This window comes from Lampetra planeri, chromosome 12 (assembly GCF_965212315.1).
Source record: "Lampetra planeri chromosome 12, kcLamPlan1.2.h2, whole genome shotgun sequence".
Taxonomy (NCBI): domain Eukaryota; kingdom Metazoa; phylum Chordata; class Hyperoartia; order Petromyzontiformes; family Petromyzontidae; genus Lampetra; species Lampetra planeri.
Genome location: NC_136118.1, coordinates 10723969 through 10990601, shown reverse-complemented (window position 1 = coordinate 10990601; position 266633 = coordinate 10723969). Strand labels below are relative to the sequence as shown.

The 266633-nt window shown below is 43.4% G+C and overlaps 9 protein-coding genes across 18 annotated transcripts; 6 read left to right on the top strand and 3 right to left on the bottom strand.

The window, feature by feature from the left end:
• Positions 1-18260: 18260 nt before the first annotated feature.
• Positions 18261-38177, top strand: LOC144721687 (ectonucleoside triphosphate diphosphohydrolase 2-like). 2 transcript variants are annotated; one of them, XM_078599530.1, is made up of 10 exons: positions 18261-18394; positions 19767-19909; positions 22600-22717; positions 23733-23883; positions 26647-26806; positions 28803-29033; positions 30460-30726; positions 31736-31849; positions 33100-33237; positions 35398-38177. In XM_078599530.1, the coding sequence occupies exons 2-10, from the start codon at positions 19784-19786 to the stop codon at positions 35617-35619; spliced, it is 1527 nt and encodes a 508-aa protein (XP_078455656.1). In that variant the 5' UTR covers positions 18261-18394; positions 19767-19783; the 3' UTR covers positions 35620-38177. The 2 variants fall into 2 exon arrangements, with proteins under 2 accessions (XP_078455656.1, XP_078455655.1); XM_078599529.1 differs by having other exon boundaries at positions 18284-18394; positions 19764-19909.
• A 7253-nt stretch (positions 38178-45430) lies between these two features.
• LOC144721686 (ectonucleoside triphosphate diphosphohydrolase 2-like) lies at positions 45431-61864 on the top strand. 2 transcript variants are annotated; one of them, XM_078599527.1, is made up of 10 exons: positions 45431-45566; positions 46794-46933; positions 48003-48120; positions 48387-48537; positions 51880-52039; positions 53138-53368; positions 54418-54684; positions 57084-57197; positions 59493-59630; positions 61040-61864. In XM_078599527.1, the coding sequence occupies exons 2-10, from the start codon at positions 46811-46813 to the stop codon at positions 61220-61222; spliced, it is 1485 nt and encodes a 494-aa protein (XP_078455653.1). In that variant the 5' UTR covers positions 45431-45566; positions 46794-46810; the 3' UTR covers positions 61223-61864. The 2 variants fall into 2 exon arrangements, with proteins under 2 accessions (XP_078455653.1, XP_078455654.1); XM_078599528.1 differs by lacking the exon at positions 54418-54684.
• A 180-nt stretch (positions 61865-62044) lies between these two features.
• ACOX3 (acyl-CoA oxidase 3, pristanoyl) lies at positions 62045-79762 on the bottom strand. Its single transcript, XM_078599525.1, has 19 exons — positions 79607-79762; positions 78916-79009; positions 77957-78117; positions 76999-77232; positions 74852-74926; positions 74507-74596; positions 73424-73567; positions 72843-72931; positions 72575-72671; positions 71692-71874; positions 70975-71097; positions 70595-70715; positions 69804-69926; positions 68913-69017; positions 68353-68468; positions 67030-67204; positions 66265-66332; positions 65582-65668; positions 62045-65173 (listed from the first exon to the last, which is right to left on the bottom strand). Exons 3-19 carry the CDS (start codon positions 78092-78094, stop codon positions 65054-65056), a joined length of 2088 nt encoding a protein of 695 aa, XP_078455651.1. The 5' UTR covers positions 78095-78117; positions 78916-79009; positions 79607-79762; the 3' UTR covers positions 62045-65053.
• Positions 79763-79778: 16 nt separating this feature from the next.
• Positions 79779-91271, top strand: TRMT44 (tRNA methyltransferase 44 homolog). 7 transcript variants are annotated; one of them, XM_078599518.1, is made up of 13 exons: positions 79779-79909; positions 80253-80368; positions 80961-81345; positions 81912-82029; positions 82855-83074; positions 83450-83518; positions 84450-84557; positions 85073-85144; positions 85773-85879; positions 86144-86327; positions 87147-87981; positions 88461-88577; positions 89371-91271. In XM_078599518.1, exons 2-13 carry the CDS (start codon positions 80348-80350, stop codon positions 89607-89609), a joined length of 2475 nt encoding a protein of 824 aa, XP_078455644.1. In that variant the 5' UTR covers positions 79779-79909; positions 80253-80347; the 3' UTR covers positions 89610-91271. The 7 variants fall into 7 exon arrangements, with proteins under 7 accessions (XP_078455644.1, XP_078455648.1, XP_078455645.1 ...); XM_078599522.1 differs by lacking the exon at positions 80253-80368 and having other exon boundaries at positions 80965-81345; XM_078599519.1 differs by lacking the exon at positions 80253-80368.
• Positions 91272-92515: 1244 nt separating this feature from the next.
• Positions 92516-111268, top strand: LOC144721681 (tumor protein 63-like). Its single transcript, XM_078599516.1, has 14 exons — positions 92516-92724; positions 95291-95376; positions 95714-95840; positions 96383-96772; positions 97240-97426; positions 97537-97652; positions 97862-97971; positions 98915-99252; positions 99419-99510; positions 99603-99715; positions 101867-101985; positions 106911-107046; positions 107774-107867; positions 108838-111268. Exons 2-14 carry the CDS (start codon positions 95309-95311, stop codon positions 109249-109251), a joined length of 2304 nt encoding a protein of 767 aa, XP_078455642.1. The 5' UTR covers positions 92516-92724; positions 95291-95308; the 3' UTR covers positions 109252-111268.
• Positions 111269-112082: 814 nt separating this feature from the next.
• TTC36 (tetratricopeptide repeat domain 36) lies at positions 112083-116992 on the top strand. The gene is made up of 3 exons (XM_078599517.1): positions 112083-112315; positions 113860-114048; positions 115323-116992. The coding sequence occupies exons 1-3, from the start codon at positions 112207-112209 to the stop codon at positions 115601-115603; spliced, it is 579 nt and encodes a 192-aa protein (XP_078455643.1). The 5' UTR covers positions 112083-112206; the 3' UTR covers positions 115604-116992.
• Positions 116993-119284: 2292 nt separating this feature from the next.
• On the top strand, positions 119285-153431 carry LOC144721680 (disintegrin and metalloproteinase domain-containing protein 9-like). The gene is made up of 30 exons (XM_078599515.1): positions 119285-119596; positions 122235-122359; positions 124334-124410; positions 125055-125124; positions 126791-126867; positions 127833-128010; positions 128371-128439; positions 129089-129163; positions 130912-131090; positions 132017-132098; positions 133056-133186; positions 133799-133979; positions 135388-135477; positions 136350-136545; positions 137363-137468; positions 138589-138760; positions 139855-139938; positions 141279-141384; positions 141746-141866; positions 142709-142772; positions 144112-144158; positions 145533-145593; positions 145980-146026; positions 146167-146233; positions 147210-147244; positions 147748-147805; positions 149159-149208; positions 149559-149625; positions 151772-151806; positions 152967-153431. The coding sequence occupies exons 1-30, from the start codon at positions 119428-119430 to the stop codon at positions 153010-153012; spliced, it is 2865 nt and encodes a 954-aa protein (XP_078455641.1). The 5' UTR covers positions 119285-119427; the 3' UTR covers positions 153013-153431.
• A 4919-nt stretch (positions 153432-158350) lies between these two features.
• LOC144721679 (lysyl oxidase homolog 3A-like) lies at positions 158351-198786 on the bottom strand. Of its 2 annotated transcripts, XM_078599512.1 has the most exons (15): positions 198456-198786; positions 196784-197192; positions 194399-194562; positions 182891-183105; positions 179533-179595; positions 177891-178110; positions 176946-177129; positions 174964-175118; positions 174246-174419; positions 171205-171370; positions 170236-170479; positions 169266-169381; positions 167625-167761; positions 161841-161952; positions 158351-160184 (listed from the first exon to the last, which is right to left on the bottom strand). In XM_078599512.1, the coding sequence occupies exons 2-15, from the start codon at positions 197175-197177 to the stop codon at positions 160105-160107; spliced, it is 2424 nt and encodes an 807-aa protein (XP_078455638.1). In that variant the 5' UTR covers positions 197178-197192; positions 198456-198786; the 3' UTR covers positions 158351-160104. The 2 variants fall into 2 exon arrangements, with proteins under 2 accessions (XP_078455638.1, XP_078455640.1); XM_078599514.1 differs by lacking the exon at positions 179533-179595.
• A 2109-nt stretch (positions 198787-200895) lies between these two features.
• LOC144721678 (uncharacterized) lies at positions 200896-226053 on the bottom strand. Its single transcript, XM_078599511.1, has 20 exons — positions 225774-226053; positions 222938-223029; positions 222015-222083; positions 221812-221887; positions 220808-221010; positions 220441-220524; positions 219431-219502; positions 217945-218373; positions 214279-214413; positions 213927-213996; positions 213201-213291; positions 212606-212747; positions 210323-210424; positions 209869-209959; positions 208566-208634; positions 206623-206692; positions 206273-206350; positions 205552-205654; positions 203726-203867; positions 200896-203358 (listed from the first exon to the last, which is right to left on the bottom strand). The coding sequence occupies exons 1-20, from the start codon at positions 225820-225822 to the stop codon at positions 203321-203323; spliced, it is 2205 nt and encodes a 734-aa protein (XP_078455637.1). The 5' UTR covers positions 225823-226053; the 3' UTR covers positions 200896-203320.
• Between the last annotated feature and the right edge of the window lie 40580 nt (positions 226054-266633).

The window sequence follows — 266633 nt, the reverse complement described above, 5'->3', positions numbered from 1 at the left end:
AGCTTGAGAGCCAAAGGGGTGCGAGGCTGCAGTGAAGGTTAAGAACCACTGGTTAAGTTATTTATATATGTAGCGCCGTTCATGCAAATTGCATCTCAGAACACCGAGGAATCACAGGCAAGTTGGCAGACAGGCGGTGGGTCACCCAGTGCCAACAATCACCAAAGCTCAATTTGTTCCCAATTAAATTTCGATTTAAAGCTTTCGTGACTGCAGGGATTCATCGTCTTGGTTCTTTCGGTAAAGTCACGTAGAAGGGAAGTAATAAAATAATAAAAATAAAACATAATAAAATTATTCTCACGACGTTTCGGCCATAACCTGAAGACGGCTGCTTGCGTTGTGGCCGAAACGTCGTGAGAATTGTATTTTATTATGGTTTATTTTTATTATTTTATTATTTCCCTTCTACTTAACTTTAACGAAAGAACCAAGAAGTTGTTTCCAATTGTTCCCCCATTCTCATGGGAGAAACAATTTGTTCCCATGCTTACGTTATCCCGTCGCGAGACAGATCATTATTCGTTCTAAAAATCTCACGGAGCAGCGAGCACGCCCGATGAATGTGTCGGAAAATAGCTCCGAGCGAAAGAGATAATCCTTTACATTTCTCCAAAATAAAATCCTTCAAGTGCCACTTTAGCCTTTCCGCAATAGGGGGCGCACTTTGCACGTGACCTGCAAAGAGGTTAAATCAAAGTCAAATCAATACTTTAAAAACATTTCAAGCTGAATTTAACCAACTTAAGTGTAAAACTAAATTTAACACGACAGTGTTCTTAGGTTTTTTCGGTAAAGTCACGTAGGTAAAAAATTAAAATTAATAAAAGTAAAATAAAATAAAAATCACGACGTTTCGGAGGCAACACAAGCTTCCGTCTTCAGGTGGAACCGTCACAGCCACGACAGCTGTATCAAGTAAACGACAGTGGTTTTGTTTTCCTTCTCGTCGTTGGCGATAGGGTCGCAACTATCAACTCCCGACACTTGAGACCCCTCTCTATTCGCGAACGGCTGCCCAGATTCGAACCCAGGTTTATCAGCGGTGACGGCTCACAGCAAACAAAGCCCCCCCGTCGTATATAATGACGTTGAATATACAGTATGGCATGTGGGGGAGTGGAGTGGCTAGTCCAGTCTGCTATAATTCTGGCGATCTGACTTCTATTCTTGCGTATGGTAGCAATATGTTCAGGAGATGAATGCCCAATGTCGAGGTCTGTTAGCCACGAGAGGGCTTCGGGAGAGAGTTCATGCAGTTTTGATCATTATTCATCCCGCTCCGTTGACGGAGCGCTGACTGCGGGCGTTTACGTTACGGGCCACAGTTTTGGTTCCTCGCCACGACTTGTTACATTAATGGGAGCAACACGTCAACCGGTCCTGCCACCTTCCCCAACATGATGGTGAAGTATGGTGGGGTAAATCTACCCTCGTGAACAGGGGTCGGCAACCAAAATAACAAGAAGAGAAAATTTTTCATATTTTCGAATTCGGGTACAAAACTCAATATTTCAAGAGCCGCAATGCACGTGGTTAATACGTGCACACGAGTGCAGTGGGATAGCGCCGGCTGGTGGACAGCGGCGCTATCCCACTCGCTTCCCGCTCGCTTCCCACTTGCTTCCCACTGGCTTCCCATTTGCTTCCCCTCGCTTCCCGCGTGCTTCCCACTCGCTTCTCTCGCTAAACATTGCGCTGCGGAGGAGAGTGGTTGGCTGTCTCAGTCAGCGCCGTCAGTGTTAGGCGGCTCGTGTTGTGTACAGGCCCGAGGCTGAGCTCCTGTGGAGAGTGTGTGGACAAGACCGTGGATGTTGTTAATAAAGAAGGTGCCTCCTAGAAACTCTGTCTCTGAATCGTTGACACTACACATACACACATACAAAGATCCCCCGTATAGCCTTAACAGACTGTAGGGGCAAGTGCTGTTAGCGAGCACCTATGAAGGCCAGAAAGGTACACGAGGGGGTGGGTGGCCAGCGCCACGCCCGACCGCCTTTGTCTCCCTAGCGGCGATGTTTACACACCGCACCAGGTACTCATTTGAGGCTGAGTCGACCTAGGGGAGGCCTAGGACCGGTTCAGATAATCGTCACTGGTGTTTGCCGTGAGCGGGAATCGAACCCTGGTCGCCAGGTTCGTAGTGCAGCGCGCTAACCACTACCGCTACACACATACACACACACACATACAAAACAAACACACCGTCACGAAGTGGGGGGAAGCCTTCATCCAGCAGTGGATTAAGGGGCTCTAAAGATGTGTTGTTATGATAAAGAATCAATGGAAATTAATGATAACTCGAGCTAAAGCCTCGAGGCAATGAAAGCTCATGGAAGCGAGAACTTCCATTCAAGATAAAACAAATGCTGCATTATTAGAATTAACGCATTGCAGTTGTAATACACAAACTACACAACACGTTTATAATTATGGCATTATGTAAATGTCTACGTTTCTACCAACTGGTATGCTGTAGTAAACAGTGACCAGGTTTCTTCTGCAGTTTGAGATTGCTGAACAAGTAAATTCACAGAATTTTCCAAAATAGTAGAAGCTCGCATCTTTAATGCACTACATTTTATGCGTCACGCTTGTTTAAAGACGCCCAAGAAAAGCATCCAGTTGCCATCCTAAATAATTGTACCACTATGCGTATTAATCCCAGGCCAAAGTTGGATTTTCAAGAGTTTATTTTACACGAAAACATCAGAAAATATCGAACAATTACAATACACATTCGTGTCTGTGATTCTATATATAGACAAATGTTGTTCATAATATTAATCTCTGACAGTTACAGTACTGTGAAGATAATGTTTTGTGTTAAACGTGATATTTTAAACTTTTTGAAAAAGGTATCCACATCTGCCCTTGTATGTAAACATTGTCAGCCAGAGCTCAGACCTGGCATGCTTATTGAACGCTATGTAACTGCAATCATGCTTCCTTTAGTCTAGAATTTCACTTGTTATAAGCTATGTTATGTTATATTTTTTTCATGCAACCATAGCAATGGCAATGTACAAGAGTGCGTGAGTCAACGTTGCCAGGATCCCGAGTGTGTACAGGATGCTGACTCTGAGCTGTCTGCGTGGGATAAATCCTTCGTACAGAAAGAGAGAGAGACGGTTTCATGCTTGCTAAGTCCCACAGAGAATTTGGACTAAAGTTTTCCTCGCCATAACATCTGTTTAGCGCTCACATTGATACATCAGCACTATCTGCCACTCTCAGGAAATTCAGCTGGGGTCACTTGAAATAAGAGCCATTAATCCGTGGATATATTTTAAAATACAAATAAAATATCATGTTATGGTTCTTTCAATTCTCCTTCACTTGAAGAGAATGTTTCTTTCATCTTGCACGATGCAAGTCAGAAAACTCAACACAGCAATGTAAATGTAGCTGACATTTAAGCAAAATGCAACACCATTATAATTCAACCGGGACGCATGGCATATTTTAGGTTTTTTCGGTAAAGTCACGTAGGAAAATAAATAAATAAAACACATTAATAAAAGTAAAATAAAAATAAAATAAAAATCACGACGTTTCGGAGGCAACACAAGCTTCCGTTTTCCGTCTTCCACGTGGCATGATGGTTAAGCACCACTGGACTTGTAATCCAGAGTTCAATCTTCCGGTGCGGCAGTTCAAACAACGGTGAACGTTTCTGAAATTCCTCATCTCTCTCGGCCCACAGTTAACGATCGGCAGGTGGCGTGTGGTGGGGTAATATGAGGGTACTGCTATTCCAAGATGTTTGGCAAGTGCGGAAGAGTCGGTCGAAACACCCTTAATAGGGGCTCTTCATACCTCCCTCTAGCTGAGGTCTCCCTGCCAACTTCATGGGTTACGTGATATTTGGTTCTTGACCAGCATGCACTGACTGTTGGTGTTTATGGCAGCCCATACTTAGTTCCACGTTTCCCAGAACCGCGCTTTTAATTCGCAATACGTAATGGAATTCTTGAAAAGCGTTTTCTAATACAATGTGAAGCCAATCTTTTGCCACAAAATTCATCAGAATGTTCGCTGTGTCACGTTCGGAACGAGGCTTTTGAAGTTGAGCTGATGTTAAAAACATGTTTTTAGCGACACCAAAACAACAAAGCCATTTCAAATAACATTGGCAAATTAAAACCTTCCTAGTGATTTAGAGTATTTGTTCGGACAAAATGAAGAAAAAACCCCGCGTGCTTTCTTATTTTCCACGTTGAATAAAAATGTCCTGTGCCTGCCATGACACTTTGGCTTCACCATGTCACTGTGCCACGTGAGAGATTCGAAGTTTGTTTCAGAATATAATCACAACCCACGGCTGCCCAGACTAAAGCATCCCCACCACCTCTACAATCACAGCTGCCAACCAGATATCTTTTTTGGTACACTCTTTTTTGCTGCAAACAAAATATGAGATTTGAATCCACATCTTAACATCTAAACCACAGGCACACATGGCCAAAACCATATGTCTGCAGCAGACTTCTAAGCAGCAGTCACCGGGGATGGTACAATTGGATGGGTACCACCACTGCTGATGCTACGAATGGGGGGTTACAATAAACGTTGCGCTCTTCACAAAGTGTTCAAAGAATACGTACAGTCCATTGCTAATAATCCACAATTTTAATGTCAGATAAACACCAGTGGGCATATACCGCTGAAGGCAGCGATCCTTGATTTTGGTTGTTCTCACGCAGTCAATAGCCCCCCCCCCCCCCCGTGGTCTCTTTGTACCATAACACAGCCATGGAGGAGAGATTAACATCAATTTCAGTTAATAGAATATTAAGACGTTTTGTAAATTTAAGAACTCGCAAACTGCATTGCATTTCCAATACTACAATGAATTCGAGACAAAAGTTTAGCGAGCAAGCATTTGGATGCACAGCATGCAGTCACGTCGCCGGCTAGCTGCGAGCAGCCAGTTGCTAAACTTATTTTTGTTTAAAATTTCTGCGTATTGTACCGAGGAAAAACTGTCAACCACAGCTCCAGAGTTGAGATATCTACATGGAGCGTGAATGAAACGAGTAAGCATGGGATAGAGGCAGCGTGACAATATGCGATGGGTTGAGGTTGATGTGAAGAGGAGGCGGGGGTAGGTGGAAAACCCGCATGGCTGTTGAGGAGGATGGAGACTCACTGGAGTCTTCAGAAGACAAAAGGTCAAGGTATTGATTTCTCACGGAGATAGGCCCTCTAGAAGGCGCTTGACGCTGGCCAGACATCTGAGGTGACCTGCTGATTGCCCACCTGTGGTGTTCTCACTTACACGGCTGGGTGGACAGAGGCGAGGAGCTTTAAGAAACTTTCCCATCGTTTGAACTTCCATAACGTGAGCACGAACCGCGGACCACGTGGGTTACAAGACAACCACACCGAGCGATCACACCACATGCAGTATGCTTATATAGAGACATCCCACTGGGACTAAGTGTATATATTTTTTTTTATGAGATACCTGGATCACAAAGGCGTGGTACACATTGAATTAAAGAAAAGTAAAAAAAATTATATAATGCACGGTCAAATTATAAAACACTAGCTTTACTACCCGGCTTCGCCCAGGACTTGGATTCACCACGCCCGGCCGCATTTGTCTCCCCAGTGGCGATGTTCACACACCATACCAGTTACTCGTTTGAGGCTGAGTCGACCTAGGGGAGATACACGTGGACCATGCCTCTCCAGACCGCTGAGGCTAAGGCCCTGCCTTGAGTGAGATGTACGTACCACATGTGTTTTATAGGGGTACGTGCCTGAACAAGTGCACACCAATTAATTGTTTCACGAGTTTTACTTTTGAAAGGGAAGTTGGGGATGCTTGGATGAAACCATAACAACATCGGAATGTCAAAATAACCATCAGTTCGTGGACACTGCGTGAGCTTTGACGAAAGAGCCTTCTACGTGACAGGCAAGAGTGGAGACATAGCGTAGCGGAATGTTCAACTTAACGGTAGTGGTGTCCTGTGCACTTCCGTTTTTTTTCCAAATAGTGTTTCTTCCCCCTTTATGAATAGAAGAATGACCGAGGTATTGTTCAATACTTGAAAATGTTAATTGATATGTAAGCATTTAAATAATGTGAAGAAAAAAAACAAATGAGTAGCATATCTGACTCGATGTGGACTGAGATCATCTTGGATTTGTTAAAAGGTCGAATATGAGAATAGCTATTTAAAAATAAAATTACAGTTACACTATAAATTGCTTTAAACATGGGGAAATTCTTTACTCTACTTTATAAGCAAACTTTTGTAAGATTAAGAGTGCATCACATTAAAAGGTTGGATTTGTGAAGATCTATACAACCTTACAATATTTATTTATACAGGAAGAATCCGATGAGCTCTTTTCACAGATGTCCAGTCGGGGCGAGTCAGAACGTTACAACAAATAATACAAAACACGGTCCGAGTGCAAATCAAAGGCAAGGTAAACACCAGAGGTGTGGACTCGAGTCATGTGACTTGGACTCGAGTCAGACTCGAGTCATGAATTTGATGACTTGCGACTCGACTTGGACTTGCATAACAATGACTTTGTCCCACCTCTGGTAAACACTGAGACATTAGCTTCTTTTTCACCAGCGACCTGGCCACAAATGATAGTTCAACGAAGTGGCTCATCATGTGGAAATCCACAGCAGCAAATTAATACAGGCCACAAAACAAATAAGATGTAACTTCACACAATGGTGTGCATTACATGTGAAGTATTGGAAAATGACGGCAGGAAACTCCTTGACGGGAACACACTTCTTTTATTAAATCTTGACTTGTAACAATACAACGCGTGGCCTCTCTTCTTCACAATGCGCTTCTCTTGACTCTGGATTCTGTGCTGCCGGCTCTCTGTGCCTCGTGTAGACTCCGCGCCTCGGCTACACTCCTCTCTCGCCTCGTGTAGACTCTGCGCCTCTGCTACACTCTCCACTCGCCTCGTGTAGACTCCGCGCCTCGGCTACACTCCTCTCTCGCCTCGTGTAGACTCTGCGCCTCTGCTACACTCTCCACTCGCCTCGTGTAGACTTTGCATCTCTCTCTCTGGCTACACCGTGTGCATACTCGGCTCGTGTAGACCTTCCTCTCTCGCTGGCTACACCGTATGCATACTCGGCTCGTGTAGACCGTTCTCTCTCGCTGGCTACACACTATACATTACTCAGCTCGTGTAGACCGTTCTCTCTCGCTGGCTACACACTATACATTACTCAGCTCGTGTAGACCGTTCTCTCTCGCTGGCTACACACTTATACCTTACTCAGCTCGTGTAGACCGTTCTCTCTCGCTGGCTACACACTTATACCTTACTCTCCTCTACTCTCCATTACTCTCCTCTCCGGGCTCTATCTCTGCACCTTCGTCTTCATTCTTAGATGGTTCCACTTCTGCCCCTGCTCCTCTGTGCATCACCTTATATACCCCTTCTTCCCGGGAGACGGAGCGGATGCGGACCTCAACGTCGGCACCGCTCCTCAGTTACCCAATCCCCACGCGCTATCCCTACGATCCGGTTCCGCTCAGCGCGTGTTTCCACTCCCCGACCAATCACACCGCGCTGCTACCCGATCACTCCCTCTGGGCGCGTCACCGGCACACAGCCAATCAGCAGCACTACCCCCACCCGCGCACTGACGCCTGCTCCTCCCCGTCAGCGCGCGTCACCACACACACACCCGTACATACGCGCTGGCACACGACATATACACCCAGCGCGTATCACCACTACATCACCCCCTCCCACATAGCTCGCAGCCGGCCCGGCTGCTAACAACAACCAACCGCGACGATAAAACGACAACCAACAAAAAAAAACCCCGTAACCCCCCGAGTGTGCCCCGTAACATAACACAACAACAACAACAACAAGAATAACTATGTACAGATTGACAATGAACCCGAAAAGTCAACAATAACACGATACGAGCAAATTCGAAACGAACGCGCCCCACGTCCCTGCGACTACACGCAGTGACGAGGCGCTCCAACTGCCCCGACTCCTCACGAGGCAGGTCATGCAAAGTAGCACGACCTGGCGCGAGTCCGTCTGGCTGGTCCATCGTATGGGGCGGGACACTGACGACCGTCCGGCGGTTCCGGCTGCCCCAGACGGCGCGGAACGGGCCTGAAAGGGCCGGCCCCGCCGCGGAGATCCGGCCGCCGGTGATCGGCAGCTGTCAGTTCCGAGACACCTGGGAGCAGATCAGGCGAAAATACGTGTGGATCAGGCAGAGACATTTCCCCCTCTGGGTCGCCGGTCACGTCACACGCCCGGCCATCACGACACAAGGGGAGGCCATATGGAGGCGAGAACGGTTTCAGTCGGGAGGGGTGAACGTACCACCGGCGCTTTCCCCACTTTATCTGAACGCACTGGGGCCGTGCAACGCGCACGACCTCCACGGGTCCCCTCCACGGTCTCAACAATTTAGGCGACGTAGCCAAGGGTGCCTGAGGGCAATGCAGCCAGGCCCTGTCACCTGGTTTCCATTCGTGCATGGACACCTTCCGTGCCCGCAACCGTTCATTAGCAATTTGGCGAGCCCGCGAATTAAGCCGCGCGGCCTCCCTCGCCTCTGTCAGCTTGTGAATATTAAACTTAATATGTTCTGCCAAATTAGAATTAGTTCGTGGAGCGGACAGGCCAAGTTGCGTTTCTATTGGCGGGTCAGCTTCCCGACCGTACATCAAATAGAATGGGGAAAACCCCGTAGCTGCATGGGGGGCCATTCTATACGCAGCAAGGACTCCCGGGACCTGCAGGTCCCAATCTACATGTGCCTCGCACACCTGCTGGCACAGCATGGAAGTCAAGGTTTTGTGGAGTCTCTCCACCATCCCGTCAGTCTGCGGGTGGTACGGGGAGGTACGCACCTTCTTGGTACCCAACAGATCGCACACCTCTTGCAACAATTTACTCGAAAAATTTTTACCTTGGTCGGTCAGCAGGCGTTCGGGAGCCCCCTTGTCCAGGACATAGCCCTGGACGAAGGCATCCGTCACAGCCGCTGCCGACTGGTTAGCGAGAGGCCACGCCATAGGCCATCGGGTAAAGTATTCGACCCCCACTAACAAATATTTATTCCCTCTCGGCGTGACTGGGAAGGGCCCCAAAATATCGAGTGCAACGAGCTCGTTGGTACGCGAGACCTGAATAGATTGCAGCGGTGGATTAGCTGCCACGGCCGGTGGTTTACGCCTGGCGCACTCAACGCACCCCTTCAGAATATGCACCACATCACTTCCCATTCCCGGCCAGTAATAGTCACGCTGAAGCAGGGCAAGCGTCTTGTTAACTCCCAAGTGCAAGAGGCGTTCGTGTGCCGCCAAGACAACCCTCCCCCTCACAGCGGAAGGCACCACGAGTGCGTTCCGCCGGGACAAACTGTCCCATTTCAATAACACGCCCCGCTCAAGTACATAGGAGCCGGTACGCTCCTGGTCCCCCTCGGGACCCCCAACCTTGCGGCGCAATGCTAGCAGCGAGCTGTCCGCCATCTGGAGGCGGCCCCATTCGCTGAGCGACAGCGAGAGCAGCGAGTCCCGACCCTGAGAGGCAGTGGAATCATCCCCGATCGGTGCGCCCGCTGTCGCAGCCAGTGCCCCCATCTCCCCCGCAAGCGTCGGTTTACAGCGCGCCGATCCCGACAAACACGCGCATTCATCACAAGGCAACAACCGCGACAAGCAATCGGCATTCGTGTGTCGCAACCCCTTACGGTACGTAGTCGTAAACTGATAGTCCTGGAGGACTTCCAACCAACGCGACAACTGGCCCGAGGGCTGGGCGACCCTCAATGAATACTGTAGCGCCGCGTGGTCCGTTCGGACTGTAAAGTGACGACCATAAAGATATGGCCTAAACTGCTGCACAAAAAAAACAATGGCAAGCAGCTCGCGACGGGTGACACAGTAGCGCTGCTCCGCCGGAGACAACACCCTACTACCGTAGGCGACAACTCTTTCGACACCCCCAACGACTTGGGATAGCACCCCCCCAATGCCCGTGTTGCTAGCATCCGTGTCCAGCAAAAAGGGACTGGCAAAATCGGGATAACACAAGGGTGGGGCACCCACCAAGGCGTCCCGGAGGGAGCGAAACGCGGCCTCCTCCTCCGGTCTCCATTTGAACTTCACTCCCTTCGCCGTTAGAGCGTGCAAGGGTTTTGCAATAGTGGCGAAGTGCTCAACGAACCGCCGATAATAAGAAGCAAACCCGATGAAACTACGCACGTCGGAAACGGACGTAGGTGTCGGCCACGAACCGACACAATCCGTCTTCGCGGGATCGGTGGAGATCCCCGAAGAATCGACAATGTGACCCAAGTATCTAACGGACCTACGAAGGAGGTGACATTTGGCCGGTTTAAATTTCAACTTAGCCGATCGCATTCGCAAGAACACCGCTCTCAATCGCCGGAGGTGTTCCTCAAACGTCTTACTGAAAACAATGACATCGTCCATATAAATCAAGCATGTATCCCACTGCAAGCCCGACAAAACCAGCTCCATAAGTCGCTGAAACGTCGCTGGAGAGGAGTGAAGTCCCATGGGTAACCGGTTAAACTGGAACAGCCCCCCTGGAGTCCGAAATGCTGTCTTAGGTTTCGACTCTTCGTCGAGCGGCAACTGCCAAAACCCCGATAACAAATCAAGAGTCGAAAAATATCGCGCACCAGACAATGCATCGAGGGACTCATCCATCCTGGGGAGCGGATACGCGTCAGCCACAGAGATCTTATTCAGGCGACGGAAATCAACGCAGAATCGCAGGGACCCGTCCTGCTTCTTAACCAGCACAATAGGCGCTCCCCACGGGCTAGAGGAGGGCGAAATAATATCGGCTTCTAGCATATCGTTAACAGCCGACTGAACATGTTCCTTCTCCACGGGACTCAGTCGGAAGGGATTTAGCCTGACCGGCGCCGCATCGCCCGTTTCAATGTGATGGTGCAACAAATCCGTGCACCCAATGTCATACTTATGTTTACTGAATACATCAGAGAATTCAATGAGCAACTCGCGCAGCGCACCCAACTGCGCCGCCGACAAATCGTCCGAGGCGGCACATAACGAATGGACCCACTCAAGGTCTTCCCTTGGCTCAACGTTCCGCGCGGGGCTCGAGCCCACCTGCGCAACCAACCCATCATCCCCAGGGACCTGCGCCGCGTGAGCCAGCACGGTGCCCTGCGGAATGACAGCTGGTCGCGACCCCGCGTTCAAAACCATCACAAACGGATCCCTGTCAGCCCGCACCAAAGTGTGAGCCACCGATAACTCAAGCCTCCCTCACCCATGGTTTCCGCAACCGGAGGGGAATCAACATCTGTGAACCCGGGGGCACTTGCACTGTCTGCGTCGCCACCGCTTGTATCGTAGCGCACGCCGTCCGAATGTCAGTAGGGCCCGTCAAAAATGAAATCCGGCGACCCGATGGCAGTTCAATGCATCGTTGATCGATAAGAATTTTAATGGGCATTTTAGCCAAAAAGTCAGTGCCCAAAAGACACGGAACTGCCAAAGAAGACGAAACGAAAACGGGTCCCGACAATTTGATATCTCCAATGCAAATGGACGCCCTAACCTGACCGATAATGCCCAACGATCCCCCATTAGCGGCGTAAAATGGCACATCCACTGGAAGCAGCGGACGACATTGGACCGGAAGAATATTATAAATGAGGTCCGATATAATAGTTGCCGATGCCCCCGTGTCCACTAACACCCTAATCTCAACCCCATCAATAGATCCCGTAACAACGGACGAACCCGCCGAAGCAGCCACAATTCTATGCCCCAATTCCGCCCATTCAATGTCTCCCTGGTCCCGGCCGAACCCCCCTCGCCGAACCGAATCCCCGAACCTTAACCGGCCCTCCTCCGCCGCAACGCGGCGTCCCATGTGTGCCGAATAAACAGGCCGAGCGTGTGAGGTGCCGCGACTTGCCGGGGATTGTAGAGATGACTTGGGCTCTCGGTCGTCGTCCAGCCGAGCTCCCATGGCGCGCTGCCGCGGAGCGCGGCACCCGGACGCCACGTGGCCCCGGAGGCCGCAGTTATAGCACGTGACGAGGGTCGGAGTAGATCTTGGTTGCTCCGACTTTCGGCCCGATCGCAGAGGCGACCGGGCCCCCGGCCTCCAGTCCCCTGGTCGTCCCGTGGCGAACGCCTCCTCTCGTGGGCTGACGACTTGGGGTTCGGCGACCACCAAACCCGGGGCTGCGACGACAGCAGCGTTGCAACCAACGCCTTGCTTCCGTTGTAGGGCCTCGTGCGCTTGAATACTCGTGGCGACTCTCAAAGAAGAAATATCAATCTCGTCAGCTGTGTTGATAGGGACCCCCAGGTCCTGCGCCAACTTGAGCAGCTGCTCCAAAACCATCGCGTCTTGGCCCTCCTCGTCCATCCGAGGGAACGCAGCATCAGCAAGAGCCAGCAACGCCGTGCGATAGGCCAGCGCGGTCTCCGTGGCCGTTTTCCGTCTTGCGTAGAACTGATGGCGGCACGTAGAGGGAGGCCCGTAGACCCTGGCCAACAACCCCAGCGCATCCTTCAGCGTGGAGCGGTCCGACTTCCGTGCAGCCCTGAAGGCCGCGAGCGCATCGTCGTCCAGCATGGCGGGCAATGCCCGCAGCGCCGTAGCATCGGACCACGCTGACATCTCTTGATGCGCCAAAAACCTTCGCTGAAATTGGCCCCAGTCTCCGCCTTCCGCCTTGAAGGCTGACAACGTGGGCAGGCGCTGCTGAAAAATGAAGTCATCCGCCTCGTGGTTCCTCTCCGCCTGTCCGTCGGTGTCTAAGATGGCGGCTCCAGCAGCAGACGTAAGATGGCGGACCCCCTCGCGCGCTGATGACGTCGATGCGCGCGCTTGGGAACCCACCACCACGTGGCGCTCGCCGTTCCCGCCAAAAGTAGGCCCAGGCGCAATGGCGGGAATCCCCCATTCGTTTTGGCGGGAATCTGCGGGGCGACCTTGTAAAATGTCCCCCACCGTCCCCGCTCCTCCCGACGAGCTGATCTCCGCCAAGATGGACGCGGCGGCGAGCAGTAGCTCCAGCTCCGCCAGTCGGGAGTGCGCCTCACGAAGCCCGGCGTCTGTCCCCGGTCGCTCGGCCGGCGCCGTCGACGGACCCTGCAGCGTGGGCAAGTCCTCTTCCTCACCCCCCGCCACCAGCGGCCCCGAATCGTCCAGGTCTTCCTCGCGGTCAATCCCGTGGGTCCTACGGGTCTTCCTCGTCTCCATACTTGGAAGCCCGTTTCACTTCTGACGCCAGATGAAGTATTGGAAAATGACGGCAGGAAACTCCTTGACGGGAACACACTTCTTTTATTAAATCTTGACTTGTAACAATACAACGCGTGGCCTCTCTTCTTCACAATGCGCTTCTCTTGACTCTGGATTCTGTGCTGCCGGCTCTCTGTGCCTCGTGTAGACTCCGCGCCTCGGCTACACTCCTCTCTCGCCTCGTGTAGACTCTGCGCCTCTGCTACACTCTCCACTCGCCTCGTGTAGACTCCGCGCCTCGGCTACACTCCTCTCTCGCCTCGTGTAGACTCTGCGCCTCTGCTACACTCTCCACTCGCCTCGTGTAGACTTTGCATCTCTCTCTCTGGCTACACCGTGTGCATACTCGGCTCGTGTAGACCTTCCTCTCTCGCTGGCTACACCGTATGCATACTCGGCTCGTGTAGACCGTTCTCTCTCGCTGGCTACACACTATACATTACTCAGCTCGTGTAGACCGTTCTCTCTCGCTGGCTACACACTATACATTACTCAGCTCGTGTAGACCGTTCTCTCTCGCTGGCTACACACTTATACCTTACTCAGCTCGTGTAGACCGTTCTCTCTCGCTGGCTACACACTTATACCTTACTCTCCTCTACTCTCCATTACTCTCCTCTCCGGGCTCTATCTCTGCACCTTCGTCTTCATTCTTAGATGGTTCCACTTCTGCCCCTGCTCCTCTGTGCATCACCTTATATACCCCTTCTTCCCGGGAGACAGAGCGGATGCGGACCTCAACGTCGGCACCGCTCCTCAGTTACCCAATCCCCACGCGCTATCCCTACGATCCGGTTCCGCTCAGCGCGTGTTTCCACTCCCCGACCAATCACACCGCGCTGCTACCCGATCACTCCCTCTGGGCGCGTCACCGGCACACAGCCAATCAGCAGCACTACCCCCACCCGCGCACTGACGCCTGCTCCTCCCCGTCAGCGCGCGTCACCACACACACACCCGTACATACGCGCTGGCACACGACATATACACCCAGCGCGTATCACCACTACACATGTACCAAATGTAGCCTGACTACCAGCTAAAATCTGAACGTGTGACCAGGTTTTTCATTTAGACAAGGAATGGCCTAATTTTCAAATGTTTTAGTTTGCCGAACGATATACTAGCCACATATTCAGTTATTTAGATCTTGCGGTCTGGATAATGATTACGTCTATTGAACATGCAATGCACACCAACGTGTGTTGTTAAATCTATTTATTTCCAGCCTATATGATTGTTTGTGCCCTGATTAGTTTTCTTGTCATTCTTCTTCTTCTTTCGTACGGCATTGTGAAAATAAATAGTTTTTATTTTTTCTTAATGATCGTCATAAATGAATGCAAAGGTTCCTCTTCCAGTCCACTGATGTGGATGACGCAGCGTGGATTTCAGCGATTCCGCCAGGATGTGCATGGATGGAGCATTCATCGGCGATGTGCTTGATGGTTTGGACTTCTCCACAGTCGCAGTTGGGCGATTCTTTGATCTTCCATTTATGGAACGTGTACACGCATCTGCCGTGTCGTGTTCGAGCGCGGTTCAGCGTGGTCCACAGTCGCCGTGGAATAGAGAATCCCGGTACTTCCCCCGTCGTATCGTCAATGATGTTTTTGTTGGCCACATCCGTCAACCCCCCATGAGTCAGACCACCCAGTGGCGGTGTTTTCAAGTTCGGCTGCTAGAGCAGAGGCGCGTATCCAGAACGGTTTCTTGGATGTTAGCCTTGGGCATGGGGGTTCATTTAGATCTTGATGGAGCGGCAGAGTGAAGTTATTCATGATCTTGTTGTTGTACTCCCGTGTCGTCACATCATCGCGTCGGATGTTGGCCGGAGAGATATTCGCCAGCCCGGGAAGCCACGGGAGTGGAGTCGACTTTAGGGAACCGCTGATGATACGAAGTGCGTTGTTAATTTCGGCGTCGGCAAGGTTCGTGTGAGGGCTTGCAGTGGAGTGATTAAGGGCCTGCGTCAATATCTTCAACGGGCTGGCATCGATTCCCCCAGGGTTGTTCCTGCAAGTTTCTGAATAATGTTCACTCGTGCTTTCGTATTACCTTCAGCTTGTTTCTCGTCAGTTATAGATTTGAATAGTTGTTGCCCTTAGGCAAATGCTCATGGGGATCCTCCAAAGTATAAAGCTACGGCCGCTCCATATATGGGGCTCAAAGAGGCAAGGATATTGCTGCGGTGAACATTGACGACTGTGCTGTAGTGATGAGTCCGAGTGGATTTGAAATGGGACTATGGGTGTCTCTGTGTTTTATTGCTGCCTATTGGAATGGCCACCATTTTCTCAACTTTTTGAGTCGATTTTTTTTTTAACGAAAATACGGCCACACACTTACTTCCGTCGGAATGCGTTCTGGATAAGGATTAGAGGTACAAGCAATGCACACCTTTCTGTGTTCCGCATCTAGTATGCCATTCTCCAGTTCCTGAAAATGTTTCCCAGGATAAGGACAATGCAGTGTACGTTTAGAGTACACATGTGGGCTTATAGAGTGTTCTACTTGAATTACTTTGCAAACTAAAGTGGCCTTTTGAGACGTGTGGGAGTAGTTTTGTAAGCAATGAATACCTCTGTGTGATGCATCTCGTTCTCAAGTTCTGTAAAAAAAAGAATGTTTACCGAGATAACGCCGATGCTTACTCTGCTCTGCTTGAATAACTTTCGCTAACTTAAATGCCCGTTTGAAAAGTTTAACAGGATGTGTCATTCGTTAAACACATTTCCATGGCACGACATACAAAACACGGGGTTTACGAACAATATGAAATCTCACGTAATGAAAGTGGTAAAAACAAACATACACCATGTCAGGTGAAAGTAAGATGGAGTGCTTTTTGGTTCTTTCGGTAAAGTCACGTAGAAAGAAAATAAATTTGATAATAGAATACTTAGACATACAATGCAATCCCACACAGAGAGTCGGCTAACACAACAGTCAACACCTTACCTGGTTGATTACGTTCTTCCAAAGATTGCTAAATTTGTCTGTGTTTTGTCTCTCTCTCAAATTTAGCAATCTTTGGAAGAATGTAATCAACCGGGTGAGGTGCTGACTATTGTGTTGGCCGACTCTCTGTGTTGTATTGCATTGCATTTCTAAGTTCACTAAGTTTGTTTTCTACCTGATGACGATTGCTTGTGTTGCAATCGAAACGTCGTATTCTATTATTTCATTTATTTTATTTCTACGCAACTTTTCTGAAAGAACCAAAGAGTAATTCCTGCAGTCACGAAAGCTTCAAATCAAGTTTTAAGATGCAGTGCTTTGAAACCATAGCAAAATTGTTATAATCAGAATCAGAGTATTGATTTATCCTAGAGGAATCCCTCCAATTGAGCAATCACAAGAGTATGAAGATTAGGGTTGCCGTGATATATAGATTTATCATGTGATATAAGATCCATGATAATTGTATCTTACATTTTGTAAAATACCATATCGTTATCACATTTTTTTCTGACAAATATTCACATTCCTGACAAAAGGTTTATGAAATCATAGGCAATAAATCAGTTTCTAAATAAACATTTGGCAACAAGAAACGTGGATGACTGCACTGATGAGTCCTAAAGATGATGAAACCAGTCTGCCTGTTTGAATTACCACATTTGCTCAACTCTTTTAGTCGGTGGTCTAAATGGCAAAAATGACCACACAGTTAGTTCCTTTGGGACGTGGGACAGCATTTGTACATTGAATGTGTGTCATTAACGCTAGTGTTGAGTTCTGAAATATGTTTAATCTAAACAATGCCAATGTGGTGTACTTTTAGAGGCTATAATCGGGAATATAAAATGTTCTTATTTAATATTTTTTGCTATATAAAATGATCGTTTAATGAGTGTATTGGTATGTGTACTTTGTTAAACGCCATTTTTATGGAACTGCATAGACACATGGAGTTTTGTAAAATATATGACATCACCATAATAAAATCAGAAAAAAACCAAGCATACACCATGTCAGATAAATATGATGTTGCAGCAGCGTTTCATAAAAGTATGCCCACGCACGATTTGCCTTCAGTACGCCAACCTAATATTTAAGCTCAAGGTCACATGATTCCTGCAAATAAAATGAAATTTTTAGGTAAACGAAAAAAAAATAACTGACAGCCCTTTGTTTGATCGACTGTTGGATGTAGGCCTTCCAACACTATGTCAGAGGGGTTTGCTGACCATACTTTACATTGGTGAGTTGTAGGATTAGTTTAGATATCAATTGCAACGGATATTAGCCGTTGCCATGAATTGAACTGAGGTGTCTGGGTTTATAGCCCATTCGGCAAACAGCAGCGTCACCGACCCATCCCACACCGAATATACAGCATCAGTGTCACGACCAACTTTGCTGTTGGCTATATAATCTCAGGTTTAGCCTTGAGTGTGGGGATAGAATGCACACCAAAATATATTCCACAGTTTATTGTTTGTTTTTTTACTCAGAAAGCATGACAATTATACAATATAACATCTATGGGACCTTTTTGCCAGTATCAAATTTTGCAAAATATCTATGGGACATTTTTCTTATTTATCATGTGTAATGTAACTATTTTGTGGAATTTCCAGAGGTGCTCCCCACAATAGGGTGGGGGTTACTTCTGTAATGCCAAGCTGGAGGGCCTGTGCTAAATTATTTTGCAACCCCAATCTTTTCTACAATTGGCAACGACCCAACATCGCTGACTGCTAACACTGCCACAGTTACAGATGGCCAAGGCTTAGATCAATGAAGTTCACTCCGTGAGATATTTGGTCTTTTCTTTTTTATTAAACCACTATTTATATGGACTATGGCGGATGGCAATGTGGGCAGAGCTTCCATGTAACATTTGACTGAATGTGGCAAAGGGAAGCATGCTCACAATGTTGTCCACAACATAAAAAGGGGAAATGAAAGAACTTGGAAAAATACATAATCCAAGGAGGCGTGTCCTCAGTATATATGCTTGTACTCAGGTAGGTAATATCCACACACATCTCTCACCGTGCGCGGAGTGTATGAGAAGCACAAGATTGGATCAAACCGTCGTCGTTTTCACCAGGGAACAAATACACACCTGAACAAGCAGGTGAATATTTTCAAGTTCATTTGTATTTAATTGCACGGAATAATTTTGTATCTGACCTGTTAAGAATACTGTACAATATGTTAAAGGGAAAAATGTGTGTGTGCTCTACAAACCCATATAATCTGCAAGATGTTATCTCCCTTGCCTCGTATGCAGGAAGTTGAGGCTTCGATCCCTACCCTGATGCCTGTATATTTGGAGTTTGAATGTTCTCCCAGTGGTCGTGTGGATTGCCCTCCACATCTAGAAACATGCGTTTAGATTATTTGGCTGCTATACATTTCAGCATGATAAACCACTTCTTTGGGCTATCATTTGTGGCCAGGTTGCTTCTGAAAAACAATTAAATAGCTCAGTGGACTTAAGCTGGTAAATAAAATAGTTTAGTATTAGTTTAGAATGTGTATGCAGTTTATCAATATGTACGTGTCCCTCGGTGATAATATTGGAAGTTATTTTGGCATTTGATATTGATTGTTACGATGTTATTTCAGTGTAAGCCTAACCAATGTTTGGAATATGGTTGTATTGATGTTTGTATTCAGTGTGCATCGATGCTGTGAAGTGTATTCATGCTTTAACAGTGACACTTACCTTCAGCTATGGATGTTGTTCAACTTTTGTTGACCCATGACAGCATAAATCTTGACTTAAAGCTTTTGTGACTGCAGGAATTAATACTCTTTAGGTCTTTCGGTAAAGTCACGTAGATATAAAATAAAAAAAAATGTGATTTATTTTATTTTATACCTACGTGACTTTACCGAAAGAACCAAAGAGTATGGATTCCTGCAGTCACGAAAGCTTCAAATGAAGATAAAAAATGTATTATTTAATATATGTTTTATTTGTATAATAATGTATTATTTTATTATTTTTCTATCTACGTGACTTTACCGAAAGAACCAAAGACCATTACAGTATATTGGCTGCTGCCTTCCTTAAAGAGTTAGAATTAACGATATTTTTTAAATACGTGTTTCCAATCAGAGGTGAGTAGCAATTGACAAACCAGGGGAACATCAATGTGAATAGATAAACCTGTAAATAACCGGTTTTATTTTTTTCGACATAACAATTTCAATCTCCACAAATCGACAACATTGATACAAATAACGTGATGCGTTTTTGCAATCCGTGTTGAACTTGAATACCTAGTAAGGTGACTCAATGAAACTATACTGGGTTCAGAAGCAGGAGGCAGGCAAACGCCTCGACATTGTCAACTTGGGCTGACATTCCGAGTAGCTTCTATTTTACCACAACAGAGGAAATTTGCGACGTCACTTTCGGATCAATCAGTAAAGGACAATAAACGTATACACTGTCAGGTGTAGCACAAAGGTCTGATGATTGTGTTTCTTCCCAGCAGACTAATCTTTCCACGCAATGTCTACCAAAATATTAACGTTAAAAGTTATCAGAGCAGCAATCTTCATTGCCCTGATGGTGGCGATAGTCGGATCGGCGATAACCGGATATCTACTGAATAAGGCGAGCAACAACCCAATGAAGGTACGCATGCCTGTATACACAATATCACAATCGTGTCATACGCTTGCGAAATGTGCACCCCCCTAATGGAACATCTTCGCCGGTTAGAAACATTTAGGCTGGCCGGCTAGCGATCCATCCTGGGTTTAACCATATATATGTGTGTGTGTGCGTCTAAGTGGATGTGTTTCTATGTGTGTGGGTCGATGTCTGTGTGTAAGTCCATGTGTGTGTCTGCCTTTTTCGTCCAAGCAATGCCGGGTACTTACCGCTAGTACTTACATAATTCTAAATCATAATTTACACATGAGGTGGATGTGCTCCAACGTCTGTACTCCTTGTCTTAACCAAGCCACACTTACCAACGTTGTGAATATAGCCAATGATATTATTATTTGAATATATATAATGCCCCTTATACACCAGGGTATCTCTGAGAGCTTTACAACACGTCTTATCTCAAACATCAGTTGCAACTGGCTCTGTGGGCACAAGGTGACTCCAGCATCCGGCCTGAAAACTGGCATGATTCTGCGAGTGTTGGGCGATGACTACACCCAAATGTGTAGAAAGTACACGTTGAGTAATTTTGCAGGTAATTTTCGAATTTTGAAAAAAAATTGAACAGCTGCACACAAACGGTGTTAACCAGAGGACGCCAAAAGGCGCCTTTTGGCGCCTTTTGGCGTTTGATATGAGGCTCAAAAGAAAGCTGTCTCTAGTGTGGACCAATCAGTTTCAAGGACAATGCATATATTATCAGAGTATGTTTTTTGTTTGCATTCTGACCACAAGCATTGCGGTTAATGCAGACATGATTCCTTGTAAAAGGTTTGGTGTTTTAACATCTTAACACATGTTTTGTTGTCAGAAAAAATGGGAAAACCCTATTATGATGTGTAGCTACTTTTGCTACTAGGATAATCCGGCACTGCGCTTAGGCCACGCCCTAAAGCCCCCCCCCCTCCCCAACACGACATGAGGTGGGGAGGCTGTCAACCAGTCAGTTATTGACAAAAAGGGGCTGTCTATGTGTTCGAGGTGGTTGGATGGCGTCGGGTTCATAACACTCCACCGATGCTGCTGAGAGCCTGAGATTGAACTGGGGTCTGCCACAAAATATTAAATCTGGTTCACAAGTGTGGTGAGTCGATGGTCAATAACTGTGCAAACAGAAACACAAGTCATACTACATTTGAAATTGCATTTATAAAAAAAATCAAGTTGAAAATTTAAAAGTATCAATTCGATCACCATGTGACTAGTGTTTATTGGCAATTGGGCATGACGAAAAAAGTAATTTGAAGAGGTGTCAGAAGCAGCTCTATAACATAGGCTTCTTTGGGTTGTTCTTTAACACGTGGAAATTGTAGTGCCTGGTCAGAGACACAATAAACATTTAATCTAATAAGATGATGATGATGATAGCGCAACTGGTTTACGATTTGGGGAACATTTGTTTTCACTTAAAAATAATAATGACCAGGGAAACCTATATTGCATGAGGTATTCTATATGTAATATATCATACATTACTCATCTGTGTGCATTTACACCGAACACATCGCTCTTAAATGCCATTCCTTTGCGGCAAAATGATGGCTATGGATAGCTGCACGAATTTCGCCTTTGAGATCGTATCATCATAATACAGTGAGTGAGCATCATAGGTGGGACAAAGTCATTGTTATGCAAGTCCAAGTCGAGTCGCAAGTCATCAAATTCATGACTCGAGTCTGACTCGAGTCCAAGTCACATGACTCGAGTCCACATCTCATAGGTGGGACAAAGTCATTGTTATGCAAGTCCAAGTCGAGTCGCAAGTCATCAAATTCATGACTCGAGTCTGACTCGAGTCCAAGTCACATGACTCGAGTCCACATCTCATAGGTGGGACAAAGTCATTGTTATGCAAGTCCAAGTCGAGTCGCAAGTCATCAAATTCATGACTCGAGTCTGACTCGAGTCCAAGTCACATGACTCGAGTCCACATCTCATAGGTGGGACAAAGTCATTGTTATGCAAGTCCAAGTCGAGTCGCAAGTCATCAAATTCATGACTCGAGTCTGACTCGAGTCCAAGTCACATGACTCGAGTCCACATCTCATAGGTGGGACAAAGTCATTGTTATGCAAGTCCAAGTCGAGTCGCAAGTCATCAAATTCATGACTCGAGTCTGACTCGAGTCCAAGTCACATGACTCGAGTCCACACCTCATAGGTGGGACAAAGTCATTGTTATGCAAGTCCAAGTCGAGTCGCAAGTCATCAAATTCATGACTCGAGTCTGACTCGAGTCCAAGTCACATGACTCGAGTCCACATCTCATAGGTGGGACAAAGTCATTGTTATGCAAGTCCAAGTCGAGTCGCAAGTCATCAAATTCATGACTCGAGTCTGACTCGAGTCCAAGTCACATGACTCGAGTCCACATCTCATAGGTGGGACAAAGTCATTGTTATGCAAGTCCAAGTCGAGTCGCAAGTCATCAAATTCATGACTCGAGTCTGACTCGAGTCCAAGTCACATGACTCGAGTCCACATCTCATAGGTGGGACAAAGTTATTGTTATGCAAGTCCAAGTCGAGTCGCAAGTCATCAAATTCATGACTCGAGTCTGACTCGAGTCCAAGTCACATGACTCGAGTCCACACCTCTGGTGAGCATATCACTAGCAGTTGTCCTTACTGGAATGTCTCTCTGCTGTGTCAGTACGGGATAGTCCTGGATGCCGGATCTTCCCACACGGATCTCTTCGTCTACGAGTGGCCGGCAGAGAAGCAGAACGACACTGGGGTGATTGCCCAGCGCCACCTTTGCCACGTTGAAGGTGAATCCGCCATCGCAGTAATCGCAGCGTCCTGTCGCAACCGGAGAAATGTCATGCGTGGGTTTCAGAACCGGCCCTAGACCTTTGGGGGCCCTAAGCAAAATTTGGTTGGAGGCCCCTTTGATGTATGATTTTTTTCACCCACTAGCTAGCAGTGACTCTAGGGGGCCTCTGCTGACCACGGGGCCCTTTGCAATTGCAAGGGTCGCTTAGTGGCTGGGCCGGCTCTGGTGGGTTTGGAAGGGATATCTGTCCGCACGAACTGTCCTCTGCTGCGCATTTTCTTTCATGCGGCAATATGTAAATGTTAATGAAACCTGACCCATGGTGTGAAAAGTTGGAATTGATTTTAATACATATCTAGCCAGGCTTAGAACAAGCACATGGATTGACAACAGGGATGTTGTACCTGTGCATTAATTACTTTTATTTCAGCTTGTAGACCTCTCAACACCTGGCAGATCTGTTGCCTGGAATCTGGGTGCCATGGTGGTGAGATGTTAACAACCCCACCCGGTATACAGGAGGTCGTGGGTTTGATCCCGATCCTGATGTCTGTATATTTGGAGTGTTCATGTTTTCTGCCGTGTGGATTTGTTTGTCCACCCAAAAAGCCACTCCGTTAAGCTGTAATTTTTGTGGCCAGGTCGCTTAAGCAAAAGAGTGTTCTAGTTCAGTCGGCCCTTACCTGGTACAACATTTTGTTTCTATTTAAAGCTTTCGTGACTGCAGGGATTCATCTTCTTGGTTCTTTCGGTAAAGTCACGTAGAAAGGAAATAATAAAATAATAAAAATAAAACATAATAAAATAATTCTCACGACGTTTCGGCCACAACGCAAGCTGCCGTCTCCCTGACAGACCTGGTCTTCACCTGAGGACGGCTGCTTGCGTTGTGGCCGAAACGTCGTGAGAATTATTGTATTATGTTTTATTTGTATTATTTTATTATTTCCCTTCTACGCGACTTTACCGAAGAACCAAGAAGATGAACATTTCGTTTGATGAACTCGCAGGAGGAGGGATCTCGAGTTACAAGAGCTCCCCGTCGGGTGCCGGGGAGTCACTCCGGGCGTGCATGGACAAGGCCAAGACCATCGTGCCCAAGGACCGCTGGGCTGACACGCCGCTGGCTCTGGGGGCCACTGCCGGCATGAGGCTCCTGGAGTGAGTGCGAGAGGCCCCCCCCCCCCCTTGACCTGCATTACCCACCACACATTGTCTATGGGATTCCAACAGAGAAGGTTGGAGCATGACTAGAGAGAGACTACGCAGATTCACTTGAATCTGAGGTGCGGCATCTCAGAGCGTGCAACATATCGCGAACGAAATTTCGATTTTAAGCTTTTCGTGACTGCAGGGATTCATCTTCTTGGTTCTTTCGGTAATGTCACGTAGAAGGGAAATAATAAAATAATATAAATAAACATAACAAAATACAATTCCCACGCAAATAAATAAAACATAACAAAATACAATTCTCACGCAGAATTGTATTTTGTTATGTTTTATTAATATTATTTTATTATTTCCCTTCTACGTGACTTTACCGAAAAGAACCAAGAAGATATCGTGAACGACTGCCCAATCGGATCAAATCCACACGGATGTCCTGAAGCAGTCGAGCGGATATCAAATCTCGACTTCAATTTGTAATCTGTTTCAATCCACAACAATTCCATACGAAAGAAGAATAAGACTTTCATCAAAAATAGAACTCAATATGCGAGGGTGAATTTTATGTATGGGCATGCGTGTGTATGTTGAGTTTCTTTCGCACCGTGTAAGAGAGAGTGTTGGAGCATGCCTGGAGATTGTACTCAATCAATATGTGCGGGTGAATTGAATGGCATACCATCACAAAGCAATTACGGGTTACAGTAGCAATACATCATTATCTGTACTCGCAATTAACAAAAAAGTGTGCACATAATTAGACCATCGCATAGAAACGAGACGGTGGAGGTGGCCCAGTGACTCTCGCAGTTATAATCTACGTGACTTTACCGAAAGAACCAAAGAGTTTGTCTAGCAGTAATGTTTCCGCTTCGCTACGTGGACCCCCAGGTGGCAGTAGCGGGCCATGCGGGCTGGATGCGGGCCTCCACCCCCACACTTTGCGGTGGCGGCATCTCCGTGTGGGGAGATTTTGAGGATTTTAAGACCTCCTCCCGGCTTGCTGGGGACCCAACAGACCACTTTCTGGTTCTTTCGGTAAAGTCACGTAGAAGGGAAATAATAAAATAATAAAAATAAAACATAATAAAATAATTCTCACAAAGAATTATAATAAAAGAATAAAAATAAAACATAATAAAATTATTCTTTGTGAGAATTATTCAAAAGAATTATTTTATTATGTTGTATTTTTATTATTTTATTATTTCCCTTCTACGTGACTTTACCGAAAGAACCAAGAAGATGAATCCCTGCAGTAACGAAAGCTTTAAATCGAAATTTAGACCACTTTCTTCTAAGCGGGGCTCTGCGGCTTCGTTGCCCTAATGTAGCCCACAACAGCAGACACTGCAGGCGTGTGGCTGACGAAGCATGTCGGCAGAGATGGCTCCATCAGATTAATTGGTCTCTAACTTGCAACGAGCGCTTTACGGGGACAAAATGCGGCAATGAGCAGCGAGACAGATGAATGGAAACGAACAATAATACAACCCTGTAACCCTGTGTGCACAGTTATGTCAATTAACCCATAACACCTGGACCTGCCCTGTGACCTGATAGCAAGCCTCGTCGACACTTCACGCGGCCTCAAAGTGTGCACCTTCCCTGGCACAAGCGCTGTGGTGATATCGCCATCAGAGGTCGCAAACGGGTTTTGATTCCTTACCCGTACCCGGCTGCACCAGGGTCGCAAATGGGTACCCGTACCCTACCCGTACCCTACCCGAAATGAGTGACAAACGGTGACTCACCAGTGACTCACGGCCTACCCGTACCCGGCCGCACCAGGGTCGCAAACGGGTACCCGTACCCGGCCGGGTACGGGTAGCCGGGTATCGGGTAGGGTACGGGTATCGGGTACCCCGTTGCGACCTCTGATCGCCATCGCTTCGTGGCGAATGGTGGTGACATATCTGAACTGGTCCTGAGCAGTGCCGGATTATCCTAGTAGCAAAAGTAGCTACATACAGTATGTAGCTACGGGCCCCGCACTTTCAAGGGCTTCGGGCTAAATGCTTTATAGCTATCAATTCCGGTTCAGTGATTCTGCACTTGCTCTATTACTATAGTACTATACCACCTTCAACTTTTACGAACGACTGGGTGTTTAAGGTTAGAGATTCGTCGTATTATCTGGCTGTATTGCAAATGAAAAATACAATTACTTTACTATGCAAGTAAAAAATTAGTGTTTTCATATTTATGTGTGTGTGTGTGTGTTTATATTTAGGGTCCCTTTATAACATATGCTACAGGCCCCGCACTAGCTTCATCCGGCACTGGTCCTGGGTCTCTCGTAGGTCGTCCCAGCCTTAAAAGGGCACCGCAGGCAGTGTGTGGCTATCAGTAAAGACAAAAGGCAGCCCAATGAGCCATCATCAGCCTATACTCGATAGGCGCTCTCTCGCAGTACTTACACAGCCTGGGGAAGCGTTGTATTTGTGTGTGTGTGAGCGGTAGTGTAGCTTTAAACGCGCTGCGCTATGAACCCGCCCACGGCCAACACCAGTGACGATTATCAGAACCGGTCCTGGGCCTCCCCTAGGTCGACTCAGCCTAAAATGAGTACCTGGTGCGGTGTGTAAACATCGCCACTGGGGAGACAAAGGCGGTCGGGCGTGACGCTGGCCACCTACCCCCTCGTGTGCCGTTCCAACCTTCATAGGTGCTCGCTAACAGCACTTGCCCCTGCAGTCTGTTAAGGCTATAGGGGGGGTCTTTGTCTTTGTGTCTTTGTGGCCGTGTGTGCAGGATGAGTGACTCGGTGGCAGCGAAGGCAGTGCTGTCCTCGGTGCGGGAAGTGCTCGACTCGTCTCCGTTCTCGTACCACGAGGCGCGCATCATCTCAGGCCAGGAAGAGGGGACCTACGGTTGGATCACGGCCAATTACTTCTTGTACAACTTCATTCAGGCATGGAAACGACTCGACGCCCATCATAAACAGCTTTTTTGCTGCTTTTGGCCAATGTGTTTCAATTCTAGATTTGAAGCTTTCGTGACTGCAAGGATTCATACTCTTAGTTTTTTCGGTAAAGTCACGTAGGTAAAAAAATGAAATTAAAATCACTTGATACAGCAAATCTGGCTGTGACGGTCCCACCTGATGACGGAGACTTGTGTTGCCTCCGAAACGTCGTGTTTTTTAAATTATTATTTAATTTTTATTAATTTAAATTTCATTTTTTTACCTACGTGACTTTACCGAAAAAACTAAGAATAAAATGTGTTTCAACTTAAATTTAGTAACTATATAATGTATTTTCACTATTATTGTCAACGTTCGATTGGCTCGAGAGTAATGATCATCGAATTTCCGATATTGCCAAGTACACGACATTATCCATTTCTATCCACGGGTTTTCTTTGGGAACTCCACTCTCCTCTTACCAGAAACACATTCACTGTGGAATCGGTCAAATATCCCAGAGAAGTACGCTCCCGAAAAAAAATATTGATGCTCATTTGAGGCTTCCTGGGTAATTGAAGGACATCACGACTATTATATAATGACCAACATCTTCTTTGGGTCTTTCGGTACAGTCACGTAGTTGGACTCACTACACATATATCTACGTGACTTTACCAAAAGACCCAAAGAATATGAATTCCTGCAGTCACGAAAGCTTTAAGTCAAGATATGACCCACATCCACAGTGGTTTTTACGAGCAAGGAATTTAAGCGTAGCGATTTGTGATCAGTATATATGTAGTGAGTCCAACTGAGTGGCAGACGTTGTCTTGGGAGCAACAATTTTATTCACATTAACACCAACACAACGTAATGTACAGCCTACACTCGGGTGTTGAACGCCCATCTATCCACGCTACGGCAGAACTAGACACGGATCGCTATCCCGGTCCGGACCACGAGCTGGGTCCCGGACCGCGTGGCTAGAGGCTTCTTCAACCCGACGTGGATCTTCACTCACCAACAGACAAGAACCCCGAGCCCCACACGGGGCCCCCGTTATATCGGCCTGGGCCGGGGCTGGCTCCACCTCTCGCTCCGCCCACCTTCTCGATCTCTCGAGCTCTTTCTCCAAGGCTCCCGAGAGCTCTTCTATACCACGTGACCACCCAGCGGCCCCCGTCCACCTGTGGCCCCCCTCCAATATCATCCGGTCACGTGTCGGCAGGTCAACCAGCGTATCATGCCCCAACGTAACCCTGGCTGGCTGACGCTCCCTCTCGCTCCCTCACCGGGAGCCCGCACCGCACACTGTACGTGGTGCCTCTGTGCCAGAGGTCGCAACCGGGTACCCGATACCCGTACCCTACCTGATACCCGGCTACCCGTACCCGGCCGGGTACGGGTACGGGTAGCCGTTTGTGACCCTGGTGCGGCCGGGTACGGGTAGGCCGTGATTCACTGGTGAGTAACCGTTTGTCACTCATTTCGGGTAGGGTATGGGTACCCATTTGCGACCCTGGTGCGGCCGGGTACGGGTACGGGTAAGGAATCAAAACCCGTTTGCGACCTCTGCTCTGCGCTAACCAGCGCTCACCCAAGCCCGCTAGGGCTGGTACTACGCCCAGTAACCAGGCTGCAAATAATGACAACACATTATCCGCCGTGGCCTCGCAAGCCCGGCACCACACAGTGACATTCCCAGTCACTACATATATATTAAATTCAGTGTTCGTGATTAAAACATTTCACTGGACCAGTGCTGAGAGAAGGTCACGGGGGCTACACTTGGTGCTATTACTGCAGCATAATACGATGCTGTCAATGGCATAGTCTGGGTGCCAAGGGTCCTGGTGCAAGGAATAACATTGTCCCCTTGTCCAATAACTTCCTCTGTGTCGCTTGGAATCTGCTTCCCTCTGGAAGCCTTCATAACTCACCTGCCAAAAGTGTAACCTCTGTTGTTGTCTGTTTTTGTATTATCCTCTCGACCCCTCAGTTCACATGGCTGGGCACATGGCAATGGACCACATCCACGAAACCCATCGGAGCCTTGGACCTGGGTGGAGCATCCACTCAGATCACATTTATGACGGAGGAGCCTCTGCAGGGCTCACCGGACAGCCTGACCATCCAGCTGTACGGAAGAAAGTACCACGTGTATTCCCACAGCTACCTGTGCTATGGACGTGACCAGGCAATCAAGCGCTTCCTCTCCACTTTATACAAGGTGGGCTCAACACGAGTGAGGCAAGTCAGGAGACTTGCTGACATATAGCCACGTTCATTTGTACATGCGCACGGAAACAATTATGAAAATAGTTTGTTGATTTACTGCCAGATGAAGGCCTCCTCAAGCAATGACAGTCATGGCACAGAAACAGTGCAAGTTAGTCGAGGGGCTGTCCAGGACCGATTCAGATATCGCTTCCGATATCACTCACTCGATCTACTAGAATGTGTGTTAATAGTGTGCAAATCCATAATCAGTGGTGAAGGGGAAGGATATCGATTTGAATTCATGTGGAAGGATGGGAGCAGTGCAAACCTGGGCTAAGTGTTGTGACCTGCTGTGTGGTGAGCAATATGTATTGGTTGTCGTCTATCATATCTGCCGGGTACTACTACTACTACATGACACAGCGCTCGCCCTCCCCCTACCCCACACCCCCATCTCTCCCCCCTTGCTCCTCCCCCTTTCTTACCTATATAACCTCTTACCACGGCAACTCTCTCTCCCACTTCAGCAAACAATTTTATTGCTGTGGGTTTCCCACCTAATGATGATTGCTTGTGTTACAATCGAAACGTCGTGATTTAATTCATTTTATTTTATCCCTACGTGACTTTACCGAAAGAACCAAAGAGTACAGAATAATACGAGTTCCAGTACTGGCTAACAACCTCAACCAGGTGTAGAAACAGGGCAGAGCCCCTCTAGAATACCTATATTATTAACCGGTGGTATTTCCCCAGGCAATGTGTTAAGATCAGAGGTCGCAAACGGGTTTTGATTCCTTACCCGTACCCGTACCCGGCCGCACCAGGGTCACAAACAGGTACCCGTACCCGTACCTGGCCGGGTACGGGTAGCCGGGTATCGAGTAGGGTACGGGTATCGGGTACCCGGTTGCGACCTCTGGTTAAGATACCAGTGTTTAGGACACAGCATCATAGTAGATAGTAGACAGCTTTGGGAATAACGCCATGGTCCACCAGTAAATGAAAGCCACCTCTCTATTTGGCTTGGCAATGTCTTACTCACCTACCCCAGCCGACCAATGACTCCGAGAAAATATTCCATGAGAAATTAAGGGATGGTGGGAAAAAAGCGGTTTACATTGACTCAATATTCTGCCACGTTTTAAAACTCTAACTCATTTGAGCCCACGATTGAGTTTCTTCCAGCATCTCTGCTCCCCTCCGTCCCTTCGTACACCTCCCTTCCCCTCCTCCTGTGTCCCTTTTTCTTTCCCCAACATTTCCCGAAACATCAGCAACAAGGAGAGACTGGTGCTTCAATTGGTGCTTTTGTAAACGATGTTGATGGAAACACGATGAGCTCTTATCTTCAACAATAAAGTGTATATTTTGTATTGTTTTATTGTTTTGTGTAAGCAAAATTTTAACCGATGACACAATTCACACCCCAAAAGGCTTCTCCTGGAGCCCAGGTGGACAACCCATGCTACCCAAGATTTGACTCCGTTGCGTACAACCTAAGCTTCATCTACGACAGTCCCTGTACGAGCGACGAGAGGCCGGCGAATTATGATCCCAACCGGTCCGTGACTTTCCGAGGCACGGCAGACCCTGCCGCATGCATCAACACGATCTCCAGCATCTTTAAATTCTCCGCCTGCAGCTCGCCCAACTGCACCTTCGACGGAGTCTGGCAGCCGCCCGTGCAAGGCCAGTTCTTGGTAACGTATCACTTCTTCTTCTTTCATATGGCCCATGTAGATGCAGAGCCACAACTACATTTTCGCATTCAGGTGGTCAAGCCAGATAACTGCTGCGTCAGGGGCAACGGAGTGTATCGCTGTGATGTCTCCTTCCTATCTGTGGATCGGGCATTGCGTCGTTACACGTTGTATCGTCTGTTCTGGATGACCACAGTCACACACTACTGGAGAGTTTAGACTCTTCCATTTGTACATCAGGTATCCGCATCTGCCATGGTTTGTGCGTTGGGTCTTTAGCAAGTCGTCCAATCACTACTCCACTGTACCACTGACCACATCACCGGGATCTGCTAGAACTTTCCTCTGGCAAAAGTAATAGGAAAAATCGAGTGATAAAACTGCGGAATGGAACCGGCGAGGAATCACCCCTAGTAAGGAGCTCGCATCTGGCTCCAATTCCAAATGGCTCACATGGCGGAGCCTAAACATACTGAGAGTGGGTTTCGGCAGATGCAACTTTCCCATGAAATCATGGGAGGGGGGTTCTGCGCAACCGAACAATGGTGCTTGTCAGGAGAAACAAACCACGTGGATCGTCTCCTGAGTTGCCCTGCAGCACCATAGTACTGCTACTCCTCGAACTTTGGCAATGCCAACACCGGAGGCAATGGCCTGTGCAGAATATTGGGAAGAGACTGCAGAGGTTGTACAGGAGACACGAAGAAGAAGTACTTCAAAGTAATAACTGCAATCTTTTAGTAGGTTAAAACTCATCGCCGTATGCACAGCCTTGAGGCTTTGCCTAATTTAACCTGTAAATTTGAGACTTGTGTGAAAAAATGTCACCAGTTTCGTGAGTACTGTGCAGAGCCATGTAAATAAGTGACTGGTCGATGGAAAATTCCTGCGAAACAGTGTTTGAGTAGAGGACTGAAGTTAAGTATCTTATTCGGAAATGAAATGAGTGGCAGCGTTTGCGTTTAATTTTGTGTGCAGTACTGTATTCTGTCTCTATTTGTTTCTCCAGGCTTTTTCATCTTTTTATCATACCATGGCTGCATTCAACTTTACCAACCCGAAACCCTCTCTGAATGAGGCCACAGTCGCTTTCAATTACTACTGCCGTAAAACCTGGAATGAGGTTTGTTGACCGAACAACGCTCACCGCATGCGTACCCTCACCGTGATCACAGCTTCAGCGCACGCTTCATCCAACCAAGAGATTGAGCGTCCGTATTGTAGGAAGACAACTGCTGCAAGAAACGCTCCTCAAATCAGACAACATACGAAACTGTTAGGTTTTTCGGTAAAGTCACGTAGGTAAAAAATAAATAATAAATAATATAATTGAAAAATTATAGAAATAAAATAATAAATCGCGACGTTTCGGAGGCAACACAAGTCTCCGTCATCAGGTGGGACCGTCACAACTAGATTTACTGTCTCAAGTGTCTCAAGTGTCACTTGAGACAGTAAAGAACACAGGATGAGATGTTACTATCCTTTGTGCAAACACTTCCAAGAGTTCATGAACAGTGAGCCTGGTGAAATTTGGGGAGCGCATCGTCAGTAGTGAACCTTTGGTTCCTAGGGTGTTTCGGCCTTTCACACTATACACCCTCTCCAAAGGCGGCCAGCGACAGGGTGATCAATCCTACGCTTGCGTCCCATTCCCAATTAGTCATAGGAGTTGCCTTGTTGTTGATAGCCAAAAAATGTTTTACCTACGTGACTTTACCGAAAAACCTAAGAGTATGAATCCTTGCAGTCACGAAAGCTTCAAATCTAAATGAACATACCAAACCTTTCGACTTCGCGTTGAGACAATGCACTGAATGCAAGACCACGTTGCTTGCTCTTTCATTCCGTGTATTTTCCCAACGATCACAATTGAAATACAGGTATTGCTCGGTTGGCAAGTTTCGGCGTACCAATACGCGCCATTCGCCACGGCGCCTGTACCAGGATACGTGCACTTTAAGGCCTTTGTCACCATTCCCAGTCACACACCTCATTATCATGAACGCCATCATTGGGTCATATAAATCGATGAACCTCCAGTCCCATGCTCACCGGTGATCAGTCACCTTCTTATCTCTCTTATAGTGCTGTTATAAAATGTATAACGTCTGTGCGTTGACATGTATGCTGAAAGGGTATCGAATGTGTCATACGTGTATTTGACACGACAGCCCTGAACTATGTTGACAGTTTGTATCTAGATCTCATCCTTTGGAGTCTAACCATTGTTATTGTCTTCATTCTACATGCAAATTGCTAATTTCGAAGGTTTCCATCTATAACTGGATGCTAGTGGAATCAGAACTGATAATATTTGACCACTTAAGCGAGTCACAGGCATTTCACGAGTGAACATTTTTCTCCATTTAGGTTAAAGCACAGCATCCAGAAGTTGCAGCCGAACGTTTGAGAGAACACTGCTTTCAGGCTTATTATGTTTACACGCTGTTGATTAAAGGCTACAAATTCGACGAAGAAAGCTGGAAAAACATCAACTTTCAGAAGGAGGCAAGTATTCCATCCACACATTTGTACAGAATATTTCACGTCGAAGAAAGCATATTCGTTACACAAATATACACTCATCACAAAGTTAAACAAAATGCAATGCACGCACAATTATTCGTCACTGGAGCATTGCGTGTGTATATAATTTAAATGCAGGTACACGGTAAATTGTCTCACATTCGCATTGATGAGGGGAATCTGCAGTGGATAAAGCTAATGTATGGATTATAGCAGGGCTCCCCAAAATCAAATAATCACAACCCACCAATTGCACATCCTTCGGTGTTGACCAATCTTCTGCATTTACATACAAATTGTCAGATTGGTAAACATGGAAAGATACAGCATTTTGGGTCATGGAGATCCTAGATTAGATATCCACCCAAAAAATGTTACCCAGTTCTTGTGCATTAGAATCTGCAGTGGATAAAGCTAATGTATGGATTAGAGCAGGGCTCCCCAAAATCAAATAATCACAACCCACCAATTGCACATCCTTCGGTGTTGACCAATCTTCTGCATTTACATACAAATTGTCAGATTGGTAAACATGGAAAGATACAGCATTTTGGGTCATGGAGATCCTAGATTAGATATCCACCCAAAAAATGTTACCCAGTTCTTGTGCATTAGAATCTGCAGTGGATAAAGCTAATGTATGGATTAGAGCAGGGCTCCCCAAAATCAAATAATCACAACCCACCAATTGCACATCCTTCGGTGTTGACCAATCTTCTGCATTTACATACAAATTGTCAGATTGGTAAACATGGAAAGATACAGCATTTTGGGTCATGGAGATCCTAGATTAGATATCCACCCAAAAAATGTTACCCAGTTCTTGTGCATTAGACTTTTTTTCATCTCTGACTTTTTAAATTATAAAAAAAAAAAATCCACAATTTTTTTACGTGTTAAATAGAATACTGTGGAATTGGATTTGATAGAAATACATATTTTATGGATTATTTTTTATAAAATTTTATATGGTACACATTCATACGAGAGCTGGGTGATGTTGGCCTGGCTTGGACCACCGTTTTCTCAGTCCACTCCTCACGGTCCCACGGTCCCAATGAGCTTTACGAGTTGTGGGACCATAGTCCAGAACCATCTGTACACAGCGCCATTCTCTAGAGCATGTGCTGTGTGTGACTGTGAGCCTCGTTAAGATACACTCACACACGGCAAGGCTCTGTTCCTGCTGCAGATATCACACCGTTGGGGTTAGGGGTTTTGTTAGGTGGGGCAGGGGAACATTAAGGGGTATTTTTCGATTTAATTTTGATTTAAAGCTTTCGTGACTGCAGGAATTCATCTTCTTGGTTTTTTGTTTTTTTCGGTAAAGTCACGTAGAAAAAAACCAAGCAGATTAAGGGGTTTTGTTAAAGTGTTCAAAGTGGTCTGAATTCGATTTGTTTCTCAATCTGAAATGTTTTCGGATGCCATCTTATTTTATTTTTGAGGGTTCTAAGGAATTATTTTTACATTTATTTAAGTTCTTAGGTTTTTAGGGTCTATGGTAACACTCGGAATTCATTTGGGGCATTTAGGATATTATTTGTGTCTCCGGTGAGGTTTTATTTTTCAGTTGAGCGATCCCCACGGCCCAGTGTTCCTGGGCGAGATTGACGGCTGGGACCGCGACGCCTTTGACGAGGACTTTAGCCCTCCACTGCCCCCCACGTACCCCCACCAGGCTTTTTTTGTAACCATTGCGGGAGACCTCATGGTCACAATCGGTGATGTAACGATTCGCACACTGGACTTGCAATGCAGAGGTCACTGGTTTAATTCGATCGCCCAGCACAGCAGTTGAAACAACGGGCATCTTAAATCATCTTCTCTATGTCGACCCAGCAGTATCAACTTGAATTATCAGTCAATCGATCGGCAGGTCATATGTGGTTTGGTAAAGTGTGGGGTGTGCCCACCTCTCCCAAGACGTCTGGCCAGAAAGTAGGCCAAGCATCCTCGAGAGAGACTGTTTAGAGCAACCTCGAGTTGAGATCCTTCCAGCAGCAGTAGCGCGCGAGCAAGCAATTTCAGGAATACACATTTACCGTTTACATTTATAGGTGTGTTTACCGTTCACGTACGATTGTAACGCACCGTAAAGCTCTCATTGATGCCTCCCATTCACGATTGTTTCTGTTGCAGGCGAGGGGTGGAGAGTTGGGTTGGGCCCTTGGGTTCATGCTCAACGTTACGAACATGGTGCCCGTCGAGAAGCTCCCAGACCTGTTCAGTACGGCCATCGTGGGCTTCTCCTTCGTCTTCCACCTTGCGATATTACTCGTTGTAGCATGTGTCCTTTATGTAGTGCACTACCGCAGCGCATCTGCAAAGGACAAAAGGGGGGACAATCACACGGTTATTTAGTGACACTGAGTTTTTAATTCACCAGAAGAGCAACGACAGAACATGGCCTTTCCAGTGTCACCGCTCAAGCAAAAAGCCCCAATCACAAATTATATTTGTCCCATTTCAACTTCCCTCCCTTTATCCTATTTCTCCACCGTTTGGCTACCTTAATTCCCGGCTAGCTAATGGACTTCACGTTTGGCGTGCTGGGCGGGTGGGGGGGCCTATTCACTATTAATGCATGGGAATGGGATGCCTGGTATGTGTTATGTAACTCAAATTGTGTGCATGGACTGAAAATTGTATTTCTGTTAATGAACCTCGTGGCTTTCCAGTATCAAAGTATAAGAACAGGTTTTACCCTTTCTGGCAATAAAACAGGTGTTAAGATGCTCGAACACCAAACAGAAACCTTTTGCAAAAACATGCAAACAAAACCATGCTCTTACCAGAGCATATTTTTGTTTGCATTTCACCACAAGTATGTGTTTGTTAATGTAGACGCGACTCCTTGCAAAAGGTTTCTGTTTGGTGTTTGAACATCTTTTAACACCTGTTGTCTTGCCACAAAGGGTAACACATATTCTTATAAACCTCGTCGCTACAGACCGTACCTCGACCACGAAGGCGATTATTCACAGTAGCTCTTTGCGACACACAATCGCGCGTGTGCTTATGTATATTACGTACGTGCGTGTATGTAGCATGTCGCGTGTGGGATTTGTAAGTGTGCTGGAGAGTATGCAAATTATGTTGTTAAGAGAGAGAGAGAATGTGTGCAGATGTGAATGTGTGTGCGAGATGTCCTGGCTCTACATAATAATTCCAGTCGTTCAACCTGTTTCTTTTCATTTATTTTCACACACGTGTATTTCGTTACAATTCACAACCGTATCTAGAAATCAATAAACAAAAATACATCTAAAAGTTCATAACATGTCGAGGATGCGCAACGATATGGTTCAGACTAACCCATGCTCGGGTATCTGCCGTCCCGTTTATTGTTCGTCGCGTTCGAAAGCGCCCCCTCTCACGGTGACCCCTGCCCTCACTCACGGTGACCCCTGACCTCTCTCTCGGTGACCCCTGCCCCCTCTCACGGTGACCCCTGCCCCCTCTCACGGTAACCCCTGCCCCCTCTCACGGTGACCCCTGCCCTCTCTCACGGTGACCCCTGCCCCCTCTCACGGTAACCCCTGCCCCCTCTCACGGTGACCCCTGACCTCTCTCACGGTGACCCCTGACCTCTCTCAAGGTGACCCCTGACCTTTCTCACGGTGACTCCTGCCCCCTCTCGTGGTGACCCCTGCCCCCTCTCGCGGTGACCCCTGCCCCCTCTTACGGTGACCCCTGCCCCCTCTCAAGGTGACCCCTGCACCCTCTCATGGTGACCCCTGCCCCCTCTCACGGTGACCCCTGACCTCTCAAGGTGACGCCTGCCCCCGCTCACGGTGACCCCTGCCCCCGCTCACGGTGACCCCTGCCCCCTCTCAAGGTGACCCCTGACCTTTCTAACGGTGACCCCTGCCCCCTCTCACGGTGACCCCTGCCCCTTCTCACGGTAACCTCTGCCCTCTCTCCCCAAGACCCTCTCTGCCACTCTCTAGGCGGAGCATTCATCTCGTTCCTAACTCCAACTCTACTCTCGCTCCAGCGCCAACTCATTGTTCACCTCTTTCCTTTGTATCCGCCTCTGCAGCACAAGCCCTGTTTTAATCTCCTTCCTTTGGTCTGGCTGTTCTTCACAGGGTTTATTTCGATATTTTATAGTGTGGGTTATTTTGCTTTTATGTATTATCAGCTTTTACTGTATTTCGATTGGCATGTATCTTTAAAGGTATCCCTCGATTTATTAAAAGGATGCGTTCTTAAAAAAAAATACGTGTAAAAAGAAATTGGAAATTGCTTTTCCCATTAATTTTACACAAAACAAATTCGCGATGTGTTTCAGTCATTCCATCTTTATTCCTAACCGAAAAATATACGCTCAAAAGGAATTTAAAAAATAACATTAAAACTATTGAATAATAATAAATTAAAAAATTTTCAAGGAACTCGCCAAAAAGATCCGCATGTTGTAATGAGAGTCAAGGTCACGTGGGAGGCGTTGCTGTTGTAACCGAGGGGTACCGTGACGCTGTCGTGGATGACCAAGCACGGCAGCGTCCCACGTGACTTCTCCGTTCGACGATCTCGGGACGCGGTGCCGCAGGGAAATTTCGTTCACGCACAAATGAGATTTCGCTCATCGAAAAGTGTCCAGAATTATGTCAATTGCATTAACGCGAGTATTCGTAAACCGAGAGTTTGTAAATCGAGGGATGACTACTTGAGTGTGATTTTGTTTGTTTGTTAAGTACGGCGCTTTGAGATATTTAGAAATGAAAGGTGTTTTTTTTTTAAAATAAAAGTAACATTGTTACGGTATAAAATAATCACTGCATATGGGCATAAGGTAACATATTTTAGCAGTGAATACATGTTTATATGAATGTAGAGGAATATGTTAACCTAAATATATGTATATTCAGTTGGAGTTGTTGATTTCATGCATAGAAATAAACAATACAATAACAGTTTGCATGAATCGCATTTAGTACCAAGCATATGCTACGCTAAAATGAATATTTCTTATTGAAAATTAGACGGTGATATGATCGTGTCTGACAAAGTTGTACATTTAGCAATGAGGATAATCATTTGCCCAGAGTATTGCAAAATGCACTTAAGCAACTGAAGAAGTCCTCTTTTTACAATCGTTATTGTCGTGCAATTGAATTTATAGAGACTGACAATCTTAATTGTCGTGTTGGGACCGGGGTTTATTTCAGCCGGGTTTATCCGTATCAGCGATACGGAAAAAACTTTCCATGCCTGGCACACACCACATCCACTAATGCCTCTTGCCAAGCCTGCGGCGACTCGCAGTGCACCCAGAGCCGGCCCAGCCACTAAGCGACCCTTGCAATTGCAAAGGGCCCCGTGGCCAGGAGAGGGCCCCCTAGAGTCACTGCTAGCTAGTGGGTGAAAAAAATCATACATCAAAGCGGCCTCCAACCAAATTTTGCTTAGGGCCCCCAAAGGTCTAGGGCCGGTTCTGAGTGCACCAACGTGATGTTGTCGTTCTGCAAAAAAATGTTTGCCAAAACAAAAACATTTACGCCCTGCCATGTTACGCACTTTCGCTATCACGTACTCAACGTATCGATAACCCCGATGCCGATTGTCGTTGCATTCGAGCGCCAGGTGGCACCCAAGCGGTAGCGCTCCTGACTACAGTCGGCTCTTTGACGTGTACACGTATTCATGGCGACTTTATACCGATGTTAACTATATTTTTTAGATGTAAAACAACTAATAAAATACGTATAGTATAATAGACAAGTGAATATATTAAAAATGTCTACTTTTCACACCGATGGTTGTGCAGTACAAATGCGCCATGGGTTACTGAGCATCCTCTGTTTAGGTACTGTACCACATTACCATCCACCATCTCTTTCCTTAGATTTAAGAAACTTTCCATTCACGTTCTCGTTTTCAAGAACGCATCTTGGGCGTCGGAATAACGCCAAGGTAGTTTACTGGAGCCAATGTGCATGCATATACACAGTGTTCTGCTTGAGTAACCTTTCATAACTCAGATGACCTGTTGAGAAACTAGTTGACATGTGTAGCTCTATACATTTCAAAGGTTTCCAAACAACAAAGACGTAGCATGATAACAAATGGCAAAAGATAGCATATACCACGACAGATAAAATTAAGATGCAGTCCTTTTTGGAACCGTAGCAAATTTTTGAGAATAATCCCTCCCTTTGAACATTGCTCGTCCGAGACATTTCCTGTCCACTTCTGATGCGGAGAGGCTGATCCGTGCCCTTGTGTTTTCAATGATTGATTTTTGCAATAGTATTCTGTTTGTCACCACCTCTGGATTTATTGCAATATGTCAACAACACCGGCTTCCAGAATCTCATAAAACGTCCCGGGGCATGCTAACATATTCCAGTCTTGGCCTATTTTTTTTTTACTGTCTTCCTATAAAGCTCATAGCAGCGTTTACATTTTTATTTTTGGCATATACGACTCTCAAAAGCGGACGATTGAAGTATCTTCACATGTTCACAGATCTCACACGCGCGCGTGTCATCCCGAACGCTTCGTTTGTCGATGGCTGGTGCCCTGCGAGCATTCCTCGGCCATGGTCCGCACACAAATCCGGCTGTCGCCTGATGAAGCTAGTTGTAATTACTGGCGAAACGTCGTACTGTTGTGGATTTGCTCTCCAACACAACGGTGTGCTGTACTAGTAACGAATTGGCATGTTTTGTTTACGTTACAAACCTTACGAATTGGCTGCGTCGGGTGGTGTTGGGTTTAATGACACATATTACCGAGATCTAACCCAAAAAAACCTCTATTATGGATATTGGTCGCGAAAGCCTACATGTTACACTGCCTAAATGAGCTCCCGTACACTTCTTAGTATTTTTCCACCCCTTGGGCCAGAGATTTCCCCGAAAATTTACTTATTTTGTGGCGCGTAGCACCGTTTAGTACCATGCGCAAAAGTATATTTATCAATGTAATCTATAGTTACGTTTATTCAGTACAGCAAATAACAAAAACAGTTATGGGAAATTGATATTGACAAAACAAAAAATCACATTTGGAAAATGTATTTTGTATCGTTTTGTATCGTAAAATACGACAGTGTTAATGAGGATCCCACCGGGATAAAATGAGCAACGAAAAATGATGACTGTATTGTACTGATGAGTCTTGAGGATGAAACCAGCCTCCGGTTCTATCATTTGCTTCAATGCTGCTTGTTTTTGAAAATGGCCACATTTTGTGAACTCCTTGAGTTGGTGGTCTAAACCGGCGGTCCCCAACCTTTTTGGCACCAGGGACCAGTTTGATGGAAGATAATTTTTTCACCGACGGGGGGAGGGGGGGGGGTTCATCATTGGGTCTTTCCCCCTTTTCAAAGAAGCTCTCCAGCTACGTTTGTTTTTTACTCATTTTGACCTGGGTTAGTTTGTGGGCTTACCAAAACTGACTGAGATAAGTGCGCAGTGTGGGAAAGAGGCACGGACGGAAGTGGTGAATAATAAAACAATGGGGGCGGGCCACGCGAGGACTCACCGCTCTCACCTCCTGCTGCTGTGCGGCCCGGTTCCTAACAGGCCACGGCCCGAGGGTTGGGGATCCCTGGTCTAAATGACAAAATGGCCACGGATTTAGTTACTTTGAGATGCGGTCTTGAGAAGGGTGATGAGAGGTTTTGTACAAGCAATGCACACGTTTGATTGGTCACATTTTCTCAAGTATGCTTTCCAAGATGATGCCAATGTGGTGGACGTTTTGAGGAAATGTGGTTTTATTTGCATGTTTTTGCAAAAGGTTTCTGTTTGGTGTTTGAGCATCTTAACATCTGTTTTATTGCCAGAAATGTTATGATTAACTCCTTTATCTATCTTCATAATAATACATTTCATTTACATTATAGTTTCTGCAGCCTGCGTCCATCTTAATTTGGACTATTGTATGTAGGGTGTGTAGGCATATATACCGATGTAGTGGTGTTTATCCACGTGGACAACTTCTTTTTCTCCTGTGTCACTTTATTCGCAGCATCCCACAAGGATGCTCCTCACGTTCCACCACACGTACTCTTCTCGCGAAATCTCCCCCTCTCTTGTTCCGCTAGCCTGCTACTCCGAGCTCACTCTCTTGCACTGCCAGCCTGTTACTCCGCACTCTGCTAGCCTGTCATGGACGCTCTCTCTCCCTGGCTCCGCGAGCCTGTTCTCTGCTAGCCTCTTAACTGTATACTCCGCTAGCGTCTCACCCCACTAACCTCACACTGAATCTCCTGCTAGCCTATTCTCCGCGAGCCTCTTACTGTATACTCCGCTAGCTTCTCACCCCACTAACCTCTCACTGAATCTCCTGCTAGCCTATTCTCCGCTAGCCTAACACACTCACACTAAGGATTCCGCTAGCCTCTCCCCCGCTATCCTGTTACTACACCCACACCTCCAACCTCGCCCGTGACCCCAGCGGGGCTTCAGCCAACACCGCTGGGGAGGACGAGGTGTGGAGAGCGAGGTCCCGGACTTCTCTTGTCTTGACTCGACACTTATTCATCTCCAACTAACTCAACCCCGTTGCTTCACACGTTCCCCTTATATCCCCCTCCTTATTAAGTGTCCTCAGGTGGCCATCGTTAAGCCGGCGTCCTTCCGGCGTCTCTTGCACGTGCTCCCCCCCTCATCGCCTTTATCTCTCGCCTCCTTGGCGCCTAGCCCTTGTTTGCATATACAGCCAGCCAATCGCTGCCTCTTTCCCTAATTGCTGGCGTCTCTCTGTCTGCTGTCTCCCAGGTTAGACACTGGCACTTGTTTGTCCTGACCTGAACTCACTGTTTGCAACCCCGTACATGAATGCAACTGCTGTTTGCAAGCCCTGCGCGTGTTATGCCACTACACATAGTAAGAAATGTCTTTGTTTGGAGGGTGGTGAAACAAACATCTGTGGGGAGGGGGGGTCCACTTTCTATAACTTTTTATTCAGGCCTTCTGAAAGGCTCTCATCATTTAGTTGACGGACAAACGGTCAAGTGGAAAAACGGACAAACGGAACGCCGGGCTTTCATAATAGGTAGCACTTTTTCCATGGTCAAAACACTGAACGGTAAAACGTTTTCAATATTATACATGCTAAAAAAATATTAATGAAAAAAACAATGGGATATGTATAAGACATAAGAACAGCACAAAGAGCATTCAAGGTGATTGTATGTAATTAAATCAGATATCATGTGATCTCTAGAAACAGGGACATAATAGTTACTTTTGGAAAGGTAACGTAAAGATTTGTGATCAACACCTCTAACTAAGACATGCTGAACAGTGCATTTTATATAAGATGGGTTTGATCGAATTTCTAGTATTTTCAGACAGGGAGTAATTGCGACCAGAACCCCTATGAATGTACTTAGGGCGCCACAGTAAATACAAATTATGCAATGTGTCCAAGTCAAATACTTTGTTTAGCAAATGTAACGTTTAATTGAATTCGAACTTAAAATGAAAAAACGGCCCCACGCTGTGTAAGTTTGGCCCTGAAAAGGACCTTTGGGGCGTTCGATTGCCGGGTTGGTGACATTAGTTTGTGACAAAGCACGTAACAGAGGAGACCACGGTAAGGTTGTCATCTTCTCCATTGTAATTTTCATTATAAGGTAATCTTTCATCACAATGGATGTACTGTACAGCAATGAACGAAAATGCAATAAAATGCTAAATACAACATATCAAAGTTATTGAAAACTGATATTGCTATGATTGTCATTCATAATCAACGTTTTTGGGTTTAGATCGCGTTATTTATAAATGTGTCGTGACCCTCCACCACCCGACACGGCCAATCAGTAAAATAAATAACGCGATCTAAACCCAAAAACGTTGATTATGAATAATATTGGTCGCGAAAGCCTACGTGTTAAACCGACTATGATTGTCGTATTGTAAAAAAATACATTTTATAATAATAAAAAAACATTTTGCAATACCCTTTGTGCCGCGATTACATAACCAAAGCACAACGAAGCCTTGTCACCGTAAAACAAACGGGGATAATTATACCCCGGCATGCTTTGCCCTCTTCATGTCAACATCACCTTTGAGCTCAAAGTCACTGCTTTCCTGTTACTGCACGACACATCTGAACATTTACTACCGGCAAAGGTTTTACCATTTCTAGCAATAAAACAGGTGTTAAGATGTTAAAACATCAAACTGAAACCTTTTGCAAGGAATCATGTCAGCATTAACCACATACACTTGTGGTGAACATGCAAACAAAACAAAAAACACGCTCTGATAGTATATGCATTTTCATTGAAACTGATTGGTCCACACCAGAGGCAGCTTTCTTTAGACCCTGGTCTCAAACAGTGTTAGACCAGAGGACGCCAAAAGGCGAACAGCACAAAGACAATGCCAATATCAATACATTGAGAGCTCGGGTTGAGCAGCTACATCATGGGACTTCCCTTGCCAGTATCAAAGTATAAGAATAGATTTTACCCTTTATTTGATGCTGGCAAGGGAGGTCCCATGATGAATATATGCTGTCGGTATAAAACAAATATAATGACGATGATTTACACTCTTAATTAATTGAGGATAGGAAGTCGCGCTCCATCTTGCATCCCCAGCAACCCTGGTTCGATTCTGAGCCACGTCTAGCATCAGTGGCAAGTGATACTTGAACCGGCGGTTCTGCATGGCCCCTGTAGCTCCCTCCACCCACTAACACCATCATCTATACCCTTCAAACAACATACATGCCAGGCACATGCAAGCACTGTGGTTCTTCATGTGCGGTAAGCGTTACAGTTGATATTTTATTTATTACTTATAATTTGTATTTCTGACCTTAAAAGGTTGTTCAAGAGTGGAACATTTCGGGGCTGAAACAAAGCTCGGGTTTTAACATGGGAGGGAATCAATGGGGAAACAAATATCGTTGCACGAGTTGTCTTTTAGGGGCCGACCATAAATGACGTCACGCGATTTTGGACGATTTTTGACCCCCCCCCCTCGTCACACGGCGTCACAAAAAGTCAGACCCCCCCTTAAATATGACGTCACAAAACTCTGACCCCCCCCCCCCCAAAACCATATTTTCATTTTGAAAATTAAACATGCTTCAAATCGCTTTAAACTATTGTCATTGTAGTGCGTATTTAATGTGGCGCTGCACTCTGATGTTGTAGGAGAAAACATTTATTAAAAAAAAGTATATTTATTTAAGTTGAACGTGTTGTCTATATTTAAAGTTGCCCATTTTCATATGACGTCACATTTCTCAACCCCCACCGCCTCGTCACACATCGTCACAAATGTCTGACCCCCCCCCCCCCCCAGGTGCGTGACGTCATTTATGGACGGCCCCTTACCGAGCAATTTTCGCGGAACGCATCTCGCTCGTTAAGCGAGACACTTCTGTATAAGGAGAGACGTTGCTGTTTGCTATCGCAGATTTCGCCTTGAAAGTGAAAATGTACACCAAAAATACATTGCACAGTTTGGTGTTTGTCTGAAGCCTGCCGATGGTACAATCTAACAATTTATAAAAGCGAGCATGTGTACACTATGGTACAGGGTCAACACTAAGCTTACTGGCACCTTCGTGGGATTTCCAGAGGAGCCCCCTTCCCCAAAGAGGTGAGAATGGTGATTACCAACTCACGTGATGACACCGTAAGCAGACTGTGTGGGTGCCTCTGAAAACGACATGGGGTATAGGGGGTGTCCTCTGCAGTAAATCGTTTTACACCCCCTATATTTTCGGCCACGGGTAACCTCAAATATCGCCTGTCCCTTTAAGCACCACGGTTATCGATGTCCACACTGAGGTCAATGTAGTTCACATCATTAAATATTTAGTGAAACAATTCAACGACGATTGATATGGACTACAGTGGATGACAACATCGGCAGTCTTTCGTATAAGTTTTCATCGAATGTGATGGTGGGCAGCGGCGACACAGCCATAGTTTCGAGGTTGGAAGCGTCAAGTGAATGGTTTTCCAAAAAGTTACGGGTGTCTTTTGGACATATCTAAAACTGTTTAGGGTGTCTAAACATCTACCAGTGGATGTGCATTATGATGGGAAGATTGATCTCTCAAACAACAGTGACCACAACGTTTGTCAAACACCAGGGGTGACGCAAGTAACAAATAAAACAGCCACGTAAAAGAACTACATTCTCTCTAAGGAGGTGTGTACTTGTCAGTAAATATACTCAAACGATTGTGAACAGGCAGGGGTGGTTTTATTTGTACTTAGTCGATAAATTCCGCCCACTCCTCCCACAGTACGTCGTCACGCTTGGCTCAGATCAAAGTTTCTTCCACGGAGAACACTTAGCTAAGTGGACAAGCAGGTGAATACATTCATTTTCATTTGTATTTCATCGCTTGGAATTATACTTCATCTGACCTATATAATACGTTAAAGGAATAAGCAAAATCAGTTTGTGCTCTATATACAGGCACAATCTGTGTGAATGTGTATGCAGTATATCAATGTGCGTGTGAAATTTATGTTGGCATTTGCTATTGTCGCAATGTTCTTTCAGTGCAAGCCTCACCAATATTTGGGTTATATTGATGTTTGTGTGTTTTCACGCCGGGAAGTGTATTCATACTTTAATAGTGAAACTTTACTTTCTGCCATGGATGTTGTTATACTTTTGGTTACCGAGTGTATTGGCTGTTGCCTTCTAAAATAAAATAAACTATTTATTTTTTGTATTACCAGGTAAGACCCACTGAGCTATATAGGTTTTTTTTAGAAGCGACCTAAAATGATAACGCAACGGTAAATTTATAGCAGCCAAATACTCTAAACGCGTGTTGAATCTTAACGTGGAGGGAAAGACCGGAGGACCCAGAGAAAAATGTACGCCACCATGGGGAGAACATGCAAACTCCAAATATACAACAAGCGTCAGGGTCGGGATCAAATCCATGCTGTCCTGTATACCAGGCGAGGCAGTTAACATCTCGCCACCGCGACACTCTATTAAGAGTTAGAATAAACAAAAAAACCCTTGAAATCAGAGGTAAGTAGCAATTGACAAATCAGGGGGCAATAAGGTGAATCGATAAACTGATAGATGTCGAGTTTTACTTTACACCACATAGTGGTTCTAATCTCCCCACATTCACACGAATCATGTGATGCGTTTTGCAATCCATGTTGAATTTGTAGATTTTGGCAAGGTGACTCAAGAATGCATTTAAATCCATCGATACGTCTCTGGTCAGGTTTCAATGTCTAGATGGGAGCCTATTCTGGGGTTCAGAAGCAGCGGACAGAGTTCATTAAGCCGGGCGGCCTCTTCGACAAACACAGCGGCACCAACTCGACTTGTAAACTTGGACTCCCATTCCGTAGCCTTGACTTTTCCACGTGAGAGTCAATTTACACAATACAGTAGTTGCATTTTTCGGTCAGGCTCAGAGAAAATGTGCCACTACAATCCACGTTGGCAGGACACCACGTGGTAGAAAAGTGACGTCGCTTTCGGATGAATCAGTCTAGGAAAATGAACATATACCTGTCAGGCAGAGTACAAAGGTCTGACGGTTGTGTTTACCACCAACAGAATAATCTTTCCGTGCAATGTCTACCAAAACCATTACATTCCTGGCTCTCGGAGTAACCGCCATTGCCCTGATAGTGGCGATTATCGGAACGGGGCTAACTGGAGATCGACTCAGGAGGGCGGGCATCAACCCAATGAAGGTAACACATATACACAATATCACAAACGTGTAGTGGTACTTCTCGTGTTTTTAATAATGTTGTAAAATATAAGGTGGTCGGACACAAACATACCGTATAGCGTATTCTTTTTTTCAGCAGCAGCATAAACAAACGTTATGGGGGACATATGGGTACATGCCGGCTGATACCAAAGTGCTTGCCCCGCTGAAGGACTGAGCTGACCGATCAATTAAACTATCTGCAAAGGGGCCGTCCATAAATGACGTCACGCACCTAGACATTTGTGAAGATGTGTGACGAGGGGGGGGGGGGAGAAATGTGACGTCACATCAAATTGCGCAACTTTAAATAAATATAGACAACACGTTCTACTTAATAAAATAGACTTTTAAATAAATGTTTTCTCCTACAACATCATAGTGCAGCGCCACATTAAATACGCACTACAATGACAATAGTTTAAAGCGATTTGAAGCATGTTTTATTTTCAAAATAGAAATATGGTTTTAGGAGGGGGGGGGGGCAGAGCTTTGTGACGTCATATTTGAGGGGGGGTCTGACTTTTTGTGACGCCGTGTGATTAGGGGTTGGGGGGTCAAACATCGTCCAAAATCGCGTGACGTCATTTATGGACGGCCCCAAAGAGAAAATATATAATGGGCGACGTTTTGGGTAAATACCCTTTAATAGCACATCAAAGTTGAGGGTTTTGTTGTTGTTGTTTATGCTGAAACACCACTACCAACGCAGCATCACTCGATGTATCTGTTTAATTTTGACCAACAAATATCTGTTCATCAAATGCATGAACACACACACACACACCCCCCCCTAAAGCGCTGGATCAAAGATGTAGTACATTGCCTCGGGGTACATATTTAAGGCTGAGTCACCCAAACAAATTGAACGACGATGGCCATAAATAGCTACACGAATCGGACTTAGAACCTTCAACAGAATTCGGCCAGATCATTACATTGGGCTCGCGGGAATAAAAAAAACAATCAGCAACGAATCGGTGAGCGTGCATATATACATCGACGACGATTGCCTCCGGCTGTGATGGTGTGTCTCTCTGCTGTGTCAGTACGGGATAGTTCTGGATGCCGGATCTTCCCACACGGCGCTCTTCGTCTACGAGTGGCCGGCTGAGAAGCAGAACGACACGGGGGTGATTGCCCAGCGCCACCTTTGCGACGTCGATGGTGAATCCCTCAGCGCAGTAACCGCGGCGCGCTTAAACTTAATGACAACAACGCACGCCATTGATTCACTGCCTTTCCGCGTCCGCCAATTTTTCCTTCCAGGTTTAAGAAACATGCGTTTAGATAATTCGGCCGATCTATATAAATGTCCACACAATAAGCCTCTTCGTTAAGCTCTCATTTGTGGCCAGGTCGCTTAGAAAAAAAAAGTGTTTTAGCTCAGTGGGCCCTTACCTGGTACAACATTTCGTTTGATGAACTCGCAGGAGGAGGGATCTCGAGTTACAAGAGCTCCCCGTCGGGTGCCGGGGAGTCACTCCGGGCGTGCATGGACAAGGCCAAGACCATCGTGCCCAAGGACCGCTGGGCTGACACGCCGCTGGCTCTGGGGGCCACTGCCGGCATGAGGCTCCTGGAGTGAGTGCCAGAGGCCCCCCCCCCCCTGACCTGCATTACCCACCACATTGTCTATGGGATTCCAACAGAGAAGGTTGGAGCATGACTAGAGAGAGACGACGCAGATTCACCTGAATCTGTGATGCGGCATCTCAGAGCGTGCAACATATCGCGACCGACTGCCCAATCGGATCATTCAACGGCGATTTTAAACAAATCCACACGGATTGTCCTGAAGCAGTCGAGCGGATATCAAATCTCGACATCAATTTGTGATCTGTTTCAATCCCCAACAATTACATACGAAAGAAGAAGACTTGAATCGAAAATATAACTCAAAATGCGAGGGTGAATTGAATGTATGGGCATGTGTATGTATGATGAGCTTCATCTTCTTGGTTCTTTCAGTAAAGTCACGTAGAAGGGAAGTAATAAAATAATAAAAATAAAACATAATAAAATAATTCTCACGACGTTTCGGCCACAACGCAAGCAGCCGTCAGACGCTGTCGCCTCGACAGACCTGGTTTCACCTGAGGACGGCTGCTTGCGTTGTGGCCGAAACGTCGTGAGAATTATTTTATTATGTTTTATTTTTATTATTTTATTACTTCCCTTCTACGTGACTTTACCGAAAGAACCAAGAAGATGAATCCCTGCAGTCACGAAAGCTTTAAATCGAAAAATATGATGAGCTTCTTTCGCACCGTACCAATCGTGCCGTGGCAAAGCAGTTATGGGTTACAGTAGAAATGCAATATATTACTCTACTCACAATTGACAGTGTGCATATATTCACACCAATGCAAATACATCATAAGCTATCGGCTAAAAAAAAATCAGTGACTGTAATTAGGGTGTTGAACTAGGACAGGGGTCTGCAACCTTTAAGACATAAAGAGCCACTTGGACCCGTTTCCGAAGGAAAAAATAAACTGGGAGCCGCAAAACCATTGCAACTATTAAAACAAATATAACACTGCATATATTGTTTCTTACCTTATTGCTATATACAGGATCGTGCAGTCAGCTGTCAATCTGAATAAAAAAAGGACTTTTTCACTTAACAATGTAAAATATATTTTTGCAAATTAATAGCTAAATTACCTGGTTAATGGGATTTTTGCTCCTGAACCTCAGTGCACAGTGTCTGCACATCAGGGCTGTAAGACGTCACCTTCATTTTCACACAGGCTTGCAAGCTGTCATCTGTGAGGCGTGATCGATGTTTGTTTTTAATATAGTTCATGTTGGAGAAGACCTGCTCACATACATATGTGGAGCCGAAGATCGACAGGACTCCAAATGCATACTTTTTCATGTTTATATAAGTGTTGGGGATGGCATTCCATGTTTCGAATACAAGTTTGTCCTGTTTGGGAAGGTTTTCAATATCACTCCATTTATGATTCTGAGCCAGAATGGCCTTCTGACGGGCAACATCCTCAAGAGTAGCGGTCAAGCATTTGAACTTGGACACCCATATATCTTTGTCGGCTATATCGGCCAGTTCCATCTCAAGATCAGGTTGACTTACACCTGCAAATGCAGTCATATTCAATAGGGATGGATCGATCGCCAGGGGAGTGACAGGGAAGGATAATGTCGTTTTTTCCTCTCTGAACTCACAGAATCGTTTCCCAAACGAACTTTGCATTGTGGTGATTGCAGACTTGAAATATTCCAAATTTATCGTATCATGACTTTGTTTGAACTCTCTCAAAGAGGGAAAGTGAGACAGTGTACCTCTCTGTAAATCTTTGACAAACACTGTCAACTTGCGCTCGAATGCCAAAACCTCCTCCAGCATGTGCAGGGCTGTGCCTCCTTTCCCCTGAAGGGTTGTATTTAGCGTGTTTAGATGTGCTGTCATGTCTACCATAAAATGTAATTTTTCCAGCCACTCTGGCTGTTCCAGCTCAGCAAAGGTGAGCTCTTTGCTGCCCAGGAAGGTTTTTACTTCTTCCAAACATGTGACAAAGCAACGGCAACGTTATTGCCTGTCACCGGGCGGGCAGTGTGGAGCGGAGCGGCGACCTGTCAGCAGCGGCAACGCCAGAGCAGGTGTCACAGTGCGCCTCCTCCCCTCGCTAGCATCCGCCCCGGAGCCGCGGTCAAGGTTCAAAAGAGCCGCATGCGGCTCCGGAGCCGCAGGTTGCCGACCCCTGAACTAGGACATTGAAATCCGTTTTTTTATTCTGGGCAGCCACCCATGATACTGTACAACTGGTTTATCAAGTTCTTGCAATATTCAGAGTCTCAAAAAAAAGTATTCAATAAATTATTAAACAATTCAATTTGGAATAATACCACTTAATTTTGCATTCATCAGCTTTTAGGTTTTCAACGTTTTCATTGATGTGATAGACAATATTAAAAAGGAGTGTCTATATCGTGGATAAAAAAATACTTATTAAAGAGGCTTAAAGCGTAGAATGAGAGCGTGGTTCGAGAATGAGATTACAGTATCCAGATCCACTTAGATGAAAAACAAAGGACTCTTTATATGAGGGTGTCCCGTGACCCCCTTTGGCAGTTTGCATGGCCTCAAAGTGCCATGAACCTCACGCAAGTGCTGTATTGCTACCACCGTCACTTTGTGGTGAATGGCAGCTGTTTTGTTGTTGTCGTTGACCTAAGTTTGATTCCTGGTCATGGCTAAAATAATTGCCAAAGTGATATTCCAACTGGTCCTGGGTCTCTCCTAGATCAACTCAGCCATAATGAGTAACTGGTGAAATGTGTGAATATCAGACAAAGCTAGGCACGGAAAGACTAAAGGCAGCCATGCACGGAACTGGTGGCACCAAACTCTTTGGTTCTTTCGGTAAAGTCACGAAGGTATAAAATAAGATACATTTTTTTTTTTTAGAGTATGGATCCCTGCAGTCACGGAAACTTCAAATCTAGATTGGTGGCACCAACCCGATGAGCACCATTCTGTACCCGATCGGTGCCCTCTATCAGCACTTCCACAGTCTGTATAGCTATGTGGGGAAAACTTTGCATTTGTTCAAACACGTGTGTGTGCGTGTCTTTGTGGGTGGGGAGCGGTAGTGTAGCGGTTAGCGCGCTGCGCTATAATCCCGGCGACCCGGGTTCGATTCTCGTTCACGGCCAACATCGGTGACGATTATCTGAACCGGTCCCGGGCCTGCCCTAGGTTGACTCAGCCTCAAATGAGTACCTGGTGCGGTGTGTAAACATCGCAACTCGGGAGACAAAGGCGGTCGGGCGTGGTGCTGGCTACCCACCTCCTCGTGTACCGTTCTGGCCTTCATAGGTGCTCGCTAACAGCACTTGCCCCGACAGTCTATTGAGGCTATACGGGGGATCTTTGTGTCTTTGTGGCCGTGTGTGCAGGATGAGTGACTCGGTGGCAGCGAAGGCAGTGCTGTCCTCGGTGCGGGAGGTGCTCGACTCGTCTCCGTTCTCGTACCACGAGGCGCGCATCATCTCAGGCCAGGAAGAGGGGACCTACGGTTGGATGACCGCCAATTACTTCTTGTACAACTTCATTCAGGCATGGAAACGACTCGACGCCCATCGTAAACAGCCTTTTGCTGCTTAGCAATTGTGCTTGTTATTACCGCTCGCTGTCAACAATATAATTGTGCATATTATTGACTTCACAATAATTATCACCATCATCGGATTATGTATGTATGTTGAACTTCTCTGGTGTCATATGTAGTGGGAAGGACACCAAACTAAACACAAAAAGCAGTTCTAAAGAAATTAGTTTTCAATCAAGATTTAAAAGTGGATAGTTCCAGTGGCTTCCTAATATCGGAAGGAAGAGAATTCCAGACGGCCGCAGAAGCGCATCTAAAAGTGCGCAATGCAGTGACCATCTTTGTTTGATGGCCAACCAAAAAGCGTGATTTCCGACTGCACCTTTCTATGCACGGGGTTTTCCTTGGGACATGCCACTCTCCTCTCACCACAAAGATACTCAATGTGGAGTCGGTCAAATATTACAGATAGGATCCTCATGAAAAAGGTGTCTTGAGACCAGTGCCGCTGCGAACGGAGCGCCGAGGGTGGGCTCCACACCACCAAACGTCCCATTATCCCACCCAAGTTCGCTCCCCTTCGCGGTGCATCTCTGTTGTGGTGGCCCACGCTACGGTGCTCCTGCCCCCCCCCCTGCACCCCCCGCGCTCATTTCAGGCTTCCTGGGTAATTAAATGACATTACTGTTCGACAATAACCTACATCCACAGTGGCCTTTGGTGAGCAGGGAATTTTAAATGCAGTGTTTGTGAATCCTCCCATATGAAATCATATAGCCTAGTTAACATCAACTGATGCCGTGCCTGCATTTGAATTACAATTTTCACTGGCCTACTGTATGCTGGGAGAAAGTAGTCACAGGTGCTAAACTTTGGTGCTGTTGTAACAGCATAACAGAGTCCCGTGCGTGGCATAGCGTGATTGGCATAGGTCCTGGTCCAAGGAATTATATGGGCCCCCTGTTCAATTGCCTCCTCTGCATAGCCCAGCCACTAGGCCCCTCCGGCCAGATCGATGGCTTTGCCACAGAGCATAACTCACCTGGCAAAAAGTGCAACCTCTGTTTTTTTTTGTCTGCTTTTGTATTATCCTCTCGACCCCTCAGTTCACATGGCTGGGCAAATGGCAATGGACCACATCCACGAAGCCCATCGGAGCCTTGGACCTGGGTGGAGCATCCACTCAGATCACATTTATGACGGAGGAGCCTCTGCAGGGCTCACCGGACAGCCTGACCATCCAGCTGTACGGAAGAAAGTACCACGTGTATTCCCACAGCTACCTGTGCTATGGACGTGACCAGGCAATCAAGCGCTTCCTCTCCACTTTATACAAGGTGGGCTCAACACGAGTGAGGCAAGTCAGGAGATATGCCGAAATATAGGCACGTTCATACACAAACACACGTGATAATTATAAGAATGTCGTTGTTGATATCATTTTGTTAGTTTAACACGTAGGCTTTCGCGACCAATATTATTCATAATAAACGTTTTTGGGTTAGATGGCGTTATTTATAAATGTGTCGTAACCCTCCACCACCCGACATGGCCAATCAGCAAAAAAGTGTCACGTTGACAAAAGACAAATAGTTCACTACTTTAGCCCACCGGTGTGTTGAAGAGTGAATCCACAACATTTACAATTTTTGAGTACGACGTTTCGCTGGTAATTGCATCCAGCATCATCGGGCAATTCGCCAGAATGGCGAGGCTCTGCTCTGGCTCCCGGTCTTAAATAGAGCAGCAGCAGCAGGGTGACGTCATCATTGAACTCATCAGGTGCAATGATTTGAGGCGGAGGGGGGGGGGGGGCTTTGTAATTATATACTAGATTGGTAATCAGTCAAACGTTACGATTAGTAGTGAGTTGTAGATGAGTAATTATGAAGCATTTTGTTAGTTCACTGCTGGATGAAAGCCTGCCCAAGACATGTCAGTCATGGCTTGGGGTCAGCGTGTGTTGGTGAGTGAAGGTGTTGCCCAGGATCGGTGCAAATATCACAAGATATCATTCAGACTCTGTCGCCTCGACGGACCTGGTTTTCACCTGAGGACGGCTGCTTGCGTTGTGGCCGAAACGTCGTGAGAATAATTTTATTATGTTTTATTTGTATTATTTTATTACTTCCCTTCTACGTGACTTTACCGAAAGAACCAAGAAGAAGATATCACCCATCACCGGTGTTAATTAAACTCGGGTTACCAAGTTCATTGCACAGTGTGTTCACCACAACAAAGAGACAGGAGCTTTGTTGACATGCATTCATGTAAATAAGACGAGCTGTTGTACTTGACTGAAAACGTAATATTTTTTTTATTGTTTTCGTTGTGTTGGCTACACAAAAAAAAACTCTAACTCATGATCCAATTCACACCCTCAAAGGCTTCTCCTGGAGCCCAGGTGGACAACCCATGCTACCCAACATTATACTCCGTTGCATACAACCTCAGCTTCATCTACGACAGTCCCTGTACGAGCGACGAGAGGCCGGCGAATTATGATCCCAACCAGTCCGTGACTTTCCGAGGCACGGCAGACCCTGCCGCATGCAACAACACGATCTCCAGCATCTTTAACTTCTCCGCCTGCAGCTCGCCCAACTGCACCTTCGACGGAGTCTGGCAGCCGCCCGTGCAAGGCCAGTTCTTGGTAACGTATCACTTCTTCTTCTTTCATATGGCCCATGTAGATGCAGAGCCACAACTACATTTTCACATTCAGGTGGTCAAGTCAGATAACTGCTGCGTCAGGGGAAGCGGAGTGTATCGCTGTGATGTTTCATTCCTATCTGTGGATCGGGCGTTGCGTCGTTATACAGGGTGCTTCAGAAAATTTCGTTTTTAACGGAAAAAGAACGGATAATACAATGTAATGTGACAAGAAATGTATGTAATAGCTAAAAAAAGTTAAAAAGTCTCCACTTGTTCGCCATTATTGTCAACGCATGCCTGGAATCTTCTCCAGGTGGTCTGCAGGGCCCGGAGGCACATTCCTTGTGGTGCTGTTGCTAATTTTCAGATGCGTTAAAAATTTTTTTTAAGCACCCTTTATGTTATACGGTCTGTTCTGGATAACCACAGTCGCACACTACTGAAGAGTTTTGAATCTTCCATTTGTGCATCAGGTATCCGCATCTGCCATGGCTCGTGCAAATGCAATTTAGGGTGGACCATGAGTTTCGTGGAAGATCAAACCCTGGGATCTTCTGCGTTGGGTCTTTCACAAGTTGTTGTATCACTACTTCGAATCAACAACTGTAATCTTAAATTTCGATTTAAAGCTTTCGTGACTGCAGGGATTCATCTTCTTGGTTCTTTCGGTAAAGTCACGTAGAAGGGAAATAATAAAATAATAAAATAAAACATAATAAAATACAATTCTCACGACGTTTCGGCCACAACGCAAGCAGCCGTCCTCAGGTGAAGAACAGGGCTGTCGGAAAGACATTGTCCGAATGAACTAACTGTTATCTTGCAGGAGGTTCAAACGCAGTCGCCGTATGTACAGCCTTTATAATTTCGCGGAAGTTTACCTTCGAGACAACGTTTGAAAGACTTAATCAGTTTTGACAATCTCGTTCTTGCGCACGGCAGTATATGTTCAGGAGCGAAATGCCGATGTCGAGGTGTGCTCGCCAGGAAGAGGGCTTCGGGACAGGGAGAGTGCGTGCGTAGTTTTCTGCGTCCTTAGTCGAAGGAGTGCAGACAAGCGGTGGTTCACGATGTGCGTGGGGCACGGTGGGCCTTCTCGTGGCCCACCTGCGATGTGTTTTCGTGGTCCGTTTAGGTAACACGAATACCATCATCGAGGCGGCGATGGACGTCGTTCATTCGAATCCAGAGGACATCAGTCATGTCAATGTTCACAGGCATAGATATATGTGACCAGTTAATGATCAATTTCTGCAAAACCATGAGTGGTAGACTGAAGTTAAGTATGTTATTATTTGAGCAATACATTGCAGCTATGTAAGGACATTTTTAATGAGGAATTAATTGAGTGACAGTGATTGTGTTTAATACAGGTTTTTTGGTGTTAGATCGCGTAAATATATGTGTCGTTAAACCCGCCACCACCCGACAGAGCCGACTAGTAAGGGTTGTCACGTAAACAGAACGTGGCCAATTCGTCACTGTGTAGTGTATTGTGTAGTGTATAGTGTAGTGGTGTATAGTGTAGTGTATAGTAGTGTAGTGTATAGTGTAGTGTATAGTAGTGTAGTGTATAGTAGAGTATAGTGTAGTGTACTAGTACAGCACACCGGTGTGTTGGAGAGCCAAGCCACAACATTTACAATCTGGGTACGACGTTTCGCCAGTAATTGCATCTAGCTTCATCAGGCGACAGCCAGATTTGTGGAGAAGTCCACCTCAAATCGAGGGGTAGATGTGGTGACGTCACTCGTGCGCTCTTCTTGCGCGAAGTGTGGGGGGGGGGCGGGGGGGGGTTAATGAGTCAACGTGCATCATGCGAGCCCATTATGCGAGCCCATTGATCTTGTACTTCCTGTCCATTGTGTGTCGTAAAATAGTTGTGGGGCCGTCCATAAATGACGTCACGCGATTTTGGACGATTTTTGACCCACCCCCCCCTCGTCACACGGCGTCACAAAAGTCAGACCCCCCCCCCCAAATATGACGTCACAAAGCGCTGCCCCCCTCGCCAAAACCGTATTTCCATTTTAAAATAAAACATGCTTCAAATCGCTTTAAACTATTGTCATTGTTGTGCGTATTTAATGTGGCGCTGCACTCTGATGCTGTAGGAGTGTTGTTATAACAATTAGTGTTGTTATACCAATTTTATATTCATTTAAAGTTGCGCATTTTGATGTGACGTCACACATCGTCACAAATGTCTGACCCCCCCCCCCCAGGTGCCTGACGTCATTTATGGACGGCCCCTGTACACATTTATATATTTACGCGATTTAACCCGCGAAAAATCCTGTATTATGGATGATATTGGTCGCGAAAGCCTCCGTGTAAAACGGATTGTGTCCACGTGTGTGTTGGAGCACTGTGTTCTGCTTACGTTTGTTTCCTCAGGCTTTTTCAACTTTCTTTTACACCATGGATGCGTTCAACTTAACCGACTCGAAAGCCTCTCTGAATGTCGTCAAGGACACTTTCGATTCTCACTGCGTGAAAACCTGGACTGAGGTTTGTGACGGAACAACGCTCGTGTGTGTGTGTGCGTGCGTGTCCTCACCGTGATCACAGCATCAGCACGCGCTTTATCCAACTCGAGACAGAGTGGTCATAGTGTAGGGTGACATCTTACGTGACAAAATAACCTCCGTGGTTTTCTTGGTTCTTTCGGTAAAGTCACGTAGAAGGGAAATAATAAAATAATTAAAATGAAACATAATAAAATACAATTCTCACGACGTTTCGGCCACAACGCAAGCAGCCGTCCTCAGGTCTCATCGACAGACGCTGTCTCCCCGACAGACCTGGTCTTCACCTGAGGACGGCTGCTTGCGTTGTGGCCGAAACGTCGTGAGAATTATCTTATTATGTTTTATTTTTATTATTTTATTACTTCCCTTCTACGTGACTTTACCGAAAGAACCAATAAGATGAATCTCTGCAGTCACGAAAGCTTTAAATCGAAATTTAACCTCCGTGGCTCAAATTGGACGAGATACGAATCGATGATTACCGACGAGGAAGCTATCCAGTTGAGGCACTGCATGCCTACATTGTACGTGCGTGGGTTTTTTTTTTCATAGATGTTTTCTCAACGTGGATTGGCGAAAAGTTCTTACGGAGTGGCAGCCAAAGATTTCAATGCATTCGAGAGTACCTCCACCGAGGAGATGGATCGATTAAATCAACCTGTGTGCAGAAGCAAGATAGAACATTAAATCACAGGATCGCAAGAGGCGTTGACAGTTTGGGAAGGCCTTTATCCAGCGGCGGATTGACCTTGGCTGATGATGTATATTTTCTCAGCGCGCACAACTTAGATGCAAGAATTGCTGGGTTGTCAAGGTGTGGGATCGTCAGCCCATTGGTGCTGGCTGAGGTGCCAATCAGTAAATCAGACACCAGTATCATCATCAACAGCCATGATCTAACCACTGCTGGATGAATTCCACCCAACGTCCCCCACCATCCCTCACAGTTTTGCAATCTCATAATCCAGTGTTTTCAGGAGCGGGCCACTTCTGCCGATAAGACATCAATGTGAGAGCCGCCACGCATTTGAAACCATCGGGGATTGACAGCAGCACGTACGGGCCTTGCGAGGAAGAACAGCACCATAATCCATCCGGCTCATGCACGCGAATCCCACGTCGCAGTCGCTCCATCTCCCCGAAGGAAGGGCTTTCGCGCTCATTACGTCTTTTGGCAGCCACTCCATTTTGTTAGTCTCACCTCCCCGTCGTCATCACTTCATGCCATTTAACAATTAAAATAAATATCGTCTCTAATTTGCATACCTCTCAACCCCTTATCAGTGCCCTACCTTCTTCTTCTTCTTGGTTCTTTCGGTAAAGTCACGTAGAATGGAAATAATAAAAATAAAACATAATAAAATCATTCTCACGAAAAACCAAGTCAGACCTTATTGGTCACCCCGTGCCCTTATAAATGTCAACGGTCATCCTACAAAGTCCCATCACAAGAGAGAAACACAAACAAATAAACAACAAACATTGTTTTTTTGCCCGTATTAAAACGGCTGTACGCCGTATGGACCTGAAAACTCAATTTCCCTGTACAAGAATACGGGGTTAATCCCTCTGGGTTGACAGCTATGAATTAGCATCTGTTCCTCTCATCCATAATGTTCTCACCCATAATTCTACATAGCAGTACCAGAGAACAAGTGGTGGGTGGGCCCGGCTGGGCGGGGCTGCTGTCTCAGTCAAAGATAATGTTGTGTGCCTGATTGCGTCGTCTACGAGTTGCGTGACGCGCGTTGTTGTGTGCGTTGTACGTGAGCTGTGTGTGTGTGTGTCTCGGAGGGTGGCGTGGGACATTGGGATGTGGCGATAAAAAGGCATTGTTTGCTCGCGTGTGTGAGCGTGAATGTCCTTTCGTTTTAAATCCAACGTGTGCGCCCTTAAACATTTCTTCACGAAGGAGTGAACGAAAAATGGTGTTCACTTAGCATTGGTTCATCATGCAAAAATCACCATTTCTCGTCATGTGTCGATTTTATTGGTGATAAATGCCTTAAAGTGTGTGGGTGTGGGTGTGTTACGCGTGTATTTGACGTGACAGCTCTGGAATTTGTTGAGAGAACGACCCTGGCATAATTTCATTTTGATAATGACGGTATCTAGATCTCATCCTTGAAGGTTCAATCGCAGTGTATTGTCTTAAAAATAGATACATTTTGCAATATTCGAAGCTTTCCATCTCTAACTCTGGATGTTAGTGGAATCAGAAGAGCTAATATTTAACAAGTGAGTTGTGAATTTTAAGAGTGAACTTTGTCCTCAGGTTACAGCACAAAATCCCGGAATTAAAGCCGACCGCTTGAAAGACTACTGCTTTCAGGCATATTATGTTTACACGCTGCTGACTAAAGGCTACAAATTTGACACAGACAGCTGGCAAAGCATCACTTTTCAGAAGACGGTAAGTATTCCGAGCTCTATAAGCCACGTTTATTCTTGGTAAAATAATGCACATCAAATGCATAATTGATGCACAAAAACTGAATACTCGCCATAATGTGTAAACCATGATCCGGCAGGTCACCCTGGTTATTACTGTGGGTGTATTTACCATAAAATATGCAACCAGCTGCATAACAATGGACATCAACGAACCCCTGCTGTCAATAAAAATGAGTAGCGCATTGTGTGCCGGCGTAATGGCCTAAATTTTGCCATATCAGCAATCTACGCAATTAAAATTACACGCAGCAATCATCCCACCCTACTGGCAGACAAATTCCCGCTCTGGCCAAGTGCTGGCATCACCGTTGTGCCACACAAGATCAGCTTGCCGCTGGGGGTGCCCTTTCGAATGAGATGAGACGCGAGTCGTTTTTGGCGTGTAAAGCCCTCGAAGATGCTCCTGGCACGAAGGGCAAATCTCGCTATCAAGAACAGCGCGGGTCCCACGAATCCCTGAGCCAGTATCGAATGATCTCGAGCAGTGGTTCTTAACCTTTATTGCAGCCTTGCGCCCATTTGGTTATCAATCGTAAAATAAAAAGTATGTTAATAAATACATGGGGGTTGATGAAACAAAGTAGTTGTAATCTTGGTTTCAAGCTTTCGTGACTGCAGGAATCAATACTCTTTGGTTCTTTCGGTAAAGTCACGTAGGTATAAAATGAAATAAATCACGACGTTTCGGGCGCAACACAAGTTTCCATCATCAGGTGAGAAAGCGTTCCAAAAAGAAAAGCATTTCAACCTGATGACGGACGCTTGTGTTGCGCCCGAAACTTCGTGATTTATTTTATACCTACGTGACTTTACCGAAAGAACCAAAGAGTAAAGTAGTTGTACTTACATGCCCGTGCTTAATTTGTGTTTCGGTGATTGACCTTCTAAAACAATCTGGCTACGTCTCGCACCCCCAGGGGGTGGGTGCACCTCAAGTAAAGAACCACCGCTCGAGTCTAGAGCAGGGATCGACAAACCTGTGGCTCTGACAGTTATTCATTCAGGATCACTGTCTCGTATTCGCATGCATTGCGGCTCTTGACATATTGAGGTTTTTTTTTTGGTTGTTTACCGAGTTCCAAAAAAAAATGGCTCTTCCCGTTATTTTGGTTGCCGACCCGTGGTCTAGAATGGAATGCCCTTAAGTGAAACCCCCTTCCGCCAGCAGTTGCGTGAGCAAGCAATTTCAGGGCTGCACCTTTACGGCTTACATTTACTCCCAGTGGCGTTACCTGTGACGGACGACTGCGACGCAGCATTGTAAATCTCTCGGTCATGCCTCACCCGTTTTACAAATAACGAAGCTCAAGAATGTTCGTCAATAACGCCGCCTTGAGTTGAAAAACTAACTTCTTGTTTCTGTTGTAGGCGGGAGGTGGGAACCTGGGTTGGGCCCTTGGGTTCATGCTCAACGTTACGAACAGGGTGCCCGTGGAGATGCTCCCAGAGCTGTACAGCACGGCCGCCCTGGGCTTGGGTTTCGTCGCCACCCTGCTCATCCTCACCTTCATCATTGTATTATTTTGGGTGCACCACCTGAAGCGAAAGTAGCATTCGTCATCTCAGCTACACTAACAGGGTGCCATCATACATATGTATACGGGTATTTTAGCTAACACATTGAGAAGTGAATTAAAATCTTTTTTTTTATGTAAAGGTGCACGTTGGGTGGCAGTGTGGCACAGTGCCTCAGAGAAAAAAAAGGGCCTGGGTTTAATTCCTAACTCTGGAATTTGTATGTGTGGAGTTTGTATATTCTTCCATTTTTCTGTATAGGTTTCCTCTGGGTTTTCCTGTTTCCTCCAAAAGCAATCCACACGTAATGTAACTAATATTGGCCAAAACATTCCAATGATAAACAGCTACTTAAAAACTACTTAATTGGGATGACACAAAAATATCACCCCAGTATCAAAGTATGAAAAAAAATAGGTTTTTACCCTTTCTGGCAATAAAATAGGTGTTAAGATGTCCACACACCAAATAGAAACCTGTTTCAAAGAATCAAGTCTGCATTAACCACACGTACTTATGATGAACATACAAACAAACATTCTCTGCTAATATATTCATTGTCTTTGAAACTGATTGGCCTACACTAGAGACAGCAGCCTTCTTTAGGGCCCAGTCTCACCAGTGGTAGACCAGTGAACGGAGAATATTCAGTCAGAAATAAAGCTCGAGTTGGAACTATGTGTTGTTATATGAAGCTCATCTTTACATACATGAACCTTGAGCAAAACCTTGACCCAAAGCTGTCACATTCACCACTCAACATGTGTTTTTATGGACCCTGCGACTTCTACAATGAAGTGGAAATGTGGAACGAGTGGGGCTTGGTGTTGAGAATCATCCACAAGATGGACATACACATTGCATGTTTTATTGTCTTTTAATTCAAATTTCAGCCTACAATAGAATGCATTTCAAATGCACCTCAATGCATTTTAAAACCGTAATTACTACCAGTGGTTTCAGCTAATTTCCCAAAACCAGTATAACATTTTTAAAAATCATACTACTTTTGAGATATTTTATACGCATTGAATAGTGATCACAAACATCAACCTAGCTATTTTGCATTCAGTCACAAATCTCAAACGTGTTCAACTGAAGACTTACAATAGCAGTTGCCACGTTATTTTATAATTTTACATAGCAACTGTGGAAGCCTCGAGTGACTGCATGGGTCACATGAATCCATTGCAAGTATACAAATCGAACAGATTCTTAACTAAATTAATGGTGCATGTATCGAGAGCTTAAGAATCAACATCGATAAGTCGATGTACCGTTACACCACAAATATTAATCCATGAAAGTATGAAATCCGATACATTTTAATTGGTAATCGTCATTCAAAGGCACTTAGTCTTTCACTAACCTTAAGAAAATAATTTGTAAACAAGATGAAACCCAAATGTATGAGAACAGTTAATCAAATCCAAGTTCCAAGTGAAAACATTAATATTATTTTATTTTCATCCTGGCTAAATCATTAACCCACTTGGAACACCTACCAGAACGAAACCACGTGTTAAAGTGAGCAGTGGCAATCCCTTTGGCACGAATACACCACGTGTAAGTCGAGCATCGTAAAACTCCTTAATGCCCGAACATTGGTTGTGTTGTTCACATCCCACAAGTCTTCTAGCCTCGGAACTCTTTGGACATCTAGCACCGCAGAACCAAACGCTTCAAACATAGCCAATCAAGCACCACCGTCCAAGAGAGCACCTTGAACAGCAGGCCAAGCGAAGTCAATGCAAGGGATTTGCAGGAAAGTAAATCCCCAGATCGCACCACTTTTTATAGTCTGTTTGCATTTAAAACAATCATGATTTTCCGCATTCCATTGGATTCATAATTATTGCCACATTGTCACCCTGTTAAAAGGATGGTCTGCATCAGTGCCTGACGACCACAAGAGTTTATTGCTATTTCAACACTTCCACGTGTAAATAGCTTTGTGCTTCATTTTAGAGGCATGTTCCTTTTGCTGTCGTCATGGAACTAGGTATATTTGCACCGACACAAATACCCCCCCCCCCCGTATAGACTCAACAGACTGTTGGGGCAAGTACTGTTAGCAAAGCAGCTACAACAAAAGAGCCATTCCCGGTTGTCTGATCTTATCTTGCCGAGTGGAGGATAGGTTATCCAGCACCATGCCCAGGCTGCCTTGGCCTCCCCAGTGAGACGTTACTCACACCAGGTTCTCATTTGAGGCTGAGTCGACCTAGGGGAGGCCCATAACTGGTTCAGATAATCCACACTTTTGTTGGCCATGAGCAGGAATCGAACCCGGATTGCCGGATTCGTAGGTGCAGCGCACTATGCACCGTACCACAGCTCCCCACATATACACTATAGATTGGCAAAAATATGAACATACAGCAATATAAAAATCAACACAACTGCTCATTTGCCACCTAAAATCATCGAAGCAGCGAAGACAAAAAGGCTGAAAAGCAGCAGTTATTACTGGCCACATGTATCCATTTCAAATGGGAATTCAAAAAGGCGAAACGCTACATCTTCCCGCCAATTTGATTTGAAAGTGACCTCCATGGTCCAAAAGAAGGCATGTCTCTCTTTATGGCTATTCTCCTGAAATGGGACACGATACAGGCTGGGGAAGAATTCACAACGTCTCCGGACCAAATTAGGCAATGTTGCGCATAAATCATATGAAAGTCACTTCACTTAACTCAACCAAGTTAATCATCCAGCATTTTCCCAAATGTATAATGGAACGACCTATGATTAAACCACATGTAATGTCTCTGATCTCTTGAGCAGAGTAAGTTGGAGCCTGCATCGAATTTGGATGAGTGATCACCACGAAAGTGGTCATCGGGCTTTCAGGCTACGTGATGAGCAGTAGCCGGCAGTGCTTTTTCGAGACTTTTTATCCTACCACATATACTGCCCCAGATTTCACCAACCTACACTAACAGTATGATCAATTACCCTCATTATCTGCATGGCATGGAGAGGTCCTCATCCACCAGTTGATTTACAAAAGAGTTGTACATAAACACACCATGTATATTGCTTGAAATGAATTGCTTAATGGTTTCCTTTCATCTTCTCATAAACATTCAATATATTACAGTTTATTTTATGAATGTACAATGCTCTGTGTAATAAAGTCAAAAACTTTAAAGTTACAAAAGGCCGCTAGAGCAGTAACTCGCACCAAAGAAATCTAAATGTTTAATGAGGGGCATGGTCGTGGGATAGATAGGGTGAAAGTAACGTCATTGTTTTTGAGTAAATTGAACCAAATTCTTCATGAATAGTGTGATGCATATCTAAGGTCTTCGTTAAAGTATGGATGATAAAAACATTAAAGTGGCCATTCTTTGCTGCAGCTTTTCACAAATATATCCCAATTGTAAACTAATCGCAAGTCTTTTCAACTTTTCCTCGACAAATCTCTCTATGGCCATTAACTATTCATCAGCATGCACAACAAGTATGTATGAACTGATAAATAATATTAAAATAATAACAACCCTTTGTAAACCCACCACTGGATGAAGGCCTTACCGTGAGGGTTTTTCTACCATATTTCACCACATTGGTCGGTGCGGATTGGTTCAAAGGAAGAGGGGGTGGGGTGCAGATTATATATCACTCATCGCTGATGCTAGCTGTGGCCTTAAATAAAACACTGGTTTCCAGGGTGCACAGTGCAGTAAGCTAATCATTGAATGACTGCTCCACCCCTGAAAAAAAGATATAAGAAATGTGAATTTCACCATTTATTATTCAGCAGACTTCGAATGATTGGATTACCAGGATAGGAGTTGCAATGTCTGGATTTGAGAGCTGTTGGGCTCTTCCTCTGTAAAGTAGCTGTTCCTGTGCAAGTCTCTAGAGCTTAGGGCGCAGTGAGCCCACCACTGTCTTGATGGAGCACATCTCCTGCCACCAGGATGGCCGCTCCAGTACACCTGGTCCCTGCAGCATGGTGCTCCACAGGTTCTGGTAGATCTGGTGGACAGAAGAGACCATTGGCAATGAAGGCTCTGGTGGAAATGATGGAAATAATGAGGCATGAGCTTTCCGTGAAAGGCTTAAGCAACTAGTTGCGATTGTTTCGATAATTGTTTAAGTGATCTCACTGAACAAATTGGAAAAAAAACATACTTAGAAATTAAACGTCCTGGGATTATATGAATTGTAATAAATATAATGAAAGTCGCGTTTATTTGTTAAGAAAATTGTTCGCAAGTGAGCGTCTACTATAGTTCTCATTGCCTTGTAAAAACAGTTAATTTGAGTGGGATCATTCCTAGTTTTAAACAAAGGAATTAATAAACTGTCTGATGTGCTAATTTTAAACAAGACATTTGAATTAACAAGCATATATAACAGCAGAGAAGAGGCGCGGATGATGACCTGTCCATCAGCACGGCCAATGGGAGAGTTGAGGATGAAGTCTGGAGGTGCAAAGACATCCACTAATGCCACAGCTTCATTCTTTAACTGCAAAACACAAGCCAAGGAGTAGTAACAAACATTAAAGAGATAACCATATGCCCTACTGCCCTGCACACATTTCAAGAACTCCACGACAAGCAACTAAAATACACTGAATTGACACTTGTTAGGATCTTTTGGTTCTTTCGGTAAAGTCACGTAGAAGGGAAATAATAAAAATAAAACATAATAAAATACAATTCTCACGACGTTTCGGCCACAACGCAAGCAGCCGTGCTCAGGTGAAGAACAGGTCTGTCGGAAAGACAGCGTCTAAATGAGTCTGAATGAGACGCTGTCTTTCCGACAGACCTGTTCTTCACCTGAGGACGGCTGCTTGCGTTGTGGCCGAAACGTCGTGAGAATTGTATTTTATTATGTTTAATTTTTATTATTTTATTATTTCCCTTCTACGTGACTTTACCAAAAGAACCAAAAAGATGAATCCCTGCAGTCACGACAGCTTTAAATCGAAACTTGTTAGGATGCCACACATGCAAAATGTTAATGTAGTTTGAAGTAGTATCTGAGATTATAACACCCATCAACATGGTTCAGTGTGTCTAGTGTAGGCGCTGGTAAAGTGCACAATGAGAAAGCACCTGAGCACAAAGGCGGACGATTGAGTTCCTTATGAGCTGCAGAGGAGCACTGCCAATGAAGTAGCCTCCTGTAACGGCAAGCAAAATATAATTGAAACGAAATTTCGTGAAAGATTAGAAAAACACTTCCTAATCATTGACAGATATCCTCCATGAAGGCATACAAATCTCATTTTTTTTTTATCCTGGAGAGGTAATTTTGCCAAGCCAAAGAGATTATTGATCTGTTAGAATACTGGGGTTAATTTAACGAGAATTTCAGTGGAATCTGAATGCTCCAAGGACATCCAGGAACTTTTGGTTAATGTATCATCTGGAGAAAGGCTATGCCTACAACACAATGCCAGACAGCTTTTACAGCGTGCAGTAAAACAGATGAAATTGGATGCAAGAGCAAAATTTACTACAATTATGAATAATTAATGTGTCTAACGTTTTCCTATAGTGATGAGAACAGCATTCATCATTTTGATGAATTCTAGAGACAAGTTCATCTTAGATGCACTACAACTACGGCCCTGTATCTGTCCGTCGTGCTCCACTTTTAAAACACTAAAACTTATTTTCAGTGGCCAATGTACGCAAGCCTAACATTCCATATCGTTCTATAATATCTGTAGTGTCAAACACGCAGAGCACCATAGAGCCCCCTTTGCAAGAATGCCATTAGAGCACTGCCTGCTATGCAGACACAGATGACATGAAGCTGCCAAGGCCCGCACTGGACAGTGAGGGATGTCAGAGGGGCGGTGACATGCGTGGTACCCTGGTAGAGCGTGGCCGCATGCTTCTCCAGGCTCCAGAGGCCATAGAGTGCAGCCAGGCGGTGCAGCACAGGCTGCAGACCTGCCGGTACCGCCGGGTCGTGCACCAGAGTGTGGAACCGCTCCAGCACCACGTGCTCCACAAATGCAATCGCCAACGAGCGGCAGTAGAACACCTGTGCATAACAAGTGAAATGCAAGTTCTAACATGCACCATGGCTGCAGACAGATAAATTAGCTTCATTAACAGAAATGTAAAAGTCCACTGCAGCCGAGGGTAGCGCAGTGAAATTAATTGTTGTAATCTGCTTCTATGCTCCCGCGTCTATGCTTATCGCCTTCACCGATCCACACTGACCGGCGTGGTATAACAAGGTAGAATGTCCCCAACGATCCACATAAAGTAGTGAGGCCTTCAATTTCGATTTAAAGCTTTCGTGACTGCATTCAGACTCTGTCTTCTCGACAGACCTGTTCTCCACCTGAGGACGGCTGCTTGCGTTGTGGCCGAAACGTCGTGAGAATTAATTTATTATGTTTTATTTTTATTATTTCCATTCTACGTGACTTTACCGAAAGAACCAAGAAAATAGTGAGGCCTTCGTGCAGAAGTGGATTGACAAAATGTCTGTTCACCAATCTCTCAGTATCATCGGAGAGCTGAACTACATCGTTGATATACTTGCAGTGATGCGTTATTATTGTTTCACGAGTGCACGTGCACTAAGTAGAGCGATTAATATTTATAAATTACTGTGCATGCTGTGTGCTTTATGAAATAAAAAAACACATGACAATCTCTGGAAATAGACACATGTATATAAAACGCGATCAATGCAGTAAACAACACCGCATGTAGTAAGATGTCATGAGGTTCCTGGGGGGGTGAATGTTAAGTTTCTGTTCTGCAACAGCACCTCCTGTTGGTAGCCATGTGCATGTTCATATTTTGGTCATTTCGAACAGAGGTTCCCAAACTTTCTCAATTCACGACCCACCTGAGTAACACCAGGTAATTTTCTGGGACCCGTGCCCAGTGAGACAGTGTTGGTGGCTGGTGACTTCTAAGTCAGACGAGAACAAACCCTTGCCAAGTGTCAGGAAGCAGCTTTGCTATGCACGAGTTAAATCGTGGATAATCGCATATGATAGGAATGAAATAGTGCCGCGGATAATAGTTGCGAGGACTCCACTGATAAAATAAGTTGCGAGGTATAGGGCCGCGGATGAGAGGAGTTCTATAATTGTAAATGCAGCCTTTGAGCCACAATGCAGCCTTTGAGCCACAATGCAGTCTTTGGGCCACAAGTGATGGCATACGTGCCTGCGAGTTGTTCCTGGCCTCAAAGTCAGAGCTGCTCGCCGCTCTCTCGCGCTCGTACTTGCTGGTGCTCTCTCGGAGCAGGAAGCAAATCAGCCACTTGTACGCCGCCAGAGGAACTGCAATGCAGCAACACAAACAGGCATGTCACACGGGTAAATTGTAGCGGCAATGTGTTCACAAAGTGCAAACTACATAGCCTTTTGAATCGTTAATACAGTACAGTAAAACCTTGGATTGCGAGCATAATGCGTTCCGGAAACGTGTTTGCAATCCAAAGCACTCGTATATCAAAGCACTCGTATATCAGTTGTGATCACGTGACGCCCGGCAGACAAAGCATATACACGTACTACTCGTATTGCAAGACCTCGCTCGTTTATCAAATTAATACTTATTTTAAAAAATTGCTCGTCTTGCAAAACACTCGCAGGCCAAGTTACTCGCAATCCAAGGTTTTACTGTATATCGAATCTTTCCCGGGCTGAAAATGCAACATTTAAATGTTTTTTTCAATGTAAAATGTACACTTCAATTGAACAAAGCTGATACATTTCTCTTACTGGACGAATCAAGACATTCTTGTTCTGTTTTAGCCGAGAACTTTTGTTGCAGGATACTGATGCGGTCTCTGAGGAAGTCCACCGAGCCAGTTGGCGACTGGATGTCTGTTCGTGCAAATCATAAAACACTCAAGTCACACCTTCTCACATCTTCACATTCACATAATTTGATGAATTGTCAATATTTATGGTCATGATTCAAGAATCAATTATTTACAGTTTTTGTTTGAATTTGTCGTTTGTGTTTCATTGTTGGAAAATGTTGTTAACTGCAATACCGTATATTTAACACTAACAAAAATTTATTACGAATCACATCTATTCAACTCGCATACATATTATTTGATCCATTTAATCAATGTACAAATGTAATTTCATTACCGAATCTAAGTGGCCTGACATGCCTACAACATACAGACATTTTAAAATAATACAATAAATGAAAACAACTAAATTAAATCACGACGTTTCGAAAGCCACATCACTACAGTGATTTTGCTGTGGCGTGTTCCACCTGAAGAAGGAGGCTTGTGTTGCTTCCGAAACGTCGTGATTTAATTTAGTTATTTTCATTTATTTCGTTACATTGTTTACCTATGTGACTTTACCGAAAAAAACAAAGAGTATGAATCCGTGCAGTCACGAAAGCTTCAAATCTAGAATTTTAAAATAAACCAAGTGGAGGCACAATTACATGCACATGGTGACATCGCTAGTTCCCAGTATGCATCCGACTGCCTTTTCTGCATGCACAATGCTCCATTTTGCTTGCTCATGCACATTCCTTATTCCATTACCTCTCAGCCTGTCCCTCACCTACCATCTCCTTGGACATACACAATTCCCCCTATCAGCTCACATTCATTGTGATTTCCCTAAACTCTCTCGCACCTGCTGGCTTCCGATTGACCCAGGACATGAGGTAGTTGCTGGTCTGCTGCAGGAGGACGTTGTTCTCCCCCTCGTACGTGCAGTTGGGATCGTTACCATCCCGCAACTCCCCCAGCCGGTTCACTGCGGCACAGCACACAGTCGCAAGGGTTCCAAGGAGAGCACATTTTCCCGGAAACTTTTCATACAGCACCACAATACTGCCTTGTATATATGCGTGTTGAACTTCTTTCACACCGTACGTAGGCAACCATGCTAAATGGCTCAAGCCATTATTTCATGAGACGTTCATTGAATCTTTAAATAAAATGATAATCGTTTAATGTTTCAAATATTGTTCGATCAATTATTTTAATTTTCCAATGTTTGCAGCAGTCATTTTACTCACGACACTTTTGAAAGGTGGGATGTCACATATCAATGGGCTCTCTTCATCATGATTAGCCATGGCCAATCTAAGGCTGGATGAAAGCCTCCGCAAGCTCGTTGCCATACATCAGGGTCCCCATCTGCCAACCACTGGGGACTGTCAGGGATGGCAACGGGACAGTGATATTCAACACATCGCGTGAGGGATGTGTTGACGATTACGTAATCCCATGCAAGTGGAAACTATTGTGAAATCAGCCCTTGGCCCACTGTAAATCAAAACATATCTTAGCAAGGCATGGCTTAAATAGACTGCCCACGGGGAGGATTATTTTTAGTGATAGGGGTGGAAACACAGGGGTGGGTGTAGAGGACAAGAGGAGTCAGGAGTCATGGGTGTAGAGCTCAGGAAGGGCCCTCACTGGCCAGGTATCCATGGCCTCCACAGGCCTCACGGCTCTCCTGGATGGCGTCTCTTGCGGTCCACGCCGACAGGGCCTTGCTGCTACTTGACAGAGCATGGATCTCACGGCCTAGCTCACTCTGTCCACGCCATGGGGTCACATTTGTAGACGAAAGATGGGATATCCAGTGATTAAAAAATATAACCGAAACGAATAAACACTTCAAATGCGTATACATATATCCATAAAGCAGTTCATTTTAATATTTCCATCAAATTTATTTTTGGACGTGAATTTCTCAATCGGAAAATCGTAACAGTAGACTCCTCGTGTTTGGCATGCAACATTGTTTAAAAAATTAATTTAAATCGTTAAGTAAATAAATAGACAAACTCTACCTGCCCTTCACTGTTGTCCTTCTGCATGATCCCCATCTGCAACTCTGCATAGTTGAAGAAGAGCGTTTTGGAAAAATGGTTCAAGGCGTAAGTGGCAGCCAGAAAGGGAATGAGCCGCCATTGCTGTAAAATGTAAATAAGAATTGAATAAGAAAAACATTCAGTGTAGGTGAAATGCTGCAGGGGGTTAATTCATGTGAGACCACTGAGTAAGAACCACTGATAATCCTGGGTCTGAGCTTTAGGCAGTTATCCAAGTTGAAATTAATTCTTGTCCACAGTGAGTTTGAAGGTCTCAGCCCAGTCACATATTGTATTTAAAGTCGGAGTGGTTTCCCATTCTATTTAGCATGGGGTGGTGGTCACATCCCATCTACAGCCCTGAGCCAGTGGTGGAAATTCTTCATTTCCAAAGGACAACCACTTTTGGATGTCCCTACAAATGGGTACTCATTTTGATGTCCCAACAGAGAAGAAATGCTGTGTCAACCTTCAACCAGGATCTGAACTTGCAACCGCCTTTCAATTACGAAAAACCAGACACCCACAGATATTAAGAGAAACATAACATGCAAATTTGGATTTGCATATTTTCAAAGAATAAAATATATAACAGCAAATACAAAAACATGTATATCTAGAGTTGTGGATGGATATTTACGATGCATGTTTAAGCTTATACTGTGTGAGCATGTAACGCAGCTGTAGACCATTTACCTGAAGTTGGTACTCCAGCACAGGGATTTCCTGGTTGTCTGTGGGGCCAAACTGGTGTCTAGCAGCTGAGTAGCGAATGCTGATAGTCATACATATCTTGAGGTTGGTCACACCCATGCCTGTTATGCCCACACGACCGCCAGACAGCATGCCCAGGCTGGCACCGAAACGGCGCTTGGGGTCCTAGTGAATCGCAGAACCAACACAATTCTATACCATCAAACATGAAAAACAAGTTGCAGAGTAAGCGGCTCTGCTAAAGCAGCAGATCCCAAACATTAGGTCTTGCTCAAGCTTCCCCAGCAACCATATTTAGATTATGACTGTATGTGTATGTTGAACTTATTCCACACCTTACTTAGCCAACCATACTAATCGGAGGTGCGGGGCAACTATTTATCAACATACCTTCCAGAAGGGCTCTAGAGCTCTCTCCCAGTGGAGGCCTTTCCACTTTTTAACCTTCACCTATGGCAACTGTATATGATAATCACAGTTGCCCAAATTACATTTGAGTTCAGAATAGGAGCAAATATTAACAGAGTATGTGGAATATGAGGACTGGGGTTTGAAAAAAAATGTTGTGCCGAATCATTAACATTATTCTGAGTAATGACACAAAGAGAAGCAACACATCATGCATCGTATTATTTTCAATAATTCACCTGAAATGGAAGTACTATTTAAAAATAGGTTACATTACGGTCAACTATTTTTTTGTCAGTAAACCATAGAAATAAATGGTTGCATGAAAACACATTACATCCATGCAATAAGAGTCCACTGTTATTCAGGTGACACCAACTGCACCTGCAGATACACACATGTGAATGACGACGAATGAGTGGGAATGGGCATGTGAAGGACAACTGTCATTAGATACCTTATAAGGGGTGACGTATTTCCCTTCGGGTGTCACATCGCCAGTTTTGTTTAGCAGATTATCTCGAGGAATGCGGACATTATTAAAGGAAACAAACCTGTACACAACAAACATGCAGAAATTATGTGTATACAAAACATTATCGGTGTTTGTGTATTGTATAATCATACTTTTATATTCTTAAAACTTGTTTTTAGCAAATAATGTTAATGTGGATTACTTATACAATTGCATATCATTTTGTGAGTGGAAATAATAATCTTTTTACCCATTGTCAAGTCCATTCATTCCCAGCTTCTTGCCCATGTCACCCACCAACATGCCTGGCCTGGGGAGCAAGGTGTTTGTGTCCCTGACCTACACACCATGATGACATCGTCCATCAGCACCTCAATTACCATCATTATTATTCCCATAATCACCAAATTTGACATTTTATTTGTAATATTTATAAATATTTTTTGCTCATATTATCTGAATTATCATCATACCATGGGTTGAAGCATCAATTTAGATCTGAAACAAAGCATTGCAACCCTTCGTGATAGGGAGCGGCCCAGGGTAAGTGGCTCTCATAGAACTACTTCTGAGATCCCATCACGTGACCTATGGTCCACAGTAGGGGACAGCACTTTCCCACTCGGACAGCCACTGAGTAAGGCTTCTTGCATGACAGCCAAACCAATAATTTTCATTCTCAGAGCTTGAATTTATCCAAATTAAGTGCAGACAAAATATGTTATGCCATGCTTTTTTTGTGAAGTCCTCTTAGAGCGATAAAATACATTTAAAGATATTTTGTTGAATTAACACAAAACTCCATTACCCAATAAATTGTCTCCCACCCACCTGCACCACGAAGGAATGTAGCCCATGACAATGACCGTCCGGCGTGTAGAGTTGTGCAAACACGACTGCGTGCGTTGCCGTTTTTCCCAAGTTCCCAACCCAACACTTTGCGGCTTCAAAGTCCGGAGTGTTGATCACAAACTCCTGTCAGGGCACGCAAAAACTTTGCAACAGGGCACTTCAATGACAACAGATGCATCCCCGCCATGTGTTTGCAGACATGGTTCCAAGTGTGAAAATATTAATATTTAGAAACAAGCAGCATTATAATGTAAGTTAGTGATGAAAATAAGATGAAGGTTCCCCAGACAAGCACCAACATGATCACTGTGCACTTCAACAACTTTGAATAGCGCTCCACAAGGTGATGTTTCTAACACTGTATTTTTGAACCTCCCTTTTAATATGCATAATATTAAAATAATGTGCGATGGTATAATGATTTATGTAATTAGTAATACATTGGATATGTTAACAATTATACATAGACTTACACTCATGCGTATGAAATTCACATGTTCATAAAGAAGGCTAATCACACTATTTTGTAGCTTCATCAGAACCATTTTATTTCTTAGAATACAGCATAATGTACTTGCTAGTGTCTATTCAAGGGCTCTCTAAAAAGCACGTGATGGCATAATAGTATCGCATATTATAATACTGCACAATACAAATTCTGGGGTCTGCTTGTCCATGCTTGTCTACTCTTATGCATGCCTGTCCAACAATCTGCTTTGGCTGTGTCTTACTTGTTTTTTACGTCACAATAATTTCCCCCAGTTTGATGCCAATTGCACTTTTGGCCTCGTAAGACGAAGGATGCAATCAAATCTCTTGCAGAGCAGTGCAACCAGGCTGGGATTTCGCCAAATTTAGTGTAGGACTAGATTTTATGAGATGGGTTAATGTGCAGTCCCCAGTGAACAAGGCAGATAACAGTCAACACTCTACATTCAAGAATCTGTTTAAATCACAGGTAGCAGCTTGGAATTGAACCGGGGATCTCAACAGTTCTCGCTCAGTTCTCTGAGCCAGCTGGTCACATAATTGTCCATTCTTAATGTGCTGTGAGGACTTCACCTGTGTTTTAGGGTCATAGGTGGCTGTTGTTCGCATGGCCTTGGTGTTGCTGCCATGGCTCAGCTCTGTCAGTGCAAAGCAGCCAAAAATCTGTAACAAAGACGTATTTTACATGACATTCATGGCACGTGTCATTACTTCACATCACTATTATGTTACTCGGTGTGCAGTGAACTTTCAATAATTAAGCAACTTTCCAAACTTGATTGAAAATCAGAGGAGGTATTTCAAGAAGACCTCACTAGTTGTGTTATGTTTCTCCAACAAATTCCTTTAACACCATCATTTACTATAATGTTAACATTAAAGAAAACTTGGAAAGTGCTCATTCGTATCTCCGCTCACCTCCATTGAATCTGTTTTGCGGACAAATTCTTCATGTCTCTCTGATCCTGAGTTTTTTACAGTTCCACCAAACATCTAAAGAGATATCACAAGAGCACATTCAGGAAATGGTTCAAAGCAGTGATTTTAAAACACAAGTGCCAGCAACTCAAGACACGCTGCTCGTTGTGCTTGGTTATGAATCGTATTGTTACATAATTTTTTATATTATAATTAACAATGGATTATGGTTGAAAGAAAACACAATGGAATTGAACTATAGCAAACATTTTTATTATAAAATACAATGAAGGCTAATGCTTAAATTGGAATGGGAAAAATATAACCGTGGAAACTGGTTCTGTGAAGGTCAAAGTTTAACAGTATTAGCAAACAGTGATAATTAATAACTACCACGAGTACAAACAGCCCGTAGAACATGACGAATTTCCCAAGTGTTATTCATTCCTCGGCTAAGATAGAGCAAAACACCATCAGAGATGTCATGCAATAAGTCAAACTTACTGGCCGATGGTTTCATGAATAATTTTGCAAAGATTACGTTTTCTATTGCAAAAGTGAAAAACAAACATATTTGGAAAGGAATTTATAATGCAAAGTGCGTGGCATGAAACACACATATACTGTACTTTGTCTAAAGTGATTACTGCAATTCTAAACTTTGAAAAAGCCATGACCTTTAGAATGGACTTTCATCTCTTTGGTATCAACGTGGCAGGCTCGCTGAAATGCCGAAAAACTGGAATTAAAAAAATAGAATTGAAAGGCATTTCTTTGAAAATAATTCCACATGATTACCAACATGTAATTAATTCCACATAATTGCTCATCAGACTGAAAGCTAATGACATTTTCCTCAAGGAAAATGAGGTTCTGTGGATTTCAGCTGAGCTGAGATGTGATAAGACCAAAGATAAAGCGTTTTTCAGTTAAACATTAATGGCCCGCCAGGATAAGAAGAGGGTGTACATTGTGTGTGCGGCATGCATGAAGCAAGGTTCATATCTTTTTTTCCCATGTCCACTTCACAGCAAGTATTTACACACACAGAAATGTATACATACAAACGGTATTATCATGGACAAATTCTAACAATAAATATAATTTACAGACCATGATCAATCCACCGTTGGACAAAGCCCTCCTAATGTCATGACGGTAATGGGGGCTGTTTGACCTTACTTCACTATGCTGGTCAGTGCAGGTTTGTGAAGAATGGGTTCCCAGGACAGGTTCAGATATCACTTGCTATTGACGTTAGCCTAACCTGGGAATATAGGTGGCCATGTTCATAGCGCAGTTTGCTAACCACTGTGCCACAGCTCCACCCCACTAACAATATCCTAAAGAGTTAGGTGTACTCACTGTTCCCAACACTAATGCCCATATAAGCCACGGACACAAGAGATAAAATGTGAAACATATAGTGACAAGGAAATTAATGATAATTTCACATGTTATTGCATTTAAGCATCATGAAACTAGCCAATTGATTAGTAACACGTTTATCCATTTAGTTAAAATAAAAAAAAATCTAAATCTACAGCCCTTTATTAGTCTGTCATCCACTGGTTTATTAAGGCTTCCCCATGCTGTGCCAGCCTTGGGGTGTTTTATACTTTACTTCACCATGCTGGTCAGTGGGGTTTGACAAATTGCTGAAGGGGTACGCACCAGGGTCGCAAACAGGTACCCGTACCCTACCTGATACCCAGCTATCCGTACCCGGCCGGGTATCGGGTAGGGTACGGGTACCCGATTGCGACCTCTGGGATGAAGCCATGTTGCAGGCACGGGTGTGTTGATTCTAGGAACTTGAATTGTGAGAAGAGACAAGACGTTGGGAAATGAGTGACAAACGGTTACTCACCAGTGACTCACGGTCTACCCGTACCCGTACCCGGCCGCACCAGGGTACGGGTAGCCGGGTATCGGGTAGGGTACGGGTATCCGATTGCGACCTCTGGTACGCAACACCGTTTAAGATACCATTCCCATGAACGGGAATGTAACTCAGTTTTCTGGGTTCATGTTGAAGCGCGCAAACAACCGTGTCACCGTTTCTCCCCATCCAACGGGTTATCCCCTGACATTTGTACACTGAACCAAAATTACTGTTGTCCACACATTGGAAGGGACGCACGCACCTGTTTGCTGAGCTGGTACTTGGGGCAGCTATCGTGACCATACATGTTAAGGCACTCGTTCAGGGCCACTATCTTCAAGGGACACTGCAGCATATCCTCCAGGGGCAGGAAGTCGTACTCAAAGAGACGGCGGCATTGCAGGAAGGTGAGCTCACGCTTGCGCTCAATGGGCACGTCTTCACCGGGCCGCTGTGCAAAGAGTGGGTCCTTCTCCAGCACAGAAAACACCAGTTTCTACACACAAGCATAAAAGGGAACACCACCAGTTCGTATATGAGACAATGTCATACCGTGTTTTGTGAACCCACCACTAAGTTAGACTAGGTGGCCTAAATGACATAGCACTGTGGCACAATTGCCTCGGTACATTTGTAAGGGAGCTTGAAAAGTCTGACTAACTCATGTCTGCCCACTTTTTGTAAGTGTACAACCCTTTTGTCATTCCACTGCTGGATGAAGGACTCCCCACGAAATGCAGGTCATGCTGGTCAGTGTGTGTTATTGAAGGTCAGGAGCACAGTACAACGGATTTTGCTGTGCTACTCTGTGCTGCCTACAACTTAGCACAGCTCCGCAGACACCGATGATAACCTGGCGTGCATTGTGGCCACCTATCCAAGCACTATTCTGGCTTAACTCCTGCTCAGCTTCTGAGGGCACTCCGTGGGATGTTGTCATAGGTCATGGGTTGGCAACCTGTGGCTCTATAGCCGCGTGCGGCTCTTTACAGATTACTTAGTGACGTAATTCACATACATTGCGGCTCTTGAAATATTGAGTTTTATACCGAATTCGAAAAAGAAATGTTTCTTCTTATTATTTCGGTTGCCGACCCCTCTCAAAGGCTAAAGCTCGGCATATTTTTATTTGTCGAGAATGGCAACGTTCAATTATTATCCAGTGTCTGCAAACTTTTTTCCTGACTGCATTAACAAAAAATAACATTTAAACAAGGCACCCTGAAGTGCAGAATTTCCTCGCTGTCCAAGAAGAGGGCCATCTGCCTCCAGTCGAAGGACGCCTTTGCACGATACGAGTCCAGGGGCCCCCTGGGCATGGCCGGGAAGAGAAGTCCATCGTCTATGGCGCTCGCCATGCTGCAACTCCACCACACACGCACTGCAACACGGGGGACACGGATGTGTAGTGGCCCGAGTTAAAATCAGACTCAACAAAAGGGGAAAAACCATCAATAGGAACAAATATCGGCACATGATTAAAAAAATACATCACAGGAACATGACGTACTCGAAAAACACAACAGTTGGCAGTTGTGGAACATACCTGTCCCACAAGGCCAATCGATTGATTTTGATCACTTTGATGTTCTATATAAAACTCATTTATTTAAATTGAGAGACATCCAGCAGACAGCTGAGTGCGGCTTGAAAACATATTTGTAAGAAATCACAACTCAAGTGTTTATTCACAAACTCCCAGCGAAATGTCGTCCTGTGAAATGTTACGTTATCCAAAAACTAGCGGTGTGCTCGAGAAACAAAAAACATTATTCATTTGGTGGAGGGTGGACGATACACATTGGCATTTTACTCACTCAAACTGATCCAAACATATTATCATACCTGTCAACCCATACGATGTACCCGTATTTTTGTAAAGGAACATTTCGTTTTTAAAATGTCTATTTGTTTGTGTTTCTCCCTTGTGATGGGACTTTGTAGGATGAACGTTGAGATGTATAAGGGACACGGGGTGATCAATAATAATCTGGAATTGGTCTGTAATAAGGTAGGGCACTGATAAGGGGTTGACAGGTACGCATGTCACTGAGAGAGGCTCTCGTTTTAATTGAGCCGCTAAACAAATGCCGGCTGACCGTGAATGTCGCGGGGCAATGTGGATGGTGCGTGGATCGTTGCCTTTGCGGCTCAATCGACGATTGCAGGAGGCACTCACCTGTGCAAGGTGCACGGTGGCCACGTCTCCACCCCAACCTCGGCGCTTGCTCTTTGGTATTCGGCACTCAACGGGCACGAGCAACCTGCCCTCTCTGTGGGAGTAGTGGTGAGGGGTGGTGGTGAGGGGTGGTGGTGGTGGTGAGGGGTGGTGGTGGTGGTGAGGGGTGGTGGTGAGGGGTGGGGGTGGTGGTGAGGGGTGGGGGTGGTGGTGAGGGGTGGGGGTGGTGGTGAGGGGTGGTGGTGGTGAGGGGTGGTGGTGGTGGTGAGGGGTGGTGGTGGTGGTGAGGGGTGGGGGTGGTGGTGAGGGGTGGTGGTGGTGAGGGGTGGTGGTGGTGAGGGGTGGTGGTGGTGAGGGGTGGTGGTGGTGAGGGGTGGTGGTGGTGGTGAGGGGTGGTGGTGAGGGGTGGTGGTGGTGGTGAGGGGTGGGGGTGGTGGTGAGGGGTGGTGGTGAGGGGTGGTGGTGGTGGTGAGGGGTGGTGGTGGTGGTGAGGGGTGGTGAGGGGTGGTGGTGGTGGTGAGGGGTGGTGGTGGTAAGGGGTGGTGGTGCTGAGGGGTGATGGTGCTGAGGGGTGGTGGTGGTGAGGGGGGTGGTGGTGGTGAGGGGTGGTGGTGGTGAGGGGTGGTGGTGGTGAGGGGTGGTGAGGGTTGGTGGTGAGGGGTGTCCACACCGCGACACGAGATTAACCCACCGGGTTTGCTGCTCGCTCTACCGTCCGTGCTTCCCGTTCTGGGTCTCGCCGCTCACGACGTCTCCGCGCACTTTTTGTTGTAAATGGTTAAAGCGGAGCGATGACCCACAGTACAGTCCAGGGGGCTGGTCGGCATTTACGAAACGCGAACGCCTCCCCCCACCGCGGAACCCGTAGTGACGTCACCGCCGCGGATCCGGAAGTGCTCCACTGTAAACACGTGTGCGGTTAGACGCGTACTGTAGTTCGTAAGCGGAGGATTTCGAGTCCAATATCCATAATACTGGAGAGTTGTTTTCTTGGGTGAGATCGCGTAAATATAAAACGTGTCGTTAAATGATGTCATTTTTAACTACGGGCGAAACGTCGTGCTCGAATTGTAAATGTTGTGGATTTACTCTCCAACACACCGGTGTGCTGTACTCGTCACGAATTGGCCACGTTTTGTTTTACGTGACACATTACTAATTGGCTGTGTCGGATGGTGGCGGGTTCAACGACACGCATGCAGTGCTTGCTTGCGGCGGTAGTGGGGAGCGGTGGTGTCGCAGTTAGCGCTACCAACCCGGCGACCCGAGTTCGACTCCCGCTCACGGCCAACACCGGTGACGATTAATCTGAACCTGTTCTGGGCCTCCTCCCCTAGGTTAACTCGGCCTAAAATTAGTACCTGGTGCGGTGTGTAAACATTGTTACTGAGGAGACAAAGGCGGCCGGGCGTGGTGCTGGCCACCCACTCGTATGCAGTTCCGGCCCTCGAAGGTGCTCGCTAACATCACTTGCCCCAACAGTCTGTTAAAGCTATACGTGGGATATTTGTCTTTGATGTTTGCGGCGTGAGTTCAACACTGTGTACATAGCACCGTGCTTTACTCCTCTCCCGTATTGCCGCGTGTCTGTTGTGGTATTTGTTTTGTATCGGCTTGCGATCGAAGAGAGTGCAAATTAAAGGTACAATATATATCACTTGAGATGTTTCATGGCACTTGACATGACTCGAATATCAAGCTTATTAAAGTGTAGATTGTTTGAAATCGGATAATGCGCATCAAGGGATCGCGTAACCTTGTGTCCACATAATAATTACGAGGTGTCTTATTACATCGCAGAGTTAGCCCTGATTGGAAATCGGGTGACCGGGTTCACGACGCAATTTAACTAAAGCGTCATCGCGCTCTCACGATGCGATTACAGTAAACGTGTACTCATGTGACAATATATGGATGTACCAGTAACACGTGTTAATACTGTAATATGCTTCTAGCCACTTTTCACGTAGCTATACGACCATCATTAACAAGGTGGTAAAACAACTTTTAATACAGTCATTGTACGTCTTTGTCTTCCGCTGCAGGCAGCAGCTGGCGAGGAACTTGCAATGGAAGAGAAGTTTTGGGAGGCGGTGGAGGTGTGGGTGAGAAAACCTCAGGTGTTGAACCGGCGTCTGTGTGGCGCCAGCGTAGCTGCCCGGGAGATCGCACGAGGACTGGAGGCGCTGCGGGATCTCCTGGAGCGGGGACAACCCTCGCAGCTGAGCAGTGACGAGGCTGACAAAGTCTTGCGCCTTTGGCACAAAGGGAACCTTTGTGGTGAACGGCGAGCGGCGGCGGCGGCGACGGCGACAGATTCTGAAAGCGGCGGCCCAGAGTGCGACGGGCTCCGGTTTGAAGTCATTACCAGAACGCTGATACCAAAGGAACTCCACAAATTTGCAAAGATGCAGGAACTCATTGTAAGAGGTAAACTCCTACTCCGTATGCGGTACTGAGCACATTCATCAATAGCAGCAGTTCTACGTAAGAACGCTTGAGTCGTTCTCTTTGATTGTGGCCAGCATAGGGCAATGCGGCCAAGTCCACGTTTTAACTCCACCCCTTTTCAGCGATCCAATGCGACCGGCGTGGTGAAGTATGGGTGAAATATAGTCAAATGCATACCTGTCAACTCATTATCAATGCCCTACCTTATTACAGACCAATTCAGACCTTATCGGTCACCCCGTGCCCCTTATAAATCTCAACGTTCATCCTACAAAGTCCCATCACAAGGGAGACAAACACAAACACGTACACTTTTTTGCCCGTATTGAATCGGCTGTTTGCCGTATGAACCTGAAAACTAAATTTCCCTCTACAAGAATACGGTGTAAACCGTATGGGTCGACAGGTATGCAAATGACCCGCATGGCATGGGCAAGCCTTAATTCATCAGTGGATTGGCAAAAGGGTTGTACATGTTCTCGACAATATGAGTGTTGGGTAAGCTTGACGGTGTTTGTGACAGGTGCTGTTGTTGTCGTCTGCAGATATTAGCAATGCAGTGTTCGTGTCGGTACCTCTGATGGAAGATGCCGCTGGTGTGGTGTCTGTGAGGACGTCGAACATTTACACCGTTACCTGTGGAACTGATGATACAAAACAGTGGTGAGTTTCCTACATTCCAGTGATGGTCTCATCTACGTTATACTGGCGTTGTTGAGAGACATGAGATAAATATACATGCTTTTTACACGTCTGTGTAAACGTATTTGCAACTTATATCAGTGCCAAAATATATCATTGTACTGTAGTAATTCTAAGTTAGCATTGTTCACTGAGCAGTAATTGTATTGTTTTAGCTTCTTGCTGTACATTTGATGCAATATGCAACCAACCACTTTTAATACGCATTAACACTCCTTCACTCTACCTAGACATAAGTGATTTATCATTTTGCATTAAATCGTGTGCCTATGACCAAATTATCTGGAATGCTCCTGATGTTATATTTTGAAGCTAAGCTGAGTCGAGCCTGGATAGTGCTTGGATGCACGACCGCCATGCACTGCAGGTGTTGTATCGGGCTTATCAGCTATGTGAGCAGCAGCAAAGGGCTGTGCAGAAAAATCTATTGTTGTTATTCTACTCAATGCTGCCCGCCTTTACCAATCTGCGCTGACCAGCCTCGTAAATTATTATCAAATAATTCCTATGACTCATATGCCATGTGGTGGCCCTCATTCGGCAGTGGATAAACAAAGAAAGCCACTGGAGCTATGCACTATTAAAATCTAAAATTAAAAGTCATTTCTTTAGAACTGCTTTTTGTGTTTAGTTTGTACTCTCACACCTTCGATTAGCATGGTTGGCTACATGCGGCGCGAAAGAAAATCAACATACACGTACACACGTACATATGAAAAGTGTGACTCAAATTATTTTACCAGTATGACAGATGCAAACGATTCATTGCGTGTGTGCGCTGTGCAGGCATGTGAAGGTGCGGGCTGGCGGGGAGGGTGAATGGCAGGTGGATGGAGTCACGCTCCCTGCCCTCGTGTGGCTGGAGACGCACTTTGTGCCCAAGCTGCACAAGTGGATGGGCGAGAGCAAGCAGAGCGACTTCCCCGACTCCCTGTCCCTGCTGCCAGTGGAAAAATACGGCGTCCTCTACCAGCGCCTCAAGGAGAAATACCGCAACCTCGTCAAGGTCTCCCTCTCAATATTTACAATTGCTCTTTAGTAAAGTCCGGAGTGCAATTGCCGAAACACTAAGAGGACCTTTGACTACAGAGTGACCTCCTATGAACTCAGAAACCTCAATGGAGGCATTAAAGCAGAAGAACCGAAGTAATTTTCTGGCCGACTCATCTAGACACAGACCTATTAGTTGCTTTTCATCAAGCCATATGCAAGATGTTTGAAAATATATAATTAAATCTGCATATGGACCATTTTACAATATTTGATACAACTATTGCCAAATTGTGCTTGTGTCACTGCCATGCCTATGTCTGTCTCGTTTTTTTTCAAATGAAACTGATTTTGCATATTTTTGTAATGATTACATCGCTTTTTGTTCCAGGTGTGGCCAGAGGTTACTGACCCGGAAAAGTTTGTCTATGAGGATGTGGCCATTGCATCATATCTTCTGGTAATTGTCTGGCTGGAACGCAATGTGTGTCTGATGAAATATTATTTCACGTAGTGAAGAACATTGCTTTCAAACGAAATTAATTTAGAGCAGTTCATGAAAGTGCAATTACAGTGCAATTTTAACCCATTATGAATTCACATTTTACTATCAACTCAAACCATGTACTTTGAGGTAGCCGCGGAGCTCAGGAGTCACAATATTGAGCAAACATTGCCAATGTCCTGGGTTCAGATCTTGCAATGACGTGTGATTAAGCCAGGTGCTGACGTGTTGTTTTCAAGTTGATAATCTCATCTGGTCCCCAATTACTGCACAAAATACATAATACTAAAATAGTTTTTTCACTTAATTTTGGCAAATTCAAGTTCTTACAAATTCAACTTTGTTTCACCACCATGTAACTAACTTGACGAAGTGCAGTGCTCCGAGTGTGGATAAGGGGCAGTTTAAGGGATTTAAGTACTTCGAGATATCACCTTCCAGACGCAGTCCCCTGCTCTGAAAGAGTTCTGAATAGAAAGATCTTCCTCATAAAATGACTTCAATAAACACGTTACGAAAATTGGAAATATATGTTTTTACATTAAAATATGGTCAGGTTTGTATGCCTTTCCAAAACATGGTATTACAGTGTTCTAGTTTTCATTACTATTGAATACGAATAAAAAAATATTGTCATAAAACACCGACACAATAGTTTAAGTGAAACAATGAGATCAACAGTTTATCTCAGAATTTGATTCACAATAAGCGTACACCTTTTTAAGACCATACCTTAAAACTGATAAGTTATCAATTAAGAAAGTGCGATTTTGAAGCCCAACCAAAAATCTAATTTTACAAATGACCGCCGAATGTTTGAAAACGTCATGACTGGATGAGCCAGTTGTGGTGGAAGCTGGGATCAGCAGTTCATGTTTGTGTGAAGGTGCTTTGGGAGGAGGAGCGTGCGGAGCGTGGCCTGGAAGGGCGTCAGTCCTTTGTGGACCTTGGCTGTGGCAACGGGCTGCTTGTGCACATCCTGGCCAACGAGGGGGTGAGTGGATCGACCTTGCTAAGGCATCGAGCAATTTGCCGCACACGAATTCCATGAATTGTCATCATTCAGGGTTGTGATTTGATTCAGAAATCGATGCGCGCCGCGTTTTTGCCATCTCATTTGTATCGTCTCGTCAAGGTGCGTCTGCTCGAGTAACTTAAATGGAACAGAAGCGTATCATTTGTATAAATTGTAACTGATTGGTTATTGCACACAATTGGTTTCGTGCATCTTGAGCGTAAGAATTGATTTTAATAAACGATTTGACACATCGTCACATGCATACCCACTACACGAGCTGTTGCCTCGCTTTTGAAACTTCGACAACAAAATCCACATCCCCTGATTTCTCGAGTCATCTCTTTCAAACAAAATAATACACAATGGAAACCAAGTCTTGTGCATGTCGAGTATGCAGGAAGATGCCTCCATACCCCGTGACATGTTACAGTAGGGAGTGCCGGTGTGCTAATATTATGCTGTGATTTGTTTTCTGAATTCTTGTATGGCAGCACCCAGGGAGAGGGATTGATGTGAGGAAAAGGAAGATATGGGACTGGTATGGGGCAGGAACTATATTGGAGGTGAGGATTATCTTCTCCAAACCCACAAATGTATACATTACGCAGTCAACGTTTGCACAAGAGTTGCTCAAAAAAGTCACAGTATGCCAATGTTGGGCTCTTTTTGAATTCCCTCTGATACTATAATACATCAGTGTATACATTTTTACAGATGACTATGTAGAATAAGTAAGTGTTGGACAGTGATATATGTTAGTTTAAATATTTTACTGCCCTTAATAACTACAAGTAAAGTGTGTTGGGTAGCCCTTGACCAGCACATAGCCATGGCTAGAGAATAGTTTATGGTAAAAGAGGTGCTCACAATGAAGATGATTGAATCCATATGTGCAAAGCTTTGTGTGTTATCTTATTTTATTATAGGGTTTTCTCGAAGCACTCTTGTTTTCCTCCCACATGGAATGGGCCAAACAGCCCAATGCAGAACTCTCCTGAAAAAAAATGCTCTTAAGAGCATTTCCTGGATAAACAAGGGGCATTACAGTCGTATTATATTTTTTATGAGCACACAATCTGTGTTACACAGAATCACAATAGGTACCAAATGAATGATGGACGTTACGAGAACAACAGTATTCTCCTGATTGTTACATCCATACTGAAAACTCTGAGAATGCTGCCATGCCAGGAATGTGCCGTCACACCTGGAGATGACTTCCTGTTCACCGATGTCGACTGGTTGATTGGCAACCACTCGGACGAGCTCACGCCGTGGATCCCGGTCATTGCGGCCCGGTAACCGACAGCAGAGCCACACCTCAACAGATTATTCAATTCATGTCGCCTCGGCTATCATCCTGCGTATCGACAAGTAAATCGCAGCGGTTTTTACGTCACGTTATTTTATTTATGACCAAAAATTTGCAAAAGTCTCACACTGTAAATATTATAAATAACTCCCTCTGTGAGTACTCTACTTAATTTTAGAGTGTTTCAAATATAAATGTTTGTGCAAAGGTCGCCTCATAGGGGAGGTTCATGGCCACGTCCCGTCCTCAGGTCCTCGTTCGACTGCCGCTACTTTGTTCTTCCATGCTGCTTCCACGACTTCATCGGCCGCTACCGGAGGAGGAGCTGCCGTCGCAGCCAGTACCGCGAGTACCTGGACTTTGTGGCGGAGATCGGCAACACCTGCGGCTTCCGTGTGCAGGAGGACACCCTCCGCATCCCCTCCACAAAGCGGGTCCGCTCATGATGCTCCTTTACGATTGCTATGTGTACACCAATAGACGAATACCCGCCGTTCACCACTGAGTGACGGTGACGTCACCACGGCGCCTGTGCCAGGCCAGGTGCACTTTGAGGCCACGTGAAGTGTCGAAGGCTCGCTGACAGGAAATCACGGGACAGACCCAGGGGGCCATGGGTTGACTGGCTGAGATGACTGGCAGATGCACCAGCTGTGCACCCTATTGTACCAACGCATAGACACACACTATTTGATATGCACACGTATCGCGCTAATGTCAATGCATTGCTGGATGATGTGGGTCGTGGGGATTTTCTGCCATGCTTCACCAGGCTGATCAGTGTGGGTTTGCAAAGGCGGGAAGTATAGACATTGGAGGATAATACAGTACAACAATGGATTGTGCTGCACTGCCCTCTGATTACATCGTAGTCCAGCAGCAGCTCACAACACCTGTTGCATGCCCAACCAAGAAGCACTGTCCAAGCTCAATTCTACTTAGCTTCTAAGATCAGACGAGATCAAAGGCATTCTGGGTGATTTTGTCATAGTTTTTTATATGTATAATAACTCGCGTATGCTTGCTTAATGATAAGCATTGTAACTGACTCGGGCACTTCCAAACTAAGAAACGTACTGACCTGATCCAAGCCCCATACCACAATGTGAATCCCCGAATTACTACCACAGATGGCTGGATCCGGGGTAAGTATCCCCCCACATTATCCCAGATGACCGCAGTTCTACTGTGCAGTGAATTTTATCATCAACATTGGCAATTATAATAATCATGGCCACGTACGTGCACCACAGGTATGTCAAGTGGGCAAAGCCAGGATGTACCCACAGAGCGAGGAGGCGCTGCTGGAGGAGAGACGCGCCGACTTCATCAGACGGAGGGTCGGTGGACAGGCCTGCCGCCCTCCTCAGCCATGCAGCGGCCACGTGAATCATCGCCATCAGCCGAGACACAGCCCCGCTCCGCCCCCTGGCTTCTTGTCAGCACAAGAGCCAGACATAAAAATGCCGGGTAAAGTGATGTCCGATAGTCCAGGAAGGCGGCAAACTGCTGCTTCTCAGGATGTTCTGCAACATCAGTCAAGTGAGCATGGTGATGGGATTTCAGTCGGTGTGCAGTCACTAGGTGATTTTGCAGGTGAAGTGGACACAAAAACTGCAGACTTCCCACACTGCACTCTTCAGCAGAAAGACAGCAATGAGAACATTAACGGTACATCCTTCTGCGGCAGTAATGTACACACAGATGCTAGGTTTTGTAATGTTGGCAAAAGCAGCAATGATGTTTTCATGAACGATACGCTTGATTCAGCCCATTGCACGACCTTAAACCTCGAGGCCAAGCAGAGAGGAGAAAGAGTGGGCGAGTTTCATCGCAACCTGCTCATCAAAGAACCGGATGCAGAGCACGGTGAGCAACCAGCAAGTTCAGACACCCGGCCTGCCGGGGGTTGGCTCGGCGAGTTCCGTCCCCGTGAGAGGGAGGAGAGGGTGAGGAACTGTGTGCGGCTGCCCGTGGGTCTGGTGGAGCGTGTGGTGGAGACGGTGGCGAGGGCCCTCTTGGCTTCCACCGAGGAGCTAGTGAACGACGGCGGGACGCAGGAGTCTTCACCTCACTGGAATCGAGGAGGTTTGTAAAATGAGAAATGTCGTTGTGTTCAGTAAATTTAGGTCGTTATTCATTATACAGGTAGGAACAACAGCTTCCGCACTGCCCACCAGGGATTATTTGTCTGTCGTGCATATTTGTCTGTCGTGCACGAATGCGCTGTCCAACCAAGTTCTACCTGCCCACTCCAAAGGAACGTGTTTTATGATGGAAATACAGTGAGGGCTAATATTTTAATGCAACATTTTAGTTAGTATTGTCCTCGTCATTTGCACCTTCGATTAGCACGGCTGGCTAAGTACGGTGCGAGATAAGTTCAACATACATACAAGCTGATTACAAAACTGTGTATCTTCAATGTTGCGTTACATTTTTTTTCTTCTATTGAATAGATTGAATTGCAGCATCGCATACACACCATCAATTACCTTTAACAGCAAAATTGACGAGTTAGACAAAAGGACGTAATATTGGGATTCTTCTCATGCTGTGACCTGCAGGGAGCATCCGGCTGGAAGGAGCAGCCAAATTGATAGATGGAGAGACACTGCAGCAGCTCAAGTGTGAATGTGGAGGCCTGAAAACCCTCCTGAAGAACAGTCATCAAGTGTTTATAGGCATGTAATTGCATCTTGAGTCCATGGCACAAGCTACCACATGCAAAACATTGCAATAATCACATTTCTTTACTTTTAATAATTACTGGTACATTTTAAGGGTATTTTTTTTACCACAGCAAATTAAATGCTCATCTGAAATGCTTTCTGAATACTTCAATACCGACAAGCTTTCCACTATAAAATACTAAATTGCAATCGAGAAGCACAGTGCAGGCTCTGTAGGATGCGTTCAACTTGTTGTGGCAGTTGTTTATTATGCAGTGAGTGGTTGCAGTTTGGGTCGGTCATTAACAAGTGTTTAAAATTATCTGCAGATCCTCTTCGAAGTTTTACAATCACACATTGTATATCAGGTGCTTTTCCAGAACAGGATACAATTGTCCAGGATCTTACATCCTGCGAAAATTTAGAATGTTCTCAATGAGTTACTTTTACCTCTAAGCCATTACAAAATGGGAAATGTGTTAAAGAATTAACTGCAGTCACCACAGTACTCTGTTTAACATATCATGTGGGCATACACAATGTTACTGTGTAACAAAATGGTGATTTAAAGGTCACTGTCAATGCAAGTTCATGTTTGTGTGATGCTCTGATGTGTATTGCTTTGGTGCCCACAAACTGGTCCGAAAGGTTTGCCCAGAAATATTTAACGTTTGATGTTAATTGCTTTGATGTTTACAAAGCTAATGCAGACCAGACGTCACTCTGTGGATGTGTATACCGTACTGTAATGTTCTTGGAAATGTACATCCCTCTGTATCAACTGCACTTGTCTCTGGCATTGTAGTGTTGCAGAGTCGTGTCCAGCTCAGAGACTGGAGAAGGGAGCAGGTGGTTAGAAGACCCAAGAACAACAGGAAAAAATCGGCCGTCGATTGCTACAAGACGCGGGTGTGCTGGTTTTACTCTCACCACCCTGACGGGTGCCCCAGAGAAACCTCTTGCTGCCCCTTCGCACATGGCCCTGAGGACCTACACGCGCAGCAAGGGCAGGGACACAGTTGTCCTCAAACCACGTGGTTTTAATGTTTACTCATCATCATTGGCAACGGATTATCCACTGCGAGGTTGATGCATTCCCACGCTGTTGGCATCCCTTTTTTTTTTCTTCGATGATGACAAAATCCATCCCATCTCGCTCCTGCACTTGAAATGTATTTAATCGCTTCAGCTTTGTGGTGTCATCCTGTTGGGAACGTTAGGGTTTGTGGTTGCCATCACTTCACCAGTGTCATCCGTTGGCCCATCACCATTTCTAGGAGTGGGATGTGTGTGGGGGGGGATGCCAACTTTTAAAAATGGGCCTGAGTGATGAGCCATGGAAATAGTCGACTATAATTTTTAGCTTTGATCAATCGACTCAACGTCCCAGCTGTATTTAAAAGTACTCGCCGCCGGTCAGGGTGTTTAATGTGATCACCTCTCACGTCCTGGGCAGTGAGACTGCTGACATCATTGCGGAGACGTCACCACTTGTTGTGTTACCGTTGCGGATACAGATGGACTTGCGATAAACCGGTTGTGGTTTTACATGGAACCATTTTCTTTAATGGCATGTTTGTAAACAATGATGCAGATAAATTAAGTGCACCAAACGAGTAATGGCACTTGTGCTCGTCCTTTTTTTGTACACTACCTCAGAGGTCGCAACCGGGTACCCGATACCCGTACCCGGCCGGGTACGGGTACCCGTTTGCGACCCTGGTGCGGCCGGGTACGGGTAGACCGTGAGTCACTGTTTGTCACTCATTTCCCAACGTCTTGTCTCTTCTCACAATTCAAGTTCCTAGAATCAACCCACCCGCGCCTGCAACATGGCTTCATCCCAGAGGTCGCAATCAGGTACCCGATACCCGTACCCGGCCGGGTAGGGTACCCGTTTGCGACCCTGGTGCGGCCGGGTATGGGTAAGAAATCAAAACCCGTTTGCGACCTCTGCACTACCTGCATTAGTTACAATTTAGGCTGTACAGTATTTTTAATAGCAGTGATCAGCCTAATACAGAAACCTTTTTTTCTCGGGTATAAAAATACATAACAGCCCTTTCCCCAAATCCACCTCTGGATGAAAGCCTATCCACACCGTGTCAGTCTGGGCAGTTTGACCATACTTCACCACGCTGGTCTGTGCGAAACGGTGGTTAGGACCCTGGTTAAGATATCACTTATAGAGTCTTAGTGGGTCCATGTCGCAGTGCACGAACCAATGCACTGTATCTCCACCCTGTGTCGTACATAATACGAATATCATGTTTCTTAGGTTTTTTCGGTAAAGTCACGTAGGTAAAACATCAAAATTAATGAACCGTCACAGCTAGATTAACTGCATCAAGTGATGCAGTTAATCTAGCTGTGACGGTCCCACCTGATGACGGAGACTTGTGTTGCCTCCGAAACGTCGTGATTTTTGTTTTTTATTTTATTTTCATTAATTTTGATGTTTTACCTACGTGACTTTACCGAAAAAACCTAAGAATATGATTCCTTGCAGTCACGAAAGCTTCAAATCTAGAATGAATATCATGTTGTGGGAGTGCCGAGTTCAATTCAAAACTGCTGTCTGGGGTTACTTGCCAAATGTCATTTGAGTCACTGTATGATCTGTAATTGGAGTTCAGGTGTTGTATTTCTTGCCATTTGTAACATGTGAGAAAAAATTGATGCCTTAAAAGAATGAATCCCTTTTCACTTGAATTATTTTCTGTTTTTAGAGGTGAATATAATCGATTGCTGATTTAGGTATGAGTTTAAATTGTACTTATAAATAGAGATACATACTATTTTATACTGGAGGAATCCGATGATCTATAAAGCTCTTTGTCAGAGTTACAAAAACACGATAGGAGTTTTAAGTATAGTAAAGGTAGGCAAATCACAGATGCAGGAACTGCATTGTGATGTGACTAAAAGAGCTTATAACAACTGCTATCCTCTTCTTGGTTCTTTCGGTAAAGTCACGTAGAAGGGAAGTAATAAAATAATAAAAATAAAACAATAACATAATTCTCACGACGTTTCGGCCACAACGCAAGCAGCCGTCCTCAGGTGAAACCAGGTCTGTCGAGAATTTTATGTTTTATTTTTATTATTTTATTACTTCCCTTCTACGTGACTTTACCGAAAGAACCAAGAAGATGAATCCCTGCAGTCACGAAAGCTTTAAATCGAAATTTAAACTGCTATCCTACCAATCTGGCTGTCGCCTCATGAAGCTAGCTGTAATTACTCGCGAAACGTCGTACTCAGATTGTAAATGTTGTGGCTTGGCTCTCCAACACACCGGTTAGTGCTGTACTAGTGACGAATTGGCACGTTCTGTTGAAGTGACAACCCTTACTAGTTGGCTGTGTCGGGTGGTGGGGGGTTTTAACGATACATTTATATATTTACGCGATCTCACCCCAAAAAATCCCCTCAAACATAAACTCTGTTTTCAATAGCAGTTCCCAGCCGAGAGAGCACTCGATTTGGCAAACCCATCGCTCCGCGCACGTGGCCCGTTCTCAGCCAATGGGAATCGTTTTTCGCACCACGGCTCTGAAGTTCCCCCCCCCACAGCTCGCCGCTCCGCCCAATCGTGCACGCCGCCGATACGCGCGTCTCATTGGTCCTCCTCCGTGGGGGCGACGCCCCCTCGGGAAAAATCCGCTCTCCCGATTGGTCCGCCGTGGCTGGTGGCGGGAACGCGAAACGCTCAAGCGTGGGCTGTGAGGGGGTGACGTCACAACACAACAAAATCCCCGTCCGCGCGCGCCGTCTCCCCCCCCCTCCAGCGCCATGTAAGCCAATCGGCGAACTCCCCACTGCGTGATGACGTCATATACGCGCATCCTGTAGCCAATGAGCGTGACCGCGTAGGGACGGATGACGTCATGTGACGCGAGAGAGAGGGGGGGGGGCTAAAAAAAAGTCCATTGGTGGACGGGGGGAGCGGAAACGAAGCCGAGACGCGTGGTGCGTGCCCGTGTTTGTTGCTGCTGCTGCTGCGCCGCTGTTGTGGGCTCTTTCATCGTTGATTTTAGCTGCGTTTTTGCCGACAGCAACCTGTGCATTGCGAGCCCGACTGCCGTGAAGTCGCGTCAAGCCCACCACGGGAGCAGTTCAGCGCTCGGCGTTGCAAGAAAAGTAGCTGAAAATATCGGTTAGTGGATGTCCCCCCTCCCTCCACCACCACCACTGTCCAGGTCGCTTCTTAAAGAGCCATGTAAGCTCGGCCGAGGCCCTTCTTACCTGGTCGAATGCGAAACAGTTTCGTTGGAATAGGTTTCATTCTCTTTTTTTAAAGGAATAATTGCATCCTCGTGGGACAAGGAGCCCGCCCGCCAGAGAGGATTTGCATTCGTCCACGCCTGCGGCGAATTGGCAAGTTCCAAGATTAGTAAACAAATCGCGCCAAATAAAAGTTAATGCGCAGGACTCCATAGCCAAAGCAACTTTTGGATATAATAATAATAGACACGTGGTTGTTAATGTTCAATGCGTTAACTACGATATTTAATAATGGCTCGTTGAAATAATTCCGCCAACTTGAATAGGCGGTTAAGTGGGCATTCTCGGTCAAGAGCTGATTAATTACCTCAGCTGTTAATTAGTAGTGGGCCAATTAAGATGTTGGCAACACCTGAGGCTTGTTAAGCAACGTGCTCATTTAATTACAAATTCTGTGTATGACGTGAGTTGACCCGGGTTTTATTTGTATTCGCTTATTTGTATTTAAAAAAATGCAATTGTGTTTAATTTACTGTATTGTGTTTTTATTCTTTGGGTCACGTAAATAAAACATGCCAATTCGTTACTTGTACAGCACACTCTGTGTGTTGGAGAGTAAATACAAACTTAGTAATTGACTGAATAAATACAAACTCACTAATTGGCTGTGAGCCAATACAAACTTACTAAATGGCTGTGTCGGGTGGTGGCGGGTTTAACGACACAGATTTACGCGATCTAAACCAAAAACATGTTATGGATGATATTGGTCGCGAAAGCCTACGTGTTAAAGTGTGTATTCATGTTTAACGATACGTGCGACTGATGAGTGAAGCTCTCTTCACCCTTCGCCCGGTTCACGCACAACAAATCCCAACATCTGTCAGGAACACGACCTTAAAAGGAACGCATCGGACAGGCGACGTTTCGGGCAATGGCCTTTTTCATTAATGTACGTTAAAGTCGCCGCTAAGGTTCATTGCGCGTTGGAAGGGGGGGGGGCTGAGGATTTAGGGGCCATCGGGTTTGTTAGAGCCCCCTGGGGGACAGGTGTTAATTTAACAAGACGATCCTAGATCGATTAGGAATGTTAAAGTCCTCTTAATATCGTTGGAGATTGTGTTATTTATTTAGGTAAGAGTGAGTGGCAAGCTCGACTGGCCACGATGTTTTATAGATATTTGCCTTTTGCTCATTTAATTATGGGTAACGTTATTTGTGATTGCGTTTTAAACATAAAATTGGCATCCTCGTTATAATTGGTGTGACATGAGCAGATTGGAGATACAAAAACTAAATACACGTGCGGGTTTATTAATTAATTAACAAGACAAGATTCACTGGAAAGCCGAGGAAATCACGAGTGGTTGATTAATTAATTGGATGTTTGTGATAGGTTAATTAGGCTCGTCACACCGGAAGCTAATTAACATTGGAACTTCCATTTAACCCCAAAGCTAATTTTCCAGATGGGCCGTGCGAACTGTCTTTAACCTGCTCTGAAAGTTTCAGGTTCGTGTGCACTAATTTGTGTGAGAAAAAAATGTAACATTAAATGTTATTACAGTATTTGGTTTCACTTACGGGGTCGTTTATTTATTCCTAATACAGGACTGTGGTCTGTGTCGTTTACAACTCTGTTGGCCTACTGTTGGGCAAAGTCTTGGGGTCCACACAGTTTTCCCCAAGGGAGTTTTTTTAAAATATATATTGTTTTAAAATAACGTCATTCTGTAATCTTTATATTTTCCGAAAGTATCGTACATGTTATCAAATCGCTGTTTCGCCCGAATAACTACCGTTGTAATCAACGACTTGTTTTGGAAAATTAATCGGATCGCTAAAACGTAATTCTTGCAATGTAGTTTTAAGGAACAACGCTCAACCCAATTACAAATTTAATCCAATTTATAGCCAGTTTTTATCGTGTGAAAAACTGAAAAAGTAATGTGTAAATAACAAATAAACGCCAGTGCGTTATGGAAAATGGATAATTATGAGCTTTGCAATGAAAGAAAACATGGAAAATTTAATTCTGAGAACTTGAAAATATTCACTGCATGGCTGCCCTGTGTAAATTACGACACGGCAGAAGAGTGGTGAAATCATATATATAATGAATGTACACTTTTAATTCATTCCAACCAGTCGACTATTAATGAAGCTGCTGTCAAAGTTCGTAAATACGAGCACACCAATGGCATTAGTGGGAAATTACTCCACTCGCACATTTAAAAATATGGCATTTTGGTTTCAAGTTAAAGAGTATAAAAGTGCAGACCAGTAATGATTTGCTCATGCCACCGCTGGTGCGATGGCCTCCACTCGAACGAGTTCTAGAGAGCCGTTCAGAGGGTATTTTGGCTTCTTTCGCACTTGCCAAACGTCTTGGAAGAGTGTGTATGGTTATTTTTCTTACCGCTTAATGGCAGCCCAGTGAAGAACTTGCTGTTGACGGTGAACAGAAAGATATACTCTTGCGTCGTTTTGATTTCCAGGACCATCAAACATCAGTCATGGACTCGAGTCCGCCCATTGAGGATCTCTTGAGCCAGGACACCATGCAACACATCTACAATGACATGTAAATTAAGGAGCATTTTCACGTTACATCTTAAGAGCTGAGTAATTATTACAGCCCTTTTTGCTGTCCACCGCATGGAATTTAATGATTTAATAGTTTACATAACGCGGGCTTGCAGAAGTGATAAAAAAAAGTCCGTTGGTTAGTATTTACAGACCAGTAAGAGCTCTGTGTTGAATAATTGTACATTTTAACAATACAGTTGAAACATTTTATTCATAAACTTTTCTTGCGGTGATTTTGGCCAAGAGATTATATGATAGATTGCTTTCAGCTGATCTATGATGTTATATATGATTTGCGTTTAACACGAGTTGAGTTTATCTTTGCATTGCAGCACGAGTGGCAACTCAATGTTGAGCATCGACAATGTGGACCTTCGATTTGATGAGGCTCCTGGCAGCATGCTCCAGATCAACATGGAGGTGTTGCAGATGGAGAACAAGGTGGATGGCACTCTCTTGGTGAGTCACCACTGCATATTCAATGAAGAAACAGTACCCATTGCTACAACTTCTGTGCTGGGATATAGATCCAGCATCCATTATTTTGAAAATCCAGTGTTGCACCACAGTAGTAGCATCTGTAAAAAGTATTATATAAAATGATGTTAGAAATACGTTTTCTGCCTGGGTTCCTGGGATGGGTTCCTGGGATGGGTTCCTGGCTGCTTACCCTCCCACGTGGGGCAGCGGTGATGTCACCGTGCACATCTGCGTGATGACACGCAAAGGCGTGGAGAGACACGGCTCTATAGAAGATTCAACGTTTTGCTGGCTGGCTGCCGGAGAGGGACTTAAGGTCATGTCCAAAGGATGTGCGGGGGCTGCAAGTCGGAATAAAAAAAAACTCTTAAAACATTGCATTTTAATGGGTTTCGTTTACTTTCGGAACAAGGGTATTATTGCAATTAGAAGTGTCGCATATTGTGTTATGTCATTGGCTTCATGTGCTTGTTGTTATTTACAGTATATTGCACATCTCTTGATTCCACTACCCCATGCAGAACCATTGTGAAGCGTTTTCCGATATCCCTGAAAACGTTTCTCAGCAACCCGTTTCAACTTTTCCAACCTATATGCAACAACAACAACAACAACCGGACTCTGGTATCGCACAGCAGCAATACAACGAACATCAATATTTTGGCGACGAGTCGTGGTGTGAGAACCAGGGCCTCTCGTGCATTGCTCCTATGGTGGCAAACTCCACAGCGGGATTTTGTCCAAGCACCGAGCCCATCCTGTGCGGACCCATGGTGTCCCCCTCACTACCTTTAGAAATGCCTGGCCAGTTGTATGGCTCAACCATTCCATCAAATACCGACTACAAGGGCCCTTTCAACTTTACGGTCAACTTCTCTCCATCCAGCACTGCCAAGTCTGCCACCTGGACTGTGAGTACCAAAGATATGTTGCTGCTCATTGATAACTATGTAGTGTATCATGATGTGTTGTCATTGTCAACCTGTGACTGCTCACCAATGCTGGGCAAAAGGCCGCCCCAATATTCATCGATTTTTTTGCTTGGTTTTGACTGTTCAGTAGTGGCCTCCGAACTGTTTGATTTCATTGCACCGTCTATTCCACTGTTCTTCCTCTGCTTCTTTTGCCATCTCATCCATTGGTTCTGATGTGTTGTATCATTATATTCCCCCATGTGATATGTAATCTGCAAATGGATTTAGAATTGCTTTCAATTTAGTGCACAAGGCTGGAACTTATATGGTATTGACAGCTGGTTTTAATGGAATATTTTATTTGTACAATAACATGTTGCTGTTGGATTGGCCACTATTTTGTGATTACCATATTTAGTAATGAATAGGAAAGCAAGTTTATTTTTTACTGTTTTTGACTTTAGTTCTCAACAAAACTGAAGAAGCTATATTGCCAAATGTCCAAGATATGCCCTGCAGAGATACGGACTTCAACCCTGCCACCTCAAGGCACCATCATCAGAATCATGGCAATGTTTAAGAAATCGGAGCACATTTCTGAAGTTGTACGTCGTTGTCCTACTCACCAGCAGAGCCCAGAGTTGAATCACGGTTAGTGGGCATCACTTGCATCTTTGTTCACAGAGCTATCTATATATATTTGCATTTCAAATAGGTTGGTGTCTATATTTTAGCATTTGTGTTTGTGTGTGCGTGCGCAGGAAGTATTGCCCCTGTTACTCACCTGATCCGTGTGGAGGGTAATCGCAATGTTCGCTATGAAGAACATCCGGTGACGGGCCGCCAGAGCGTAGTGATGCTTTTTGAATTCCCACAGGTGTGGCTTAGTCGCTGGTGCCTTATAATCATATGTTTCCAGACATTTCTTTGCATATCTAGCTGTAGCTGTTAATTTGATATTAAAAGGATGGAGGCTGTAAATGTTACCACTTTAAAGACTTAAAAATAAATGTAAAAACATTTTTTACCTGAAATTTCACCTGCATATTAATGGGTGTGTGGTGGGTCTTTCCCTTGATGGTGTAGGTGGGAACAGATTTTACCAAGGTCATGTTCTGCTTCATGTGTAACACAAGCTGCCTTGGGAGTATGAACCGTCGGCCCATCTACACTATCTTGACGATGGAGACCCTGAAGTACGTGGCAGCCCATGCTGAGCTCATTATCAACCATCAGGCCACACAAAATATTGGGGGGGGGGGGGGGGTGCATTGGCTTTTTGTATTATATTTTATGAGCTCTTATAAGGGGAGATTCTTTGTTTGTTTGTATCAGTACACTAGGCTTGCCCAAGACTTATTGTTAGAGCTATGGTGTTAACAGGTTTCCAAATGTCAGGAGGCACGTATCAAAAGGGTCCAAGGCAGTCGTCTTTTTACAAAAACTTTTGCCTATAGGTTGCAGGTGCTTGTGTCAGTTACTTTTAGAAAACCATTAACTGATTTTGCTGTTTAAAGACAATGACGATTAATAAAAGTGGACTTGGGTAGGACATGCCATTAGCAGAGATTAAGGCGTGTGTTCGAGCCTAATGACAGTGGGAGTCAGGAGGAAAACACTTCGTAGGTGAGTGATGAGATCAGCTCGTGTGCAGGAGTTAAATGGATAGTTGCATCGTAGGATGATGCAGTAATTGTTGAAGGCTTGGAGAGACCATACTGTAGTGGATGGGTCATGGCTCTGATGATGACAGTTGCTGTGAGAGTTGTATTTTACCTAGTTACAATGCCATTGGTCAGTCTAGTTAATGGGTGGCACAGATGCTAATGGAACAGCAATGCAATTTTGAGGGTGTGGAATTTAGCCTGTATGTACAAAACTTGAGAACCCTAGCTACATAAAATGTCTGCTGCCAATTTTATAGGGCTGAACATTGAAAATGTCTGATAAGTATACAATTATTGCGATTACCATTTCTCTATAGTCGTGGTTGAAGAGACATTCTAATGTTTTTAAACTATTTTATGTTTTCCTGTAATTTCTTGAAATTCTCTTCTGGCTGGTTAAGTAAAAACATGCCTTACAATGGCTGCCCATTAAACAAATGTAATGCATTTGTTTTCTGGGCATTTGTTTTAGTGGCCAGGTACTGGGCCGATTCTGCTGTGAGACCCGAGTGTGTGCTTCGCCGGGGAGAGATAAAAAAATGGACGAGCAGCGCATGCAGAAGGACGATCAGGAGCGGCAACAGCAGCAGCCTCCTTCACCCACCACACAGAATTCACCCACCACGCAGAATGCACCTCAGTCTGTGCAACAGTATCCTACCTTGGCAGAGGCAGAAACCCAGACTTCTCAGCCGACCAATCAGCCTCCACAGGCTCAGCCAGTTGAGCACACCCCACAAGTGCCTAAGTCGTCTTCTGGCAGCAGTCAGCCACCGAGTGGAGAGCCGACTTCTGATACAAGCTCCCAAGGTGATCACTTGACTGTCCCTTTTTCACACACACATGCTGTCTAGCTATTAAGACACATTTGAGGTTTTTGTAAATTATATAATTTCAATGTATTAATCTGAAAGAAATTGTCTCTGCGTGTACTCTCCTTACCCGTCCGCTTTTTGCCAATTAACCAAATTCTCAGGCTGCAAGAAAGTGGTACATGATATGCTGATGATTTCAAGCAATGGTGGAAACAAGCGGCCATCCGATCAAGAAGACATATTTCCCCTCCTGGTAGTTACATACTTTCGTTTAAATTCCTCGCAATCACATTTCACAATAAGCATTTTATGTTTTAAAGAATTTGCTCTGCGGTCTGTATGTAGGTGCAAGGGAGAGAAAATTTTGAAATATTAAAGAAAATCAAGGAAAGCCTGGAGCTGATGCGAATGCTGCCCAAGGATACTGTCAATGTGTTGCGCAACCTGCAGCAAAAACGGTACGTTAACAGCGAAATAGACAATCGCTGCTCGTGCGAGAGAAGTTTCCCGATTGCTATTGTAATTAAATGGTAGCAACAGGCTAGATAGTCGAGTTAACATGATTTTACCTCTTGAGTGTAATTCACTAATTCTTTCATCTGACAATGCTGTGGGGCACAATACACATACACGGCCCTTTTGTCAACCTGCTGCTGGATGGGGGGGGGGGGGGTCTTTCCCACACCATTGTTATTTCGACACAAGCTAAGGTAACATTCCATTGATATGGATTTCACAAACTTTCAGCTCTAATCAGACTGTAAATGAAATTTAATGTGAACATCTTCACCGAAAAAATGCACACTCACTAATAGATTTGTTGACATGACTTCGATGGGTGAGCAAATGGTGTGCCTCAACGGACAAAGATCATGAAATAACATTAACAGACCAATAGCATTCGTAAAACAGACACATAAACATTGAGATAAAACATATCACACAAAGTAAAACTAAGCAACCAAGTCAGCACCTCCGATTAGCACGATTTGCTACGTACAGTACGAAAGAAGTTCTACATACAACATAAAACAATTCAGTAGGCATGCATAGAGATTGAAATGGACAGTCGACAGAAACCCAAATAAAACCATGATATAGCTGGACGAACAAATGGGCATCCTGACAGTTCCAAATTAAGCACAACACATGCACACCAATACACACAACTCCCCCCTCTTAGTTAATTGGCTGACCCCGGGTGCCCCCTCCAAGTGAGTAATTAAACTAAAGTTTAGTGCACCTGCAGATTCTCATTGTCGCGATGAGGCCTGGGGAACACACACTGATCGAAAGGAGAGACTGATGCGATTGTGGCAATTTCACATATCCGTGTTGGCATCAAGTTCATCCGTTGTGGCATATCACTTGAGAAAGTGGCAAGCGTACACATACACATCATCAATCTACTGCTGGATGTAGTGCCACGAAGATCGAGCGGGCTCGAAAGTGTTCCGTAGAATGAGTGAGGTTGAAGCACTGATTTAGCTGCAGGCGATTTCAAAGAGTGGGATGTACTTAACTATAGGTGAATCATGTTTTCTCCTGGAAGAATAATTTTAAATCATTCACAGAGAATGTTATGTATTATTACAACCAAATACATTTCACAACGGTTTATTAAATCTGACATCCTGCACCGAAATTTTAATTTGAAGCTGCTATTTGTTTGCCTGTTGACTGTTCTACTTTCAAACAGCCATTATTCAATTCATGTTTATGGTGATGCAAATCTGTCTTGATTTTAAAATCTGCTACCCCATTATACACTGCACAACTGCATAATGGAATCTGACATGTTACATACAAATCTGAATATGAAGGTACTATTGGTTTCCCAGTGACACTTGCTCACCTACTTTCAAGCCGTCATTGCCATCCGGTTAGAGCAATGCAGTGCGAAGTCTGTTCCAATTGACGTGATTGACAAACGGCTTCCTATTGGATGCACTAAAGTGCTGTTTTTTTTATTTTGGATTCGAAATGTTGGAAAGGCAATACTTGTTTGCAAGATCACCTCGGGCAAGAGAAACATTTTTTATTGTGTTAATATGTTCCTCTGACGTACTATATGGGAGATGCTGAGCATGACAGATGCATGGACACTGAACTTTCTATATAATTCCCCACTGGTATGTGTGAGTTGGTAAAGGGGTGAAGCATAAACATATACAGTATGGATATTTTTGCATGGCTACCTGTGGGCAATGTAGCCCCACAATAGCCTATAACCTGTGTTTTATATAGGATGGTCACCCACGCTGAATCCAACTTAGCTTATGAGATCAGATGCATTGCAGTTGATGTTGTGATAAGCATGTGGGGCATTATCAGAGTTTAACTCATTGGAATGTGGATTATATCTTAATATTTTAACTTTAATCACATGTCCATCTTATGATGCAAATCCAAAATATCTAAAAATTATTTCCAACTTCAAAAATTATGCAATATATCAATATTCAGTATCTAGGTAATATAAATAACTCCCATGTTGGTTATGAATCCTGTGCAGTCGTTCATTGACCATCCAGGTTGTGCAATGAGAAAATATGCAGTTGTCATGTGCATCAACCACTTTTTTTCTTTTTTTTCTTTCTCCCTCCCAGATACATGATGGAATTGCGTGGAAGGCCGGCAAGCCTCAGCCGACACGGAAGCGAGTGTTCACAGGAAGTCTTGAACGGCAGCCAGGGATCCTCCAGCGCCGGCGTTGGTTCCTCATCAGGTATCACAAGCTCTCCTCTGCTTGGTGCAGCACATTTCTCTGCACGGAACATGGCATGTGGCAGAATTCAAAGACGTAACACAATTTGCCACAAAGTGATATGCAGTCCTTGGCACTTTTTGCCGTTGGTTTTGTTTTTCGGTGTGCTCACAGCTACTCCTCTTGACACCTTTTTTCTTTCGAAGCAGATTTTATTAGACTTGTCACATAATTTATGAATAGGGGAGGAATCGTTTTTTGTTACGTTATTGAAGACAAGCATGTTGCAATTAAGTGTTGTCACGACAAAATATGTTAGTATATGAAAATGACAATTGTACGCTTTTTCTAAATTAAAATATTGCTTATTTGTAATCTTTAATTGTATATTTGATAAAAACACATTGCCCCGTGACAATTTCTGATACTTTGCCAACCTTCTTGGTTCTTTCGGTAAAGTCACGTAGAAGGGAAGTAATAAAATAATAAAAATAAAACATAATAAAACAATTCTCACGACGTTTCGGCCACAACGCAAGCAGCCGTCCTCAGGCGAAGAATGAAACACCACCAAGCTTGGAGCGTATATTTAAGCTGGGTTAGAGGGGGGGAGGTGGGAAGAAGAGCGCCTAAACAAAATAAGTTGCATATCAAGAGGAATTCAGCATATGGAAAATGCGTAGGAGGTGGGCGGGGGGGTTCCAAATCAATACTATGCCCGTGCATTATGCAGGATTAGCAGCATCAAAGGGGGGGGGGGTAGCATTAACAAAGGAAAGGAATGTTAATAGTATGTAGCTGCAGTTACTAAACAACCACGTAAAAAACTAAAGTATAAACTGCATAACAAACTAAAGTATAAACTACATAGCATCATCAGTATACTTACTATACTCTACAATAAGCTGAGTTACTAACAGTAAGTAATACATAAGAAATTCTACGTTGTAAAAATTATATAATATGCTTCCATCTAAACTTTATTCTCTTACATCACACGCGTCTATACCGTACTATATACTGCCATAGGCAAACCCAACATTAAATTACATACTGTATTGCTATAAACCACCCTATACCTTATACATTTTAATATAACACTATGTGTTATTCTACCCACCCTAATGTGTATCAAAATGGTTTATTACGTCCTTCCAGTGATTGCTAAGCCAGAATCCATCTTCTCGGTTAAAATTGTCTCTGTGTTTGTATATGTGGATCGCCTCATGAACGAATCTCTCATGATAGCCAGATGGCTTGCAGAGAACCTCTGTCTTGGAGAAGTCAATGTCATGTGAGCCCACTGAGTTGTAACAGTGATCTGCCACGGCTGAGGTGTTTGTCCTACCGTGTTTCAGGTCAGCTTTATGTTCACGGATGCGGTCCGAGACATGTCGTTTGGTTTCCACAATGTAACTGCTACCACAGAGGCAACTTAGTTTGTAGACACCAGGGTACTGTATGTCTGGAACCACATCTTTTACAGACGGTACCAGATCACAGATTTTATGTACTGTGTTGAATCGGACCTGGATCTTGTGTTTAATCAGGATTTTGGAGATCTTTTTTGTGACCCCAGCAATGTAGGGTAAGGTGATGGTCTTGAAAGGCTCCTCAACAGGATCCTTCTTGATGGTTGGAGTGATGGCTTTGCGGATTGTGTAGTCGGAGTAACCATTAGCCTTAAGAGCTTGGCGTACGTGTTTGAGTTCACTGGAAATGTGTTCATGGTCGGAGATGCATTGGGCTCTATGATATAGAGTCTTGATGAGGGAATTCTTCTGAGATGGATGGTGGTGGGAATCCGGTTTTAGATTAGCATCCGTGTGGGTGGCTTTCCTGTAGACAGAGTGGCTCATTGAACCATCAGGTCTCCTTTTGATTAGGACATCCAAAAAGGGTAGCTTGCCATCGTTTTCGACTTCCATGGTGAATCTGATGGCTGGGTGTATGGAATTGATGTGGTCGAGAAATTGGTCTAGAGCAGGCCGGCCATGTGGCCAGATGACAAAAGTGTCGTCTACGTACCTCTTCCATAAGGTTGGGCGTAGAGTGGCAGTCTGGATGGCGTCCGTCTCAAATTTCTCCATGAAGATGTTGGCTACAACCGGAGATAGGGGGGAGCCCATTGGGGTGCCCTCAATTTGCTTGTAGAAGGTTCCATTTCAGGTGAAGTATGTATTGGTTAAGCAGTGTCTCACCAGGGGGGGTACCCCAGCATTCAGTCCTTGATGAACCAAGTCTTCAATGATTGCGATGGTGTCAGGCACAGGCACCTTGGTGAACAAGGAAACCACATCAAAACTGACAAGCAGGTCGTCTGGGGACAGGGCAATCCCCTTGATTGTCGATACCAGGTCAGTAGAGTTTAGTACTGCAGAGGTGGTTTTTCCAGTGAAAGGCCGTAGGATTTCGGACAAAAAACGAGCCAGTTTGTAAGTGGGGGAGTTGATAGTAGAGACAATGGGACGAAGAGGTGTATCTTCTTTATGTATCTTTGGCAAGCCGTACAATCTTGGTGGCCTGGCTGCAGAAGGTTTCAACGAGAACTGTTTGGTCTGATCAATTAATGCGGTTGAAGCAGAAATGATGTTGTTGGTTTTGGAGACGAGGTTGTTGGTGGGGTCTCTTTTTATTTTTGTATAGCTGCCATCGTTGAGTAGTTCTTGAATTTTGTTGTTGTATTCTATTTTGTCCATGATGACAGTGGCATTGCCTTTGTCGGCTGAGAGGATGACAATGTCATCCCTCTTTTTTAATTGAGCTAATTCAAAACGCTCATCTTTGCTGATGTTGCTAGCTGGCATCTTAGCGTTTTTGAGGGTTACAAGATCCAGGTCCGATTCAACACAGTACATAAAATCCGTGATCTGGTACCGTCTGTAAAAGATGTGGTTCCAGACATACAGTACCCTGGTGTCTACAAACTAAGTTGCCTCTGTGGTAGCAGTTACATTGGGGAAACCAAACGACATGTCTCGGACCGCATCCGTGAACATAAAGCTGACCTGAAACACGGTAGGACAAACACCTCAGCCGTGGCAGATCACTGTTACAACTCAGTGGGCTCACATGACATTGACTTCTCCAAGACAGAGGTTTTCTGCAAGCCATCTGGCTATCATGAGAGATTCGTTCATGAGGCGATCCACATATACAAACACAGAGACAATTTTAACCGAGAAGATGGATTCTGGCTTAGCAATCACTGGAAGGACGTAATAAACCATTTTGATACACATTAGGGTGGGTAGAATAACACATAGTGTTATATTAAAATGTATAAGGTATAGGGTGGTTTATAGCAATACAGTATGTAATTTAATGTTGGGTTTGCCTATGGCAGTATATAGTACGGTATAGACGCGTGTGATGTAAGAGAATAAAGTTTAGATGGAAGCATATTATATAATTTTTTACAACGTAGAATTTTTTTATGTATTACTTACTGTTAGTAACTCAGCTTATTGTAGAGTATAGTAAGTATACTGATGATGCTATGTAGTTTATACTTTAGTTTGTTATGCAGTTTATACTTGAGTTTTTTACGTGGTTGTTTAGTAACTGCAGCTACATACTATTAACATTCCTTTCCTTTGTTAATGCTACCCCCCTCCCCTCCCTTTGATGCTGCTAATCCTGCATAATGCACGGGCATAGTATTGATTTGGAACCCCCCCCCCGCCCACCTCCTACGCATTTTCCATATGCTGAATTCCTCTTGATATGCAAATTATTTTGTTTAGGCGCTCTTCTTCCCACCTCCCCCCCTCTAACCCAGCTTAAATATACGCTCCAAGCTTGGTGGTGTTTCATTCTTCGCCTGAGGACGGCTGCTTGCGTTGTGGCCGAAACGTCGTGAGAATTGTTTTATTATGTTTTATTTTTATTATTTTATTACTTCCCTTCTACGTGACTTTACCGAAAGAACCAAGAAGATGAATCCCTGCAGTCACGAAAGCTTTAAATCGAAACTTTGCCAACCGTGGAGCAGATGCTATGATAATGCTTGCATGCAATGTCTCCGACCGAGAGTGTGCGCCTGAGAGATGGTAAAGGCCTTGATGAACAAGGGCACTTTTGTGACATTTTTCATCAATGATTACCACACCGTTTTAAAAAATAAATATATTTTCTCCCAAATTTTGACAAACTATTGCTGCTCCGAAGTGTCCCGAAATTGGAAGCCAAAGAAGTTGTCATAGGTAATCAGAGTAATATACATTCCATAAAGTTCACTCATGGCCTTAAGGCCTTGTGGCCTGTGGAGATTGTTGGCAACTATTTTACTCGGCTAGATTTCTCAATCGTGTTTTTTTAATCTTTTAGGACAACGGTGGCATCCACTTAGAACTTGGTAAATAGGACAAAGAGCCTCCATAAATATTCTGTATACAATTACTTGACTGGTCAATAATATGCTGATGAGACTTGAGAGAAATGTCTAAAGCCAATTGGGTGACATTTTAAGGCCATTTATTTCTAAATAAAACTGCAGCATTGAATCTATTGCGGTTTTGCAATAGCATTTTGATTATTCAATATCTATGTAGTATGGTATTGTCTATGTTTAACTTCTTTTTTGCACCATACGTAGCCTACCGTGCTAATCGGAGGTGTGGGGGGAAGGATAACAAAATACAAAAGAGCGGTTGTGAAAAAAATAGTTTTCAATCTCGTTTTAAAAGTGTACGTGGCTTCAGTGGCTTCCTAATATCGGAAGGAAGAGTGTTCTAGACAACCGCAGAAGCGCATCTGAACACACCCGATGCAGTAACCATCTTTGTTCGATGGTGAGCCAAAAGCTGCTGCGAGGTTGACCGGAGTTCGCTTGCTAGTTTATGCTCCTTGACGAGATCGGCAAGGTTTGCAATAATTCAATATTACGCGTATATGTGTTGAGGTGTAAATGGTTATATTGCGAATGCTCATCCACTGTTTGCAAGGCGTTGCACAAAATGGTCTGACGGCGGTGGAAGCGAATGGATCCAATGATCCCCCACGGTCACCTGACGGCGACAGCCCACCGGCCTGGCCTGAAACCCTGCCGGACAGCAGCAAGCCTCAGAATACTATTTCCAAGTAATTGGCGTTTAGGAGCATCATCGTCGCCACCTTTAAACATCGTCATCATTCACACTCTTAAAAAATTACAAATAAATGAAAGGGATTCAATGCTGAAATAACCTTTTCTACTGTTGCTTCTGCACGCTCCATTCTATTTCATGATGTATAACTGCTTTATTTCAATGGCTTATCCTTGACGTATTCTATACTACAACATCTTCCCTAGTCACTGGGTAGGTGGGTCGGTATCGGCCTCGGATATCCATGAAGCCCCACTCGAGTATTCTCATGAGCTGCGAGTGTGGCTGTCTTCAGCCGGAAAGCTATCGCAGCATAGATAACTTTTCTGATGAGCACTCTACGCTGCATTAGATATTTTTTAGTTGACTTGCATTGTTTTATAACACTCCTTTATATACGAGTCTGGGTTCTTCAAGTGTTTAGTTTTATCTGTGTATACTCGACTACAATACTTAAGTCGGTGGGTGAATTAAAACAAAGCATAGTTCGTAATGCGGTTTGGGCTGATTTTTGCACTTGGATTTCCAATAAAAAATGTCATTATTTTCCATAGGGATATACAGTACAAACAATGTAAGTGTTACTTTACATGTTATTTCTAATATAAATGTTTATGGAGTAAAAATGTGCAAGTTAATGTAATTCAGCCATACAAAGTACATTTTCGTGCTTCTTGTATTTGGTATTAACATTTTGGAGCCTTGTTTTTTTTTGTCTCAAGCTTCCTGAAACAAATGGACTGCTTTGAGTTTTTGGAGAATTTCACTTCACGTGGATTGTTAAGTCTCCAACAGCTGAAGAACTTTACTCTACAGGTAAGTTCCTTTGGGCGCTTCCATGCAAACTACGTATTTTTTTTTACGTATACAGGATTGGGATTTATTTTTAAGTTGTGAAGGTTTTTCTGCAACATAAAAATGCACCTGCGTGAGTGCACAAAGAAGCATGGAGAATATGGAAGGTTGGATTTACACTTGAAAAGAGTTAATACGTGAATACCGAAACAAACATAAGAAACATTGACAACTGCAAAAAGTAAATGGGCTTGGGCAGGGCACATTACTGGACAGGATTGTGGCTGGGAAACAAGACCGGTGTTGGAATGGCATCCAAAGTAGAGCACACATCACCAAGAGGATGACCACCACAGAGATTAGAGTTATGAGATTAGTTAAATGTGTAGTTGATAGATGGATGGTCACATAGCGAGAGTGAGGAGGCTGAGGAGTCCTGAACCAGTAGTGGGTAAAAAAAACACATTCCTGCGGAGGGAGCTGGTAGAAACGTTGGGTTGCTCGGTCAATGGCCAGGGTCAACGGCGGCGGGGTGTATTCCGCAAATATGGCCGACTGTGAGGGCGGGCACAAGCCGGCGTGAGTAGCTTAAACGTTGAGTTTTATAAGGGCACCACGGGGTGACCAGCCCCTCCCCATCTAGCCCCACCCCTCCCACCCCCCACCCTCCCCACCCAGCCCCTCCCCTCCCCACCCAGCCCCTCCCCTCCCCACCTTCCCCTCCCCACCCAGCCCCTTCCCACCCTCCCCACCCAGCCCCTCCCCTCTCCACCCAGCCCCACCCCTCCCATTTTTGGATGCACGACGGACGGACACAATAATCCCCTGTGGGCTGGTGGAACCAAGTGGTTCTTACCAGTAATATTGACTGATTTTGTACATTAATTACTCTGAGGAGTGTTTAAAATACACGTTATCAGAAATTTGAAGAATGTATCGCTGAACAAAATTTGGTGTATATGCATATTTTCTGTATTTCGCTGGATTTTAGGACTTGGATAAACTAGGAGTCCCAGAAGCCAAAAGGCAACTGCTACTGAGTGGAATTCAGGAGCATCATGTGTCGAACACGATCTTCAGCAAGACAACACTGAAGCGCTCGCCTAGTGAAGAGACCGTCCACCTGAGCCCCGAGGACGATGATAATGGCATAGACACCAAGGATGGCATCCGTGCCAAAGTTTTCCCAACCCTGCAGGCCTCTGGCAGTAATCTGTCCTCTGTCAGCAATCATTCTCACAATAGTGGCATTCCCAAATATATTTTTCGAGTGCATGCTCGCCAAACCATTTATCTGCCTCGTTCTGGCAGCTGGGGAGGCAGTAGCAGCCTGGAGGTGCCCAGGAGCAAGATGCGAAAATTGTCTTCATGCTCTGACACCGAAGAGGAAGAGAGGCTGGAGTAAGAAGAGGAGGGGGGAGCGATAGATGGATGATGGTGGGAGGTTGTGTGGACCATGGGATGCACTTTCTATGAAAAGCCCTTGGGGTCAATAAGCTGGTGTCGTTCCACTCTGGGTTTCAATAACTTTCTTTGAGCTTGCTTGCATAGTTTTTTTTACATAATGCAGTCAATAACAGATACAGCAGCGTCTTGGCTTCACTACCCAAGGGAGGAACTTGTCTCTTCCAAGAATGAAGTGAATGACTTACCAGTTTTGTTCCTTCATGCCATTTAAGTCATCTCGAATTTACATATACAAAACGTTTTGTTTCCATGCAGAGGAGATAGCCATGTTCAGAGCAATGTGCTTTTTTGTTGTGTTGCATTTGCTCTGTTCAAAGATCGTTTCAAATCTGCATCTTTTGGAAGGATGAATACTAAGTGGCAAGGTTTTTGCATAATCAGATTTTCTCATACTCCAGGAGATTGTTGTATGGGACCTGTATGCTATAACCTACTTCATAAAAACCAAAAAAATTCCAAAATAAAGTTGATTTGTGACATGTTCCATTCTGCAATGTTTTATAGACTTAGTTTGGTGCTGGTAGCAGATGTATAGAAAAAAACACATTTTCTACATTTAGTGTTTATGGAACTGTCTTAAGCGTATATATGCAGTGGTTTTTTTACAGGTAGGAACAACAGTTCTACACTGCCCACCAGGGAGTATTTGTCTGTCGTGCATAGCCCCTCCAAAACATGTACGCTCGCGGATTGGTTGAAGGCGTCACGTGACGGCGAGCTTTGTCGTGCACGAATGCGCTGTCCAACTAAGTTCCTACCTGGCCACTCCGAAGGAATGTGTTTATTTGCTATGGATTCAGAAACCCGAGTTTGAGGGTGATATCCGAACTGCTGATTCTTGGGCGCTGACCACTGGTGAAGTACCCGTATGGTCACTGCCTTCATCTTGGAGTGCATTACTACCCAAGGGAGGAACACTTGTCTCTTCCAAGAATGAAGTGAATGACTTATCAGTTTTGTTCCTACATGCCATTTAAGTCATCTCGAGTTTAACTATACAACACGTTTTGTTTCCATGCAGAGGAGATAGCCATGTTCAGAGCAATGCGCTTTTTTGTTGTGTTGCATTTGCTCTGTTCAAAGATCGTTTCAAATCTGCATCTTTTGGAAGGATGGGTTTTTGCATAATCAGATTTTCTCATACTCCAGGAGATTGTTGTATGGGGCCTGTATGCTATAACCTACTTCATAAAAACCAAAAAAATGCCAAAATAAAGTTGATTTGTGACATGTTCCATTCTGCAAAGTTTTATAGACTTAGTTTGGTGCTGGTAGCAGATGTATAGAAAAAAAACACATTTTCTACATTTAGTGTTTATGGAACTGTCTTAAGCGTATATATGCAGTGGTTTTTTTACAGGTAGGAACAACAGTTAAACTGCCCACCAGGGAGTATTTGTGCATCGCCCCTCCAAAACATGTACGCCACCGGATTGGTTGAAGTGCGTCACGTGACCGCGAGCTTTCTGTCGTGTACGAATGCGCTGTCCAAGTTCCTACCTGGCCACTCCGAAAGAACGTGTTTGTGCTATGGATTCAGAAACCCGAGTTTGAGGGTGATGTCCGAACTGCTGATTCTTTGGGCGCTGACCACTGGTGAAGTACCCGTCTGGTCACTGCCTTCATCTTGGAGTGGATTAAAAAAGGGCTGTTGATATTCTTGAGCTTTGATTAAAAGCCAAAACCTTTAAAGTACAATTTCAGGAATTGTTTTTCTAGATAAACCACTTGGAAAAAATGTATCCAATGTTTGAGTTTGCATACGGAGCCCAAAACCACCTGTACGTTTTGCAATGTTCTTTATATATTTTAACAATCACTGCCTTTCATGTAAACTGGTATCAGGTACATAAAGCGCATGAGACCGTTCAATTCGAATGCGCAGTACCCTGGAATAGCTACAGTATTGATTTGTATAAACAAGTTTTGACAATAAAAAAACTCTTTGAACTGTTGACACGATGTTTTCTGACGCTGTTCTTTAATCCAATGGGGCACAATATAAATATTTTATTTACCTTCGTACATGGGTTGATATTGATGGAGCGCAAGCGAGTAAACTTTGACGCTGTGGTGGATTGAGCGCAGATATTTGCGTCAGGGGGTAGCTGAGCGAATCGCCGTGTGATAATGATGCCTCCATATGTGTAAATCGGGATGTTCTGTTCTTGATCGCAAACAACAGCATCGATTATTTTGGAGGGGGTGCCAGATTTTAGAAAAACGCCTGATAATCGCTTATTTAAAATAGCTTATTTTTGCACGTTCTTGTAAAACACTTGGTGGTGTTTTTAAAATTTGTTTTCAATCAGACATTGGCATAACTTAACAGACACGTAGACAAACAAATATCCTACTTTAAAAAGTAACTTTGACTACCGTACTTACCACTCTTATCTCGGAGATTATGCATGGGGTGAGGTATATGGTAGAGTATTTTCATCAAGTTGTATGTAGTGTATAATGTAGTGTATTTGATATTTGACACTGGAATCAAACGTAGCGACTTTGTTTTGCCACGCACGCGGTGCCGATCGCCGGACTGGTTACAGCCTTTGGAGCGGTTTCGCCAGATCGGCTCGTGAACGCCGGATAATCGATAATCAACCGTATAGAATATCCAATGTGGACACTGCGGCAATTTAAGCATTTCGACGGTGAACTTTAGACTTGAGTTTTCATTGGAAAAACCTGTTTTTCTTGCGCGGGGCGTATCTGCAAAAGTCGACCAATGAAACTCCCGAGTAGGAACCCGCCTCCCCCTCCAAAGGGTTTTTATTTCTGCATTCGTTTGTGAGAGAGTGAGTGAGAGAGAGAGAAGGGCATCCCGTGGCCATTTATGTGTTTAGTTTAACGCGGAGTAGAACGAACGACGGTGCTCAAAGCAGACCAAATGGCCACTGAGAATGACTGCGCAGTCCTGCAAGCCATCTTCAACCCCAACACACCTTTTGGGGACATACCTGGCCTGGATAACCCGCACGAAGTGACAAATAACGAAGGTGAGGGCGTGCGCGCGCGTGTGTTGCTCTACGGTGGTGGGGAGCCGGTAGTGTAGCGGTGAGCGCACTGCGCTACGAACCTGGCCCACCCGGGTTCGATTCCCGCTCGTGGCTGACACCGGTGATAATTCATCTGAACCTCACCAGTGTTGCCGCTTGTTCCAAGTGGAGAAACGAAGTATTGAGAAAGCAAATGGCAACATCATCCCTCGCACTTTCCTGTTGTTTCGCCAGCCAGCCAGCCAGCCCCAGGCTTCCCGGCACACTGGAGCTGGCTTCTCATTATTGCTGGGGACGTCGAATTGAATCCAGGGCTATTGTTCCCTCGTGGCGGCTGCGGCAAGAACGTCAATGCCCATTTTCTCAGTTGCCCAAAACGCGGATCAAAAATGTAATCTATTGATCTCTGGCTAAACTCTTCCAAAGTGGCGACAACGCCCACCTGTAAACAGAAAGTGCGAGGAAAACAACATGAATCTGAACCCGTCCTGCGCCTCCTCCCTAGGTCGACTCAGCCTCAAATGAGTACCTGGTGCGGTGTGTAAACATCGCCACTGGGGAGACCAAGGCCGGCCGGGCGTGGTGCTGGCCACCCACCCGGCCTTCATCGGTGCTACTTGCTAACAGCACTTGCCCCAACAATCTATTAAAGGGTATACGGGGGTTCTTTGTCTTTGTTGCTCAACGTGAATTTTTTTTCGGTTTTACCTGTCAATACACAACTTAAAAAGTGCTGCTGAAAGTGTGTAAAAGTTTAATGTAGTCTTGCGAGAAATGTAAAAAAAGCCTCGGTTTCAAATGGGGGGGGGGAGGGACACAAGCTGGTAAATAATTACCTGCAACCCAAAATGGTTTAGCTGCTTGTATGGCGAGATGTTAACTTCTTCAACTGGTATGCAGGAGGTCGTGTCTCCTCTCTCTCCCTGTGGTCGCGTGTATTTTTTTGCTCCGGGTCCTCCAGTTTTTCCTTTCCCATTTTAGAAACATGCGTTTAAGAGTATTTGGCTGCTTTAGATTTCCACGTGATAATAGTTGACCTATCATTTGTGATAGCCAGGTCGCTTCTGATAAAAAAAAGAGCTATAAGGCTCAGTGGGTCTTACTTGGTAAAATGCCTACAGTTGCCATCTACTCTGGTACAGCCACGACTAGGGTGGGTCCTTTCAAACGTTTGAGATGAAGCAAAGCGCTCAGATGAGCAAGGCGTATAGGGCACTCTATCAAAAACGTCTGTAGTTTTGTTGTTCAACTTCTTTCGCGCCGTACGTAGCCAACCGTGCTAATCGGAGGTGCGGGGGAAGGACGACAAACTCAACGCAGTTCTAAAGAAATGAGTTTTCAATCAATATCAATTATGACCTGATCGGCGAGTTGCTGGTTACTGCTGTTGTCATTTGCTTGCCCAGCTGCTGGTCCTCATCCTCCACTCCATCCCTGCTGAATGGATTCATATCTCACTCGTGAATGGTCAAATCTACTGCTGGATGAAAACCACCACCAACCAATCGCCATTCGACCGTGTGCTTGGCAATTGCCTCCTTCAGACTCCGGCTTTGACCCGGCCCTGCTTGCGGAGGCCAAGGCGCTGGAGATGCAGGGTGTGGCTTGTGCAGAGGACGCAGACCTCGACCGAGCGGTCCACCTCTTCGACAGGGCCATTGAGCTGCTACCCCAGCGACCCTCGGCCTACAACAACCGAGCACAGGCCCTGCGTCTGCAGGGAGACACTGCAGGTACAGCCATTGCTGGGGGGAAGGGGGCCCAACTGGAGGAATATCTAGTGCCACCCCCCCAGAAGATATTTAGCGTCCTCTTACATGCTGGCCACATATTTGGAACAGTTGGAGATCACCCGTACCTGTTCATCAACTGTGGTGTACCATTTATATTAGAATATAGTTTGTTTCATGTTAATTTGCCAGAATAACCTGAACATCTAGACTTTTTTTCAGGAGGGTCCTACATGCAGACATTTAGGCAATTCCATGTTATGAAGTGTTTTTTGTGTGGGTGAAAACCAGACTACCTAGCGAAAATCCACACGTGCAAGGGAATAACGCGATAAGGTCGGCAGCAGAGTTAACAAATCCATTTGCTGTACTGCCGCCTTGTGGCCACATCGTACCCCAACAGGTTATAGATTTTCACATCTATGCAATCCACCAACGCTTGCCTCGAAACTACTGAGTCAGAGGCGTGCGGACGCCACTCCCAGCAATGGGAACGCATTGTTCTGGAGATCTTTATTTGCTCATGCGTGTTGGTATGTGGCAGAATTTTCCATGTCAAGATTCCGACCCGACAGAGAAGCGTGAGCCTGAGTCTGTGTGGATGATTTTTGGTTCCTGCATACTGATTGTTTGCTTTGTTAAATTATATTATTTGTTCCTAAAAAAAATTGTTCGTAAAACAATGTAATCGCGTCTTTTTGCGTTTTCGATCAGTTCCCTATTCCTGTATGATGCGAAGCATGTACCGATACTTGTCACAGGACACCCATGAAATAAAGCCTAGCAGCTCATTGGGTCCTACCTGCTGAAATAAATCAAATCTATCCACAAGCCGGGAGCCACAACACATGCGCTGAGCGAGCCACGTGGGCTGGTCACATGGGGTGGTCATACGGCCAATTCATTCCTGCTGGTTGGTTGCAAAGTTGTGAATTTATAAAGCTGCAGGAGTACCCCGGGGCAACTGACGTCTGGCTACACTGTCAGGGATGAGTCTCCATCACGCCGCGCTTGAAATAAGCAGGAGCCACATGCTGCTTGCAAGCCGCATTTTTGGCCACATTAGTTGAAGGCATCACAATTAATGTCTTTAATCCAGTGTTTTAATTCACTGCCTACAGCGTCTTGAGATGGGGCCAAAGTTAGATGCCGTACAAGTCCAAATTGTAACTTGATTGTATTTTTTAATATCTTGCGAGTGTATTAATTTCTCACTCCAGCACGCTGGAAACGTACGCAGCAAAACTGAATGCTGAATGATTTTTGGTCGGGCTCAGGAGCACTGGCGGACCTGGACAAGACCATCTCTCTGGGCACCGGAACGGGCCACTCGGCGTGTCAGGCTCTGGTGCAGCGAGGCCTCATCCGCAGGCTGCAGGACCGCAATGACGAGGCCGTCCAAGACTTCCAGCTCGCCTCGGCGCTCGGCAGCGCCTTTGCGCGGCAGCAGCTGGTGCAGCTCAACCCTTACGCCGCACTCTGCAACCGCATGCTGGCACAGGTCATCGGCCAGATGAGGAACCCCGAGCCAAACCTGGATGCGCCCAACGACCATTAAAAAAATCGTATTAAGCGAAGCAACCGGCCACCAATAATACCTACTCACATGGGATTGGAGGACTCCCTACCCTGACCATGTGAAGGATATTGATCATTATTAGGATTTACAATCGTTGAAAATTCCAAACTAAATATGTGCAGACGCTCTCGTTTAAATACCAAATTTGTTCAGTTTGAAACTAGTTTAATTCCAAAGCGGTGTAGTAATGTGATCCAACTTGGAAATTGATTGACAGTAAAATTAATGCTCGCAATGTTTTACTTTAAAAGCAGTTGCTGAATCGAACACAACTTTAAGCTGCCTATTTATTGTTTTCCCATGGCTTTCCACTTAAAAAAAAGTTAAATTATCATGCACCTTGTTATTAAACGTACTATTTCAAAACAATTCCAGGAGGTGGCGCGCTTTGTATTGGCTATAAGGACTCGGCAACCTACGTGCTCCGGAGTCACATGAGGCTCTTTTATGTAAGGACTGCGTTTGTGACGTTATTCACCACCTGCATTCCGGCTCTTGAAATGTTGAGGGTTTTTTTTATCCTTTATATTAAGTTCACTTGCTTGCTTGCTTGCGTGCTTGCGTGCTTGCTTGCTTGCTTAGGACCGTGCAAATCTTTCGGTCGTTTTTTAACCCACTTCCCGTGATCCAATCGAGCTGACATTTTGCATACAGACTCGTTGTGCTTGACAATTAATTTTCATGAAAATTTTTATCCAAAATTTTACACTGTTTAGGGAAAAAAATTTAAACATTTAATTACCAATTGCTTAATTGTGGCAGACAATCATCTGACCCATAGGTGGCAGCCATCTCATGCCAGAGGACGAGAGGACTGTAGCCGCCCGTTTCCTGATGATGCAAATGTTGACTAACCACATGGCATGAAATCCCTGCCCCCACGCTGTACAGTGGAGACTATTTATAGAGCAGTTAAATTGAAGCCGCCAGGTTCTTGAAAGTTGTAAAACGGGTCAACGCTAGTGCCCTCGGGAATATACGGGGCATGTCAAGAGGTGATCTTTCATTTTTAAATCCTTTATATTAACTTCACTTGCTTGCTTGCTTACTCAAGAAAACAGAAATGAATAATAAAATGAAACCGATGCCACGCATATAAAGGATTTATAGTGAAAAACTTTGTTTTTACGGGTAAATTTTTTGGACCGAATTCGAAAAAAAAATTCTCTTCTCGATATTTTGGTTGCCGACCTCTTGAGCTGTACTGTACGAATACCCGAGTGGGCCAATGGTGATCGCTTGTAAGATAACTCTGTGACCCAGTTGAACTTAAAGCTAAAATCTGAAATAATAAACGTGGTGGTACATTACTTCACACCTGTATCAGTTTTTTTTTCTCGCCCAATAAACGTTTGTTCGTGTGCTTCATTTTGTAAGCGCTATTGTTACTTCAAATCTGTAAATGATGAAAAACACACATCGACAAGACAAAGTGTGCGATCATTAAGGTCGTGGAGTTTGAAAAATAATATTTAAAGGCCGATGTAAAGGTATTATTGGGGATGTCTTATAATATTGTTATGCATACTGTCTTTAAATCCAACACATTCGACGTGGAATCCTCTTTAACTAAAGGCATCCTTAATTGACTGATATTCCAATATGTTGAATGTACAGTGTCTGTGTGGATATGTGCCTTATAACCTCAATGTAACCAGGAAAAACCTCATCGAGTCTCAAGACTCATTTTCAAGAGTCCAGTATTGCGATGTTTGGCCATTACCTTTAAAGAGCGTCATGTGGGAAGAAACCAGAGTGGGTGTTGTTAACAAAACTGGACTTGTTTTGATATGGCATCTTATAAGCATGCAGCCTTTGCTGACAAAGGTGCTGCAGTTGTTTTTCCCCTGCTAGAATTACTTGCCCTCACCCTCCTTACTGTGTGGGGACATTCTGAGCATTCTTAAATTCTTGTAACTCAATAGAGACCTACAGAAATTTTAACAACCAAATGAAGACTTTGGCATTATTCACGACACTCAACCACCAAGACCAAATTGTTGCGATTCTGTCATTGTTCTGCCTCGTCTGTACTTTCAATCACGTTTGTTATTATATCATTTGTAGTTTGTGTTCATTTCTCGTTCGTTCAAACCGTAAAGTCGAAAGAACGGTGTGTGAGAATGTAACATAATGGTATCTTACATAAGCAAGCTGACGAATCTGATTATCTCCGCCGATATCTACACAAAAACAAATGGGCTTGGTCTTTTGAAATGCGCAGAGATTAAGGAATGCAGCTGGAATCTGACCAAACGGTTGAAGCCACGAGAATGTTCACTTAATTACACTATTTGCTGATGCTACGGCTGCGTTTGCTGTGGTGCACAAGTAAAATTAACACGCACAAAAACCCTCCACATTTGTCAATAATGTTTTTTTTTAATATAATAGACGTTTTGGGCAATGTCCCACCGAACAATTCCCCAGACTGCTTACACAGTAATGTAAACAGATACACACTATCTGTTTACATATTTGTGATAAGGGTTTAAAAGGTGGCATGTACTGTGTACTGGAGTGGTATTAGGCAGGGTAAAACGGTTCGCCCTCATTTCCATTTAATTAAACCTCACGATTCAACGCAACAATAGATTCGTTTTCTTTTTCACATTGTGGTGAATGCATCGGCCTCTCGTGGCTGGGTCAGGGGTCACATGTGCCCTCGACATGCAACAAACAGGAGGGGCTGCACTCATGACATGAATCATTCATCGTGAACATTGCGCCAAATTATGTAATTGGAATTATACATAGCAATCATCGCCCCCCCCCCCCTACCATTCCGTAAACTTGACAGGACCCTGCTAAAAACGAGACTCGGTAAGGCTTTACTTGGGAACCAAGTTGACAGAACTGGAGATTTCGGAGCCGTGGCGCAGGGTTGGTTCGCGTACTGCGTTACGAACCCACCCATCCGAGTTCGACTCCAACCCACGGCTAACATCAGTGACATCTTAACGGGCCCTGGGCTGCTCCCCTCCCCCCTACAAATCGCATTGACCAGTAAAAATCACGACGTTTCGGAGGCAACACAAGTCTCCGTCATCAGGTGGGACCGTCACAGCAGCAAATCTGGCTGTGACGGTCCCACCTGATGACGGAGACTTGTGTTGCCTCCGAAACGTCGTGATTTTTATTGTTTTATTTTATTAATTTTAATTTTATTTTTTACCTACGTGACTTTGCCGAAAGAACTAAGAGTATGAATCCTTCCAGTCACGAAAGCTTCAAATCTAGAACGCATTGACCAGGATAGTGAAGTATGCTCAAACATACCACGAGCTACACACGACTTTGGGAAGCCATCCCAGCAGAGGATTACCCAGTTCTGAAGTTAATTTCTCACGGACAATGTTTTTTTTTCTCTTGCCCTGGTCCATCTCACAATTTCCAAGCCCCCTGGACCCCCCCCCCCCAGACAAAATATTTTCCGAAGTTCAGCCCCGGGCAACTCCGATTGAAATTAAGCTTTGCCCCCCAGGCATTCGGGGGCAGTGTAGGCGTGGTTACATCCAGGTGAGCAGGCGTGGCAAGGGGCGAGGCGTCTGTACCTACGCGCGTGGCAAGATACCGGGGCCGTCATTGTTCGATTTCCCAACATTCACCATCAGCTCACCTGACGCGAACAAAGCGCCGCTGTGCGTCGCGTCGTCTTTTTTTTTAAATAAAGGAGGGGTGGGTGAGCAAAGTCCGCCCATTCACGCCAAGTCACGCAGAACAAATGTGAGAATCGGCTGCCGACTTGCGGAAGAGACTTCCCCACGGATAAAGCGCATTGTTGCCGTTCGTGTCCCAGGAACATGGCTTCAGGTGCGAGCAGCAGCCGCAGCGGCAGGGTGAGTGCCGATGCCCAGGTGTGGTTGCTCACCTGCCGGCTCACCTGCCGGCTCACCTGGCACGCCAGCCTCTTCCTCCTCCTCCTCCTGTGCTGGATGATGTCTGCGCTGCCACTCACCTCCGCGCGCACAGGTGAGGACTTGCTGATCGTCGTTGTCATGGCCAACCACAGCCCCACCGGCTTCTCGCTCTATACCATGGCACGGGGCGAAACGCCGTGCCCGGAGTTGCTCTGCGGGTTGGGTTTTTGTTGTTGCCGTCACGCAGAACCGACGGAGAGACGAGAGCGACGTGACTTGGCCTGGCCACAATGTGTGCGAAACCACTTTAGGCGCACACCTCGAATCGTCCGAGCCGGCAGTCAAAAGTTGAAACAAATGGCCACGTTTGTCTAAAACAAAAGCCTCTCCTCTCCCCTCGTGTCTGTCTGCACCCGACAGTGATGACAGCGCAGTCGATCGACAGGTCACTTGAGGCGAGGTGACGTTTGGGCACTGTCGCACCTTGGAAATACTCCTGGCTGGTGTGGAAGAGTAGGCCAATATACCCTCGAGAAGGGCCTCGTAGAGAAGCCCGCTGAGCAGTAGCCCGAGGACACAATTGCGGCGATGCCAATCTTTACATTTGCGTCACGTGTAGTCCACAGAGACGAATATGTAGAGCTGAAATTTGGCACTATTTAAAAAAATATTATTATCTGAAAACCACTGTTCGAATTTGCATCTCCAAAACAAGACGGCGCTCGAAGCTTTGATTGGTCTCGTTCTTATGGAAGGCTTAGCCCATAACTGCTGTTCCAAATTGTCCTTTGATGCTCGTGCTAAGCACTTATAAAGAAGTGTGTATTCACGTCTCCTGTGGAGTTGTGAGGTCGAAGCGTTGTGGCCGAAACGTCGTGAGAATTTTTTTTATGTTTTCTTTTTATTATTTTATTATTTCTCTTCTACGTGACTTTGCCGAAAGAACCAAGACGATGAATCCCTGCAGTCACGAAAGCTTTAAATCGAAATATAAAGTTTTGGTAAATATACCACAATATAAAAAAAACACCAAATGTATGATTTGTTCAAACCTAACGTCTGTTGAAACACGTTAGAGATAAAACTATACCAAATAATCCCGGAGATGAACATTCCTTTATAGGGTAAATATACTGTATATACATTCTACAGTATATAATCTTCAGCCATGATAAACCACACAGCTAAATTAAGGCACCCCGAAATCAATCGGTCTGAATGATTGCATTTATTCCTTCTGAGTTGGAATGATTTTTTCATAGGCTACAAAGGTTAGGTACAATGGTGCTTGATATGTGTGCACTACTACACTTTATGTAGAAGACTGACGTTTTTAAAGTCGGCACAATGACGTATACATTCCGATTTGAAACCATTCGGACCATCAGTAGCCGCGTTAATTCCATTCCTTAAAAAAAGGTCACATTTTAGGTTTTTGAATTCAACCTTGTCGCCTTCAACACATATGTCACGGTCTCGAACTCACACGCGTGTATCCGTGACACATTTAATTTCTTGGCAAAATTAAACAACAAGCGCTAAAAGACACACAAGTAAAACTTTTTTTTTTAATTGTCTTCTATACATTTATCCAGCAATGCTTGTGAGGTTCAGAAATTAAACATCAGTGATGGCCTCTTCACCTATTAATTTGTTCATTTAGATTGGGTAGGCGTCACTGCCAGGATTCATATTAATTTCTACATGTTTTCGCTTGAGTGGCTTTTAAATTGTAGGTGAGTGAATATGTTGTATATGTACAATTTGCATCTTTTTTTCGAAGGAAGCAAGTGATGTCGACGAGTAATTACTCCTGTATCGTATTTGACATTGTATTTGTATATTTACATACAAGTGCACTCATCACCCTAACTTCAATTTGATGTTTTCTTGGTTCTTTCGGTAAAGTCACGTAGAAGGGAAGTAATAAAATAATACAAATAAAACATAATAAAACAATTCTCACGAAGTTTCGGCCACAACGCAAGCAGCCGTCCTCAGGCGAAGAATGAGAACATTATCAAGCTAGGAGCTTATATAGGTGTAGCGAGGAGGAGCGCCTTAGAGTCGCGGCATCTCTTCAGAAAGGTGAGAGACTCGATTAGCTGAGCCTTCTTATCCCGGAGCTTGTTGAAGGATCTCAAAGTTATGTGGAAACCCTCCCCGTAGAGGCGGTTAAACCATTCGGACCATCGAATATCCTGCATGTTTGATGATCTACGGGGAGGGTTTCCACATAACTTTGAGATCCTTCAACAAGCTCCGGGATAAGAAGGCTCAGCTAATCGAGTCTCTCACCTTTCTGAAGAGATGCCGCGACTCTAAGGCGCTCCTCCTCGCTACACCTATATAAGCTCCTAGCTTGATAATGTTCTCATTCTTCGCCTGAGGACGGCTGCTTGCGTTGTGGCCGAAACGTCGTGAGAATTGTTTTATTATGTTTTATTTTTATTATTTTATTACTTCCCTTCTACGTGACTTTACCGAAAGAACCAAGAAGATGAATCCCTGCAGTCACGAAAGCTTTAAATCGAAATTCAATTTGATGCTTCGGTCACCAAGTAATTTGTCCGTGTCAACTTTAATTACAGGAAATGTATTTCAATTAGTATTGCTTTCATGTTAATTGTTTCCTAGGAATTATATGTGCTTCATTGTTTTTGCCCTGTATTGCCTTTTATCATTTTGGTGTCCGAGGTGAGTTTTGCGAATGAGACTATCCTGCATGTTTGATGATCTGCTTTTTACAGGATATGAAGGTTCCTTCTCTGTGGCTTCAGAGAGCCAGACGAGCAAGCTATCTTGGTACGATATTACTGTACCATACACATTGGAAGGCAGACAAAGACGAGACATCACCCATAGAGGGTTGAAGGTGAGATATGTTGTGGTGTAACGTTTTAACGGGGGGGGGGGGGGTTATTTTTACACCGTTCATTTGCTGGAGAAATCAAGAAAAACCTTCTTCCACTTTTTTTTTTACTTGTGTGGCCAAGAAAATGTCTATTCAACATTCGTATGTTGAGCATTTGACCACGAAGTAAGTTTGCGAACAGACCAGTTTTTGGTGCTGCTTTACCACATTTCACAGTAATTACCTGCCGTCGCCCAAAGACGTGTGTGCAGAATTGCAAATCTTAAGAGCGAAAAAAAGTCCACGCAGAGCTACTAACCGAGAGCTCCAATTCATTTCGGTAGTCACGCTTCGAGGCAGTAATGGTGGCTACAGCCTGAACAGCAACTGAAAACATCCTTGTTTAATGATTGACTTGTAAGTCTACACTCAAGATAAGTTCTTTTTACCGACATAAAATGTTCTTTATCCAGTGGGTGGGCCCCCATCAGAGATGGGGGTATGACATTATATACAGTGCGGCATTATGCAACGGCGACTTAGCTCGTGTTAATACTGTAGAGTGATGTAATTGAAGAGTTGCGTGTGTGTCCCTACAGAGAGCAGTCTTGCATTCATGGCTTTTCACACACGACCTTGTGTTTGTTCTTAACCTGAAACCTACATTTTACACCACCTGGTGTGCACTGCGGGATACATGCCAAAACCTGAGATGGGTGATGTTTGTAAAAACAAACTGAATGTCTTTTTTTCTCACTTTAAACTAATCCAGCAAAAATTATTGAATCTATTCCAAACAAATCTATACATCTTGACATGTGCACAAATCCGCATTGAGAGAGTCATGCTGTGGAATGACACCGAGAGACAGAAAGTGGCGTCAAATTATTTGCTTAGAAAATTAAGTGGGCTTGGACAGGGCAAGGAGCTAGCAGTGATTATTTGATGGCCGATCGTCGAGGCTAACAGCGGAGTGGCAGCCAAAGGACGGGAGTGCAACCAAGAGGACACCCATCGCGGAGATGGCGTTGCATCGTGAAATTGTATGAAACGGTGGCTGCTTGGGGAAGCATTAGCTCAGCAGTGGATAGATCATGGCTGATGATGACGATCACTTCCTGTACTCTCATACCCTCTTCTTTAAATATGACTCAAGAGCCAGCTTGATGTTCTGTGTATGTTAATTAATAGATTGCATTTTGCTTTTACTTCCTGCATCTGCAGACTTGGCACCCTTGAAGTATGTAAAGGTATCAAGGAAGTGGGTTTTATTTCGGTGTATACTTAGAACCGAGTCAAAACAGTATAAGCTAGCGACAAGAATTTCAATTCGGCTTAGGCTGTAAGTACATCCTTTGTATAAGAAATACGACTCCATGGCAATTGCAAGGGAAATGTTTTGCTACAAACATTTATTTACAAACGAGTACTTCAATAGGCCTAAGTCTTGTATTGAATATTAAACTCTGCTTTAAATGGTGTTTTATAAGTACATCACAGAAGTTCATTGTTAATGCTTGTGTCCTAACAGTAAACTATTACCCCCCCCCTTCACACCATTTCATCCTTTCTTTGGCCATTATACTCTTGGGTTTCTTTTTTTCTTTACAAGCCGCACACATAGTGGGCAGCAGATGGAAGTTGCAGCTAAATCCATTGTTGAACTGCGGCGCTGTGCTTCCACGTCTTCCGCTCCCCCCCTCCACCCCATCTTCTCCAACCCCATACCATACCGTAACTTCATGAACGTGAAGTTACGGTCTGGTCGAACAACCTTCACGACTCCCGTGACGTGAGAGAAGCCGTCCTTCAACGGTCAATTGGCAAAAGGACCGTACATTTCCACACGTGCAGAGTTAAGCGAACATGACAAATATTAGCAGTGTCCTGTTGGGGGGTGGTTTGAACTCCATTTATTATGTTCCAATTTAGGAGGCGTACGTTGTGCAACCAATTCCGCCTGTGGTCCCCGTTCCTTTTGCATTGCGTCCACAGTTCGAGCATCCAGAGAGGGTGGAGATTGTCCTGGAGGTGACAGGACAGGCTGTCCTGCTCCTGCTCGAGAGAAACAAGTGAGCGATTGCATCGCTGTGCACTCCGGACCTCGCACTTGTCCACTCTGGACCAGCCTTGGTCAGCCAAAGAACACTGAAGCGTACTCTTAGGTTTGTTCAGTAAAGTCACGTAGGTAAAAATAATAATAATAAATGAAAGTAAATTAATTAAATCACGACGTTTCGGAGGCAACACAAGCTTCCTTCATCAGGTGTAAAAAGGCACGGCAAAATAACTGTACACCTGATGAAGGAAGCTTGTGTTGCCTCCGAAACGTCGTCTTTTAATTGGTTTACTTTCATTTATTATTATTATTTTATTTTTATTTTTTACTTTTTACCTACGTGACTTTACCGAAAAAAACCTAAGAGCATGAATCCTTGCAGTCACGAAAACTTCAAATCTAGAAATTAACACTGAAGCGACAATAATTTAGCAAAACGTGACGTTACGGGCATACGACAACTATTAATATGAATGAATGATTTTAGTTTTCACGTCTAATTAATGTTACATTACACTGCAGTGATGTACTGTCAATGAATTGCAATACCTTTTGGGAAGTACAATTCTAATATTAGGACACATTTAATGTTTTTGTTATATATTGGATGAACTGTGATGTTGCTACTGCGTGTAATATATTATATATTTGTTCCAGACACCTGATACCACCTCATTTTAAAGTTTCGCACAATGGCAGTGCAAGTATGCAAGACCTCAACTACAGAGTAAGCATTGCAAAACAAATTTTCTCGGACGTCATGGATTCATTCGGCACAGACGTTTCGTAGCCTATGCCTTTTTCTTCGTTACAGTAGCTAAAAGGCATGTGCTTCATCTTCTTGGTTCTTTCGGTAAAGTCACGTAGAAGGGAAATAATAAAATAATAAAAATAAAACATAATAAAATAATTCTCACGACGTTTCGGCCACAACGAAAAGCAGCCGTCCTCAGGTGAAGACCAGGTTTTATTATTGTATTATTTCCCTTCTACGTGACTTTACCGAAAGAACCAAGAAGATGAATCCCTGCAGTCACGAAAGCTTTAAATCGAAATTTAGGCATGGGCTTCTTTTTTTACTAGTAGCGATGAACTTAGGTATCTTAAATCATATAACGCTGGAAGCCAGTGTTTGTATCGGGTTGGGGGGTTGTTTGCATAATGTACAGCATTGGGTGGGATTCCAGGGGTTATTTGGTTTGTTGTAGAACTCATTGTATGAAATGCCACAATCTGGCTTAACAGGTTTAGCAACGTTTTACGAATTATATCTCGAAGTATGGACTGCGTAAGAGTCTCTGGATATAGTACATTAATATATACAGCATTTGTACACTGTTTAAATGTATGTGCAACTTGAGGAAATGTGGTGGCGGTGTCATTTTAGAGTGCACCAATAAAACAAATAACATCGTTCAATTAGCGTATAACCATATAACTTCTGGTGAAGTGTTGTTAGTGAACTCTTGAATGTAACCATGCAGAGTTTTTTTAGTGTTTGCTCTTGGGCATGCGTGGGGTTTTCCAGGTATTGCAACTCTGGTTTCCTGCCACATACTGAACACTCATTCATAGGAGCAGCCAAAAATCCACGACAGGACCCTCTTGAAAGAGTCTTCAGACTCGCTGAAGCTGTTGTAGTTAAATGACAGGAAATAATTTACTTTATTGTTTTACAGCGTGAAACAACACTGTAGCAGTATTAATGGCTACACCACCACAGTGGCTCGATAGGTCGCTTTCCTGGGTAAAAGTGATTATAACAGGAAACCATATTTAGAAGGCTGATATTTCATGTATTAGTCTTTCTCTGCTCAAGAAGAGCCGTATGCTTAGCCGACTCTATCATGTGCTACGACACATTTGTTGCTATGGTTTTATTAATACGTGTTAAAACATCGACATCTTTAATAGACTCCTTAATCTATCCTCAATTATCTATATTACGTTCGTTGCACATATTAAAAAACTAATGCTGTATATTATAATATTGATAATTAATCGAGGACTTATTAAATAAAAGGATATTAAACGTTAAATTATCAAACATAAATATGCATAATTTTAATTTGTTGTCGATTATCAACTGCTTGTACCTACTGAATCGACAACATAAAATACATTGCTGTTTTTATGTATATACAATTCTGCTTCGATAGTTTGTGTGAAGCATTGAGGCCACAGGCCCACTTCCCCTTAAATAAGGATGCCATCTTCTTGGCGACAACTGTGACCGCCATTGCATGATTTAGCAACACGGTGAGCGGAAATTATTCCTTTAATTTTAAATTATAGTTCTCGAAATGGAAAATACTCTTTGCCAACAGGTACACAGCACAAATGATGACTGCAGGTAATTCTCAGCAGTAATGATAATCTCTCCCGTTCCTTAGACGCACTGCTTTTACCACGGGACCGTGGCCGGTCAAAACGAGTCGACCGTTGCTCTGAGCACTTGTGATGGACTTCGGTAAGTGTTCGAGGCTCTTGTTCAGGGCTGTCATGTTTTCCAGCTGCCAAGACAAACATCACAAAGCATCACAGAACGTTTCAGCGTCTGTGTACAGTTTATTTTCTGATATGAAATGTCACGATATGAACGTTCATTATTTGCATATTTACCTCACGTTTTCTGGCACCTCGTGATGTTATATTTGCATAGTTTTTCTTTTATATTTACGTGCGTTTAGTTTCCAACTGTTGAATACAACGTTGGTTAGTTGTGCAATATTCATTAAGGATTCTAGATTTGAAGCTTTCATGACTGCAAGGATTCATAGTCTTAGGTTTTTTCGGTAAAGTCATGTAAGTAAAAATAAAACTAAATAATAAAAATAATAGAAATAATAATAGAAATAAAATAATAAATCACGACGTTTCGGAGGCAACACAAGTCTCCGTTATCAGATGGGACCGTCACAGCTGAATTTACTGTATTTTTCCTGGGGGGTGCAAGATGCCCTTTTCGGGAGTGCGGGGCATAGCCAGATCTTTTTAGAAGGTAAATCATTGAAACACAAATTAACTATGGGCACGGAAGTACAACTACTTTGTTTCATCAAACCTATGTATTTATGAACATACTTTTTTTTGTTAAGATTGAGAACCACAGGGGTGCACGGCTGCAGTAAAGGTGAAGAACCACTGATTTGAACAGTGTTCATCAACCACATGAAAACATCGTACTTACAGCCGATGTACTCATCCAGTATTTTATTGTCTTTAGACGAACGAATGTGGGAAAAATACAAAGCCCTCACAGTAAATTAACTGTACGTACTGTGCAGTGTTGTTAACCCAAAAGCATTACAATAATTCAGCGTTCACTGACATAACCTTTTTTGTTTTGCAGTTGTCTTTTCCTGCTATCGCTGATGCTCCTCGCCGTTTTCGTGGTTTAACCTGGTGGTGTTGTCGCTGGTGTTGTCGATGTAGGGGTCGGTTTCTGTGGCATGGGGTGAGCTACGCCATTGAGCCGCTGGAAGGGTCAACGCGGGGAGAGCACCTCGTGTATAAGCTGGAGGACTTGAATACCGGCGGTTTGGGCTGCGGGGTCGTCCATGAAAATGTCACCCATTTTGAAGACTTGCCCTCTCTTCCAATTGTGCTTCGGGTAAATGCCCCGCATTTTTCACATTTATTTCACGGCAACGCTGACATCGCGTACAGCTGTTATACCATACACAGTCGGCTTGTTTACTGTGCAGTATTTGCAAAGTCGTTGGTGTCATTTCTCACAAACACTTTACACTGGTCTTATTGTTTGTCGTAAGCTTTTGATCTCTCAAACTCATTGCGTGGTAGAGTAGATTTAGTTTTATTGTGCGAATTATGTATAGATTTACGATATATACAAAAAGTGCAACAATTATACTTTAAAATATTATTTAAATCCTGAATGAATAAAGTGCTGCTTGCTTCGTTCACGAAAGAGCGGTGCCATTGCTCAGTTCTCCACTTTGCCATTTTACAGAAGAAACGTGCCATCCTCACTGACACGACCAGGTGGGTGGAGTTCGTCCTGGTGGTGGGTGCCACTCTGGTGAGTCATCCACATAGGGCACACGCGAGCGCACACACACGCACCATACGTTTTATTTTATCGTGTGTTGTTCGGCATAATCTCCAAAGTTTTGCACCGAGTCATATTCGTGGCAAAGCTGAGGCCGTAGAAATATTTCGTGCAGATATGATTACGTTACGTAATTTTTTCGTGACACGGGTGCTTTACAAAATGTTTGGGGATATTGCTTTGGCAGTGGTGCACAAGCACGGATAACAACAGACTCAATACATTCATAAATAATAATACTGCCAGAAAAGGTAAAGTATGTAATAGGCCATTTTTTGGACCCTTCATAACACATAAATGATCTGCTATGAATAAGGGCCATTCCGCGAAACGGGGCTTATTATATTTTCCTTCTCAAGGCAGCGTTACTTTTCCTTTTAAGGCAGTGTAGTTGGCGTTAGCCCTGTGCAAGAACATCAGTTTTGATGGCAAGCCGCATATCTAGCAACTATTGTAGTTGCACCGTATGCACAATGCAAGTTTGGTTGATTTAAGAAATGTACAAAAATCTATTACAATACTACACACTGCACATACCGTACTGTCTTGATAAAATGTCTGAAATGCTTTAATTTTGTTAAGCATCGTTATGCTGACAAGGAAATATGTGTTTGTGCAGTATAAAAACAGATATAACAGCAACAGGAGCAGTATGGTTACAGACGTGGCCGCCATTGTGAACTTGGTAGACTTGGTGAGTATTCTATTCAGGACTGCAATGCAGCAGCTTCTGCTGGGCGCAGGGATTCAATGTTATTGCTCCGCTTATTTGTTTACACTGGTTGCATGTTGTTAGAGATGTACAGGCCTTCATAAGAAATATTTGTGAAACAGCCAAGAACACACTCTGGATACACTTTAGAACGGTGCTTCGCAACCAGCAAAGTCCCAGGTCAGACGCGGCAATTTCATATTTATAGGAGAGAAATGAACCACAAGGCGCCACCTCCCATCCTCCCCTCTTCATTGGTCCGGCACAGCATGGGAGACAGCCCGTCAGCCCCCACCCCCAGACATGGAGACACACACGCACAGACATGGAGATACACACACAGACATCGGCAGATGCACGCAGACATGGAGATATACGTGCATAATGACACGCAGACACAGTTATGAATGCACTCGCTCACAGGCACTGAGACACGGACACAACACGGGGATACGGAGACAAACAAAGAGAGAGAGATGCCACAAACACAAATTCACTCGCAGACACTGGAACAAAGACACAGAGACACTTAAAACAGAGAGGAGTACACAGACACAGAGACACGAGAGACAAAGACACAGAGACGCACGGAGACAACATTAACAATTGGCGTTCGCCACGAAGTGACGGCAACCTCACCACGGTGCTTGTGCCAGGCTTGGTGTTTATAAGACCACGTGAAGTGTCAAAAAGCTCTTTACCAGGTCACGGAACAGACCAAGGTGTTATGGGTTAACTGAGGTGATCGACAACGCATTCCCACCCACCTGGGCCCACACAGACACACGGGGACACACAGACACAACTACACTTGCACAATTGGGAGAATTCTTGTCACGGATTTTGGCAGTGCCACTTGATTTCTTTGTTCTTGGGATCGTGATTTCTCTCTCGGCTACAACACATTCCCACCCACCTGGGCCGACAGTGATTTTGTTTAGTTCGGTCTGCCGCAAAGACCGAGGAGGCTTGGAAGTAATTGAATGAAAAAAGCTTGAAGGACTGCTTTAGAAGAACGTATGGCTTTTAAGAGTACACCATTAATCTGAGAAAATGTATGAGTATATTAAGTAAAATCTCTTTATATCCTGCATCATGATCACGTTAATTTATACCTAGTATGTTTCTTAAAGGCCACGTCTCAGTTGCATGCATCATAGTTGCTTTGTAGCTGCTTCAATTTCGATTTAAAGCTTTCGTGACTGCATGGATTCATCTTCTTGGTTCTTTAGGTAAAGTCACGTAGAATGGAAATAATAAAATAATAAAAATAAAACATAATAAAATTATTCTCACGACGTTTCGGCCACAACGCAAGCAGCCGTCCTCAGATGGAGAACAGGTTTGTCGAGAAGACAGAGTCAGACCTATTCTCCACCTGAGGACGGCTGCTTGCGTTGTGGCCGAAACGTCGTGAGAATCATTTTATTATGTTTTATTTTTAGTATTTTATTATTTCCATTCTACGTGACTTTACCGAAAGAACCAAGAAGTTGTAGCTGCTTTTTTGTATCCAGCAAGAGCATTGTTTGCGACTTTTTTTCTAGAATAGAGTGAGGGTGGCTATACTAAGGGAAGGCAACCTTGTTATAGTCCCTGTCACATTCAGAATCTCGAGGAAGGTGCACAGATAACAGACAGCACAGATAAAAGGACATTAGAAAAGTGGATTATGATGATGAGAGTGATAGAAAAGGACAACATTTAACATTTTGGAATTTCACCGACAGGACTACAAAACCATAAACATCCGTGTGGTGCTGGTGGGACTTCATTTAATGACGACGGAAGAGCAGGCATTGGTGGTTCAGGACGGTGATACTGCTGGTTCGGTTGTTGGGAAGTTTGCCAAGTGGCGGCAGACAAACTACAACACCCTGGGGCGGCACGACTGTGGACATCTTTTGACGTGAGTGGCACGCACAGTGGCACGTGATGTGGAATGCCCCAGGTGTGTCGGTATATCCGGGTGGTGTGTTTACTGTGGAGACCTTTTTTGAGTGGCTTGGTATGGAGTGGTTATTAGTTCAATGGTTCAGGGAAGATTAATGTGGTGTTAATTTTTGAGGATTTGGGAAGGTGAGGGTGTGGCCGGTGCTGCAGCCAGCACTGCTGTGTTGTTTGCATGGCTTGTTGTTGCTCTGGTAAAACGAGTGCAGTGATGTGTGATTTGTACCATTTGGTGCACATCATCTCACGTGGAAATCCACGAGGTAAGAACACCCGTGTTACACTTGGCACGAATGTTTTCCCGAGGTTATGTTATTAAGCTGCAGCCACTGATGACATGAGCACTGTAGATTTGTATTTTAAAGACCGACTTCTTTCCCTTTTAAACCATTGCTTGCATTTAAAAACATGACTACGGTGTACCATATGGTTCATCTGTCGTGCCTGTGCTACGTGAGCCCATAAAAGTACAAGTCAGCAGCATTTATTAATATGCTATTGAGTAGTGGTGTATTGATACGTAAATTCATTGATTATTTTGGTTCTTTTTAGGCAATAGGTTAATAAAATTATTTATCTTAGAATCTGTGTACATTTATTCATCTAACTTTTATGTAAATGACTTAGTAACGTTATATTTAGGCTGATGGCATGAAACAATAGATTACAAACAACATGGAGAAAAGCGAGTAAATACAAGAGAGGCGAAGGACTGTTACATTCTTGAATCAAATCGTGGCCCTGAATTTCGACAGCTCGTCACATTGCTGTGCTGGTGAAGGGCTATACCGCTAATATCGAGGTCTCCCTTCATCTCGAGTCTGTGGATATTTGAGAATTGGTGCTGTCTGTACAGTACAGTTACCCATTTATTTTTCCTTTCAGGTGGGAATCGTTTGGAGGAATTGTGGGGATGGCATTTGTGGGAACAATCTGCTCCAGAAGTTCTTCCGCCGGCATCGCCTCGGTAAATATCACTTCTGCGGAGCACACGCCTCGCTCGCTGGTGTGTCTTCATTTCCACCGGATGGTCTTGCTCTTGTGTGCAATTCAAGGAAAGTTCCTTCCGACTGCTCACATTGTTCTACCTACAGCATCTTTTTCCTTCTCTGTTCCACACTTCACCTCCATATCTCCCTGCACTACGTTTGTAGTTGCTCCAGCTTGAGCATCTTATGCCACGCATAGTACCACCACTCTTCTGATCAGGCAGGGTGGTGCAATGGTAACACGTATGCCTTGCAGAAAGAATTCCCTCGGTTCGATTCCCAACTGTGGCTTTTTGTGTAGAGATTGTAAATTCTCCACCTATGATGTAACTGGTATTGGCCGAAACGTCGTGAGAATTATTTTATTATGTTTATTCTTATTATTTTATTATTTCCATTCTACGTGACTTTACCGAAAGAACCAAGAAGATGAATCCCTGCAGTCACGAAAGCTTTAAATCGAAATTTGCCCATTTGTTTAAAGTGCCGCACTGGGAGATGCACTCGAACTCCGTGACCTCTGGATTGCAGGTTTAGTGTGTCCTAACCACCCTGGAACAAAATTTATTAACCAAAAAAAAATGTGACTGACATTCGTGATTTTTGTGGTTAGCTGGACATTGTTGCATTCACTTGATGTTGTCATGGAGATGGTGCCTGCATACAACTTTTTATTGCCATCTTAGTACAGGTAAAGTGGGGGAGCAGGGAATAATAACGCAACACAATTTTGATTTCGATCTTTCTTTCAAACTTTAACAAAATTATTTAGCAGACTTTTTTTTAAGTTGGATTTCAGGTTATCTTCTGGACGATAAAATCAACTCATGTGATTGTTTAAATATTAGAAAATGAACTCTTTTGCTCATTTCCTTCGTTTTTGGATGTGCGAAACAGTTTTTTTTTCCAAGAATGTTTACCTGTTTTCTTTTTAGATGCCGACACGGAAAATCCCATCCGTGGCAGCTGTGGTGGCTCATGAAATGGGTCACAACTTGGGGATGAGCCACGACCGATCGCCCTGTCAATGCACCACCAACCCCTGCATCATGAACGCTGGTTTGGTGTAAGCGATGCGATTTTGTTCTTACGCGCAGTGCCACCAGCCCCGGAGTGTGACCTTGTGCAAAGGGGACGCACATAAACACTCAAGGATAGGACGGGGGTGGGGGGGGATACCACACCATCCAGTCAATGTTAACAGAATGAATAATGATTTGGGCTGAATCTGCCTATTTTGTAATGACAGAGGTCAGCAACAGACTTGTAACTTGAAAGAACATGAAATATTTATTTACAGCGTAATGTAGATAAATGTAACAGACTTAAAACACGAGATAGATTACGCAGAGACATCGTCGCGAAGGTTTCTATTTCCACCACTCATTGTACACATTTATTCACACAGTGATCACTGACACGATCCGGACATAGACATTGGAAGACCACTCCAGTGGCCAACACTCTCGGACCTTCGCTAATATTTTGTAGACCAAAAAGAGCTTGGCTGCTAACCTCCACGAACATGGATTTCCCTCCTGTACACATTTTATTTACCCCATTGTGCGTTTTTTTGTGTTGCCCTGCCCTTCCCAGATATTTACATTTATGAAATGTATGGCTGTAGGCCAAGTTGGCTGTGTGCTTGCCCATCATGTGTGTATGTGTGTGTGTGTAGGGACCCGCCACCAACAGCATTCAGTGAGTGCAGCACGAGCGACTTTGAGAACCTAATTTTGGTGCAGCGCGGTGGTTCCTGCCTTCTCAACGTGCCGACCCCCAATGAGGAATTCCGGCAGCCCGTTTGCGGAGACAGCATTGTAGACAAAGGCGAGGAATGTGACTGCGGATCCCAGAAGGTGGGCCGTGCATGCATGGGTATCGATGGCTCAATAATAATGTGCCATATTCTTAGGTTTTTAATCTTTGCAGTCACGAAAGCTTCAAATCTAGAAATAATGTGCCATTTTATTGAGTGACTGTTGAGTGGTGTTATCTTGGTGTGGTCTGGAAGTGCTTTTTGTTGTTGTTTTTGCTGCCTTGCCCAGGATTGATAAATCGGACCTATATAATCTAGATTTGAAGCTTTTTATGGCTGCAGGGATCCATACTCTTTGGTTCTTTCGGTAAAAATATAAAATAAATTTTATCACGACGTTTCGGGCGCAACACATGTGTCCATCATCAGGTGGGACAACCACAGCAAGAAACAACTGCTGCAGTGGGCAAGAGCTGCTTTTGTGACAAGGGGCTATATAAGCAAAAGAAGGGGGGGAGGAGCCAGGAAGGAGAGATAGAGAAGGGGGAGGAGCCAGGAAGGAGAGATAGAGAAGGGGGAGGAGCCAGGAAGGAGAGATAGAGAAGGGGGAGGAGCCAGGAAGGAGAGATAGAGAAGGGGGAGGAGCCAGGAAGGAGAGATAGAGAAGGGGGAGGAGCCAGGAAGGAGAGATAGAGGGGGTGGGGGGTGGTGTCCAACATCAGCAAAGGTCCTACTGACATTGTTGGTGAGTGGGGCTGGGAAGAGGAAGCTGAAGAAACCGGAGATGCGGATATGAAGGCAAAATATAAAGCAGCTAAGGTTTTACCTGGTTAATAACATCCTTCAAATGATTGCTCAATTTGTATCCATCTTCTCGGTTGAAGTTATGTCTACGTTTATATATCTGGATGGCTTTATGAACAAACCTTTGATAGTAGCCTGAAGGTTTGCAGAGTACCTTGGTATCGGAAAACACAATATAATATGAGAGCCCACAGCGTTATAACAATGGTCAGCCACGGCGGAGGAATTGGTTCTGCCGTGTTTCAGATCTGACTTGTGCTCGCGGATACGGTCGGAGACATGTCGTTTCGTTTCCCCAATGTAACAATCACCACAGATGCAACTTAGTTTGTTGGGAATGACATACTTCACAGATGGGATTAGATCACGGATTGTGTGTACTGTACTGAATTGGACCTGGATCTTGTGTTTGTTTAAGATTTTGGAAATCTTTTTGGTAACGACTGCTATGTATGGTAATGTGATGGTTTTGATCGGCGTCTCAGGGGGCTGTCCCTCCCCAGAAACATGACTGACGCATTTGCACATGGTGTCAACAAGTTTCTGTCTTAATCTACTTTATAACTACATTTTGTAATACTTTTTTAATCATTGAGAATCTCCTCAAATCCATGAAGATGTGTGTAAATGGTATTCTCGACACTTTAAGTTATGACATTTTCACTCGGATATGCATCATCATTTATTTTTGTATATTTTTTTAGGAATGTAACAATCCCTGCTGTGAAGCAAGCACTTGTAAGCTTAAGGGCAACGCTGAGTGTGCCTATGGCTTGTGCTGCAAGAATTGCAAGGTAAGGGGAAATTCTGAGTGTGCATATCACTTATGTCGGGGCAAATGCACAGCATGTACAGCATACAACAGAACTCCTCTTATCCGCGGCCCTTGTACCTGTGTAATACTCTTATGACTCGTTCACACCGGAGTTGGAGGCACACTTGTTTATTTAACACCACACGTTGTGACATACACACTGAGGGGGTATCGGCCCCCTCACCCGTCTATCTGGGGACACACCTCTAGGCTAACCCTAGCCTGCCTCAGAGTCCTCCTCTCGTGGACTAGGGGAGGCTATCTTGGCCCGACACTGGTCAGTCGGGCCCGGTACTCAGAGTCCAGACCAACCCTGGCTCTGGCTCTGGCACCACGCCACTGACTCGAGCCTGCGCGGTCCTGACAAGGACGGCGTAGCAGGGGGAGACCAGGGCTCTATCTGGGACGTCTTCCGTCTCCTCTTCTTAGCTAACCAAACTCTCCCTAGCCCCCCGATACATTTCCCTTTTATACATCCCCCTCCCTGAGGGGTGGGGCCCCGGGGGATCGTAACGTCCGAAGCGCGGACGTCGTAGAGGGCACCTGCCCGTGCACTGACGTAGCCCCGCCCACTGTGCTAGTTTCCCGTTGGATCCCATACATATCAGCTCGACACATATTCCCTCCGTAAGACCCCTACACCTGCGACTGATTATCCACGGCAGCTGTAGGATCCGCTAAAGCTCAATAATCCGCGGCCCTAATACTTCCTATTGTGTACAGGTTGTCTGCAATTTTACCACAATGCAGAGCAAAGCGGATTCCTAATGTTCATGGCAAAGTACAAGCACACGCTGGAATATGTTGCAATAAACTATGCGTATACATTATTTACTTTGTTGTTTCATGCAGATTATGGGCCAAGGCGAGAGTTGCCGCCCATCAGTGGGAGCCTGTGACCTGCCCGAGTACTGCAATGGCTCCTCGCAGTTCTGTTACACGGACACCTTCATACAGAATGGGTACCCGTGTCAAAACGGTTCAGCCTACTGCTACAACGGTGTCTGTCTCACCTTGGACTACCAGTGCCAGAGCATCTGGGGAGGCAGTACGTATTCAGTGGCAAGATGTTAACTACCTCACCTGCTATACAGGAGGCCGTGGGCTCGATCCCGACCCTGTGACGCCTGTATATTTGGAGTTTGCGTGTTCTCCCCGTGGTCGCGTGGATTTTTCACCGGGTCCTCCAGTTTTTCTCCTCCACATTTAGAATTGTTTAGCTGCTAGAAATTCCCACATGATAAGCCACTTTATTTGAGTTATCATTTGTGGCCAAGCCACTTCTGAAAAAGAGCTACATAGCTCAGTGGGCTTTACCTGGTAAAATAAAAATAGTTTAAACAGTTTGTGTTAATAATCCTTGTTATCTCTCCTCTTCACGTTATTTGGCTTTAGTCATTTACTGGGTTGTGTAGTGCTATTTTCCAGTTGGGTGAAGCTTGGTTTTCAGATGTGAATATGTAGGAATGATCGACATTGTGTGGCTTTATGCCACATGTGTATTGTTCTTCTTGGTTCTTTTGGTAAAGTCACGTGACTTTTTTTTTTCGATTTAAAGCTTTCGTGACTGCAGGCATTCATCTTCTTGGTTCTTTCGGTAAAGTCACGTAGAAGGGAAGTAATAAAATAATAAAAATAAAACATAATAAAACAATTCTCACGAATTGTTTTCGCGAATAAAACAATTCTCACGAATAGTTTTATTATGTTTTATTTTTTATTATTTTATTACTTCCCTTCTACGTGACTTCACGTGACTTTACCGAAAGAACCAAGAAGATGAATCCCTGCAGTCACGAAAGCTTTAAATCGAAATGTGTATTGTTGTACTAAAAATTGTCAATCCCATTTATCGTTTTTTGCAGATGCCGCTTCGGGATCGGATAATTGCTATTTAATTGTGAACACTAAAGGAAATGAATTTGGCAACTGTGGCCAACGACCAAATGGATTTGTAACCTGCACAACAGCGTAAGTATTGCAAGTGTGATCTCTGTATGCAGAAATTTTTTTTACTAAATTGAGTGTCAAACCTGATTTAGGGTGGGTCCTGTATTGGGATATTTGACCATTTATTTTAAAGCAGTGTTTTACGTGTTAATTATGTATGGGTCCACACACGATGCAGGAGATTGTGATTTTTTTTTTAGGTACCAATTTATTTGTGATTTAGAGCATTTTTTTCGAATATTCTAGTAACTGGTGAAAGAATGAAGATTGCTCTATAATTGTTAGGGTATAATTTAGTGCCATTTTCATATACTGGATGAATAAGAGCAGATTTGCATTCTAGTGGAAATGTACCTTTGGTAAGTGACCGCTTGAAAATGTGTGCAAAGGGGATTTCTGGATGAGATCTGCTACAGCCACAAGTGCAAATGCAGGTAACTCGTCTTCTCCCATGGATGATGATGATGATGATGCCTTAGTTGATACGAGCTTCTGTAGTACATCCAGTTCAGATTTGGGACTAAACGAGAAGTAGGGACGATGACATTCGCTAACATTTTTATGGTTGATGTGTAATCGATAGCGAATCAATTAGCACAGTTGGCTATGTACGGCGTGGAAAACGTTCTAAATACAAACCAGGGGAAAGAAGTGATTGATGTGAATGGCAGTATATTTGAAGAAATTTGATTCCGGTTATTCTTCTTCTTGGTTCTTTCTGTAAAGTCACGTAGAAGGAAACTAATAAAATAATAAAAAGAAAACATAATAAAATAATTATTTTATTATGTTTTATTTATTTAATGTTTGATTTTTATTATTTTATTATTTTCCTTCTACTCTACCGAAAGAGCCAAGAAGACGAATCTCTGCAGTCACGAAAGCTTTAAATCGAAATTTATTCCGGTTAGTTTTGCCAAAGATATGTCCTACTGATCCAAAATATGAATTAAGTCCATTAAAACAAAACAATATATATTCCAGCAACTCATCGTTTGTATATATATTTATTTTAAATGATACCTAAAAAATAGTGTTCGTGAAATTATTTGGAAGAGCCTCGGCAAGGTGGCTCATCTGCGGTGTGTGGCACTGCACACCGCTTAGATTTTATTCCTATCCCCCCCGCCCCCCCTTGCAGGAATATCAAGTGTGGGAAGCTGGTGTGTGAAAACACACCCATGAAGCCACTCATCGTCGACGTCCCAAACTTTGCCAGCTACCAAGGCTGCAATGCCGTCAACTTCAATTACGGCACCGACATTCCTGACCCTGGTCTGGTGCAGCCCGGCACCAAGTGTGACAGCAACAGTGTGAGTACAGGGAGAGGAAGGTCAACGGTGATTTTGCGGTGAAGGTGGAAATTCACTGTGGCAATTGGACGACGATAATTACCCAGAGTTGATCGTGATAGCAACGCAGTGATAGTGTTGCGATTTCTCTCTATGCGACTGGATGCAATTTGTTCCTTGTAGGGCGATATCTCTGGACCACCGTATAACGTTCTTCAGTTATGCATCGGAGTAATCATTGTCTCCATCCGTTACCATTTAGCTGCTGTTGGTAACAGGCCCAGCCTTAGGTGGGGGCAATCAGTGTGGCTGTGCTCTGCTTGGCACCTTAGGGGTGCAAATCTGTGAGGGCCCATATATGATGTATGATACATACAGAGAACTGCGTAGTTTTTACCCAGGGTTATAGGTGCATCATATGTGGGCTTATAATGGGTAACACTCATCACATGGCATACAATAATTGGCAGGGTAATTGTTAACACTCACAATCAAAAGAACATTCAAATGAGCTAAATTCTTTATTTGCCGGCTCCGGTTATCATTGGGAATTTATTTATTTCACCTTTATTTAATCAGGTAAAAAAAAACCTTGAGGTTAAAAACTCTTTTACGATGTCCTGTAATATTTAATCCCTCTATAAATGCAAGTCTTTATCCTGAAATCCTCATCCTAACTCTGGTCAGGATGTAAGATCAGCAAATCTTTGTCAGCTGCCAGTGTAGATACTTTCTCCCAGCACCATACTTGTGCCAAGGCTATCATTGATTGGTGGAGGAAAAATGGGTAATAAGGAGCTGCCTAATTCTCACTGGTGGAGTGCAATTTACCATCACTCTTCACTGCCATCTGGTGACCTCAGACGCCATCAAAATGGCTTTCCAAACTCGATAAGGCAATTCCAAATTTGGTTCGTTGTTGCTAGAAATGCCACGTCAAGGAAGAATAACGGCGTATTCTTTTTTTTCTTCCCCAAAGGCCAGTTTCACCCGAAGTAATAATAATAGATTATAAGCTTAGGAATGAATTTTAGCCGCTGTAGATGTTACAATGCTGTGAGAATGGTGGTGTCTGTTACATGCAGGGCTGATCATAGCGGTATGTTCATCTCCAGGTGTGCATGGACAACCAGTGCCAGAACGCCACAGTGGTTTTGGGCACCCTCTGCAATACGACTCAGAAGTGCAGTGGACATGGGGTAAGAGCTTCTTGTGCGCAATTGACAAGCACCTTCTCTTGCAAAGCATGCTTACTGTCTCTACGTGGTTATTTATGGTGATGCGGAGGCAGCTTGAAAGACTCTGTGTAATAAATCATGTCAAAAGATCCCTGGTTTTAATGGTTTTGTCATTTCCTGGTAAAATAACAATAAGCTTGACACCGCTTCTACGCCAGAGACATGGGGACTATTGTGAGTGACTGGCAGGAGCGGAGGGGACTTTTAAGAGCCTTTGCCAGTCAAAATACAGTCGTAAGAGTAATAAAATAATATGCTAAGTGTTTTACTTAACAACAAGACCTCGATGTGATTTTTTTTATTTAACTTTTTTTTTTACAAGATCGTATCCCCTTGCTTAAATATGAAACAGAGTTTGTAAAGTGATTCCAAACACATTCCTGTGGAGGGAGCTGGTAGGGACGTTGGGTTGCTCGGTCAATGGCCAGGGTCAATGGCGGCGTGGTGTATTCCGCAAATATGCCCGACTGTGAGGGTGGGCACAAGTCGGCGTGAGTAGGTTAAACGTTGAGTTTTATAAGGGCACCACGGGGTGACCAGCCCCTCCCCATCCAGCCCCACCCCTCCCACCCCCCACCCAGCCCCTCCCCACCTTCCCCACCCAGCCCCTCCCCACCCTCCCCACCCTCCCCACCCAGCCCCTCCCTGCACGACGGACACAATAATCCCCTGTGGGTTGGTGTAACTAGGAGGTTCCTACCAGTAAAAGCTTGCTACTATGTTTGGTGTAAGCAAAAAAATTGTATCGCCTATTTCCAATGTATTACTTGAGCCTGGATTAACCATCCCAGCATCATAGCTCTGCTTTGGTGTCATGGCATTAGAGGTTTGGAGTTGGAGGCAACATCCTGTGAGTAGAGGCAAATGGGGCTTGTATGAAGTGTAACGTCTAGAAATGTCAACGCTAATTCTAGATTTGAAGCTTTCGTGACTGCAAGGATTCATATTCTTAGGTTTTTTTCGGTAAAGTCAAAGTTTTTTTCGGTAAAGTCCTCTTGCTTGATACAGCAATCGTGCTGTGACGGTTTCACCTGCAGACGGAAGCTTGTGTTGCCTCCGAAACGTCGTGATTTTATTTTACTTTTATTAATTTTAATTTTTACCTATGTCAACGCTAAGTTGAAATGTTTACCTATTTTGCAGAGAGCCATTGTTTTTGAGGTTCACCACAACTGGCATGTTTATCTTAATCTGGTTACCTTTCGTTTTGGTCAAACGAATATGGTTTGATATGCGCACAGTATTCCCTCACGCTTGTAAATTTGTTGAGCGAATTGTATATAATTAATTGTTAATTTCAGGTTTGCGACAACAACTTGAACTGCTATTGCAACAATGGTTATGCCCCTCCTGACTGCTACTATTCTGGGTATGGTGGCTCTATTGAAAGCGGAAATTCATACAAACGTAAGCTAAACATATTTTCACATTTATGAACATAACGCCTTGCAGAACTAATCTATTCCCAATTTCTGGTTACTATATAATGTTAATATGACACAACTAAAACGGTATGACATGTTATTTTAATAAATTCTACTTATCACGTGTGTGTTAGATTGCCTCCTCTACCCGACTGAATGAATGCAACACTCTCTGCAGAATATCATTCTAATATCAAAAGCAAATGACTATAAATGCCGGGAAGCTGAACGCATTGCTCAATGTATCCGTGGCGGGCTGCTTCATTCTCTTGTCGAGTAGAGGCCTCATTTGCGTGGCTGTCATTGTCATCGTCGTGTTGTTGTTGTTGTTGCCCGACACGCAGCAAGCTCCAGGCTGCTGTGGCTGCTGCTTCTGCTTCTGTTCATTCCACTCATCACTGGGGGTGCTTATTTCTACTGGTCGCGGCATGGCGGAGGCCGACCAAGCCGCCGGAAGGGATACGGGTACTGCTGCTGGGATGGCGGGGTGATGCGTGGGCGTGTAAAACAACAACATGTGCACCTATTGTTCTCTTTTAGCCCCGCCCACCCCCTCCCCCAACACGCTCCATTCATTGGCTACCACATTCAGATAAGCCCCTCCCCCCTCTTCCCCCCCATCAACTTGTATTTAAGAGCTTGTCTCTTGGATTTTTGCCTCACTTGATACAGTAAATTTAGCTGTGACGGTCCCACCTGATGACGGAGACTTGTGTTGCCTCCGAAGCGTCGTGATTAATTATTTTATTTCTATTATTATTTATAAATATATATTATGATTATTTATTTATTTTTCCCTACGTGACCTTACCGAAAAAACCTAAGAGTATGTGTGGAGGACGCCTTATTTATTTATTTATGTGGCATCGGGCTCAAAGGAACCGGACGAGCAGCATCGCGTGACTGCGTGCCCACCGGGCGTAACGTTCAGGGCTTGTTTTTTATGTCGCCCCATTCTTTTCTTGTTTGGTTTGATGGGCACAACAACAGCAAAAAAAATCCCCACCCTATTCTTGTTGATTGTGTAAAGACTTTTTTAGTTTTATGAATAGTTTTTGAGATGCCATTTTATTGCATCAAGCACATATTTTTGCAGTGTGTTCAGAAATAGTTATTCAACTATGAAAACATAGTACATGAAGATTCTAATCTGTCGGTGCCTTAAAAATGTTTGTATAACTTCATTGTTTGCTGGCGTAAATGTCACGAGTGAATGCGTGAATTAGTCTACGGCAATTGTATCGTTCTTTTTTCTATGTGCTCACCTGTTGATTTGATGGCGTGTTAATTTATCATCATTGTTATAGCACTGCTGGTCCATTCGGCATTCCAAGAAAACCCGCCCCAGCTGCCTCTGCAGCTCGCAACCAAGTGAGTGGTCGTCTACACTTGCCAGTTATTAACACATTGTCCTGCGGAGGGAGCTGGTAGGAACGTTGGGTTGCTCGGTCAATGGCCAGGGTCAACGACAGCGTGGTGTATACCGCAAAGGGAAAATGTCAAAACTGGGTGGTTTTTAACTTTTGCCGACAAAACTGGATCCCAAATGTCAAAACTGGGTGCACCCTGGGTGGCCAAAAACTTGAGTTTTGGACACTCAGGGTGCACCCAGTTTTGACATTTGTCAAATACACTTGATACAGTTTTGTCGGCAAAAGTTAAAAACCACCCAGTTTTGACATTTTCCCTTATATATATGTAACAAACATGTTTTGTTCTAAGTGTGCAGCACCATACTTATCGACGCAAACACTATCTACCGTTGTTCTACTGTAGTAGGTGTAGCATGCAAGCTGGCACACTGTACCAGTATACAAATGGCAAGTTCGTGTATGTTCGCGAGCTGAAAGTGTTACTGTAGTTGCAAGCTGGCACACTGTGCCAGTATACATATGGCAAGTAAGTGTTACTGTAGTAGCGAGCTGGCACACTGTGCCAGTATGCAAACGGGAAGTTTGTGGTGCAAGGTATGGAACATGAACCACGAGAAACATCATTTGGAACGCTCTAAATCTGTGGCGACATATGGATGAATACCGCAAGGACCTAAACGTGTACAAAATGATACATTAAATCGTACACCTTCTTCACCCAGTTTTGACATTTGTCCACATTGAACATCACCCAGTTTTGTCATATCAAAAAGCACCACCCTGTTTTGCCTGTCGTTTTCCAAGACCACCCAGTTTTGACATTTGGGATCCAGTTTTGTCGGCAAAAGTTAAAAACCACCCAGTTTTGACATTTTCCCATACCGCAAATATGCCCGACTGTGAGGGCGGGCACAAGCCGGCGTGAGTAGGTTAAACGTTGCGTTTTATAAGGGCACCACGGGGTGACCAGCCCCTCTCCACCCAGCCCCACCCCTCCCACCCCCCACATAGCCCCTCCCCACCCAGCCTCTCCCCACCCTCCCCTCCCTATCCAGCCCCTCCCTGCACGACGGACGGACACAATAATCCCCTGTGGGCTGGTGTAACCAGGAGGTTCCTACCAGTAAATCTGAGCATGGTCCTTGTTACTTCAGCAACCCGCACGGTAGACATACAGAGTCCGTCTCCTCAGCGTTTGCGAGGTTCAGTGTTTTTGTTTGCTAGCTGGCATATCATTTGTTCACAGTCACGAGTTTAATTCTCTTATTAGGGTTGACATCATCCAGTGTACAAGTCAACCGCCTGTATTTGACTTGCGAAATGTCGGCATTTTTCAGGGTACGCCTACGGTGGCAGTTATTACACCGGGGAACCCTCCAGCCAGGTATGTTGTGTGGTATGCAGTGTGATGGTCTCTTCATGCATCGTTTCCTCTTGACTTTTTACTCTTTGATTCTGTTTCTGACCTTGTGCGTTGCAGTGACGTGCAACTCCTCAATTAGTCGTATCATCGGTACAGATTATCGGTTCGATTATTCGACCAATCTGTTCGCGCAAAAAAATACTTGTAAAAGTTTAACTCTTCCCACGTCTGCCACTGGATGGGGAGGTTGTGGCCAGGGCTTGGTGACATCATCAGATTCATCGACTGTGTCCTGCTGGGTGTGGCTTGCCAGGGGGTTTCCTGCCTTCGCAAAGCAGGGTGTGGGGGCCCATCCATCTTTTTTCGTGAAGTGTCAAAGTCAACGACTGTAAAAAAAAAGTAGTCAATTCTAATTTTGAGTTTATTAATGGACTCTCATCCCAGCTCTAACTCCTTTTCTTTTTTAATTGTGATGCTAATAAACCATTAAACTTCCAACCAGGTTGAACAGAGACTAAATTATCTCTTTGTACCTGATATCCAAGGGGAATTACTTGTTATCCCGAGATGTGAACTTTCAAAGCTACCCAGCATCCAATTAAATTAGTATTCTACTTTAGAGCCCCATTGTCAGGCCTCTGTTAGGTTAAGGTCTCCCCCAATGTCGTATCGTCCACGGCAGTTATATTTTACCGTATTGGGTGCTGAGCAGCCTGAGTTGTGAAGAAGGTTCCGGAAGGGGGGGGAGGTTTGCCTCGAACCGGTTAACATATCACTCGCCACCGACATGAGCCGTGGTCGGGAATCAAACTCAGGTTGGGGGGTTCATAGCGCAGTGTGCAAAAACCGTTACTCTTCTGCTCCACCCCCTGGTAAATCAGTATCTTATCTTAAAATCATTTATATTGCGACTTATCCAAGGCGCTTTACACAGAACTAACAATAGTGCATATGAATGTCATGGTCGAGATGAGGTGAATGAAATAGATGCGAGGGAGCAATGGGGGGCAAATCTGTGATGTGTGAATTTGGTGAAAGCAACATTTATGGACAGTAAATTATGACGAATGGATTGAATGAATGGGGAATGAGTGGAAAGCCATATAACATGAGAGTAAAGTAACGGTGGCAGTTATGAGGGGGGAGATTAAAAGGGTTGTGGGGTGAGCTAGAGAAAATAAGTGAGCTTTGAGTGCGGAGTGGAAACTAGTGAGCAAAGGTGACATTAGGAATGAAACTGGCCTTTAAACAATCTCTTTCCTCGGTTTTATTGGGTGCTGTACCAACATTACCCACCACAATGTTTCAGCTCGATTGACTAATTGTTATATACCAGTGTACTTTGTGTAATAACAAAAAAGTGACAGATATCCAATGTTTATATTTGTTTTCTAGGCCACCACCACCAGCTAATATCAGTGCAGTTAATGGTGGTTATCAGCCTCATGCTTCCCAAGTGAGTTGTGAGAGGAACCAATGGCACATTTGCATCGCATGCACGCTTTTATATTCGTATCCCTACAGTGTGACTTGCAGAACAGTAAACTAAGTTGTAATTTTTTAGTGTCCTAATGTAAAAAAAAATCATCTTAAAATAATAAAATGTCTTTCATGGAAGTATTCATTTTGGAATGAAATACTTTCTTCATTTTCACAGTTGCTTTGAGTGTGAGCATGTTTAATGTCTCATTGCCATGGATTGTATTTATAATCTTGTAGGAGCGGCCTTTTGAGATGAACGGCTTCTTTTGCAAGGGAGACTTGGTATGCAAAGTTTGGAACGAAATGATCGCCATGTTTTAGTATATTACTCGAGCGATTATATTCATTTCCATTTCTCAGCCTTGGCGGCAGCTGCCGGATGTCACTCCCTCCATTTATCCAGCCAGGTAGGCAGTGCTACTATCTTACACACACCATGAATGCCACTCTAACGTGAATTCCGGAAATATATAGTTAACAAAAGAAAAGTTTTTTGTGACACTTTCGTTTTAAAATGACCCGTGATGTTTGTTCCGGTGTCTTCTAGGGCCCCACCAGCTGTTCCCAGTGCTCCCCATCCCGAGAACGTTTACTATGAAGACATTGATCCCAAGGTGAGCTGTGTGGGGTATTACAACTTCAGTTAACGTGTGTGTGTGTTTTGATAAATTTAATGTTTACACGAGAGTGAAACACCCCGGATCAACTTAGGGGAGCCCAGTTCTAGTCACGCTTTTAGTTCAGTGGTTCTTCTTCTTAACCTGGGGTGCACAAACCCCTTTCTGGGGGTGTGAGATGCCCTTTCTGGGGTGTGAGACATGGGCAGATTTTTTTCAAAGGTAAATCATCGAAACATAAATTAAGCACGGGCGCACGTAAGTACAACTACTTTGTTTAATCAAACCTATGTTTTTATAACATAATTTTTTTTAATGATTGATAACCAAAGGGGTGCAAGGCTGCAGTAAGGGTTATGAACGACTGCTTTAGTTAAAAAAATATTTTCACCTGTAAACCCATACGGTTTGGTAAGTAGGACCGCTGAAAAACGACGTTAAAAACTCCCTGCGATTTCCTGCCCACAAACAAGTGTAGTGAGCTCTGGAGCCCTTCTAGATATTTGTTTCTACTCTGTTCACCAAAGGTCTTGGAATAGCTAGGATTACCCACAATGTATCTCTCCACACGATCTGCCAATCAACTAACTGTATAACAGCAGTGGTATAGTTATGCGAATACTTGTGATATCACTGCTGAAAAGCAAATTATTGGCAATTGCAGTTGCAATCAGCAGAGGATGTGAGGAGCACTCAAATGACTTGGCACGTAACATAACCTGGCATCAGACATTGTTGATGTAATTATGTACATTTGATTTGATTTCTGCATAGCTGTAAAACCATAAATGCATGTGAAATGGCAGATTTTTTTTATTGTATAAAACTTAAACACGTTGTGCTGTATTAATTATAACACATTTATCATTTATGTAGGGCTTTGTTCTGACCTTACTATTTATTTAGAAAATGGTTTGGTTTAAGTGTTTTGAAATGTTAGCGCATTAATGCTTAAATGTTTTTTTTATTACAGCCGGAGCTACCATCATCATTAATTTCGCCAGTCAGGTGGGCAGTGCCTCGGTTATACACTGTCAACATCTCTGCCACTGTTGTTTAATAATCACATTTTATCCGGAGAAAAAGGTTAATTTCATTGGATGACATTTTTAAATCCTTTATATTAAGTTCGCTTGCTTGCTTGCTTGCGTGCTTGCGTGCTTGCTTGCTTACGACCGTGCAAATCTTTTGGTCGTTTTTTAACCCACTTCCCGTGATCCAATCGAGCCGACATTTTGCACACAGACTCGTTGTGCGAGACAATTAATGTTCGTGAAAAAAATTCCCAAAATTTTACACTGTTTAGGGAAAAAAAAAATATTTAATTACCAATTGCTTAATACTGGCAGACAATCATCTGACCCATAGGTGGCAGCCATCTCAAGCCAGAGGACCAGAGGACTCTAGCCGCCACGCATATAAAGGATTTATAGTGAAAAACTTTGTTTTTACGGGTTATACTTATTTCCCTTGAATTGACCCATGATATTTGTTCTCTGGTGTGCTTCCAGGCCACCGCCAGCCATTCCGAGTGCTCACACAAACGCCGGCTATGATAACTATCCCGAGGTGAGTCGCGTGGATTTATTGATACCTCTCGGCAACATGTGGCATCAACAGCATTGACCATGAATGACATTGGTCTTGAGTTGACATGTGCGTGTTTTTATGCGATTCAAGCATGTATACAAGGTCAAAACCGCTTGGGGTCATTTAATTGAAATGTTTATGTTGCTTGCACATTGCATAGCCATGTTCGATCAGGCTTTGGTATGATTTTGTAAGTAGGGACGGCTGAAAAAATACTAAATTAAAATCCACAGTAGCTGACTGTCACAGTTGTCAAACAGTGAAATGTATATAGAATTGCAGCAGCACATAACATAAATTGGCAAGTGCGGATGCCATTGAAAATTTGCATATTTGGGGAACCTCATAGGTTTTTTTAATAAAAAAATATTTTTTTTATTAAATAGTGACATTTATACTGGGCTGTCTCAGAGTACTTTCTATGCAAATTGCATCACAATTCATCTCAAACATTTGAAAGGGCACCCACAGTGGCAGCTGTCCCGATGGGCACGAGGTGACTCAGCACCTTGCCTGCAATCGGGGACAAAGTCTTCCAGCAGACGACGACGATGATCGCTGTGTGTAATCCCAAATTGAGGAAATTTTAGGTCAGTTTTAAATTTTGGACTATGTCCTGAGCAGACAATGTCCTACTCATTTTAATAACATCCTCGGACCTTCAGCATCCACTGTGAAGCAGTAATAAACTAAACTTAATCTATTTTTTATTTTACCAGGTAAGGCCCACTGAGCTATGTAGCTCTTTTTCAGAAGCGACCTGGCCACAAATGATAGCTCAACGAAGCGGCTCATCATCGTGTGGAAACATATAGCAGCAGCCAAATACTCTAAATACATGTTTCTAAATTTGGAGGGAAAAATCAGAGGAGCCGGAGAAAAATCTACACAACCACGGGGAGAGCATGCAAACTCCAAATATTCAGCAGGTGCCAGGGTCTGGGTCGAAACCACGACCTCCTGCATACCAGGCGAGGGAGTTAACATCTCGCCGCCTAGATTCGAACCATGAACCTCTGCAACAAGCAGCGAACGCACTCCTGCTGGGCCATGTCACTACCTGACAAGTTGCTTGCTGTGCGGTCAGGGCACCGTTAACATCATTTGCATATTTAAATGCATGTCTTCACAGCCTGTGAAAACATAGATGTGCAAGGTTAAGCATGTTTTTTGTTCGTTAAACTAAACATTTTTTTCTGAAACTTTCTTATTTACACGTTTCTTGTCTTATCCTGCATTTGGTGTCTCCGATTCAAGGGCTTGGGCTGAGTTTCTAAACAAATGTGTTCATGGATGAGAGCACATTTCAATTGACGCGTTTTTGTTTTGCAGTCCCAGCAACTGTCAACGTCAAGTAGTGCTCCACGGATTAATCCAGTCAGGTGGGCGGTGATGAAATGTGTACATCTTGGTGATATTTAATTATTTGGAGAAATACTTGCCTTGCAGTGATACTTGTCTTTAGAACTGACCGATGATGTGTATAAACGCATATATATATAAGCACAGCTCCATTCTGTGTTCGCACATATAAACGTTTGTAAAGTCTCATCGGCCTAATACCTTTCCCGACCAATATTTTCAAGGAGCATGTGTTTAAGCATGCAAACTCTGGACTAGTTTCAACTTTCTAGGTCTCGTCGACAAAAATGTCTGGCTTCTTAAACAAATGCCGCCGGATTACCAGATGTTATTGCCACGAACCGTAACTATTTGTGTTGGTGTGCTGTAGACCCCCGCCAGCCGTTCCCAACGTTGGCTTCTCCACGGATGTCAGCTATGTCCCCCACGATTCCCAGGTGAGTTGAGGATGCCATCGCCGCTAGCCGTGTGCGCCACACTGCTGGGGTTGCTGCTGTGATTTGGCAATGCCATGACATCATACCCACGTGATCTAAAAACCACGATAATCTTACGGTCCATTTTGTAAACTCATTTCTGTTTTCTATTTTGTAGCTTATATATTTTTTCTCTTGTGTTTTATTTCCTAATAAAGTATTTTTGAAATAATTGTTTCAAAGCACAAAGCACTGCACGTAGTTATTACTCATTAAATGAGTGTTTTGCAAAGTGCGTTAAGGAATAATGTGCAGACATGATGGTTATATTGACCCACTTATTCTATTTTTTTGTGTACGCAATGCGTTATAGCATGTGTGTTATAGGTTACACACTTGCAATGATTAAAATACTTGCGGAAGACTAATTTTGAGTGGACTGCAGTGGAACATGAAAGTGAATATTTATCCTCGAAATACAGCAAAGCACAAAATCGATACAACAAAATTGTGAAATAACATCTTAAAAGATGATGAAAACTTAAATCGCGATAATCATCGGAGCGTAAAAAAAGTCACGTTGAATAGTTTCATGAAAAAATATTATAGCGGGAACCCCTTTTAACGCAACAAATAAGAACATGGACATTATGGAAAATTGGCCGGGTTTTCGATAGCTTACAACAGATATAGCCACTTGCGGTTTCATTTGAAGTTCACTTCCGGTTTCATTTGAAGTTCACTTGCGGTTTCATTTGACGTTCACTTGTGGTTTCATTTGACGTTCACTTGCGGTTTCATTTGACGTTCACTTGCGGTTTCATTTGAAGTTCACTTGCGGTTTCATTTGACGTTCACTTGTGGTTTCATTTGACGTTCACTTGCGGTTTCATTTGACGTTCACTTGCGGTTTCATTTGAAGTTCACTTACGGTTTCATTTGACGTTCACTTGCGGTTTCATTTGACGTTCACTTGCGGTTTCATTTGACGTTCACTTGCGGTTTCATTTGAAGTTCACTTGCGGTTTCATTTGAAGTTCACTTCCGGTTTCATTTGAAGTTCACTTGCGGTTTCATTTGAAGTTCACTTCCGGTTTCATTTGAAGTTCACTTGCGGTTTCATTTGAAGTCCACTTGCGGTTTCATTTGAAGTTCACTTGCGGTTTCATTTGAAGTTCACTTGCGGTTTCATTTGAAGTTCACTTGCGGTTTCATTTGAAGTCCACTTGCGGTTTCATTTGAAGTTCACTTGCGGTTTCATTTGAAGTTCACTTGCGGTTTCATTTGAAGTTCACTTCCGGTTTCATTTGAAGTTCACTTGCGGTTTCATTTGAAGTTCACTTGCGGTTTCATTTGAAGTTCACTTGCGGTTTCATTTGAAGTTCACTTCCGGTTTCATTTGAAGTTCACTTGCGGTTTCATTTGAAGTCCACTTGCGGTTTCATTTGAAGTTCACTTGCGGTTTCATTTGAAGTTCACTTGCGGTTTCATTTGAAGTTCACTTGCGGTTTCATTTGAAGTTCACTTGCGGTTTCATTTGAAGTTCACTTGCGGTTTCATTTGAAGTTCACTTCCGGTTTCATTTGAAGTTCACTTGCGGTTTCATTTGAAGTTCACTTGCGGTTTCACCGGCACATGGGTCTAAACTGCATCAGTTGGTCTCCATTCAAGATTTGAAGTTTTCGTGACTGCAATGATCCATACTCTTTGGTTCTTTCGGTAAAGTCACGTAGGTTGAAAATAAAAAAATGGAAACAACAAAATTAAATCACGACGTTTGTTTTCGCTGTGGTGGTCCCCAACTGATGAAGGACGAAACGTCGTGATTTAATTTAGTTGTTTTCATTTTATTATTTTATTATTTTCACCTACGTGACTTTACTGAAAGAACCAAAGAGTTGGTCTCCAGTGCGACTGCAAGGCGGCAGCGTGTGTCAGTCACACGGCATCCCACTGAGCAGCCGGTCGTCACCCTTAGCCTCTTAAAAAGTCACAGCAGTACATGAATAAAGAATCTGCGTGATTTTTTTTCTCATTAACTTCTATTGGAAAGTATATAGTGTGTGTAAATGCAAATAAAAATGTGTTTTTTTTTATTCCTTATTTTGCAGCAGCATGCATTAAGTGTGATTCCAAAGTCTCTTGTGGTGTTTTGTCATTTTTGTAGGATCACAGCGTGGTTATGCTGGGCAATCAGCAACCGTGAGTGCCTTTTGTGTTTTTGTACACAGTAACATTTAACATGAAAATATAATACAGTGTCACATATCCAACCATCACATATCCTCCCTGACCTCTTAACCGTTCACACACTCAGTGCATTCTTAGTGCTCAAAGCAGTTTGCGCTTTGTTTTTATTGGTTAACTCGCATGCTATGAAGAAGGGTCATTGCTGAAAAAGTCGCCTATTGTACATTTCCTTTTTAAGGCAGTGTTATCCTCAAATGTGATGAGTGTTTGCTGTTTTTTGTGTGCAAGTTGTATAACTGGTTTTCGAAAGATGATCACATTTACATTTTTCACACATCTGGCTACATACGCCAGTAGCCGGTGAGTCGGACGTGTTGACGTGGCACAGTACGCTTGAGTGTGAAGACTGCACCTGACTTGTGGGACGTAGCCTGGCATGGAATAAGAAACAACGGGGTTCACTGTGGTCGTCTCACCCGGCGATCTGACGTTTGTCACCGTGCTCTTGAAAAAAATTACCATGTACCTCCCCCCCTCACCATGATATTCTTTGGATTATTTGATCATCTTACACTTTGTTGATCGAGGTGGAGAGCATAGATGTGGAAGCATGGAATTACTGTACAACAATGTATTTTACCGTGCGTTCCTTTCCTGCTCACAACATATTCATGAAAGCCCAATAAATACATGATTTGTGCACCGTGTTCAACCATAACAACAACAACAAACACATTCCTGCGGAGGGAGCTGGTAGGAACGTTGGGTTGCTCGGTCAGTGGCCAGGGTCAACGGCAGCGTGGTGTATTCCACAAATATGCCCGACTGTGAGGGCGGGCACAAGCCGGCGTGAGTAGGTGAAACGTTGAGTTTTTTAAGGGCACCACGGGGTGACCAGCCCCTCCCCACCCAGCCCCTCCCTCCCCTCCTCACCCAGCCCCTCCCTCCTCACCCAGACACAATCATCCCCTGTGGGCTGGTGGAACCAGTGGGTTCCTACCAGTTTAATGACCATCTCTATAGTGCCATGACATGCCAAGCACCCCAATGCAAAAAAATGTGTCACACCTAGAAACCTGCTGGCTCAAATCGTCTAAACCTGGACAAGTCACTTTTTCTCATGAGGGCGCCCCTCGAATCAGTATGCATGTTGCCTGTGTTTCCTCCTGCAGGGGTTGGAAGCCACCTCTGCCACAGCGGCCCAAGAAAAGTGCTTGACAGAGACAGCCTCGTGGCAGGCACGCAATCCTCTCCAGCCAGTAATCATCATCTCCAGCCGTTCCGTTCATCTTCATCTCCAGCCTAAATCCGTGCTGAATGCACTTGTGTTCCCCACAGTGAACAAGAAATGTTACCTATCTCAGGGTTGAGGGAAGCGGCACTGATTTTACGTTTTATTGTCTTGAGCACAGGCTGAGCCTGGAATTCATCATATAAGCTCCAACCGAATAAGGTTTTTAAATTAAATTAAATGACTATGGTGAAAGCTAACTTTGGTCACATGGCTTCTTATAGTTATAGCTTTTATAAAGATAGGGAGTATATGGTCCTTTAGGAACACTCATTAGGGACAACGGTAGAAGAGGAAAACAATAAGGAACACGTGCTGCTATGATGCTTTAACTAAGTGGTAAAAATGTATATTAAAGTTATTGGTTCTTTCGGTAAAGTCACGTAGAAGGGAAATAATAAAAATACAAATAATAAAATATTATTTTATTATTTCCCTTCTACGTGACTTTACCGAAAGAACCAAGAAGATGAATCCCTGCAGTCACGAAAGCTTTAAATCGAAATGTATATTAAAGTTCATGTTTATATGTTAATGAGCTATTTTATGGATGGCATATGTGGTGTCCCTTTATATTTTGTCTAAAGTTCATATTCTGTTATTTCTATCATACATTTTGTGCATTGGTTGCAAAATGTGAAATCATTCGGCGTGATAAATAAAAATATGTTTTAGTCTGTTCTACGTTAAAAAGGAACAAGTGTGGGGAAAATGTGATGGGTTATTTGGCCTCTTTAATCTGCAGCCTAAGGCTTTTACCACTCGGGGAGATTCCGATGAGTTAACGCCAGAGGTGTGGACTCGAGTCATGTGACTTGGACTCGAGTCAGACTCGAGTCATGAATTTGATGACTTGCGACTCGACTTGGACTTGCATAACAATGACTTTGTCCCACCTATGAGATGTGGACTCGAGTCATGTGACTTGGACTCGAGTCAGACTCGAGTCATGAATTTGATGACTTGCGACTCGACTTGGACTTGCATAACAATGACTTTGTCCCACCTATGAGATGTGGACTCGAGTCATGTGACTTGGACTCGAGTCAGACTCGAGTCATGAATTTGATGACTTGCGACTCGACTTGGACTTGCATAACAATGACTTTGTCCCACCTCTGGTTAACGCCCAGCTTTGATGATTTTATTCTCTTGTTACGAAAGTAAAAATCGGGTAATTGGACAAAACAAAAACTGTCAGACAATGGCTACTTAATTTGGTTTATCGCCGTGCCAGTTTTCATTTTTGCTAAAATGAGGTGCGTTCTTACATTTGCAACCTATACGGATAAGTGTTAATGCTTTAAACAGAGTTGGTTCAACTTGTCACGATGTCTATGTTATTAGATCACGCAACATTTATTAAGTAATAGCATGTTAAAAAAAACACTTCAGCTATTTCCAATCCACCAGTGGGAAAGAAGGCCCCCTCCACCCCACGTTTGTCCTAAAAGCTCTTTTTGATCAAACTTCATGTTGGTGCGGTGCGGTTTTGCGACGGCAGATGAGAGGGCAGGGGGGGGGGTTCTGATATCAGTTGCCACTGATGTTGGTCGTAGCCGGGCATTGAACTCGTGGTTGCCGGGTTCTTACTGCAGCGCTCTAACCCACTGCACAACCACTCCACCCGAAAAGGCAATCGTAAGAAAGTATTTTTAAATGACGTCGCACAATTAGTTGCTTTGATCACCACACGTGATTCGAAATGTTGCCTACATTGAGCTGAGCAGAGCTTGTAAAGCGACTGCATTACATGATCCCCGTTGTGCCTTCGTCCCCTGCACGTTTTGTACGTGGCATTTCGCGAGCTTGCCGCTCATGTACTTGTAAAGTGCGTGTCAAGATATCTTGCTCGAGTGTCTGTAACTTACAACGTTCATTTAAAAAAAGAGGCAGAAAATTGATCTTAAGAAAGTACACGATATAAATGAATATACCCCAAACTAATATGCCATGAACTTCAGGTGCAATAAGAAAGGTATTGGATGTAACAATACAAGGAACGTATATGTAAGTGTGCAAAAGTGATTCAATAAAGACCTTTGTTTTTCTACATTTTTTTTCGAGTAAATCACTGCCTTTACGTTATGCAATCAACTATTAAAATGTAAATTAAATTAACCTAAACATTGTTGATTCGGTGGTAAAGATGCGGCCTTGCAAATTCATGCTCATGCGACTGCTGGCGAGAGCACATCCACTTCGAGGAGCAGCTCAAGAGAGCATCTCTATTGGGTATTTGGCCTACTCTTCCACACTGGCCAAACGTTTTGGACAAAGTGTCAGTGCCCTAATAGTATACCCCACGTTACACGTGCCCACAGATTGACTGCAGTGTACCCCATGTATGTATGTTGAACTTCTTTCTCACCGTACGTAGCCAACTGTGCCAATCGGAGCTCTTGGTGGGGGGGGGGGGGCGGTGAACTGGTGCCTTGGGCACGGTTGGGTAGCTCTGCTATATTTTAAGCTGTGTTCAGGTTAACTTTATAACAGGTCCCTGCGGGGTGGGCTGGTAGGAACGAACAAATGAATGGCTATAATAAAATGAAATGGCGGGGGTACGATACGAAGGGAGAGTTTGAGGCCTAGTTCTAGGCTTTAGGCCTAGCTGTAGGCTTTAGGCCGCTGTGAGTTAATTTTGAATTTAAATGTTTTCATTAAAAACTATCTCAGGTAATTATAAGGGAATGTTACACTTGTTTAGCCAGGAAAGCCTCACTGAGTCTAAAGGTTTTTGTAGGGTCCTGCCAAGTGTTTGCAGTAGGGGGCGATGTTGATCCACCTAATCGGACATCGGACGGACGATATAATCTATTGTAGGCTGGTTCACTTCGTTCCTACCAGTATCATTTTAAATAAATAATATCTAATCTAGATCTGAAGTTTTTGTGACTGCAGGGATCCATACTCTTCATGAAGCCATCCAGATATATCAACATAGACATAACTTCAACCGAGAACATGAAAAATGGCAAATATAATAATTGGTTTTTTACCCTTCTATTTGGCAACAAAACTGACACCTTTTTTTACAAGGAGTCATGTTTGCATAGACCACAATATCTGCAGCCATAATGCATACAAGAAATAACATAACTGATATTATATGCATTGTCCTTGAAGTTGATTGGTCCACACCCGAGACAGCTTTCCTTAGAGCCTAGTCTCACATGGGTTGGACCAGATGACGCCAAAATGCGCACAACTCAAGGACAATGCACCATCAGAGTATGAGAGCTCGGGGAAGCATTTACACCATTGGAACCTCATTTGCCAGTAAAAAATATGATAATTGGTTTTTTACCCTTCTATCAGAGTTATGTTTGTTTTTTTGCGTTATGGCTGCAGGTATTGTGGTCTATGCAAACATGACTCCTTGTAAAAAAGTGTCAGTTTTGTTGCCAGATAGAAGGGTGAAAAAACAATTATCATATTTTTTAATGGCAAATGAGGTTCCAATGGTGTAAATGCTTATCCCGAGCTCTCATACTCTGATGGTGCATTGTCCTTGAGTATACATTACCAAAATTCGTAAATATTTGCCTTTAAAAAACGAAATATAACAAACCATAATATGTGGTGAATATTATGGCTGGTTACCATCTATTTTTAACATTCCCTGCATATACAAGGCGTGTAAAGCTCACAGAAAAGTCACGTAGGTTGAAGTTTTCTCACTTTACTTTTATTGTTTTGGTTCGAATACTGTATTTCACAATGAATTGCCTTCGGAAATTGCACGAGAAAGGCATATAATGAATAACACAAGTGGAACAAATGAGTAAACATGCTGATATATCAAGAAAAAAACGTGGGATTTTTTTTTTACTGATAAACAATTCTGGAAGAAATAATGGCAGCACCTAGGCATGCAAAACTGGATTCATACTTTATTTAATAAATGGCAGAAAAACAGTGCAAAATATAGTCCAAAAAGGAAATAGCACCATACAAAGGTGGCGTGCACTGCCTGGAGTGTTATAATGAACCACTTCTGACTCACGTTTGCATCGTGCAATTGTTACATTTACAACAGAAAACAAACTGTATCTCTGCTATAATGAACATTTAAATGGTTCACAAAAACATTGCCACACTGCTTTAGAACAGAAACATACACAATGGGCTGACATTTAGGATTATTAATATATTTTTTTTATTTTGATTGTCGTCCAACGCTCATCTTCATCAGCAGCGTGGAGGGAGGGTCCCGAGACCCCAGTCGAGTCCTGTCGGGGGGATGGCTTCACCACACGAGGCTGGTATGGCACCTCATAGCCCGTGTGGAAGGTTGAAGCCAGGAAGGTAAATGGTTGGGAGTTGGCGATTAGGAAGTGGTTCTTGATGTCGGTGACATTTCAGATAATGGCCACTTAAGAGCAAATAAGAAAGAAGGGCCATCGTGCAAAGTGTCACCCGACTATATTTTATTTGGCAGTATGAATTATTAATACAGTATATGTAGGTTTTGGCTTGTGCTTGTGAACGACTGCAAATGCAGTCTCTTAATCATGTTTTAGTGAAATGGTAAATACTCATGATTTCGGCCAGGGCTTAATTTATCCAGAAATTCATCTTCTTGGTTCTTTCGGTAAAGTCACGTAGAATGGAAATAATAAAATAATAAAAATAAAACAATAAAATAATTCTCACGACGTTTCGGCCACAACGCCAGCAGCCGTCCTCAGGTGAATGGTTTCAGACTCTGTCTTCTCGACAGACCTGTTCTCCACCTGAGGACGGCTGCTTGCGTTGTGGCTGAAACGTCGTGAGAATTATTTTATTATGTTTTATTTTTATTATTTTATTATTTCCATTCTACGTGACTTTACCGAAAGAACCAAGAAGATGAATCCCTGCAGTCACGAAAGCTTTAAATCGAAAAATTGTCCAGGAATATTTTCCTGGACCTCCAAGCTCACAATCTTCTGTGCCTCGACCCAGTGAAATAGCCTGAGACAGATCCAGTTGATATCAAGCCCTGGTATTAACTCCAAAGCAATGCAAGTGTTTTGCCAAACATAATTTTCCAATTCAGCTTTCATGTGATTCAACATACTGAACATGTTTTTTTATATAAAAGATGATTAAACAATTCTGCTATATCTTTGTGTAACTCTGTTGTAGTAATGTCATTTGAAAATGTAAATAATAATTTTAGACATGATGCTAAACACATTAAAATAAGAACAATTGTAACACTTTGGAGATATAACATAAACATGCAGCCCTTGCACTGTTTCAAAAGACAAACACAAAAACTTCACGAGTTTTGTTATTTTAAATACATTGTATGTAGAAAAACAAGCTCAACTTTTAACACCAAATGGTCGTTAATACTGTGCACTGCCATGTGCTCAAAATCGTCAAGACACTCAAGGCATTACAAGGTTGTGTTTCAAGCTTGAGCAGAGAATGGAGCAGCTTCACAGCCGCAGTCCATGCACCAAGTGAGACAGCTGCAGTTTATAATTCGTGAAGCGGCAGGATTAAAAAACATCATTTGTTGCACTCCAGCGTCATGAACAAAGGGCCTACAATGCCGTTAACGTTTTCAAATATTACTGCGAAAGAACACATCCAATTGATAATACAAACACATGGGATTTTAATACTATATCATATAAATCAGGTGCACCTCTAAACGGATAATTCGCCAGATAATGGTTGCAATACCTTGCTTAATGTTCCACGCATATGAGTTATTTCAAGGCTTACATTTAGTACAGCATTGACTGTAAACCTTAGACGTATGACATGACAGATTTGTCCTGTGCTTCCATTACAATTTTGTAAGGCACGAGGTATCAAGAGGTATGATTCACCAATTGAGGAGTGCTCAATTTTGCTCCTCAATTTATATGCTGTTGAGATAACCCACGCTCAAATCATGGGAATACGATAATCCACTTCTAGTTTAGTGAATGATCTCCCCAAAGGTGTTGAAAACCTAAATCACCTTTTTCATCCCTTTAACCTGCCGACACTCAACAAAAGCCTCGCGTTTAAGTAATTCAATGGTTTGGGTCGTGAAGTTTTTCCGAGGGCACTGCTCAGTTGTCACGTTGAGAGTTACAACTCAATTCCAGAAGATTATTTTCTAATCATTGTGGTGAACGTAACAGCCACCAGTGGCTGTAAGGGTCACGTGAACCCATTGCAAAACATGAGTCCTACAACATTCGTACGCGTGCAATTCGAAACACATCTTGAGCTTAAGAATCAATATTAAACGATGAATTGTTGCATCATTCAATCTCGATGCGCTATGTCACTGTAAACATGCTGACTTGTTCCTGCACTTTACCTTGGGCTGTGGTGTAGCGTCATCTAATTTTTCTGTTGCTCCATATTGGAATGGAACGAAGGCAGCGCCATATTTTAGTAACTCATTGTGGAAAAGGACTATCCCTTGGTGCTTTGACCAGTACAGCACCGATTAAAACAAGGCCTGTGTCTTCAGGAATGTACAACTCTCACACTTGGAAGGGGTCGTGGTAGGCTGCGGGCCAGTAACACGCGAGTATATTTGTGATGTCAGGATTTCTTTTTTCTATGACTCAAGTGTGCCGTGAATGTTCCATGGCAACACATTTAATTGATTTATTTAGAAAATCCCTTGCGATCAAAAGTACATGTACGTCATTGACTTTTCACCTTACGCTGGTCCATCATTTTTCATGTCATCAAATTGTAGTGTTAAACCATAAAAAACATCGTAAAATACCGATTAAAGACAACAAATAAAATCTGAACCACTTTAATGGGTAGTGGAAACAAGGTGGATTTAAACCCATCTGAGATTACAAGTTTTAAATACTAGTGTTTTCATTATCATAGTAAGGTTTTTTTTTAAAAACCTTACTATGTCATTGCCTGAATACTGTTGGAATGGCCAAGTTCTTCAGTAAATTGGATAATCCCTTAAAGTCTCATGCCCTTATAGTCTCATGTGAAAATCCCAAGAGTATGCATTGTGTCCCTGGGCCTCTGAGGCATCCATCAGGACTGGCTCTTTAAAATGAGCTAATGAGGTTGTTCAACTGGCCCGGGTAATTCTCAAAGATCTTCTCCACTTCGTCGCTGAAAGCGTCACCTGCCGACAGACATATCACATCATCATCACAATGACCTTCATCACAATCATCATGACCCAAATAAAGCTTTGTTTACCATCACCATGATGCGTACCTGTGTGGTTATAACTGCTTTGGTACGCTGGAAAATGTCCTATTTCCACAGGCACATGCAGGCTGAGCCATCACCGGGCCCTCGTGGTACAGGTGGTTTTCCACTGGCTACTTTCCATGCCGAGTCAGAACCAAACCATGACACGCTAACCTCACAAGAAAACTGCATCTGGCTTGGGGCCAAGCAGGGCCAGGGGAGGGGCTAATGACACGTCGATTTGCATGTCATGTAATTCATATGAGGACATAGCCCTGTACGTCACTGCTTCGTACACGACTCTCGTTTATAGCGTGTGACGTCATTGGCACGGCTTGGGCTCTACAGTAGAAAAAACAAACCTGCCACCTCTGGAGCCACATCTTGGCTGCTTTGGCACGGCTCGGTTGCACAGTAGAAACGAGGTATACTGTAAGAGCCTTGATATCTGAATAATTATCATAGAATTAGCGCTCTGGCTTTGTTTTTATGGTGTTTTTCACTGTTTTTTTTTTCATAGCCAAATGGGTGACGCGTTGTAAAACCACGTTTTTCAGTAGCCTGGAATCTGAAGTAACATTGATCGCGATGTCATGATGTCTATGCCTACTTAGCATATGTGTCTTGCTTGTCTAGTGTTCTTAAGTTGTGCCAGTAATTTTTCCAGTTGTGTTTTTGTTGTGCTTAAATTTAAAAACAATAATATGTAAATGAGACAGCTTGACGTCATCTCAATTGTAAGAATCTGCTGCAGTGAGGTACTGTATTTAATATATCACGACAAACTCGTGTAATGTTAACTGTTGGGATCGCTATTACTATTGTGCATACCCACACACGCCGACTTTGATCTCGTGCTATGCTCACTCAGGCTTGCAAGAACGGGTTCTAAGTTGTACTTGTGACAATGATGTATCTTCATTATCATAATTATCACAATCATTAAGATCACCATCATCTTTTGGCATTATCTGGCCTGACACTGGTGAGACGAGGCTCTAAAAGAAGGCCGTCTCTGGTGTAGACCAAGGAGTCTCAAAGACATTGTATAATTATCAGAGCATGTTTGTTTGCATGTTCACCACAAGTACGTGTGGTTAACGCAGACTTGATTCATTGCAAAGTGTATCTATTTGGTGTTCGAACATCTTAACACCTTTTTTTTCGATTTAAAGCTTTCGTGACTGCAGGGAGTCATCTTCTTGGCTCTTTCGGTAAAGTCACGTAGAAGGGAAATAATAAAATAATAAAAATTAAACATAATAAAATAATATAATAAAATGAAATTAAAAAAATATAAATACATTATTTTATTATTTCCCTTCTACGTGACTTTACCGAAAGAACCAAGAAGATGAATCTTAACACCTGTTTTATTGCCAGAAAGGGTAAAATATATTCTTATTTTTCACACTTTGATACTGCCAAAAAAGGTCCCATGATATTGTTTGCTTTAAAGATTTTTTTTTGCCATGGCTGGACGTATTAATTCATTTTTTTAAATCTCAGTAAAAAGCCATCGGACGTCAGAGTACTGTAATCGGTGTCGTAAGTATGACCAAAGTGACAATGTGTGGGGACCCACCGACATGACAGTTGTACATCCATATCCTGTGTCCGTCATACTTGCAGTTGCACTTCATTGCATTGTTGGTGAAGTCCGTCTCGGCCACTTCGTAGTTGGGGTTAAGAACAACCTGCCAACAAGAAGAAATACAGGGTGCTTAACAAAAATGTTAACACTTACATGGGACTATCGTTTTTAATGTGAAAAGAAGGGATAATTCACTGTAACATGACAACAAATGTATGTTAATAGGTTCAAAAAGTCAAAGAGTCTCCACTTGTTCGTCATCATTGTCAACACGTGGCCTGGAATCTTCTCCAGGTGGTCTCCAGAGCCCGGAGGCACATTTCTTGTGGTTTCGTTGCAAATTCTCAGAAGTGTTGAACATTTTTGAAGCACCCTGAACAACGCACAAAGCCCTTTTAGAAAGAAGACCCAACAAAACCCTGAACCGTTTCTTACATAAATTGGTTCTCACCCTATACGGCATCGGGCAGTCACGTAACTTACAAAACACATTTCTGCGGAGGGAGCTGGTAGGAACGTTGGGTTGCTCGGTCAATGGCCAGGGTCAACGGCGGCGTGGTGTATTCCGCAAATATGGCCGACTGTGAGGGCGGGCACAAGCCGGCGTGAGTAGGTTAAACGTTGAGTTTTATAAGGGCACCACGGGGTGACCAGCCCCTCCCCACCCAGCCCCACCCCTCCCTACCCTCCCCACCCAGCCCCTCCCCACCATCCCCACCCAGTCCCTCCCCACCCTCCCCACCCAGCCCCTCCCCACCCAGCCCCACCCTCCCCTCCCCACCCAGCCCCTCCCACCCAGCCCCTCTCTACCCTCTCCTCTCCACCCAGCCCCACCCCTCCCATTTTTTTATGCACGACGGACGGACACAATAATCCCCTGGTGGAACCAGGTGGTTCCTACCAGTATAATGATAGCAACATAGAGAGTGTACGCCACTCTTTCAAATATGGTGCATGACGGAATACTGTCCAGTTCAATACACGGGAGAAAACATGAGAATGTTCACAGTGCAGTAAAACTGGTCACGTGATCGTATTTCTTACGTTCCACTCCCTACATTCTCATCTCGGAGGCTTCGCCTTTCAATAACGTCAAACAGGAACCCGAATCGATAGCCACGTTCAACGGGAGACTGAGAACTCGTGACTGGGAAGGTCTTCAAGAGATCAAGGCTGGCCACGTGTTCTGATGTTTTGGTGTACGGCAGGTTTAAATGCTGCCACGATTAATAACCTTTCAGCCGACTGATATTTGACAACAGCTTGTCCACTTACGTAACCCAATGGGATGGAGCGGTAGCAGAATGGTTCGTGCACCGCGCGCTTTGTGAGCCCCGATTGCAGACCACAGCTAACACCAGTGGCGAGTGATATCTGAAATGTTTTCTTTCCCTTCGCCAACTCGCATTGACCATCGTGGTGAAGTATGGTGTTATCAGCAGCAGATTAACAGCTGTCATTTAATTACGTAACCCAACTACACACTTTTGGTATCGACCAATGGATAATTATCACATCAGGCTGCCGCAACTGAATGTCCTACCTGTTAGGACCAGATTCAAACCTTGCACGAAACGATATGTTTAGAATATATACAAAAATATATACAAACAATTGTTCCCTGAATACGGCACACACGCTGTTGCACCAGCTATCAAGTCAGTAGCGTAACGAGCGTGGGGGCAGGGGGTGCCTTGCCCTTCCACCTGGTGGCCAAAGCTCCGAGTTGGGGCCCTCTTGACAGCCACCACGAGATATGTGTTCAGCAACAGTGTGGGAGAAGAAAACAAAACGTATGTCACGATGCGATTCGGCAAGAGGAGCCGCCGGTATATAATAGCCGTGGTGCCACCGCGCGAGGCAAATCATAACATTGTGGACTCACCTGACCGACTGCCGCACCCCCCTGAGCTAGCAATGCACAGTTGTTACGTCACTGTATCACGCGCTTGGCACAAAAAAAAACAGAATTAACAGGTTTTGAAAAGGGGTTGCGCAATAAAGAGAGGACCTCTGAATGCCAACGCCTTTGTTTGTGACAATTATTTGCACGCTGCTGCAAGTCCACCTAGTGGGCGAAAATGAGATGTCTCCGTTTCTTTCTCTAACGCTACAACTTAAAAAAAACAGGGCTCGGCACACTACGGCCAAAATTTGGAATACAAATTTGGAATACAAATACAAATTTGGAATACAAATACAAATCGCCGCGGTACAATGGCACGCATCTGACACAAATACGAAAATAAAACGTAGCTCAAAGTGTGCACAAGGACTGGGATTTTAGAAGTTTGGTTTAAAAAAAAAAAAACCTAAAGCCCATTCCTACAGCGAAGATAAACATTCATCATCATCAGCCTTGATCGGTCCACTGCTGGGCGAAGTCACCCCCAAGCCATCACCATCTATCAAGATTTGTTTACAACACTCCATCGAGCTCCTCCACATGGGCCGATCCCATCGCTCCACCTCTGCGATGGACGTCCTCCCAGGCACGTTCCCTCCATTATACAGGTCATCTCTGGGAAGAGCTTCATAGCTGATCGGATTTCTCCAGGAGGAATACAGATTCTGATCCTGAGCATTTGGCTGCCACTCCATTGCCTAGCAACCAAATGCCACCATCCAGTGGCGGCTCCTGCAAAATCTCTCAGGGGGGGCAAATGTCTGGATGATTGATAAGGTCCACCCATGCAATGAATAAATTAACAGCTTAAGCATGTAAAGGCAACTTCACTTCTTTAATATTAATGTTTATTTATTAAAGATTCCACTAGGTGGCGATAAATTATATTGTTGGATGAAACGTGCTTACGTATGATGACGTTAGCACGTATGATGACGTAAGCACGTTAGTGCATGCCCTCCCGGAAGCCATAGAGAATGCATTGCAGCGCCCCCGTTCGAAAAAAAACATCTTTGAATGTAAGTCTATGGGGCCACTCGGGGCGATTTTCAGCTGGAGGGAAATCGCCCAAAAAGAGGCGGTACTCCACAGAACGTAGCATGACGCTGATTGGACTATATCCAGCGGCACAGTGACGGCTAGCGTGACTCTGGTTGAATGACATTGGTGGTGCGTCGCCCAATCGCCCTAATGAAGAAACCGCCCCTGCCACCATCCCTTCTGGCGACGTGGCCTGCCCAGAGTTCAGTAACTTTTTTTTTCTACGGCCCAAAATGTGATGTCTCCGACTTGCATATGTTCTCCTGGCCATGTGCTCCTCTTTCCGTCTCTCGCGGTAGTTCTAAACATGGACGGGACAATGCTCTGAGATTTTTCGATTTAAAGCTTTCGTGACTGCAGGGATTCATCTTCTTGGTTCTTTCGGTAAAGTCACGTAGAAGGGAAGTAATAAAAACATAATAAAATAATTCTCACGACGTTTCGGCCACAACGCAAGCAGCCGTCCTCAGGTGAAACCAGGTCTGTCGAGGCGACAGCGTCTGAATGAAACAGCACACGTGCTTGGAGCATATATATAAGCTTGGTTGGAAGAGGGGGGGGAAGGGCGCCTTGACAAAAGAATTTGCATATCAAGAGGAATTTAGCATATTTATGGAAAATGCAGGTATGTGATTAGTACTACTTATGTCCGTGCATTATTCACTGTAGCTCGGTGCACGGGAATTGTGCGCAGACGCGTGCTTTGCACGCCGCCACAATAAAGGTTTGGCAATTGGAGGGTTTAATATCCGCAACTGGCCCAGATGCACATGTCCCTCCATCAGCCTGCCAATAGAGTGCCTCCTCTGCATAACACTCGGGGCATCCGCGTGGCAGCAGAAATAAAGGTGGGTTGACTTTAGACTGTGATGTCTTTTGGGAATGGTGTCATACACACATCACCATGGCAACTCCACGGCGAATCCTCGAACCGAAATGCTACCGCAGTCAACATCTTGCATGTGATTTCGATTTAAAGCTTTCGTGACTGCAGGGATTCATCTTCTTGGTTCTTTCGGTAAAGTCACGTAGAATGGAAATAAAAAAAAATATAACATAATAAAATAATTCTCAAAATTATTTTATTATGTTTTATTTTTATTATTGTATTATTTCCATTCTACGTGACTTTACCGTAATAACCAATAAGATCTTGCATGTGAGTCGCACGTACGTTCATATACGATGCATTCAAATATTAATCACATTAATAATTAAAACACGATTTTTTTAAAAGTTAAAAAGCCTATATGAAGGCCAGATGTGATACCCCCCATAGATGTCTTCTGCTGTACTCGATCCGGAATCAAATAACACTGCAATGTGTTCCCCTCACTTGAATCTCTTTAATCGCTTGTAAATGTACGTGTTTGACTTTGGTTGTTTTGTTGGAGTGACACTGAAGCGTTGGTATAAGTTAATTGTCATCATCTTCTTGGTTCTTTCGGTAAAGTCACGTAGAAGGGAACGGAAATTGATCATTTTCGTCCTCACCTGAGGACGGCTGCTTGCGTTGTGGCCAAAACGTCGTGAGAATGATTTTATTATGTTTTATTATTTCTTATTTTATTATTTCCCTTCTACGTGACTTTACCGAAAGAACCAAGAAGATGAATCCCTGCAGTCACGAAAGCTTTAAATCGAAATTTAATTGTCATCAGTTATCTGATACACAACTTACCTATAAAATGGTGACAGTGCCCAGTTTTATTACTGTCATGGTGTTAGCACCAAGAGGGCTGGCTACAACGTCCAGATGCCTTCATCTAGCAGTGGATAGACCACAGCTGCTGCTGCTGATGGTGGTGGTGTGGAAACAATCTATAAATCACGAGCCATGGTATTCAACATTTGTTCGGACGGCGCAACAGCGCCTGATTGTCAGTACCGTGCTGAATGTCAAAGTGGAACGGAAATCGATCATTTTCGAGTGAGCGGCCAGTTTTGATTTCACACCAATTGTGTGGCGCCGGCAGCGCCGAGTTTTAAATTACACGTGGCACACATTTATACGGCATATGGACAACAGGGTAGATCAATGAACCTTATTTAAACCAAGTGAGTTTCCATTGAGATATCAACGTCTGATTTACCAAATAAGGCCTGGGAGGAATTCATGTATGTATGCATGTACCTGGTGCAAAGGTACACATTTTGCATGAAAGGGAAAAACAACACCCATGCAAAAAAGATATACACACCCATGTAGGCAATGGGTGGATATGTGCATGTCCATGTAGGTTATAGGCGTAGGTGGGGAATGGTAGTTTAGTGGTTAGCGCACTGCACTACGAACCCAGCGACACGGGTTCGAGTCTCCCTCTCGGCCAACATCGGTGGCGAATATCTGGACTGGTCCCGGTCCTCCCCTAGGTCGACTCAGCATCGAATGGTTTATAAACACATCAGCGTTTGGGGAGACAAAGGGGGACAGACGCGGCGCTCGCCACCCACTTCCTCGTTGTGCCGTGCTGGGCCGAATCGGTGCTCGTTAGCAGCATCTGCCCCAAGAGTCTGTTCAACGTATTCTTTGGGTCTTTCGGTAAAGTCGTCAAGTAGATCGGTTCAAAGAAATAACAAAACCCTACGACGTTTCGATCACAACACAAGCGATCGTCATCATAATACGAATTCCTACAGTCACGAAAGCTTTAAGTCAATATGTAGTCTGTTAAAAGGCTTATGGGGATGGGGGGGGTATGCAGTTGTTTTTTTGGTTTGTATGTGCCGGATGAAAACACAAGTGCGGCAGTGCACGTTCAGGTGTCGGGTGCGTACACGATGTTGCCCAGGCTGCGCGCGGATGTTCCGTCTCGGGGTGCGTGTACCTGGAAAATGTAGTTTCCAGGCTTGAGGTCGGTGACATCCACCCACTGACAGTCGATGTCGTGCCGGTAGGTGTCGTGGCAGTTCACCGTGATGCCTTGCTCACCAAAGTTGGCACACTCATACACCTTCTGTCCTCCTGCAGGTGGCGGCATTCACACGCAATCCCTCAAGGCGTTGGGGTCTATTTTTGGTGCGCGGTCTTTCAATGGAGGGCGACAATTCATCCTGAGAGCGCTTTTAATTGCACGGCAGTTTGAACTGCACGGGTAAAATGTTCGCACCGAATGTATTCCTTTACACGCGTTTCGTGTTGTCTTTTCTTCTGCTCTCAAACCGAGACGCTGCGGCAGGGCATAACAGAATCTTTGGATATAATCACGGCCGAGATGGTGGCAACTATTTCGGGCTCTAAAATCTCGAACTCGTGTCCCCGTCGATGATTGCCATTGTGGACATGCGGATGTTTCTAAATAGATCAAATGCGTGTGATAAAATCTTCACGCAGCCGCCTACGTAGCTTTGTTGACCGGGCTCAAACCACTAACTAAATTAGACAAATTATTTGGTGATAATGCATTGGCAATGATGCAAAAACCACATGTAACATTGCCCAAAGTGTCGCCTTTCGTATAGTTTTTCCCTTTAAGGAATGAGTGCAGGTTTTATTTGGATATGAAAACATAATAAATGTGCACCCTGCCTTATGACAGCTTGGGTACTTTGATCACTCTTTTAAATTATGATAATTTCGTCATGATCAACGTAGACGCATGAATCGTTTATCGTGCAACGTGGTAAGGTTTGGTTATGGAACAAAAAATAGAAATGCTTTTTTTGATTGAGCTTTGAGGTATCAACTTTTTTACAGTACGTCGCTCATGCAAATGGCGTCAAAGTAAAGTGGTGCCAACATTTTTTTTTGTATATTGAATGAGTACAAAACTAAATACATTTAAATTGACTCAATAAACCAAAAATATACAATGATATTAATAGAATAAACCCGCTTTTAAAATTAAAAAAATTCAGCAGCAATGCATAAACCATCTGTTCGAGTGGAAAGAGGCTTTGAGAAGGTCGCATTTAAACATCCATATTAATTCGAGACGTGACCCATTTAAGCAAAACAACATGAATACAAAACAACGTAACTAATTTTGTCCACACACTCAGATACTTGATATCGTATTCACGTTCAACCGAGCGGGGAGGCTGGGATCCGTGCAGTGTAAGGTGGTGCACCTTCTTCTTGGTTCTTTCGGTAAAGTCACGTAGAATGGAAATAATAAAATAATAAAAATAAAACATAATAAAATAATTCTCACGACGTTTCGGCTACAACACAAGCAGACGTCCTCAGGTGGAGAACAGGTCTGTCGAGGAGACAGAGTCTGAATGACAAGCCCCAGGCTTGGAGCGACTATTTAAGCTGGGATGGAGGGGCGAAGAGCGCATTGACAAAATAATTTGCATATCAATAGGAATTTAGCATATTTATGGCAAATGCAGATATGCGATTAGTACTACTTGCGAAATGCGTAGGAGGTTTGGCGAGTGGTTTAAAGTCATTATGACCGTGCATTATGCAGGATTAGCAGCATCAAAGGGAGGGGATAGGGGTAGCATTAATAAAGGTGCACCTTCTTGGCAGTCGGTATCCTCCAAACAGAAGCTGGCCTTGTGCCCCTCTGCAACCTTGGTGCCGTTTGTACTCAGAATGTCATAGTGGGTGAACACCTCCATGCTGTGGTAGTGGCTGCGAGAAGGCAACAACACAACCTGTTACAAGTCAGCCAGTGGGAGGGGGAGTTGTTGAGAGAATGCACCAGACGCCTACGGAGCGGCATCGCCAAAAACTCATCATCCGGTGGTCGGCCCTGTTTTTGTATTCGGTATGGAGCTGTGTTGCTGCGGGCAGCAGAATCAGGATCGCACGGTAAGGGGCATACTTTCTCACGGGTTTGTTCTAGAAGTGGTGTGAGGCTGCGCTTTTCTACAGATAGTAAGGTAGTCGTGTCGTTTGGATGGGACTTGACACTCGAACTAAAGTTTGAACCCTCACTTTCAGCACATTGAATTACGTGAAGGCTTTTGCCTGGAAAGGAGCGCAGCACAGCAGACATACAGAAGAGACATGTGACGTGGCTATGGAAGATGTGAAGAGCCATATATCGGCAACGGACGTAGAGGAAAAGTGCAGGGGAAAAGAACAGTGGAGTAGAGTTCGGTATTGGGAGTTGAGTTCGATATTTGGAGCGAGAAAAATGACAAAGCCAATCACGCCTTTTGGCGTCCTCTGGTCTAACACCGTTTTGAGACGAGGCTCAAAAGAAAGCTGTCTCTGGTGTGGACCAATCAGAGCACGTTGTTTGTTTACATTCTGACCACACGAATTGTGGTTAATGCAGACATGATTCCTTGTAAAAGGTCTCAGTTTGGTGTTTTAACATCTTAACAGAGCTGTTTTGTTGCCAGAAAAAAGGGGGAAACCTATTCTCACACCTTTATATTAACAGACAAAAAGCCTCTTTTGACACGGGAGACCTGGCGACCGAGCAGAGGGCCGCCGCAGCGATGCAGGAGAGCCAGCGGCGGTGGTTTGCGGCTCACCGATGGCACTCGTGCCACACCCACGAGTGCCGTCCAGCCTTGGGGCGGAAGTCCGCACGGCCCAGGTTGTGGATCTCCGACGAGAAACGGAGCAGGCGGCGCTGCCCGTACGGCCAGTGCATGCTACGCGCGCTCTGGGCCAGGCAGTCCTCCTCGGCTGCGCAGTAAAGCAGGTGCAGCGGCCGGTCCTCCAGGTACGAGGACACCTGCACCAGTGGCGCGTTCAGCACCAAGTCCGGCGCCACTGCACGCACGGGCGACACGCACGATGAAGACGATGATGACAATGAAGACGATGATTACGATGATAATGATGACGATGATGATGACGATGATGACAATGATTACGATGATAATGATGACAATGATGATGACGATGATGACAATGAAGACAATGATTACGATGATAATGATGACAATGATGATGACGATGATGACAATGAAGACAATGATTACGATGATAATGATGATAATGATGATGACGATGACAATGAAGACGATGATTACGATGATAATGATGACAATGATGATGACGATGATGACAATGAAGACAATGATTACGATGATAATGATGACGATGATGATGACGATGATGACAATGAAGACAATGATTACGATGATAATGATGACAATGATGATGACGATGATGACAATGAAGACGATGATTACGATGACGATGATGATGACGATGATGACAATGAAGACAATGATTACGATGATAATGATGACAATGATGATGACGATGATGACAATGATGACGGTGAAATTGATGACGGCGACGACGACGAATGTGCCTCGTTATCCTCGCGCAAGACAACGCGAGAGTTGACATCGTCGAGTGCGCTCCATTGCAAAGAGGCGGAGTAACGACTCCTAATAGAGGAACCGCGTGCGCTTCACTCGCAAAAGTGTCGGCAGAGAGAGGGAGAGGGAGCCCGCCCGGTGTGAGTGTGCGAGCCATTCATTTACTCTCTGAGCAGATGATGCCGGCGGCGTTCCTGGCGCCGCCCTTGCGGCAGGCGATTTCGGCGCCGTGGTGGCGGCAGTGCTGCAGTGACATCTCGGAGCCCACGCATTTCACTCCGCTCATCAGCACCTGGTCGTGGAGGGGGCTGCCCTCAAAGTACCACGTCTCCTACAGCGGGGGCGAAGGGAAATTGAGAAGCGGGGTTGAGGGGGGGGATGTGCAAGGCGATTCATTAGTTTTTACCACGCGGCGGTTTTGGGATGGGTGCAGAGTGTCGGCGTGAATTGTGCGGGGGGGGGGGGGGGATGTAATTTAATGCGGCGTGAAAGTTACATTCGCTGCAGAATTCGGTCGCTGAAAGGAAGAGGCGTTGCAAAACAAAGTGGAGTTTTTTTTATCGTCTAAGACACCGAATTATTACTTTGCAATACAAAGCCGGAATCATTGAATGAAATGGTGTCATTTAAACTTCAGCAGGATTATATAATGTAGCTTATGAGGCAACATAATAACTGCTCTGTCACCAAGTGCATTAGTAGCCTTGGAGACTGAAACCAGCATTGGCTCATTGAGTATCTAATCACAGTTGAATAACGAGTGGCAATACAAAACGATGTCCCCCTGAATTCTATAAAAGTCTTTTCAGCATCATAATTGTTGGAAACATTGTCGAACTAGTGTCTGGATCACAATAGCCACAAGTGCTACACAGTGCCGTGCACACATGGTATGACTGATTCAATGTGAATGTTATAGAAGCCTGCACGTGTTGTGCATTGGTCAACAAAGTCGAATTCAGACGATGTCATCCATGATGCATGATTATCCTCAGCCATTGTCTACCCCCTGTTGGATGAAGGCCTCTCCACGATGTCACCATCCCTCACAGTCACGCGATCCCACAATCCATCTCACTCCTGCACACGAACTGATCTCATCTCATCGTTCCGTCAGTGTAGAGGTCACCCTCGTGGGCGCATTCTCTCCTCTGGCTGAGGTTCCATCACCGGTGCCATCCATTAAGCATTATCGCTTCTGGCAATGTGTCCTTCCCAAAGACACTTATTTTTTTTAAAGAACAATGTGATGCCTCCGATTCGTGTTTGTTTTCTGGTGAATGTCAGTCGGTTGTGATTCACGACACGAATTTGTCCACGCTTCCCTAGCAAACACATTTCAGATGTTGTTCCATTTTCTTTATCAGAGTCGATGTTTCTGATCTAAATGTTACCGCTGGAAGTATGTGCAACGATTGTAAACGTTATTAGGCACCCTGGTGTGTTGCTTTTCATTATGAAATCCATTTCCCAAAATGACTTATTTGCTTGATTTCATTATTTTGAATCATATCTATCTGCCATAACTGTTTGTAGTTATATATCCGATTCTGCCATATTCCACTTTTGTCCCTCCAACAATAATTACATTTTATTTAGCATGATAAACGTTGCAAATGCTGTACTGCATTGAGTGTATAGATTAGCTTAGAAATAATAGGGCCTGGAACATCACTAGCAAAATATGTTATATGTCCTCTTAAGACATATTATATATAATAATAATGACATTATATGTCATAATAGGAACGTATTATATGTCCTCTTCAGACATATTATACAAGCATGATCAAATATAAAATAATAAATTTTATTTCGCATCGCACATGCGCGTTTGAAAACATAAAACATGACGTGGCTTTGCGGTCAATGCTGCTGGCTTCCGTTAAATTCTCCAATGATATTCTCACATCTTGGCTTCATAGACACATGAACAACTGTATACCAGCAGTGCCTTCACTATCAGAGCTCCAAGCCATTGTTTATCGTTGCTCAAAAGAACCTTCAATCATTCAGAGCCCTAAAAATGAGTCCGATGGTTTAAACTCCGCTCCACACATGACTTGTGTTAGTGCTCGAAAAGCCTTTGAAGTCATTATCAATTCCATAGCACACATTTATTTACGTTAGAACTGCTCTCTGGAGTAGATTTTTCCCGTTTGTTTAGTTTCATAGGCCGTACATATTTCATATATTTCATATGTACGGCCTACAGTCATACAGGCCACTGACGCTAATCGACAGCAACTGGTGTTCCAAAAAGGTTCTTTAAAACTATAATATAATTTTAAAAAAACCTCATTGAATTAACATGTCCTGTAACTGCAATCGACCATTTGTACAACATTGTACCCATTGCACCACAAAGATCTGCAATGAAAGAGACAATGTACGCGTGCGGCATATTTCATACAGCACTGCTGTCAACCCCCTTACGCCACAAGGCTTATACACCTCATCCGGCGAGCACAGATAAAAAGACACAGCGAGCCGAGCAAATATAGTGGACAAGTAATTCTAGATTTGAAGCTTTCGTGACTGCAAGGATTCATATTCTTAGGTTTTTTCGGTAAAGTCACGTAGGAGAAATATTAAAATTAATAAAAGTAAATTTTTATTTTTTTTACTTTTATACATTTTATTTTTTATTTTACTTTTATTAATTTTTAATTTTCACCTACGTGACTTTACCGAAAAAAACCTAAGAATATAGACAAGTAATTCCTATGGGAGCTTGCATTAAGGAGGTCACCTTCTTCCCTCCATAGAGAGGAGGGGTGGAAAGGGGGAGGGGGAGGTGGAAGCTGATGAGCAGTAGGGCTGAGGTGATGGCGCAGATGTTGAGCTGGAATAAATCATCGTCTTGTACATGCAGCAGTTGTTGCCGTAGGGTTAAGCCATGAATAACACGTGAACGACGTGGGTTTGAATCGTTCCCTTTTTTTACCCACCCCCTCGGGTGTCGTGACTTCCCACCGAGCGATGGAATGTTTCAGTTTTCACAATTTCAAATCTGACAATGAAAACAACCTGTATTTTCAGAACAATCATAACCTGTCGCTGTTAGCATGAAGTCATTTGGCATTACGTCGACCCTACGGCCCACAGGTATTTTTCGTTGGCGGATCGGCTTGAGTCAATTGCTCGCCGCTTCCATCTCGCTGCGCTCCCTTCCTCGCCGGGGGGGGGGGGGAGGGGGGGTTTACCTGCAGGTACATGCTGGCATAGCCCAGGCCGAGCTGGCGACAAGCCACGGACGCTTCGAGCATCCCCCAGCCCTCGCTGCACACCGTGCCCCAGTGAAGCGTCCCGTTGGGGCCCCCGTCCATGAGCACCTCCACGCGGCCCTCAAAGCGGTTGCGGCCGCCCTGCAGGCGGATCTGGTGGCGCGTTCGACGTCGCGCAAGCGGTGCGAGAGCGTGCCGTTAGAAGCTGCCGCCGTTCCCACCGCCGCATTGTGGGATAGCGACACTATACGCCCGGTGAAAACTCCGCGAGCCGACGTGAAATTCTGTACGAATGCAGTGGGGTTTTTTTTTTTAAGATTGAAAACGAACGTTTTGTTTAAGTCGGGTAAATGGCGTGTTAATTTTAGAAGGTAAAACTCTTTCAAAAATAATGAGGAAAATATTTGAAGGAAACTAGTTCTGGTCTTAGTAAATATAGTCTGCTCCTTTCGGGCAGTGTCCCAAGTGCTCCGTTGAAACGCTATTCCTAACTGCACCGATGCATACATCTTGAAGATTTCTGATATATCAACAGCTGATATATATTTCGACATTTCTACTCCCAAAAGCCGAAGGGTTCACATTCACCCATGAACTGTGGAACCCTTTGTGCACTGCTTGGATTCTGACACGAATAGAGCAGTCGGACCGGTGCCCTGTAAACAACAACGGCTGCTGTTCATTTGCGAGCGTTTACCCGCTTCTCGAAGCCCATGGCGGGCACGTGACAGCGAACCGCCGCGTCCTCGTGGTGCCCGCAGCCGTGGTCCGAGGCGTTCCCATGCGGGCAGTCGAAGATGCTCCTCTCCTGCCCCGTGCACTGCACCATCGCCATGTGGATGGGACCCATGGCTGCGATGGAGACATCAGCAACATCGATCGCGGCAAATTCACAACAGAGTTGAAGTTGATAATTGGTTTTTTACCCTTTTATCTGGCAACAAAACTGACACCTTTTTTTACAAGGAGTCATGTTTGCATAGACCACAATACCTGCAGTCATAATGCAAACAAAAAACATAACTCTGATAATGTATGCACTGTCCTTGAAGTTGATTGGTCCACACCCGAGACAGCTTTCCTTAGAGCCTAGTCTCACATGGGTTGGACCAGATGACGGGTGTGGACCAATCAACTTCAAGGACAGTGCATACATTATCAGAGTTATGCTTTTTGTTTGCATTATGACTGCAGGTATTGTGGTCTACGCAAACATGACTCCTCGTAAAAAAGGTGTCAGTTTTGTTGCCAGATAAAAGGGTAAAAAACTATTATCATATATTTTTTACTGCCAAATGAGATTCCAATGGTGAGAGTTGAATTTATCGCATATTAACTAACGGCACACAACGGTGCAGGCGGCCGACACATTGACGATACACGATCCAGATGTGGCGGACGTTCAAGCCCAAGCAGCGGCGAGTGGCTCTACGTGCCGGGAATCACGGACGCCTGCAGTGTGCGTGTGCTGCACAGCGTGCCTGCGTACGCGCGGACGTGTGCACGTGGCACGCTCATGTGCTCTGCACACGTTTCTGTGACGTGCACGTGCATGGAGACAAACAAAGACAAAAGACAAAGATCCCCCATACAGCTTGTAAACAGACTCTGTCTTCTCGACAGACCTGTTCTCCACCTGAGGACGGCTGCTTGCGTTGTGGCCGAAACGTCGTGAGAATTATTTTATTATGTTGTATTTTTATTATTTTATTATTTCCCTTCTACGTGACTTTACCGAAAGAACCAAGAAGATTAATCCCTGCAGTCACGAAAGCTTTAAATCGAAATGTAAACAGACTGTTAAGGCAAATGCTGTTAGCGAGTAGCACCTATGAAGGCTGGCACGGCACACGAAGGGGTGGGTGGCCAGCACCACGCCCGGCCGCCTTTGTCTCCCCAGTGGCGATGTTTACACAGGGGAGACCCAGGACCGGTTCAGATAATCATCACTGGTGTTGGCCATGAGAGGGAATTGACCTCGTAGTGCAGCGCGCTAACCGCTACACTACCATTACCCACATGGAGACGCACACCAAGGGCACGCACGCGCACAAACACGTGCACACCACTCATTTAACACAGATGTTGCACGTGCCAACTTGAGAGGATGACTTGAATAGGAATAGTTTTTTTCCACTCCCTGCTGGTCTGGTCAAAGCTGACACTTGTGTTTGACCTATTGTTTAGGGTTAAATTGTAAAATGCAATGAGTAAGGGTTTTAAAGATATGTTACATAACGCTTGCCAGAACTATGAACCATGTAAGATGTACTTGGCAGCCCCACGCTTTTGAAATACTTTTAGCACAATTCCATTGGAAATTTGTAAAAAAAAATTTTTTTTATAAGTTCTCAATGCACTACATGTCTAACATAAACTATCTCGTTAACATCGTGTCATTTTTACTGCCTCATATACACTGTCTTGGTTGTACTGTTTATACCCATTGTACTGGTCACATTTGTGTTGTCTCATTTGCCCCGTCTGTTTACCTTGATCCGTTTCATTTGTTCCATTGGCCGAAATGATCATTCGCACAGCATTTGCACAAAACCATCATTGATTCTTACGCGTACAATTCGATGCACGTATCCTCAGCATAACAATTGACTTTTGTTGACGATTCCCCGCATCGGTACGTGCTTAGTAAGTTCATGGGCCGCTCGTGTTCTCTCCCACCTTGACCCATGCGGCCACTCATGAGGGCCTCTTTGGCACTGCCGAAGCCGAGCTCGCGACACACGACGCTCGCCGACACGACGTTCCAGCGCTGGTCGCACACGGTGCCCCACTCTCCACCGCGCTGCACCTCCACTCGGCCTTCACCCGTCATCGCCCCGCCCTTCAAGCGCACCATCGGGACCTGCAAACGACAAACATCTCCCGTGTGGCACTCAGCAGACCGTTGGACCAAGGGCTCTGAGCGAGCACCTGCCAAGGATGGTGCGACGCACAACGGCGTGGTGTGGCCAGAACCACGTCCGACCGACCACCTTTGTCTCCCCATCGCTGACGTTTATACACACCACTAGTTGATGATTTCACGAATTTAAGGCTGATTCTGAATAGGGAAGGCCCGGGACCTATTTCGATATCTCTTCCCACTGATGTTAGCCATGGTAGGGAATCCAAGCCACTTACATTTAGGTGGCCGGGTGGCTCAGAGGTCAACAGCACTAAACCGGCACTGATCCTGGATTCAAATCCAGGCAGTTTCCTGTAATTAATCTGGATTCTGAAGTGCAGCGAGTTGATGGCCTCAGCCCGTCATTAATGACTGCACAAAAGAACAAATCCCATCCCGTGATACCCTACACTTAATTTGTATAAATCCCAGCTCTGAGAGTTCAACATTTCTGTCAAGTGACAGACAGTGCTCTCTCGCGGCAGAGCAAGTGGAGAAGTGCCGCCACCTCAGATGCAGCTCTGTGATATCCACTTCTGTCAGCTCTTCTCGAACACAAAAGGCGGTGCAACTGCTCTGTGAGCAATCTTAATTGTTTAATTTGTCTCCTGTCACGACGTCGAAAGCACCATCGGGATAACATCTGAAGAAACAAACAAGTTTGAACACAAATTCCTTGGACATCTGTGGGAGGGTAGCAGGTCTGCCCCTTTGCGCACCTCCGCCTTGAAGATCTTCTTGAAGGCGACACCGGGCGAGAAGGCAGGGCCTGGCACGCAGCTCACAATGGCCGGCATCCCAGCAAGGCAGCTGTTGTGGGCCTTGGCGCCCAGCGGTAGGAGGTCGTGTTGACACGCGGTGATGTGCGACTCGGTGCCCGTGCAGTTGAGGGAGTGCACTAGGAAACTCGGCCTCTCCTGCTGCCGCTCAGAGAAATGCCTGCCGTCGGGACGGGCGCACGTGCGCGAGCGCGAGGAGAAAAAATAAATCTAAATCAGGCAATGCTCTGTGAAATGTTCTTATATAAAAACCGCTGTGACTTTGTGCCATTACTTAAACGGTCTATTCATTCCCTTGGGATGAACACAAAAATTGTCTTGTGAAGACTGCTGTATTTCCTTTGAGCGTGTGTGAGTAAGCGAGTGTATATTCAGGGAAGCCAAGCGATTCACTCATTTCAGTGACAATGCTTAAAATCGTGTAATTTAACAGGGTGGCAATAAGATGAGGAGCATATTACAGAGACAAAATCGCCGTAAGCAAAGATCAGCATAGTTAGTGTTAAGCAACCCATGGCTCAATTGTCTAGGGATGGCTGAATTATTTACTCAAACGCCTGTAAGGGCAGGAATAAAGTGCTGATGGCACATGAGCAGACTTTTTTAAGCTGTATACATATATATATGAATCACCAAGCAGGCAGAGCAAGTATGCAGTGACATTTGGATGACCTGGCAATCTAGAATCAATCACACCCCCGCACATTGCCTCTCTCTCTCTCGTGGGGCTGATATAGAGATGCAAAGGCTTCACTCTGGTGTCAAATGCTTCCTTTTATGTACACATTCTACTGAAGCCTCGCTAAATGACCACGTCACATTGCCATAGGCTCTTGCTTCAACACTGCCTGATATACTGGAGCCAATGATCGCAGGTCAATTTAAACGGCAATTGTTCTTCGACGAGCACGATGAGGTGCCACTTAGGGGAACGTGGACATTATCGGTTCGATTATTGTACAACTGCCTTTGCTAGAATGCGAAATCATTGCAATTAAACCGCGTTCATCACTCGTTTAAATGCCTAATTTTCTCAAACGGACCACATTGTAAATATCTATTAAAACGAACAATTGGTGGCTCGATCGAGCATGATCAATTGCCGATCATCTCCTATTTCGAACCCCGAGCCAGTGGTAGAAATTCTACATTCCTAAGGTGAGGATGAATATTCCAAAGGGCCACCGTGGTTGATTTCCCCAAAGAGTATTACATCATTTTATCCAACCGTCGTGACATCTTAACCTTGAATACCAAACATGTGTTTGGGTCATAATAATTAGACCTCATGAGAGCTCTGATATGCCTGACTGTACACCCTGCATACCACAACTCCGAGGCTGCAAGTAGCTGCGAAGATAGCATCCATAAATGTTAGGTCAGTTTCTGCATAAATCACGTGTCAAATTTTGACATTTTCAGGCCACCATCTGTGATGCCAAGTCTCCACGTTCCAACATCACGTCTGATTTATGCACCGAATTATTGTGACTTTATTGCTGCGATTGGCAAGATGTAACATTTTCGTCTAAAAGCAAAGCTGGTTTGGCAAAGCTCCAACAAGCAGCCTGGGCGGCTCTACCTCTTCTCCTTTGGGTTGACCTCGTTGGTCAAATTCAAGTTTGTCTCAGCCTGAAAGAGATCGCTGGAGAGACAAGGGTAGAACAGTGAACCTCCCTGTTGTCACGTTGCAACCGCATGTTGCGTCTCAACAGGTTAGCTGTGTACAAGATATTGCACTGGATTGAAACTCATATTGCCGATGGTATCATCTATACCAATTGTATCATCATCTGACCACCGCCACCACCGCCATCAACAATCATTTATTCTTTCGCCACAGTGGAGCAGTGGCACAGTTGTTCGTGCAATGCGCTATGAACTTGATCTCACGAGTTCAATTCCTATCTGACCCAAGGCCCAAACCCCCCTTCACCAACCCACACTGTCACTCGTGTCGTAACGTCTTGTGAAATAAACCCCGTGACCGACAGCATAGGGGGGCCTTTGAACTGCATTTGATTAACAAACGGATGAAAGCTATTAATTCGAATTTATTCCTCAGTCAAAACTGATTTCGTATCGAGTATCGAGTGCTGCTTTGCCGAAATCATCTTGTGATTAAGCACCTTGCTCTTCAGCACTTTTTTACGAAAAGCTAATCATGCTATCACCGTCCTGTGATTAGCATGGTTGGCTACGTATGGTGCAAAAGAAGTTCAACATACATACGCGGTTCACACGAGACCCATGAAAACACAAAAACAGGAAGGTTTCTGTGCATTTTTGCACACACGTGTGCGTCATTTCAAACTGTTTCCATCGGGCTCCGAGCAGTAAGCAGCAGGTCCTGGTTTGCTGTTTGTTTTCGCAATGTAGCTTTATCTTTGAAGTGCGGTCAGTCGTTGGTGTATACTTAAGAGTGCCCCTAAGCACTGCCGTATTACACCGTGACATTGTGAAAGATGCTGGTGACTTGGGGAGGACTTCAACCAGCTGTGGATTGTTCACGACTTCTAGATTTGAAGCTTTCGTGACTGTAAGGATTCATATTCTTAGGTTTTTTCGGTAAAGTACCGCAAAAACCTAAGAATATTTGTTCACGACTGTTAATGACGACTTGTCAAGTAATACAACTTTCAAAAGACAAATTATAACTCTGAATTTCGGTCATGTGTAAAAAATTAAGCGATTGGCAACGGCAAGCCGATGCCCTATTGTGTGGTGGCGGGGAATTTGCCAGAGAAATAAGAGATCATTTCTCCCGAGTGGATAACTTTTGTTGCCACGGTATTTATTGTTTTTGGGTCACACTGGGAATTGTGGTGGCTTCCTCTCTGCCTGTAAGAAATACACAATTACACCCAACCAGCCACTTTAACTCGAAATGAGGTTGTTTGTCTCAGCGATACGATGTAATAGGTAAAAGTAAAGATATATAGTGTCGCATATACGGGGTTTGGAATTAAATTTTTATTTGAATAAGGGTAGTTTATTGATTTAAAATATTTTTAGAAAATTGGGGGGAAATTGTAAAAAGTCCTTTTCATAAAACTAATCATACTAATGAATAGGATCAAAATGTACATATCCTTTACATGCTGTTAAATAATTGCAACTAGGCTGCAGTGAATGAGTTTTAAGTCGAAATAAATTACTTGTAATCTAGTAGATATAATTACAGTCAAAATCAGGAGACGACTGTGAAATAACATAAATGTCATGAATTTAATGAAATTGCAATCAGGATGCTACTGTGTAAAGAGCCGCACAAGACGGATTACATCTAATTACAAATTGGCACTTGAAGTACGAAAAAAATAATTCCAGAAGTGGCTCTCTATGGAAAATAGAAAATTCCATAACTAACACGAATGTAGTTATATTTCTCTCGCTTCTTCACGAATTAGCAGCGATAGTCGATAAAAATCATATTTAAATCAATTAACTTAACAAAATAATAGCAGATTTTTTTACAAAGTTGTTCACTATTCAATGAACATTGGACACTGGTCATCTCTGATAATTCACAGCTGATAATGTGAATTGTATTTTGCTGTCCATGGCAGGCACAATAATATAGCTATACTAACACATTTCGATTTAAAGCTTTCGTGACTGCAGGGATTAATCTTCTTGGTTCTTTCGGTAAAGTCACGTAGAAGGGAAATAATAAAATAATAAAAATAAAACAGAATACAATTATTCTCACGACGTTTCGGCCACAACGCAAGCAGCCGTCCTCAGGTGAAGACCAGCTGCTTGCGTTGTGGCCGAAACGTCGTGAGAATTATTTTATTATGTTTTATTTTTATTATTCTATACTAATACACTTACCGGGTGGAGTGGTGTCACAGTGGTTAGCATGCGACACGATAAACCGGCAAAACCAGAGTTTAATTTCTGGCCATCGGTGTCAAGCGACATCAGACACGACCGAGTCTCCGACTCCCACCCACCCCTTCACCAACCGGCATTAAGTATGGTCATTGAAAAATGCCATGACCAACGTGGCGTGATGAGGCCTTCATCTATTGGTGGATTGAGGATGATAGTGAAGTGTAACGCACCTGCACATCTTTTATACTAGATTAGCATTTGTGCGCTTGGAGGCGCGGTTAACATTTAACACGGTGGTTGCCTTGGTGTATAAAAGGAACACAAAATGGTCAGCTTTTTTTTTTTAGAACAAGCTCTGATAACTTCCATTGAGCAGCACCTGCACGTGATTTAGTTGAGCTCGCCGAGCATGTCACGACAACTGCCGATTCTAGAGCGGGTTTCCGCTGGGTAATAAAAATAAAAAAGGGTGGCTGTGTGGAAGACACGGGGCTGCCCTGTGACTGCCTGCACGCCCTCGGCTCTGTCTGGCCAAGCCACAGGCAGCCGTCAAATGACAGCAAACAGGATGGCACGACTTTCTGGAGCATGCCACGCATTCCCCAAGCCACATCCATACCTCTTTTGTCGGGTTTAGTTTCCCTCTCCAAGCCGTAATTGAACATTCCTCGTGACGCACATTTCACCGAGTTTCGAGTTCCGATTTAGACTTCAAAGACGACCATTTTAGGACATTTTCACTCAATTATAGGGAGGTACAGAACATGCAAATGTTCTCCGGATTAAAGAATTAAATATTTTTGTATGGTTATTTTCCATAAAGGAATCAAGTGGCAACAACATAAATAGTTTTTTTCTGCAATTCTGTACTGCTACGTCTGCACCCTCCGCCTTCACTAACCGGCACCGACCAGCGTGGCGTGAAGCACTCCTAAATAACCCCCGCGACCAAACACGGCACGGGGAGGCCCTCAATCCAGCGGTGGATTGTCAGCGGGGCTGTGCGTGCAGTCGTATACTCGAGTGGCTGCCCATTCTTCAGCCGATAACAGCTGTGGCCGATCTCCATCACGCCCCCCCCCCCTCCCCCCGTTACCGACCTGTAGAGCACGCGGTTGACTTTGCGTTCGGCAGGAAATCCCATCATGCCGCAGATGACGCGGCTGTTACGCGGGGTCCAGTTTTCGTCGCACACGTGGCGCCATGAGCCCATGTAGCGGACCTCAACGACGCCCTCCGTCACGGGCAGTCGCTTCTTGGCAGCCGGGAGGATGGGGCGGAGGCGCACATCCTCCAAGCGGTTGTCGTGCACGGTCTACAGACGGGCAGGGTGACATGGGGGAGCTCAGTCGATTCATTCATTCGTTCATAAAAGTCAAAAGTGATTTTCTGTTCAAATGAGTATCGAGGCTGTGCTCATACAACACCGACAGCCCCGAGCCAAATTCAACTTTTCTATGGCAGGGACGAGCCAATCCAGAGAAAAATTGCTGTTGACTTTCCAGCAAAGTGGTAGTCATCTAATCGAACCTTGGAGGGATGATTAGCCGAGTCAATCCTCCAGTAGGATTTAAATGCAAGCAGCTCAATCTCCTGCTGAGCCACCTGGTTATTACCTAAATGATAAATATTCGCTTTTGGCTAAGTAGGTTTTCACGGTTTTGCTGCATAGGTCACTGATATGTTTTTGGGTTGTACCGCGCATTGTTCGGTCGGAAATATGTTTCACGAAAGTTTCCCCAGCGCATAGGCTGAAATGTCGGACAGAATGCGAGTATAACCCCTAAACCACATCGGAGACCTTTTGCTTTTGGCAACAAATGCCGTGCTTCATTTCCTGACCCAGCGGCGGTAGCTATCGAGCGTGCAGGCGGTGCAACTGCACCGAGCTCCACGCAAGCGCCGCACTCCATTCCCTGCGCCAGGGTCCGTGCCAACTGCGGTATACTCCATGTGTTGAAGATTCGTGTTAGATTTTCCTTGACCGGGTTTGATGACATGTGAACGGGTGTGGTGACACGTGAACGCATCGCGATTGGAATTAAATGAGAAACGAGGGACGCCGCACTGGGTCATTTAAAAAGAACAATTCTCTGGAACACAATCAACGAGAGTGCATCGGAGAGCTGTTGATGTTTCCAGGCAGCTCTGAGTTTGGATCAAGCAGTTCGTGGGTTCTTGGCTACACAACCGAGTCTGCTGCCTGCATTCTTCTGCTATGACACAACGGTTTTTTTTGTGTGACCACGTGACTTCCACCAAAAAAACGGTGATCCACCTTGCCAGTAGCCACAGTAGAAGTGCTAAACTGCACCGGGTCAGGCACGAGTGCGGGTGTGACGCATCTCCTCCACTTTACTGAAAAGAGACAACCTCGTTAACAAAAATGTAAAAGAAATAATAATGCGAAAAAAATTAAATGTGTGCCGACTGGTATTTTTTAAGGCATGTATGAAGGAATACACTGCAAGAATAGTCCCAGCAAAATGCATTTTGAATAAATGTTTGCTGGAATCGTGTAGTGGCTTATAGTTTAATAGTGCAGCAGATGTATTTATCAGAGGTAATGTGTTTGCGAGACAATATTGTTGATGGAAACAAATGATGAAATAACAGAGTAATGAAAGTGAGATTGCTTAGAAGCTTGCCGATGTGTGTGGCACTCGTGAAAGTGACCGAGTGAGGTGGCAGTCGTCTTAAGCGGAGCACTCCAAAATGATTACATAATATCCGACATTTCCCTGCTGGAAAACAATCCGCAAAAAATCCACACTCAAAATCAAACTCTCCAGGTGTGCAATTTTTTACCCCCTATTTATGCAGCGTCTTATAATGGCAGCTGCATATAGATTTACTTTTATTAATTGTAAAGGTGCAGCCCTGCAATTGCTTGCTCAGCAACTGCTGATGGAAGGGCCTCCGCAAGAGTGAGCTCTAGAGGGCACTTTATGGAGTATTTGGCCGACTGCCATGTGGCCAGATGCCTTGGGAAGACCTCTGAGTACCCACACTTGACCCCACCACATATGACCTGCCGGTCGACCAGCTGATGCGTGAACAGAAGCGAGGGGGTTGAGGGGGATTTAAGATACCTGGCCATTGTTTCAAGTGCAGTGTGCAAGCCATTATACCATGGTAACATCCTTACATTGCATTGTGTGATGCATTATTACTCCTGTATTGATTTAATTTAGAGACATCTAGCGGTAATAAGGCTGCTAACCCTTTCCCGTTCCGAGATGTCTGCAAGTTGCACGGTGGGTCCCGTTCACTGCTGAATTTTGGAACGCGCAAGCGGTTAGCGTTCATTTTATTTAGAGAGGCGTAGCGCCATTGTTTTTAAAGACATTGCACTCACCGCAGCGAACCATAGCGACACGACCACACTATGATAGCTGGTGCCAAACTGTGCTACACGCCCACCCGCATGGCCTTGTGGGAGCCTCAGTACTGATAGTTATTTTATTTCAGTTTTTCACATACGTCATGAGAACGTAATCGGAAGAAAAACGGACGATGTACAACAAAATAATTGGAACGGGTTAATATGCAAGTATGCATTCATTATTTTGTTAGTGTACCTTCAGTCTGGATAGAGGCAGCAGTAAATTATTAAGATCAAGTACTGTTATCAGCACAAACAACTATGCTTTCAAGTGTGGCCCAAAAATGCACATTTTTCGACTGCTGCCAAGCATAGGGTACAGACTAATAATATAATAACCTCAGCTCACCGCATCCAATTACGCACAGATGCCTGCATTATGAAGCAGTGGTATAGTCCATGTAATTTTGAGACTCTTACTGGATATGTATTTGTACTCTGGCAAAAATGTATTGCACAAAGCAGCACAAGCAGTTACATCTTTAGACACATTCATCACAATTGCTTTATCCTAAGAAAAGGGTGTGCATGAGTTTACAAGCTTTGGGAGTCTGGATTGAATTAAGAAGAATGTTGTTTGCTAAATATCATTATTTCTGTATAAATGCCGCTCTCTCTCTCTCTCTGGGCCTTCTGGAAAACCATTCATTAAGATGATGATACGTGCATTTGTAATGAAAACATTCAGCTGCGTTGATGTTGTTATATCGCTCTTTGCCTCCCTAAAATATAAAAACATCCATCCTACCGTCACAGCATATTGACTTTTTTTTTACGACAGGAAACTAAAATCCGACATTACGTAAAGGAAAAATCCCATCGGTTTGTTAAATGATCGTTGGGTAATCCTGGGGGATGTGTGCGAAAGTACAAGCTGCTAAGGGGGTCAGACAACAGAAGTGCTTATGAAGCAGCCCTTTCTAACGAAGTTCTTGCAGTGGCTTGGATATTCTCGTGAGAGAGTCTTTTTCCGCCCATTCATCAAGTCTCTGGGAGTTTGGGCAGTGGCCTGGGGCCAGTGGCTGCACTCTCACCACCTCCGTGTAGATTTATCCTCACCGAGAAACTGCTCACCGTGACGGGAGATGCCGCAAGGGTCAGGTTTGGGGGCGATCTCGATAGGATGACACAAAAAGGGGGGCACGATCTGATAATGGGAGTTCACTTCTCACTAAATCACTCAGAGTGAGTGGATGGCAACAGGACATGTAGCCCACATTCCTCCGTTTCATGGTGCAAGGGGAGGCCAAAGCGATTTGAGAGTACAATGTTAAAAGTGCGTACATGCAAGATGCCCAGGTTTTAAAGATTTTTACGCTACACAGTAGTTGTCTTTATATTAGACCTGTACCCCCCCCCCCTCCGGCACACGTGATTCAGAACTGCTTTCTACACAGGTGTGAAATCCACAGAAAAAAATGAGATTTTTTTTTTTTTCTGTGGATTTCACACCTGATGATGATTGCTTGTGTTGCAGTCGAAACGTCGTGAGAATTTTTGTATTGTTTTATATTATTTTATTATTTCCCTTCTACGTGACTTTACCGAAAGAACCAAGAATATTAACATTAAGTAACTGGGTATACACGACACTATATAATGACTACCATATAGTGAGCCGATGAATGTCTCATTCACAAGGCGCAGGCTATGGAAGGCAACAAAACTATCCATATTTAGTGACATTTTTTACAAGTCAAGTATTGTAAAATAGTCCAGCACTTTTTCAAATTTGTGTCATCTTCACGTCCTGTAGACACCTCATTGTGGCACACTGCCAAGTAATTTCAACTTTTTTTTGTTATATATATAAAAAAAATACATCAACAATTTGCGTCATGATTGCAACAAGCGAATAAGACAGCGCATTTGACCACTCGTCGCAATTTAAAGGCGCACGCACACACACGGTGTCAAAAATAGAAGACTTACGTCAAAGGTAATATCGCCACTGAGAGAGAACGAGTTATGGAGACCTGCTCTCAAATTAAATTGCACGGCAGACAGCTCTGGGCAACAGCGAGGGGGTCACAGTGTGCTGACAGAAACGCGTTACCGCATTGACAATGTCGTCGAACGTGACAAAAGGCACACACGTTGATGGGACACCTGGACAGGAAATGATAGAGAAAGAGTCCAAAGCCTCATCTGAACCCCCACGATGGAAAATAAAATCGAGTGTACAGTACAGAATGCCCTCGTTATTCGCGAGGGATACGTGCCAGAGATACTTGTGAATGGCACATTTCACGGATAATGATACTGGCCTATGGAAACATATTTTAAATGAATTGCCTTAAATAAATACTTAAATAAGCTATTACATACATGAACATTATCATAACAACACGTATTTATATCATCACTTTATCTCATTCCTCTCTCCCATCACTGTGTCTCTCACCAATTGATCTCACCACTTTATCTCTCTTCACTGAAACTCATCAATTTATCGCGTAACATTCTCTCTCATCACTTTCTCTCTCTCTCGATGCAGTCATGTAGAGTTCCAGATGCCATTCGCGTAAAGAAAGTTCGTGAATAACAAGGGAATACTGAAGTTGCAAATGTCCTTGAAACCACATTGTGGTTATTATTCATGCTATCTTTTCCACCTACACCCATAGGCTAACTACTCAAGCTCACAATACACGCATCACATATTGTGGATAAGAATCGACGTTTCTAGATTCGTATATGTCGCGTGTAATAGGTACACGTGACTTCTGGTGCCGCAAGGAGCTGCTTTTACAATCGCCACAATGTTAATAAAAAAAGGTATAATTGCACCTACTGAACCCAGTTGCTAAATTAATTGACCTGGAAGATGCAACACCAATTTACATATTCACTAGACGCAGGACATAATATAAGCATACCGGTTGCGAGCAATGCCAGGTGTGCTTACATCCCAAGGGTGCTTGAATCAGCGGGATATGAGAACACTGCAGGCTTTAATTCCTCCCACACTCGTGGAACGCAAGGGCGCTGGGCAGCGGTAGGGCAAGACGATAATCCAGCACTGTGGAGGTGAGGGCTTGGTGGATCGCACAAATGTTGTAGAACTCGATTAACCGGCGGTGTCGAGCTGACATATCCTGGCTTAACAAGTAGGCTTTCGCGACCAATATTATTCATAATATAGGTTTTTGTGTCAGATCGCGTTATTTATAAATTATAAATTTATGAATTTATAAATGTGGCACATTTATAATAACGCGATCTGACCCAAAACCATATATTATGTATATCCTGGCTTGCCAGGAGAAGGCGGAACAGCGAAACGGAGAAGTTGTCATACGTTTTAATCATATAGTTTCCCTGATCTTAGCTAGACTGACCTCCACCTGCACCATACGTATGGGATGGTGTTGCTTCCCCCTTGCACAGATGGGTTTTCTCCTTGTCTTACAATTTCCTCCCACGTCTACAAAACACTCATTCATTGAAAACACCTTGATACGTGCGTCTTCGTGTTCACGGACTGTGCAGTGTTGTTGCGATGCAGTTGCATAAATTATTCTGTATAAAAAAAACGATAAATGATTATTCGGTGTTGTATATACCAGAACGATGCTTGTCCAATGTGTGCTTATTGCCAGCTTCTACTCTATACATGTGTCTATTGTGTACACGATAGTTTCGCTTCAAACATGTGGCAGTGATGGCACAAATTAAACGAAAGTCACTAACACCTCTGGCGCCGTGGAGACCTTTGCGTGCGTGTCGCCTTCAAACGTATCGGATTTACGTAGCCCCGAACAGAGACTTTAAACCCAAAAGAGCGTCGTGCCTGCCTGAATGGAGCCGTCGCATTTCATTCCATACGCTGTGCGTTTTTTTTTGTGCTTCCGTGGGATACGTTGGGAGGTCACTGGCGGTGCAGTGGCTTTACTACGCACTGCCCGATGACCCTGGCCACCTAAGTTCGGCGTCGATCCCGGTTCTGGCTCGTGTGGTAACCGTGCAGTCAGAAACACTCACGACTGACAGTGTGAGGAGGCCTTCATCCAGCAGTGGATGGACACAAGGGGCTGTAAATGAATGTATTAAGTCACACGTTTTAATCATAGATTTGCCCTCATCTTAGCTAGACATTGCAGTATGTTATTAAATGTTTCAAATGTATTTATATAATTATATATTTCATATATATATGATAAAGTACAGCATACTTGTAGGCACAACATATGATTGCAGGCAAGTGCCCTGTACTTTCTCTACGCGGGTTTGTGTGTTCTATCAGACGTGTGCTTCATCGTGTCAAATCTTGGATTGAACTACAGCTGGTGGAAATCAGCTCATACTTTTTTAAGCCATGCAACTCTTTGCAGATGATGTTGGGAAGAATGCTTTGGCATAGCGCCGATGTTTAAACAACCTCCATTAGGCATACCTGGAGGGGAGGGGGGGGGGCAAATCTAAACACCTGTCAGGTTTTTTTTTAAATTTCATTTTGCTGGCTCCGTGTACAGACGACACACCGATGCTGCAGTTGCTTGCACGTCCACCTTACGAACAAAACGGCCTCAACCGAGACACGTGGCTCTCACGGAGAGAGAGCTAAGTGACATACCGTTGAGAGAGAACGGTGGAAGTCTGCCAGACAAAAAAAAATGTATCTTGCGTACAGTTGGTAGAAACGCAGCCGCCAATTCTCCAGCAGTCGGCACAGCGACGTGCAGTCAGTGGCCGGGGCAGTGCGTGCGTGCGTGTGTGCGTGCGTGCGTGCGTGCGTGCGTGCGTGCGTGCGTGTGCGTGCGTGCGTGCGTGCGTGCGTGCGTGTGTGCGTGCGTGCGTGTGTGCGTGCGTGCGTGCCCACGATGCGTTAGCTCACGCCGAAGCGATTGGCCAAATGGTGTTGAGACGCACAAGCTGCTACGTCGTACTAGCACTGTAGCGCAACCTTCTACGACTAACTGTGAACTTTTCTTTTTTTAGCAGGTAAGGCCCACTGAGCTATATAGTTGTCTTTCAGAAGCGACCTGGTCACAAATGACAGCTCAACGAAGTGGCTTATCGTCACGTGCAATTCTATAAAATGGGGGCTTACGAAACTTCAGCGAGAGAGCACGAAGCAGTAAATGTTAAACTTAAAAAAATTGAAATAATTCTAGATTTGAAGCATTCGTGACTGCAAGGATTCATATTCTTAGGGTTTTTTCGGTAAAGTCACGTAGGTAAAAAATTAAAATTATTAAAAGTAATTTTTTTTTACCTACGTGACTTTACCGAAAAAACCTATGAAAATGGAAATAATCAATATAATGAGTAATACTATCATCTGTTTTGTCTATCATAGGTCCTGCGTAGCTCTAACTCCCTATATGTAAGGTCCTGTGTAGGGAGAAAGGCTGTGACGCACATTGCTAAATTGTAACTACATTTGGATATTGTCCATCACCCTCCAACTATCGTAGACCATTTGTGTATCATAAAATGAAACTTAACATTTAGAAGACGGATACAACAGTAGATCAGTGTGTTTGTGTATGCAGTCATTACAACTGCAATTGATGGTGCTTAAATACATTTTCCCACCTAAATATAATAATTTAGAAGGCGGGGCTGCTTCAAGCAATTAGTCAAAATTCCACAAACATTCAGATATTGTACAAATCTGCGGCACATACAGCGTACATGATCGATTGGCAAATCTCTCAAAGTTGACCAAAGACAAAGATGGCCTGTATAGCCTTTAGACCGTTGGGGCAAACACTGTTGCCGAGTAGCACCTATGAACGACACAGGAGGTGGCACGTGGCCAACACCACCCCTAGCCACCTTTGTCTCCCCAGTCCTGGTTGTTACACACCACGCCAGGTACTTATTTGAACTAGACTCAAACCATTTTTTTATTTTACCAGGTAAATCCCACTAAAATATTATCTTCTTTTTAAGAATGCACCTGGCCACAAATGATAGCTCAACAATGTGGCTTATCATGTGGAAATTTATATAACAGCCAAATACTCTATGGCTGAGTCGACCTAAGAGAGGCCCAGAACCGGTTAAAATATTCGTCACAGGTATTGGTCGTGAGTGGGAATCAATCTCAATCTTGATTTGAAGCTTTCGTGACTGCAGGAATCCATACTCTTTGGTTCTTTCGGTAAAGTCACGTAGCACCAATTTATTTTATTTTATACCTACGTGACTTTACCGAACCAAAGAGTAGGGAATCAATCTCGTAGCGCAGTGCGCTAACCACTAAACTATCGCTCCCCACCATTCAAAGAGGAGCACACACACGCACACACTGGAGGGGCACCAATTTCAGACTCAGCTGAGGGTTGGCACGTGGGAACACACGACACGCTGCCACCGCCGCCATACGAGTATTTGGCACGCTTGTGGCTTCGCTGCTCAGACGGATAGCACAGTGCCGGTAAGCGGAGCAGACAGGGAGCCTTGGATTGGCCACGGTCTGTTTTCACAGGACACACAAGTAGCCTTAGCAGCCCCGAGTGTAAACACAGGCTGAGCCAGACATAAGGCCACACTAAGCCAGGCCAAGCTATCCTGAGCTTAAGCAGATGGTCGCCACAGAGAAGCGAATACATGCAATGGAAGTATTGCAGTCCCTCAAAGACGTGAAATCTGAATTGTATTTTTGGCTCATCTTCACCGGAATTTTGTTGAAAAGCTGAGATATTGTGTTTATTAAGTTTGTTTACCAAGTCTCAGGACTATTTTTAGGAAGGTCCTGCCAAATATTCATATGTCAGGGCGATGTTACTATGAATGATCCCAATTGAGTCATTTGTAGGTGATTTTTTTAGCATTGTGATATATTTAGGTAATACCTGTTACAATGGGGTTTTTTTCACACTGGGATGAAACCCATACAGGACAGGGGTGGGACATGCAAACTCCCCACAGAAAGGCACTCGAGTCGGGAGCCCAGGCCGTTCTTGCTGTGAGACATAAGTGTTACCACTCTGCCACCCTCACACCCTGGCTACATCACACTGCGTAGATCATGAAGATGTATGTATTGATAACTTGTCTGTTATACTAATAGGGGTTTCCCCCTTTTTTCTGGCAACAAAACTGACACCTTTTGCAAGGAATCATGCTTATATTAACCACAATACCTGCAGTCAAATGCAAACAAAAACAATACTCTGATAATTTATGCATTGTCTTTGAAACTGATTGGTCCACACCAGAGACAGCTTTCTTTGGAGCCTAGTCTCATATGGTGTTCGACCAGATGACGCCAAAACACCATATGAGACTAGGCTCCAAAGAAAGCTGTCTCTGGTGTGGACCAATCAGTTTCAAAGACAATGCATAAATTATCAGAGTATTCCTAATTTGGAGCTTTCGTGACTGCAGGAATTATTCTTTGGTTCTTTCGGTTAAGTCACGTCTAAAAATAAAATAATAAATTAAAATAATAGCGACGTTTCGATTGCAACACAAGCAATCATCATCAGGCATAAAAGAAATAGCAATAAAAATCTAACTAGAAAACTATAGACAGACATAAGCAGACAGACATCACAAGGACACACAGAGAGAGGACACATATCGGCACAGAGAGAGGGGTCGTTTCTGTGACGGTCCCTTAAATATAGAGAGGGGGGGCGGGGACGGGGAGAGGGAGGGGGCAGAGAAAATTAGCATATTAATGAGTGTACGGCAACGTGTTGCTGCTGCGCAAGTAAGATGACGACGTGGCACGGCACACAAGCTTGAAAATTAGGAGAAAGGCACACTAAAATTAAATAACCTCGCAAAATATCGAAATGTGATGTAATACAACACAGAGAGTCGGTCAACACACAATTAACGCATAGCCTGTGTCCTCTCTTTTGGAATGTTCACACTTAAATTCTAACTTAGCAATGTTTGAAATACGTAATCCACCAGGCTATGCGTTAATTGTGTGTTGACCGACTCTCTGTGTTGTATTGCATCACATTTCGATATTTTGCGAGGTTATTTAATTTTAGTGTGCCTTTCTCCTAATTTTCAAGCTTGTGTGCCGTGCCACGTCGTCATCTTACTTGTGCAGCAGCAACACGTTGCCGTACACTCATTGATATGCTAATTTTCTCTGCCCCCTCCCTCTCCCCGTCCCCGCCCCCCCTCTCTATATTTAAGGGACCGTCACAGAAACGACCCCTCTCTCTGTGCCGATATGTCCTCTCTCTGTGTGTCCTTGTGATGTATGTCTGCTTATGTCTGTCTATAGTTTTCTAGTTAGATTTTTATTGCTATTTATTTTATGCCTGATGATGATTGCTTGTGTTGCAATCGAAACGTCGCTATTATTTTAATTTATTATTTTATTTTTAGACGTGACTTAACCGAAAGAACCAAAGAATATCAGAGTGTTGTTTTTTGTTTGCATTTGACTGCAGGTATTGTGGTTAATGTAAGCATGATTCCTTGCAAAAGGTGTCAGTTTTGTTGCCAGAAAAAAGGGGAAAAACCCCTATTAGTATATTTTGGTACTGGCACAGGAGATCCCATGATGTAACTTGTCTGTTGAACTTAATGGGAGGTGAAACCACCCTCTAAATCTGATTTAACAAAACATCTGATGCGGCGTTTCCAAAGAGTCCATTTCTAAAACTCTTACACATGTGCAAACGTTTTTTTCCCCTTCATCCTATTTAATTCTACTTGCGAATCAACAACATATTTTTCTAATGCTCGCAAATCTCGTTCCAATCACGAACGCTTTTGCGCTGTGACATGGAAAATCATCCATGGCACATTACGTACAAAAAACATACACTAGCACAACACAATATTCATCATCATCATACATACTCTTCTCATCTCAAGTACATTCACTATGAGTCAAGTACAGCCCTTTTGTCGTTAATCCACTGCTGAATGTTGGCCTCCTCTTGCAGTGCAGTTCGTGAGGGTTAGTCAACTATACTTCACCGTTCTGGTAAGTGCGAGTTGGTGAAGGCGGTGAGGTTAGACGCGAGGACATAGAAGCACAGTGCAACACTGGATTTTGCTACGTTGTTCTCTTCTGACCCGCAACGTAGCCCCACAGTCTATAACACCTGTTAGGCATGTTGGTCTTCCAACCAGCGCTGTCCAGGCTGCTCAACTTCCAAGATGTGAGTAGATCGGGCACATTCCAGATGATTTAGTCAAAGGCCCACTATTACAGGAGTCCAAAGACATGTTGACCTAAAACGTGACACTAATGAAGGCACCGACAAAGAAAATAAAAACCTCTGGTTGGCACCTCGATGACGTTAAACTCCGGGCTGCCCTTGAGGCGCGTTTCCTTGCACAAGACACCCACGTCCTCGTCGTGGTTGCAGTCGCTGACGCCCCAGCCACGCGAGACGCACTCCGCCAAGCTCTGCTCGCTTCCACGACAGTGCACGTTGTCCAGCCAAATCCTCCCTGGGGGAGCGTTCACGCCGCGAGCGCACGTGCCAGACAACAACACGGCTTCAACGCACCACACCGCTGCAATCCCGAGGCTTCACTATCATAAGGTGATCCTTTGATTTCCACCCTCCACCCCCCCCCCCCAACTTTTTTTTCTCTCTAAAATTGTACGACCAAAAGTCGCGTCACGAGACGAAGGAATCCGTCCCTTCAGAAATCAGAAATGTCACAAAGCACAGAGCGTCCCCCTCCCCCGTGCGTGTTAGAGAATGACACGAGAGATGAGACTTTTACAACGGTAGGATCTCAGCAACGCTGGCTCAGTGATCTGACCTCTGGTTCACCCAGCCTCCTCTCTGTCTAAAAAAAAGATAAAAGTCAACTGAACTTGCAGTTTCAATGAGTGGAAACTGAAAACAAGTGTTGATTGAAGAATAATTTACTTATTTATCCAGGAAGGCACACTAAATCGTAGGACTCTTTCTCAGGAGGGTTCTGCATTGGGTTTTTATTCTAAGATGTTTTCAAGCATTATGATGAGTATTTACACTACACACATGGGAGGAAACCGGAGCACCTGGAAAAAAACGCACGTGTGCAAGGCGGCAACACTCCATACAGATGGAAACAGATGGCAAATTAGTCCACTTGCTCTACTGCCTTCTCCTGGAGAGCCAGGGTATGACACCTTAATGCCCCCATGGGAAGGGACTTTGCGCAATATTTGAGCCAACCGTCAACCTAAGCCTCCACAATGCTAGACGACTGGTGCACACCAACCACTGCCCGGCTTATATATTATCCTCGACTTAAACATTATTGGAGGTTCCCGCAGTCTGTCCTTACGCAACCAAACACTCACTAGAAACTCTCGTCTTCCTTCTGGATGTCAATGCCTCTCACCTTCTTGTTGTTCTGTTTACACATCGATGCTGTTTGTCTGGGTGCAGTATATGTTTTAAAAATATATATATAAGTTTAGGAATACAAATATTTTCAGGGCAGATAGATAATGTTGGCCACAAAATAATACTTGTTACAAGTTAACATTTTCTTGAAATATGTGCATCTGCCTTGGTCTGACCTGGATATAGATTCTGCAAATTAACGGTGGCAGGTACGAATCGATTAGGATGTAATGATGGCCTTTGAACATCCATTTGGGGGTGTAATGAGCTCATGGTGATTGATGATTGTGACAAGATTAATATATTTGTATATCTGGGGACTACATATCACATGGCATCTATCAAGAGCGATGATGTATTATCCTGAATGCGTGACATTTTCTAATGACAATATCAAAATATCAAGCACCGTTACTACTAAAACACACCACTGCAGGTCACAATAGCCTCGCAGTGGTGAGGCTAATTTTCAATATTTTGCTGCTTATATATCATCATAGAAATAAGCGTTAGCGGTCAGTGGTGGTGCTTGCCCATAATTTTGGGTCTTCACCTGAAAGTTTGTCCTCCTGGTGATATGACTGAGCGAGACACACAGTCAAGAGATAGATATGTCTTGAGGTGAGATAAATGTAGGCAAAAAATATAGATGCAGTGAGATGAAAGGTGTAAGCGATAAACAGAGATAGTGTGAGATGAAAATCCAAATAGGATGGAGTTGAGAGAAATAAGATACAGATGTCGTGGTAAAATACTGAGATAGCATGGATGTAGAAGCATTCAGATGGGATATGAGTTCAAGGAGGAGAGATGTATTGAGACAAGATGTGAGAAAGATGGCAGTATACATATACAGATGTGCAAGAGAGATACATAGAAACTTCAGAGATAGACAGATGGGAGACTGGATGCATTCCGATGCGATAGAAGGGAGAGGATGGTAGAAGAGAGATGCACTCAGGTTAACTGTAGGTAATAAGTGAGAGAGATGTGTTTCGTATGAGATACAAAATATATAATATAGTATAGGAGAGGGATGTATTCATGAGAGATAAGTAGAAGACAGAATATGCATTTATATGAGATAGAAGAGAGTGAGAATATTTAAGAGATTAGAAATTAAAACGATGATAGGAATTTAACACGCAGGCTTTCGCGACCTATTTAGAGGTCCACGTTTTTTGCTTAGTTTGCTTATACCTGGCACGCCACTGATAGGAGCAACTATTTTGGGAACAAATTAACCAGTGTGGGCCTGAAGCGCAACGCAGTCACGAAGTCCAATTCTCTACAAGACACTTTGTGACGGGGCTTGAAATGCGTACCTATTCCTCGGCCGTACTTGGCGCTGTGCGCCCAGCCGTTGGCCCCGATAAATCCCGCCTCCTGGCACACCACGTTGGCCGCCTCCATGGAGAAGTCGTCATCGCACACCGTGCCCCACTCGCCCTGGTGGAACACCTCCACGCGGCCCTCAAACGGTTTGCGTGGGTAGCCGGCAAGACGCAGCTTGTATCCGCCATTGGCAGGCTCCTCGGGTTTTCTCGGTTGTCCGGCCTGCGAGGGTTGCCTGGTCTGGGAAGACTGCCTGGGCCGCTGGATTTGTCGGATTACCCTGCCGTTCTGTCTCCACTGCCTTCTCCTCCGCAGGGGTTCATGAGCGAGACACAAGTGAACGACGAGCAGGAGGAGTGGCAGGGTGATGAGCGGGAGCTTCATCCTTGGGTGGCTTTTCTGTTGATGTTATTTTCATTCAAAATTATTCAGAAGCGAATCAGACAATCTGTATTTGAACTGGAGGAGGAATACAATGAGCCGTGAAGCTCTTTTTCATAGACGTCCAATATGGGTCGGTCAGCAACTAACAACAGCTAACAATTAAAAAAAACTATAGGAGCAAGTCACTAAATGTGAAAAAATATTTCTAAAAGATCATTTTACATTTGTTTTATTTAAGTCACTGTCAGCATTACACGTATTGTCATTTAAACATAATTGACATTGATATTGAAGGACAGCGAAAACATGAATGAATTAGCATTGCTGAAAAATCAATTGGAGAATAATCAATACATTAACATAAAGAGTGTTCTTCATTTACGCTGTAAAGGTTATTGTTGATGCATAACTTCACTGCCAGTCAACAACAACTCAAACAATGAGTTACTTTCCGCACGTACTCGGAAATAAGAGTCGAGGGGGGGGGGGGCACGAGATGTTAAATTTGGGCGAACGGTTTCGATTTCAGTAGCGTGGGTCATTGGGAGAAACTACATTTACGATAACGATGTGAGAACAAACCCATTCTCCCTCCTCAATGGCCCAAAAAGTTAGCCCCAGAAGCCTCATATAACCAGACCCCCACATGGACAGGTCTAGACATGACATCAGTGCGACTGATCTTTTCACAGAATGCTGCTCTGCCACTGAATTTGCACCATTTGCCCGGAGCTGAATACAAAGTGCGCGCTCTCCCCGCAAGCATTGCTCTTTAAACGCCAGAGGCATTTCCGCTCAATGCTAATGCAGTAACACCATGAGCTTAGACTGCAATAAATTGTTCATGCCAACTGCTGTCTGAAGGGGCCTCTACTTAGAGAGGGTGTATTGGTATACTCTTCCATGCACGCTTGGTTGTTTAGACCGTCCTGATACTCCCATACTCCACCACACTCGAACTGCCGATGGACTGACACTGACAACGAACACTTTAGAAATTACTTTAAAGAACACGGCTACTGGATACACATCATCACCAATGGAGCTTCGGCATAATACAATTTTTTTTAACACGAGTACAAGGTTTATTTTTTACTTTTCTATATATATTTTAAATCATGGGACATACGAAAAGAGCACAACGCACATATTAAGCATGTCAAATGTAACATTAAACGTTTCAGATGACACATCCGATGTACAGCTTGCACACACTGCATACGCAATAAGCACCATACATCAATCAACAAAGAACTACCTTGGTCCAAAGTTACTTACTTTCGTCCTCTTACTTTCTCTTATATCAGCAGCTGCAGCAGTCTTACTCAACTCGGCGACTTTCGGGCAATGCTGACTGCGCTTATTGCAACGTGGAGGCTCGTGTGTGTGCGTGCGTGCGTGGATGAGTTAGTGCGTGGATGAGTGAGTGTGTGTACGTGCGAGAAACCCGTTCCAAAATTCCTATCGCTCTCCCCCCCCCCACTTCTTCTCTCACGCTCACTTCACGGGCCTTGAGAACCGCTTGCTGCTTCTGCGAAGTTTGCTTTACTCTCCCGATGATGGTGGTGGTAGTGGTGATGATGATGATGATTACGTTACCACCACGAAATGTCCGGTATTTTGTTCCAGACTCCGCCTGGATTGGGGCAGTCTGAACATTCCTGTGCGCAGAAGCGTCCTATCGTCATCCATGCAGCGGCCTCTTTCGTTTTCGCGATAGGGGAACGCGCACAGATGTTGAGAATACACCGGCTCGAGATCCGTGGAACACAAAGACGAGAGAACAACAGACATCGAACATGGGTGGGGCCCATATTGTGCTGCGTAGTTTACGAATCGCTCAGATTGGGATGCGTTTGCGTTTATTGCACAAATGCCATTAAACCAAGGTACTATTCGTTGAGTAATGGAATAATTATATAATGACTAGCGGGAAGTACCCGGCGTTGCCCGGTTCGAAAAAGACACACACACACATCGACTTACACACACACACATATGGACTCAAACACACAGACATCGACTTTAGAGACATACACACATGGAGTTACACAAACACATCGACTCACACTCACACACAGACTTACACACATCGACTCACACACACATACATAGAGTAACACACACATAGACCTACACACACACAAACCTACACACACACAATATATGAACTTACACACACACACATATATCGATGTACAGACACACAGCGACTCACACACACATCCACTTACACACACACACATAAACTTAAACACACACATGCATAGTCACACACACATGGACCTACACACACAAACACATATCGACTCACACACACACATATTGACGTACACACACACACACATCGACTGACACACACATCGACTTAAACACACCGCACACACACATGGACGTACACAAACACAGCGACTGTCACACACACATTGACGCACACACACACGGACTCGCACAGACACAACGCACACACATATATGGACTCACACGCACACATGGACGTACACACGCACACTCTAACTTTGATATAGACTAAATAAGTTTGCAAATAATAATAGACTTTAGCGAAAGTAATTAGGAGTGACTGCGAGGGTGTTTTGGTGCAAACATTTGCCGCGAGCAAGAGCGGCAAATAAATGAAAGTCAATGAATAAAAAATCAACCAAACCTACCTGTAACTACGAACAGAAGCGCATCAATCAAACGTAATTGGCATAACGTCACTGCTCAATCCACGTACTGAGGGAGCAAGTGTAAATATGACAGAATGAAGACGTAATTGAGTATATTTATTGGTTTGCCCCTGTGCAGTAAGTGACATTGCGTGGCTGCTTACGCCTCAAGAGTACAGAAACAGGCTATTCTTCATGAACATTGGTTCATCCCGGTCATTAAATCTAACCTATAAAAGTAAATTTGTAACGAGTAAACAGTCATGGTAATAAATGTTTGAAGGGAGCTATAAATCTGTGTTGCGCAGTGTCCACACGAAAGAAAATTCCCCTCTCATCCCCACCCAACTCGTGTGAGTTGGGTGGGTCGAGCACGCGGTGTGTAAGAAATAAATGACCGAAAACAGCCCTAAATCGCTAATTAAACTATTTTAAAGGTGACGGATGCGAAATCGGAATAGCGCTGGCTCAGCACGGGGCTGATGGCGTGCTACCTGGTTACTTTTTTTACACTTTCACCCCACGGTTCGCGAGCCAGATCCTTCGCAAGTTTCGGCCACACACAGAGACAATGCATTTTACAGGTGGAAAAAAAGATGTAGTGCAGTAGTGTCACCGTAATGTCACGACAATTGAGACTCGTGTGAGTGAGGCTGACCCAACACGTGTTTACTGAAGTCGAGTGCCGTGGATTTTATCAGCCAGACGAATTTTTCAAATGTACTTTTGTTGTTTAAACAGTTTAATCGCCAATAGAAAAAAATATTTGCAGCGACAGCACGAGCGGATATTGTTTAAATCCTGCCATTCGCGCGTAAACAGTTTACACCCACCAGCCAATGCGGACCATCAACACGAAATACTCAATGGCCTTTGTGGTAATTCCAAGCACCCAGCCCCTCCCCACCCAGCCCTTCCCCACCCCACCCTCCCAACCCAGCCCCTCCCAACCCATTTTTGGATGCACGACGGACGGACAGAATAATCTCGTGGGCTGGTGTAATCAGGTTACTACCAGTATAAGTGGAGTGACATACTACATCGGAATGCAAAGTTTCAAATAAGATTTATTATCAAAGATACTAAGAGGTTTGTATTTACAATTATTGATGTCATTGAAAGTGGCAGGTATTAACGTAACGTTCATTACAAAAGATTACAAAATTGCAATCGAGAACTTTTAGTATTTAACTTAAAACGTTCTAATCAACAACAATTCAGCTGAAAATTAAATAGAGTTCTCGTTCAAACTTTAAAACCGATAGCAAACAACGCAAGAAAAATGTGACATTTGCAAAATACTACATGTCAAATTCTAAAAAAGGTTCATGAGCTGGCATAGCCAAAATAATAAATATAAATTCTCACCTGTCATTCACTCAACAGATTTGCAAGAACGACATTTTATATAAAGCACTTAAAAATACCTTCCTAATATATTCACCACGAACCAACACCGGTCCATGTAATTTCAGTGGAATGTCAACGTTTAAAAGGGGCATAGCCAATTGCAGTGCTAAATACACATCCCAATGCCTTTACAAACTACGTTTGCAATCCACGTTATATCACCGCTTGTTGTGTGGTCTGCAAGCGAGCGGCTATCGTTGACAATGTAAAGTTGGGCCATGTCGCTGGATTCCAGCTGCAATTCCTCCACTTGGTTAAACTGGCTTAGAATGTAGTTCCCCCTGGTGGCGCTCCAGCATCATCTTTAAATCGTATCCACACCGCTCTCTCAATGTGCGCACGCGGGCCTTGGACTGGGAATTACACCACTTGTTTTAACCCCCTCTAGGCAAGACTTAATACACGTCCAAGGCAGAGCACATTAAGAAGATAGCTACATGTAAAATAGAAATCTTAAACATTGGTAGTAATTGCAAATGTTCTCAATCTGCAAGGGGGCAATTTCAGCTGTGTAGCTGCAGGAAACTTTAATATCTCGGCTTCTTAATCCGTGAAAAAGACTAATTTCGTTATTTAGGACGTGAAAATTGTCCATCTAAACAGTCCTGCCCGACGAGTGCTGATTAAATGAAACGTATATTATGCTGATGTTTACTGTACATCTGTAGGCTTTATTAAACACATAAAGAGCATACTAAACTACTGATAAAAACTAATGAAAGTCCAAGGCATACATTGTGTATGGCTTAGAAAAACGGGTTACCCATGCGAGTTTATGTGGTTTAAGAACATTTATTTTGATAGCTGTAATGTGGAGCAGCTTCACAACAGCATCCTCGGTAGATTCTGTGATGGAATTATTTTAGCAGAGCTGAGAAGGCATAATTGTTTGGTTTGAAATCCAGGTTAAGCATTTAATAAAAATAGGAATTGACCAAAACTCCTATTTCTCGATTAAGGCCAATAAAAAGTCACCAAAAACCAATGATTTTAATTAATATTTATTTGACAGTCAAAAAAGTTAATACTCCCATACTCAAACTAATTGTGGGCATCTTATCCACATTGGTGGTTTTACAGCAAGTGGTGGAATTGCTGCACATCTTCGAAAGGCAGACTGGTGGTGCCTACAGGAAAAATATAACTGCATTGAAATAAGCAACAATTGTAATCTTTTTCTAAACTAAACTGCTACCGACCTATGTCTTAAGTTTTGTTAACCTCAGCTTCATCTTATTGCTGCCATCTATGAAGATATCCGATTTAAACGTTTGTATTTGCTGTCAACATCATCAGGACAACTTTTGGGCCTACCACTTGACTTAAAACAAATGGCAGAACCTTGATGACAAGTGCGTGTGCAGGTAAATGTTTTTTATACTTAGCCGGTCAATATAGTAAGCTGCAAAATAAAGTTGGAGTTAACATATATCAGTTATGAATATCATGTTTTAGACTTGGGAGCTGGTTAGGATCAATTATAAAATGCCAAATGTTACATCGTGATCAAATACTTTTGTTGCAAGTACTTGGCTGTTGTAGGCTTTAGTTTACCATGTAATATAACGGAACGAGATGAAGCCTAGAAAAGTATTAAATAAAAGTAGTTATTAAAATTAAGGCATTCTATAAACGTATGAGCCCAAAGCATCATAAACATAATTGGTAACAAATGCAAAATGGCATGAAAACTGACCAGAGGCAAGTTACACGTCAGATTAACGACAAACTTCATTATAAAAAAGTTATTCTTATATTGGAGGCTTGCAATTTAAGTTCTTAAATAACTAAGGTTTTGTTTAAGCGTTGCACAAATTCAAATCGAGTCGGCCATCTAACGTAGGCAATTAAATGATTGTCATTTATAGATGTGTAAATTCTCGACAAGGTTCAATTTCCTGGAATCATTGATATGCGACACCAGGCAAAACGTTTGCCGCCTTCACGTCATTATCAGCTTCAAAATTAAACCAGAATGCGTCATAATGCTGGCATATTCAATGCAAACGATATTATGGAACAACACAGTGGCGGGCCTCCATCCAGAGTGGATTTGAAGTCCATTCAAGAAGACAGGCTGGTAAACGTTGCCTTCTTCTCACCTGGGAAGAGACAAATCAACAATTGCAATGATCAATCAAAGCAGTGCTTGCATATTTATAAAAGTGTGTTCGGTAATATATAGAATGTAAATGTGTGACGAGTGGCATGTTGGTAAATAGCGCTAAGGACAATAAATACCAAGTTAAGTGAACAACCCTGCTAGCACTGGGTGGGGTGAAAAGGAATGTGTGGATCATTAGAATCAACCGTCATAGCTTTTAAATATTCCTGCAGACCAAATTATTTACTCAAACTACACGCCAGCAGGGCTTCATTCTTCCCACATCGACATGTACTTGCATAATAATGCGGCAGAGACCAGATTGAACTTCTCACCATAATGCGTGGAGTTTAAGTGAAACCCACCTTTGCTTTGCATTTTGGTGAAGCCGTTTTTGGATCCTGGTGGCACTGCTGAAGGCTGCTGAAAGGCGGCGGCGGCGGCGACGCTCTTTGTGGAGGCACTCTGGAAGCGGATGAGAAGGTTTGTGTTGGCGACTTGGTATCCCTGTCGAGGACACAAGGGAGACACACACACACACACACGAATGCATGCATATCAAGGACAAAAAATACAAGGTCTCCACAAAAAGGTTCACCATCCGGAGTGTCTTGCTGCCCCTCAATGGTCAGTGCAATGAAATGTATCTTGCCTGAGATCCAGGGTTAGAATCCCGGAAGCCATCCAATTAATATATTGTGTTAAAGTGTAGCAAGTTGATGGTCTCAGCTCAGTCAAAGTTTGTACAAGAATACAAATTCACGCAATTTAGCTTACGTCAGGCTGAGAATTAAAATGTTTTTTCACCCGAGGACGGCCGCTTGTGTTGCGACCGAAACGTCGTGTTTTCTTTTATTTATTTTTTTACCTACGTGACTTTACCGAAAGAATCAGAGAGTATGGTCTCCTGCAGTCACGAAAGCTTCAAATCAAGATTTGAGAATTAAAATTTGAGTTTGACAGTTCTGAGACACCAACTTCTGGACCCCTTCTCCAACACAGCATGGTAGTAGAATGCTCGCTGCCAGAGTTCATATTAGAAATGAATTTCTTCACAGGATGCAGATAATACGAAAAACACTATTACATGGGCAAACATGTTTGTCACTTAACACACGTTCAAGTGGGTGACTAATGCTGTAGCTCAAAGACCTGTAGAAAATGTTAAAATTTAATTTATTACGTTATTACTTTTACATGGTGAAAGCCACTCATCGTGTATAAAGCACTCCAAGCTACCCCGGGTGTAAAGGCCGTGACATGAAAAATGCATTTACTATCATTATATGAGCAGCTCCAGATTTCCATATATAAAACCACACGGGACAGTTTGTTCCACGCAGAGACTTGGTTGTTACACAGACATCTGACATGTGCTCAACTGGGGGGGGGAGCGAACGAGCGAAAATATATATATATATTTCGATTTAAAGCTTTCGTGACTGCAGGGATTCATCTTCTTGGTTCTTTCGGTAAAGTCACGTAGAATGGAAATAATAAAATAATAAAACATAATAAAATAATTCTCACGACGTTTCGGCCACAGCGCAAGCAGCCGTCCTCAGGTGGAGAGCAGGTCTGTCGAGTATTATTATTTCCATTCTACGTGACTTTACCGAAAGAACCAAGAAGATATATATGTTATAAACTTTTTTTTTACCAGGTAAGGCCCACTGAGCTATGTAGCTCTTATTGAGAAGTGACCTGGCTACAAATGATAGCTCAATTAAGTGGCTTATGTGGAAATTTACAGTAGCCAAATAATCTAAACAAATGTTTCTGAATTCGGAGGGGAGAGAGGACATGCACACTCCAAATATACAGGCGTCAGGGTCGGGATCGAACCCGCGACCTCCTGTATACCAGGCGCCACGGTGGCGAGATGTAAACTAAATCCTGTGTCCACAAGAGGTTTTTTGGGCTAGATCGCATAAATATACAAATGTGTCGTTAAACCTGCCACCACCCGACACAGCCAACTAGTAAGGGTTGTCATGTAAACAGAACGTGCCAATTCTCTCACTAGTACAGCACACCGGTGTGTTGGAGAGCCAAGCCACAACATTTACAATACGGTGTCATGGAACACAAACGCTGTACATTGATTGAAAAACAACAATTCTGTATGTTAAGAGGCACAGTGACCGCAGATGCCATGGAGACACACTTCCCTTGTCATTTATAAACTCACCTGTAAGGACCACAGAGCTCTGTCAGCGGCCTCCTTGGTCGTGTAGTTCACAAACGCACACTTTCTGTCCAGCAGCATTCGGAAGCTGTGGATCTGTCCAAATCTGTCCGATTCGCAAATAAATCGGGTCAAACAAGCAGCAAACTCGCCACAGTGCAGTACACTACCCATTGAGCACGCAAAGTCGTTATTGTATATAAAGACAATTCAATACAATTTGGATTGTCTTTGTCACTGTATACAATGCATCTTGGGTCCTGCTATATTGTTCGAAATACATTTTAGATTTAACCGAAAGCACTCCAAAATAGATTTATCTTTTAAAACATTAATATTTAGTCGATATATATATAAAACATTAAATTATCGAAACGTGCATACAATACATTACAAGCAATGCAGCAATACAGTCGCGTGGACAAATCGGTGCTCATCCTAATGTTTCTGAACATGTGTAAGTCAGTGACCGCAGATGACATGGGGAGTACACAAAAGCTGGGTACCATGCACATTGTAACTGGCTGTTTAGGGGACCAAAACTGACCTAGCAAATCATCATAAAACCACTGCTTCACAGGAGTCCAATAGGAATATAATCGCTAATTCTTCCAGCACATTTTCTCGCAAGTGTGCACATATTTGAGAATATGTATTGTCAATGCAGTCAATACTTCGATGTTTGGAATAGTAATGTACCGTATACCCGCAAATAAATACTTACGGCCTAAACAGCGTTTGAAGCATGTCTTCAGTAACAGCAGAAGTCAAGTTTCCCACCCATAAAGAGACGATGCTATACCTGAGAATAAAATAAATTAACATTGTTTTAAACTGCAGACTGACAAATAAAATGGCAAAAAGTCCTTGAATAACATACCCATCATGCTCACAAGTGCATTATTTTCATTTTTTACATGCAAAAATGCCACCTTTGTATTATGGATCTTAACATCTGGAGAATGTCTCAAGTGTACGCATATTGTTTTGCAAGTCTACCAGTAACATCATTAGATGCAAAAACATGACATTAAGCTAGGGATTCAAGTGACACGGCAACGGTGCGTTACTCACGGAGGTGGTGGAGGCACTGCAGAATTGCCCAAAGCACCATTTGAGTCTTGGGTTCTCTGTACGGTGACATCTACAGGTTGTGTAAATGCATAACATGTGCGTGAGCACACACAAATAGGATGGCTTTTTAAATAATGGTTCACTTAGTTTAACACGTCGGCTGTCACGACCAATATCATGCATACAGGTTTTTTGGGTTATATCGCATAAATATAATGTGCCGTTAAACCCGCCACCACCAGCCATTTAGTAGGGTTTGTCACGTAAACAGAATATGCCAACCTGATGATGCTAGTAACGAAATGGTATGTTCTATTTACGTGACAAACCTTACTAATTGGCTGTGTCGGGTGGTGGCGGCTTTAACGACATTTATATTTATGCGATCTAACCCAAAAAAAAAACCCGTATTATGAATGGTCCACTTGTAAAACAAAGTGTGTGGGTGCTGATGGAGCCTTTAAAACTACAATTTGGGAAGAGCCGACATTGAAAGTTACATGGATGGGTATAAAAGGTACTGTTATCGCATAACGCTCCGAATGGGTTTAATGTTTTGTCCATTGCCAAGGAGAGGATGGAATTCTTTGTTTAACAGATGTAAGTCATAATGTATCAATTTAATGTTACTTGAATTAATGTTAGGCAGCTAAAAGATAATTATCAATTACAAACCACATCCCACAATTCAAGTGAGCCTTCATGCTACTTATGTGGTATGGGATCTAAATTAAATGCATGACATTTACATGAAAAAATAAACATCTCTTAACCTAACATCTTCCACTGCTTTATTGTGTATGCTGCATCTAACTTCCCAATAGCCTACAATAAAAAGTAACCAGTTTAATTAAGGGTGTCCATAAACTACATGCTGTACCTGGGAAATAGTTGAATAATACATAGTGTTATATTAAAATGTATAAAGTATAGGGTGGTTTACAGCAATACAGTATATAATTTAATGTTGGGTTTATCTATGGCAGTATATAGTACTGTATATGCTAAGAGAATAAAGTTTAGATGGAAGTATATTATATACTTCTTACGACGTAGAATTGTAATTTATTATTTGTTGTTAGTAACTCAGCTTATTGTAGAGTATAGTAAGTTTCAGTTTATATTTTAGTTTTTTATGTAGTTTTTACTTCGGTTTTCTACGTGGTTGTTTGGTAAATGCAGCTACATATCACTAACATTCCTTTCCTTTATTAACGCTGTTCCTTGCGCCCCCCCGTGGTGCTGTTGATCCTGCATAATGCATGGGCATAATGGGACTTTGAAACCCCTCCGCCCACCTCCTACGCATTGTCCATTGGTATGCTAAATTCCTCTTCATATGCACATTCTTTTGTTAAGGCGCTCCTCCTCGCAACACCTATATAAGCTCCTAGCTTGATAATGTTCTCATTCTTCGCCTGAGGACGGCTGCTTGCGTTGTGGCCGAAACGTCGTGAGAATTGTTTTATTATGTTTTATTTTAATTATTTTATTACTTCCCTTCTACGTGACTTTACCGAAAGAACCAAGAAGATGAATCCCTGCAGTTGGGAAATAGTCCATCAATCTGCCTAAGAAAATGTAATTTGCTTTCACAAAAACTGTTAATATTCCGACACCAATTTCTATAAATGTACCACAGCTGTCCAAGATTGTACTTTGCGGAGCAAGATCGGCAACAAAATAAAAAAAAGATTTACTTTTAAAGAATGAAATGCACGTTCCACCTTTTATCGGTGAAATTAGTTTGGGCATTACAATGCAAGTTCATGGGTATAAGCTGGCCATTTCGAACGCATGTTTCCATTCGCTTGTTCCCATACAAACATTTCTAACGTAAGAGGCTCATTTATTGAAATGGATTTACAATTTTCTAATATGATATAATACATTTACGAACACAATAAAAAATACCCTGACGTATTAGTTACAGGTTTACTTACTTGGTCGAGTACTTGGTAGTTTATGATTCTGTATCCCCATGTTGCCCACACCGGATTTTGGCAAGGCACCTGAAAACAGGAGTAGAGTTGAGATACAGGATCAGTGTTCTCAATTACAAATGCTTAACATTCTTTTGATAAGCTTGAGAATAAACACCAGTTGGCTTTACCGTTCCAAAATGGTTACAAACTTCGGTTTGCCAGCAAGTAAGAACACATGTTTTATCCAGGCAAGTAAGAATACATGTTCTATCCAGGAAAATAAGGATACAGGTTTTATCCAGGAAAGCTTGGCTGAGTTAAGAAAATTGTTTTTTTACAATGCCGATACATTGGGGATGCCATGGCCAATTACTGGAGTGTTTTACACATGTGCTAAGAGAATTGGGAGTAGCTGTGAAAAGGAGGCCAATGTGAGGAAAAAGAAAATCACACAAAAGTGAACGCAAGTTCGTGAAAAAAAAATCTCTATCCAGCTCGTCGTCCCACGCACTGCTCAAAAAGTTGGGGAGATTCACAAATAGGCAATCAACAAACCCTTAACCATAACGTGCTGGGTATAACCAAGCACCTAGATTGTATAGCTTTAACATGTTTTAGCATTGCATTACTTTTGAACGGTGTATAGATTTATATTTCTCAATTAGTGTATCAATTAGTGTCTACGACTAAAATATATTACATATTTGTGATTTAACACAAAGGAATCCAAAACAAACATATTCATTGCAGTCAGTGATGCTTGCATACAATTAGAGCATATCGAAAATGCTTGCATACAATTAGAGCAGACCGAAATCAGTAAAAGTCAGTTTATTGGCGATTACTTAAGTTCTGAGTTTGTGAATTGACTAGTGTTATGGCTGCTGCTAAAATCTATACCAAACTTTCAATGTTATCAGGTAAGGCCCACTGAGCTATACATATCTTTTCCAGATGAGAACTGGCCACAGATCATAGCTCAATGAAGTGGGGCTTGTGGAAATTTATAGCAAATACTCTAAAAACGCATGCTTCTAAATGTGAAGGGAAAAACCAGAGGACCTGGAGTAAAATCCACTCGACCATGGAGAGAGCATGCAAACTCCAAATATACAGCCGTCAGGGTTGGGATCGAACCCACGACCTCCTGTATACCAGGCGAGGTAGTTAACATCTCGCTACCGTGGCGAGATCGCCGCGCAGAGCTGTAGAATCCATCCACATCAAAAGCATCCACACTAAGCAAAGCTTACCATAGGGATTAGGACAATTATGGCAACAAATACGGCATTAAAAAAAAAATAAGCTTTGGAATATGCACCTGTTTTTCGAAGCAGTGCTTCTAAAGCAGCATCCACCGTGTCATACTCCCAGATTGCAGCCTCCGACTGCTGTTGTGGAAAGCCCATCTCCTACAAGAGCACAGAGAGAAACATCAGCAAACTAGATGTGCTTTCAACTTAAACCGGTTTTCATAAATTACAGCGCTAAGCTATTCATTCCACGCTTGCGAGATGGCAAATGGCACTGAAAGCAAAAATGAATTTGCCATGAGGCGAAAATGTACACTTAACTCAAGGTTGAAGGGTAGCAATACTATATATATTCATTAAAGTTCCACCCTACTTCATCAGCTGTGAAAAATCACTCTGTATGAATACATTACGTTTGCACTTAATTATCTTATGAAAAATTGTCCAAATCCATTCGCTTATGCCTGAACAAAAAAAAACTCCAATATGGACACACTGTATGACACTGGTGCAGTAGCTTACCATAAGACGAAGTGTTCGCACGTTCATCAGCTCTTGCTTAGCATCTTCAGACATATCTAAAGTAATCACCTGACATAATGCACTTTCTGCCTCTCTATAATGCTGTAAAATTAACAAACACACCGCATGTTTTAGTCAGAAGCTTACATGCGCAATGGAAGGTTAGTAGGCATGTAACAATTAAATAAATGCATGCACAAAATAATAGATTTATGCAAATTATATACAATGTTCGTGTTGGACTTATTGGAATGCACACAGTACAAGACAGAACATGAGAAAATCCAAAGGAAAAATAAAGTAATTTTATCCTTGAATTGTAACACCTATTCCTGACGATTCATATAATGGTGGGGGAGTGACTAATTCCATACGTAATGAGTAATAGAAACGGACATTTTTAACAAAGACTAATACTCCAAAGACCGTTCTTCTGCAGTGTCGAGAAAAAGTGTGAACCCCCTTCGGATTTTCATATTTTACATAATTCAAGCCTAAAATGTTATAAGATCTTAATCTAAGTCATAGTAATAAAGATAACCCGATTAAACAAATGAAACATAAAACGTGAATCTCTTTCAACATTTATTTATCCTCAAATTATACTGTTCAATAACCATGTGTGAAAAATTATGTGAAACTTTAGATTCAGCAACTGGTGACACCCCCTTGAGCAGAAATCACTGCAACTAAGTGTTTCATGGAACCGTTGGTCAGTCTCTCATATCTGATTTGAGGAATTTTGACCCATTCCTCCTTACAGAACTCCACGGACAGCTCGCTTCAAGTCCTGCCACAACATTTCGATGGGGTTTAGGTCTGGATTTTGACTAGGCCATTGTAAAACTTGGAATTTATTCTTCTGCAGCCATTCTTTTGGAGATGTGCTTGCATGTTAAGGATCACGGTCTTGCTGCAAGACACACTTTTGGGTCGGCTTCAGCTCACGGACGGATGGTCCTGCCATTCTCCTCTGGAGTCTTTTGATACAATGCAGAATTCATGGTTGTGTCAATGATGGCAACCTGTCCAGGTCCTGAGGCGACAAAAGCAGCTCCCCAGACCATCACATTCCCACCACCACCACGCTTGATAGTTAGGATGAGGTTCTCTATTCGAAAGCAGTGTTTTGATTTGACCAAACATAACTTTCTCATTGAGGCCAAAACGTTCTGCCTTGAGTCGTCTGTCCAGAGAACATTGTTCCAGAAGTCTTGTGGATCAGCTATGCGTTCTTTGGCAAACTTCAGACGGGCAATGTTCGTTTTGAAGAGCAGTGGTTTTCTCCTTGCTATCCTTCCATAAACACCATTCTTGTTCAGTCTTGTTCTGATGGTTGAATCATGAACTCTCCATTTGTTGACTGACAGTGTATTGGATGAGCCCCAAATCCTTAGAAATGGTTTTCTAACCCTTTCCAGACTGATGTGTATTAACTATTTTTCTGAGTTCCTCAAGATTTATTTTGATCGTGGCATTACTTGTTTCCACACTCACCTGTATGGTGAAGACCAAACTCAACGTTTTTGATCTTTATATTGGGTGGGGTATCCAAAAAACTAACCTCTGAAGATCAACCTAATTATTTAAACACCTGATTATAATTCCCTTAATTGAGCTGATACCAGGGGTTCTTACTTTTTCACATACCCTGAACCTTAATTACTCATTATTTGTTTAATTCAAACATCATTTCGTTTCAGAAGACATGGAATTTGTTAAGATAAACCCTATTGTATATTTAAGAAAAGACCGGGTTTTGAATTGAGACAACTATCATGGTAAAACTATTTAATTTCCTTAATTATCATTGGGGTTCAAACTTATTCTCGCCACTGTATGTGATAGATTGACCAATCATTGTATTATTACATGCCGTGATGGTTCTGGGCATCAAATCTGCTGGCAATGCTCAATTCGAAATCTGAACTTTGAAATTTGACCATTTGACATTAGGTAAAAACATTTGTTTTATCAGGGTGCTGCTTATAATAAAAATGGTCATTTACATAAAAATCCCTTTCAAAAGGATAGGTCAAGGTCTGAACTGAGAAAATCAGATGGACATTGTGGTGTGGAATGGAAATATTGGGTGGTGACATTTACAAGAGCAAAAGTTGTACACGATGCATTTACAAAAGTTAAATGTTGCAGTGGCATTTATAAAATCAAGGTAATTTTAATGCAAATAATATCAAAATAGTCCTTTATCATAAAAGCCAGTGAACGGTATAATGCAAATTGCACGTGAAATGTCAAAGATTGCAAACACAGCAACCTTACCTTCAATCCAATGCAAGCCCGCGCTTTTCTAAAGTATCCTCGTGCCCATATTGGGTTTATATTTATAGCTAACTCAGCATCCATCAAGGCATCATTGTACTTTCCAAGACGCTCAAAACAATAGGATCGATTCCCAAAATACCTGGTTAATAATGACACAGATTATAAATATAATCAAAATGACAGACCATCTAAATCAGAAACGATGAGAAACAAGAGGAGCTACATTTTACAAAAATGTGCCTATGATCACTGTGTAGCTATATACTAAATGCGTATTTCTGAGACGTCTTTCATCAAGGATGATCTAAACATGTGGTTAAGAATTGGCAAACATCTAATTAGAAAAAAACCACAACAGAAATAATTTGCTGCCTTAGCTACACCAGTTGTGATTGGCAGTGTTTCTCTTCTTGAGAACTTAGGATAATGAACAACTTTATCATACAACATTTTGCCTTTAGAATGCATTATTGCCTGTCACACACAACGTTGAACTGCCAAGTTACTTCCTATCAACTCAAATTGGCTGTATAATATTAGTATTCAAATTTAGCTTAAAAAATGTCAAGTTACACAAAGGGAGTTGACTTACCGAAAATCTTGCGGATATAACTTAATTGCTTCAGTAAACTTCTCAATGGCTTCTGCATAACTCTGTTTACTTGCCAACTCATTACCTTGCACTGTTTTGGAACAAGACGAAGTTGCAAGAAGTTAAGATTTGAAAAACAGTTCAACGGACACATTTATGTGCAGACCACTTGGCTGAACCCAAAATAAATATGGATTACAGTGTGTGTGTGTGTGTTAATGGACACAATAAATGCAATTGAACCCTTTCCCATTGCAGTATGTCTTTCGACCTCTAGACTTATCGAGGCTCCTACAAGGCCATGCGAGAAGGCATGAGGCATATAGTTTGGCACCATCTATCATAATACGGTCGTGTCGCGGCGAGTATAGTGTCTTTAAAAAGAACAGCGCTACGCCTCTCTAAATAAAATTAATGCGAACTACTTGCAACTTGCAGATGTCTCGGAATGGGAAAGGGGCATCCTGCGTACAATGTAAATAATGTTTAACGTTGTATGCAAGTTGCACGATATTATTTTCAAAGAATGAAGCCAATGAATTATTTAATCTCTTTCTAGATAATTCTTGTTATATGCCATGAGTGATTCCAATGTTAGATAAAGGCTGTGCTGGTTCGATTATTTAATAGCATTTTACAAGGGTTGTGAAAGAATGTCATATTACAAGCTTTTTCCTGGACTTAAAAAACCCAGTACAAAACTGACTTTTGAGAGATTAACCTTACCTGCAAACTGTACACTCCATTGAGCTAACTCGTCAGGACTTGGTTTCTGGGGTACAACATTGGCGGGAACCTACGGAGAGAGAGCAAGCAGTGGAGTTAGTGCAGTGCGTTTGAGATGACAAAAACAGATGAAATTGCATTATGCATGAGATTAGATTAAGAAGCACATTTCATTAACAGAAAGAGCAGGTGGAAAACAACACCGGCCAAATCATATGCAGTGTAATTGGATGTGGCATGGTGACAATCTAAATGTTCTAATAAAAAAAGATTTTCTTCATACGCTTAGAGTACAAATGTCTGACACCTTGGGAGTGTGATTATTTTAAAATAAGCATGACTTAATCTTTACCTTTGTAGGCTTTTCTTCTTTAACTGGGACTGGCTTTTCCTTGCTTTTCACTTTTTTGTCCACTTTGGTATGCTTTGGCTGTTGTTTGCTTGCAACCTTGGCAAAAAAGGCACTACCCATATCCCACTCAGGTTCCTGAAAAATACCACATTTCATACACTTCATTCAAGCTCTGCTCATCCAAACACATTTTATCAGAAAATTATGTTGTCAAAGTGTAATGTTAAATTCCCTCCGTAAATTCCCAAAACATTCACTTATTTTAATTGATTATCCTTCATTTCCAACCTGCCTCCAATCTCCAACCGTCATCCATCCCACCTCCAACGTAGGTCTCTCTCTTCTCTACACACGATTAATGGGGATTTAAACATCCATCTGTCCAATTCCATCTTGGCCAACTTCCAGCCAAAATGCATCTCATATCCCAGTCATTCCTATGTCAACGCAATCTCCTCACTTTCACCTGTCACCTTTAGGAGGCCACCATCTCATTAACCTCTTGTTTTCAATCCCTAGATCACCTCCGTCCAAATCACCTCTTAATATATTTTTTCTTCCACTTGGCAAAATCTTTTTAGTTTTAAGGTTGAATGTCACTTCTATGCTGATGACACCCATCAACTCAAACTGGCTGCCACTTACACATTGTGCCTTAATGTAGTCTCATCTTGGATTGGTAGCAACGTTCTCCAGTTCATATTGACCAGACTGAAGCATTTATTTAGAAAAAATGTTCACTCAACACATTTCCACGTGGGGAAACAATGATACAGCTCAAAGTCCTGGGCAAAGATTTAACGAAGTTAAGCAAATTTCCTGATTGTAAATGAACATATCACTTTATATATGACATGAGATCATTTGACATCAGTGTGGATAGCAAAACAATAGGCAGAAGCCATGTAAAAACACTCGACCAAATGGCAGACATCTCATCCACACATGTGTAGTGTTGTAATTATTGACGAATAAAATTCGAGGCAACACTATTTATTGTCTTTTCTCGACACGGTCCCTAACACACACAAGGAGTATAACGGTCCCCCTTACCCAATACCTGGGGAGGTATGGCCTCCGGACTCTGCGGGACCTAACACTGGTCACCCGTTAACCTATCGTCCTCCGGCTGGGAACTAGGGGAGGGCTATCTGACCCGACCCTCCTGGTCCGTGGGTCCTGACCACTGGCCTCACCGACCTCTACAACCCTCAGAAGGACTGCAGAGAGCTTGGGTCCAGGGTCCTCTCTACCAGGGACCTATTCTCCCCTGACCACTGGCCTGAGCTCCAGCCCTTAGAAGGACTGTAGAGCTTGGGGTCCAAGGTCCTATTCTTCAGCCCGGGCTTCAGTCTTCGGCATGTAAATAACCGAGCCAGAGCTCCGAGCGCTCTGGCTTATATACCGGTTCGTGGCTTGCTCCGCCCTGGCCACGCCCTCTTTCTAGAACTCTCTGGGCCAACCTGGAAGGTGACGTCATTCCCCCGGTTCCCCCCACCCAAGGCCCGAGCGAATGTGTCTCAGGATCCGTTACTGGGATCCGCCGTTGCCCTCTGTGTGACCCCCACGGCATTTGCCCTGGCGAGGTAACGCGCTGCACCCTATTGACAATCAGTGGTACTGCACGGCTGTGGAATGGTGAGTGACAATCACCCCGACACATGTATATATAACCACACCATCCTAATACTGATCCCTCCCATTGGCTCCCAAACTGATCCCATATTAACTTCAAGATCACACTTATGGTCTATGGACTCGCCCTCAACTACCTCTCATCATTTCATCTCACCTTATACCCCTTCATGCACTCTGATTTAACAACCAAGGCTTTCCGCTTACAACCATCGTCCACCTTTGCCCAGTCAAGTCACTCTCTTTCCTCTGCTTCACTGGTATAGAACTACCTTTTTGCAACAATCTCGATTCAAATTCAGCCTCAAAACCTTCCTTTTTATATCTGCGAATGTGTGGCTGCCTCTTTCTCTCCCTAATATATTTCTCCTTTCCCCTAAAGGCACATGTCGCAGTGTTCTGTCGTGTCTTGAGATGCGGTTGCATGTAGATGCTATCAAAATACAAATTTTAATAGAAACAAGTGTTTTAGACGGCAGGTTATCAAACTAACAGGTGGGAATATGTAGCCCCCAATATTGTAAGGAATAAAAATGTTAAGTTGATAAACCCACCTCTCCTGGATACACACTTGCATATTATGAAGATTGGTAACCCCCCCCCCCCACGTCCACATGAAGCAACTCAAAATCACAAGGTAACTGTGAAATGCATCGTCAAATGCTACAGCAGTGGTGCAAAGCTATAACTTGAGCCGCACAGCAACAACACCGAGAGCAAGTCCCAACAGGGGCTCCTTTCTGTTTGGAGTTTGTGTTCTCCCCCTATTCTGCATGGGATTCTTCCAGCTTTGCCGATTTCGTCCCATAATTGAAAGTAAACAACGTAACTGGCATTGGCCAAACATACCAATGCTGAATAATTCTGCAAATTGCGTAATTTGGATAATACGTAGCAAAAGCATGCCCTCCTTGGCAGGACCCTCTCGAAGAGTATGAGACTCAGCGAGGCTTTGCTGGGAGAACAAGTGTAATAATACAATAATATCCTGTACAGTCCGAAACTGGGACTGCGTAGCACATGTTTGTGTGATGTCGAAATGGAGCTCACAAAGTCTGCAATGCCGTTACATTTTGAGCATCGGAATTCCAATTTTCCAACTTTTTTCCAACAAACACAAGGGCCCCCCCCCCAATAAATGGTTATATGTAGTAAACAATACATCTGCTCATTATTCTGAGGACACAATACCCTCTATATACCCAACGTCCTCGATTCTCAACCATTTTACCAAGGTGTGTAATGAATAATTAGGCACATAACAATTGACCTCCACCATTCCTCAAAGCCAGAGAGATTTGATTTTCACAATTTGTAGATGCAATTCAAGGCTTACTTTTTGCCTTATTTTTACAGCTTAATTTGTCATAATTTGCTCCAATACCCCTGAAAGTAACAATAGCATACAATTTGCATAAATTATAAAAATTATCCTCACACAAGGGCATTGGGAATGATCTGAGCCAATGAGTCGTTTCATGCCCAGTGTTAATTACAGGACTGAATGCTTTTAATCATATTTAAAATAACCGTTATTTACACAAGTTATCAGTGTAATATTCATTAGAAAACAACCTATACGATTCAAGATACATCCATATATGTTGGCAGTACAGTATTTCAAGACAAGCCAGTGGAACAGCGTAATAAAATGTTCAAGTCAATCGTGTACTACTTCTAGATTTGAAGCTTTCGTGACTGCAATGAATCATATTCTTAGGTTTTTTCGGTAAAGGCACGTAGGTAAAAAATTAAAATTAATAAAAGTGAAATAAAAATAAAATAAAAAATTTAAATCACGACGTTTCGGAGGCAACACAAGCTTCCGTCTTCAGGTGGAACCGTCACAGCACGATAGCTGTATTAAGTGCTGTGACGGTACCACCTGAAGACGGAAGCTTGTGTTGCCTCCGAAAAGTCGTGATTTTTTTTTACTTTTATTCATTTTATTTTTTTACTTACGTGACTTTACCGTGTACTACTTGTTATACAATACAAAAGGAGGGTAAAGTAAGCGGATGCTGTACTTACGTCTTCAGAATCCGAAGACTCCTTCTCGGCACCGTTTACGTAGCCGTTGCCACGAATCTTCTCCGAAGCAGGGCGTGTGTACGAATGTACAGGCTCCCTATGCGAAGGTGCATCCTTTGCTTTCGCCTGTTTGGCATGTCCATTCGACTTCACTTCAATGCTAACACTCTTGTTATCGTGAGTCTCTGAATATGAAGCAGCACCTGCGTTGTGGTCTTTGGTGCCCGAGAACGCGGGTGGACTCGTATTTTCTTTATTACTAGCTTTAGTTACGGTCCTCCCTTTGAGGGCATCATCAGCTCCTGCCCCTTTCTTAGAGTCCATTGTAAGAGGTCCAGGTTTTATAGTGGGTTCCTTATTCACAGTTTTGCTTTCAGCAGCTACTTCTGTTTCTTCTTCATTTTCACTTGAATTATCCAAACACACACTCTGAAACACAAGACGGATAATACGACTCAGGATTGATGCTTTGGGGAAGCAAGGAAGAGAACCGCCATTAGAAATCGCAAAAAACATTGTTTTTTATTATTTAAAACAACGATTGAGACGAAAGCGAGTGTTCAACATGGGCAGGAGGAATCAATGAGTGACGTTCGCGGGAACCATGGTAATAGCGATAGAAGAGCGATGAGGCCAAATGACCACCAGTGACTGAGCGATTGGAGTGAATTAGTGCTGGATCAATCAAATTAACTTCAACCCCAGGTACGACAAGTGTGGGGGGGGGTCCCATTTTTTATGCTCCAAAAAAGTAACAAATAAATTGTGTTGCAACCAGCACAAAGAGGAGGTTGGGGCCTTTCGACGAGCCATTGTTTTTTTTATCTCACCAAAGTATGAAAGGAATGGGACGCACCTAATATGCCCACAAGTGCATTTTAACGCCCACATGCAACGTGCACAGAACGGATCAAAATACACACAATGCCGAAATGTTGTATCACCAACCCCAAATATGCAGTTGCCTACTGGTCTCCAAGACCATATAAGAATGAGATCAGGTTTCCAACTTCAAAGCCTACGTGTCCCCTCTTAACGTTATTGATAAATACTGACACAAGCAGTTACTCAAATGAGCAAATAGCATGGATAATTAGATAAAAAATGATATATGGTAGAATAAAAAGCCTCTTGCATGAACAGTACACTATTAGTATGTATATTGGTTGACATGTTCATTGCAAATACCACTTATATAGGCATTATAAACACGTATTAAACCATAATATACTGTGTAGCTTCATGAAGTTCTGAATTAATCCGATTTAAGTGTAGTAAATGAATAGACATCACAATGCATCCAATAAATCACTTTCAGCAGCGGTGACATTTCTTGGCACCTGTGCCTTAACCTGATTTCTGTGCTTAAGGGTGGAATGGAAACAGACCCCAGGACATTGTGGTAAAAAGACAATGCCAACATCGAGAAAAAAAACTGCGTATCATATCAACTCCAATCAGCTGTAATTACATTAGACAAACACACCTCTTTATCATCTTCGGGATTTGTATGGCGTGCTTTAACTACTCTTTCTTGCTGTTTTCTTTCCTTTCGCCTCTGTGGACAGTAGATCATTTTTAACATGAAAAATAACAGCACCCATTTATATAATTGTAAAAGGCAAGACAAGCTTCAAACACTTGTGTTTTAATTACAGCTAAATTATATATAAACAGTAAAGCTAAAAAAAAACATTAAAGAAAGCATCAACACTTCAGTAAATGCATGACACATTTATATTTCCAAACAATTATGTAGAATCAAAAATATCCTTTATGAATAACATTCTTTAATATATATTTGTAAAAAATAACATGCATCATTTAAGGGGAAAAAAACATGTGTTAAGTTATAAATACTGGTAAGTTAAATGTATACTGGAGTATAGAAAAGTCCTTGTGTTGTTATTATTTACTCAGATGGACGACATTTACTGCTATGTATTAAAGCTGATGACAAAGGAAATATACTCTGTCCATAACACAATTGTATTTCAGGTGGAGTTATTTGCAGAGAACGTTTTATGTATTTATTGGTCTTATCTGGTTTGACAATTAGTTTTAAACATGGGACCCAAATTGAACCAGGAGGTACACATAACTTAAGATGCAAAGCAAAAAAACTTTCCCAAAGCAAATAGAGCCTTAACAAACGTCAGAATACAACCATTCCAAGTAGGCTTTTTAGCCACTAATAAAATCCACTATCGCCTTGCAGTCGACAGAAATTACGAGTAAGAAAGAGTAGAAGTTATTTCATTAAGTTCTTCAATAAAGATCCATTTGTTGTCACGACAAGCGAGGTTGTACACGTTGCTTTGCTCCTAAATCAACGGTGGTAAGAGTTTGAATTAAGTGGCTGGAGATCCAGCTGTTTTGATGTTACCATGCCAGACCTTTGAAAACAAATCTTCCAATGATATAAACACACTTTTACATTGCATAACGTAAGGACACCTAAGAGTATATGGTTCATGATAATTCTGCAAAACAAACCTGCTTTTTAGATTTACGTTTCTCGGTCTTCTTTTTAGCATTTTGCTCTTCCTGTATAAGATCTGCTGCATTTTTATTTGCTTCCTGTAAGTAAACACCAGACAATTTTAACAAAAAAAATCACCTTCATAGTAATGACATAGCTACAAATTGTTTGCGTCGAAATGGTTTTACACAAAATCAAGGTTTAGATGAAAATCACATAAGAGGGCTTCATACAATTATGTTGTGAAGTTTCTCCATTGCAGGCAATGATTTCAGAAAATATTATTAATCATGCATTACCCCCCCCCCCCTTTTAGTTTCAAGACAAAACCATTATCGCACACATAAAAAACCCATAAATATTGCGACGTTAGCTACGTACCTCGACTGTGATTGTGTTGTACGTGGTCTTGCCCATGTGAGCTGTGGAGGTGGTGCTGCTGGCATGCGTGCGATGGTAAGGGTCACGGCCGCCCTGGCGGGGATAGGAGTTGGGTTCGCGATAACCCCTGCTTGGGTTAAACAGATATTCCATATCGCTGTCATCCGATGAGTAAAACTCGTCTCTATCTCCATTGATGAATACTGTAAAGGGTGGGATTGGCGGTGGTAAAATGTTGAGACAAAATTAATACAGCATGCGGTATACAGTCACAAGCACGCCAGCCCGTTGAGATTCGCATGTAATTCACATGAAGTATCCTGCCTAGAAGTTACCAGGCATTACATTTGAAAGACTTCATTCTATGGGAATTCAAATGTTCAAACTCAAAAATCTTTGGCCCCTTGGTGACAAGAGCCTAAAACAGCATACATGTATCTAAAAGTGAGGGGAAAACATATTTTTTTATTATATACACTGGAAAGCATTTCTACAAACTTCCAGCAAATCTCATGCATCTTAAGACTTCAAATGCCTCCTGTGTGAATGGGACTCAAACACAACCACAAAGAAACCACAAGTGTTTGTAAACTTGAATATTTTTTTACAAAGAGGATTATTCAATCTGTGCTTGTGCACCCACTGTCAATGAAATCCCTTGTTTTTTTTGTATTCAGGTAACCTATCACTGCACTAAGACTTACTTAAGAAAATAAAATTGGTAACAAACAACAAAACATAGTCTATTCAAATATCCATATATGCAGTTTATGAAATAACAATAACATAGTTTTATCATAAAATGTATACATTAGCATGTATTGTTCTTAAACTTTTAAGGAGGATGAAATGTTTATTTTATCAGAGGTTCATCTGGCCCTTGGCACAGAACATCGATTTATCAAAAGATGCTTCTCGCATGTAGAGTCATTAGATTATTAAGAGAAAAACATAATAATTCTTTACCTGGTAGTGTACATGATTGTGTTTGTTTGTTCACTCACCAAAACGCGGACGATAAAATGGGAATCCACCCCCGGCTCCAAAAAACATCATGTTGAATAAATCCAGCATTTCATCCTAAAAAAGGTACAAAATGAAACGAGACAATAAAATTGACTGATCAACCACAACACATTTTCAAAAAATATGATATTGTAGTATAAGTGTGCATTACACATTTATATTCATTTTATTGGTGGCTTACCAAGCTCATGTGAGCCTCGTTTTTCTCTGCAGTAAGAAGTTGGTATGCTCCCGTAACTTGCTGAAATTTCTGCATTGTACAAAAGGAAATTCAAGTTATGACAGAGGCTGAACCCTTAGACGAAGCGATATGTGCATTATTATTTCACGTTGTCTTCAGCTAGAAAGTCTATACTTCACAAATTGGGGGATTGAACAACGGAAAAGCCTGTCAAGTGTGTCATGGGCTTGGCAGCCTGTGATTGTAACAACATCCGACAGCTCTCACGTATAAGAAAACGGATTAAAATTCAAAGAAAATGTTATAGTCCTCGGCAAATTGCAATGATGTAAGGAGTGGTTTCCTCGGGATTATGACATCAAACCAACTGCACCAGCCAATCAGCTGCCAAGAAAACCCCATGCAACATGGCCGGCATGGTCATCCATGCAACACGGCTGGCATAACTTTCAGCTGTGTACTTCAGCCGGTTTGCGGTGGAGGCAAGTATATTTAGGCTCTCAATGTTATTAATATTAGCCTTGATCACGCCTTACTTTAGGATGCGTGGTTGTCTCAACTCCACGATTAAATTTGACTTACAAAAAGTGTTCTCTTTACCCAGATTAACATCATTTTCAAGATTCATTACGTGCTTCTGGACTTGGACCCCAGGGAATAGCGATCTGTGCAAAATCAATGTTCTCTCAAGTAAACAGCCTTGTTGGTGCATTAATACGTGATGTGGTATTTGAACATCCCATGTATCAATGTACAATGCTCAAAATGCACAAATATTACAACTATGCTGATATTTAGAAACAGTACAATGCTGATCAATTGTATTTCACCAGGCATGAGTGATCATAATAAAATGTAAAATATTACGAGCATATGTGCCACCACATTAAAATAAAATATACCAATCACTCCCTGCCACTCACAATGGTAGCAGCTTCACTGTTATTATTCTTATCTGGATGCCATTCCAGAGCAAGCTTCTTGTATGCAGATTTAATTTCTGCTTCAGGTGCTCCTGTAAATAAAAACAAGTACCCATTAAATACGAGGCCAACAATAACGCTTTACCAACCTAAACGTTATGACCAGCTGTTAACACTGTGCTTAAAGTGATGCCGTTCGATCCATTAACGAAGGTAAAAATACATAAAACAATCATTTTTTATAAACGCCTTCACTGTACCATGCAAGATGAGTAAACAACAGCATAAAGTACATATTAACAACAGTAGTGTTAATCAAACCTATTCTTTTAATTAAAAACAATATCATGCATTGCATTCTCCAGGACATCAACTGTTCAAAATCAATTACGCTTAAACCAACTTTCGCAGCTAAAATCTTCTAATGAATCTCCATTAAAAAGTCAATAAGTATTCGCATCATTATTAAGAATATAATGATCAAAATAACGTCGAATTTGAAATGCGTAGTATATATGATTTTGCGTCAAACTGGGACCCCGTAGCACAAGATAGGTCGGCAATTCAGCAGCATTGATTCATGCAAAGCCTCTCATTGCTGGTAGCTACCAGTCCACAAGTTTCTTGTTTTGTTCATCCCAATAATACTTTCAGTTTCATTTATTAGGTATAGCCCTGAGACATTCGGCTCGTGAATCGGGTGCAACCGCAACAAGCAAAAACAAGAAACATCTTAAAGTGACTACACGCAAACAGAAAAATCCAGGAAAAAACAGCAAAGTCTTCCAGAAAAAGCACCGCATATCAATGCTGTGTGCAAGGCACCAATTGTATGTATACTGTAGGTAACCCCAAGCCAGATTGAGGCAACCATTTGAAAAACGGCATTATGATCACGATGATGGCAAGAGTCGAATGAGATGCAGTATTGCAGTCGCTTATTCAAGTGAAGCGTGTGTCTGTATATTAAACAAATAAAGTGGAATAACAGCAAGTTGCTAAGTGATAACCAACTCGCTCGAAAAACATGAGTGGCTCAGGAATTCACCCCCAGGACGTTGTGGTACATACACACACAACCATACGCAATACGTATACAGTATGTACACTATACATACACGAGTGTTTCACCAATTCATATACAATACTTCCTATATACTGTATACCAATTTCCCCCCCTTTGTATGCGTTTTAAAGTTGACAGCATTTTAGCTTTACATTCGACAGTATTTACCCAAACTTGCAGTAACCGTTGCAATTTGTCTTTAAAAGGTATTTTATATTCTAGAGTACTGTACTACGTGTGTGTGGTGTGTTTGCGTACTGTAGTACAGCGTTGTGTATTTTTAAAATCTTTGTGTATATCAAAGCATATTCTTTGAACTGGCATATATATCCTGTGTTTGGCATTACCTAGTGCCTTTATAGCAAGTGCGTAGGTCAGTGATGGGGACTCTTCAATTAGTTTACACGGCCATGTATTGTTGTGATGTTGTGAATGTATACATTTAGATACTTAAAGTGGCCTCGTTTCTCAGTAGCCGATGACCAAATAGTAGATTTTCCCAAATATCGGAATATAAGCGGAGCTGAGCCTGGATAGTGTGCTTAGGTAAACAAGCTGCAATCTCCAACCTGATGAATCATAGACAAATAAACATGGGGTGGGGTAATCGTGATCATCCAGCAGTGGATTGCCAAATGGGTTATCCTAGTGCCGGTTAACAGTGACATTTATTGACGAAGTGCACCGAAAATGCCCAACAATGCGTTGTCTGTAGTGTGTGTGGCATGGTTTAAAACCGGCGTCTACAATGCCTACGAGTTGTATGGTTTAAACAAGCACGCGTGCTTAGGTCAAGTGTATTTGTATATACATTGAGATTGCTTCTGTTAATAGTATACACTACGTCATAGTTTTTCGCGAGAACATGTTATTATTCATCATAATACATGTTTGGGTTAGGTCACAATGATCTGGTAACTTTTCTGATGTTCTGACCCTCCCACCGTTATTGTCAAACAAGTTAAGATTGTAAAGTGTAATGTCATTTTCTTTGGCCATGTCTGATAAGCACGCATGACTACGTACGGTGCGAAAGAAGTTCAACGTACACAATCAGATTATTTATATACTGGAGGAATCCGATGAGCTATGAAGATATTTTTTCAAAGATGTCCAGTAGGAGCGGGTCAGAACGCAACAACAAACACCACAAAACACGATATTGTACAAGAAATGCAAACCAAGGACTTTAAACTATATATATAAATAACACATTTTTTTGTATCTTACCAGGCAAAGCTAACAGAGCTCTTAGCTTCTTTTTCGGAAGCGATCTGGCCACAAATGATAGCCCAACAAAGTGGCTTACGTAGAAATTAATTGCAGCAAAACTATCGAAATAATACATCGCGTGAATGCATATTTGGGCAGATCATTACTTAGGTGGCGTAACCCAAAAATCTATACCGATTAATTACTCGTTTTGAATTGTTTGGCCTAGAACACGTGCACGCACGTGCACGCACGCAAACCATGCCGTGCAATGTGTGGGACACAACCACCAGAGAAACGTCGCGGAGCACTCGAATTGTACACGTTTACACACCGGGTGTGCTAAAGTAGTCATTATTGTCACGCTTACGTGACACAAACTCTTTACTCGTTGGCTGTGTTGGTGGCGGGTTAAACGACACGTTTATAGTTACGCGATCTCACCCAAACAAACGCAAAACGACCTTAACTATGGTTTAAATTGGTCGCGAAAGCCCTAGTACGTGTTAAAACAAATAGCGTTGTGTCGTTTCTCGTGTACACGCGATCACAACTCACCATTGGGTAGGCCCAGCACAGCGTACGCCTCCTGACGGGTCAAACTCATGTCGGACAAAAACACAACCAGCGACTTAACTCAACAATTACGAAATACGACTTGCACCCACCCACCCACACTCTCGACTATATATTAAAACTAAAACAAAAACCCCTTCCTACAATAATCAACCGCGCGTCCACACCTCGGCAACATCAACGCGAGCGTCAAACGTGAGTGTGGGTGGGCCACAGAGCGGGCGCGTAGACAATGCGAACGAAGCACGAAGACGCCGCTCTCTGATTGGTCGCGGTCAAAAGAAATCCGGAACGTCGGCTGATTGGTCAAACGCCGACCCCCCCCCTCCCTGCGATCTCTCATATTATGCGGCTTTTCTATTGGCTGTTTGATCCTTTCGCAGAGTCAGGCTACGCCTACTTCCGTGCGGGTTCCCCACCCCCCCTGCCCCCACCCCGCCCCCACCTCTCTCTGTCCCGTACTTTCGGGTTGCTTTCGGTAATGACGTCACGCTCGGGGTGTTTTAATCGATCCGCGTGTTCGGCGAACACATTAGAATCGATTATTGCGTGTAACGGTACGAATGGATCGATTTTGTTGGATTTTCGATTCTCGTTTATGTTATCTGACGAAGGGCGCATGCTTCCCGGAGTATTGTTTTGTTTTTAACAATATAATTTCCACAGATTGACCTTTCAATATACGCACTGTTTCTAAATGTCATCCGCTTTAAACTGCATCTGACCTATTAACTCGAATATTGTACAAACACACTGCATTGTACAGGGCGGTCCGGATGTATTGTGACCTCCCCCCCCCCCCCACATTTAATCCTCTAAAACTTAATATTTCCAAAATAACGTTTATTTAAAACCGAAATTAATATGCAATGGGAGAAAAAAAGGAGTCACAAGACACCGATTCTAGAGGTTCACTTCTATGTATTCATGCACTAAAATAGATATGCAATACTACTTTTGTGGTAAATAACAGTTATTGTGCTGACGTCCTTTCCCAGAAAACCATCACAGTCGCGAAATCAATGGCAAAAGGCGACTGGCTCCCGGAATTGCTCGCTCACGCCCCTGCTGGCGAAAGGGCCTCCGCTCCAGTGAGCTCCAGAGTGTATTTGGCCTACTCTTCCATGCTGAACAGAAGAGTTTAAAGAGTTGGCCGTATTCACACTTTACCCCCCCCACCCCACCTTACCGCGACATTCCGCTCGACTGTGGTGTACCCCTAAGATATTACTGGCTGGACAGATTTAAAAACTTGCTCATTCTTTAAACTGCCGCGCCCGGAGTAGGAATCGATATTCAGCAACCTCTGGTCGCCACTATACGTTTGGCATTCATAATGTGTAACGGTAACCGGTTTTTACACACGGTTACCGGTAATGCAAAAAACATCTTTACACACCAAGCGTATCGATTTACCCCATGGCATTTAATCTTCTTTATATTTACAGAGCTCCTTCACACAAGCTGCTTGGCATAGCTTACAAAACGATGACAGAATGGAATGATGTAGTTGGTAATGCACAGCGATTGTGGAAAATAATGATATTAACGATGCAGTGAGATGTAATGTTAGTCATTCAGACCATGATAATTTCGTATGGTCAAATGAAGACGAACTATGAGTGAGTGGAAAAGAGATGTCGCAATTCAGACATTTATTTCCCGAGAAAGCCCAATTCTATAGCATGATATTTGTAGCTAATTTTTATTATTGAAAAACGTTTGATTTCCGACTATTTAATGAATGTATTGAATATTCCCTCAATTATATTATCGACATTTAAAAAAACGTACTTAATGCATCAATTATCCAAATTAAACCATCAAATCAAGTATTAAACCTCGCATAAATATGCTGCGTTTAAATATTTTTGTGGATTTTCAACTGATTGTGACTTGTCAATCGACAGTATATAAAACACGCAGTTATGTATTTTCTGGTTGCATAGCAGTCTGGCGGGCACAGACCACAGACAGCAAGCACATGCTAATGGTTGCTGTGTTTCATTACTGTATTTTTGATAACATATTTAAAAGTATTCAATATATTGTCAATTATCGACATTTTGAATGAGCTATTAACTTGTCGGCAATTGAGGATATATTTAAGTGTATTAAATATAGTGGCGTAAATCAAACATATGTCAAGAATCAAACATAGCGACATTAGACCACATTAAACATCACAAGTTACATATGTTTGAAAAAAAAACAACCTTAATCACAACAATATAATCTGAAACGTAAAAAAAAATCTACAACTATCTACCTGCACTACATTCATGCAGTACAAAAAATACTTCGTTAAATTCTAATTGAATAGTGGTTATTGATCTATACCATTGGAGCTGATTGGAAATCCCCTATTGGTAGAGGAAGGTGCAGGTGTTGGCGTCTCCATCATTCCCATACAGCAACCAAGTATGAGCAACCTCTGACAACACTTGCAATGAGTAAATGTACATTCGAACGAGCACACGTGCCAGGCAGGCATGCTGGCTCCTTCATGACAAACCTTGATACTCAAGCGGGACTGTTATTATTATTATTCTATAGGTGTTATGCTGAAAAGATCATTAAACTTACTATTCTCAATCCAATACCTGTTGCCAATACTGCAATTAACATCTACTGTATTCATAAAAAAAGATGTGATCGACTTTTAAAGGTATAAATGCATTGAAATACAGTAAATGAAATTGTATGTATGGAGCCGACCGTGATAATCGGAGGTGCAGGGGGGGAAGGCCAACTAACTAAACACAAAAAGTAGTTCTAAAGAAATGAGTTTTCAATTTAAAACTTGCGTATGCTGAGTTAAGAGCATCGTGCTCAGTGACGTGTGAGTGACGTCACACTGCTCCCCGCCCCGACGCGTCATTATGCAGCACAGCATCGCAAGCGCTTCAATTTCCAGAATCCGTCATTAGTGGTGTAAACTCTAATGATGTTCGAGAATAGCTGGTTCGCTGGCATTCAGCACAAATGACGTTCAGTCAATTCTAGATTTGAAGCTTTCGTGACTGCAAGGATTCATATTCTTAGGTTTTTTTCGGTAAAGTCACGTAGGTAAAACATCAAAATTAATAAAAAAATAAAAATCACGACGTTTCGGAGGCAACACAAGTCTCCGTCATCAGGTGGGACCGTCACAGCCAGATTACCTGCATCAAGTGAGGCAATGATTCAAGATGTAATCCCTTAAAAGCAGTGTGAAAGCGATGGGATTTTTTATTTATTTTTATTAATTTTGATGTTTTACCTACGTGACTTTACCGAAAAAACCTAAGAATACGTTCAGTCAAGGCTAGGCATCATCATCATCATCAGCCATGCTCTATCCTCCGCCGGTTGAAGACCTCCCCAAGCTAACGGTATTTCACAAGCAAATGTTTGATTTAGCTTCTGCATACCAGCTGATCTCATCGCTCTATCTCCTTGCTGGACGTCCTCTTTTTTTTACATTAATCTTTACCACTTGCCATCATCCCTGAGAACGGTGTTCTTCATTGCAAGGCCCGTGGGCCACTGGCGGCCCCTGGTGGCCTTTAGTGCGGCCCCTGGTGGCCTTTAGTGCGGCCCCTGATGTACGACCCCCACAATAGACAATTGAACACCCCCCCCCCCCCACATCATCATCATCGTGCTGCTGTCAAATCCCCCTAATGCTTTCAAACGTGTGGCGCCCCTCTCGTACTGAAGATTTCGTATTGGCGAAAGTGGCCGCCTTCTGAAAATGAGTGAATGCCTTCGAGTGAAGCATCCTGCCCGGGCCCAATTGCTTTTCGTAACAGTTAACATTATATTCTTGGTTCTTTCGGTAAAGTCACGTAGAAGGGATTTCACACCTGATGATGATTGCTTGTGTTGCAGTCGAAACGTCGTGAGAATGTTTTATTCTTCTTGGTTCTTTCGGTAAAGTCACGTAGAAGGGAAGTAATAAAATAATAAAAATAAAACATAATAAAGATAATTATTTTATTTTATTATGTTTAAAAGCACGAAGACGCCGCTCTCTGATTGGTCGCGGTCAAAAGGTGCAGGGGAGGGAAGGCCAAATAACTAAACACAAAAAGCAGTTCTAAAGAAATGAGTTTTCAATTTAAAACTTGCGTATGCTGAGTTAAGCGCATCGTGCTCAGTGACGTGTGAGTGACGTCACACTGCTCCCCGCCCCGACGCGTCATTATGCAGCACAGCATCGCAAGCACTTCAATTTCCAGAATCCGTCATTAGTGGTGCAAACTCTAACGATGTTCGAGAATAGCTGGTTCGCTGGCATTTAGCACAAATGACATTCAGTCAAGGCTATGCATCATCATCATCAGCCATGCTCTATCCACCGCCGGATGAAGACCTCCCCAAGTCAACGGCATTTCACAAGCAAATGTTTGATTTAGCTTCTGCATACCAGCTGATCTCATCGCTCTATCTCCTTGCTGGACGTCCTATTTTTTTTTACATTAATCTTTACCACTTGCCATCATCCCTGAGAACGGTGTTCTTCATTGCAAGGCAGAGGTCGCAAACGAGTTTTGATTCCTTACCCGTACCCGTACCCGGCCGCACCAGGGTCGCAAATGTACCCGGCCGGGTACGGGTACCCGTTCCCTACCCGTACCCTACCCGAAATGAGTGACAAACGGTTACTCACCAGTGACTCACGGCCTACCCGTACCTGTACCGGGCCGCACCAGGGTCGCAAACGGCTACCCGTACCCCTACCCGGCCGGGTACGGGTAGCCGGGTATCGGGTAGGGTACGGGTATCGGGTACCCGGTTGCGACCTCTGTCGCAAGGCCCGTGGGCCACTGGCGGCCCCCGGTGGCCTTTAGTGCGGCCCCTGATGTACGGCCCCCCACAATAGACAATTGAACAGCCCCCCCCCCCCCCACATCATCATCATCGTGCTGCTGTCAAATCCCCCCAATGCTTTCAAACATGTGGCGGCCCTCTCGTACTGAAGATTTCGTATTGGCGAAAGCGGCCACCTTCTGAAAATGAGTGAATGCCTTCGAGTGAAGCATCCTGCCCAGGCCCAATTGCTTTTCGTAACAGTTAACATTATATTTTTGGTTCTTTCGGTAAAGTCACGAAGAAGGGATTTCACACCTGATGATGATTGCTTGTGTTGCAGTCGAAACGTCGTGAGAATTTTTTTTATTGTTTTATGTTTGTATTATGTGACTTTACCGAAAGAACCAAGAATATGAATCCCTGCACTCACGAAAGCTTTAAATCAAAAGTTAACATTATGTCCCTGACCTGCATGAGCTCTTTCATCTATGCACTCTATTCCCTTTTCTCTCAGTGCGACTCCAAGCACGCGTCTCTCAATGCTTACGTCCTCTGTGACGAGTGTTCCCTTTAATTTGTGAGTGCCCATATCTCTGATCACAGCCGGTGATGTGCACGAAGACGGCATGTGCACATTGGGCGTTAACATACTGTTGACCTATGCAGAATGGGCGTGAAGACGCAGACGGTGGCATGCGTTTCCATCGTTTCTCACTTTCGGGTTTGTTGATGTTTTTTGGAGGGGCGTTCGCTGTAGGCGCTGAGTCACCGGCCGTCATGGGTGTGCTAATTGAGACCCGAGGGGGTACAAGGGTCGAAAGACACAAATGAGCGTGTTGGGTGGATTGCAACCCGGACAATCCGCCCTCGTGACAACGAGCAGGCCAGCACGTCCGCGGGAAGTGACCGTCCGTCTCTCCAAGCCACCCAGCCAGAACGTGTTTGTGTTTGTTAAAACGATGCCAAAGCGGTGCGGGGTCACGCTGAGGTTAGGTGGGGAGAACAGGGGCACCATAAATAAATGACGTCACGCACCTGGGGGGGGGGGGGGGGGTCAGACATTTGTGACGATGTGTGACGAGGGGGGAGGGTTGAGAAATGTGACGTCACATAAATATGCGCAACTTTAAATAAATATAGACAACGCGTTCTACTTAATTAAATATACTTTTTAATAAATGTTTTCTCCTACAACATCAGAGTGCAGCGACACATTAAATACGCACTACAATGACAATAGTTGAAAGCGATTTGAAGCATGTTTTTTTTTTTGGGGGGGGAGGGGGGGCAGAGCTTTGTGACGTCATATTTGAGGGGAGGTCTGACTTTTTGTGACGCCGTGTGACGAGGGGGGGGGGGGTCAAAAATCGTCCAAATTCGCGTGACGTCATTTATGGACGGCCCCTAGGGGAGTAGAGGAAAAATAAAAATAAATAATACAATAATAGAAATAATAATAGAAATAAAATAATAAATCACGACGTTTCGGAGGCAACACAAGTCTCCGTCATCAGGTGGGACCGTCACAGCCAAATTGACTGCATCAAGTGAGGCAAAATTCCAAGAGACAAGCTCTTAAATACCACCGCGCACTTTGCCCGTCCGCGCACCAGCCAACCAGCCAGCAAAACTTGTTTTCTCATATATTGTAATTTGTATTATAGTATTACTTTTCCACGGCACCGTATTGATTAAGTAGTTTAAGGCGATGACACGAGGGAGGCATAAAAAAACATACTTTTCTTTAACAAAGTAATTCACGGTAACATTTGTAACGGTACATTTCATTGATTTAGTTTGTCAAAATTATATTTTTAAACGCACAAACATCACAGACATGATTATGGATTCCTCATTAAAAATATTGATTCGGCAGCTGAGACGATTACAAAGGTGTTATTCTAAAACACCACTATACTGTAGTGTACAGTATTGTATTATTTTAGGGTGTTTTCTCTTACCGTCTATAACATGCAGAAACACATTAAAAATACTGTAAACATAACTGGTGTGAACAATTTAAATGTCACTTAGGTCTCAGCGACGTGTTGCGAATGACTCACAACTACGTGGAACCCCCAAATCGTCCAACGTGCGTCACTACTGCACCACGGTACATACAGAAGGTCAATATTAATAGCTGGCCATTCGTGAGTGCATTAAATGCTAGTGCTCCAGAAAAACTATAAAGCTGACAAGTGGCACAAATATTGACAAAGCTGTCCTCTGCTTGTATCATCATCACCAGGAGCAGCCATACACAGCCTTCATCAGCTGGATTAAGGTCTCCATAAAGCCTTCTCCATCTCTTATGGTCCTGTAATTCAACACACCATCCACAGCAGAATTTACAGCACACGAGGAGACCGCTTCGTGCCTTCCCTTGCCTGCTACTCACTCCATCACTCCACCTAATTAAGGGTGCTGCCAATGTCCACTTCGTTTTAGTGGAGCAGATAACGGAGTAAGTGTTCAGACGGCGAGACAATTACCAAATCGGCACGCAGTTTCGTAGTGGGTCTCTTAATAAGACAAACGCGCTCGTCGCCAAAAAAAAATCAAATACGTCCGTTCTTTTTCCAAGATGACCGTCGATTTCGATGCCTTTTTGAACAGAGATATTTATTCTAATTCATCTTAGCGTCTACATTTGTAGTATGACCTGCAATTTATGCCAACAATAATAAAGATAATTCAAACAATAGAGCCCTAGCATTTTTTTCACTTATGCTGCTACTCCCTTTTGAACAGACGTATTTATTATAATTCATCTTAGTGTCTATATTTGTAGCATGACCTGGATTTTATGCCGAACATCATAGATAATTCAAACATTCGAGATCTTACAGTTTTTTTTCACTTATGCTGCTACACCAGTTGGTGTTACAAATCAAATGAAATATATACCAGCTATGCCTGACATTGGCTCTATAGTGCTGTGCATCTGAAGCCCAAGTAATACCATGTTCATCTTCCATTACAGTCTTATAGCCACATTTGGTCTCTCCTGCAACTCCTAAATTGGATCAACTACTGTATTGACTCCATGTTTAGCATAATCACACCATCAAAATCACGTGACCTGCAGTACACAACACGATGTCTCGTCCGAAACAAGACACTTTCGGACATGTCTCACGTTACCCGGACGTCAATAAGAAACTATAAGAACCTACCCTGAAGCTAGGTCATAACTCATTCTCAATGTATTGTACTGAAGAGCAGAGGTCCTGAACATTTAGGTTTCGCAATTTACCACAATGAAGTTTTACATAGAATCCTCTTTTTACATGCCGATATAGAGTATTGTACTGCCTATGGCCAAATAACCTAATATTCTCCGATTTCATAAGCTCTTTGAAGGTAATTAAGCGCGCTTAAATCTTGATATTGCTTAGATGGGTGACCTTCATACACACATCAGATTGCCATAGGCTGTTAGGCTGCATGGTGGGCAGCAGAGAGAGCGGTGCAGCAACATTCATTGCTATACTCTGTCCCCATGACTACACTCCCCACCTTCATCAATTCACACGAACCAGAGTGGTGAAGTAAAATAACCCCCATGACCTGCATGGCTTGCGAAGGCCCTCTTCCAGCAGTGCATTTACATCCCTATTGAGATGTAAATGGAAAAAACTACCACAAGGTCTGCACTCAATGTTTATGGTCACTGTATTTTCCAATTGGCACTGACTACAAAGACAATTGTAAAATAATGTATCCTCAGCTACTCTGATCTAATAAAATCATACATACGTTGACAATCCCCCCATCCCATATTAATCTCTCCACGTAAAATATATAAAAGTAGGTTTTTTTTACGTTATTGACCACGTTGCCTTCTGGGAATGCTTATTTTCGGCCGCATTCCTTCAATGCTGTACGAGCAAATCGGCCAACTGTTGCTGTGAATAAGTCTTATTTTCTACCTATTTCATATCTTACTCAAATTCTCCACAAATATGCGAATTCTTACTTTGTGAAGCCATGGCCACTTTAACCAGAGCCTGCACTTCCTGTTGACGGGTTGGTCATATCACACTTAATATGATTTTTGTAACAAAAACATGTTTAAAAAAATGATACGTTCAACATTTCAGTATGGTGCACGTAGATTGAGCACTTCCAATGTTATACAACCTGAGTTTGATTCCTAGCCATGGCTTAATCAGTGCTGAGTGATATCGGAACTTGTGCTCCCCCCACTACCCGCCACCTTTTTAAACCCACACTGGTGTGGGGAGCCTTTCACCCAGCAGTGGATTGACAAGTTTCGTAGAAAAAGAAGTTGCATGCAATCATCTAACATAGTTTCAGCTTGCAAGATTGTATTCGTGTGTTTTAAGTCAAAGTTTAAAAAAACCGTTTCAACAGTTGAATGTTAGGAATGGAATCCTGTTCAGCTGAGACTTACATTTCAAGGCCATCTGATATGAATGGTACAATAACTGCATGCCAGCTCTCGAACACGTATTTTTTTAAACAACACTGCAGTTCTGTGAATTGTATTCGTACAAATGTATTTGTGATGTACTCGCAATTCCATTGAATGGAAAACAATGTTCTTGTTTAAACCTCTAGTATATGCAATTTAAAGTGCTTTCCTTTCTTTGATTTTGCCCAGTGCTGCCACTGTAAAGTAAGCAAGAGCGTTGGGCCCCAAATAGCTCAAGGGCCCCCAGATTCATTACAATAATAGGTATAACGAAAATCAAACTCAGACCATTAGAAACATGTAACAGATCATCATTCTAATAACACGATCAATGTTAAATGTGATCAACCTTAATTAATTCACACCACTGTGATACGCTTATGTAGCTTGTCCATCATATAATTGTCATAATTACGTGACACACCAAAACATATTTTCTCGTCAAGTGCTCAGTGGGCTGACCAACCGCTGCCTACGTCATTTTAGAGAATGCAGATACGGCCACACACACACATGGTGTAACAAAAGGTTACTGTGGATTGAGCAGCACGAAGTTCATGTGACCATCTGTTGCAGAGTCGACAGACCGTATAAATAGCACTACAACCACAGCACATTACAGTATTCTCAATAGCAGCAAACAGTGGAATTAATTTAACGTCACACCACAACTGGAATTACAGAACACAATACGTGTTGTATTCAATTAAATCAATTAAAAACATGTCCCATAAAAACCTTTATTTTCCATGCCATAAACTTACTGGGGTATTATCCTCTTAAGAACTGAAAACAAACAGAAATCATCATCTTCATTTATACCCATGGCTCTGGATATACGAGCTTTTTGCCCGTCCAAGGACGGGTGTATTTCAGTAAATCTGAAACTTGCAAGCGAAAAGCAGACCACGACGTGATATATTCATTGCATGAATGCGTGTGCAATTTGTAAGGGCGCGGTGACACAGACATATTTAATTTAAATGTTATAATCCCTTGTTCATCAAGACGTCTTTTTTTACTTCTATGTCTCAACAGCGTTACGGAGACCACGTGACGTGAGGGTTCTGCCTTTGTAGTGACGGTTGTGAGTTGACGCCGAGGAGGGGGGAGGAGGCGCCTCGGCCCCCCATGTGGAGTGACGTCAGCCGCTAATTATTATGAATGTGGGGGGGGGGGGGGTCCATTTGGAGGACGTGACCTGACAATGATTATTAATGAGGGGGGGCTGTTCGATGTGGAGTGATGTCACCTGCTCATGAATATTAATGAAGGGGGGCTGGTCGATGTGGAGTGACGTCACGAGCGTTAAGGACATACATTCCTGGGTGATTATTGTAGGTATTTGCATGGAGAGTGGAGCTCTTCTTCTTGGTTCTTTCGGTAAAGTCACGTAGAAGGGAAATTATGAAGTAATACAAATAAAACATAATAAAATAATTCTAACGACGTTTCGGCCACAACGCAAGCATCCGTCCTCAGGCGAAGAACAGGTCTGTCGGGAAGACAACGTCTGAATGAAACACCACCAGGCTCTCACGTCGTGAGAATTATTTTATTATGTAATTTTTTTATTATTTTTTTATTTCCCTTCTACGTGACTTTACCGAAAAAACCAAGAAGATGAATCCCTGCAGTCACGAAAGCTTTAAATCGAAAGTGGCGCTCTCGTCCATATTATCCGTAATTAATGGCAGAGATCACATCACGCGGATCAGCAATTTGAAAGCTACAATTACTTGGAGAGAAAGACAACTCCTTTCATCCACAACATCTGATTATTTGCAATATCAGAGATCATCGACAGCATTGCAGGTGGAGTAGAATGATAAATGACTGCAGCACTGCTTGTATGCCCAATGTATCTGTGGTGGGGTGCACCGCCTTGCGTTACAAAGCACAAGTGCAGTGCTTGACTAATTGCCGGGGCTTTTATCTTCATGGAATAATTTCCATGGACCCCCCCCCCAACTCCCCAAACCCTCAGAGCCTTCCACACTTCGACCTCGCTGACCTTCTTGACATTCACACACCTGGGGCAGTAATTTTTGTTACAGCCAGGATTCAAATCATGATTCTAAAAATAAAGTGTGTGTTACAACCAGGCGGGGGAGCTTGTTGTATAGAACGGATTCACGTATATTTCATCTTGTAGGATTAACACTTGAATAAAACAACAACAACAATGCCTATATCCTGTGTGTATGTGTGAGTGGGTGAGCGGTAGTACAGTTGTTAGCGCGCTGCGCTACTAACCCAGCGACCCGAGTTCGATTCCCGCTCACGGCCAATACTCAGTGACGATTATTTGAACCGGTCCTGGTCCTCCCCTAGATCGGCTCAGCCTCAAAATGAGCAACCTGGTGCGGTATGTAAACATCACCACCGGGGAGACAAAGGCGGCCGGGCGTGGTGGTGGCCACCCACCCCCTCGCTAACAGCACTTGCCCCAACAGTCTGTGAAGGCTATATGGGGGACCTTAGTCTTTGTCGTTGAGGGTGACCAAATAATCCCTCTATTCTATTCCCCACGTCTCGCTCTACATTTTCCATCTCTGCTGCATCCCCGATTCTCTTGTCCACTTTGTCCTTCCCCAACTCTCCTCCATACCTCTCTTACTTAACACGCTTTCCTTTTCCCCTCATGTTGTTGTTGCCAGGTTTCTCCTCCCTGTCATATACTTCTTGCAACATTTGTCCCCTTAGCCCTACCTTATCTCTCTACTCTGCACGCATTTTCTAGTGTAGTTGTTTTTTTTTATCCCCCTTATAATTGGTCGCTACACATGCATAATAATACGCATGCATAATTCTAACTTCTGAGCATGGTTGGTTGCGTACGGGGTGAAAGAAGTTCAATATAAATACAATACATACGATTCATTTACAGAATTTACTGCACAGTTCCTCTTTCCCATATAACAAAAACAATAACACTGAAGTATTTCGATGACCTGTTTTGTGACGTCAACTAGTTGTATATCACAGTAGTCTTTCACCCACGTAAAGTTACGTATGACACATCACATGACGAAAAGGCAATGTAAGGTAGAGATGTAGCCATCTAAAATTAGCATCATAGGTTCAGCATTTCAGAGAGTACGGTACACCGAAATATAAATGTAATGGATATTCCAATGGCTTTACATTTGGTAGTTGCTTATGCCTCCTTTTGTTATAATTCAAACTTTTTAAAGTATATATATACTTCGACCTTGGTATTTCCACCCTTAATTGCTTTCCGGATATCTTGTAACCGTGTTCATTCAATAGTGCTGCTTGTTGCTGGCCTCTTGGTATTTTGGATCTTTGGCCCTGCACTAACTGTAGCAACAGCGATCAATAAAAATACATCACAATTTTTCTGTTTTTCACCGCTGAATCTATAGCAAGCCAAAAATATCACCACAAGGCGGCGGCTTAAGCAGAAGATACATTTTATGAGGTGACCATTTGGCTGAAGCAGATAAAGATATATATTTTGAGATCCACATTCCAATGTGTGTGGCTGTCTAAGTGTGTAATGATGCTTCAGGCAGAACAAATCTCACATCAAAGGGTCTCTGCAGTACTCTCTTGATGTACTGCTTCAGATGTGATTAAGATACAGTAATACTATTCATGGAATACCATTGTTGTTGTGTTACACATTGATGTGTTGGACAAATGGCTGGATTTCTATATCTATTTAGCAAGTCAATTGTGTATTACAATTGTAAAAATTCATTGTCCATGGAGATAGGTCATACAAATCCAGAGATAGTGAAAGAAATGGTCAAATGTATAGATATCTACACACATTTAAAAGCTATTCATCGCAATGTTTTACATCATAATATATATTATCATGACCTAAAACATTGTAATAAATCTCTAAAATATACATTACAGTATTTTACATCATGCCAAATGTACAGTATGTAGCGCTATTTAAACGCACACTATTATATGTGCATTTTGGATTTGAATTCCATAAGGAAAAAGGTTCAAAGCACCTTTCCGCAGAAATTGATGTGGACGTGTATCTTTTTCATTACCCTAAAAACCCAATGTCATCTGCTTAGCATATTCCTTCTTGCCATATCGATTCCAACAGGTCACTTTTAGGGCTCAAAACTATTTTTTGGAGCAGCCAGAAAAAAAAAACATTGAGACATAACAGTATGTGTGCCATAACCTGCACTATAAGAAAATATACAATCTGTAATACATTTTATTTAGTTTTAAATCGAGAGGAATGTATTTGACATTTTTTGTACACATCTCTGCCCCCATTGGTGAATAGGCATTACCACATTTTTCCAATATTGGGCACAATGGCCCTGGTTTTGTAAAAAAAAAATGCGAGCAATTCTCAGAGACTGATCAACAGTCAATGTGTGGTTTTACATCATGCCCTGAGCAAGAGCCATCTATTTATTGTGTCGGGGGAATCATAATGCTTCAGGAGTATCTTCTACAGAAGGATGTACTGCCTGCAGAGCATTTCTAGCTTCCTTTATTGAACATTTCTACCGGTTTAGATTGCATGCCACAAATGAGAATGCATTTCAAATGAAGAGGACAGTATTTGCCAGTCATTAAGTGTGGCTTCACAATACTGAATTCAGTCTGCCTGCTAAAAACTCAAACTCAGATTTAAAACTGTCTAATATACAGTCTTGAATTAGTAAACACTTGAATAGCAAAACATCCTGCTGTAAATGCCACTAAAACATCCTCTTAAGCCAATGTTCTTACATATTTAGGCAATATTAATAAATATGCCAAAAGCCTTAAGAATGGTGTTCAGTGCAGTCTCCAAGCCTTATTTTGTCTATCTCTGGACGATCTATGTATGTGCTATGAAGGACCATTGGCTCAAATGTTACTGTTACATTTTCTTCTTTTAATGCATTGTTGGAAGTAAAAAGTAGTACTGGGTGACATAATCAACCATGCGACATCGATACTTGAGCCAATATCGTACATTCATTAAAATAACCATGAAAGATAATCGGTGTCACATAGTATGGTGTGTTAAAAAATACAAACCAATGTACATTTGAAAAGAAAAGCACAATCGACGGCCTACATATCTTAAGCTGGGCTGACAACAGATTAACCGGTAGGAAAACTAGGCGAGTTTCAGGGTCCACCTTGATGGTAGGCCTCAATCTGCATTCCCTTCCATACTCCATTCTTCTCAGCTTTCTAAATGCTGTAAAATGTCTCATGAAAGTGCTATGACATTAGACAAGAAAGTACATGGACTCCTCTACAAAACGAATATTCGACTTACGAACTTTCAGAGATACGAACAAACCTGTCCATATGTCCAGTTGCATGTTCAGACCGAGAGTCGTAAGTTCAACCACCGCGCAATTTATGGGGGTGGTGGCATATACACCTGCAGAACATGAAGAACCAGTGGCATCTACATCTACAGGAGATTATACAACTTTAAAAGACATTCCCCGTGTTGAGTGTACATGCCGTGCATCATGTTTGGAATCGACAGAAGTAAAGTTTTATTTACGAGCAAATCGACTTACGAACAGACCTCTGGAACCCTAACTCGTTCTTAAGTAGAGGAGTGCCTGTAACTCTAACTAACAAAAAACCCGTGCTGAGGGTGACCACCGCTCTGTTATGAAAAGCGGTCGGCTGAGTGGACGGTTGAGGTTGGGGTCATTTGAACATCGATGGAGGTCTTCACGACTTCATGGCAGCGTCCATAAAGTGACCTCGGCTAATGTCGCCAAGCATCACTAATTGGGAGTCAAGGACCCATACCTTCCTCCTTATGCACTGGCTATCACTCAAATCGGATGTTCCTGCATTGAGCCCATCTGAAGCCTTGAGAGTAGTACATGAGGTTAATAATCTTAGTCTTGATTCTTACCCCCCATCGGGATCTATAAATTCACTTAAAAAACGTAAATATTGCACTTACAAAAATTGGGGACCCTTTATTATATTATCAATCATTCCTAGTCAGCTGCAGAATGTGTTTTAAATCGTTGCATAATGTTGATACCATCTGAAAATGCTAAATGTAATGAAAGGTTTTTATATATATATAACTAGAAGACTTTTTAAAATGTATTTATTCCCACACGGGAGGGATGGCTAAATGGACTGTCTTGCACAGCTTGAATTCTAAATTGAACCCATTATGGTGGGAGCATTACAGTTGGCACTTGAATTGTGCATGGTGTATTTTCGTAGTGTGAAAAAGACAGCGCTCTATAATATGCTGTGGATTTGGTATAAAAATTAGTGGGGATATTCGCACGTATTTATTTCGTTGTTGTATACATTTTAACAGTGCCCCAGAAATCTCGATGTAAGTTACAGTTATTTAAAAGAAGGGAGTCTCCTTAGGATGGATGTCATCTATGAACAGTAGTGTACAATATATTCTTGTGCACATTATATCACACCATATTTCGTCCGAAATGCACCCGACCATGTCAACGTTCAGCACCTAAGTGGGTTTGGGCCCAGATAAGTGCTTGGATGGATCATACTATGAATAACAGATGTCATAGGCTGCGGGGTATACGTTGTAGACAGCATACGGCAATGCATCAAAATCTACTGAACTGTACTTCTATTTCTAGTTTTGAAGTTTTCGTGACTGCAAGGATTCATACCTATGTACTTCTATACCCCCCACATCAATGTTTGCCACTTTCACCAACTCGCACTGACCAGCATGGTGAAGTATGGTCAAACAAAACCCATGACCCTCATCCTGCATTGGATTGACAATACACTGCAACATGCGCATCACAGTACAGTGTGCGTGTTTCGTAATATTCCATCTTCTGCGATATTGCATTGAGGAAACGTGGCTTGAAATAGATTATTTATGTAATTAAATGTAATTTTACGTGTGCCAATTTACCAGCATGACGTGCATTCGTTTTAAATGAGTTCACCGAAATCTGACGGTGAAAAATGACACGTAGAGCATTCATGTGCAAATCAAATCTCGCACGCAATAAGCAAACTGGTAATGGAAAGGGTGCACCTTAAAATGATTATATTTAAGGGAAGTGTAATATTTAATATGATCACTTGATTTTTTTTATACCAATACAGTGTTTGATGAATTGAATGTAATAAAGGTCCACATGACCTTATAGTTGAAATGTGTAGAATCAATACAATCTGTGTAAAAAAAAAAAGTTAAAATGGGATAGTGAAAAACACGTGAGCACACCACGACACTGTGACCGTTTGGTTTTAGTAATAAGGGCACTTTATTTTGTGAGACTACCACTGTGATTGTATTGGCAAGTGAATGTTGAACCCTTTCAACCCCAAGGTCAAACCTAAAGACTTGGGACCACTCCACATGTACCTCGTAAATGTATCATATACTCTGCACATGCACAAACACACATATATATTGTAGTGTATATGCACATGCCACACATATGCCGTGCTTGTTGCTTCCTCCTAAACTAAACAACTTAAAAACTGTTATACTAAAAAAACTGTTTATTCATCATACACCAAGCTTCTCTTGTGATTTTCCCCACATCCATAAGGACCTCCTATGACAACAGGCTTTGTCTGAAATGCATCAATGCCCCTGGGAAAATTGGTTTCGCACCCGCTACCTTTCCTCTTCCTTCAATTACACTCTCCAAACCCAATTCCTTGATCCTTCACGTAGATTGCTTCAGCACCAACATTCATATGTTCCCTATCTTCCTTCCACCAATGTATGCTTTCAGCGTGTAATCATTTTACATTGTGTGTAATCATATTACATTTTGTATAATCATATTCAATGCTGTGCAATCATATTACATTGTGTATAATCATATTAAATTGTGTATAATCATATTACATTGTGTATAATCATATGATTTTGTGTAGAATCATATTACATTTTGTGTAATCATATTAAATTGTGTATAATCATATTACATTGTGTGTAATCATATTACATCGTGTATAATCATATTACATCGTGTAATCATGATAAATTGTGTATAATCATATTATATTGTGTGTAATAATATTACATCGTGTATAATCATATTACATTGTGTGTAATCATATTACATCGTGTATAATCATATTACATCGTGTAATCATATTAGATTGTGTATAATCATATTATATTGTGTGTAATCATATTACATTGTGTGTAATCATATTACATTGTGTATAATCAGATTATATTGTGTGTAATCATATTACATCGTGTGTAATCATATTACATCGTGTGTAATCATATTACATTGTGTATCATCATATTACATTGTGTATCATCATATTACATCGTGTGTAATCATATTACATCGTGTGTAATCATATTACATTGTGTATAATCATATTACAATGAATGCAAACTTCACAGTTAACTCTCAATTATCCGTGCCTGCGAAAACATTAATAAAACATCTTCATGGATGCTGATTGAACACATGAACGTCTCCTTGTCAGGGGTTAGTGATAGTAAACGTGTCGGCATGTAAACAAATCACTTTAAGAAGCAATTAAAACAAACACATTGTGCTCTCTTCACCCCCATTCCACTTAAATAAATGTTTGTACAGCCAAAATGAGATATTTATATTGAATCATGCCTGTGTTGGTTTTATCCGGGCCACCCCGCTAATCCACATCACCCCACGATGCGTGTGTGTTGAAACTCTGTCGCACCGTATGTAGCCAACCATTCTAGATTTGAAGCTTTCGTGACTGCAATGATTCATATTCTTAGGTTTTTTCGGTAAAGTCAGTTCTCAAGAAATGAGTTTTCAATCGAGATGATTTTAAAGTGCATAGCTCCCAGTAGCTCTCCAACATCGGTAGGAAGAGCGTTCCAGACGGCCGCAGAAGCGCGCATCTGAAAGAGCGCGCGATGCGGTCACCGCCTTTGTTCGATGGCTCGCCGAAAGCCACTGCCGCGAGGATTTTGTGTGATGATGATTTACGCTCTTTGGGGACGTCCATAAATGACGTCACGCACCTAGGGGGCGGGGGGGGGGGAGTCAGACATTTGTGACGATGGGGGGGGGGGTGTTGAGAAATGTGACGTCACATCAAAATGCGCAACTTTAAATAAATATAGACATCACGTTCTACTTAATTATACTTTGTTATAAATATTTCCTCCTACAACATCAGAGTGCAGCGCCACATTAAATAAGCGATTTGAAGCATGTTTTATTTGGGGGGGGGGGGGAGCTTTGTGACGTCATATTTGAGGGGGGGTCTGACTTTTTGTAACGCCGTGTGACGAAGGGGGGGGGTAAAAAATCGTCCGTTCATAAAATCATTTATGGACGGCCCCTTTGTCGACCCACACCCGCCACCCACAACCCTCCGTGCACCCACCCAAACCATTCGCTTATCCAACGCAGCACAGCAGGACTAATAAAACAAACTGCGGGCCGTCGTGCAAGCGGGGCTTGCCGCTACAGGCAGTGGAGAATTCCTATGTTCAAGACATATTCCCCATCCAGCATTTGCAAATCTGCGTGGGGACAACCAGCATTTAATTGAAGGCTGGTTAGACCTCCCCCCGCCCTCAATCAGAGCCTTCCAGTATACTTTTGATGTCATGCTGTTGGGCTCTGGTGGGCCTGGAGGACGGCACCCTGCACGCGTATTTAAATTGAACAATGCCCCCCCCCCCCCCATTGATTAAGAGGCCAATCTGTACGCGTGTTAATTAAGACTGGCTCCAGCCAGTTCTAGCTAGCGGGAGACGCTATGCGGCAAATCAAAGAGCCCAACGAGAATAGTATTGGGGCCGTGGGCATAACGTTCAGGAGGACACAAGCTGAGAAGAACCCTTGAAGAGTAGAGCCGCGTGACTGGGCGCTAAGCGATCTGTATTGCTGGGTGCGAGTGAGAACGACGTTGCTGTGTGTAATCTGACTTACACGATAAGAGTTTAAAGCCACGTGATTAGTAGTGTCAAGTGAAAGGACTGTGTCCGCTTGAGATGGTGCTTGCACGAGACGTGCCTGAGCCAGTCCAGTGTGTGTTTCAATTCTAAATACATCTCTACAAACCTGGGTTATGTTATAGTTTTGTTGAACTAAAATTGCAAGAGCAACTCTGGGTGTGTGTGTGTGAGAGAGAGAGAGAGCTGTGGGCTCGTCAAAATAGTTGAATCATCACTATCTGGATGACAAATACACGGTGATACACTGCGCTACTCCTGAAGCAATTATCTGGCTCAACCACCTTAATGTAAAATTATAGTTGCCCTGAATCGTATAACGGCCGCACGACAAAGAAGATTGGTGGCACTATCACAAGTTTCTGAATATAAAGTGACATTTTAAAATGATGAAAGATCAATACGTTAGATGGATTCAATAAACACATGCATACGGCGCAATATACACAACAAATTGACTCGTCATACATCAAATATGAATTACTCATGAGCAAATGCATGTTAATGTGTGATTTAAATACATTGTTTGCAAATTATGATTTGTAGATGCTCGTGAAAGTGATGCAGATTTCATTAACTTGTCTTATTATACCAAGAAATGATTTTACATTTTTTTTAAGGCATGTAAGCTCATTCAATTTTACAGCGGATGACAATCAATGATTAGGTGGATAACCACCTCGAGTTTGGTCTTTAAGGTAATTTTCAAGCCAAAAGGTCAGCCAAGGAGAAAATGTAGGAATTGACTTTTCAAGAACTTTCATATACTAGGCTCTACCTATCAGCAACAATAATAACAACACCAATATTTGTTGATGTCAGCTTTCATGCAAATCACAATGAATTGACATCAGGCTGACACTGCATGCATGTCGGACTGTCAAGATGTGCTGTGGGAGGATACCGATTGCTTGCAAGGGACACTGATGTTTTCCTGCTTCCTTGCCGACCAAAGGAATATAATTCTGGATAGCGGCTGAGACAGCCAAAGCAGTGCAAGTGCTATCCTGTGCACCAGATAGCCACGGATTTGTCACAGCCCATCAAAGCCAGCCTCGTGCAATTCCATGCCCTGACAGGCTTCGCAATAGTCGTGCAGTAAGTTATTTCTGGGAGACATTCCGCAATATATCCAGAACTTCCACATGCCATTGGCCCAGGGGAGAACCTTGCCAAGGTGGGAATTAAAATTTACTTGCGATGCTACCGCTTTTTCCAAGGTCAAGAGGTGCACAGATGTGCTCCCACTACCAAATGATGCCTTGAAGCTTCAATTGGCATTGGCTGACCATCAGGGGTCTGTCTTCTAACTGAATATATACACAGAATCGCTATCCCTCATGTGGATACTCAAAGCTGAAACAAGCTGTTCTGATCAAGTCGACTTCCTCTATACTGTAGCTCTCTGATGTGTTTTCGGTTCCTGAAAACTCTCCCTGCCCGTGGAGTGAAAGGTTGGATGCCATGCTGAAAAACATGTGGTGACAACGCAAAAAAACACATCAGAGGGCTATGCAGCAGAAAAGCAAAAGGCTACTCTGTTATATCACCCTACCTGTTGTTCCTTTAAAAAAACCAACCTGTAGGTAAAAGACAATATGCACCAGTGCACCCCGGTAGGTGGTTGCAATCCACACGGCTGCTGTGTACGAAGCAGGGCAGTAAACAGTGATATGACTGATCATTTTATGGATTGTTTTGCACACAAATAATGGACAATATTATTCTCAGAAGGTAGAATCACATTTTATATCGAGCGATAGTTTACTAGGCTCCAAAAAATTCATATTTATGTTCAAGTTTCATAAATATGTATGTACAGTATGTGTAAAATGGAATGTTTATCCTTTCACAATATAAATATATATCGTTTTTTATTTATTTTCAGGTCAAATTTGTACAAAAAAATATTCATGACTTTTTTTTTATAACAAAACTCTAAGGTATCGTATCACAAATTATGTTTATCGACATTTTAAACATGAGTGCCTGAATAAGATATGCTTCGTTTGATGAAACCTATTCATGCAGAGTCCATGGTACAGCTGCCCCAAGACTCTGTTCCATCACGAGTGGTGGTTGCACTTCAGTGACAGAATAGAAAACCCTGGAATACTTTTATTTCGATTTAAAGCTTTTGTGACTGCAGGGATTCATCTTACTGGCTCTTTCGGTAAAGTCACGTAGAAGGGAAATAATAAAATAATAAAAATAAAACATAATAAAATACAATTCTCACGACGTTTCGGCCACAACGCAAGCAGCCGTCCTCAGGTGAAGAACAGGTCTGTCGGAAAGACAGCGTCTGAATGACTTTACCGAAAGAACCTTGAATACTTATTCTGGAGGTAATTTGGTGAAGTCTGCTCGCGATGAAGCTCCCAATGTTTGGCACAAAAACTGGCCAGGATTTAAATCTCTTTCCACATGCAACATTTGTGGCATGCACTCTACGTCTTCCAGACTGCTCGTGACACGTGGCCCAAGCGGGAGCGAGTTTGTTGTCTGTTGCAGGGGTTCAAGGTTTGATGCCAGTGGGGCCACCCTAGTTTACTACAACTACGAGCGTATTGACCATCGAAATACGTCGCGTCTGCTTTCACGGTGGATGTTAAATATGTCACGCGGTGTCATTCTCAAGGCCATTGGGGTACCGGCGTCACGGTTCAAATTTGTTTAAAAAAATTGTTACATTTGTTTAATTACCACCCTCGCCGCCTGCCGTGAAAGCCTCGTAGGACTCTCCAGAAAAATAGTCATGAGACTCAGTGAGTCTTTCTTGCGTAAACAAGAATCATATCTCCAAAATATTTTTCATTCTCCCCCTGAAAGGTACAGCCAGTAGATGGCAACACTTGAAAGGATAATTTAATCAATTTGAGATTGATTGACCTGACAAAATACTATGAATGTCAAAATAAATAAATGCACAAATCTACCCATATTTTGATTTCCGTTAGATGTACAGTTTATTAAACTCTAGGTGCCCTTTTCGGCTATGGTTGGTCTATTTTTTGTGAAAGGGAGACCACACGAGTCGTCCTGGTAAGGGAACTTTATTATTCCGTTCCACACCAACACGAACACTTGTAGGGCAGGCGATAAACCAGGCACACACACAGTCCTGTCGTCGATTTCAATCGCTTCATATCCCATTCCTGTATGTATCCCTCCCGCCAAAATGCATCTTTTGGGGTTTTCCTCCCCATGCCCCTTTTCACACCTTTCTTACCAGCGCCCTTCTTTAATTACTCTTCTGGGCGTGGTGCATTGCCCTTCGCGTGACCCCTACATTCAATCCTGGCCTTGTCCCCGAACAACCTCTGCATACGTATCATGACCAATTGTGCTTTTCAGTACAGCAGTTTGACACAGAGCTTGGCGTTGTAAATGAAATATCTCTATGTATTTGGTCTTCAATTGATATCAATCAATACGTTACATGGTGAGCAGTGAAGCTGTGAGCATTCGCCACAAATGACCCTGACAGTTGATGGATATACAGCATGCAGACTCAGGCGTGAAATGAATGATTGTAGGTGTTCGTGCTATCCAACACCTGACTGAATGCAATTGTTAGCCATCAGAGTGCCCATAATCCCATCAGTAATAGTCCTGGAAATGAACGATTACCAATACCGATGCAGTGCAACACACTCCAGCATGAGGATAAATAATGGTAGCATATTAACTTTGTATTTAAGGATCATTATCACTGAAGCAAACATCGGTGAATTCTCAGTTTTTCCGAGAAAGCAATTTGTAAACCAATTAAACATGCTGATGAAGAAAATTACATAATACAATTGTTGCATTATCGGGTTTTCCATTCTATCATTTGTGTTGTTGATTTTCTATTGTATAATTTGTGTGATCGGTTTTCATTATGGATGGGGTTAAATAGAGAAAATCCGAGGTAGAATCACGCATGCCAATCACTTTGTAGTCATCACACACAGATTCACAGTTTACATTTCATTACGTATCGACTGTCCCGTTTTAATTACCTCTCATTTGTACACAGTAATGCTCTATATGTCGAAGACGTACAATATGCGTTGTGTGCATGAAACTAGATTCCGAAATGTAATATGCTTTTTTTTTTATTCAGCCTCAGGTTAGAAGAGTTGCAATCATTGTCGCGAGATATGTGTTTAACCTAAGAGTCAAACACATTTTGAGTCAAATAACATTTTTATTGTAAAGTTGGCTTAAAAATTGGGATTTTTATCGGAGATTGAGTGGGAAAAAACATCAGTCACAATTCTCAACTCTCACAAGTATTGTTATATATATTGTTGGATCGCTGTTAAAGCGTCGTGCAGAATGTTATTCAGAGATACGTGTTGATATTTTGACATTATCACAAAAAATATATGAGTAGTGTCTTTGGTGTTATGTGCTTTTTTTAGTTCATGTATTGTTACTCAGCTCTCAAAGTTCAAAGTTCATTTATTAGGTATAGCCCTGTGAGCCATTCGGCTCTTGAATCGGGTGCAACCGCAACAAACAAAAAACAAAAACATGAACAAGAAAACATCTTAAAGTGACTATGTGCAAACAGAAAATCCAAGAAAAAACAGCAAAATATTGCAGAAAAATCACCGTACACCAACCTTGTGCAAATATCCCAGTGGGATGCAAGTCAAACAACAACAACCACAAGACAATTTAGATTAAGGCCATCAGTCGAACTCTGTGCTACAACAAACAAACATGGCCAAACCAAAAAACTTTTCGAAATCACCAAAATAAAGCCATAAAAGCAATGAAACAGTGCAGGTCATAGGAACTGTGACCGAATTTTCACAATAAACGACGTAAACAACATGTACTACCAAACCCTGCAGCCATAGCTCTCTCTATCCTGATGGTGAGATTTATAACTTAGGAACGTGTATAGGCATTATAATGTATACGCCGTACATATATAAACATTACAATGAGAATGATTAAGTTTATACTTAATTCCTAAGATCCACCCAAAAAAAACAGTACCTACACTTCACCTCACCACACAAAATCTGCCGATCGACTGTGTTGAACCAATCAATACTGCTGGGTGGACAGAAGTGAGGGGGGAGTCAAGACACTTACCCATTGTTTCAACTGTCCCGCAGATAAAACGTCCTTCCCATTGATAGGATCTCAGTAATGTCCCTCATCATCGCTCGAAGCCACTCAAGGTCCTTTTGGACCCGTGCTCATAACCTTCAACAATGCCAGTTCGACCCACAAACATAGTGATAGGTTTTTACCCTTTCAACTGGTACAAAAACTGACACCTTTATACAAGGCATCATGTTTGCAATAACCACAGCACAAGCAGTCAAAATGCAAACAAAAAAGAAACAACTCTGATAATGATATGCACTGTCCTTGAAGTTGATTGGTCCACACCCGAGACAGCTTTTCTTAGAGCCTAGTCTCCATTGGTGTTGGACCAGATGACGCCAAACGGCGTACAACTCAAAAACAGCGCACTATCAGAGTATTGAGAGCTCAGGGTGAGCATTTACACTATGAGACCTCCTTTACCAGTGGCAAAACATAGTGATAGGTACCAGTTGAAAGGGTAAAAACCTATCACTATATTTTGCCACTGGTAAAGAAGGTCTCATAGTCACAAACACCTTGTTGTGAAATACCCAATGCATAAGATCCATGGGTTTGATCTTCCACGACACTCACGGTGCACCCTAAACCGCATCCGCAAAAAGCATGGCGGATGCGGCTACTTGATGCACAAGTGGAAAATTCAAAACCCTCCAGTGTGTGACTGCGTCCATCCAGAGACCACACAACATAACGGCGCAACGCCCGATCCACGAATACGAAGGCGACACGGCAGCGATTCACTACAATGCTCCTGGCGCGGTTATCTGACTTGACCATCTGAATGTGAAATTGTAATTGTTGCTCAACATTGACATGAGCCATACGAAAGAATAAGAACTGTCCCACAGAATAAATGAGCAGGTGACAATTGCATTTGAACTCCGGTGTGATAACCATTACACCATAGAAGCATCCCTAAATGTGTTAATTGGTATATACACTTATTAATCAGGACAACAACGAGTCGATAATCTTGGTGACAATTACATGAAACGCAAATTCTGTTCAACTTCCCGATTTCATTAAGTGTGCAAATCAAATGCCGATATGGTATATGTTGTTTGCAAAGTTTTTTTTAAACAATATCTCCCAAGTAACAAGTTACTCTGCGCAGTGTTATTGTTTCTTATTTTTATTTTATTAGTTGCTGCAATTTCTCACGTGTTTTACTATATGGTACACGCAGTCAGTAATTTTAACATCAAATAAATGTTCAGTATGAACTATTATTCATAAAATGGTTCTTCTACCGTACGACATAAATGAAATAGAATTTCAAACATTTATTATAAATAATTTTGCGTAAAAATATGTAATAGGACGTAGCAAAACTATATCAAATGTGCATAAAATATGGATAAGACGAATCTAGCCATGGCTGGCATGTTCCATATAGCTTAATTACACTGTTTGATAATGCATACCGTGACAACTTACATCCATAAAGAGCAATACTTTGTCTTCAGAAAATGTGTTTATTCTTCGTGTTACGGGTAAACCTCACCAGACTATTGCAACAGCATGAATGCTCTTGGGGGAGGTTTGATACTGGCTCTGAACTGGCATCTACTCTACTCGCCTGTTAAACAAAGCATCTTCACGATAGCCGTGCTTTGTAAGAATCGCACGAATTACAAATGTGATCAATGATTATTAACAAGAAGGTCGCCGTCATTCTTCCTACAGTAGTTACAGAAATTGTATTCGTATATTTCGTCAAGCCGGGGAAATCTGAGGGTTACGTTGAACAATTCATGACACTCCCATTTGCTATATGTAGCTGGCTGCTTGTGCAATTCATCCAGGAGCTTCGCTTGTTGTTTTCCAAAGCGTCCACGAGTTTCTGTTCAGATCACAGCTTTCACTGATAGGTGAAAGAGCTTCTGGAATTCGAGGCTTAAAATGAAATCTCTCGAGACGGTAAGCATCAATCAAAACTGCAACGTAACCACTACTCTGTCTGAGTGCTTAGTATTGTGCCTTGGGCCCAATTCAAGAATCCATGAGAGTGTTATTGTTGACACCAGGTGCTTACCAATGAATCATCACCAGCATTAGCCATGGTCAACACACTACTGGACGAATGCCTCTCCAAACCACCACATCTCTCATGATCACGACATGGAGTAATTTGCAAATATACAGAGGATGCATATTCACTCTGCACTCTACAGTACTAGATTTTAAAATTAGGCAAAACACAAACTGGGTTTGGAGAGATTGGAAAATGTGCAGTCGTGAAACACGATAAATGTTTGTTGCCAGATAAAAGGGTAACATTTTTTTTTCATATTTTGCTACTGGCAAAGGAGGTTCCAATGGTGCACGGTAAATGTATCCTCTGCACTAATTCCACCTGACGAATTTCCAGTTTAACACCATTTGCTTTGATGAGTTTTTCCTGAATGCAGTTATACCTATATGTATTAATGTTTTGTTTGTATTACATAGTCAATCGTGTATGCTGGCAAGTGTCCCCAGATTTCCATTATCGATGAAAATAAAATACAGTATTTTATGTTTTAATAGAGATTTAACATTGCCTATGCAGTACAGCGTTTAGCATTTACGTTTATTTGCAAAGACAAGTAAACTGTTTTGTTAACCATAACATTAACCGTTGAAACTAACATCTTAAAGTAACCTGTACTGGGCATGCATACAAATGTGGTGTTCAAACATACTATGAAATTTTAAACACGTTCGTTCAAAATTAATTTGTTCTCCTGTGAGTAACGTGAAAAAACAGCTTTTATTTCGCATTCAAATCTACCTCAATTAAACATTTATCATAGAGTTGACGCTCGCCAAGAGGTTTTGTGTAAATGTGAGCTGTTGAATTTGGACAATCTGCATTTTGGGCGCCGTCCGGTAGTGATTATCGCACCGTTTTACAAACCACGGCAACCTGAGTTCGATTCCCAATCACCGCTAACATCGGCGACAAGCAGCCGTCGTGTCAGAACCTACCCTGTGCCTCCCCGAAGGTGACCTCGCTATGAATGAGTAACTGTCACGATCTCTAAATATCAGCACTCGGGAGACAAAGGCGGGCAGGTGTTGATGTTGGCTTACACGACTCCTCTCATGCACTATGCAGGCATTAGTAGGTGCTCGCTAACAGATATTGCCTCTCTGTGCACCCTTTTCAAACTCTCATTGTAGAAGATGACAGTTGTAAATGTTAATTTTCCAGATTTGAAGCTTTCGTGACTGCAAGGATTCATAGTCTTTGGTTTTTTCGGTGAAGTCACGTAGGTAAAAAATAAAATAAAATAAATCAAAACAACTAAATAAAATCACAACGTTTCGGGTGCAACACAAGCGTCCTTCTTCAGGTGGGGACAACGTAGCGAAAGCACAACCACGGTTGTGGTTACCTACGTGACTTTACCGAAAAAACCAAAGAGTATGTAAATTTACCAATTGAAGCTGATTTGTAACGTTTCTGTTCCACAATAAGTAACCATTTACTATACATCACTACTTGGGCTTTAAGCATTATTCCCGTATTCCAATTGTTATTGACAATAATGTGTCAGTTTTGTATCTCTCTTTCACACAAAACCGTTGGGAAGGAAAGAAAAACACATAGCGGGTGGCATCGTGGATGTGAGAATTTACACCGATGTGTGCACGGATGAGTGAAGATAATCCACAACAACACTTGCCTGTATGGGGAGGAATTGAGTTTAAATTCAATGTCCCAGAATAATTTTCCAAAATGCACATGCAGTGCCACCATCGCCACCTTCCAGCATCCGCTGAATTGTGGTTGCCACCGCCTTAATAGGGTTCTCAGAATTGCCAAGGCTTTGCCAGATATTTTTTTAAATCCTATTTTAGGACATTGAATTGTCTTTTATGGCTTTGGATTTATTTCCATTTGGAAACTGTGTTTCAACGTGGATTTGTTCTGGAAACTCTTAAGAATTATAATTAACATCTAAACACTCCATTCGGTCCGTTCTTTTGTTCGTGTCCCAGTCCGCTTCTCCTGGTGAGGGTCGTGGCGGCAGCGTGTTGAGTAGTGACGGTCCACACCTCCTTTTGCCTGGCAACAGACTCCAGCACTGCTACACTATACACTATTATACAATACTACACTATACACTACTATACACTACTACACTATTCACTACTATACACTACTACACTATTCACTACTATACACTACTATACACTGCTATACACTACTACACACTACTACACTATACACTATTATACACTACACTACTATACACAACTACACTACACTATACACTACGATACACTGCTACTACACTATACACTATTATACACTACACTATTCACTACTATACACTACACTACTATACACTACTATACACTATACAATACTACACTATACACTACTATACACTGCTAGTACACTATACACTACTACACTATACACTACACTATACACTACTATACACTACTACACTATTATACACTACACTACGATACACAACTACACTATACACTACTATACACTAGTATACACTACACTATACACTACACAGACTCGCTCTTCCTGGGTAATTCCCAGGCCAGACGAGCGACATCGTCCCGCCAGCAGCCGCGTGGTCCTGGGCCAGCCCCGGGGTCTTCTTTTGCTTGAACTCTTTAAAGCTCATTCTTAACGAACTGTAAAAACGTGACATATCTTCATGAGCACAGCATTCAACCTTGCTCTTTTGTTAGCACTATACATGATGGACTTGTTACGACCAAGTCACTCGAAATGGGCCCGGTCTCATCAGATCTCGCAAGCCAAGAGGGAAAGTGAGTGGATGGGTGACTGCTGCGCACAACGCGAGTTGTCTCATGGGGCTGTGGATTTCAGTGGTTGTCAGAAGAGGGAAATGTGTCAAAATCCTTCGTTGTCCTATGATTCTAGGCTCTCTCCCAACTTTCACAATCCCGCACTGTCCGGCATACTTCATCGTGAATTATGTTCATTTGAATTATATTCAAGGAAGTGTGTAATACCTCTACAGTAAAAACGTACTACAATATACAACAGCACCTGCATATAAGCACACACATTGGGAACTAGGCCTACTGTGCTCATATCTGAAGTCGTGTGCTTGTTTCAGAATTAACATTTGCCCCTCCCACCACACCAGTGTGATATGTACCTGAAATACCGTAGAGAACAGAATTGGAGTCTCACAGCATTCTGCATATCATATGTTATATCAAGGTCAAAGTATTCCTGAACCTACTTGAGGCATCAAGAGGGGAGGATTGGATGCTAACCCCTGCTTCTATCCGTGCCATGATTCCCTGGTGATTTGCATATGATAAACTATACTATCTTGATTTGAAGCTTTCGTGACTGCAGGAATCAAACCGTCCCACCTGAAGACGGTTGCTTGTGTGGCGATCGAAACGTCTTGATCTATTATTATTTTTCGACGTGACTTTACCGAAAGAGCCAAAGAGTAGATAAACTATACTATGTTCGCTATCTGCCCATACTACTAGACACAATGTCCCAGCTGCCCATTGCCCACCCAGATTTACATGCACACTTAATGCACGGTGGCTTTTCAGTGCAGCCTGGCTCAAACAACCCATTTGGAAGAGTAGATCACACAGTTGAGTAAATAGCAAATCAAAGACACTTAAACACCTGGCGGAACAAAATGATTCAGTCTGAAGCCAGGAGGAGCTGTAGCTATACCACTTAATTATCGGAGTATAGAAGCATGTATATCAGGATGTTGAGGGACATCGTTGGTCTAGGCCAGGGGTCGGCAACCAAAATAACAAGAGCCATTTCTTTCCAATTCGGTACAAAATTCAGTATTTCAAGAGCCGCAATGCATCTATGTACATATACTGTACATACGTACATATCGTCAAGAAGCAGCCCGTAAAGAGCCGCATGCGGCTCCGGAGCCGTAGGTTGCCGACCCCTGGTCTAGGCAACTCTATTCCTGCAGAATCATCCAGATATACAACTGGCAAGGATCCAAAGAGGTGAGCTGATGTCCAGTTGTTGGTAGACATAATGGAGAACAGCTGGGCGAATCCACTGAAGTTATGATAAAGCAGAATTGATTAACTTGTCCACTGCCAAACTGGCAACTCCAGATGCTGTCAATGACCTCCTCAATGCTAATGGGATGGAAGCAAACCAGAAATTCAAGGAGAATCGTTTGGCGAACGACCCCACTGCTATTATATTAATGATATTTTTTAAATATATATTCGCCCACGTCAACGATAATAAAGCCAGTGGCGTTGTTAAAGCAAAGGAGGTGGTGGTCAAAAGCCGACGAATGATTACTGTTGCCCAGAGAAGTCAGATACACGTGAAATATGTTGCTGGCAAACCCTATAGGACCTGTACCATGGGCACTCTCCAATGCCGATGGATCTCTACGCGAGACAAATAAATCAGCACTTGCCAGAGGGTTAAATAAGAATGTGTGTTCTCCTCCACAGCAGTTATTCGTGAACCGTCAGCGTAAATCGATGAGCGAACGAGCTTGGTTCAATAAATAACTAAATAAAGGACACAGTAGGACTTTTTCACAGGTGGCAGAGTCTGCCGTGTCTCTGATATTGCACGGAGTGGTTCGCAGAGTGACAGAATTGATGTTGTGTTTGATGTTTACTGAGAAAAGTCCATGAAAAGTAGCCGAGAGGTTGAACCAATATTCAGATCCAGTGCTTCAATTTAAACACATTAACCACAGGTCACAACAACCAACAGGGAAGAAAATGTATTTGTAGTGCAAGGCAGCTGGCACTCTAAAATGGTTATCAAATCAAATTGTACACTATAAATAATGTAGACGATATAAAAACAACGTAATGAAAATGTTGCCCCGCAAACCAATTATATTACCGATGAGTGAAACAAAGTGTGTTTTTATGCAAAGTGTTTTATTGAGCTACACTCAATAAAACACTTTGCATGTCATTAGACTAGACTATTTTAAAAATCTAGTCTGACATTTTCAGACAGTATATGTTTATACTGTTATATCGGATGTGATAATTGCTCAGCTTCTCAATGGAGAATTCACATATTTTCACTCTTAATTTACTTAACATAGATTTAAAAAAAACGCTAATTAACGCGAATGCCAATATATAGTTTTATATTTCCATGGGTGCACGAAGCTAGTTAGAGCTATGCTAATTGTTGTTTACCCTTTTATCTGGCAACAAAACTACATTATCAGAGTTGTGTTTTTTGTTTGCATTCCGACTGCAGGTATTGTGGTCAATGCAAACATGACTCCTTGTAAAAAAAGGTGTCAGTTTTGTTGGCAGATAAAAGGGTAAAAAACCAATTATCATATTTTGCTAATGGCAAAGGTTCCAATGGTGTAGTTAGAGCTACTCAAACATATATTGTTCACCAAAACGGCTAAAGATTCATCTCTGGACAACATCAAATTCAACTACTATAAGGGAAAGACAATTATGCCAGTACAGAAATCGGACGGCTGCCACAACGAACACAATCCACATTGAAGACAATTAAGTGACGTTCAGGACGTGACTGCTAAAATACAGCCATACCCCGGTTTACGTCGGGGATGCGTTCCTAGAATGTGCGACGTACGAATATCCCAACGACGTTAAAATCAAAGCGTTGTGCAGGGTAGTAGTGGGTGGAGGCGAAGGCTGTGAGAGGCGACGGATTACGAGAGAGGACGGACGGACGGTACTGTCGGCGACGTAAGTGTGGGGAAATCAAGTAGCGGCGTTAATTAAGTGGCGACGTGTTTGCGAAACGACGTCAAAGTGGGGGGGGGGGGGGGGGGGAGATGTGAATCAGAGTGAGGGTGACCGGGAGGGGGGGGGTACGCGAGGGGGGTCGAGTTGGTAATGCCGGATCGCTTCTGAAAAATAAGCTTATCTTTACCTGGTAAGATAAAAAAACAGTGTCGTTTTATTTGTTTAAGTGGGTTGTTTACCTTTCCAATACTTTGCACTCATATTGTCTATTTTTATTTATCTCTCTCTTGTTTTGTGGTTGTAACGTTCTGACCCCGTGCCCCTACCGGACATCTGTAAAAAAAAAGAGCTTTATAGCTCATCGGATTCCTCCTCCGATAATCTGATTCTGGGTGGGTGGGTTGGGGGGGGGTGTCATGCGCCCCCTCCCCCCTCCACCCCCCCCACCTGCCTGACGTCCGCGTGCTGTGCGCGTGCGCCTACCGACGTGACGTCGCACAGCCGCGCGCCCGTTGTTATGGTGACAAGGACCGCGCGGCTGCTGGACGGTGGGGTTGTTGGGGGGGGGTGCAGGGGGGGGGTGCAGGGGGGGTGCAGGGGGGGGGTGCAGGGGGGGGTGCAGGGGGGGGGGTGCAGGGGGGGGGTGCAGGGGGGGGGGGGTGCAGGGGGGGGGTGCAGGGGGGGGGCAGCGGGGGAGGGCATCCTTCAATGCCGGCGACTTTTTTCACAACCGCGTTTATAATTACCTCTGGTCCTGTCGTCTGTCGCGTTATGCTATGAATGCCCCGAATATGCTACAGGTGTTGGAAATACAATACAATGCAGTGCTGTTAGCGTCCAAATGGCGGTGCTGTAATTGGAAAGGCAACACTGCACAACGATACACCCCTTGATGTACACTTCTAAAGCACATTATTCATTGGAATACCGCAGTCGCAAAACTGGGTATCTTTTGAAGCGCTTTTCATTACATTTCCAAGCGAACACGTGCGCCGCATGCGCGCGCCGGTGCTGCGGTCGAGGGTCACGCATCTCCGCGTGTAAAAGTAGCCGTGAAATAGCAACTCAAGTCAAATGAAGTCTTAGCTCAAGGCGCGCCCAGGGCTGGAAGCGCGCACGCACGAAGCCTGCTCAACGCTGTGTGACGTCATCGCGCCGATGTGCACTGTGACGTCACCAACGCTCATTTGCACCCCGCCCCGCGCTCCAGACAGCAACACTTTTATAGTGTGAACTGGCAGGAGATACATTTAGATTTAAAGCTTTTTTCAAAATTTCTTGCTGTGTTTTTCACACCCGATGATGATTGCTTGTGTTGCAGTCGAAACGTCGTTATAATTTTATTGTTTTATATATTTTTATTATTTTATTGTTTCCTTTCTACGTGACTTTACCGAAATAACCAATAATATAATCGCAGGAGATTTTACATGACCGTGTCAACCCATAGGCTTTAACCCCGTATTTTTGTACAGGGAAATTAAATTTTCAGGTCCATACGGAATAACAGCCATTGCAATACGGGCAAAAAAAACACATTATATTTGTTTGTGTTTCTCCCTTGTGATGGGACTTTGTAGGATGAACGTTGAGATTTATAAGGGCACGGGGTGACAAATAAGGTCTGAATTAACACCATTGGAACCTCATTTGGCAGTAAAAAATATGATAATTGTTTTTTAATCCTTTAATCTGGCAACAAAACTAACACCTTTTTTACGAGGAGTCATGTTTGCATTGACCACAATACCTGCAGTCATAATGCAAACAAAAAACATAACTCTGATAATGTATGCACCGTCCTTGAAGTTGATTGGTCCACACCCGTGCGCCTTTTGGCGTCATCTGGTCCAACACCATGTGAGACTAGGCTCTAAGGAAAGCTGTCTCGGGTGTGGACCAATCAACTTCAAGGACAGTGCATACATTATCAGAGTTGTGTTTTTTGTTTGCATTCTGACTGCAGGTATTGTTGTCTATGCAAACAAAAAAAGGTGTCAGTTTTGTTGCCAGATAAAAGGGTTAAAAAACAATTATCAAGGTCTTAATTGGTTTATAATGATCATGGTCCCGTGAGGCCCCTGGGCACATGTCTTTTGGAGCCCCCCCCCTCCCCCGCTTTCCTATATTGGTGTCTTTCTTGCCTTCCTCCTCGCAAAATCATCCACTAGATCGTCAAAATGTAGCTGTCTGACAAGGTCTGACTCTTTTGACATAAGTGACAATGAGCTGAGACGTGTTTGGCACATGCTACTCGCAGCTAAAAAAAATTTTGCCTTAAAGGGAAAATGTCCGCTCACCCTGGCAGTTTGTCACTGGCAAAGTTAGAAAAATCCGAAGTGCCACGAAAACATTGGGGAACACTTAAGTGCCTGCAACGTCTCAAGCAATTTAGTTGGGCACTTCTCACCCTCAGAGTCAGACATGAAATACTTGAATTGGATGAGTTTTTTGGCAAAGTTCATGTCCAGGTCTGATGGAAATGCAGGAGAGAGTGCATTTACATTTTCCACTATGACATCACTGTTAGACACCTGATCTGACATCAACAGAACTCCAAAGAGACTGGTCAAACGCTTGTAAGCGTCCAAGCGATGTTCAAGGCATGCCACTAGCTTATCACTGACCACATAAAATGTTTCCCCTCAAGTGTCACACCTGGCTCTGAGCTCTAGTCTGCAAATGTTTTGCGTTTCCTCTTTCGCTGAAGATCGTGCTTATAGGACTGAGAGACGCCTGTCACATTTAAGGCCGCCCTTTAAAAAGCCTCAAACTGGTCTCGCTGTCCTGCCAGAAAATCCCTCAAAGAAGACAAAATCTGTGCTGCTACAGAGTTGTCAATGTCACTTTTCTGTAGGTGCATGCTTGTAGCAAGTATGACGTCCCAGAAATGTGCCATGAACAACATCTCTAAGATGTCCAATTTAGCACATAGTCCAACGGCCTCAATTCGAGTATCTCTTTTCTCATTATCATCATTGCACACACCACCGAAGGCCTCTCTAATGTGGGTGTCATTTCTCCACAGTAACTTGGTTGACTCTGCCCAAGCACTCCACCGAGTACTGGACAGCGATTTCAATGTCAGTTTTAAAAGGCAACCCTGCCTTTTAAAACCCCGATAGCTTTAACGGTGTGGATTTGTATTCGGAACAGACAGACAGACATGCTTATTTTTTTATACGATAGAAAAGACGTTTTTTTTATATTGTATGATGTGCAAACATTAATACTGCTGGTGCATTACAGCTCATTAAAAAAGAATGCTTGGCAACACCACTATTAATATGTACTACTCTAAGACGTGGTGTGCCCTTTTCACTTTACAGTAACGAGTTAAAATGTATCGTTGTTGTGCACAATGCATGATTCTGCCATTCTATTCGCGAGACAGCATTGTGTTCGGGAAATATCAAACGAATAATAGAAGGGTACTCGACTAAAGCATCAAGATACTACTGCACCATCAACATTCATAACGAATAGAAACTTGCGGAATATTGAAATCATCTGCGGTGTCTTGCGGAGTATAGGATCTGCGAAATGATCCCGATATCAAGGCAGATTACTGTTCTCTGCTCTTAGATACACGAGGCAGCATTCGATATGAACCGTTACTCATCTAAGTGTGCGCTAATATATATATTTCAATGCTTTTAGAGAGGAAAGAGAGCTTCATTATGCCGGTTGCAAAGAAGTTGTAAATTAAAGTGTTAAACGCAGCAATTTTAAGAAATAAGTTGACATCATTATAAATGCAATGATTGTGTAAGACGTGTCAAGAAGTTGTTTCTAAATTGCTTTGGGAATATTTCATCCTCGTAATTTAAAAGAAAATGTTTTAACTAGTGGTTGAATAGTTGCAAGTGCCAATGCAGTAATATAGAGCGAATAAAGCAAAATAAGACGAATAGAAATGCATTGCAGTATAATAAGTATATGGTGTTTCCAATCTCCTAACACGTTTCATGCCAACCATCTCTAGGGGAGATCATTATCTTAGGAGGAGTTGAAGGAAGGGAGCGAGTATGGTAAAGGTGTTACATTTCAAATAGCAGGGTGCAAAGACTTGCACTTATACATTTTTTTTAAGTTAACACTCTTACAGCAAAAAATGTATGTCGGGCGTTCTTACGCAACCATTTACAACAACGATGCTTCAATTGGCAAGTCAACTGAAAAGCCTTTTGGCACCGTTGTATCGAGGTGCTTTTTGTTTGCATATTCATGAATTGCATTTTTAAAAACTATGCATATGTCATCATGATGTTAATGTAATGCTCTTTCAATAAAAAAAAAACAATAAGTGAACCTTTTCGATTTAAAGCTTTCGTGACTGCAGGGATTCATCTTCTTGGTTCGTTCGGTAAAGTCACGTAGAAGGGAAGTAATAAAATAATAAAAATAAAACATAATAAAATAAAATAATTTTATTATGTTTTATTTTATAAAATACAATTATTTTATTATGTTTTATTTTTATTATTTTATTACTTCCCTTCTACGTGACTTTTCCGAAAGAACCAAGAAGAGAAAAATAAGTGAACCTGTCAATCACATTGACCCACACGGGTCTTCAAAAATTCAGGAAGGTCCCACAACTCTTCTCAGCTTAAGTTGTAATTACATAAGATATGCGGTGTCCATGAAAAGTATCATCGAGTACAAGTACTAAATGAATATAATTCGATGGCATTTTGAGTTAGCTCAGTAAAACTATGATCAGAATCAGTATTTGTCCTGGAGGAGGAATCCGATGAGCTATGAAGCTCTTTGTTTCGCAGATGTCCAGTAGGGGCACGGAGTCAGCAGGTTACACATTACAACAGCAAACAACAGCAAATGACACGAAAAAACGATAGGAGTGCAAAATAGACACAATGGTAAGCAAGTCACTAACTATAAATAAGCAATACATAAGTTCGATTTGTCCAGATTGAGCAAGGCAGCAATAAACAAGAATAAAACAGTCCCAGACCACCAAGATAATACACTCAATAAAATAGAACCTTAACATTGAACTATCGGTACACAGGTAATGATCATTCATTCGCAAATATGACTGTATCCAATCACACACACACACTTGTTGGTATGGTATAAAGCTGTTATGGTAATGGAGTCTCATCCTCATCAACCTCCACGTGTCTGCTACAGCGTTGGCGACACAGACCGCATGGAGATTTGAGTAAGACCCCATGTGTAGGCAACATCTCGGGTGTGATCATGTCTGTCATGTGCTGCTGAATATTACTGAAGCTTTACATTTTATATGGTAAAAAAAAACTTGTATGTATGAATGTTGAACTTCTTTCGCACCGTACGTAGCCAACCATGCTAATCAGATGTGTGCTAATCAGAAACTAAACACACAAATCAGTTCTAAACAAATTGGTTTTCAATCTATATTTAAAAGTGCATAGCTCCAGTGGCTTCCTAATATTGAAGGAAGAGCGTTCCAGACGGCCGCTGAAGTGCATCTCAAAGTCCGCGATGCCAACATTTCAAAGTACAGTTCAAACTGCTGTTGAATTATAATTGTTTAATATTGGACGATACCGTTATGGGTATGAAAATGTATCATTTGCAACACCATCCACATTAAACAACAGACATTGGCCTGAGGCATAGCTATAACCACAGAAATAACTATCAGAAATGTTGCATTATATTTCCGATTGTGAAATTATGCCCATATTTAGGTTGGCATAGTTGGGGGCACAGATGGTGCATCGGCCAGTGATCTCAGTCAGTCAACCCATGGCACATGGGTCTGTCCCGTGACCTCCTGCCAGCGGGCGTTCGACACTTCACGTGGCCTTAAAGTGCACATAGCCTGGCACAAGCGCGGTGGTGACGTCACCGCCACTTAGTGGCGAATAGCGGTTGTTGTATTTAAAAACAACGTCAATCGGTGCTGTTTATGACTGGTCGCTTGGCTTTCATTTCAGCACCTGCCCATACCTATGCACAAAGAATGCCGATGTCTATAGACGCTCATGTGTCACTCCAGAAAACCAGGAGGTAAAGTCACCCTAACTTGGTTGGGTGCTGTGGAGTTCTAATAATCTATATTTGTGTTATTATTTGGTTCTTTCGGTTAAGTCACGTCTAAAGATAAAATAATAAATTAAATTAAATAATAGAATACGACGTTTCGATTGCAACACAAGCAATCATCATCAGGTATAATGAAATAGCGACATAATATCTAACCAGAAAACTATAGACAGACATATTAGCAGACAGATATCACAAGATACATACATAGCGAGAGCAACACAGGTGACAGAGAGGGGTGATCGTCTCTGTGGGGTGGCCTTAAATAGACAGAGGGGGGGCGGAGGCAGAGAGAGGGAGGGGGGTTAGAAAAAATTAGCATATCAATGAGTGGTCCAAAAGAAAACGTGGTGCTGCGAGTACGATGGCACAGCAAGCAAGCCTGAAAATCAGGAGAAAGACACACTAAAATTAAATAACCTAGTAAAATCTATATTTGTGTTGCATTGCGTAACAAAAAATTCTGCCCGGAAATCGTGCTGCGGAGGTACACTGTATTTGCCTCGGTTGCAACGTTTTGTGTGTCAGCAGAGGTTCTTAATATCGTGTAAAAAACCGATAAGGATATCATTTGCACAATGCGAAAACAAAGATTATATTTATCCTTGACCAATATTTCATTACCGGATGCCTTCCTCGTGAGTCGGGCGGAGGCCCATTGATTGTTCTCGATCACGTTGTCATCGTTGTGCTGCACAGCTTGTGCCGTGTCATTCAATTAGTTTTTTGCTTTCATTGTCAACCCCCGAGCCTTTCTGGTGCCTTGGGGTTGTCTTAGCCAAGAGCACAATTCAAGGCCACGGGAGCCGATTGTTGCGAAAAAAAGGGTTATCCAAGCGATCCGGAGGGTATGGATTACCTAAATGAAAAATCCATTGTATGTAAGATCACTCCAAGCGATTATCTTACACTTACCAAAGGTTAACGTGCTTTCAGTATGACGAATTAGAATTAAAAAATTATAATTGCCAAGCTTATCCAAAACGGCGGCTCGTTATTCAAGTGCCATTTCAGCACCATATTCAGCTACGATCCATTTACTGAAGCATGAAAACCCACCCCAAGCTGTTGCCACCTCTGCTTCTAATGCACCGGTGCACCGAGGAGACATAGCAATGACATCAGCAGGTAATACACACTGATTAAAACTCTTCCCTTAACACGTTTATGTTGCTCAACATACCTGTTGAAGGGAAATAGGTGGAAAACTCATCAGTGCAGCGTGCATACCTAGGGCAGCTATTGAAGGTGGATTAGATCTAAGTGATGAGATACAGATGCAGGTAAGTACGGGTTGGCGAGCTTTCGGAAACCTCAACTTAATAATCAAATATAGAATATGAATGTGCCTAAACAAAAAAGAGTGACATTTATTTTATGTAAAATTGGCACAACGGTGCAGTTTTCCTGCTGGACGCTAAACATGACAGTTTAAAAACTGCGATGTACATGCTAAGCGACAAACATTTCATTTTCACAATGTTACGAAAAATATTCACGAACATATTTGTCAATGAAACTTTCATAATATAGTGATATGCAAAGCATTCTATTTACACAAAACAAAGTACTTAATTGATAAAATGTTTGAGAAATACACAATTGTAATTCCTTGCTTTGTGGTTTTATTATGGCTTTGAGCTCGTAGTGGAAATGTCACATTTTCATGGCTGGGGCCAATGTCTCCACAGGGCAAGCAATATTGACTTCTCACATAGTGGTTCTTATGAAATTTATCCCAGAGGGACTTTGGGTTGGATCAACACCTGACCAGAATTTAAACTCATAACCCTTTAGCAAAAATAATGATCATAAACTGATACTTTGACCAAAGGCAATTGCATTTATTATTTTGTTATCTGGTGCAAACAACCTGAAAAATCATATGTATGTATACTGGACAGCACATTCATTGATCAAAGAATGTAGACTTATGCACAGATTACAAAAGAACATGGCTTCATTTGCAGAATTGTTTAACGGATTTAATGGATAATAAAATTTTAGATTACATTTTGCTTCCTCTCGTAAATAGTTACATAATGAGGCCGATGGCCATGCGCTTCAATTGCAGGAAAGGGGTTGCAGTGTCTATCTTATTAATTTTAGAAATACAAACAATATAAATTGCCATTCTGAAATAACAAAAAAAAATAACCCGTAAAAACAAAGTTTTTCACTATAAATCCTTTATATGCGTGGCGGCTAGAGTCCTCTCGTCCTCTGGCTTGAGATGGCTGCCACCTATGGGTCAGATGATTGCCTGCCACCATTAAGCAATTGGTAATTAAATATAATATTTTTTTTCCTAAAAAGTGTAAAGTTATGGAAATTTGTTTTCACGAAAATAAATTGTCACGCACAACGAGTCTGTGTGCAAAATGTCAGCTCGATTGAATCACGGGAAGTGGGTTAAAAAACGACCGAAAGATTTGCACGGTCGTAAGCGCGTAAGCAAGCAAGCAAGTGAACTTAATATAAAGGATTTAATAAGCAGACAATGTCTCCTTCACAAATTGGTAAAAAAAACAAAGTAGGAAATATTTGTAAGTCATAAATTCATTTATTTTTATGTAGAGATACGGATATATAAAGAAGACATTGTCTGTTTATTTGTACCGTTATATTAATATTCTCCACAATGACTTTTATGATTTTGAGTGATGTTATATGTAATTTTTAGTCGAAATGGGTCCTCATACATGTGATAAAGTATGATCAAACTAAGAGATCACGATGGCAATTTCGTGACAAGATCAAATTGTAAAATTCCTGTACACACAATATAAGAATTACAATTGATCCA

What these genes read in the sequence shown, in the direction of transcription:
- LOC144721687 (XM_078599530.1), top strand. Translation starts at nt 19,784, where the DNA reads ATGTCTACCAAAATATTAACGTTAAAAGTTATCAGAGCAGCAATCTTC. An exon ending in TCTTGTACAACTTCATTCAG is followed by an intron (nt 26,807 to 28,802) that starts GCATGGAAACGA and finishes TCGACCCCTCAG; the next exon opens with TTCACATGGCTGGGCACATG. An exon ending in CCGTGCAAGGCCAGTTCTTG is followed by an intron (nt 30,727 to 31,735) that starts GTAACGTATCAC and finishes TTGTTTCTCCAG; the next exon opens with GCTTTTTCATCTTTTTATCA.
- LOC144721686 (XM_078599527.1), top strand. Translation starts at nt 46,811, where the DNA reads ATGTCTACCAAAACCATTACATTCCTGGCTCTCGGAGTAACCGCCATT. An exon ending in CCACCTTTGCGACGTCGATG is followed by an intron (nt 48,121 to 48,386) that starts GTGAATCCCTCA and finishes ATGAACTCGCAG; the next exon opens with GAGGAGGGATCTCGAGTTAC. An exon ending in GCCGGCATGAGGCTCCTGGA is followed by an intron (nt 48,538 to 51,879) that starts GTGAGTGCCAGA and finishes CCGTGTGTGCAG; the next exon opens with GATGAGTGACTCGGTGGCAG.
- ACOX3 (XM_078599525.1), bottom strand. Translation starts at nt 78,094, where the DNA reads ATGGCGAGCGCCATAGACGATGGACTTCTCTTCCCGGCCATGCCCAGG. An exon ending in AGGAAATTCTGCACTTCAGG is followed by an intron (nt 77,233 to 77,956) that starts GTGCCTTGTTTA and finishes GCTTGTGTGTAG; the next exon opens with AAACTGGTGTTTTCTGTGCT. An exon ending in AGAATGTCTTGATTCGTCCA is followed by an intron (nt 68,469 to 68,912) that starts GTAAGAGAAATG and finishes GCTGCATTGCAG; the next exon opens with TTCCTCTGGCGGCGTACAAG.
- TRMT44 (XM_078599518.1), top strand. Translation starts at nt 80,348, where the DNA reads ATGCAGTTCCGGCCCTCGAAG. An exon ending in GCAGGAACTCATTGTAAGAG is followed by an intron (nt 81,346 to 81,911) that starts GTAAACTCCTAC and finishes TGTCGTCTGCAG; the next exon opens with ATATTAGCAATGCAGTGTTC. An exon ending in GGGCAGGAACTATATTGGAG is followed by an intron (nt 85,145 to 85,772) that starts GTGAGGATTATC and finishes CTGCCATGCCAG; the next exon opens with GAATGTGCCGTCACACCTGG.
- LOC144721681 (XM_078599516.1), top strand. Translation starts at nt 95,309, where the DNA reads ATGGACTCGAGTCCGCCCATTGAGGATCTCTTGAGCCAGGACACCATG. An exon ending in CCAAGTCTGCCACCTGGACT is followed by an intron (nt 96,773 to 97,239) that starts GTGAGTACCAAA and finishes TTTTGACTTTAG; the next exon opens with TTCTCAACAAAACTGAAGAA. An exon ending in TGAAGAACTTTACTCTACAG is followed by an intron (nt 107,868 to 108,837) that starts GTAAGTTCCTTT and finishes GCTGGATTTTAG; the next exon opens with GACTTGGATAAACTAGGAGT.
- TTC36 (XM_078599517.1), top strand. Translation starts at nt 112,207, where the DNA reads ATGGCCACTGAGAATGACTGCGCAGTCCTGCAAGCCATCTTCAACCCC. An exon ending in CGAAGTGACAAATAACGAAG is followed by an intron (nt 112,316 to 113,859) that starts GTGAGGGCGTGC and finishes TGCCTCCTTCAG; the next exon opens with ACTCCGGCTTTGACCCGGCC. An exon ending in TCTGCAGGGAGACACTGCAG is followed by an intron (nt 114,049 to 115,322) that starts GTACAGCCATTG and finishes GGTCGGGCTCAG; the next exon opens with GAGCACTGGCGGACCTGGAC.
- LOC144721680 (XM_078599515.1), top strand. Translation starts at nt 119,428, where the DNA reads ATGGCTTCAGGTGCGAGCAGCAGCCGCAGCGGCAGGGTGAGTGCCGAT. An exon ending in AGAAGTGCAGTGGACATGGG is followed by an intron (nt 139,939 to 141,278) that starts GTAAGAGCTTCT and finishes TGTTAATTTCAG; the next exon opens with GTTTGCGACAACAACTTGAA. An exon ending in CCACGGATTAATCCAGTCAG is followed by an intron (nt 149,209 to 149,558) that starts GTGGGCGGTGAT and finishes GGTGTGCTGTAG; the next exon opens with ACCCCCGCCAGCCGTTCCCA.
- LOC144721679 (XM_078599512.1), bottom strand. Translation starts at nt 197,177, where the DNA reads ATGAAGCTCCCGCTCATCACCCTGCCACTCCTCCTGCTCGTCGTTCAC. An exon ending in GTCAACCGCGTGCTCTACAG is followed by an intron (nt 179,596 to 182,890) that starts GTCGGTAACGGG and finishes TTGTCTCTCCAG; the next exon opens with CGATCTCTTTCAGGCTGAGA. An exon ending in AGAAGATCTTCAAGGCGGAG is followed by an intron (nt 177,130 to 177,890) that starts GTGCGCAAAGGG and finishes TGTCGTTTGCAG; the next exon opens with GTCCCGATGGTGCGCTTGAA.
- LOC144721678 (XM_078599511.1), bottom strand. Translation starts at nt 225,822, where the DNA reads ATGAGTTTGACCCGTCAGGAGGCGTACGCTGTGCTGGGCCTACCCAAT. An exon ending in AACGTAAATCTAAAAAGCAG is followed by an intron (nt 219,503 to 220,440) that starts GTTTGTTTTGCA and finishes TACTGTCCACAG; the next exon opens with AGGCGAAAGGAAAGAAAACA. An exon ending in ATCCCGAAGATGATAAAGAG is followed by an intron (nt 218,374 to 219,430) that starts GTGTGTTTGTCT and finishes CTTGTGTTTCAG; the next exon opens with AGTGTGTGTTTGGATAATTC.